The following is a 258928-nucleotide window of genomic DNA, read 5'->3' as shown; positions in this document are numbered from 1 at the left end:
GCTGGTGGTCCTGGGTTCTATAAGAAAACAGGCTGAGCAAGCCAGGGGAAGTCAGTGAGCAGCACCCCTCCACAGTAACACACATAACAAGGTAACATACATATCTGCATTAACACAAGTGTGGACTGTGCATTGTACACAAGCCAGCCAAAGATGATTTTTTTTGTTTTATGTTTGAGCAGGTAATATACATCACCTGTCTTGTAATTTTTATAGGTTTATTTTTTATGTCTGTGACCAGGATTTTCGGGGGTTCTCCCCCAATCAAATCTGATCTCTATCAACCTTGAACAAATCCACAGCCTTTTGTTTCCTATGGAAACAAAAGCATAACCTCTTCCCCAATGTAACATATTTTTTACCTATATTTTGAAGTTAAGACATTTTAAAAATACATAGGTTGGTTTAAATTAGTAGTTTTATAATTCAATGTCTCTCAGCAAGTATTGTTTGCTCATCAGCAACAAAAAATTTAAAGTCAATACAACACCATACATAATCCAGACTCCCTATGTATTTCCCATCTCTATGTGGCTTATTCTTTTTTATTATTTATAAATGATTTACTCTTTTCTATGACTATCTACCAATTTTCTTTTCTTTTTTAAGCCTATGCACATTTTTTAAACACACTGTAACCTGTTTAGAGGTGGTTTTTTTTTTTTTCTGTCTGGATTTGCTTTTATCTGTAACCTTTTCTGTCTGCATGAGCAACACTTAAACTGCTGCATAGCTTAGCTCATGGTACGCTGGCAGATCAAGCTTGCAGGCAATGGCCAGGAGAAGTGTCTCATACCATGGCCCGCATGAGAGACTGCAGGACTAGGGAGTTGCACTTGACTCCATTTTTGTGTGTTTAGAAACTTTTTTTTTAAAGCTTTCTCAGATCTTATGTGGAAATATGTGCCCAGATGTTGCGTTTGTCTTTCTCTATCCTACCAGCCAGCTCCCAAATGATGACACAGAGACTTATTAATTATGAAAGCTCAGCCGACAGCATAGGTTTGTTTCTAACTAGCTCTTACAACTTAAATAACCCATTTCTATTAATTTATGTGCTGCCACGTGGCTCATGGCTTATTACCTCATATCCCACATGTCATGCCTCCTCCACATCTGGCTGGTGACCCTGCCTTCTTCTTCCCAGTGTCCTCTCTGCCCCAAAATCCTGCCTAGCTATTGGCTGTTTAGCTTTTTATTAAACCCATCACAGTGACATATCTTCACACAGTGTAAAGGAATATTCTGCAACAGTTTATTACTTAAATTATTGTTCACATGCAAATTTTATACCTATACTTGGACCTTTCTCAATAATTCCAGACTAGCCTATCCAACGAATTCCTCGATATGCCACTACTTAGAATCCTGAAAAGAATCATCATGTCTAAAATACAAATAAATCATGGTTCTTCTTAATCCCAAATTGGTCCTCTGAGGATTCCCGGTGCCAGTAAATGTACCAGTAGCCTTCTGTCCTACAAAGCAGTCCTCTTTGACACCTCCACTTACTACCTATGTCTTCTAGACATTAACTCTTTCAATATTGATGTTATTTTTCAAAATCCATCTACCATATTTTTTTAACCACAGCCACCATGATGTTTCAAACTTCCAGCAACAGTAAATAGCTCACTATAAATTTCTCCTACATGCTTACCTTGTGTTGTCTCAGTTTCCTGAAATTTGTTCTCCATATTATAACCAGAAGAACTGCTATAAAAAATGCTAAATATACCAGGTAGTGGTGGCAGATGCCTTTAATCCCAGCACTTGGGAGGCAGTGGGAGGTGGACCTCTGTGAGTTCAAGACCAACCTGGTCTACAGAGTGAGTTCCAGGACAGCCAAGTCTGTCAAAAAAAAAAAAAAAAAGCTAAACACCTGCTCAACCAAAGTCAACGGTTGTTGGACGTTCCTATTATCTTAGATCTGTATGGTGTAGCTTCAGCCTACCTCAAATAGGCTCAGCGCCTGCCAGTCTTCCCTTTCTCCCATACCTCTGCTACCTTAACCTTCTTTTGGTTCCACATACAGAAAGATTTCCTTGTTCCTCTGGTAGAGAGGGGGGCACTTTCTGTTCCTTTCACATCATCTACCTGTCCTTCACATATCACCCCATAACTCAATCTCTATTTCAGTGGTGCCTTCCAGAGAAAGAGAGAAAGAGGCCACAAGGGCAGTCCATGGATTTCTGTTTACACCGAGGTCACTTATCCATGAATGAGACATCTGCATTCCTATGTAACTACTGAAGTGAATTCTAAAGTTAGGTTATTTAAATGAGTCTAAAAGTTACATCTGTTTATATTGTTGAGAGAAAGCAATACTAAAAACACTTTCATGTTGTAATGATTTTTTAGTGATGAATCAGAGCTTTAAGGGACCTGTGTTATTTTGTGACACCTGACTCTCCTCTGTGCATAGACAAATACTTCTTTTGTTTGGAACACAATTCCAAACCATCAGACACAGCCAATTATAAACACCTTGGAGTATTCTTTCATTCAGAGTACATTTCTCCATCTCAGTCATTAAGTTGAGCAACTGTATTATCAAAGTCTTGCTTTAATCATTCCTAGTATTGAAATAGATAAGTATTTTCTAACAGTGTGTCCTTCTATTGGGAAAGTAAGGTGGCTTGGTTTTAAAAGTTCCACACTAATTAGATGGGGTGATTTTATCAGTCCCGCCACCACCAAGGTTCAGAGAACATTGTGGAGGAGAAGGGGGAAAGCATGTAAGAGCCAAAGGACGGGAAGAAGAGCTGGGAAATGCTGTCTTCTGGACACGGTGTGGGTATCACTGTGATGTTCTCACAGCAGCTGTGTACCCACACGAGATCAAACCGGCCTAACACTGGTGTGTGTGTATGGGTGGATGACCTCAAGACCCCATGCCTCACTAAGGAGCTAGTGACAGTAGAGAGTTGCTGGGGAGGGAAGCCATTCTTTTTTTTTTTTTTTTTTTTTTTTTTTTTGGTTTTTCGAGACAGGGTTTCTCTGTGTAGCTTTGCGCCTTTCCTGGGACTCACTTGGTAGCCCAGGCTGGCCTGGAACTCACAGAGATCCGCCTGGCTCTGCCTGCCGAGTGCTGGGATTAAAGGCGTGCGCCACTACTGCCCAGCGGAAGCCATTCTTTTATTGAGGGTGTGGCCGCTGTTTCCCATGCTACAGTAGATGGCCCACATTCTCGCACACATAGGCAGTATGAACTGGACTTAGTGTGTTATCAGAAACACCAAGAAGGCTGAAGCTTGGAGGGGATGGTGGAAGAAGTAAAAAAGGAGTTGGAAGGAGACGTGGGAATATATATGATCATATTTCATTGTACACACGAATGAAATCTCAAAAATAAAGAAAAATGTTAATTCCACGCTAAGGGGACTGGAGAGGTGGTTTAGTGGTTAAGGGCATTTGCTACTTTTACAGTGTACCAGAGTTTGGTTCCCAGCACCCACACTGAGTGACTTATAAACCACCTGCGACTCTAGCTCCAGAGGATCTGACGCCCTCTTTTGACCTCTGGAGGCACCTGCACACATGTGCACACACACACACACACACACAAATCTTTTTTTTTTAAATTCCATGCTAAAAACTGATAACAACTTTATTTTTAAAGGTCTAGATGAACACACTTCTCATCACCACCAACCACCAATAGCCGTAAAAGAGATGTTCAATAGAGGGATGGCCAAGTACCTACTAAATAGCTATCAAAGGTTTGTTACATGTATATTGCTATATGAAAGATGTTCATGGAACACTTAGTCCTTCACAAAAGGTACACTGAATGTCTCCTCTGTGGAGACATTGTGCTTAGTCCTGGGTATACAGTGATAAAGAAAGCTGATACAGTTCTTGTTGTAGTGAACCTGCAGGGCAGTGAAGAAGATCATCAAGGAAACAAAATTAAAAACTACTATTCCAGCCAGGCAATGGTAACACATGCCTTTATTCCCAGCCCTTGGGAGGCAGAGGCAGGCAGATCTCTGAGTTAGAGCCCAACCTGGTCTACAGAGTGAGTTCCAGGAGAGCCAGGGCTACACAGAGAAACCCTGTCTTGAAAAAACAAAAAACAAAAATTACTATTCCATTACAAGTTGTGATTTTTTTGTATGTGTTTTTGTATGTCTAAGAACATATATGGATGGGTACGTATGCACAAATGTTGAAGTCAGAGGATAACCTCAGATATTGTTCCCAAGTACATACAATCCACTTTTTTTGAGACAGCAGCTCTTCTTGGCTTGGAACTCATCAAGTAGACTAAGCTGGATAGCCAGCAAGCCCAGAGACCCACTTGCTCTGAATCCCCAGTTCTGAGATTACAAAGATGTCACAGCCCTGCTCCAGCCTTTTTTTTCCTTTTTTCTTTTTTTTACATGAGTGCTGGAGACTAAGTTCATTCCTTTGTGCTTGCATGGCAAGTACTGTGCCAACTGAGCCTTCTCCACGTCTCACAGGTGGGGAACCAAGAGAAAGTGTACACTGGTTACACCAAGAATTTGAGTGTATCTAAAGTAAAGGATGTGAATGGCAAGCAGTCAAATCATGGAAGTCTTTGCCTACCATCATAACGACTTCCAGTATTACGTCAATGGGTAGAGAAGCAACGTGATCAGAATTTTCTAGAGCATAAATCTGGACATGTCATCACTCATGAAAGAATTGACTCAATTAGAGATAGTTCTACCTTCTCTGTCAAATATTTCTCTCTTTTGTCAATGCTTGAAGAGCATCCCTTACCTGAGACTCTGTAAAAGTAACAGTTGTAACTATGTTGCTGAGGTGGAACCTAACCCAGAGAAAGAATGGACCATTTACTAATAGTTAACTTCAGTACCACATACAGTCTGTAAAATGTACCTGTATCTTTATTTATCATTCACAGCAACTTTATGAAACATGCAGCTGGATCACTATTGCCTTAGCGGAGCTCTGCTGAAGAGCTAGCTGCCCAGTCTCTCCCATGTTCCTCTTCTGACACTTGCGATGCCTGTCTGTCCTCTTCTGGTCATATGCCAGTCAGAAGATTTGGTCCCATGTCAATGTGCTCACCTCCTTGTAGCAAAGCAGATATATCACATGGGGCTGCTCCACCTCTGTGTTTCCAGGTTCTCTTCAGTGTCATGCTTTCAGTTAAGATTTCATCTGTCTCTGTCTCCATTATTGTTTATATTTAGCACAATTGTAACAAGTTCGAGAACAGACAATTCAGTTATTCTAAAGGCAAATTTAATACCAGTCTAGTGAAAGCCTGCTCTAAAATTTCACCTCAAAAAATGCCATTGAAAGTAGCAGGGAGTGTTTGTACAATTAGACTGGGATGGCTGAGGTGTCTATGGAAAAAAAATGTTGTTTCTAGAACAAAAGTTTCCATGATAGCCATTGTGAAGTCAGTCATCCAATGAAGAAAAATACAATGAATGAATGAACAGATTTAATACACAGAAAGTATAATTTCACAGGGACAGGTTTGCCTAGAAAAAGCAAAGTTGGCAGGCAGGTATGAAGCGGGCCTTATTAGATCCTTCCTCGGGAAGATGGGGTTTTAATGAGCACTAAAGAAGCTACCACCACGGAGCAGAATAAGCGCTGCCCAAGAAGTCACAGGGGGACTGTCATCAAAGTTTGCACAGTGCAGTGTTGACCAAGTCTTTTCATTTTCCTTTAATTTCATTTCCTTGCTTTCAAAATCAAGCCAACATCTTTATTATTCCTTTAGTTGTTTGGTTTATATCTTTAGGCTCCTACCCCATTCTACAAGTGATTGGAACAAAGAAGATATTTCTTCTGGCACTAAGATTCACTGACTACATTTATCTAAGTTTGCTTTTGCAGCAAATGTTCAGTGACTGAATTGATGCCCTCCCAACTATGAGGCACCAAAGACAAGAAATATTAGTAGGTGAACATTGGGACCTACTACATCCATAATAAATTACTCTGTGTACAAATACCTCATGACTGTGAATTTTCAGAGCTAATATTCAGGTCAGAATCCAAAAGGGCTGAATGGTGTTTAGAATTTCTCTGCTGAGTTCTGCCAATGGCAAATCCTTGGGAGAGTCACACACTTGGTACCAATGGCACCTTGCCCAGCAGTTTTTTCACAGCATCTTTTACTTCTTTGTTTCTTAAGCTGTAAATTATTGGGTTCAACATAGGGGTAAGCACTCCATAAAGCAATGAGATGATCTTGTCTATTTCTTGTGAGTTTGATGAAGAAGGCTTCAGGTACATGGAGAGAGCAGCTCCATAATATAAGATCACCACAGTCAAGTGTGCACCACAAGTTGAAAAAGCCTTGTTTCTTCCCTCTGTTGAACTGATTCTCAGAATCGTAGAAAGGATGAAGCCATAAGAGATGCAAATCAAGAGCATTGGAATGGGCAGAAGGAGAATACTGACCACCAGCATAACCATGTCCATGAGTAGTGAGCTCATGCAAGCTAATTTTAGCACCGCCAGAATTTCACATGTGAAGTGATCGATGACATTTCCACAGAGGGGAATCTGCAGGGCAAAACTAGTTTCCAGCAGGGCAGTGAGACAGCCTGTCACCCAGGAGACGGTGGCCATCTGCACACAGACTTGCCTGTTCATGATGATGGGGTACCTCAGCGGGTTGCAGATGGCCACATAACGGTCATAGGCCATCACAGCCAAAAGTATGCACTCCGTGGATCCCATGGAAAGGGATAGGTACATCTGCACCACACACCCAGAAAAGATAATGGTTTTCTTGGATGACAGCAAGTTCACAAGCAAAGTGGGAATGGAAGCAGATGTGTAACAGATATCCATGAAAGAGAGGTTTCCAAGAAACAAGTACATGGGGGTTTGAAGGCGCGAATCCAGGACAGTGATTAAAATAAGAGTACTATTACCCAGGAGGGTAACCAAATACATTACAAGGCTGAAGACAAACAGAACAATCTCTAACCTTGGGTACCGGGAAAATCCCTCCAGGAAAAAAAGGCTCCAAACAGTGAAATTTTCTCCTTGCATTTCCTTCCTAGCACCACCACCGATAGTTATCTAGTAAGTCTTTTCATTTCATCTGAGGAACGTAAGTAAATGCAATGTTCGTTTAGCTAGGAAAGTACAATTTCACCACACACACACACACACACACACACACACACACACACACACACACACATTACAGGATAGTGTGGTTTTTTAATCTAAGGGGAAGAGACAGCTTGATCTGTTTGATTACTCCACAACTAGATTTAGAAAACAATGAATTAGAATAAAGAAAGCCAATTTAATATTTTATGTCAGCCCATAATCCCATCCTTGGAACAGCAGGTTTTCAATAAAAGTGTGAAAGTGACCAAATGAAGAAAAATGTAAATGGACATTGGATAAGTCCATTTTTTTTTTTTTTTTGGTTTTTCGAGACAGGGTTTCTCTGTGTAGCTTTGCGCCTTTCCTGGAACTCACTTGGTAGTCCAGGCTGGCCTCGAACTCACAGAGATCCGCCTGGCTCTGCCTCCCAAGTGCTGGGATTAAAGGCGTGCGCCACCACCGCCCGGCTTGGATAAGTCCATTTTGAACTTTGTAAATTGAACACAATTTAGCAAAGTAGGTCACATACTTGAAGAGGTGACAGCTCATCCTAAAAATCAGGAATGCTCTTCAGTGGATGAAGGAAGGAATGTTGACAGAAATGAATGAATTTTAAAACAAACTCTGAGGAAGAGGAGGAAGAGAAAGAGAAGAGAAGGGGGAAGAGAGCAGAGGGGAAGGGAGTAAAGAAGAGAGGAGAGGGGAGGGAAGGGGAGGGTAGGGGAGGGGAGGGGAGGGGAGAGGACTAGGTCTAAATGAACTTTGTCTAGTTAACAGCTTATAAAACTTGCTTCAAAAAGGATGATATTGTTTAAAGCATTGTGATTACATTTAAGAACCATTTTATAAGTGAAGCAAAAAATCTCACCTCATTTAAACACTGATATATCCATTACACAGTTTCCTCCAGTATTGAGCCCCATACTTCATACTTAAAGAGTTCTAAAAAAAAAAGTTTATACAGGTAATTCTCTTACTATGTCTTAAAATCAATGGATTTCTAGGAAATGTAGAAATTAAAGTCTTTTAGAAAATTTATTTAAGAGTTCTTTGAAAATAGAATTAAGGATGATACAAGTTGTAAAAGAGGCACTTCAGATTTTATTTTTTCCATGTTACATTAACAAAAGTTATTCCAGAAAACGTACCTTGCTTTTGACTTCCACTGCTCATTATCACCTTCAAACTTTTTCTTTCCCTTCCGATCCTCTACAATCTTTCTTCAAACACACATGCTCTTAAATATTCCCTTCACTGCCATCCCACCATGCATACTGCTATCTCTTCACTTTTTCATAGAAAAACCCACCCATCAGATGCTCAATGTTACAATAACTCAGCCTTCGTTTCCTTTCCTTGTTTCAGGGTTTTGGTCACTACAATCAGCCTTCTCCTCGTTCTCCACCTTTAGAGTTGACATCCTCGGAGATGGTGGACAGAGTAACAACACCACAATGTCCTATTGTATCGATGCTAGAGACATACAGTTTTTCAAACCGCCTCCATCACATTACATCATCTTCCCCTCTCCCTCCATCGTTGCTCATTTCTACTCAGTTAACAAGTGCTTTCATTTATTTTTCCTGTTTTACTAATTAATTCCTAAGCAGCTTACACTGCAAGTCCAAATATTATCAGTAACACCAAATACAGCTTTAGTATCCCAGAAAAACTTCAGAATTCCTCTTTTCTATGATAACCAAACATAGTTTTTTTCTTCTCTTCTTAATATTTTCTTCCATCAATAATAGTTAATTCTTACATTAGTTGACAAATTATTTCTTGTGAATTTTTCTGTAAAATTTAATACTTAGTAAAATCCCTGTCAAGTAAATTATTATAAAAAGTTATTTTAAAGAAGTAAATTATATACTGCTGTTAAGACCAACATTAGCGCTTCTTCTTCTTCCTCCTTCTTCTCCACACACGTGTTTCCCACAGGCCTGCTCACTCTCTGTCCCTTTAATAAAACTCTTGTTAGCGGAAAAAAAAAAAAAAGACCAACATTAGCTTGGGTGTTCAGAATTTGATACTTTTGTACTGCACAAAAATAGTAACCAAGGAAAAATAGTTCTCCCACCTGAATTCTGTGCTATAAATGCCAAATAAAAATGTTTTATTATATACTCGATAAGTTATGGTTAGTTATTTCCAAAGAAGAATGAATATACATGTGTGTTTAAAATGTGAAATGTTACAGAAAAATCAATTATGCAATTCATTTCTTTCAAAATGACCTGCTGTTACCAACATAACCAAAACTACCAAAGGATCACAACTGCAATACCATGTAAATTTAAATCACTTGTTGTTTTGGGGAATACTTGTTGTCCCTGAACAATTTAAAGTTCAGCAGCAATAATATACAGAGCTTTGAAACTTCTCATCCTTCAGGGATAATGTCCCAAAGATGCAATTATATCAAACTTTTAAAGACTTCAAAGGCAAATGACAGGTCCTTCAAAGTACTTGCAAAGATCTCATAAAAACAGTTTTTTATTCCTCCTTCTCCATCAATCCTTAGTAGGTCAAAGATTTTTTTTTTTGTAAATGGCTGTAATATAGAATACTCAACAGAAAATATGTTCTAAGATATATAATTTTTTATTTGTGAAATTATTTCCTAGTTTTCAGAAATTAAGGGCATTTGTTCTTTTAAAGCACAAACAAGTCACTGAGTGTCTCCACGAGGGACCAGAAATTGTATTCAATGCACTCCTGTCGACATGCCCTTCTGACAGCAATAGGACATCTAAGATCTAGATCTTGGCTTCTGAACAGAATTGTGACCCTAAAGTAAATACAACTTTTTGGAAAAGTAGCTGATATAAAAATTAACAGATAAAGGATTAACTTAGTGTCTTATCATGCTAGAATGCAAGAATATTCAAAGAGAGAGTGGCAGGAGCATTTCACAGACATACACTTGATGAATCCTCCTTGCCAAATCCAGGACAGCTTATTTTGGACATCAACTTTTAAAAATCTACAAATTAATGGGCATAATTCATCAATTAAGTTAAAATGCATCAGTTCATTATGTTATAAATAAGGAGGAAAACCTCTTTCCCACCACAGGATGCCCAAAATAATAAATACAGAAGAATAATGCCAATTAGAACAATCCTAATTAAAGGTTATTTTAGGGAATAGGTATCACAAAAAGTTATGTAAACTACAGGATAGTTAAATCGTGCCGAAATATCTCATGGCAAGCTACTTAACAATTTCAAAGACAAAATAATAACTTTACAGTGGAGAGTCCTGGAAGAATCATCATAACATCACCAACATCAGGAGAAACTGACTCCATGTGCTCCTGAGATGATGCATTGAGGCTATTGGATCATTTCTGTGGTATGTCCATCAAAAATAAATCATCCAAATCTAGTCATGAGGAAAACAAGGACACCAGCATTTGGGGATAGTCTTTAAAATAATATTTATGCCTTTCAAAATATTAAGACAGGAAATAAGCAAGCAAACAAGTATCTTGTGCAGTTACTATGTGGTGATATAAAAAAGCAAAATCTCTTCAATCTGCTCTCAACTATTTCATTAAAAGGTCTTTAGAGCTGGGAAAATAGTGAGTTTATAAATACATCCATCCCCTTTGTCAGTTTGGGCCTGCAGCTCATCTCTTTTCTTTTTCCCATGGGATCTCACTGTGTATCTCAAGCTGGTCCTGAACTTCTGATCCTCCTGCCTCAGGTTCCAAGGTTGTAGAACGAGGCCCAGTTTTGTACATCCTTATGATGGTTCATTTATTTTAAATCACAGAGGGTAAATGGATGCTTTAGATAGAGGGTATGGAAAAATTCAATCACCACATAAATGACAAAATGGGTCCCTGGCACTCCATATGAACTTTAGGACTAGTCTACTTTTGCAAAGAATCCGGTTGAGATTTTTTTTTTTTTTTTTTTTTTTTTTTTTTGGTTTTTCGAGACAGGGTTTCTCTGTGTAGCTTTGCGACTCTCCTGGAACTCACTTGGTAGCCCAGGCTGGCCTCGAACTCACAGAGATCCGCCTGGCTCTGCCTCCCGAGTGCTGGGCCGGTTGAGATTTTAAGAGCAATTGTGTTGAATCTGAAGATGAAGACTTAACAATATTAAGTCTTCTAGTCATGAGCACAGACTAGCTTCTCAGTTAATTAGCTACTCTTTGATTTCTTTCAATAATGTTTTGAATTGCCAGTGTGTAATTTTTACATTTGTTCCACCATTCATTCCTAAGATTTTTATTCTTTGAGTAAAGAATTTTTTTTGCAAATGAAAATTTTGTCAGTTTCAGTTACAAATTTCCCACTGATGTTATATAGGAACAAAATAGATTTTTTTTACAAATTGATCCTCTATATTCTGCTTTGCCAAACTGGTTTGTTAGTTCTAATACATTTTTTTGTGGATTATTTAGAATGTTCAGAAAACATAGTATCATCATCTGAAAGATTTATTTTCCCCTCCAAGTTGGTTTCATCTCATTTCATTTTCTTCACAAATTTCTCCAGAACTGCCAAAATAATGCTGCATAAATTTAACAAGAGCAAACACCCTAATCCCAGTCCTCTTAGCATGAGAGTTTTTCATCACTGTGTATCATGTCATCCTATTATGTACAAAAATGTGTTATTATATTGCATGCTGAGTAGGTTGCTGATGCTATTTGCATGTTTATGAAGTTCCTTCTGTTCCTAATGGGGAAAATTTCTTACGGACTACTGGATTATATCAAACACATTTTTCTGCATCTATTGAACATATCACGCAGTGTCTTTTTTTTTTTTAATGGTGCATTACACTAATTTTCTTATGTTAAGCCAATCTTGTATTCCTGGGGTAATTCCATATGGTTATGATGAATATTTCTTTTCACACATTGCTTCAATTGGTTTCTAGCATTTTCCTGGTTATTTTAATCTGTTTTTTATCTTACATTTTTGTCTAGCTTACTATTGGGGTAATTAATACCTGCCTCAGAGAAGGAATTGGGAAGTATTCCCTCTTATGTTTTCTGTGAAGACGTGGCTTTTTAAGTATTTGGACAATTCACCATCTAGACATGGTATTTGCTTTGTGAGCAGTTATTTGTATTACTAATTCAATTTCTTTATCTGCTGTAGGCATAACCAAATTTTCTACTTAAATGAGATTTGAATTGTTTCTTCCTACAGTTGTTCATAGTATCCCTTTATATTTAAGTTATGAAGTAGTGATTTTCTTTCATTCATATTTTAGTAATGAGGTTGTTTTGTTTTTGTCAGTCCAGCTACAGGTTTGTCAATTTAATTTTTATTTCTCATCTTTTTTTTTTTTTTTTTTTGGTTTTTCGAGACAGGGTTTCTCTGTGTAGCTTTGCGCCTTTTCCTGGAACTCACTTGGTAGCCCAGGCTGGCCTCGAACTCACAGAGATCCGCCTGGCTCTGCCTCCCGAGTGCTGGGATTAAAGGCGTGCGCCACCACCGCCCGGCTTATTTCTCATCTTTTACTTTCTATTTTATCTACTTATGCTCAGAACTTTGCTCTTCTTTTTATTTCCTTTGGACTTAGGTAGTTTTGTTATTTTTTGTTTTCCTAGTATGTAAAAAGAAAGATTGCAGCACTAATTTGAGATTTGTACTTCTAAAAATTGTAGTGATTTTAGCTATCATTTTCCTCTAGCACTGCTTTAACTGCAAACCTTAAGTTTGGCAATGTTGTGTCTTTATTTTCACTCAAAGAATTTTCTAAACTCAGTAGTGATTTCTTCTTTGGTTCACCAGTTACCTAATACGTGAGATATTTAATTTCTACATACTTTTAACCTCCTAAACTTTATTTGGTCATTCAGCAACATTTTCAATTCATTAATTGTAGAACATCTCTATAATTTTATCCTCTTACATTTACTATGGTTTGTCTTATGGCCTGTGAATTCTGGACAGTTAGTCCCTGTACCAAGACACAAAGGAACAATTCTTCCTTGAGAAACATTCTAAATGTTTTTAATGATTTTCTTCTTCCTTCGCATTTTTTTTTTTTTGCTCCAGAAGAATATTTCATTTCAAAACTCTATTTCTAAACTTAATGAAGGAGGAAAAATAATTAAGATCAAATTATAAAGATATATTAATGTAGAAAAAAAGTAAGCCAGAATCAATCCAACACACAAAGACCCAAAGAATAGCAAGCTGAAGTTTCAAGTGCAAATAAATATCCTGGATTCTATACTTTGTAAAATGGAATCAGTGCATACATAATGAAATAAGAACCAAACTAGGTATGGTAGTTGGAATACAATTAGCCCCCATAATCTCATAGGGAGTGGCACTATTAGGAAGTGTGCCTTTGTTGGAGTGGGTATGGCATTGTTAGAGGAAATATGTCACTGTGGGGGCAGGTTTTCAGGTTTCCTATGCTCAGGAAATCGACCAGTGTCTCAGTTGACTTCCTGTTGCCTGCAAGATGCAGCACTCTCAGCTCCAGCACCACATCTGCCTGCACACTGCCATGCTCCCCATCATGATAATAATGGACTGAACCTCTAAAACTGTAATTGAGCCATCCCAATTGAATGCTTTCTTTATAAGAGTTGCCATGGTCATGATGTCTCTTCACTGAAATAGAAACCCTAAGACACGAAGGAAAAATTAAATTTTACTAATGAAGTAATTCAGAAATGAGAAGATGATTCTTGTCAACTGTCAACACGAACATTTTCAGTTTACTAAGTCATTAGGACTCTATTTGGCATTTTATTTCCTTTACTTTGTTCTTTAAAAACATAAAATTTGAGAAAAAACTCATTTTGTGTTAATTCAACATTTAACTAAAAGCACTGCATCACCTTATACACAAAGCAGTAAGTACCCATTCAATTATTGGAGTTTCACAATAATATAGTTTTAATTGCATAAAAATTAGCATCATAATATTTGGGATCAGAATTAAGACCCAAAAGCATATCAAGAACACTGCTTCCATTTGATGGCAATGCAGACCCATAGAAGACAAATTATTTGATTCCAATAGGAAAGTTGATATTTCTAATAAATTATTTTGAACTTATCAGTCAATATTGACTAGTCCAGTTTATCACACATCCATTTGTGTGCACCATTGTATTTTTGATAAGGGAAAAATAATGCCTATAACTATTAAGATGCTAAGAAAACTTTTCCTTCCTCTAATCATCCCACGCATACACATGGGCAAGCTCACCATCTGTAACCAGAAGTGTAACTAACAGACATCATTCTAGTCCACTGGTCTATGTACCTGCTTCAAGGCTAGCATCATGCTACTTTCCATGGCTTTTAGTATAATATGAAAACAAGTATTTCAGCATTACTCATTTTGTTCAGATTGCTTTAGCTATTTGAGGTGATCTTATTTCATGTTAGGACTAGTCCTATGAACAATTGTATTCCCTTGATAACATTCTCATTTTTATGTACTTCATTCTGCCAGTCCATGAACACTGGATTTTCTAGTCTTCAGGGCTTTAGTTTTCACTGTATAATCTCTTACTAGGTTTCTTAGTTTTGTCTTTGTTTTTTGTTGTTGTTGTTGTTGGGTTTTGTTATTGAGTGTAACTGTTTTCCTGAGTTCTTGTTTAGCATGTTCATTATTGGTATATAAGGGAAGCTATGCTGATCTTTGTACCATGCTACTTTGCTGAAGGTATTTGTATGTTCTAAGAGTTTTCTGTGGAGTCTTTAGGGTCTTCTAAGTAAAACAAACAGACACAGAAGACAGGAACTCAACAGGCACTTCAGAGCAGGAACCCCAAAAGCAGCAGTTCCAGCCATGTCCTTGGTCCTCTGGCCAGGACTATCAGGTTTCTTACCTCCTAAATGAACACCTCTGCCTGGAGGCTGCTGTGAGGAACCGAAACTCAGTCCAGGCACTAATCACTTCTAGTGAAGAGCTTTAGGACTGAATCTTTTAATTTTCTTGGTAAAAATGAGTTATATCCATTCCCCAACTTCAGCGCATTTCCTAAATGATTTTGGGTTATCTCTTTAGAGGGGTGATATTGCAGTATTAAAGGCTCCTCAATAGAAAGCTTTACTTTTGGTCAAGAGAACGGCATCTCTGAGAGAAGACCTATCATTCTGGTTCAGCCAGTCTGACTGGGGACTGTTCCCCAGGAAGGCAGCTTCACCTTAAACTATGTAGAAGAGACAGGAAGAACTGTTATCCCTTTGATGATTTCCCTCCCCAGAGTCCACCCTCGGTGCAGCTTGCCTAGAGCCATAGCCACGCATCTTCCTAAGTCTGCCTGCTTTTCTGAATTAATCAGAAGTATCATTTTCCCATGCATACTTTCCCTGACACTTCGAACTTGGTCCTATCTAACCTACCCCTCCCCACACCCGCCAATTTGCACGTGACTACTTTTTGCCCAGTTTGCTTAACTCAAAAAGATCTTTGTCTTTTCTTCATTTTCCTCCTCCTGAAAGCTCCAGAGATTTACTTTCCTGCCCTGAGATTTTTCTCTTAAACTCTATTAAAATTGTCCTGGGACTTTTCCGAAACTGTTCTTAGTTCTTTAAGATTCCTGAAGCAACACAATTTCCCCAGTAGTAATATCATCTACATCTTCCTTTCCGACTTGTATACTTTTACTCCTTTCCCCTGCCTAAGGCTGTGGCCAAGAACTCAAGTATTATAGTGGTGGGGCACACTGTGTCATCCCTGATTTTTAGAGATGTTTTCGGCACTTCCCATTTTGTATACTGTCAGCTACATGACTTTGTATACATAGCCTTTATTACATTAAGGTACAAATCCTTCTATTCTTAGTTTCTTTGAGGCTTTTATTATGAAGAGATGTTGGATTTTGTCAAAAGCATTTTCTTCATCTAGTGACATGTGATTTTTGTATTTTACTTATATGCTATATTCTATTTATTGATTTGCCCTTAATGTATCACCTTTACATACTGAGATGAAACCAACATGTTGGTATATGATCTTAATTATGTGTTGTTAGATTTGATTTACAGTATTAAGAATCTTTGCATCACTATTAAGAAAACTGCCTAAGTTTTTCTTGTGTTCATTACTGATTTTGCTATCAAAGCAATACCAGATTTATAGAATCAGTAGGAACACATTCCTTTTCAATTTTTATGGAACAGTTTGAGTGTTGGCACAATTAAGTTGTTAATCCATCTAGTCCTGGGCCATTGTTTGTCAGGACTCTATTATCACTTCAATTTCACTGGTTGGTTTGTTTTTACCCTACAGTTGATTTTTGACAGCTCACGTGTCTAAATGTTTATTCACTTTCTCTGGATCTCCCAATTTAAGTGTTCTAAATACTCCCTGATGGTTCTTTGCTGGGATTACCTTACCTAGCTCTCAATTATCTTGTGGTAGGGAAAAGGCTGTGGAACCCTAGTCATCCACCAGAACCAAAAGTCACTCTATCTCAAATAGGCTCCCTCTCAAGGTAAAGGTGCCTGGCTACATAGCAATCTGAGATGTAAAGAACAATACATAAATGGATTTCTTCTCTTAGCTAGCCTGCAGTGCAGGAGTCACTGTCAGACTGTACTGAAGGTCTTCAAACGACTATGGGCATCTCCTACAGGGCTGTCAATCTCCCATGATTAGGGCTGCCTGACTTACCATCTAGTTGTGACTTCAGGTCCCCCTCCCAGGCAAGGGAGTCAGGGCTGGAGTTGTGAGCTGTTTATTTTCTTCACCACATTCCAGATTTCCCATGCTTTCCATCTGTCATTATTCCTGATGATCATCTTCCTTTCCTCAGAACATCCTAGCTTCTCCTTTACTATTGACTCTTCTCATGAAGAGTCATCTGGAGAAACATTTCATCTACCATCTTACCCCCACAATACCATTTTTAAAGGTAAAGAAACTACTGAATCTTTCCATAAACATCATTTGAAAGATTGGTTATTTCCATGTTTTGCAACATTCTTTCTCAATTTGAAGTGACTATGACAAAACTACTAAAGGCTTTGTAACAGCCCAGGCAGGTAAGCGCTCACCTGGGAGTAAGCAACTGCTTTAATCCCAGCTGCCTTCTGTTTCTACATGCTCACATAAAGTCACTTTTATCAGAAAATTCTATCATGGAACCAAGTTTCTTCCAAGTATGTGGCAGCAGCAGTTCATGATGTCTTGGAACTCCCAGATACTTAAATCAGAAATTTATATTAATTACATAGCTGAGAAGATGCCAGGCAGTAAGGCCTCTCTCCTCCCTCCCTCCCTTCCTTCCTAAAGAACAACTAATCAAAGTGTTAGCAGTCAGATTACTTTCCAACAGAACTAGTAAAAACTAAAAGCACTACTTCAAAACACCAAGTCATGCAGCTTTTATTTACCATTTAATATCTTTGGGGTATAGGTGAAGTTTTCCTTTCAAGTAAGTCTATTTCATGCTTAGGCAGCTAAGTACATATTGCAGATCTATGAAGAAGTTGCATATAAAATACAAAAATCTGTTACATATACATCCATTTAATGACAGATTGCACAGTTCAGTAGTGCCAATGTCAAAATAACTCCCTGAACTTAACAAGCAGCATGAATATACTGTGACAGCAGCAGGTAGAAATGTTCCCAAGGGCAGGCAGTGTTCACACAGCACAACTGCTGATAGAACACCAACCAGTGAGGTCATATTTTTATTCTTTTTCTTGTTAATAATACATGAGTTTTTAAAAAGGAAGGGCAAAGCAATGGGGATTTGGTAGTCCCCTTATAAAGGTGGACTATGTTATAGACAAGATCCCCCAGGAACTGTAAATTGGGCACAAACATTCAATGAAACAGCTGCTTTTGACTACCAAAACCGTAGCCCATTTTCATGTTTAATCCAACTGCCACATTTCAAACATCTCCTTTTCACATATCAATAAAGATATAGTTAGTGAACTAATGGCAGGAATAGGAAACAGGTTTTACAAATTAGTTATCTGTGTGGCAAATAGAAGTAACTATATAGAGAAAAACCAAACCTGTTCAAGATTGCTTTTGCAAACAAAGACTGATGATCTATGAATGAATGTACAGGTACTTTTATCGCCTGTTCACCAGTCCCAACATTTCACAATTACAAAATCCTGGTTATTAACCTTTGAAAGTAAACATATGTATACCAACTACAAACTACATTTGAAACAGTAACAATATTACTAGCTGTGAAAATAATTTGACTAGCAAACATGAAGGCATTAAGTATATAAATTAGAAATGTGCTCAAGAAAGTAAAGGAAATGCAGTTCAATAGCACTAAGGTTCAGGTGTCTTAGCACCACTCTCAGCACCAAGGGAAATCCCCAATATTAAATAACAAAAAGCTTTAAAAGCATAAAATTTGATGAGGTTTCAATGTTTGCTACAGACCAAGTATGTCATTCTTGCCCTTACACTCTCACCTTCAACACACCTGACCTGCATTGTATTCTTGCCAAGGAAGTACCCTGGGTACTACAAATGAAAGTCAGATAGGTCCTTAGTCATTCAGTGCTGATCCCCAAACACCAAGACCTGAGAGGCCACAGCTTTCTGAAGAACATCTGAAGCCATTTGTTTTTTCTCTACAGCAAAAGTCTTTCTTAAATGCAATTCCACATTAGATTCCTTAAAATTCACGATGTTCTGCAAACTCACTAGTACAGTACAGTATCAGCAAAGATGATACTGAGCACTGAATATTTTAGTTGTAAACAGTTTTCATTCAGAAACATTCCCAAACAAAGTAGTTCAGGTACGATCAATGACAGCATTGTTCAAACGTGAATAGCAACCTAGTTGTGAATTAGGAAACAAATGTAGTGAGTCTGAAGAACATTTACAACAAGAGACACACAGAGAGATGAAAATATATCAAACTTAACTATTTCTTCAAGAAATATTTATTTCAGTTAAAGATTTTACATTCAAACATACATACATAACACACACACACACACACACACATACATACACACACACACACACACACACACACACACACACACACACACACATTCTGGGTCATGATGTAAAAGGTTATTTTTATTGTGAGTCACAGTTAAAAATATTTTAAATACACTGGTCTGGAGAATACCAAACTAATAAACATTGAGTTTCCACCAAAAATATCGAACACAGAGATTCCAGGTGTTGATGTCATTAAGGGGACAGTACCAAATGTATAAATTCATTTTGTGCTCCAGAACCCAAGACAAGCTAGAGTTTTTAGCTTACCATAAACCTTTAAGTTAAACCAACTTTGCACCCTTTAGCAGGTGCAGGAGCAGCAGAAAGCAGGGGAGGACCCCGGCAACAGCAGTTCTCCTGAAGTGGTATCATGCTAATTTGAGAAAGGGCATTTAAGAAAGAGAAATCCCTAGACAGTCAAATAAAAGGCTTTCCATCTATCCTACCACGTCACACTGTACACATGACAGTAAGTAGTAGAAAATGTTGTTACCGTTACAGTTTTGAGATTTTAAGTGGTCTAAACCAAGGCAGTCTCTAACTTTTACTGTTGTTTAGATTTTAAAAAAATACATAATCACAGATACAGATAGAAGAACAATCTTGTTCCCATCTATTTTCATCTTCTAGTGAAAAGACTTCAATCAGAATTTTATGGAATCCCAATTATTCTCAACCTGTAAGCATGCTGAACAACCATTTCCTAAAAATTGACTACCTATACACAGGAAATGTGCAGCATCTGACTGTCAAGAACCCAGTGATAAAGAGTCAGTTTAGCTCTGGTATAAGAACTGTTGTATGAGACCCTAAATGTACCTCCCTTTGGGAATTTCTAGGGTATGGCAAGGTAACACTGGTTTTGTAGCAGGTTGAGAAAAGTATCTAGGACAGGACATTAAACTCTGGGTATGGCCTTGACTCTGCCCTCAGGAAGGAAGCTGTCATCCCCAACCCTATTACTTTGGGTATGCAAGTGGATTATAAATCAAGTGACTTACAGGATCCCTTCCTGCAATAACTTTAGCTTGGATGTAGTTCAAAGATTTTAATCCAGCTTTGCCCTGTATTCCATTTATAATAGTTTCAGTTCTTTTAGCAACAATGGCTGGCAGACTTATTTACAACTACCTTTTGAATACCCAAGTTCTACTAAGCACACTTAGCCCACATACTTTAAAGACAAGTAAAATAAAGCTAGTAAGAAGCAAAATTTAAGGCTTTTTTTTTTTTTTATTTCAGCCAAGGAATGATGCATGCTACAGAGTAATCTTTACTCCCCCCACTTGTTTTTTAAAGAACACCACCATTTCCAAACTTCCAATCCCAAAAGAACATGGCACTTGTTTCTTTCCTCCCATTCTCACTCATTCCAGACTTTCAAGTGTTTTCTTCAATACTGAGGCTTTCTCCTGCAGTTCGGGTCTATTGTCTGTCTCCATAGTAGCTAAAGACTCAACCAAGAGTCTTCTGCATTCTGCTGTCAAACTTTCCCACTGTTTAGCTTCTGAATGAAAAGAAAAAAAAGAAAGAAAATCATTATAGAACAAGCAAGGAGAAAAAAGAAAAAAAACCCCTAACCCTTTCTTCCATACATCCTATCCCCCAAGCAATGAGACAGCCACTCTCTAATAAAGAGAACAGCACGGAACAGTCACAGGCTGGAGAGGGGTCTCAAACCCACCCCGCCAACAGCCTGAGAGCACGTCGGGGAGCTTCACCCCTTCCTTCCGCAGTGTGACTGAGACCCAGGGAGATGAGCTACACTACAGCCGAGTGGGAAGAATGACGCATCCAAGCACAGGAGCAAAACAGGCATCTCAGCCACAACAGAGGCTATTTAGTAATTTACATGCCAAAAAATGGATAAGTTTCATAATTTTACAGTTTAAGTAGATAACACTTTATTACTCCTTTCTTAACAGAAAGCCCTGGAGAGCCAAGTAAGTACTGAAATTTTTAAAAAATAAGAAAGCACAGCAAATCGTAACTCCATTTATAATGCTCTGTCACTTTCTAGTGATGTGACTTCAAGCAAGTAATTATTGTCATATCAGGGTCTCCTGTAGCTCAAGCTGGCCTTAGATTCCCGATCCTCTTGTCTCACCTCTCAAGGCTGGGATTACAGGCCTATACCACCATGTCCAGCTTCAAGCAAGTTATTTTACCTCACTTTTGTTATCTAGACCATATTAGTATCTACCTGGAAAAATGGGAATTCAACCATATGGCTAAGTGCCTACGCCTTTTTATTTTAAGAAAAAAAAGTACACCATGCAATACTTAGTATCACTGAGTCTACAGGGCCCATTTTGCAGAGACCTAGGATATGCTGCTAAGAAAAAAAGAGGGGAAGTACAAACGCCAAGTTCACAAGGCTGTGGTGAAAACGGTTTCATTTCTGCACATTAACTCATGGACTAGGAGAACAGCCAAAAGAGAAGGAAGTGAAGGAAGAAGGGAAAATGGGTCTCTCTTTGAAACCAGAGACAGTTCTATAGCATGGGGGAGGGGGAGAGAAGCTGTTTTTCTTCTACCATTGGCACAACACAGAATCTACAGGTTTCTTAAAGGAGAAAGAGAAAGAAATGAAGGACTAAAACATGCTTTTGGGAATATGTGACTCAAGTGGGTCTTGGATCAAACAGCCTGCAGCTCTTCCTGTGTCCTGTTATTTACATGCACACCACAAGCTCTGCTCTGTCCATAACCACTTCTTGAGATTAACTAAGATTCGCAAGAGTTCATGATGGAAACAAAACTTAATTACTTCAATTACTTCAAGATAACTATAGCTTAATAATTCATTAGAAATATATGAACATAGAGAACAAAACTGAAATCTTTAAAATTTCTTGACTTTAGTTCTGTATAGTCTACTTGTATGTGCACATACATTAATGTGTATTTATACCATCAGTAAAAACAGAAATAAAAAATTTCTAAAGTGTATGCCATGAAATATCCTAGATTTTTGGTGCTCTAATCAGAACAACTCACCTTCAAGTTTTTTAAGCAGTAATTCTACCACAGATAAAGCTTCTGTTCTCACAGATGAGTAGGTCTTATTTTCTAAGAAGAAAAACATTTAATTCATAAGTATGTTTTAAAGACAGAGCTCCCAAGATTAATGTTTCTGAAACACAAAAAGTTAAAACTCTGTAGATTCATTTTTGAAGTAAACTTCTATTTGCTAATTATTATCAAATACTTAAATTATGCTATATATCCACATTCATTATTTTGAAGAACTGTAGACCGTGGTAATATTTAAAGACCCATCTTAGATGAAGGAGATCAAAAGACACTATCCCAAACACACAGTCATCATGTCATACATAAGACAGGTCTTTAATTTGTATGATCCTCATTTTACCAAAGAACATCATCTAGGAACACCTAGAAACCTGAAAAGACAATTCTGTTAGCTTCCAGCTCTATATCCACAACAGCATGTTACTTCTAAGAATTAAAAATAAAACAAGCTTTGTTGATACATACTGTTTCACAAAAGGCATTAAGTTTTTGGAGAAAATGTCTTGTTGCACGAATCCTAAATGGTCTTATAATAAAAACCCAGAGTCAGATAGATATCAAGATGAAAGCTGAAAAATCAGAGAAGCAGAGCAAGAAACAGCCACTACTTCTTACCTCACCAACTTCTTAGCCTGAAAGAGAGCATCCTATCTCCACGAATCCTCAGACTGAACGCCCCGGAGTCCTCAGCGAAAGGGCACCGAATTCCTGTCTCCTCCTGCCTTATATTCCTTTTTCTACCCACCCCATCACTTCCTGTCTCAACTTTCCTAGTGCTGGGATTAAAGGCGTGTGACTCTCAAATACGGGGATTAAAGGTGTATGCCACCACTGCCTGGCTCTGTTTCTCTTTTAGACTGGATTAATCTCATGTAGTCCAGGGTGGCTTTGAACACACAGAGATCCAGACGGATCTCTGCCCCGAGTGCTAGGATTAAAGGTGTGTGCCACCACTGCCTGGCCTCTGTGGCTAACTGTCTGGCTGGTTCTGTCCTCTGATCTTCAGGCAAGTTTTATTTCTTAGATTAAAAACAATATATCTCCACAATGTCTAACCAAAATTAATATGCATCCAAGTCCAGGGCAGTGAAGTACTGCAAAAAAATGATAGTGACCCACCAAAAGGACAGGGAATCAGCTTGAAGGGACTTCCATTAGCCATATTTAGAACAATTAAGTAACCAATTAATTAATGAAAACAATCAGGGGCTGGAGAGATGGCTCAGCAGCGTGTAATCCTGAGGCCCAGAGTTCAAGCCCCAGCACACACATTGGCAGCTCACAATAGCCTGTAACTTCAGTTTCATGAGAACCTAACACCTCTGGCCTCTGTGGATACTAGTACTCATTTGAACATACACATAATTAAAGATAAATTCTAAAAATAATTAATTATAAAACATTGAGAGGTTGTTGGGGGGGTATGAATCAATACCAGTTAATGATGCATAAATAAATAGGAAGAAGAGAAGAATCTTGTTCAAAATAAAATGCCAACTACCAAATAGTTAATGTGGAGAAAGGGCTAGAGAGTTGAAAAAAAATCATCATAGAAAAAAACTGGCTCAGAGAAGAATCATCAATGTATGCAAAATCTAAAGAATAAACTTTGAAGAGAAGTACATTTACATGGTCTTATGTTGTCTTCTCACAAACTGTTTAATAGATGCAGTTTTGAAGAGGAGATTATTTGAATGATCCTAAAGTATGTTCTCAAGCACTATGAGGAAAAATAAGAACGATACTAGAGAGAAAACCCGTAGTACCTTGATTAGGTAAACAGAATTAACATTGAAAAATCAGGAAAGCTGTGGACACTGCATGCCTCTTGATGTGAGGAAAAACATTATTAACATCAGAATTCATAAGCTAGATCCAAGCCTGAGGAAATGCCAAATGAACAGCAAATGAGAACTATTATTTTTTTCCAGAGGAGAGAGGAAAAGGCTTTATCCTTCAAACTCACGAATATACTATAGGAGAAAGAAAGGCTGAAGGAGGGTACCAGTTTAAAAAAGACCAAAGGCTGATGGTGATATTTTATTTGTATTAAAATGTTATTTGTATGTTAATAAATAAAGTTGCCCGGGGGTCAGAGCTATTAGCAAGCCATAGGAAACCAGGGCAGTGGTAGCGTACGCTTGTAATTCCAGCACTTGGTAGGCAGAGCTGGGTAAGTCTCTGTGTGTTCAGGGATACAGCCATTATTGGATACACATGCCTTTAATCTTAATACCAATCATGGAAAACCTGGAGGCCTATACAGACAGGCTGTGAGGAGGCGGTCATGTGGTTGGGTTTACAGCCAATGAGAAGGCAGGACAGGAACTCTATATAAAGACTTTAACACAGGGGTAGCTCTGGTTCGGAGAGGTAGGACCACCGCAGGAGGAAGGGTAAGGTTTTAGCTCTTAGCTCTGACCTCTTGGTTTTCTTCTTTGCATTGGTTCTGTGTTTCTTATTTAATAAGAAGGTTGGATACATCTACATTTGGCGCCCAACATGACAAGAATTCATTAAAAACCACTTGGCTTGGCTTCGCGGCAGGTCCGGTTTTCGGCCTGGGCGGCCCGGCTGCCTAGCTTGGGCCCAGGCCTGACTGACCCGCAGCTGGAGCTACTTGCAACTGCTACAAACAACTCAGGCCTGCCCTGCCGAACAGGGCCCCTGCCTGTAAAGCCAAGGCTTGACTCGGCTCAAGCGGCTACGCTTCTCTCTCTCTCTCTCTCTCTCTCTCTCTCTCTCTCTCTCTCTCTCTCTCTCTCTCACTGGATTCACACCTCGAACACCAGGTGGCTGTGAAATTCCCTGGGATTCTACTGTTCTACCCAGACTTGGTAAGTCAATTAACATATCTATTTAAAAGAGAATTTTTTTCTACATTAAAAAAAATGGGCTTTATGTGTACATTGGAAGAAAATTGGGCTTTGTTTGAAATTTTAGGCACTCTGACAATGGAACAACTATATGAAAAGATTAATATTGAATGAATTATTCAGTTTATTACTTTTCTTATCCTCATTTTACTATTTAAAAAGATCGTCAACTTAAGTGCCAGGATAACAGTCTTAGAAAAACTTGTTAAACCGGTAAAAATGAATTATAGAGAAATTCAAATTCAGACAGAAGAAATAAATAGTGAAGTTGTTTCAAAATTGGATCATAAGGTTACAGAAAGAAAGCCAGTTTTCACACAATCACCCTTAATTTATCCAGTAGCCGTACAGCAGCTACCTGATGAAGAGAATGAACAAAATACTCGGGTTCCAGTTGAAATGTTAGACTTACGAAGATTTAAGGAGGCAATAGCATCTTATGGCATGCACTCCCCATATGTAAAGCAAATGTTAAACACCTGGTCAACTTGTAATAAGATTCTACCAAAGGACTGGCGGGAATTGGCACAGGCTGTTCTTGAACCTGGACAAAATCTCCAGTGGAAAATGTGGTTCAGTAATGAGGCTAAAAACATAGAAAGACAATGGAGGGATAGCGGAATACAAGTCTGCCAGGATCAGCTTATTGGAGAAGGCCAATATGCTTCAGTACAAACACAATGTTCATATGATGTCCAAACCCTAGTTCTATGTCGAACGGCAGCTTTGAATGCATGGGACAGAGTTGAAGAACCAGGAAAAAAGACTGAGTCATTTACAAAGGTTATACAGGGCCCCAAAGAATCTTTCACAGATTTCTTACAAAGATTGACTTCAGCAGTACAAAAAATGGTCCCGAATTCACAGGCTAGTCAGATAATAATTGAATCTTTAGCCTTTGAGAATGCAAATGCAGCGTGCAAAAGAATAATCAGGCCGTTAAAGGCAAGATCTGCACCTTTGGAAGATTGGATTAGACATACAGTTAATGTAGAGGCTTATGACCATGATGATATGTGGGTAGGAAAAGCAATTTCAAAAGGTTTGAGCAATGTTAGATGTTTTGGATGTGGAAAGCAAGGACATTTGAAAAGGGATTGTAAACAGGTCATTCCTAGAAATAATGTTTATTCAAGGAACACTGGCAACAGAATGCCCCTTCCTTCTGGAGTATGCAGAAGGTGTGGTAAGGGAAAACACTGGACCAACGAATGTAGATCAACAAGGGACAGACAGGGTAACCCTCTGCCTCGAGCTTCGGGAAAGTCCCAGAGGGGCCTCAGGCAGGCCCCCACAGTAAATCCAGTTCAAACCTTTCCTGCAGTTGTAGAGGAAACCCCTACTCAAAGCAACTAAATAACCAAATGTCTATTGGAATAAATCATGTTAGTCGAGATGATGAAACAGAGAAAATAGGAAATACAGGAAAAAACATAAAGAAAATTTTTTGGCAAACTTCTATTAATGAACAAAGACCAAAACTAACAATAAAAATAAATGGTGTTTTGTTGTCTGGTTTGGTAGACACAGGTGCTGACACTACCATAATTGCACCAGAATTTTGGCATCCAACTTGGCCTCTTCAGGAGGTAAACATTCAACTCTTAGGAATTGGGACATTATCTAGAGTGAAACAAAGTGCAAGATGGCTTGAATGTATAGGTCCAGAAGGACAGAAAGGAAAATTAAAACCATATATGGCTAACATAGCTATGAACCTGTGGGGTCGAGACTTGTTACAACAATGGAATACTCAGATTAATATCCCTCCAATCTCAGAAACAAATCATAAATTAGTACATGTTTCTGAGAGAAATATTAAAAGGTATTATTCTAATGAGTGCTCACCAGCCATCCATGTCATACAAGAACAGGGCACAACAACTGATAATCTTCCAAAAACACTAACAGCTCTACCTTTAAAATGGTCAACAGATAAGCCTGTATGGGTTCAGCAATGGCCTTTAACAACAGAGAAACTCCAGGCTTTACAAGAGCTGGTGGAAGAAGAGTTAAATGCTCATCATATTGAAGAATCAACCAGCCCTTGGAATTCTCCTGTATTTGTTATAAAAAAAAAAATCTGGTAAATGGAGAATGGTAACAGACCTTAGAGCAATTAACAAAGTAATTCAGCCAATGGGCTCTTTACAATCTGGAATTCCTTTGCCTACTCTGTTACCAAAAGGATGGCCTCTCATAGTTATTGATTTAAAAGACCGTTTCTTTTCAATACCCTTACAAGAAAAAGACAGAGAAAGATTTGCTTTCACAGTGCCTACTTATAATAATTCTCAACCGGTTAAAAGATTTCAATGGAGGGTTCTCCCACAGGGAATGTTGAATAGCCCAACTTTGTGCCAATATTTTGTAAAACAGCCATTAGAAGTGGTACGTAAAAAATTTCCTAAATCTATAATTTATCATTATATGGATGACATTTTATTAGCTGATTCAAATGCAGATACTTTAGAAAGAATGTTTGAAAAAGTAAAGAAAATTTTGCCTTGCTGGGGATTACAAATTGCTTCAGAAAAGGTACAAAGAGGAGATTCTATTAATTATTTAGGATATAAAATAGAACTTCAAAAAATTAGACCTCAAAAAGTGCAAATTAGGAGAGATCGACTACAGACTCTTAATGACTTTCAAAGATTATTTGGAGACATTTCTCATCTAAGAACTATTGTTGGGGTAAAAAATGATGAACTGAATAATTTGTTTAAAACCTTAGAAGGTGATAAGGACTTAAATAGTCCAAGAGAATTATCACCTGAAGCTGAGAAAGAATTGGCCTTGGTAGAAAAGAAAGTACATGAAGGGCACGTAGATCGTATTGATCCAAAGCTGGATTGCATTTTGGTTATTTTACCTTCTAGGCATTCCCCAACAGGAATATTAATGCAAAGGGAAGATATTATATTGGAATGGATATTTTTACCAAATAAACCAAATAAAAAATTAAAAACTTATGTGGAAAAAATCTCTGACTTGATTTGGAAAGGAAAATTGAGACTTCGTCAATTAGCAGGAATAGACCCAGCAGAAATTGTCGTACCTTTAACTAAGGAGGACATTGAAAAATTATGGATAGAAAATGAAGCTTGGCAAAAAGCTTGTAGTAATTTTTTTGGAGAAATTAACAGCAAATATCCCAAAAGCAATAGAATTGATCTTATAAAGAGAACTGATTGGATCTTGCCTCGAATTGTGAGGAAAAAACCCATATCTGGAGTTCATACATTTTATACAGATGCCAACAAACAAGGAAAGGCAGGTTACAAATCAGAAAATTTAAGTAAAGTGGTTCAAAGTCCTTATAATTCAGTTCAAAAATCAGAATTGTATGCTATTCTGTTGGTATTAATAGGTTTTTCAGAACCTCTCAATATAGTAACTGACTCTCAGTATGCTGAAAGAGTAGTATTACATATTGAGACTGCAGAATTTATCCACGATGCTTCAGAATTAACTTCATTATTTATTCAATTACAAGATACAATCAGAAAAAGGAGTCATCCTTTATATATAACTCACATCCGATCCCATACTGGTCTGCCAGGCCCTCTAGCACAAGGCAATGATGAGATTGATAAATTATTGATAGGAAATGTGCTGGAGGCCTCAGAATTTCATAAAAAACATCATGTAAATAGTAAAGGTTTAAAAAAGGATTTTTCCATAACCTGGCAACAAGCCAAAGAAATAGTAAAGAAATGTCCTACTTGTTCCTTCTACAATCAAACACCATTACCCGCAGGATGTAACCCAAAGGGTACTCAGAGGAATGAAATCTGGCAGATGGACATGTTTCACTTTGCAGAATTTGGAAAACTGAAATATGTACACCACACTATCGATACTTATTCAGGATTTCAATGGGCAACTGCTTTGAGTTCTGAAAAAGCTGATTCTGTAATCACTCATTTGCTAGAAGTTATGGCCATTATGGGTATACCTGCACAAATCAAAACTGATAATGCTCCATCATATGTCTCTGTTAAAATGAAACAGTTTTTTGCTTATTATAATATAAACCATGTTACAGGTATACCACATAATCCTACAGGTCAAGCAGTTATAGAAAGATCAAACAGAACTCTAAAGGATATGCTAAATAAACAAAAAGGAGTAACAAAAACCCCCAGAAATAGACTACATAATGCTCTATTAACTTTGAATTTTCTCAATGCCAATGAGAAAGGAACAACAGCTGCAGAGAGACATTGGATAATAGAAAAAACTACAGAATTAAATCAACCTATATACTTTAAGGATGTGCTGACCTCAGAATGGAAACCAGGATATGTGTTACATTGGGGACGAGGTTTTGCTTTTATTTCTACAGGAGAAGATAAGCTGTGGGTACCATCAAAATTGATAAAGGTTCGATTTGAACAAGAGAGACCTCTTAATTAGAGGAGGTGATAGTTCATCAACTATCGTAAACATCCAATTTAAACTAACTTACACCAGTAACACATGCCTTTTCATTTAATCAGATAACTTGTCAAAAAGGAACATCCCCAAAAAACCTTGGGGAAAGGCTTTTGTTTTTGTCTTTTAGGAGAATGAAGGTTAAGGAATTTGAAGAACACTGGACAAATGAGACAACTGAAGAAAAGGGACAAATCATCTATCCTAAGAAACAGAGTGAAATGGCATATGAGTATGTTATCTAAAAAAATTTTATGTCTTCCTAAATGTTTGTTTCTGCTTTTCTTTAAAGATTTAACATTATTTAACTTCTAATAGTCCCAGTTCAATTAAAATTTAAAGCTGACTTTGGAGTTGGAGAATGGCTCTCTCCTTCTTTAAACTCAAGCATGTTGTTAAAAGGAAAATGCAAACTCCCTGTATCATGCCAGAAGAAAAGAGCCATCTTCTGCTATGGGACAGGAGAAAAGCCAAATTAATTTAGGGACTATTCTATTACGAATCTCAACTCTTTGATTCTATTCTGATTCTTTAAACTTTTCTTAAAGTATGAATTTTATATCAAAATTTATAAGATCAATATATATAGATATATATACACTTTAAACTTTGTTAAGATATAAATGGTCATATAGAGTACTAACTAATTCTAAAAAGTCGCATATATAGTCTTTGTGTTCGAGTCTCTTATCAGTTTTTTGCAGGAAATCACGGTTAGGCCTAACATCAACTGAAGTCTCCAGGAAGAAGATGGGGCCCCACAACAACAACAATTCCACGTGGACAATAATAACATCACTAAGCTGACAAACATCATCTACAGATCAGCTTTGAACTACAAAGTGCTTAGCAATTTTGAGAGAGCTAGCTGAGATGATCCAGTCTCAAAGACTACTTGAATAAGGATTTGAGATAAACCCTGAATTTTGGCATTATACACAGACTGGATAACGAAGGATATATTTACTTTTCCTAGAATTTGACAATTAACCTAAAATTTTTCTTTCAGGATAAAGATACCTTCGCCCATACCCAGCAGGAAGCAATTTCAAGAATACGACGCCCACATTCCCAAACAGGTGGTGTGGGGCGGTTGGTTTTTTTTGGTCTTTTTTCTTTTCTTTTTTTTTTTTTTTGGTTTTTCGAGACAGGGTTTCTCTGTGTAGCTTTGCGCCTTTCCTGGAACTCACTTGGTAGCCCAGGCTGGCCTCGAACTCACAGAGATCCGCCTGGCTCTGCCTCCCGAGTGCTGGGATTAAAGGCGTGCGCCACCACCGCCCGGCCTTTTTTGGTCTTTTAATGGGTTTTGGGTCTGGGATAATTTTCATTGATTAGGGGGGTTGGTTACAAGTTGCTGTCAAGGGTTAGGAAAAAGGCTAAGCAAAGGAGATTAGATTTAAGGTTCTTATTAAAAAAAAAAAAAGAAAGAAAAGAAAAATGTAAATACTTTACATTGGATTGGATTGTTTTATATTGTATATAAATTATATATATTGAAATTGATATTGTTAGAAAATGTTATATATATTTTTTAATTGTACCATTCATCTAACAATGTAATGCAATTTTCTGATCCTTGAATGTTATTACCAACTATTAGGATATAAAGAAATGAAAGTTAGTAGTTAGACATTATAATAGAACTTGTAGTTATATTAGGTATGTTTTCAAGACTGAGTAGATATATTTTAGATAGACAGGTTATCTTCAAACCCTTCAGAGATCTACAGAATATGGCATTTAAAATGTTTTAATAACTTAGAAAATTTCTTTTTTGTTATGACTATGAGACATGTCAGCTCCTGGCAGTACCAATCTACTTCAGAGAAAATATGGGCATTGAAGAAACTGTATATGGAGTTAGCTTTCATTGTGGCAAAAGTTAGCCACTGAACAACAAAGTATCCTCGAATCAACTGCTGACAAAATGAACAGACAGGACATGAAACAAAGGACTACTGATTCTTGCCAAAACAAGTGTGGTTATGGCTTTATCAAAAGGCATCTTCAGAGGCCAGGACAATATGGCACCATCCCTGAAGTGGCCTTCGCAATTCGGAAAAGGTACAGTGCCCTTTTCTTCGAAGGCAGCTGAACAGGCAGTGGGCCGATGGCCTCTGATGTGCAATGGAACAGCAGCTGAAACAGTTATTCTTGAAGAGTAACTAAGCTCACGCCTCTCAATAGTAGACTGGCATTTGATAGAGGGATATGGAGAAGAATAGGATGCTGAGATGAAGCCATATATACACAGCCAAGAAGCATGGACAGCTGAATTAAAAAACCATCAACAATTTCCAGAATTTAAAATCCTGAATCATGACATGACACTAGTGGAATTCAGGTGTTTCTGGTACATGGACTACTCTCACTCAATGTGAGGTTGAACTGTTGACCTTGTGTACATCCTACTTCACAAATGAGTCTGTCAGATATGCTAAGCCTACAGGCTGAAGATGATGCCCCAGCACTTCGGAGAAACCTCAGGTGACTGTCCAGACAGCTGGCTGTTTCTGTCAACTCACAAATTTTTTGGAAGTTGCTTGCATGCACTTCCTGTTTTTATTTGTGTTAGCTAATATTATTTCCTTCTTGGGTCTCTGAGGGAGTTGAAGGTTAGTTAGTTATAGTTGAAGATTAATTAGGATACATTTTGGACTTACCAAAATAGGATAGATAATGAAATTATTTTCTCTGAATTTGTCAAATACAAATGGACTAGACATTGTTTAGGTATTTATTACTTGTATATATTGTATATAGTTATTGTACTTTTGTATATAGTTTTTCTTATATTAGTTATAAGTTTTTTCTTTTTTTTCCTTTTTATTAAAATAGAAAAGGGGAAATATGGTGATATTTTATTTGTATTAAAATGTTATTTGTATGTTAATAAATAAAGTTGCCCGGGGGTCAGAGCTATTAGCAAGCCATAGGAAACCAGGGCAGTGGTAGCGTACGCTTGTAATTCCAGCACTTGGTAGGCAGAGCTGGGTAAGTCTCTGTGTGTTCAGGGATACAGCCATTATTGGATACACATGCCTTTAATCTTAATACCAATCATGGAAAACCTGGAGGCCTATACAGACAGGCTGTGAGGAGGCGGTCATGTGGCTGGGTTTACAACCAATGAGAAGGCAGGACAGGAACTCTATATAAAGACTTTAACACAGGGGTAGCTCTGGTTCGGAGAGGTAGGACCACCGCAGGAGGAAGGGTAAGGTTTTAGCTCTTAGCTCTGACCTCTTGGCTTTCTTCTTTGCATTGGTTCTGTGTTTCTTATTTAATAAGAAGGTTGGATACATCTACAGGGTGTGGTGGTTCACGCCTTTGATCCCAGCACTCTGGAGGCAGAGGCAGGAGGATCTCTGTGAGTTCAAGGCCAGCCTGGACTAGAGAGTGACTTTGAGAATACCCAAGGCAACAAAGAGAAACCCTGTCTAGAAAAGAAAAAAGAGGGAAAGAGAGACTATAAAATTATGACAATTATATTTAATATGTGGTCCTAGGTTATATTTTAATGAAGAGTTGAAGGGAATGTGAGATCCTACAAAAACAATTACTTAAGATTTACAATATGAATAAGAAAAAATTGATAAAAGAATACTGCATCCATGAAATATTGTATATATTTGATAACTATACTGTTATTATAAAAAGGAATATACATTCAAGAATTTAAGAATAAAGGTACATGTTATAATCAATATACTTTTGAAGTGCTCAGGAAAAAGATACATACAGAAAGAAGCCCCAAAGATAAAGGGAACACAGTGTTCCCTATCCACAGCTAATGGCTCTTGATTAAGTATATACAGGTACTAACTGAACTATTTTAACAGCTGTTTTATAAAACTGGAAACTATTTTTAAATAAATATTTAATGCTAACATAAAGGTACAAACCTAAAATTCTACTGTAATTCCAGATAAAATACCCTTGTTAGGGGACATATAGCAAGCATATAAACAGAACAGTCAGTAATTGTTCCAGAAATCTAGATCCTGAGACTCAGCTCCTTAGTTTTAAAATCAGAGTTACTTTAGCAAAGTGTGATGACTACAGTGGTTTGAACAGGAATGTCCCCCACAGTCTTAAGTGTCTGAATGCTTCGCCCATACGGAGTAGCACTACTGGTGGGTGTGGCCTTGTTGGGAGTAGGTGTGACCTTGTCAGAGAGAGTTTATCACTATGGGGCCGGCAATGAGGTCTCATATGCTTAAGCTAAGCCCAGTGTGGCACTCAGTCTCCTTCTGCTGCCTGCGCATCAAGATGCAGCTACTTCTCCAACACACTGCCATTTCCCACTATGATGATAATGGACTGAACCTCTGAAACTGTAAGCCAGCCCCAGTTAAATGTTTTCCTTTAAAAGAGTTGCCTTGGTCATGGTGTCTCTTCACGGCAATAGAAATCATAACTAAGACAGTGACACAAACTATAATCCTAGCTACCTGGGTGACTGAGGCCATAAACTCAATCCCAACCTAGGTAGCAGAGAGACCCTAACTCAAAACAAAAAAGGGGTGAGGATGTAGCTCAGTGGTAGGGTGCCTGCCCAGTAGCATACATGAAGGACTGTGCCTGACCACCAGCACCAGCACCAAAAACAAAATAAACAACAGCAACAAAAAACTACTCAAGATCTAGTTACTCACTCACCTAAAGAATAAGTAATTGATTTACAAGTTTCAAGAAGAATTTCAGCCAGAGCTTCAGGATCTGCATGTTCTTCTTCCAAAAGCATTAACCTATAAACATGAAAGTGATATACAATATTACTCATAACGAACAGTTTTAAAACTTTCCTAGCATAACTTCTATCTGAACATATCACTTTATCATGTTACTTCATATACTAGTGGTATCTAAATTAATAAGACTGTGTAAATGTACACAGTGCAGTATTATTGCACTATTAAAAAATGACACCATGAAATTTGCAGGCAAGTGGATGGAACTACAAAAAAATCATCCTGAGTGAGGTAACCCATACCCAGAAAGATAACTATGGTATGTATGTAATTACTTCTATGTTGATATTAGCTATTAAGTAAATGATAACCAAGCTATAATCCAGAGAGGCTAGGTAAAGAGGAAGGGTCTGAGGGGGGATGTATGAATCTTCCTGGGAGGGGAAAGTAGATTTTATAGGCAGACTGGGGACAGGTGGGAGGGGGCAGGGAACAAGGTACAGAGGAGATAGGATAGAGGGAGAAGAGGGCGGAGAGAGACGGCTAGAACTGAGGGGCATTTGCGGGGTGGTGTGGAAACCTAGTGCAGTGATAACTTTCTGGAATCTATGAAGGTAATCTTAATGAGGACTCTTAGTATTGGGGGATAAAGAGTCTCAACTGGTCATCTCTTGTAGCCAGGAGAGGCTTATGGGACTGGGCTGCATTCAACTGAGCTGTTGGCCAAGGTGGGTGCCATGGAAATCTCCAAACAACTCAGGCTGTTGCCAAGACAAAGGGTTGCTCTCTATAGAGAGTGGGGCCCCACTGCCCAGGACAACACCCACACAACTAATTGAGCATAGAGACATTGAGCTGGTGTCTACATGGAGCCTTCACTCCTATGTTCTAGTCTCTTTGGTGTGGAAAGGTACTCTGCAGTCTACCAAAAGAGAAACGTGGATGTCAACCTAGCCACTAAACTTTGACCTACTGCAATCTGTCCTGCTTGCAAAATACACTAGGGCATTGGTAGTACAGAACTTGTCTGATTTGACAGAAGCAGATGGGAACAGATGCAGAGACTCACAGCCAGACATTATGTAGAGAGAGAGTCTAAATGAGAAGTCTACATCAGACCACCTCCTTCGGAGCTCAGAGAATCCCTCAGAAGAAGAAGTGAAAAGACTGTAAGAGCCAGAGATGAAGGACACCAGGAGGACAAAGCCCTCTGAATCAACTAAGCAAGGCACATATGAGCTCACAGAGACTGAAGCAGCAAGCACCCGGCCTACATGGTCTACACCAGGTCTCTGTGTCTATACTATAGCTCTTAGCTAAGTATCTATGGGACCCCTGACTGTGAGACCGAGTGGGTCTCTGGCTCTTGTGCCTCCTGCTCTTGGGACTCTTCCCCTCCTGCTGGACTGCCATGAACAACTCTGATATGATAGATTTTGCTCTGTCACTTTTGGTTGTTCTCTCAGAAACCCTGCTCTTTTCTAATGAAAGACAGAGAGGGAGTGGATCCAGAGGGGAGGGAAGTGGGAAGGCACTGGGAGAGTAGACGGAGGGGAATCAATCTATAATCAGGATAACATTGTATGAGAAAAGAATCCATTTTCAATAAAAATGTATAAATGTTAAGACTTCCATTCAATAGGGAAATAAAATAAAAACCTGGATCATGAAGCAAATTACCCCTGGAAAAAGGCGTTCATCGACTGGAGGACACCGAGCTGCACTTTCCATGTGCTGAGTCTCAGTCGTTCACACATCAGTTTGCACAGCTCCTGACGGTAACAGCCTGAGAGGAAGATGAAGGGACAGAGGAGGAAATATGTACAAAGGTGAAAGATGACAAAGGAGGAACAGAGAAAAGAAGATGCAGCATTAAAAGAAAGACAAAAGTGGAAGAATATGAGGGCCAATAAATGCCTTTAAAGGACATGGAATTTTCTCCAAACTCTTAGCAGGATTTTCTATCTAATTTCCAAAAACATTTCCGTGATCAGAGCCCCCTACACACACACACACACACACACACACGTGAGTTTGTCCTAATGGTTTGCTGTTGAGGCATTGTGTCTTCCACAGAGTAGAGGCCGCAGATTAGCCACACTTGTAAATTCCCTTAAGGAAACCAAAAAGTGCAGAAGAACCCTCGAGCGCCCTCTAGAGTCCTCGGCCAGCTACAAGTTGATTAACAATCAGTCTTATATCATAAACTAGTCCCAATCACAAGTGTCTCCATCATTAGACAATTACTATTATCCTAGTAGATAGGAATATAAACTCAACAAAAAATGAAAAATTGATAGGAGTTGGCTTTAAATGCTTAGAACAGGGCTTTCCAAACTTCTGATGCTGCAATATGACATCATTTTCAACATGTTGGGCCACATTCTTATCTACCCTGGGGACAAATGTGGCCAATGAGCCATAAGTTGGATACCTACTATAAAATTTATAAGGTTTAAATATAAAACATAAGGAGTAAAAATTCTATCCTGATTACTTCATAACAGTTTGTGATTTGTGTCTCTACTTCAAAGAGACACAAAAAAACAGAAATTACAGCTGATACTGTGAAATGTGAGAAGCTAGTATGCAACACTGATATTCTGAAACAAAATGCTTGGCTCTCTGCTCAGAAACTGGTAAACAAATGTACATCTCTCTGTCTTGTGTTAAAGTCTTATTTATATTGTTACCTTTCTTATGGAATTCCCTACTTTAACTTTATCTAGCTATTAAGCAAGTTAATCAAGCAATCTGACGTCCACTATAGTTCATAACACCACTCACAAATGGATAGTTTCTTTTGAGAAATTCCTCATGCTACACAAAGAATGATGGGCTCAAAGAAAATATTATACCTGAGTTAACATATACAAATAATTAATACAGAGATGTTCATTGGGACAAAATGTAGTTCCCAGAATAAGACAAAATATTAAGCATTTGCTTAAATTTAAGGCCTTGTCAATGGGCTATAACTATAACTTGAACCAATAATCACAGCTTACTATTTAATCCTTTGTAAGTATATGTTTAGTTCTGAAAATTTCTGCCCTGAGTTTCTCAATAAAATAACTATCGCTTGCTTACTGAAGACTTGATAGCAAGGCCAGCAATTTTGAAAGGAAGGAATTCTACTAATATTGTAGACTTCTCAGAAAAAAAAACTATGAACCTAAATAAGAGTAACAAAACTAATTTTATAGTCAAATATCTACATAAAATGCATCATGGTTGTTATAAAATCAACTGTAACCCCCAACCTTCTTGTATTATACAAAACGACACAATATTTAAAGGAATCATATGATCCTAATCTAATCTCCTTACAAGAGATCTGGACACAGCAACACAGAAGGAAGCCATGGGAAGATAGGAAAGGCAACTATTCACAAGCTAAGTGGAGAAGTCTCAGAAGAAGCCAACCCTACCAACAACTTGATCTTGGACTTCTATCCATCAAAACTGGAAAAAAAAAAATCTGTTCTTTAAACCATCCAGTCTGTGATAGTTTTGTTTTAAAGATATATTTTACTTTTATTTATTTATTTTGTGTATAAGTGTTCTGTCTAGATGTCTATCTGTGCACCACATGGCTGCCTGGTACCCTTGGAAGCCCTGGGACAGGAGTTACAGACTGTTGTGAGCCAACATGTGAGTGCTGGAAATCAAACTCATTGGGTCCTCTGGAAGAGCAGCCACTGAGTGTGCTAAACCACTAAACTTTCTCTCCAGCCCCCTGTGATACTTTCTTATAGTATCTCTAATAATACAGTGATCCATGTACGTATTTGCTGATGTAAGAGTAAAATGGATATAGGATAATTCTCACTATTAATACTCAGACTATATAAAGATTATTACTAAGCCATGCAGAAAAATCTGTGTTCCTGCTAAGTGACTTCTAGTTACAGTGCTTCTACGAATCTGTGTTCCAGTGCTTACGTTGAGTTTCTGGATTCCTGGGCCATGCTTTGCCCAAGCTCTCAAAGGCACCCAACAAAGACTCCAGCTGCAGCTCTCTTTCCTTATCATTTTCATCTTCAGCTTTGGTGCTCCGGATTCCCATGCTTTCAAGTGAGTTCTAGGACATTTCAAAGAAAAGAAAAGAAAATTCTAGTACTTCCTTCCTCCAAGTTACAGTTATATTATTGAAACAATCAGAGTGTAGAACAGGAGATATTAACCAAGAACCAAACGCTGGTCTTCTACCATGAGTTCTTCTGTTTGCAGTAAGAGAATATTTATTTCTAATAAACTTGAGAAATACTTTAATTTGTAAATGAGAGTGGAAAAAATACTGCACATGTACTATATTGAGTATAACCTAATAAGACTTGTATTTGAATCAAGAGAATTAAAGATAGGAAGAACTTGGCAATGTTCCAAACACAAACTCTTAAAAAACTGGTAAAGAAGCCAGAAGTAATTCAACCGGCTAGCAGGCAATATAATCCACTTAAAATACAAATCTCCAAAATCCATACATTATCACAGAAATACCTAAAACAGCCTTATTACTGAAAGAAATCAAATATATGAATTAAGAGCAACACAAGAAAATATCTCATGCTTTAAAAATAAGTAGATCAGGCCAGGCGTGAGAGCACATGCCTTTAATACCAATATTAATATTAATAATTATAATATAATAATTATAATAATATAATATAATATAATAATACTTAATATTAATAAATAAATACTTTAATACTTTGTCAGGAGACAAAGGCAGGTGGATCTCTGTTTAAGGCTATTCTGGTTTACAAAGCTACATGGTGAGTTTCAGGACAGCCATCACTATATAATAAAAAGAGCCTGTCTTAAAACTAACCAAAACAAATAGACCAACTATATCCCTCTTTCCTTATGATGCCCACTTTATTAAAAAATGAGTACTTTGGTTTCCAAACTAAGCCAGTCATTTTTTTTCAACCAAAATTTCCCCTAGGACAATGCAAAGGTGAACTATATAACACATTCTCTTCCTCCTTGACTTCATACTAAATGACTACTTGGCATCTGCACATGTAGCAAGGTAGAGTTTACTATGGCAGAAGCTGTTCACTATATAGGTACTCTCTTCCTCCTCCCACAGGTGGAAAAAGGGTGCCCATATGAAAAATTACCTTTCCCAGCCTCATCTGCTGCCAAACGGGGCTATATGGTTAAGAGTGCTGGCCAATGGAACATGAATCAAAGTGTTATGTTTCTGTTTCCAGAACTTTTCTTGAGAGAAATATGCTTACTTATTAGTTATATGCTTACTATTACCCTAACTTTATCTCCTCTGTCATCTGCCTGAGACCCAGATAAACCATAGATCATGAGGATAATGTATAAATGGGATCGTTGAAGACTTCAGGGGCTTCCAACTATCAAGTAAGACAACTTGTATCTTATTTGAGGCCGTAATATTTTCAGAATTTTCTGACACTTTACTGCTAAACCTGTCCTAATAAAAACACATGACCAGGACAGAGGAAAACCTAGGGTGATATAGGTAGCCATTACCTTCTTGATGAGGGGTATGACAATGTCAGAAAACTCCTGGAACCTGTCTTCTTTGGTGGCTTTCAAAACATCAGCTGCACAGCTGATTGCTACAATCTTATATTTCAGATTCTCTTTGCAACACTCCTTCAAGACGGCCTGAAGAATTTCATTTGTGGTGGGTTGATTGGGTACAGACTTTTCCAACTCTGTACTATAGAATCCATAGAAAAACATCAGAATGGTTAAGAAAAGCTTCAGTTTTAAGCTTCCCATTAAGAAAAGGTATGTTCACTAAGAGAACATTTACCTGCAAGCTGTCACCACACAGGCAATGGCTTTTAGTAGTTCTTCCTGATAAGTTAAAGATGAAGACATACTATTAAAGCTACATGTCACATTCTTTGCACTATGACTACAATCACCCCATTGAGAATTTTACAACCACCACAACAAAAACTAACATTTATGCACTTATGCACATTACTGAATTCTGCCCAACCCATGAATCTCTAATTCATAAAGGCCCAAGAATTGGTAACCAAGGTCACCAGGCAATCCACTATTACGACCATAAGCAATACTGTGGTGGCCACTAGTGACCTTTACAAAACTAACTACAAATACTGCCTCAATCTCATGTTTTCCACGGAACACCCAATATACATATTTTTTTATCGCTGTTTTTTATAAAAAGTTTCCAATTCTCAAGTCCCAGCAATGAGCATCTTTGGTGCCAAGATTAGACGCAGTTCAGTGTACTCAATTTCATATATGGCCAATTCTGGCTCTACTGAAGATCAGTGGGCACAAAATGGTGATCTGGTTTAAGAGGTAACTTGTAAGCCTAAATATGTAAAACATACCAATCTCCAAAATTACTATGCTTTACTCAAGAACACATGGGACATATTTTGATATAAAATGCCACAGATAATTAGGCAAAATCTTCCACTAGCTAGAAAACCTTGCTGCAAAAATAATCCAAAGTCACATCAAATCAGATTCCTAGTCTATATGAAGATGCAGTCCCAATTCTTTAACATGAATGGTTCTTTTACCTTTCCCGCCCATGTTCTTCCAGCCAGGCCTTGCACCAAAGCACTCAGTATCATTCCCAGATGTGGAGGTACTAGAGAGCTTGTTTGTTTCGCAATTGATGCCATAGCAATTGCACCCTGGGCTTTCATTTTCCAAGACGGCGACTGTAAAGCCTTCTGGGTAATAGTAATCAACTCCTGCAGGTATAATCGAATACCTCCAAAGGAGCCTACATTTAAAAAAAAGACAAGTTAAAACACCTCTCAAGTGACAGGAAAAATTTTTAAAAATCATTTTTAAATGTAAGTCAGTGCCATCTGTCTAAAGCAGTGACTGTCAACTGGTAAAACACAGCACCGGCTAAAGGGAGAGACAGCAGGTAGTGCAACTTCTTTTTGTAACAGCAGGAATTCATGAACTTAGACACACTGTCAGGGATGTGATTAAAAAAGGTCATCATCAGTATGTGTATCAAGGTTAAAAACACAGCTCTATACAATAGTCCTCTAAGACCACATAAGATCACAATTACATGCAACACACAGTTTCCATTCTCTCACACAGACAGCAACAAGTCAAGGAGAAGAGCTCTGAGTGGCACTTTGCAAACTTTGAAATTGGGATGTGCTAAAAATGAAATGTGACACACGTTCAAGTCCTTGGAAAATTATTACTCAACAATGTGAGTCAAAAATTCCAGCTGTGTTCCTAAGAAACACATTACTTTGCAGCCACCATTTACTAACCAGGTACATTTTCCTGCCATACTTCAGTCCACAAATTACACTCTTCTTTTTCAGATTTCTCCTCATCAGCAATTTCATGCATGCCTAGAAACGCCAAGGGCAGAACTTCTTTGGCATGGTTCTTCAACACATCAGGACTGTATCTTCCAATTGCATGAATAGTCAAAGCACAAGCGGTCTTGTAAATAGGTTCTCAAGAGAAGAAACCAAAATTCTGTCAGCATTTACTATTTTTTAGGGTAAATGATCTAAATAAACCAATTTAAAATGTTTCTACCAGAACGCTATAGTTTACTTGGTTAATATATAAATTTAAAATGACATAAAAAGAAAAAGAAAGGTACCTTCTTTCTCCATGTACCAGCCATTGAGCTTCTGTAGCAGTTTTTCAGTGCTGCTGTCCCGTGAAGTCTGAAAAACAAATAACCCTATTCACTCCTTTATAATTCCCAGAGCTGTACTTAACTGAGTGAGAAATTCCACTCACCCGAACTAAATGGCCCATGGCGAATGCACAGGATTTCTGAATTACACTGTTCCGATCTGTCAGACCACTAAGCAAAGCACTCATAAGTTTACCTACAGAAAAAAATAAAAACATCAATTGTGTGGTTGGTCAAATATTTTGTTACATCCCCAGGACTAAAAAAAACCCATAATCCTGAAATTAATCAGATTTACTAAATAGTAGTTTAGATCTTTTGAATATTACTTGTACTATCTACTTTCTTTCATTTGAAAAACTAAAAATTATAGCTTCCACAATGAAATTTTTCCTCTTTTCCTCTAAATTTTATTTTATTTTATTGGGGGGGTGGAGTTGCAAGGGCAGAGGGTGAATACAAAGGGACCAGAAATGAATGGGATTGAGATGCATGATGTGAAAGACACAAATAATAAAGTTTAAAAAATAAAATTAAAATTAAAAATTAACCTCTGTCCAGAATATTGTGGAAAATACAAAACTGAGAGCTATATACAGAAACCCCACCAGAACCCTATCTAGAAGAGAAAAAAAAAAGCTCATGTAAAGTTAGCTATAAATAGTTTTTTAAAAAGTGTGTGTGTCGGGGGGGAGTTCTTCAGAATCAAAGGTACTTTTACCTCTTTACATCACTGAGAAACTTACTTGTAAGACAATAAAAGCTTGCTAACAAAATGACTGGGTCAGGTTTGAGTAGAGGCCAAGCAAACAAGCATGTCCAAATAATTTTCCTTTTTTAAAAGTCTGAAATAATAAACACAGCCATGAAAAAGTGTCATATGACAAACTCACCTGAGTGGGGCGTTAGGTCCTGGGGACACTGAGTAGTCAGAGACACGATGACACTGGCACAGCCTCCCTTTAAGGTCACAAAAACAAAGGTCTAAATTTCATGTCACAATATTCTATCAAGCTACTTCTTTTAGGCACCAACAACTTAAAGATAAAACACATTAAGTCCAATCGCTGCTCTGGGATTCAAAATAGAAAAAGAAAAACATTTTAAACTAGTTATACAGAGATTATTGTTTTAGGAACAAGAACTTAAGGCACTGTGAATAACAAAGAAAACAAGCATAACTCTCAGAATGAGACGTGTCACAAACAATTGTATTAACATTTCCATTTCTAGAAATTTCCAAATAAATCAGTTTATATGTGTCCAAACAGAAGAATGGTTCTTTATTTAATATCTTTTCAAAAGCTGAAAAGTCAGATGTCCTTTGTTTGACTAAAATACAGGATGTATTGCCACAAGCAGAGTATCACATACCCCTTACAGAACACGATGTGGAAGATATGCATACAGAGAATACACAGGAGGGGAACACTCAGAAAGATAAACAGCTGTTTTCTCTGCAAGGTAAAACTACCAGTGTTTGTATTTTTAACTTTCTCCTGATTTATAAATGTTAATTAGAACTGAAGTCATTTTGTCAGGAGAAGAAATGAGTTATTTCTTTTAAAATGGGACGAAGCTGAGTGTCAGGACACACACAGCCCCAGTACTGCCAAGTCTGCGGCAGGAAGGCAGTGTGGGGACACCGCAGAGTGAGATTTGCTCTAAAATAACAACAACAATGAATTTAACAGTAGGAAAAAAAAGTAAGCAGATGAAGGCAGTATCTGACCTTTTTAAGTGTCTCAAAAAGAAATTATTTTTCTACCCAAACACTTACTCTTACATGAAAATTTCTAATCATTATCTAAAATGATTACTCCTTGAAAGATGAGTGAGCTTCTTCATTAACTGGTAACGACAGAAAATCCAAAAACATTTACATGACAACCAGAAACAATTCTACTAAAAACAGTAAGACAAGCAGAGCATGACAACATGTAAGAAAGTATACAAGCATGGTGCCTGTAATTCCAGCACTAGGAAATATAGGCAGAAGGATCAAAAGTTCAACCATGTCCTCGGCTATATAGGAAGTATGAGACTGGACTAGGCTATAGGAGACCTTGTCTCAATAAATAAATAGATAAATAAATAAATAAATAAATATGTGTTATGTGGCTTCCACATACATGTGCATGGGGTGTACACACACATATACACACACTATTGGTATGGTGGCACATGCTTGCAATATGTCTTCCAATATTAGGAGGTCGAAGACAGGAGGACTACCATGAGGCCAGGCTATGCTATATAATGAGTTGAAGGGCCAGCCTTAGCTACATGACAACTTGTCTTTAAACACACAAACATACACACATACACACAATCTTACCTTAGTTCCAAGACCTACACCACTTCTGATCAGTTCACATAACCTAGGAACTAGCTCGCCCAGCACCGAAACATCAAGATATTGCAGGCACTTTGAGAAAATAATAAATACAAAGGCAACATTTAAAACACCCATGTCAAATATACACTTATTGTATTTAACATAAAGTTGAAAAATCACTACTTTGATTTTGCTCCAGCTGAATTATTTAAACTACCACAGTACTACAAACAGAAAATTCACTCACTAATGGTTCAACATTTTTAAATACAGAATAAAACAAAATAATGAAGAAAATCAATTTACTAAAAGAGAAAAGAAATGATTGCTTGCCTAAGAATAAAGGATCTCTCTTTAAATCTCCCTCTATCAATCTATATCTAATGTAAAATGCCTAGGTTAAAACCTCCAAAGTGGGTCTAGCCTTCTAGACCCCAACTAAGTCAATTTCTTATATGACTTCACCAATGCTTGTTATAATCCTTAAAATGCAAGCACACATTCAGTATTTATGACTATCTCCAAGTGATGTTTGCTAACTACTCCTATCACTTTCCCCAGTAACACAACTAAAATGTAAGAATCTTAGACTAACTATCGGCAACACTTCCCAGTAGACATTAAAACCTTACTCTTGTCCAATTTGTGGCCTACTTAGCAAACAATTCCCAGGAGCCTGCAAGCTCTTAATAGTCACTACAAAAATGCCCAAACGGTGACTCTGTCAAGACTCTGAGAACTGCAGAACTCAGAACCTCAAAGCCCCATGAATTCTTCACTACAAAATGTTCTGACATCTGAAACACATCAGTATTGCTCAGTTTCTGCCACCTATCTTCTGTGCTACCTACTTCATTAAGATACCTTTAAGCTTACACCATCAGGGTCCTTTCCAAAGAAATTTCTCAGAGGCAGGCAAAAAGTAATGATAATAATAATAAAATAAATAACACACCTCTGAATCTTTCTAAAATAAGCAGACTAAAAGATAAATCGATATAGATTTATAGATAGATCTCTTAATATGTTGTTTTCCATGTAACACAAATTTGGACTAATTCTGCTACCGAGAAAATTTACTCCTATTAGTAATTAAGAAAAATGCCCATAAATACGTACAGTTTTTATATACCAGTTAAAAACTTACAATTTTCAAAAGAAAACACTGCATTCACAGTATTTTATGAAGGCATTCCCCTTCAGCTTGTTTCATGTTACACAGCATAAAGTCTGAAGAACTGCACTTCAAGAGAAGCCAATGAGCTTTTCAATTGTATTTGGAAACTCACCATGTTGACTGTCTCCATCATGGGAGAGGACTTGGCGGCAGTGAGCCGAGCACTGTCCATTACAACCTAAAGAGCACAAACTCGAGTCACTCAGGACATTTCATTAATTATGAATTAGGCACATAAACTCCAATTAAAGGGTCTTATTTCCAAATTAAAGGCATTTAAATAAATAATCACTAATGAACCCAGGTGAAATTCTAATTCTAGTATCTTCTGACCTCACGTAACAATTTAACTGTACAATGAATATCTCCCTAAAGGTCAGAAATTCAGACAACAGTTAGAAATAAACAAAACAGATGGGCAGTGATGCATCACGAGTACACTGTACGCTCAGCATGCATAAGGCCCTGGGATCAATCACTAGAACTACACAAAATGAACTAATGCATTCACTTACTAACAAATATACTATGGCTCTACTCAAGTCAATAGGCCTTCTTGGGGCTCAGGTTCTCTATCCACTTAAAAAGAGAATACATGAAATTTCTACACAACAAAAGTTGTCTAAGCAAAAAAAAAAAAAAAACAAAACAAAAACAAACAGTGCATGTGTGTGTGTGTAATTCATTTAATTCTTTAACTTTATAATGTGGATTCATATCTACAAAGATATTTTAATAAAATTATGCTAGGGGAAATCACTATCCAGAGAAAGAAAGGCATGCAAAAGTGATCTGCTAAGGTTTGCCAAGCATGGACAGAATTTATGCTCCCTAATTCTCAATCCCTAGTAAGCACTGTACAGGAGGTGGCAACCCTACTACTGAAAGGAAAGAATAATGAATAAAGAAAGCCCCCACACACTCACAGACTTGGGTCTGCAGGGCTCACAATCAACCAGGAGACTGCCCAGCGCCAGAGGTATCATCATACCAAGTACTGCTGGAGGTCTCTAGGCCCGGGCATGGGAGAGAGGAAAGGCAACAGCTCCGTGCCATCCCTTACGGCTGGGGTGGGCAGTACTCAACCAAGTGCCATCTGTAACCCAACCAAAAGCCCTGGCACTGGGTGGTTGGGTACCATCGTGGTGAGACAGTACAGGGTAGGGAGGTGGAAGAGAGGGAGAGGAAGAATGGTTTGTGGGCTGGAGGAGAGGCAGATCTGGAAAGGTGAGGTAATAAGGAATGGGCAGACATGGATGGCCAGCTGGCAACCCAAATCTAGGAAGGTATCTGGGCCAGGACTATGACCAAGGGCCAGGTCTTGATCCGGGGCCCCAGAGCAGCTGGGGGCCTATGCTGATGTTATCACTAGGGATCATGCAGGGGCCTGCGGTCTGAGCTGCCACCGAGGGCCACTTTGGTGTCCAAGGGTCACACTACTGTGGGGGCCATGCTGATCCAGGTGGCCTGTGCTACCATCTGGGACCACGGTGACATCCAGGCCTGGGCTGCTGCCTAGGACCATGTCTGAGTCCACAGTCCTACCACAGCCAGGGTCTGTGTTGATGTCCATGGCTCATGTTGTCATCAAAGGCTACATAGATGCCCAAGGTCTGGGCCACAACCTATGGCCACAAGGGTTTCCAAGAGCTGTGCTGCCACCAGGGACATCCTGATCTGAGTGGCCTGTGCTGTCACCAAAGACTACAATGTCATCAGGGTCAGAGTTACTGCACAGGGCCATGTCTGGGTCTGTGGCCCTACAGTGGGCAGGGTCTGAGTTGATGTCCAGGGCTTCTGTTGTCACTGAGGTCCATGTAGATGACTGGGATCTGGTCAGCCACCTCAGACCACGTCAGTGTCTGAGGAATGAGCAGCGCTCAGGGCAATGCTGATCTGGGTGGCCAGTGCTGCCATGGAGATTTCCTGGCAGGGGCCACCGCCTAGGGCCATGTCCGTGGCCCCAGGAAGGCCAGGGTCTAGGTTGGTGTTTGTGGCTCCAGCTGCCACTGAGGGCTCTGTGGATACCCAGGGTCTGGCCACCACTTGGGGGCCATGCTGTTGTCGGGGTCTTGTTGATCTGAGTGGCCTGTGCTGCCACGGGGGTGGTGTGTGTCTGGCCTGAGCTGCTGCCAAGGGCTATGTCTGAGTCTGTGGTCCTACTATAGCTGGGGTCTGTGGTGATCCATGGCCTGTGTTAGCACTGGAGTCACTGGAACCATGCTGTGCTGAGCCAGCCACACCCCTCACTGGCCCTGCGATGGCTGGTCCTGCCTCTTACCGGATATTGCAGCAGGCAAACTGGCCCTATCCCTCGGGGGTGAGTCTGCCTCCACACTCAGGAAAGATGGCCCCACCACCCACCATAGGCATGCACCTCATCTGGAAGCATACTACAGCTGATCCTGTGGTCAGGGATGCAGGTGAGCCAACCCTGAGGGTGTGAGAGCAGGAGAGCTGACCCCACCTCATGCTCCCTACAGCAATCCAGAGAGAGGGCCTTGCACCTTGCCTGGGCAAAACAGTGGAGCGGGCCCTGGCAATAGGGCCCAAGACAGGAGAACTGGCCCTACTCCTTGCTGTAGGTACATTGGATTAACTAGTCAAGACAGTGCTGGAGAGCTCATCCAGGTAGTGATGATGAGGGAAAGCTAGTGAGCTGACCAACCCAGCTACCACCCAGGCCCAGAGCCAGGGCTATTAGTTGGCCCAGCCCAACATCCACTAAATCCAGTGTGAATTGTTGGAGCATGTGAAGGGGATGAATCTACAGATCCAAAACAGCAGGATCCCCATGACACAAACAATAGGATATCCAAGAGGAGCCCCAGTGAGAGCCCATTATCAACAGGATAGCAGAAGCCCGAGGTCTCCAACCAGACTAATTACTTGTGGCAATAAACACTTGCAAGTAAACATGAACAAACTAAAGGGTAAACTGTGTCTAACAGGCCACACTACAGCTTCCATGACAAGACTCTTTCTTTGTTTTTGTTTCTTTGTTTTGTTTGGTTTTTGGTTTTTATTTTAAATTTGGTTTTGATTTGGGGGAGCTTGCAAAGGCAAAGGGCAGATGCAAGGAGATGGGGAGATAAGTGGGATCAGAATGCATGATGTAAAATCCACAAAGAATCAATAATTTTTTTTTAAAAAAAAGAAACAGTATCAAGAGGCAAACAAAAAAGTAATTTATTAGAGATTATGCAAATTAAGAATGAAATAGTGAACTGAGAGAAAACATTGACATCGCATATTACATAGGCCTAACAGTCCTAGTAAACAAACATAAATGCTTTTTTTTAAAAAAAAAAAGGCCGGGCGGTGGTGGCGCACGCCTTTAATCCCAGCACTCGGGAGGCAGAGCCAGGCGGATCTCTGTGAGTTCGAGGCCAGCCTGGACTACCAAGTGAGTTCCAAGAAAGGCGCAAAGCTACACAGAGAAACCCTGTCTCGAAAAACCAAAAAAAAAAAAAAGATCTACGGCCCACCTGATGCAATTCTGCTCAGGTGGGTGCTAGCCACCCACAGGCCAGTCTGGGCATGTAGGTCCCATTATGATGAGCAAATATGTGGTGGAAAAATGGGAGAAAAAAAATAAGTGGGATGGTTTATGTGCTGTGGAAAGAGGCAGAACAACAGAAATGAAGGTGGTGAGGACCAGGCTGCTGCCAAGGACCACGTCTGAGTCCGTCCGTGGTCATCCATGGCCCATAACACCACCAAAGGCCATATGGAAATGTGGGGTCTAGGCCACAACCTGTGGTCTCGTTGGTGTCTGAAAACCATGCCACTGTGGGAATCATGCTGGTGTGGGTGGCCTGTGCTGCTACCCAGGATCCTGGTGTTATTCAAGCCTGGGCTGCTGCTGAGGGCCACATCTGGGTCTGTGGTCCAGCTGCAGCTAGAGTCTGTGTTAATGCCTAAGGCCTCTGTCACCTCAGGGGGCCTTAGGAACCATGTGTGATGAAATCAAAGGGCCATGCTGAACTGGTCTTATCCTTCACTGGCTCTAAGAAAACTGGCCCTGTCTCTTGGTAGACACTACAACAAGAGAGCTGGCCCCCGAACTCGGAAGAGATGGCCTCACCCCTCACCCTGATCCTGATGGCATGGAATAGGGTAGAGGCAGGCAGCCCCAGTGGCCTGGACTGACAAGTTCAGCTACCATCCAAGCCCACACCGGGCCTTGGGTTGACCCACCCTAACATCTACCCCATCTAGGAGCTCATGAAGGGACCGGTCCTCTGGAATGATTACCATCAAAGGAGTTTTGGTGAGAATCCAGTGATGATGGTATATCAGAAACCAGAGGCCTTAAACCAGACCAGCGACTCTCTGCAGTGAACATTTGCTAATAAAGCTGATTGGACAAAAGGGTATACTATGTGACACACCGTGGCTCCCAATTCCACCAGGATGAATGAACAGGTGTTATAGATGGGAAAGATGGAGGAGTGAAGAGTTATTTTTCTTTTTTTGTTTGTTTGTTTGTTTGTTTTTTGCTTAGGCTTGTTTGGTTTGGTTTGATTTTTTTTGTTTTAATTTTCTTTTAGATGGTGCTGCAGGGGTGAGGGGAGGGTATGGGGAGACAGAGAGGTGAGTGGAATTAGGGTGCATGATGTGAAATTCCCAAAGAATCAATAAAGAAATTGTGTTTTTAAAAGAGAGAGGCAGGGAGGGAAGCTAAGCATAGAATAAAGCAAAATTCACAGAAATATATAAATAGCTAACAGGAATTAGGGATTAAAAATTTGTTTTTTTTAAGTATAGGGGAGAGGCAAGTGCAAGGGATTGTGCATGTCCACAAATGTCAGAGTTACAGAAGATTATGAAATGCCCAATGTGGGTGCTAAGAATTGAACTCCAGACCTCTACAAGAGTAGCTAACTACTATGATAGCTCTCTAGCCTCCAAAATTAGGGATTTAGCTCAGTGAGTGCTCCAAGCATAAGGTCTGAGTTATATTGGGGAGGAGGGATAAGAAAGCTAGAGCTAAGAGAATATAAAAAGACAATGGGACAATGTATATAAAAGAAAAATTCAAAATATGTAACAGTAAGAATCTTGCTTATAAGACTGATGCTACTCAACTATTTAATGGTATCAAAGATACAGAGAAAAGGGGGGTTATTATTCTAAAACCTGTTATAAAACCTCCCTACAAAATTATAGCCACCTGACTTTAATATGAATGAATTAAAAAGAAAATAAAACATACAGACATTATGCCCTATTAAATTAAAAATCAGTTACACAACAATAATCAAACTCTGATTTAGTTTTTGTTTTTTTGTTTTGTTTTGTTTTGTTTTTCAAGACAGGGTTTCACTGTGTAACTTTGTGCCTTTCCTGGAACTCGCTTTGGAGACCAGGCTGGCCTCGAACTCACAGAGATCCACCTGCCTCAGCCTTCCGAGTGCTGGGATTAAAGGCGTGCGCCACCACGGCCTGCCTCTGATTTAGTTTTTAAATTGAGTATCTGGTGGCTTTGTAGCTTATGACTATGAAAGAATTTTTAAAAGCCCCAAGAAACTGTTTATAGTGGAGACCTCTAGGGGACTGTTTTCTACCCTTCCAGGTTGCTTTCATTTTTCCTTAATAAATGTGTCATACACAACTTATAAAAAATAACTGATCAAAGACAAAGCAGAACAATTTTAGACCAAAGTCTAGGTATAGATCCACCCCCTAAAAAAATGTAAAAATAATTTTTAGACTGTTAAAATTATGTTAATAAGTTGTCAATTTTAGTCAAGTAGTGTTAGTACATGCCTTTAATATTGGCACTCAGAGGCAGAGGCAGGTGGATCTCTGCAGCCTGGTCTACAGAGTAAGTTTGAAGACAGCCAGGGCTACACAGAGAAACCCTTGTCTCTGCGGGGAGGCGCCGGGGCTGTCGATTTTTATCTGATTAACAAGAAAATATATGAGCTGGACAGGGCTTTCCCCCTTAAAAAAAAAAATCTAAAAAACTAACAAAGAAAATCCATTGCATGTAGTGTTTAAAGAGTGAAAACACCGCTCTTCCTGTAAGCGGCCTAAGGTGACCTGTGAAGATGGTTCGCTACTCGCTTGCCCAGAAAACCCCACGAAATCATGCAAATCAAGAGGTTCAAATCTTCGGGTTCACTTTAAGAACACCCATGAAACTGCCCAGGCCATCAAGGGTATGCATATCTGAAAAGCCACCAAATATCTGAAAGATGTCACTTTAAAGAAGCAATGTGTGCCTTTCCAGCGGTATAATGGTGGAGTCGGTAGGTGCACCCAGGCCAAACAGTGGGGCTGGACACAGGGTCGGTGGCCTAAAAAGAGTGCTGAATTTTTGCTGCACATGCTTAAGAATGCAGAGAGTAATGCTGAACTTAAGGGTTTGGATGTGGATTCTCTAGTCATTGAACACATCCAGGTGAACAAAGCACCTAAGAAGCGCCGACGGACTTACAGAGCTCATGACTGGATTAACCTGTACATGAGCTTCCCCTGCCACATCGAGATGGTCCTCACTGAAAAGGAACAAACTGTTCCAAAGCCAGAAGAGGAGGTTGCGCAGAAGAAGAAGATATCCCAGAAGAAACTGAAGAAACAAAAACTTATGGCACGGGAATAAATTCCGCATAAAATAAATGCAGATAAAAGTAAAAAAAAAAAGAGTGAAAACACCATCAGTTACAGAGTTTGTCTACGGACACTGGATAGATCTTAAGAGTGCTCACACCTCGTCAATACTAACCAACAACTTCTGCTATCAACTCACCTTTTCTTGTTCTGTAGCACGGAGACTCAAATAATTGAGAATTTGAGGCTCCAACACACTTAAGGACTCTAGCAGTGCTGGGATGAGTTTGGGTGCATGTGGTTTCAACATGGCTCCTGCACTTTTGCTGATCTTCACAAGGGTGTTAATGCTAGACACACAGAACACAAACTCTGAGTCTTTTTACCAAATATAAGAAGTTCTACAATCTAATCATGAGGATGTTCTGCAGTTGCATTCAGGTATATACTCATACGGTTTAAAGCCTGATCCAGGCAAGTAGGAAGTGGGGTTTCTGGTTATGACTGAACCCAGGTCTGTTGGCACTTAAAAAAATTACAGATATTTTTAAACAAGCACACATAAAACATAGAGAGGTCCAAGGTGAAATTCCTTGTCCTCTTTACCTATTTCAACCATTAGTGACAATGGCCAATTTTACTTCATTTGTAATCTCTTCATACATTTAAGTACAATTTCCCCCCTGCTTTGTATTGCTTTAAGCTAATAAAATTTCAGTATGTATGTCTCTACGAGTACTTTACCACAATTACAACATTTTTATTCTTTTAAAAAATACTAATAGCCTTTAATCCCAGCACTCGGGAGGCAGAGCCAGGCGGATCTCTGTGAGTTCGAGGCCAGCCTGGACTACCAAGTGAGTTCCAGGAAAGGCGCAAAACTACACAGAGAAACCCTGTCTCGAAAAACCAAAAAAAAAAATAATAATACTAATAACGTCTCGTTTAAAAATCTGAGTTTTTCTGATTGCCCCAGAAATTTCCTTTAAGAGTTGACTGTGGTGAATGCCTGGGAGACTAAGATGGGTGGCTGAGAGCTCAAGGCCAGCCTTGGCTACATATCAAAACTTTTATCTCAAAAAAATAATTGGTTGGAATCCAGATTCAGAGATCAAAGTCTATCCACTGCCATCTTCAAACTTTTTTGGTTTGTTTTCTTTTGTTTGGTTAATTTTTGAGACAGGGTCTCATTATGTAAAGCACTGACTGACCTGGAATCTGCTATGTAGACCAGGCTGATCTTGAACTCACAGAGATCTGATGGCCTCTACCTCTGAAGTGATGGAATTAAAGGTATGTGCCACCACACTGGCTTCGTTCTTGAGACTTTTTAACAGTCTCATCCTTTCTCTTTTTCTCTCATTTGATCTCACTGATTATATTCCAGTTGTGCTAACATATCTCATGTACATACATATGTAGGCTACCAAGTAAAGGTTCAATTATTTTATAAATATGGCTTATGCCAGTAATGCCAACATTCTGAAGTGTGAGGCCAGAAGATCACTAGTTTGAGGCCAGACTGGGTTGCATATAGCAAACACAGGGCCAAAGTGAGATATTTGGATAGACTCTGCCTCCCAAACAACCAAGGCTCTTTCATAAGCAATGCTGTATGTGTCTCATCCCACCATATCAGAATGCATAGCCTGTCATATAATTTTACACTATTAGAGTCATCACTGGGCTCAAGTTTGGCCAGTCTGAACCTTCATTAAGTTCCACATTTGCCTTTCAGGCAGTAGGTTTAGGCACCATTAACAACCATCACATGGATTAGTTTACCAAAGACAGCAAAACAGTTGGTTATACCCAACAAGCAAGCCCCTGAAGACCTGTGGCATATGGAAGACGTGCTTGCTAAGGAAAGGGGCCAATGACAATAGAATAATATGCAACTCAGAATGCTAGTTCAAATCAAGGTTCCCATGAAATAGGACTATAAAAATACTATGACACATCTTTTCATAAATGCTTGGGTTACCTCAATGGATTCTCCTCAGTCCATTTTCCATATTTTTAGGAATCTAGCATTCAAGAAAACACATTTTCTACAGACTGGCTAGAAACTAAATCATTTCAATACATTCACTTCAACCAAACCACACCTGAGGGCTCGGACTTCCGTCACAGGACTCATCATTCCTTTGTCCAGAAGGCAGGGCAGGAGGACAGCAATGGTTCTCTGGCCAGCTGCTCCTTTGGCAGGGTCACACATTTTCACACAAACCTCACATACAAAGAGCATGGACATTAGTGAAGCTGGCCTCTCGACTATGAAGCATTTCTCTGAAAAAGTGCTTTTTTATGTCACTATCAGGAATAAAGAGCAGGTGAGTCTACTTTCTATGTACTATGGAGGCTGGAAGGAGATAGAGGAATGACCAAATACGGCTCCTAAAGATCTGCCATATCTAATCAGAAAATCTGATAATATATTGTATTTTCTAATTTTCTACTTTCTGATTTGTATAATGAGGAACAAAGGAGCTGAAGATGTGAAGATGTGTAAGAGAGCACTTTTTAAAAGGCAGGACAAATTCTGGTAAAGAACACAAACCTAGACATGAAAGGCACCTACCTGGATTTAAAACATGTTTTTACTACTGAGTAATGTGATCAATGACAAGGCTTATGCAATTAGAATATATATTACAAAAATAAATCCATGGGGCAAACTATTTGGTTTCAAAAAGCCTGCCAACCTTGTAAATTTGGGGAAGGTATTAAAAGAAGACATATATTGCTTCATTTAAGTGAGTAATGTGGTCTTTGGGGTTAAAGGAAAGGTATACCTCATGTAGAGGTCTCAGCAGTTAAAGAAACCAGAGGTATATTGTGCTTAAGATACACTACCCTTAGTGTAACAAAACCCACTTTCTTATTCACTGTAAGAGCAGTAAACTATGCAAGCCAATTAAGGCAACATTATGTCATATGACAAAAAATAAAAATCAATGTCAAGTCCATGGTGAGTCCTACCCTACTCTATCCCACTGGGAGATGAGTATTCTCACCTTGCTCAGAGTTTTCAGAGCTAGTTCTGCTGCTTTCCGTACAGATTCCTAAAAATGAGAAAAGTCTGGCATTATACATATTAGACAGCATTCATTCTTTTCTATTCTATAATGCATTATTAACTACCTTAGATCCTAATGTAAAATAGTAAAACATAACTTTCAATAACAGGTTTAAGTATATAGTATTTCATTGGGCTCTTTGCCTATTAAGGAACATATATATCTTATCTATTTTTGCCCATATAAAAATAGTCATTAGCAGTCCAAAAATAAAATGTAGTATAAAAGTAAATACATAAAAATCTCTGTGAGATTCTAATAGAATTAACATTTTCTAATAAATAAACCAATGAGAAAGACAAGCCTAGTGGTCTAATTTTAAGGATGTCCAAATAGTTTAAAATTTAGATAATCCAGTACTTTAGTTGGATCTTGACTATTCTCAAAAGATTTATGTGCTAAAGGCTGGGTCCCCAGAGAGGCATCTCTAGAACCTCAGAGAGGGATGGAAAGTCTAGAACACTGAGAACAAGCCCTTGAAGGAGACTATGGGGCCTCAGACTCTTCCTCCTTCTCTTTGTTCTCTACCCCAAGTAAATGTTTTCTATCTCAGACTTTGACCGCCTTATCATAGGTCCAGAGTCCATCTATGATAAATAATAACCTCCAAAATAGCTAAACTATTTCCCTTTATAAATTATCTCAGTTCTATAGTAATATGAAGCAACAAAATACTCAAGAAAAACTGAGGTTTTTTTTTTCATTAATCACATTATTTAGAAATGAATGCCTAATTTTTGAAACTTTAATCCTATGAATTACTTCCAAATGGGTATTTGCTCCTAATACAACAGCATCATGAGATTTCTACTGAAAGAAAAAGCATGCTGAAGCCACCTTCTTTAAGTCATTTCAGTTTAGACCTAAATAAAAGATACCCAAATTTGTAACGTAACATGTACATCAAAGCTGGAGATAAAACTATGGTTTCCTAAAATTGTCTGGACAAGGAATTTTGAAACACATGCATTTAAAAAACCTATAGCATATTTAAATGATTTCAGTTTAAATTAGTCTATACATACACGTAGATTTATTTCTATACCTTAATATCATCTTGTACTCTAAAAAGTGTTTCCCACATTTCTGGAAGTTTGTCAATGACGTCATCTAAAGGTCTTCCTCTCAATAACTCATTCAAAGCTAAACAGCTGAAAATAAAAATTTGATTTCAAATACATGACCAAGCAAGTCCAATATTTTACCACTAAATAGTTATATCGAGTAATAATATAGACTCCATCTGTATGTCTAGTCCTAGCCTCTCCCCCACAAGACAATCATAATTATTCTAGTATTACCTCAAATATATCACATAGGACACAAATCACTAAGTGACAATTCCTACAACTATATAATTTAATCCCTTTGAATGATACACCAATAAACCACTTTTAACTCACCTATGTGCTCTCAATGTCTCATATATCACCAAGCACATAAGAGGCATCAAATGAGTACAAAATGCATATATGAAGAAATTCTACCCTATGAAGCCATGAAATTACACAACTTGAAATCTACCAGTTTAACAAGTGATCCAGAGATTCATAAAGTTCATATTTACATAAGCTAATTTTGGCAAATCACCTAGTAGAGTTCAAATAGTTAAAGAAAAAGAACTCAACTAAAAATATATTTATTGGTGGTTTTAACTTAATTTTTATTACATCATGTAAAAACCTTAGAAATTTGAAGGGGAATTTTCCAGCTCTACTTGGTTAATCTAAAATCCAAGGTACCTGGATTCTCGAACTCGCCACATGTTGCTGGTAAGGTTTTTAATCAAATCTTGAAGAATTTCTTTCAAATACTTATCCACCTAATGAAAGCAAAAGATAAAATGAAAAATATAAAATCCAACAATCACATTATTTACCTCTCAACAACACTGATCACTTTCTTTATTAAAGTATTCCTAAGTCCCTGCACCTACAAATCTCTCAGCACTTTGCAAGCACTCTAAAATGTAAAGATAGATAATCCTTTTCCATAGTGCATGAGAATAAAGTCTAATCACTTGGGCTTTATATGATACAAGCCCAGTGTGACTCATCTTGACATACAGGTATCTTGTCTGGTCTTAGTTCTATAACCTGGCACATACTACCTCTACAATCCTCTTCCATGTCCAACTTGAGTAACTCCTTTTTGCCCATGGAGATTCAGAGTGGCCATCACTCAGAGAAGTTCTACCAACTCTCTTCCATATACCCACAGCACCTTCTTAAGGTTTTCTCAGAAGAAATGCACTGTCTTTACATTACTGTACTGCTCTATACACTGGAGACCTCAATGGCAGTGTTTGGTGAAAAAGTAAGTATTATATGGTTCAGAAGGTTAAATGAGTTTGAGCTAAGCTTTGGTAATAATAAATTGATGGTAGACTCAGTTGTTACACCAACAGATCTAAAAGGACTCTCAACTTTTTCACTTTTACTCTTGTAGTTAAGTTTTGTTATGCTCACTTACATGTTAGATGATCAAAACAGAGAAGTAAATAACTCACTTAAAATTAAATAAACAGCTTCCCATATCCCCTCCTGTATTTCCATATGTGTCTCATCACAATTGTGGCTTAAGAGTTCACTCACTCAAAGATCATGCCCACATCTCAAGAGCCAAGGCCTGTAACCTGAACTCATATCCATAACTCCCATTAGCCTTTTAAGTCCTGGTTGACCCAGATGTACCACATCCTATCCTAGAGCAAATAGAATTCAAAGAACCCTCAAAGTTGAATCCTCAAATACCAACAACCATGAGTAGGAATATACTCTGTGTCATATGAAAGAAGGAGGACAGAACTATACTATGTTCCAGGTCTTGTAAGGTGCAGGTAAAGAAGGATGAGTGAGTATGATCTAAGCTTTGGTGATAACAAATTGATGGTAGACTCAGTTGTAACAGTAAATTGCAAGCTGAAAGTAGTTGTGAACCCCTATAACCTAAGCTATTCTGGAGGCTGAGGCAAGAAGCACAAAAGTTTAAGACCCAGTCTGAATCAGATCAAAATCTTGTATCAAAGTAAGTACTTTTTAAAGGGGTCTTGGGAAATAGTATCAGTGGTAGAGCACTTGCCTAGCATGTTTAAGAGCCTGGATTCAAACTCCAATATTAGAAAGAAAAAAATATGAACTAAAAATCCATTTAAGAATTTTAACCAAAATTCAATTTGCAATTTTAAAAATCACTTTTGCTACTATGTAGATAAATTAAACACAGGGAAAAGAGAAGAAAAAGGTATGATGACCTATTCATCAGGAAAGAATCAGGACCAGAGTGGATTCAAGGAACACTTGATAAAAGCAGTCTTGTGGTAATATATTGTATACCCTAGTAAAATTTGCCTGAAAAACATAGAACAGAACAAGTCACTAGATTAACCACAGATTCCAGGCAGTGGTGGCACACACCTTTAATCCTAGCACCTGGGAGGCAGAGATCTGTCTAGATCTCTGTGAGTTCAAAGCCACCCTGGACTATATGAGATTGACTCAGTATAGGAGAGAAACAGAGCCAGAGAGTAGGCATACGCCTTTAACCCCAATACTTGAGAATCATGTGCTTTTAATCCCAGTGCTTGAGATCTCATGCCTTTGCTTAGGAAGCACACACGCCTTTAGTCCCAGCACTAAGAAGGAAGTGATATGGCTGGGCTGAGAAAGGTATATAAGGCGTGAGGAGACAGGAACTAGAACTTTTTTGGCTAGAGGCCTTTTCGGCTGGAGAGCTTTTGGCTGAGGACTTAGAGGTGTTCCAACAGAGGATTCGTGGAGTTGGTAAGGTGAGACCTGGCAGTGGCTTGTTCCTTTGTCTCTCTGATCTCTAAGCATTACCCCAATACCTGGCTCTGGGTTTTTTATTAGAAGACCATTTGAGAATTCGTGCAACAGACTCAACATAAACTGCTCCTAAATTCAATGTGGAATTGAGGGGTTTATAAGACACAGACAGCAAGTTTCCCGGCTTGGACAAATATATGACCAGTGAGAGTACAGGAAAGGGAAAGGTGTCTTTTTTCTTTTCAGCTCTTTATATGTCATGTTACAGTTATGGTACATGTAAAAAACAGTCAAGTGAAGACATCCAGCAGGCAGTTAGATCTGTAAAAATGGATGGAGTACATGTCCTATCTGAGCCAGTACAGAACTAAGAACGATTACAATGAACAGAATGTTTATCTGCCCAGGAATTAGTACAAGGAAAGCTAAGAGGACAACAGTATTCAGAGGCAGTTTCTGAGAAACCTTCATATCTGAAAGGAGGATAGAATGTAATCAACAGTCAGATGACAGAACAAGAAAAGCAATATATGGCAACTATTTCTTTGGTCTGTCTTCCCAACTAAAGTAACTCTTTAAGCACAGATTTGTGCATCAGTGATCCCTGGTAACACATAATATTCTATTTGTGTGAATATACTGTCATTCTTTTAGTTATCTATCTACCCAAATGAACATTTAGATCACTTTCATTTTTGAGATCTCAATAAATGTTACAATATCTTTGAAAGGAAAAGCAAACAACAAGCAATGGAAGCAAAGAAACTGTATACAAAGTGCAGGGGACATTGAGTTTTAATCCTATGTGGTAGCACAGGCAAGCTACAGTGTTTCCTAAAACACAGGTTCACAGATACTTGCCATTGACTTGTCAGTGACCAATGCATTCCAAATACTTGTCATAGCTTGTCGAATTCCGAGATTGGGATCAAACTGGTAACGATAAAGTCGAGGAACGAGTTGAGGCAGAAAAGGAGCCAGCTGTTCTCCAGCTCTGGTAGCAATTACATTAAAACCAAAAGCAGCACCCTAAAAATAACAAAAAGAATAATTTATACATGCCTGCCACAGCAAAATACTAATATATTAAATACAAAAAGGCCACAAAATATGCTTTCTCAAATTTGTCCTTGAATAGAACATTATTTAGTACTCCAGCTTCAGCAATAATAAAGGCTAATATGGTAGTCCGGCTCTCAGACACAGACTTTTCAAAATTGACTACACATCAACTGGCACTGCATGGCTGGTGAGAGCTGGGAGTATATCATTCAGTAGTAGAGCACTTGTCACATATGCATGAGGCCCTGGGTTTGACCACCAGCAAAAATTTAAGAAAGAAACAAAACAATATAGCAACTTACCTTCCTGGAGTTCCACATAGCATGATGATTTGCCAGATTCATAAATTTATATACAAGATCTGGCTGACTAAGATCACTTGCCAGAGAACAAAGCTCTTTGTAAGTAGAAAGGCCCTGGCTTGAAACAAACAAAAAGAAAAACATAATAAAACATTTTTCTAGCTATTTTGGGTTGATGTGAATTTTACCATCAATTATTACAGGGATATTCTTTTAAACTGTTCTTTCCCTCAGTTGCTAATACCATTATCATCACTGAGGAGACAGAAAACAAGAATATAAAAAGTCATATACCTCAATTATCAACTATTCCTAAGTCTTTCTGCTGGTAAATACCTGTTGTGACTTGAATGTGAAATGCCTCTCATAGGCTCATGTGTTTGAATACTTGGTGCCCAGCTCATGGTGCTGTTTTGGAAGGTTGTAGAATCTCTAAGAGGCTGATCTTTGTTGTCTAGAGGAAGGAGTTACTAAAGAATGAGCTTTGATGTGTTATAGCCCAGTACCAATTCCTGCGCCATATCTTCTTTCTAGTCCAAGAGGTCAGGAGGTAGAGTCCCAACTAAACACTCCTACAACCACAGAGTCAGCTACCACCATTCCTTCCCTTCCATGACGGATCTTACAGCATCCAAATGTGAACCAGAATAAACCCTTCTACTCTAAGTCAATTTTTTTATCAGGTATTTGGTAGTAACAAACACAATACCTAAAATGCACCTGTATGTCCCATGGAAGTGAAGCTCTTTGCACCTTGGAAGAGAACTCAGTAACTCATCATATTGTACACAACTTCCCTCTACCATCAGCAGTCTACTTGCTGAACCCTCCCAAGGACAATCACCTTCCAGCATACAAATCTCTAGCTCATAGTCTGCTTCCAAGGAAACCTAATCTAAAACAGTAGGGTCCCCCCAACCATATCGTTTTTTATTTATCCATCAACAAACAACATTATTGCTCTGCCCTAGTTGATCGATGGATTTAGATTTAGCACACTTACCCATCAGGTGTTTTGCCAAGGCCTCCCCCTTGAAATACCACTGTCTCTCCAGAAACTTCATGTTTAGCTCTAAAACAAACAATTTAAATTAGCTTCAAATTTTCCATACCAACTAATAAGCAAATGGACTGCAAATTGATAAAATCTGTATCTAGTATATGAAAGATAGAAACTATTCTATCAGACTGAAAATTTTCTAAACTCAAATACAAACAAAACAAATTCACAGATATTAAAGATTTCTATATAGAGTTACTGCCAATGTGTCACACATAAAACTACCCTTCCCAAAAGGAAGCAACAGAAAGCAGTAAGCAATTACAAAACCAATCTACCTCCATGCACTCATCACAGATCAGAATATGAATGACATTCAAGTTTATTCATTATATCTTAACTTTTTTTAGCCAAAGAAGGTATTACAGTGATTTTTCTAACCTGATGCTTTTAATTGTCATGGGATGATTCAAGTTTGAAACCATGACCTAGTACAATGTTTCTAAGTAAACAGTATATACACTGGGATAATTAAACTGTGTTAACAATCATTAATATGCAATGGCTTAATGAGAAAGTAGAAGGTTGAATTTTTCCTTCTTCCATATCATAGTTTCAATGTCCTATGTATTGATATCTGAAATTTTAAAATTCACTATACCTTTTGCCAGTCATAAGTGTTTCTACAAGTGTAGACACCAATTCTTGCTGATCTTGTTCGTTGCCCAGCTCATAAACCAACCCAAGCCCTTTTGAGGCAACATCTTGGCTGAGTTCTACAAAAAAGGTAGACAAAATTATACTATTCTAAAAGAAATTTGTCTCCTGGCCAATTATTTTCTTTCAAGTAATTATCTTTACTCTAAAATTATATAAAAGTAGAGATATGAAAGCAGAAATCACTCTATTTTCCTAAATCAACTCAGTGGACATGGCATCATGAGTCAACAAATATGAGAATCATGATCAAAGGCCAATAAACTAGTGTGACAGTAATAACCACGGTATCAGAATATCAACATATGCTGCTTATATTCGAGATAACAAACTATCTAGAATTTTAAGACACCCATATCTAATTTTAGAAAAATAAAGGGAATACAAGTCCACGTCTTAAATAAAATTCGGGGGTAGAGACAGAATCTCACGATCCTCCTGCCTCTTATCTGCCACATTCTGGAATTAAAGGCATACATATGGCTTGCTTCGTTCTACTCACATGGCTCAGAACGTTTTGTGCTACAATTCATTGACCCATACTTTTAAAACTTAAAATACACATTTAAAGAAGCTGACAGGTCAAGTATTTATCAACAACCTACCATCGTTTTCTGACAGAACTGAAATAAACGCACTCTGAATTTCCTTAAGATGAGACTGAAAGAAGAGAAAAGGCATTAGCACTGAAATCCTCTCTCTCTTGAGAAACAAGCATCTCCCTGTTAACGTGCATTGAGACCAGAGAGTCTTAGGACCAAGGCAGTCACGAACCTTTCCATTCCTTCATCTTTAGAGATGTCCATCTTACTAGAAGTTGTACCCCTCACAGGTAGTCTAAGCATTCAGTCTAACCTTTGTCCTAATATGAGTGTCCCCCTTCTTAGCACTCTTGACTTTACATCTTCACATTTGGATCATTTTCTTGCCAGTATTAATCAGATCACCATCCTTCACTACTTCACATGGAGCTTACTTCAGAACTTCTGTGATTTTTTTAATGATTCCAACCTTCATACATTTTCTTCTTATTTTAATTTATAAATACTCTGGGATCCTTACAGAATTTATCACATATACAATGCATATTATGAAGCTCACCTTCACTTCTATGTGGGTACTTAGCTTCCTCACAAGTGAAAGGAGCCAGATGCAGGCTGCTTGCCTCACATGTGGGTTGGGGCTGATAATATGCTTACTTAAAATAACTTCTAAAACCCAAGGGACAACATCATTCACTTTGGCACCTGAGGAAAAAGCAAAGGAAGATGACAATTAAAATGCTCAAATATAATTTCCTTGAAAAAAATCACATTTAAATCAACAATCATATAATAACCTGATGTTAAAATCTAAATGACCAAGAATGTCCAGGAGCTAACATAAACAAGAACCTTTTTAAAGTATCAAATAACTCTAGTTCATTGGAATGAAAAATTATCCCACTCTCTTCAATCTCAGAAACTTTTCTTTACTAAAACTTTCTAAACTTCCATCTAAAAACAAACCAAGCAATATCTTTGCATTTCACTTTTGTCCTCCAGCTAAAACACAGTTGTCTCTTTTCCTCATTACTTTAGGGTTCCCAATCCCAATAGTACTGTGGCTGGATGAATGGTCCTTCTCCCTTCCATTATACAAATGAGACTTGTTTTATCTCATGTGTTCAAACAAAAGCCTCGGAGAGCTAGTTTGGCCTCCATCAACCAAGTCATCATACTTACACTGCAAGAAAAATGGTTTTCCTATTTCTTTTAAGTCTCTCTGATAGATAACAAAATAATAGGTGAAGATGATACACAGTGATAAATGTTAACTACAACACTAAGTGCAATAACTATATTCCTTATGAAATACAATTTATAATGGCATTGTTACCATAAAAACATTCTTATTTAATTTTCCCAACTAAGAAGATAAAATACAAACATGTCATGATTTTTTTTTTTAGCCTTAAAGATTAAAAAAAATCCTGGTTGAATACTAAAATATATTTTCAATTCTAATTTCAAATCAACCCAAGGAGACATCTGAGTTTGTATTTTGGATTTTTTGTTTTACTTTGTTGTTTTTTCTTTAATTTTAAAATTAAGCTTATTCTTTTTGTGTGTATACATGTGAACACATGCAAGAAAGTTCATGCCATAATACAAATGTAGAAGTTGAGAGGTCAGCTTTGCTAGAGTTGGTTCTACACCATGTGGGTCCAGTGACAGAACTCAGGCCATCAGGCTTGGCAGCAAGCACCTTTACTTGCTGAGTGGTCTTGCTAGACCTTGACTTTATTTTTGTTGGTTTTTTGTTTTGTTTTGTTTTGTTTTGTTTTGTTTTGTTTTTGAGACAAAGTCTCACTATATAGCCCACATGTCCTTCAACTTGCAATCCTCCTGCCTCAGCCTCCCAAGTGCTGGGATTACAGACATATATCATCTTAGTTTGAAATTTTACTCTCTGTAACATATACTCAGGAATCACATACATACTCTCTCAATTATGTAGTCATTAAATTCTAGCACACTTCCAGTACTAGTAGGGGACAGTGGAACTCCACTATGTAGTAATGAATTAGATATAAGAAGATGGGAAAGGTCTCATTTTTATAGTCAATCTTTTTTTTTGGGGGGGGGGGGGGGGGTTGGGCGGCGGATGAGGGCAGGATCTCACTATGTAGCTCTGGCTGGCCTGGAACTCAATATGTGGACAAGTCTGGCCACTGAACTCAGAGACTCTCCTGCCTCTGCCTCCTGAATGTTGGCACCACCATGCCCAGCTATGTTCAATGCCCCCCCCCCCTTTTTGGTTTAAGACAGCTTTAGCTGTCCTAGAACTAGCTCTGTAAACCAGGCTGGCCTCAAATGCACAGAGATCTACCTGCGTCTGTCTCCCAAGTGCTGGGATTTAAGGTATGCACCACCATCACTCAGTTTGTTCAATCTTACTTAATCAACCATTCTCCATGACAGACCAAATTAGAAGGCATGTATCAATATTTGGGGGAAAATTATTTTTGTCTCAAATCTGACAGAGAACAGAAGAAAGGCACTCAGCAACTGTAAGTCAATTAGGTAAGTATTTGATACCAGCAGGAGGTGTATACTCTTCCTCAGTCACCAGCCAGGCATCTCGGGCAGCCACAGAGTGAGTTCCTATTGCAGCACTGGTGATTGCTTCACCAATAGTGAACTGAAGTTCGATCTGCTTGGCCTACAATGAAGCAAAATGAAATCCATGAATATGAAGCATTTCCCCCAAATATCCATTTCTATAAAGAGCTGTTTTATACCTTACTTCTCAGCAGGCTTTATTTTCACTTTTTTTTTTTTTTTTTGGTCATTTAAGTTAATCCAGTGATTCAAAAGTGGCTGGAGTGAAGGACTGGAGAACTAAGAAGGATTTGAAGACCATTTCTCACTCCCATGAGCCTGCTTCTCACCCTCAGCACAGAATCACTATGCAGTGATTTTTAGTCTTTGGAAACATGATATGCTTACTCGGGGGTGAGAGTGGTTCAAAGGTGAAGCCACAGAGACCTCAATGCAAATTCTAGCTCTGTTTCTTATCAGTTACATATCCTTATCTAAATTTTTCTGGGCCTCAACAACTTCACTGGTTAAATGAACACAGTATCATCATTCACCTCATCGGGCCATAAGGATTAAATGATGTTAATTTAGACAAAGCTTTTGCTATTTAGTGTGCCAGACTATAGTAATGGTACAATGAATAGTGGTCACTACATTTTTATAAAAACTCTTCACACTCTTCTATGATATCTGCAAGCTACTCACAAAAGGTCCTGAAAAAAAGTAGAGAATGATTAGGCAAATATAAAATGCTAACACTTGGTAAATCTAGATCAAAGGGTATACCAGAATTCTCTATATTATTCTTAAAACTTCAAAGGGCAAACAAAACTCTATGTAGCTACATACTCAAATATTTACATCTTAATTCAGAAATTTTGATGCTGTTTTACAAGCAGGAATCACTGTCCCAACATGGACGTGGACCTGCCTTAGCCCCCTCTGGCATTTCTCTGTTTACTGGGACACATTTAAGTACTAGAGAAAGAAAGATGCAATGAAGAACGGAAAGCACAGGAGGAACATAAGCATAACGACTACACGAAACACAAGTTCTGCACTGCTATTCTTAATTTAGTTTCTGGTCTTCGTGAAGCATCAAGTGCTCACACCATGGGGTTCCTAATCTAGACGAATAGGGCTGAGGGTGTCAGCTCTACAGCATTCCTGGTCAAAAGCTTCCCTGGGGACCTTTAAATCAGAGAAGAGAGGATCCTTATCAGGAATTTAATCATCGATTTGTTTACCTGTTAATTACATGTTTCCTATTGTTGACACTATAATTGGCATAAAAAAAAATCAAACTCCTATAGCTAATTTTGGAATAATCAGGTATCTAGGCTTACTATGTAGCAAAGAAATAAAGAGACGTAATAATTAAATAAAGCAAGTTAGTGGAGAATCCCTATATTGTTACTCTACTTTTGTATAGGTTTGAAGTTTTCCATAATGAACTTTAAAGCAGGGCTGGCCAGGTACTCACTAGTAGAGTGCTTGTCTAGCATGTGTAAAACCATAGGTTTCATCCTAGCACCACAAAAACAAAAAGGTTAAAATAAACCAAAAAGCACATTCGGGCTTTGTTTTAGTTGACTATGAACAGATTCAGTTTTTCACTCAGCCTTATCCTTTAATCTTTCCACACTGCTTCCATGTGTTTGAATTTTCGGTACTTTTGTGTTTCTAAACCTTTAAAACAATGACATCAGAATGCTAAAACTCCAACAAGCTCTCATTTACTTACACAACCAGAATTGACATTACAAAGAAAAAGATGAAAAAGCAGACATAAGCTTTCCAAGAGGTACAATGAAACTGGTGTGGTGGTTTGAATGAGAATGACTCCCATAGACTCATGTATTTGAATGTTTGGCCCCCAGTTGGTGGAACTGTTTGGGGAGGATTGAGAGGTGTGTCACTGGGGGTGGGCTTTGGGACTAGGCCATTCCAAGTGTCTGCCTGCCTGCCTGCTAATGATGGTCATGACTCACCCTCTGAACTATAAGCCCCAAACAAACACTTTCTTCTATAAGTTGCCTTGGTTGTGGTGTTTTGTCACAGCAATTGAAAAGTAACTAAGACAACTGGCATCTGATGATACCAGCATGAGTATAATTCACTTTGAAAACATTATATGAGAATGGGAATGCAGCTCAGTGACAGAGTGGATGCTTAGTCCCTGGACTCACTCTCCCACAGAAAGGAAACAAAAGAATCTAGGCTTGAATTTCAATTCCAGTTCTCTTACTCAGTTATCTCAATCCTCACATCTTTTAGCCTCAACTAAAGTCTGTCTCCTTCCTCCCACCCTTCAAGGCTCAGCAGTAACTTCCCATCCAAGCAGATTATACCAGAATCCTCTGACACAATCACACCCTCCTTTAGGATTCTCCCACCGTCTATGCAAATATCTTCCTATTCCCTTATTTCTACCAATATTTATGAGAATCTACCTTTGCGATTACACTAGTAGACTTGTGTAATGATGAACAAAGCAGACCCTGCCTTCAGGAGAGAGAATAGTGAGAAGATGTGATAAACGCTGTAAAGAAAAGGGTTCCAAGTTATTTTAACTGAAGAATCTAATCTAGTTAAAATATCAAAAAGGTTTTCAAGAAACACAGCAACAATCTGGAAAGGAAACATGAGATTTTCAGAAGCTCAGAGCAAAGAGGCTGGTACACGAATGTGAGGCAGGCAGAGGCAAGATTAGGTCATGCTAAGATACTTACCACAATTTGCTAGTATTCACTATAGGTCTTTCCCACCACACTGGGCATCAGTAACTCAAGAGTAACAAGAATACCAGCCCCAACTTTCCACAGAGGGCTAATTGGTTTCTTCTATTTCTACTGTACCATGTTCCACTCAAAAATAATTAGTCTTTCCCAGACATACCATTCATAGAGCTATTTCTAACACAGTAATAAGCCTAAAGCTAGCACACTCAAAATCCTTGAGAAAGAAACAAATGTTTCATTTGTTAAAAATCTCAGAGTAGGAGTTAGAGAGATGGTTCAGTGCTTTAGAATACTGACTATTCTTTCAGAGAACCCAGGTTCAATTCCCAGCACCTACATGGTGACTAATGACTACCTGTAACTACAGTTTCAGGGGACTCAATGTCCTCTTTTGGTCTCTGTGGGCATTGCATGCGGGACAAAAAAAGACACAACACTCATACACATAAAAGAAATTAACAAATTCCCAATAAAACAAAATTTAAAAATCTCAAGAGTAAGCAAAACAACTAAAAATGTTTTTTTTTATTTGAGTAACAATATAAATACCTCCACAGAATCCATCAGACCTCGCAAAAGGAGTTTCTGGTGGGGAAAACCCCCATCCCCAACTGGAAAATAGCCCAATGTTTGGATTGCTCGTTCTTTCATCTGGAAGAACACAGATTCTTTTTTAAATTTTAAACAAATTAAATAACAGCTTTATCTCTAAACAGTATTTCCAAGATGAGATGACAGGGAGAAGCAATCAATCTGCTAATACACCAAAGTCTACATGATTACGCCCCATTCTACATTAAAAACAGAAAACTGCCGGGCGGTGGTGGCGCACGCCTTTAATCCCAGCACTCAGGAGGCAGAGCCAGGAGGATCTCTGTGAGTTCGAGGCCAGCCTGGTCTCCAAAGCGAGTTCCAGGAAAGGCGCAAAGCTACACAGAGAAACCCTGTCTCAAAAAACCAAAAACAAACAAACAAACAAACAAACAAACAAAACAGAAAACTAAGTCCATTAAGGACCCATACCTAAAAAATTAAAAAGAAAAAAGAAAGCCTTAGGCTTCTTATTTAAACTGTCCAGGTTGCAAATGTGATTTACAGGCACAAAATTACCTGTACTACCTAGCAGCCCATGAGCAAGTCTCTCAGCTCTCTGGTATTTTTCTACTCATTAGATCATCTTAATCTTCAGCATCAGGTACTTTAATTACATGTTTTAAAGTCTATGACAATTATCTCAACTTAAAAAACTACAACTGTTGTTTCCATCAGATTATTCACACTGCTTCCTAATGCCTATACTTCTTCAAACCAAACTGGCTGTAAGAAAGTAACATTTGTCACTATTTGTAAGATATACAAATCATGAAACTGAGCATTTTATTATCCAGCTTTTGTCTGACAAAAATGGTTCTCCACTGCATTTTTAATTTTACTGAAAACCTAACTAACTTAAGGAGCTAAAGTAGAATAACGGGTCAAAAGATAACACACAAAACTGTTCCTACATCTCCCTCACAAGCAAATTAAAACAGCAAATACTTCATCAAAATACATCTTTATCATTTGGACACATTAGTAAAACCTTGTTCTAGCTGCAGTGTGCATGGTGGATGTGGACAGATGACTATACTCGTAATAACTTGGTTTTCTTAGTTTATACAACTATGAAAAGAAACACAGAAGTCTAGAAGGAAAAGAAAAAAGAAAGTCTTGCCTTATTTGTTTCTTTACTAGAAGGGATTCTATTGAGTAAGCTTTCTACCAGATGCAGTTTGGTAAATCCAGATCCTTCACTGGGGATTGGGAGAGGACCATTTCTGCCAATTTCACCTAGGGCTGTGCAGGCAGCAATTGCCAACAGAGGTGATGTACTGTCTAAAAATGAACCTGTAAGCACAACAGAGAGTAGCACATTAATTATTATGATTGAAAGCAGTCAGTCAGGTATTAATTTTTTTAAAGCAGCAACAGAAAAATCAAGACCTATAATGTTTTCTGGTTAACCACTTGTTGACATGTATGTAATAGTAAGACATCACGACAATAGGACTTAAGTGTCCTTGTTACGTTTTTCCCTATAATGTAACTGGCACTTGTATATAAAAACATGGAGAAAATAGATTATTTTATGGAAAAACTTGTGCCTTTAAAGTACAATGTTATAAGAACTAAAGTACCATATTAAAATTTAACAGAATTCAAAGCCTGCATCAGCCAAACCAGTATGGACACTGACCTATTGTTTCTGTAGCACTCCGAATGAGCTCCTCTTGCTCAGGCAAGAGATCAGCATCTGTCTCCAGGTCGTGCTGCTCTGCTGTTCTCATTCTCTTCTTAGCCAAGTATCTTCCCACAGTGAATCCCAATGCAAGCAAGGATCCATGTTGTACCTCAGGGCTCTGAATTTAATAATAATTTAGTAACAGCACTGTTTCTACCTCACACATGAAAAGATATACTAAACTAACTGTTGTTAGAATAATGTCTCTGATAAAACCTAGAAAATAAAATGATTCAACTGGAAGCCAATGAATCAAACTTAAGTAATAGCAGTTTCTAACAAGTTTCTAACAGAACATTGAGAAATTAAGCTGGGTCTTTACTTATGTGCAGATTTAGATACTTTAATTTCATACAACCTCCAACTGTGGGTCACATGACCTTTAAATATGCCTCTGTAGTCCTTATACTTTCTATTTAATTTTTATTTTACACATATGAATGTCTGCCTCAATGTATGCTTATGCATCATGTTCTTGCAATGTCTCTAGAAACCAGAAGAGGGTGTCAGATCCCTGGAACTGGAGTTACAGATGGTTGTGAGCTGCATGTGGGTGCTGGGAATTGAATCCAGGTCGTCTGGAGGAGCAGCCAGTGCTCTTAACCACTGAGCATCACTCCAACCCATTATATACTTTCTTCCTGTTTATAGCACTATACAGCTTATTATTATAATGTTCAAGGATAATTTCTCCATATGGCAAACAAAATACAATAAGCAGTCCTTTTTCTAACTGCTAAAATCTCCAAATATAAGGTAGGCGATACACTAATCAAGTCTGCTTTTTTTTGTAGGTATTGTGATTAAGAGGTAGCAGAGATGGGGGTGGGGAGAGCTAACAATTGAACACCAGGCAATCCTAGGGATTCCCTAATTGCCTACTACAACGTGCACATTTCCTAAAACAGTACTTTTCAGACATAGAATTAAAAGCTATTAAATGAAGTGACTGAATCAACACATCTATCTCAATTTTTACTTATATAGGCTAAGAATGTATAAGTCTACTTTACAAACGGATACCTAAAAACTAAAAGTACAATCAGGTACTGTGTAGAACCCTACTGCCTACTGAAAAAGAGTGAGAACAAAGCTGAGGAGTACGGTGGCACACGCTAAGGCAGGAGAACCTCAAGTCTGAAAGTAGCCTGGGCTACACAGTGAGACCCAGGCTCAAAAGCACCAACAAAATCAGGTTAGTCCACCCTTGTAAGGAAACTTCCTAATCCAGGAAGATGGTCCCGCAAGACTCAACTATTTCCAGAACTGAGAGACAAACAGGGTAGAAACAAATTGTTAAAATTTTGTATTTTTTCACTGCCTCACAGGTGCAAAGGAGAAATTGATCCTTTCTCGCAAAGTGGCTCCTAAGTTCTTGTCATAACTCAGATCTCAAATTGGGTAAATCTGTAAGTATGAAAAAAGAAAACTTGCCCCAGGATTAATAACAGTGCCTGAGGTTCAGATATAGGTTTCTATATTTTTGTTAAAATATGAAATTATTTTATTTAAATAACAAAGAAGACTGAAAATAAGTTGATAGCATACATGATTGTCTTTTGTAGCCTTTATAAGCTGTTCTATCATTGACTTTAATTCATTTCCGGACACTGTTGATACAACCACAGAATAAAACAAAGCCGCCAGTTCACGCATTTCTTCTTTACTGCTACTCATCAGACTCTGAGCAATACAGAAAAGAAAGAGAGAAATGATTCACAACCATCTTCCTGTTGACAACATCTGACATTTAGAATTATAAAAGTAAATGACATATTTAACATTCAATCTATTGATATCCATGAAAAATATAATACAAGAAGCTATTATTTCCAAACAAAATGACTCTGCCAGGCTCCAATCCACAGTTACAATACAAAGGTCACACATATGGTCTTGGTTAAACTACATAGTCACAAAAAATAAAAAATAATCCAAAAGTCATGAATATGGAAAAGAGGCTGGTGGTAGGATGGAAGAGATAATAGGGATGAGAGGAAGACAAAAGAAAATGCTGGAGAGAACTATCAGAATGTATTATGTTCGTGTATAAAATTATCAAAGAACAAGATTAATAAATCTGAACTGGATCTAACCTGACACCCTCCTTCCTGCAGTCTAACTTCCACAGTACCAGAAAGTACTATGCAAGCTGCCAAGGGAGGAAAACAATAGTCCTATTCAGCTGTGACACCTACCAGCATGGCGAGATATGCATAAAGGTGCAATAATGGCACTCCACATACCAGTGGTAACCAACAGCTGTCTAAATGGACTCAAGGCCCATTCAACAGGAGGGAAATCATGCCTGGCACTAGAAACCTAGCCAACTAGTGAGGACCTGTGAGATCTTGGAAGAGAATCTACTATCACCACTTAGCTAGACCAGGATAATTCCTAACTAGGGAATTTTATCTGATCTCTATACCCAGAGGTAAGTAGCTATCATGTCTCATCAAAAACCACAACTGAACACAATGCAAACATCAATGGACTGTGGGGGAGCCCAGCCTGACTGGATACATTTGTAGCACAGCTCCTGCCTCTATGACTCAGGTAACATCACAAAACGAGGTTGGAGGGTTGTAAGACCCAGAATACCAAAATGGTTGGATAAATAAGACCAGAACAATGACAATATCAATAGACATGCTAACACAGCAGAGGGAAATCTTACCAGGTCCCACACCTAGACAAAGAACTACAGGCAATCAATGATTGCTGAGGGAGAATTAGCCTCTCCCGGGGATGAGCTCCCTGACTGGTTATCCAATACAAAACGGTCACCCCTGAAATCATATACACACAAGCAACAAAAATGAACTCATCAGATTGTATGTATATATTTGTATGTGTGTGTATACATGTATATACACACGTGTGTGTATACATATATATATGCACATACATATACATAAAACAATAATAGAAAAAGAGGCTATCAATTTGAGAGTTTGGGAGGAACATGGGAAGGGTTAAAAGGAGGAAAGAGAAGTAATATATTTTTACTAAAAATGTAAAATAAATAAAAAGAAAAAATATAATGAGCTGAAATTATATATGAAAATCTTAGCTGGACGGTAGTAGTGTGTGCCTTTAATCCCAGCACTTGGGAGGCAGAGACAGGTAAGTCTCTGTAAGTTCAAGTCCAGCCTGGTCTACAAAGGAAGTTGAAGGACAGCCAGGGGTGTTACACAGAGAAACCCCGTCTCAACACCACCACCAACAGCAACAACAAAAATCTTAGTTGCATGTTCATTAAAACAGGTAAAATAAATATAGCTGATTTAAAATAGAGATCAGCAAATTTTTTTTTCTGTGAAAAATCAAGACTCTATGGGCTATCTAGTCACTCTTGGGACTACTCCACTCTGCCATTGTTCACAAAAAGGTACGGACACAGCTGGGTTCCACTAAAATGAGAACTACAGTCTGTATGTCATGGAATGATGTCTTTTTTTTTTTTTCCCAACTATTTTAAAATATAAAAGAGCTACAGTTGTGGTTCAGAGGAAAACACCTGCCTACCATGTGCAAAGCCCTGTGTTTTCAAACTCCAGCATAATTTTTTTTTTTTTTCAAATAAAGTGAAAAACAGAGCCTGGTGGCGGTGGCACACACCTTTAATCCCAGCACTGAGGAGGCAGAGGCAGGTGGAACTCTGAGTTCAAGGCCAGCCTGGTCTATACATCAAGTTCTAGGACAATCAGGGCTACAAAGAGAAATGCTGTCTCAAAAAGGCAAAAAAATTGAAAACCATTATTATCTTGTAGATCATAAAAAGTAGAAGTCAAACCATATTTTTAGTTCATAGGTCACAACATAACAGGCCCTAGAATCAAACTCATTGTCTAGTTTCTCCTCATATCATAGAAAGCATTTACCTTCTATTATGTGATCAAAACTCACAAGATCAGTTTAAATTAGAAATTACAAAGAATAAAAACTCTTTTTAAATAAGAAGCACTTTCACGAGACCAAATCTTTTCAAGAAAAATAAAAACTCTCTTGACAAACTACATTCCTATTTTCACATTTAAAGATAAAATCTGTAGATTTTACCATAACTCAAGCTACAGTTTCCAAAAAGAATTCCATTACAAAGCACAACAGATATATACAACTGTATGAGCCATATTTTTACTAAAAAGACTAATTTAAAATTCAAATTTCACTTACATTTTTATTTGCTACACCTGATAATAATATCTTTGGTGTTATCATGAAAGAACATTCTCACTTGAGCTGATAGCATAACTTAGTACTGCCCACATGAAGGGTGGGCATTATCAAAATTATAGACACTTGTCTTCCACATCTGGGAAATATGAAATATATACTTCTCACTCTTACAACTCTCCCATGAAATACAATAAATCCTCTTTGCTATGAAAAAAATTATATGAGACATTTCTTTGTACGAAAATAGTATTAAATAGTATTATTCACTGCAGCAGATAAGAATCCTAAATGGTCAGCAATAAGAATCTAGAATTAACCAAACAATTGCAAATGATGAAGCTGTTAAAATAAATAGGAGTTTTCTCCTCAGTTACAAGATTAGCTACAAGCTTTACTATCCAGTAAAAGAAACACAAAACTGTAAAGAGAAAACATTTTTATTTATTTATTTATTTATTTAGGTTTTTCGAGACAGGGTTTCTCTGTGTAGTTTTGGTGCCTTTCCTGGATCTCGCTCTGTAGACCAGGCTGGCCTCGAACTCAAAAAGATCTGCCTGGCTTTGCCTCTTGAGTGCTGGGATTAAAGGCGTGTGCCACCACCACCCGGCAGGAAAATATTTTAAATTCATTGTTTTGTGCATAAGCAGATGTGCATAAGCAACACAGATGTTTAAATTCATTGTTTTGTGCATAAGCATATATGCATAAGCAACACAGATGTTTCACCCCATAAAACTATTACTGTCATTTGTGTGTTTGTCAGAAGTAAGAGAAGAGGAGGAAAGGGAGAAGATTTAAGGAGGCATGACACATTACAGAAAAGAAATGTCTTATTGACAAATAAATACACAATGGAAATGTGTTTTTATATATATGCCTGTTATTATAAAATATTTTTTGAAGCAGAAAAATATTTTTAGCTGATGGTTCTTGAATTCATCCCTCAGCATCATCAAGACGGGTCATGAGGGATGTTGACCTTGCTGCATGTTTTCCAGTAAGTATTGGGTTGTGGGAAAATTTTTAAATGACTTAAAAGTAGTAAAGGGCATATTAAGACTGGTAGGAAGAAAGAGACCTTTCAATTAGTTTGAAATATCTGAATTCTTAGAGAAATAAACATGTCAGAAGGACATACCTTGATCCATTCTGTTTTGTCTACAAATTTGGTAGCCAATTTTTCTGGATACACTGACACAGCTTCCAATAGACAGTACATGACTGGCAAACCTAAATAAGAATCAGAACCATTTTAACTTTCGGAAAAAAGAATGAATATACAGAAATTCCTAAATTTCTCTCAAATGTAATGCTACTGCTTAAATACAAATTCTAGTCTAAAAGTGGAAAAATTAAATTCTAAATATAGAATTCAATTCAGTTATCAAAAGGATGCCCTGCTCTTCATCTGCATTTCCAAAGACAAAATATGTATCTACATTAACCCTTGTTTCTGAAATGAAAAATATATCAAGGATAAATCAGGTAGGTTTAAAAAGTAAACAATGGCTAATGTTTAGTTACAGAAGTCAAGAAGGTTAGAATAGATTTGCTGTAAATTCTTAGCAGTCTAAAATTTAATTTTTTAATAGTTTTTATTGAATTTGCTTTTTGACAATTTCACATATTATATATTATATATATTATATTCTGATCAGTGTACCCCCCAACTCTCTATTTATTTCTCTCTCATCCCTATTATTGCACACATACACATATAACCACTTCCTACTTACAAGTCCCTTTCCCAAATTATTATCTTTTTATTACATTTTGAGGCACAATGAGTTTAACCAGAGTCATCTGTGTGACCATGGTTTGTAACCTATCCATTGGAGTCAGATGTGAAAATACTCAAGAGAAAGGTAAAAGTAGCTTTAATACTTTCTTAGTATGATGAAGTTCCTACCTCCAACCCCTGCTAATAGCTGTTGAAGCAGGCCAATGTAGATCTGAACAGGGTTGGTCTCTCCACTCTTATTAGAAGATGAAGCTGTCGCCTGGCTGCTTGACATTAATGTCCGAATGTACCGTCCAATGGCTGGAGCGTGATCTTGCATATCAGCCAAACTCTGAGAGGTGGGCACCACCCCTGCACTATGAGCCAGGCACATGCGCAAGTACAGGACTATCTAAACCAGAAGGATGAGAATTACCAACTTCTTAAAAAGTCAAGTGTGGAGGCGTCTTCCTCAGAGTGACAATTTTCAGTTTTTACTTCCCCACCCTCCTTCATAAAACATTACAAAATCTTAATGGAAGCCAGGAAGCAGGACTCAATACGCTAACTAAATTAACATAATTTAACAAAGGTGGAACAAGATTTCGCTAAACCAGATGTGGTTTTTTAGTGAAAGTAAAAGGCTTGACTATTTTTTCTTCTTCATGCTGGGACTGAAGGAAGCTGTATCCTTCAGACACTAAGCATACACTCTACCAAGGAGCTACACCCCTAGCCACCTTCTTACTCTTGTTTTGGTTTTTTTTTTGTTTGGTTTTTTTTTTTTTTTTTTGGTTTTTCGAGACAGGGTTTCTCTGTGTAGCTTTGCGCCTTTCCTGGAACTTGCTCTGTAGACCAGGCTGGCCTCGAACTCAGAGATCCGCCTGCCTCTGCCTCCTGAGTGCTGGGATTAAAGGTGTGCACCACCACTGCCCGGCCATCTTCTTACTCTAAGAAGATTATTAGAAATTTAATTGGTGCAAATCAGTAATTTAAAACATAAAATCCACGTTAGATGTGATAAATTAATCCTCTCAATAAACGTGATAAATCCTCTCTTGTCTTCTAACCTAGAAACCCCGAGCAATTTCAACAGTATGCTGGCTTTAAAGTCAAGTCTAACTTGCTACTAAAGCCCGGCTAGAACCAATGCAGAGCACCTTGTTCTGTCATAGAGACTGCTCCTAGGGACTGGGAATCTGGAGGTGTGACTCAGCAGTACTTATCTTCCATTTCTAAGGCCCCAGGTTTGATTCAGGTACAGGGGTTGGGGGTGAATAGGGAACCTCAGTGAGTTAACTATGAATTAAAACAAAGCAAATTACCAAATACTGGGCCTTGTTTTTTAAAACAAACACCCTAAAAGAACAATGATACCATAATATGAGTTTACTATAAAGCAAAGGCTCACACACAGCTTAGGCATGATGTTAGTTTTCATAGCCATTACAGAAAGACACAAAAGTCCTACCTCTCCAAATGCTGCTGGGTTAAATGGAAGGACAGTAGTTCCAGTCATGTATTTGACTGGAGTTTTCATTCGATGGGAAGCCTAACAAAAATGATCACAAAACAAATTAAATTTTTGGAAATAAATTGTTCTCTCATTTAGCTGAAAATAACTGTACTTCTAGTTATATTGCTATTGTTGATTTGCATTTGTCTTCCAGGTTTTTGGGATTTTTGGGTTTTTTTAGGTTATTTTACTGTATGTATATGGGTGTTTGCCTGAATGTGTGTCTGTATATCATATTCATGCAGTGTCTGTGGAGGCCACAAGAGGACATCATATCCCCTGGAACTGGAGCTACACAAGGTTGTGAACCATCATGTGGATTCTAGGAATCAAACCAGGTCCTATCAAAGAAAGCCAGTGCTCTTAACTCCTGAGCCATCTCTCCAGCCCCTTTCATCTTACTTATTTTTATTTATGTATATGCTTTGCATGAATGTATCTAAGTGTATCATTTGCACACACAACCCTTGGGGACCAGAGGAAAATGTCAGATCCACTGGAACTGTAGTTACAACGATTGTGAGGCATCATGTGGATGCTGGGAACCAAACCCAGGTCGTCTGCAAGAGAACAAATGCTCTTAACTGCTAAGCCTCTCCAGCCCTACAGATTTGTTTGTATCATTTTAAATTATGTGAATGCATGCGTATCTGGGTGTGGGTGTGTGCACAGGAGTGCAGGACCCCACAGAGGACAGATGCATTGGATTCCCCCTGGAGCTGTAACCACAGACAGTTGTACACAGGTCCTAGAAATCAAATTCAGGTCTACTACAAGAGCAGTATATGCTCCTAACCACTTAGCTACCTCTCCATCTCATGCATTTGTCTTTTTCTAAACAAAACAAAAGACAGCTACCTACATATGTCTTTCCTAAACATTGTTCTGCTGCCTATGTCCCTCACACTCAAAATGATAGTCCCTAACATAATCAAAACAACACCAATGTAAAAAATTGGAGTGTCAGTGCTGAGGATTACTACTGCCAATACTCTGAGCTGTAGAAACACTGCAGAGATCTGCAAAAGAATATGGAATAATAATAGTGGAAAAACCCCAACTGCTCTAAAGCATCCTTACATTTATGACAACTGGTGCCCTTAAGAAGGAGGAACTAGAACTAGCAAAACAAGTAAACTCAATCTTTTTAAAGATATGTTTTTAACTATGTCATACCAAAGGAAAATTTTTTGAATATACTCAAATGCTGACAAGCATTAAAAGAATTATAAATCATTCATATTTAAGCTAAACAAATCAATTGTATGTAGGAATTTTTTTCTCTCCTTACTTTGTAGCTCCCTCTTACTGTAAATACTATGATACTATTTAATATTTAATTATTGCATTTTTACTTTTAAAATGTTCATTTTTATTTCCATCAACTATCATATGTTTCAAACCTATAGTTACCTATAGTAACCTACCTTTTCTTGAATGTAATACACCATTTCTGGAAAAGATGGCATCTGCTTAGAAGTGCTTTCCTTTTTGTTTCTACCAGGAAGACATCGTAATACACGCTGTGCTTCACCATGGACTTCTTCTCGTCTTTTAGAAAGACAAATAAGAATTAAAAATAAACTTTGCCAACTAGACAGTCATAACTTGAAGAAGAATGGAAACGGAAACTTTATTTGACAGCTAGAGTTCTGACAAAATGTCCTGGGTACATTTTTGGCTAGATAAGCAATAAATACAAAGTAAAATAAAAAATGACAACCTTTTGGTGATTTAATGAGATCAGGAGACTCACTTGGCTTACATCTTTAACTTTTACTCCCAGGGAATAAACAAAACAGATTAATTACTGCAATTCATTATGTAAATATCTATTTGTATGCTTTATTCTTATTAAAACTAAAACACAAACAACTACAACACACATTAAAACTCAGTAGTGTCCTGTGTTCTACATATCCACCTCAATTCTGACACTTCTTGGTAGTTTGTCTAAAATTCTACAAAAACTGGTAAATAAATGGCATTAATACATACAACTATAAAACCTACTCTATTTCAGGACACCTGAAAATGACCTCCCAGCTCTGCTTCTTCTCAGACCTCCTCCACTGCCTCTGACCTGGTCCTGAATTCCTAAGAGCACCTTATAGAGTGACAGGAAGGAACAAGCCGGCAAAGCCTTGAACTGCCAGAGGATTTCTCACTTGAACAGAACCATTAAAAACTAAAAATGGGAAATACTGAATTAGTCGTGTATTGGGTTTTGTGGTGTAAATAAAAATACTAGGTTCCTGGATTGAAATCTTGTTCTAACATCAATTGATTGCTACCTTAGCTCACAGATACTAGGATATGTGGCATGTAGTTGAAAAACTTAAGGTAGGGAAAAAAAAAAAAAAAAACAGGTCAACAAAAACAAGATTAACAATCCAAAACCACTGGAGCCAAATTGAAATGCAAATGAATAAGAAGGAAATCAAGATAAGAAATCAAAAGTCAAAGCCTGTCATCAGCAAACTTAGTTAAAATATCATAGCAAAATATACAATTCATACTGAAGGTAGATATCAAAGGCCTACTTAAAATTCTCAAACAGTTATCAACTAACTTCCCGTATTTTTTTTTAAATGGACCACCGAATTTATGGAAAGGATATTCAAATGATAAAAGGAGCTCCACCATAAATGAAATTTTAAAACAATAATATTAAAAAGTGATTAATACAAAAATCATATATTTTGGCAGATATTAGAGTACTTCACATATGTTAAGCTGTCAATGACTATGAAAGAGATAGTAAGTTTGATGAATTTGTTATAATATGCACATACATATTTTATTATATTTACATAATGGCTTAAGATCATTTTTCAATTTTAGAAATATTTAAATGATGAAAAAAGGTGCTTCATTAGCGTATTAGGTAGCACATTAGTCACCTTAAAAATACACTTTAGGCCGGGTGGTGGTGGCGTACGCCTTTAATCCCAGCACTCGGGAGGCAGAGGCAGGCAGATCTCTGTGAGTTCAAGGCCAGCCTGGGCTACAGAGTGGGTTCCAGGAAAGGCACAAAGCTACACAGAGAAACCCTGTCTCGGAAAAAAAAAAAAATACACTTTAGAATTGCAGTAATGTAATTCACTAGTATATATATGCAAACTTCATTTTAAAATCTTAACATATTAGATACAAAATGATATTCCATCAACAAAATGTAGTATTACAATATGTATATTGAGCAATCAAAGACATTAATTTTTTTTCTTTTTTTCTCCTATAGAAGACCTCTCTATATAATTATATATCTAAGTATATTATTTATACAATTATGAGGTTTGCTTTATTTACATTTGACTATTTCATAAGAATTTTTCTATCTATATTATCTATTTGTCATATATTATAGATATATATGATAATTCAATATAAATATATAGTTATATGACTGTAAGTCACCTGAAAGAATACACTTTTAACTCCTTAATAAATTACTTCTAAATTTCATAAGCCAACTTTGCAACCAACATAAATTTTAGTAATTTTAAAATTTACTTAATTAATTGAAATTCAAATTGACATCTTTTTAAACTTACGGGTCTCCTGCGGCTAGTAGGAGCAAGTATCTGGAAGGTATATGATCTGAGGGAAACACCGTGCTGGCAAATTTCACCGCAACTTGCCGAACTTGAACTTCAGGCTATTGAACACACACACAAAAAAACAGACATCCATACCCCCCCAAAAAAGAATTCAATTATCAGCATCTCAATCCAGTCCTAAGTCAACCTAGTTGTACACAATTCAAATTTGACATATCAATAAACATATGCCTAAACCAATAAAAATCAAGATACGTTCAAGAGCTCTCTTTTGGGAGGACAACGAATGCTGGAGATAGAATCCAGGGCCTCACACACTATGCACAAGCTCTACCACTGAACTATACCAGTAGCCCTATTTAAGATCTCAAATCATGCTGCTTAGAAGTCTCTGACATTACTTAATGAGTACTTTTATGAGCTAAAAGGATCTTGCAAATAGATCAAAGATGCACAAAGATCCTAGCTAGAAAGAATCTCTCTGTACATACACATTTCTAGTCCAAACTTGAAGCCAAGGTCATTGTGAGGTTTTCATCACTATCTTTGCCTCCCCAACTTTCAAACCCTTAGTCACACAAGTGAAATTCAGATGTTTTGCAAGGAATAGAATCTGACCTTACTTACTATAATTTTGCAACAAAAATACATCTTTCTCAAGTTTGTTCTGAAGTTAATAATGACTTGAGAACAGAAACTCAACTATGCAAATATACTCCCTTAATTTAGATAACTTATGAAATTGACCAGTTTGAGAATTTACTGATGCTAAAGGTTTACTTTTAAGTACCTTCCCCCAATATATTCCTCTAGTCACAAACCTAAGTGAAATATGTGAGAAATTAAGAAATATATGCCTTATTCTTCTGGAATTCATGCTATTTATATTCCCTGAGCTACAAAAAGAATGATATTAAAGACTAGTTTAAATTATGTAATTTAACCTAAGGTTTGGTTGCATTAAAAGTAGTCTATGAAAACAAAATAAATTATCTTTGGCTTGGTAATACTGCTACATGTTTTCATTTATGTGAGGAGAACCAGTATCTACAAGGCATTACACATCCATCATTTTTGCTCATAAAGTTACCTGGAAAAATTTCAAGTGTTCTATTCTAATGAACTTCCAGATAGGTCTAAGTCATTCCCTATAAGATCATTAATCACATAAACAAGACCCCAGGAGCATTTGAAAACAGGAATCTAAATGTATATAATGGTACAATTTGCTCTTCATATTTCAGTAGACACCAGATGCTTTTCTGAACCTCTAAGAATTCCATCACATGACTATATCATGTCAGTTTAATTTAAGAAAAACACATTTGTTAATCTCACCAGTATTTTTGAATAATTACTTTTCCCAATCTCCTCTATTTCTAGAAATGGAGGACAAAGAACTAATTAAGGCAAAAATTCAAAGTTTTATTATTTATTACATGTTTTATATATATATGATTGTAGATTATATATATGCCTGTAGATATTCTAAATTCTTCTATAGATATTCCCATGAAAAGGAAAAGGTGAAGGAAGACCATGTATGATGGACTGGCTTTCGTCCTACAGACTCATTTTGACAAATGTGGCTTGTCTTTCTTTCAGCACTTGTCTAACAGTGATAACCATAGAACTCTACTCCAATGGACTAAAGTGGTCAGCTAGGAGCTATAAAGACAAGCACTTCCAGCTTCAAAGACGAAGCATTAAGAACAGGTGTCCTACACAGAAGCTTAAATATAAGCATCACTGTGCATAGTTCAACCCAAAACCACATTTCCAGCATAAAGAATTAAAATTGATCATAAGTCATAAATGTAAACCAGTAAATGTACCCCTTAATAATCAAAGTTTTACAGAGAAAAGAAATTCAAATTTCCTTCTAAAAACTATACAATATGGCATAGATCAGTAGAAGAATATGTGCCTGAGTAAGACCCTGGGTTCAATCCTCAGAATTATAAAATAATAATTTAAAAAGTAATATTGTCATATGCAGCAACATGGATGGGACTAGAAGGCAAGTTAAACAGGTACAGAAAGACAATGCCACACAATCTCACTTCCTATCTCTTAGACTCCTATGTAGTCTTTCTAAGACACCTTTCTAAAAAAGTTGATCTCAGAATTTGAGAGTGGAACAGTGGTTACCAGATATGGATAAAGAAAGGTCTACAGGTACCAAATGAGTTAGATACAAAAAATAAGTTCTGGTGTCCCAGTATATAGAAGATACTAAAGTATTGAGTATTTAAAAAAATAAAAATAAAAAAAGGCCAGAAAAAGAGATTTTTAGTTTATCCTGATTTGAATAGTATATAATTGCACACACATACTGAAAAATTGTACTCCTTAAATATGTACAATCTATACTTACAAACTTTAAAAAATTTAATGCAAAATGTATATACTACTAGCCGTTGTCATTCACATAGCTGGGGCCTACCTTTATTAAATATGAAGCTACAAGTGCCTCCATTAAAGTTCTCTGTGCTCCTTCTAAGGTACTATACGCTCCAACCATCATAGATAATGCTTCCTGAATGGCAAGTCGAGTCTCAGGCTCTTCCTGTAAAGACAGTAAAAATAGTATTCCCTCCCAGCTGACTTCCAGGAAAGTATCCATGCAGAAGTATAAACTTAACAGTATGTTTCCCTACCTTACACAGGGCTTCGAAAAGCTGTTGCACAAGAGCTATATCCTTAGTGAATAAATGGGGCATTCGACTATAAGAGAATGTAAGAATATCATTATCACAAATTTCCATGGGATGAAAAGGGGTAGAAAATGAAAACTATATACAAACATTCCTCAGCTCACATTTTTACAACACTGAATACAACGTCAGTATCATTAGGTTACTTTCTCCAGGAGCCAAATATTTTTTAAAGTGATTATTTTTCAATTATATAAATAATCCTTCATTAACACACACATACACGCACACGCACACACACATTTACATATTTCCGGGTATTCCTTCTATAACATTCCATGCACTCAGTTAAAATTCAAGACTTTCACATAAAGGAAAGAGATACTAAATTGTAATTTAAATGAAAATCTGCCATAGTAAGAGGCCTTGCTACTTCATGCTACTATATAAAGGGATAGAGTCTGTAACCCTGTGCTTGTAAGCTGATCTAGAGTCACTTTCTTCTGAACTCTGAAGTGTTTTCCCTTCACATCAGAGAAGAGCAACATATAGCCTGTTTGGTACCAAAGCAACACAATGGGACCAGTGAAAACATTTCATCTCTTTTTTTTTTTCCCTTCAGTTTGAAATGAAGAAGATGATACCAGAAGAAATTGGAATGACGAAATCATCTTGAGCAGAGGGAAACATATATCTTTAAAAACAGGATCATTCATACTCATAAGTAATATCAGATGAGATTATAAGGTTTAGTGATAAGAAGCAACAGGAACACTTAAGGTTAACTTAATGTCTATAGTATAATTCACTATACAACCATAATGGTAACCTCTTTTGACACAATTCAGTTGAAAACCTAATTTCAAGATTACATTTGATATGGTAATGTATTTTCAAAGGCAAACTTTTAAATGACTCCTATCTTTTGTAAAAAGAGGACATTTCTAAACAGCCCGTTGCCATAAAATACATTTCCTGTCAAAATCATAGTAAATTATTCTCCATCTATTGTTAATGCCAGATAAATTTTTCCCAATTTTCAACAGATATCTTTCACAGAAAAAATTTAAAAAGATAGAAAAAACATTACTCACCTGGAGAGTTTTCCAACAGCTGAATATGCCATTGACAACAGTTTAGGGTCCTTAAAATTAAAAAAGGAATAAAAATCAGACAAAAAATACAATAAACAGTAAATGCTTTTGCCACAATCACATGTATTATTTTACTTTTCACTCATGCTATCTTACATAATAATGCCACAACAATAAAATGTCCAAACTCAGAACAAAAGAAAATACAAACAAAACCTTCTTTAACTCACTCCAAAATACAGTGGTCACACATGAAAGATTTCTCTTATCTGGCACTAACTTTAGGGTGTTTTCAATATCAAGTATCCTGCAAACACCAAAATTAATCTTCAATACACTTGGGCTTATTGGGAAATTATCCCTGCTCTGAGAGACATATTCCCTCCCCAACAAAACTGTAATAAGCATAAGTACAATTTTCTAAATACCAGTAATAAAGTAAGTGGCTTCTTTTTATTTCTTACACCATAACAAATTAAGTAGGTCAGAGTCATTATAGAAAACAGTGGTCTCCACCCAAAATATAGAGCTTTAGAGTTTCACAAAAACTGAGAGTCGGCATTACTCAGAACACAGTAAAACTGTCAGATAAACTTTGTCCATTTAACCTAGAGTTCAGCCTCCAACATTTGAACAGCCAACTCTAGTGACACATCTGTTGGGAAGGTATGTAAAGGACACCTGGAAGTAAGATTAGGTACTGTGTTTTATCTGGACTGGGCCAGTCATGTCGAACCTACTGACACAAAAACATGATGTCACCTAAACTTTGCAATCAAAGTATAAGAAGGGGGTTAGGGGAAGAAGGGAAGAAGGGCTGATACACCACACACACACACACACACACACACACACACACACACACACACACAATAAATAAATAAATAAATAAATAAATAAATAAAATAAAAAACACACAAAAAATGTTTTAAGTAAATTCATGATTTTGGGTTGTGCTACATTCAAACCTAACTTAGGCCACAGGGTTGGACCCACCTAAAACCTATTGTGAAATATACAGTTTCTCCCCCAAAAGTCCAAAAGCATTTTTATTTCTACCAACTATTCTAAAGCATCTGATTATCACATAATCTATGCCATAAAATAATGCTAAAAAAATTATTAAACCTTAAAGGAAAAAAATGGCCAGGCAGGGGTGGTACACACCTTTAATCTTAGCACTCCAAAGGCAGAGGCAGACTAATCTCTTAGTTTTAGGCCAGCCAGGCTGGTCTACAAGCAAGTTCCAAGACAGCCAGGGCTACACAGAGAAACTTTGTCTCAAAAACAAAACAAATACACATTTTATTACACTTTAAAAACCAGGTAAGCATTATTCAATGGAAGAAAAAAACCTAGATTCCAAGTGTATAACAAATCAATAGTTTTCACCTGTAATATCTAATGTGCCCTGCCTATATTAAACCACTTTGTGTGTTTACTCATTTCATTTTAGAAGAATACAATAAGGTAATTTATCCCTTTTTCTGACAAGCAAGAGTCCAAATGACTTGAGTAGTTATCAAAGAATAGACCTAGGATGCAAATTCAACCCTAACTTCAGATACTGATCTCCCTGTACTACTGCACAAATGGACTCATGTTTAACAAAGCCTGAAAAATTCAATGCTAGCTAGACTTAATACTATATCTATTCTGTTTAGCATATTCTCAAGAAATATGAGATAATGAGAAAATAGAGCAAAGAAAATCAGACTCTGAAATTCTACAATCCAGGAAATTCTGATAACACTTATTTTACAGAATCAAAAATTTACTGAATGTGTATTTGATAAAATTGTCAATTAGTAAAATCTGAGCCCCTTAAAAATTAATACTATTTCCCAGTACAAGTCAACTCCAAATAATTCTAGATATAAATACAACATAAAATTAACTTAATTTCAATTTTACATAGGACAGACAAGTAGCATAAAATGTATTTGCTTTTGCACATAGCTTAAAGAAGGGATGACATCCTTAAAGATGTTATCGGCTTTAACAATTATCTCTTTAAAAGGCAAAAAAATGGCAACAGTATATGAAATTGTCACCATTTCAAATAAAAATGTTAACAAACTAAGGTCAATACCAAACATTCACTATACCAATAGGTGGGCCTGGGAGATTTATTACATTAAATACCTTATAAATATTAAAATTTAAAAGACAAGTCACTTACCTCTTTATATTCATTTATTAGTTTAGTGAGACCATTCAAAAGCATAGGACCTAGTGGCTTAATCTTGATTTCTGGGCAGCTTTAAAAACAAAAATAAAAATCAAGATATCCTTTCAGATGGTCTCTTAAAATATTAGCAATAAATGAAGTTAAGCAATATATAAAAACTGAAACTTTCTAGAGAAATGACTCAGCAGTAAACGCTTGTACTGCTCTTCTGGAGAACCCTGGTTTAGCTCTCAATACCTATATTGGGCAACGTACACACTCCATGCTACTCCAGCTCCAGAAGATTCAATGATTTCTTCTGTACTCTGCAGGAACCATCACACACATGAACAGACTCACACAGACACACCCATATATGCATAATTTTTAAAATAATAAAAATAAATCTTAAAGAATGGAATCTCTCTAAAATAAACAAACATGATTGCTTTTTAGGAAAGAGGAAAGAAAACTACCTAAAACTTGATTATTCTAAAAAATGAGTAATTAATTAGTTAAAAAATAAAATAAAACTTACGTTATACAAATGTGATGTACAAATTGCAGGGACAATGTTCTTAACTTTGAATTTGTATTTGTACCGAAGAGTCCATCATACACCACCTATATAAAACAAACAAAATCAAAGACACCAATTAACAAATAACAATCTGGCATTTTTCAAATAGTAGTCAAGATTCAACAACAGACCTCTGCACTACACCATACTCTTCAAAATTAATACAACTTTTATAATGACAAACACTAGCTGGCCAGGAATGGTAACATACACCTATAATCCCAGTACTTGGGAGGCAAAGGCAGGCGGAGCTCTGTGAGTTTGAGGCCAACCTGGTCTACAAAGTGAGTTCCAGGACAGCCAGGGCCACACAAAGAAACTCTGTCTCAAAACACCAAAAACACAAAACAAAAACAAAAACCACTAGTTGACCAATTTTAAAAGCTACCACATTATTTATATATACAACAATGATAATAATATAAATTAGGAATTTATAAAGTTTTTTAAGTTTCAGAATACTTACTCAGCTAGGATTACTTGTAGAATATACCTCCATTTACTACCACCAAAAGAAAATTAAGCCAAGGCTGAGAGAAAAAATCCCATGTGCTAAAGCACATTATTGGAGGCCAAAGAACAAGTCACTGGAGTGAGTTCTCTATTCTATTCACTCCAGTGACTTGTAGATTCCAGGGATTAAACTCAGGTTCTCAGATGTAGTAGCACCTTTATCTGCTGAGCCATCCTACTGATGCAATGTTTTTTTTGTTTTTGTTTTGCTTTTTAACAAATTTTAATAACGCCTCCCTCATAGCAACATTGTGAAGTCTAAACTAATAGATGAAGTTTAGAACACAGAGGCTGGTACTCTTCTGTTACGTTCAAAGTAAATGGTGAAAAGTTAGGAGTTTTTTCCTCTCTTGCCATCATTTTTCCCACATCTTGTACTCCAACAAGACTGTAGCTCCTTAAATACAGTTTTCATGGCTCGGTCTCACTCGTGATGCTGCTTCTACCCAGCAGACTCCCTTTCCCTTTAAGCCTAGTGAACACCTCCACATGTTCTGTTATTCACTAAAGTGTACCACTGTATCTGAAGTGTTCCAGATCCCACCTCTTTCCACTGAGCACACACTCCCTCCCTTGTGCTTCCACTATCTGGTGGGCATAGGCTTCTACTGCAGTATCTTTCCAGTCTATGGCTTGGTGTTTGTGTGTCCATTACATTCCTCGAGATGAATTCCCCATGTCTGGTATAAAGTGGGCACTGTAACATTACAATAATTTCACATCTGTCCTATTTCCATAAACAGGAAAAAAATGCCACAGATAATCTTTGCTATCAGTCTCCAAGCACCATTTCCCAGGTAGGGTTCTGATCATTCTGATTAAGACAGTACACACGTAAGCAGCTGTCTGAAGTTTTAAACCAAATATTCCTATATCCCATAAGGTTTAGACATTATTTCTAATAATTCTGTGTTTTGAAATTAAGTCCAGCTTCAAAACTCATTGCCCATCTTCCCTAAGTATTCTTTTTCTTATATTCCTATTTTGTCTTAGTTAGGGTTTCTATTGCTGTAATGAAACACTATGACCAAAAAGCAAGTTGGAGAGGAAAGGGTTTATTTGGCTTACATTTCTGTATTGCTGTTCATGACCAAAGGAAGTCAGGATAGGAATGCAAACAGGGTAGGAACCTGGTGGCAGAAGCTGATGCAGAGGTCATGGAGGGTGCTGCTTACTACTGGCTTGCTTCACATGGCTTGCTCAGCCTGCTTTCTTATGGAACCCAGGACTACTAGCCCAGAGATGGCACCACCCACCATGGGCCCTCCCACATTGATCACTGATTGAGAAAATGCCTTACAGCTGTATCTCATGGAGGCATTTCCTCAACTGAGGCTCTTTCTTCTCTGATGACTCCAGTTTGTGTCAAGTTGACACACAAAATCAGCCAGTATACATTTCTAATGACGGGATTACCATTCTACTAAACAGTTTATCCTGCCTTTCTTGTCCCCCATCAGTCACATAGTCCTTGGAGCTGCTACTCAGATGAGCCTCTTCTTCCCTGATATACTTTTGAGTAGATATATATGCCACTTCTGTTCTAAACAGGAAAAAAGAACCAACAATTCCTTATATATTATATGTAGACCATAAATCTTATTTTCATTTTCAGCATCCAATCAATCTTTCCGTACTATTATTTTGCCCTAAGACATCAGATTAATGATTCTTAAAATACCATAGTCAAAAATAATCTAGCACTGGATTGTATTTTGTCCTGTCTCACTTTTCAGTAGTTTATATTTATTTACTGGGCAAAGGCATTCCATGGCATGCATGTGGAGGATCAGAGGACAACTGAGTGTCAGGTCTCTCCTTCCACCACGTGGGTTCCAGGGACTGATCTCATATTGTCAGGCTCAGCAGCAAGCACCTTTACACACTGTGACACCTTGCCAGCCTGTTTCATTTTTAATGTGAAGAATTTCTATTATAAACTCACTAAGATTATGACTATCACATCTGATACCAATGCTTTAAAATACCTCTTGTAGAAGTAGCATAGTAGCAATTATAAAACCAGATACTCAGTGCTAACTGATAAACCCACAGTTATTGTTAAAATACTGGCAGTAGCTTTAGGAACAGTATAAATATTTAGGGGAGAGAGGCATTAAGAATAATCTTTCCAATCAATATGGCAGTTTCTCAGAAAAGTGGGAATCGATCTACCTCAAGACACAACTATACTACTCTTGGGCATATATTCAAAGGATGCTCCATCATACCACAAGGATACTTGCTCAACTATATTCATAGCAGTTTTATTCATAAGAGCCAGAAACTGGAAACAACCTAGATGTCCTTCAACTGAAGGATATTTACACAATGGAGTATTACTCAGTTGTTAAAAACAATGACATTGGGCTAGAGAGATGGCTCCGAGGTTAAGAGCACTGACTGCTCTTCTAAAGGACCCTGGTTCAATTCCCAGCACCCACATGGTGGCTCACAACTATCTGTAACTCCAGTTCCAGGGGATCTGACACCCCCACACAGACATACATGCAGGCAAAACACTAATGTTCATAAAATAAATTTAAAAATTAAAAAAAAATGACATCATGAAATTTGCAGGCAAATGGATGGAAATAGAAAAAAATCCTGAGTGAGGTTACCCAGACCCAGAAAGACAAACATGATACGTACTCACTTATAAGTGGACATTAGCTGTAAAGTATAGGATAACCATACTACAATCCATAGCCCCAGAGATGCTAGATAGCAAGGAGGGTTCAGGGGGTGTTGAATGGATCTCCCTGGGAAGGGGAAATAGAATAGATTTCACAGGTGGACTGTGGACAGGTGAGGACAGGAACAGGAGGAGTCAGGTGAGGGAGATAAACGGGGGGATTACTGGAAGATACAACTGGAAAGGGGGGGCGCATTTTCGACTGAGGTAGAAACCTAGTGCAAAGGAAATTCCCAGGAATCTATAAGGATGACCCCAGCTAAGACTCCTAGCAATAGGGGATTCATAGCCTGAACTGGCCATTTCCTGTAACCAGGCAAGACTTCCAACGAAGGGACTGAGAAACCAACCCAGGCCCATAACCTTCAACCTATATTCTGTCCTGCCTACAAGATGTGCTGGGGTAAAGATCACACAGAAATTGTGGGAGTGGCCAACCAATGAATGAGACCCATGCCACAATAGGAAGCTCATCCCTGATACTGCCTGGAGTACCAGAACCCAGAGGCTAGATGGTCCAGAGACCTAGGAAAGAACCAAACATGACTGGCAATATATATATATAAATGTTACGATGTCTAACCATATTCTGCTATACTCAGGAATTGGAGCCTGGCCCACTTGTCATCAGAGAGGCTTCATTCAGCAACTGACGGAAACATCTAAAGACCTGTTGTATGGTATTTTGTGTTCTGACAAAACTTGCCTGGAGATCAGAGGGCGGAGCTAGCCACTAGTTAACCATAGAGGCTAAGCAGTGGTGGCACACACCTTTAATCGCAGCACTTGAGAAGAGGAAGCAGGAAGATCAGGAGTTCAAGGCCAACCAGTCTAAAAGAGAAACAGTGCCAGTAGAGGCTCACGCCTTTAATCCCAGCAGTAGGGAGGTGGATAGAGGGATATAAAACAAGTGGAGACAGAATCAGCCTAATCAGTCTGAGGATTTGTAGAGATAGGATCTCAGCATTCGGTCTGAGATTTCATAGAGGTAAGCACTCTCTGGTGACTGGCTGTTCTGCTTCTCTGATCTTTCAGCTTTCACCCTAATATCTGACTCCAGGTTTTTCTTAAGACTAATTAGATCCACACTTCAAAGACCCACAGCCAAACATTAGGAGCTGCTCAGATAATCCCAAGGAAAAGGGGAGGAAGGATTGTGGGACCTAGTGGTGTCAAGGGCACCACAAGAAAACCCACAGAACCAAGTAACCTGGGCTCACGGGGTTCACAGAGACTGAACTGACAACCAGGGAGCCTGCATGGGACTGACCTAGGCCCTCTGCATATATGTTACAGTTGTATAGATTGATCTTCTTGTGGGACTCCTAACAGTGGGAGCAAGGGCTGTCTCTGACTCTTCTGCCAGCTTTTGGAACCTATTCCTCATACTAGATTGCCTTGCCCAGCCTTAATACAAGAAGAGGTGCCTAATCTTACTACAACTTGATATGCCATGATTGGTTGGTATCCATGGGAGGCCTGCCCTTTTCTGAATAGAAACAGAGCACGTGTGGATGTCAGGGGGCAGGAGGGAGATGGTGGGAAGGAACTGGGAGGAGAGGAGGGAGGGGAAATTGCAGTCAGGATGTAAAGATGAGATATGGGTGGGGTTTTGTTATTCAATGGATTATGAATGTTTGTCATTGTTTAGGGGGGTTGGTTACAAGTTGTTATTGGTCATAGTCAGAAAAAAAAAGGTAAACAAAAGAGTTGAATTTAAAGATCTCTTTCTAAAGGAAAAAAGAGGGATATAATATAGGAATGATAGGGGGAAAAGGTAGATTATTGAATCTACTTTAATCCAAGAAACAACTATTAATCTTAAAGTATTCTACATTGGTATGAATTTTGGTATACTGATACAAATTTAAAGTTAATTTTGTTATACTGTATGTATATTTCTACTCTTGTTTAGGATATTGTGTTTCTGCAGCTCATTTAAAAATGTAATGTATAGGGTGGGTGGTGGTGGCTCGAGCCTTTAATCCCAGCACTCGGAGGCAGAGGCAGGCAGATCTCTGTGAGTTCAAGGCCAGCCTGGGCTACAGAGTGAGTTCCAGGAAGGGTGCAAAGCTACACAGAGAAACCCTGTCTTAAAAAAACAAAACAAGGCCGGGCGGTGGTGGCGCACGCCTTTAATCCCAGCACTCGGGAGGCAGAGCCAGGCGGATCTCTGTGAGTTCGAGGCCAGCCTGGACTACCAAGTGAGTTCCAGGAAAGGCGCAAAGCTACACAGAGAAACCCTGTCTCGAAAAACCAAAAAAAAAAAAAAACAAAAAAACAAGGGGTTGGGGATTTAGCTCAGTGGTAGAGCGCTTGCCTAGCAAGCACAAGGCCCTGGGTTTGGTCCTCAGCTCCGGTAAAAAAAAAAAAAAAAAAGTAATGTAAAATTAAGAAATACAGATTAATAGTCAAACTTAGAGTCATGTTAAGTATGTTTTTAATGTCATACACAAATGTATTTAGATAGATACATATCTTCAAAAACTTCAAAGATCTACAGAATATGGCATTTAATATGTTTAATAACCTAAGGTTTTTCATGATAGTGAGACACATCTGCTCTTGACAGCACCAATGTACTTCAAAAGAGGATAATGTGTATTGAAGAAACTCTGTATGGATTTTGTTTTCTTTATAGCAAAAGCTAGTCATTTGGGCAAAGAAAGTGCTGACAATATACTGTCCAAACTGGACCAGCAAGATGAAAAAAAAAAAAAAAAAAGAAAGGAAGGAAGGAAGGAAGGAAGGAAGGAAGGAAGGAAGGAAGAAAGAGAGAGAGAGAGAGAGAGAGAGAGAGAGAGAAAGAAAGAAAGAAAGAAAGAAAGAAAGAAAGAAAGAAAGAAAGGAGAGAAAGAAAGAAAGAAAGAAAGGAAGGAAAAAAAACAAAAACAAAAAACAGTGACACCAAACTTTGTCAAAACAAGGTAGGGCAGTCCTTCAAAATTCTCTGCTTCTCAAATGTCTGTCAGATATACTAGGTCTATAGGCTAAAGATGGATGCCCCAACATTAGAAAAGAACTTTGGGTGACTATCCAGGCAACCAGCTTTTTCTGTCATCTCTTAGTTCTGGAAGTCACTTGCTTTGTACTTCCTGTTTACTTGGGTAATATTATATCCTTCTCAGGTCCTTCATGGGGTTGAAGACTAGACAGTTACAGTTATAGTCCTCCATAATCATGGTAAAAAGTAAATTAGGTACGAAACTCTGAACTCTACAGGAAAAGACAGCTGATAGATTATTTTCTCTATTTTGTCAAATACAAATGTAACTGTAATTCTTACTTGACAACTCTTTTTGTTGTATATTATTTTAGTATGTTAAAGTTAAAACCTTCCGGGGTTGGGGATTTAGTTCATTGGTAGAGCACTTGCCTAGCAAGCTCAAGGCCCTGGGTTCAGTCCTCAGCTCAAAAAAAAAAAAAAACAACCTTCCTTTTTAATTAGACAAAAAGGGGGAAATTCCTTTACACTGTGAATATATGTCACTGTGACTGGGTTAATAAAGAAGCTGGCTGGCCAATAGCTGGGTAGGTAGACATGAGGTGGTACTTGCAGACAAAAAGAGAGTCTGAAGAAGAGGAGGAGTCTGAGAACTGCAAGGGGATATGGATATAAAGAAATGAACTTGTTGTACTGAGAAAAGATACCAAGCCACATGGCAGAGCATATGTAAGAAATATGGATTAATTTAAAATGTACGAGTTAGCTAGTAACAAGCCTTAGTTACTAGCTGAGCATTTATAATTAATAAGTCCCAATGTGGTTATTTGGGAGCAGCTGCCAGGACACAGAGAAACTGTCAATATTATTCATGAAAGGTAAAACGTAAGGTATGCCAAGGATCCAAACAGAGGAATGAGACATCCATTCTTAGAAAAAAATGAAATTCTGACACATGCTACAGCAGATAGACCTCAATGATATGGTACTGAGTGAAATAAGCAAGTCACTAAAAACAAATACTGTATAATTTCACTTATGGGAAGTTCTTAGAGAAATCAAATTCATAGAGATGAAAACCAGAATAGTGGTTGGCAAGACATAAGAAAAATGACAATGTTTTATAAGAAGAGTTTGAATTTTGCAAGATGAACAGAATTGTAACAATGGGACTTTTTTTTAAAGCCAGTGAACTGCATATTAAAATGATCAAGATGGAATTTCAAGTACATTTTATCACAATTTAAACATGGACGAAATAACATAAATAAATTAGATTCCTGGGGTGGTTTGAAAGAAAATGGTCCCCATAGCGAGTGGCAATATTAGGAGGTGGGTTTTGTGTGAGGAAGTATCCTATAGTGGGGAGGCAGGCTTTGATGTCTCCTATGCTTAAGCTACGCCCACTGTGAAACACAGTTCACCTCCTGTTGCCTGTGGATCAAGATGTAGAACTTTCAGCTTCTTCTCCAGCACCATGCCTGCCTGCATGCCACCTGCCATGATGATAATGGACCAAACCTCAGAAACTGTAAGCCAGCCTCAATTAAATGTTTTTCCTTTATAAGAGTTGTCATGGTTGTGGTGTCTCTTCACAGCAATAGAAACCCTAAGACAATTCCCCAAATAATTGCCTTGAGGGCTAAGGTAGTCATAACGTGGTTAAAAGATTTAAAAAAAAAAAAAAAAAAAGGACCTGTACCTTTTACCAACACAGTATTTCCCACTGCAAAGACAGTTTGGTGTCAATACAGAAGACAGACTAAATGTGAGCCAGAGGACAGGCCAGGAGACAGAGGAGAAGACTTCTGTAGTCATTAAATCAAGAAGCAACAGTGTGAGTTAATATCATCTTTAAGCACAAAGGAAAAGTGAAGGACTTTGTAAAGACAAAGTCAGAACCACTCGCTGCCTGAGTTTTCACTTACATAATTATGACGGTAATATTACATACACACACACAAATACATAGAAAAAAAGTTTAGTTTCTTATAATGTTGGGCAATCACAAAAACTAGTCTGGATGGAGTTACCACCACATATTTAAAGTAAATGAAAACCATAAGCTATATATATAAATATATATATATATAAGTGTATATATATATATAATTTTACAAAGTAACTTATACAGATACACTTAAAATTGTTAGTCTTGTTATGTACATCATCCTCCTTCCTGAATATCCATTAATACCATTTTTTCTCTAAGTAAAGCTATTTGCTCAAACCACTTTTCCTCTTTGAACAACACTGATTACCTGAATGTTAGCTGGGAATGTTTCAGCAGCCTGTCTAGAACGAAGGAGATGAGGGACAATCTTTAACTTCACTCTGGTACTGACCGGGTCTCTTTTCAGCTCTGGCTTTAGAACTGCTCCCTGGGAAAAACATGTTTGATTATAACACATTTTAAAATTACTTGTGGGTTTTTACTCTTTAAAATTACTGAAGATTCCTAGGTACTGGAGGGAAGGCCTAGCAGTTAAAAGCACTTGTTGCTCTTACAGAGGACCTGGGTTTGATTCCCAGCACCCACATGGTAGCTCACAACCATCCATTAACTCCAGTTTCAAGGGATCCAGGACCAACTTCTAGCCTCTGTGGGAAGCAAACATACATGTAGGCAAAACATTCATACATATAAAATTAAATAAATAAAAATTTGTTTTATTTACTGAAGATTCCAAAAGTTCTTACTTCTATCAGTATTACCTACTAGCAATTGTTACATTAAATATTAAAACTGAAAAATCTGAAACATCAATAAATTAATATATTTTAATAAATAACCTTTTTCTTTTAAAAGACGGCCTTTGTTTTTTAAATGCACTGAGGAACAGCATCATTTTACATATTTTTTTTGGAAGTTATCTTCAGCATTCACCTTACTAGAAAAGAGCTAGATTTTTCCATATTCTACATTGAATTTGCTGTGATTGCTGGTTTGATTGATGGAATAAAACCCAGCTTGCAGACACATGGTCAGAAAATAGGGATGATTTTTGCCCTTTTTAAAAGTAATTGTAGATCTTCGATTCTGTATCAAAACTTAATACAAAATGGTTTCCTAAAGCTTAGTTATAATTTGGAGTTTAAGCCAAATTGCTGAGCTCCTGCAGATGCTGTTAAATAAAACTCCACTGTCTACCTTACAGTTTGGATGGGGTCCTTAGGTTGTGCTTTTGTGACATCACTGGTCATCTGGAAAATACTGCCTTACTGAGTTCAGCAAATGTTTCAACATAAAATATTCCCAATCCATATTTTTAAAGGTATTCCTTTCAATATTTATCTCTGAAAATACCAGATCTACTAAACTCACCATTCAGGAGTAGAATTCACATAGACAAACATGGCTTAAAGCTAGTATTTCATAAAACATGGATTTAGCTAACAAATTAAGTAGGGGGAAAATACAGTTGATGTCAACACAATGTTATGCTGGTATGAGACTTGAGACTAAATCAAAGCAACTTACCTCTTTTGTCTTCAGTGGTATATCCCCAAGGTATACTTTGTACATCTTATTAATGATGGCAGGATTATTCCAGTCAATTAAACTATGGGAGGTTTCAACAGAGATGGTTAAAATTATTTTTGTCCCCATTTCAATGATTTAAAAACCCTAATATTTGTTATCAGAGAAAAATGTCAGAAACACACAAATAGAATGGACAACTGATACTATGGAAGAGTAGAAATGAAGGGGACTGTCAAAATTAGCTTTAAAAACTACAAATCGCTGGGCGGTGGTGGCTCACGCCTTTAATCCCAGCACTCGGGAGGCAGAGGCAGGTGGATCTCTGTGAGTTCGAGGCCAGCCTGGACTGCCAAGTGAGTTCCAGGAAAGGCGCAAAGCTACACAGAGAAACCCTGTCTTGAAAAACCAAAAAAAAAAAAAACTACAAATCACTCATTCCAGGTCTTCCATTTTGATCCAACAGATTACTGTAGCCAATGGCCCAACTTGGCACCACAGGAGAAATTATAAACTGGACAAAGTTCCTCCTACACAGGTGGGTCAGGGCCAGGGCTATGGAGCAGCTCAGCAGAATAGACATATACTACACTTGTACTAAAAGCTCTGGGTCAGTAGTTGATGCTTCTGTTTAACCATTCATGACTTAAAAATGATAAATAACAAAAATAGTTTTATGCTTCAAAAAATCATACCCTAGAAAATTTGTAACCTATTGTATTTCTCCAATACTGTTATTTGATTCCTGGCATCATACAATTCTTATCTAGCCTATTAGCTTCAATACCTAAACCTGAGAAGTCACGATGCTATTTGTCACAGAGCCTCATTCCTAGTTGGGCTACAGTGATTAGATAAAAGGTAACTATCTACCCCATCACCATCACCACCACAGTGGGACACAGTCACTCAGTCTATAAACCCAGTACTAACAAAATCTTTGATTGCTGAAGTTCTCCCACGCTATTGCCTCTCTGACTTTGAACACTGGTTCTGCTTTCAACTTACAAGGTTTTCATGTAAAAAGAATTTGCTATACTGCTCAACTCCATTTTTGATGTTTTTTTTTAACCATACCTCATCAACCTATGCCACAATGCCACCATTCTCCAAGGCATTATACATTTCAATTTTAGTACTATTCACCTACATCTTTTCTCAGCTGCTTGAGGCTAATTAATCAAATTCAACCACTATTTCCCTTTTATAAAACTTAAGGTTTTGAAAATTTCAGCAAAACAAATAGTTTAGGAAAGCAGACTAAAGGCCTAGTTGTGATTAAGCAGTGCGGAATTTTTCACTGCTCCTTTAATCTTACTGTACTACTACTCTTTTTTCAGGGTTACTTTTCTGACTATGTATCTGTTGTAAAGTGTCCACATTGGACCATATCATTTCTTTTCAATATGACAGCCACTGACTTTACTGTAACTTTTCCAGACTCTAACAGGTTGACAGTACAGCTGGCAGTTAGAAAAGGAACAATGGAAACAATACTTGTAGAAATACTTTGAGCTTTTTCTTTCACAAAATGGTTACCTATGTGTTTTCCCTATAGTTTTTAAGCACTTAATGCAATTTTATGGTATACTCATTTTTTATCCTAAAAACAAAATTAAATATATCTAAGATTGTACTTCCAACAATCAAATCTACAATATGTTATACAGAATGGGGCCAGTTCAAACTTAATGAAATGTTATGAAAGAACAATTTTTTTAACACTCCAAAACTAAATCCTTGAAATATTCTAAGTCATGAACAATAAAAAAAAAAAAAAAAAAAACCACTTAAGACTTGAAAGAATGTTAGAAAAAAAAGTAGTCCAATTTTCTCACTCTAGTCTGTCAAGGTTAAGTTTGGCTCTCAAACTCAATCAGTAAAAGACATGAAAAAATAAGATTGTGACTATCACTTCCTCCATGTCCCTCTCCTTAAACTATGGGTCAAGACTCCCATATGGGATCACATTACTAAATATGGAGTCATAACAAATTTAAGAGCAGTAAAGTTTAAGGGGTTGGGGATTTAGCTCAGTGGTAGAGTGCTTGCCTAGCAAGCACAAGGTCCTGGGTTCGGTCCTCAGCTCCAAATTAAAAGAAAGAACAGTAAAGTTTCTAATCATGGATGTAATGAATCGATAGTGTTTCTGGCAGGATTAACTCAGGTTGCATCGTGCAGCTTCCCTGCAGCCTTTGCTCTGAATGCTCAACGTGCAGACTTTGCACTGTACACGGTGTCAGTCCATACAGCAAAGTAAACACTGACAGAAACCCCTTGCCTCATATTAAAGACCGGCATATGTTATAAATTTCACTGTTCTTACTGTTCATTCCATCTCTTATAGAAAGTAGCTGAAATACAGAAAATAAAACTTCTATTATTTTCCTACCATCATTCCTCAGCATGCAAAATCAAATGAGTCTATCTTTGAATTATATCATGTTAGAATATTTGATTAAAACTTGGTAAATTGGGGTTGGGGATTAGGACAGAATTTCCAATAATTCCTAAATGCCTTAAACTTACTTCTGCCTTCTGTACTGAGTATGTATGTAAAGCCGTGTTCCTAGCAGTAACCACTGTAAAAATCAAAAAAGAATCAACCCTGAAGCAGGCTAAAGAGAATCTGTCCTAAGTATCAAATATTCAGCCAAGATTTAATTCTCTGTGTAAGAATGAACAAGCACATCCATTTTATTAATAGAAAAATTTGCTTTCTTCGTAATGGAAAAATTGTATGTATAGCAAAAATTATTTGAAGATAAGTTTATGATTTATTACCAGCAAATGTCTGATTTGCAAATCTATTCATGTACTATACTCAGTCATATAAAAAAAACTCAAAAAGGATCACGAAAGAAAGCTTAAGGAGCCCTGCTATGTACCACCACACACGCCCTTTAGTGGTAGACTACTTGCAGCCACCATTACCCACCCAAACATTTCAACAAGAAATAAACTAAGGCCTGTGGAGTTCATTAACTTATTTTATTACACCTCGTTGCACTGGTCTTCTTAGGAGAGAGCAAAGTAAAATTATACAACATTTATAAAAGCTTTATGGCACTTTCCATATTTTTCTGTCTGGTAACATTATTTGAACAAAATGTTATCATTCAGCCTTCTGGACATGATACCACACACCTAAAATCCTCAGTAGGCAGAGGCACAGGGTCAGGGAGTCTAAGGACAGCGTAAGCTATATAACAAGACCATCTCAAAATTCATAAATCAATTACTAAAACCTCATTATATGAATTGTAAATATATATACAGGATCTCACTGTGTAGCAAAAGCTAACTTTGAACTTATGATCCTCTTGCTCCTGCCTCCCAAGTGCTGAGATTATAAGCACAAGCCACTATTATCTAGCTTGATTTTATTTTTTAACCAAATAGATTCATTTTAAGTTATTCTTCAATCTATGTATTTATCATTTTAAATTTTATAATTAGAATATTATGTCATTTTGTATTCTACTTTATTTGCTATTACTTGAGGAGCACTTTGTATGTTGATATATCATTTTTATAATTTTGAAAGAAACACAATAGTCTATACAGTAATCTATCCCTATTGTGGAAAATTCAATTTGTTTTTATTTTTCAATAACTATAGGACATGACATAATGACTAAATTTATACCATTTCTAAATATATTTTTCTTCTTTTGAATGATAGTAGAGGACGAATTCCCAGATTTACTGTGTATAATTTTTTTTTTCATGATTCACTGCTCAAACAGGGCATGAGATCCAGCAATTCTGCAGAAACTTACATGGATTTACCAACAGCTATACACCTGTTATTTAACTACAGGTATAAACTGGTAGTTCACTGTTCATTTTCCATTGCTTGTTATTTCATACAGAGTATTTCTCTAAGTCTATCTACTATTTGTATCTCTTTTCGATGTAAATTTAAGCTTTACTCAGCAACTCTTTCCATGAACCTGGTTTCTACCAACAGTAACCACAATACATATACATTCATTATTAAAGGTGATCTTAACTGGTTTGAGACAGAAGAATTAAAAATTAACTACTTCTTGGGTCTAATATTTTTAATATTAACTTTTAGTTTATTTGCCTAGCCAAACGTTTCACTTCTCATGATGGCATTTCCAACCTACTTCAGCTTTGAAATGCATTTTCAAATAGTTTTTTTTCTCTGACACAAAATTTTGCTCTTTGGTAAACTTTATTTACTTATAAACTAAGTATGTGTCTTAGTTTCCTGAGCTGAATACCTCATTCCATAAAACCCTGCAAAGCTTTAAGAAATCTGGCCTTTTGACTTTGAAAGCTTAACAAGGAAGTAATTACCTCTGCTTGCTTTTCAATTCCAGGTCTGCCGCTGTTGCCACACTATGGCGTGTGTCACTAGAAGCAATCACCAGGTGGAGAACAGCTTCGAGTTCAGGCACCTGCTCAGCTTCTATAAATTTCACTATGCCCAATTTGCACTGTAGATGAGTGAAGGGAAAGAGAAAGAGTGGTCAGGGAAACAACACTCACTAAAAATACTGTTTAACATACCAACATGGCCATAAGCCATGGGTTAAATCAACAGGAGGAGCTCCTACTTAGGCTTGTAATGTGCCAGACACTGTGCTAAATCATAGCTATTCATGATTTCAGTTAACCCTCACAGTCTATGAGGTAGATACTATCACAGACATTTTTAGGTGACGAAACTGAGGCAAGGCTTAAGATATTAGAACACACAGTAAGTGATAGAGGCAGGCTTCAGAGACAAGTCTCTGACAACAAAACAATGGTAACAGTCTCCCTAGTGGGGTTACACAACCTTCCTAGACTGTGAAGACTTAAGTCTCCATCTGCAGCTTCCAGGTAAAGGTGATGCAACATTAAGAACAAAGTGCTCTACAGATGTTTGTGAGAAAAAAAAAAACCTATGAATACCTCACCTTCCAGAGTTTTACTCTATTTTTAAGATATACATTCTTGTCCTCTACTTTCTTAAGATTCTAAAAACAGAAAAAATGATTTCAAACCCACTCTAGTCAATCCGAGTGCAACTCTAATCCAACAGTAGTGCCTAACCTAACAAGCTCAATGAAATGCAATAAAGAGTCTAAGAAGAATTTCCTGAAATGTGAAGAGCTATGAATTTCACTACAAATCATTCTGGGACAAATACACCTGAAAAACAAAATTATATCTTCACTTTAAAACCAGTTACTTAATAGGTCTCGGTTATACAAATTAGGAATGATAAAATATATATTAAAGAAGGAAGGAATTTCTAAAAATTGAACAAGAAAGAATGCCAATTTAAAAAAAAGTACAACTGGTCACAAAAAGGCCACCTCTCCTCCCTGCTCAACGTAACTTTCTTAGAAGAGATACTGTTTGAAAAGAGAAGGAATCATTAACATAAATTGCAAAGGGATGGTTACAGAAGTCAAATACACAATGCATGACAAAAAATGTATAAAGAAAACTGAAAATGATAGAGCTCATCATGATTAAATTTTATACAAATATTAAAAGTACAGATTTTTTTTAAATCCCCAAAGACTGGTAAAAAGACTAAACTATTGTGACAAGTCAAAATGTATTATGTAAAAACTGTTCATACACACATAAAAACATACACACTTGAGAAATAGGGGGGGAGAGGGGGAGGGAAGAAGAAAGGGGAAGAGGGGAAGAGAGAGAGGGAGAGATGGGGAGAGGGAGGGAGGGAGGGGGAAAGAGAGAGAGAGAGAGAGAGAGAGAGAGAGAGAGAGAGAGAGAGAGAGAGAGAGAGAGAGAGAACCGGGCCCAAGCATAAAGCATAGCTAACTTTTTGCTACACTGTTCCTTGAGGTGCTGTGGATTGAAGTCCTGGCCCTAAGTCTGCCTGCTAGGCACTCTGTCACTGAGCAGTACTGTGGGGTTTCTGTTTGTTTTTTGTTTTCGAGACAGGGTCTCAAATGAACTATGTGGCCAAGGATGACTTTGAACACCTTGATCCTCTTTGCCATAACAGCCTGGTTATGGAGTGCCAAGATTCAACCATGGCTTCATGCACATAGGTAAGTACTCTTATCAACTAAGCTATGTATCCATCACCCCTCAATTCTATTCCTAACTACTTAAACCTTTACCTTTATAATTATAAAAAAAAAAAAAGTTCATTAATTTGGAAGAAAAAGTATTCGAAAATAAGAAGTTTTTATTTTTAAACTAAACTATTCATTTTAGCAACAGATTATGAAACAGACAAAACACATACAGAGACCTTTAAATAGAGCAAACAATGACCAACTTAAGACTATAAGTGAATAGTAACAATAAGTACAGCTTTAAGCCTCAGAAAAAACTAAGTTCAAAGTCTAGGAACAGAAATGAGACCCTGGTGAATCTCAAAACCTCAGTGCCTTTTAGAAAAGGAGCTCAATTTCACTACCTCATTAGTTGCTGTGAGGATTAAATGAGATAATGTCCTCAAAGTACCCAGTATAGAGCCTGCCACAGGCCACACTCAATAGAGTGGCTTCTCTTCTATTTATCTTCCTCACACTATGGTTTAAGGAGGGAAAATAGAAGATGTACAAGCATGAAGTAAATCTGATCAATTATAATCCTCATTGAACGTAACACTCTTAAATTTGTGAGTGGCAAGAATGCCCCCCTTGCTTCGTTTTCCCTCTCCTGGGAACACTTTTGATCAATGGTCACTTACAATCCCAAAAAGAAAAGGATCAAATCATTGAGACTGCTATGGAGAAATAAAGGAAGGATTGGAAGACTAACCCATGTTGCTTGAATTCCAAAATAATTACATACTGATTTCTGTTCTTCCCTGAGGTGCCTGATGACAGACACAGGGAGGCACCTTCTCTGTAGAGCACCAGTCATTTTTAAAAGCTGCTCAGAGAACATCTGTGTCCTGTTTAAATCCAGAATAAAATTCTTAATGCCAATTTTTAAAACCCCAAGAAGAAATATAAAAGGGAGTCATGCTTTTCCCCACATTGTCACTTGTGAAGTACAGAGGTTCCTCACTTTACACAAAATGTACAGCCCTAAAAATTGAATAATGAAAGGTAAATTGTAATTTAACTGCATCAAAGGAGCTAAGTAATTATTAAGACCTATAATTATAAATTGAAATGATAGAAAACTAAATCTGCTCAATATAAAAATGGGTTGTGCATAATACTTGAAAGATGTGAGCAATGTTTGAAAGACATAAGATCATTTCCCACTCCTCCCTTTTCCCTAGAACTTTAACAAAAAACTGGCAGAGGAAAAGAACATTTTACATCACTTGCTCCTTTCAAACATAGTCTTTAAAGAACCTGAATATACAGGAATTATACTGCACATGCTTCCATGAACTTCATAGGGGCAAGTGTTCAAGGCCAACTCCCATGATGAGCACTGTGTGATACCTGTTCCAACTGTTCAGGTGTCCATGGGTTATCACCAATAACTCGTTTAGCTGCATAAAAGCTCATTCCTGGGGGAGGCTGTGGGATTCCAGAACCTCCCCCACTGTTTGAAGAAGAACCCTGTGATGAAGATGAATTTTGGCGACTCTGGGATTCATTTAACACATATCTGGAAAAGAAATAAAACTTTAACTCTCTATAAAAACGTGAATTTGTGTATATACACATATATACATAAAATAGTCAATCACATGCTGTCCTTGTACAGTAGTATATGACAGAACAGCGATTCTCAAACTATGGGTCACGACCCCTTTAGGGGTCAAATGACCCTTTCACAAGGGCTGCCTAAGACCATAGGGAAACACAGACATTTATATTACGATTCATAACAGAAGCAAAATTACATCTATGAAGTGAAATAATTTTATGCTTGGGGTCACTACAACATGAGGAACTGTATGAAAGGGTCACAGCATCAGGAAGGTTGAGAAGCACTGTGCTAGAAGAATAACTAAAATAAAAATTTCAACATAAAGATCTTTATTGCTTGTTTTTTGAGACAAGGTTTCTCTGTGTTGGCGGTCCTGGAACTTGCTCCATAGACCAGGCTGATCTCAAACTCAAAGATCCACCTGCCTCTGCCTCCTGAGTACCACCACTGCCCAGTAACATAAAGAATCTTAAAGGTATCTTAATAAAAGATATCTACATCCTCAGTAAAATGAATCAGAAGAACCTATCACTCAAGGCAGTTATAAATGAATTACAACACTTAACAATAGTGAGTACAAAATATCTGTGCCATTTCCATATGCATAAACACACTCTTGTTTGATCAGTTAGTAGAGACTCATTACATTTTGACTTTTAACTGACAGACAGACACAAGTTTGTTGACCACACAAGGCGTATGGTCACTAGTGTTCTAGGCCCCAAATAGAGCTTTTACAGTTAATCTCCTTTCTTTGTAACTCACATCAGAAACCTCACCGAAGCCTCTGACACATTGCCAACATACAAATACATAACATTCTAAAAGTTCAAAACAAAGTGAAAGGGTCCAAGAGAAAAGGTTAAGGGCCAGCAAGAGGGCTCAATGTAAAGGCACTTCCCACTCAAGCCTGACAACCTGAATTTGAGTCCTGAAACCCATTAAAGGTAGAAAGGAGAACCAACTCCCTCAGAAAAACTGCCCTCTGACCTCCACACACATCATACCCATAGAAACATACAAATAATAATAATAATAAAGTTTTAAAAGTAGGAAAAGTCAGAAAAAAATTAGAATTTTCCCATTATATATTCAAAACTCTTTGTATGTATCTCCTTGTTATTATTCTCTTATTTAATTTGGCTTGTAGAAAGTAGAAATAAGATCTCTAATAAATTCATTTTAATCCAGTTAAAACTAGTATTCCTCACAATCAAAATAAATTTTGATATAACTATTAGTTAAAAATCCCTTTAATCAGTATAATTCTATAATGATAAATCTGATCATAATGATATTAAAATTCTCATTATAAATAAAGGAAACACTTGGAAGCTGTGGTAGTTTGAATGAGAATGTCTCAATGAACTCATACTTGGTTCCCAGGTATTGGCACTTCTGGGGGAGATTATATCCCCATAACAATAAGGTGCAGTTCTGCTGGAGGGAGTGTCGCTGGGGGTGAGATTTAACAGTTTATATTCTTACCCCACTACTAGTTCACTCTTTTAGCTTCATGCCTGCTGTCAAGGCCCATCAAGCTACTAAACTAAAGGAGCTGAAAAAGAGCAAACTGGAAGAGAAATAATAATACACCCTGAACCCTCCTGTTTCTGCACTGAGGCCAGATGATGTGCAGCTCCATTTGCCTGGCCCTCTATGTACATAGACACTCAAGACCAGGGAAAATGGTATGGAAGTAGCACTTTAGAAAACTATCTCAGGCAACCGGACAAAATCAGTAGGCTAGTAGCAGACCACAATCCGGAAAGTAGGCCAGATTCCAAAGTTTGATAAAACACATCTTGACTGAAAGGGGCTGACAATCTATTAAGAAAAATGAAGATGTCAACAATGTGATAAAAACACAAAGTAGTATACAGGTGGTTCTTGGGGGTTATGAATACATAGAAAATAGAGCAAATATATCTACATATGCTGTGGAATACTCCTCTTGTACACAGGAAAGATTTGTCACTCAAATTGGCTTAATAAAACACTGATTGGCCAGTATCTAGGCAGGAAGTATACATGAGGCGACCAAACTAAGAATGATGGGAAGAAGAGCGGAGTGTGAAGTCACCAGCCAGACACAGAGGGAGCAGAAGATGAATGTGCCATGCTAATAAAGGCACCACCATGTGACAGAGCATAAATAAGGAATATGGGTTAACTTAAGATGTAAGAGCTAGTTAGTAATAATCCTAAGCTACTGGCCGATGATTTACAATTAACATAAGCCTCAGAGTGGTTATTTAGGAACAGGCGGTAGGAACAAAAACTTCCTTTTACATACATAGAATGAAAAATGTCTGTCAGAGACAGAGTTGATATCAAGCTAGTAGGAGATATTTTCCAAAGTGACTCTGTTGTTATTTTTTTCTGTGGAGAAATACCCTAAAGTGAGAAGTAACTGCAATGCCTTAAGGAATAACATGACAATTATTTGTAGGGGAGTATGAACCTAATTTATAGGGGAGTATGACTGGCTAGTGAGAAACCACGGTTGTAAGATGTGCTTTGATTAAGAACTATGTGATGGGTGATGGTGCTCTGCGTACTGTGAATGTCTTGTTCCCATTGGTTGATAAATAAAATGCTGATTGGCCAGTAGCCAGGCAGGAAGTATAGGTGGATAAACAGACAAGGAGAATTCTGGAAAGAGGAAGGCTGAGTCAGGAGTCGCCAACCAGACACAGAGGAAGCAAGATATGAAGGCAGAACTAAGAAAAGGTACCAAGCCATGTGGCTAAACATAAATAAGAATTATGGGTTAATTTAAGTGTAAGAGTTAGTCAATAATAAGTCTGATCTAATGGCTGAACAATTTTAATTAATATAAGCTTCTGAGTGATTATTTTATAAGTGGCTGTGGGGTCTGTGGGGCTGGGCAGGACCAGAGAAAACTTCAGTTACAACTATGCTAAAAATCAGGCAGCTCTACAGCATTGTAGAGAAGTTTGAAGACATGATAGGGATAACTAAGTACAATGAGATATATATATGTGTGTGTGTGTGTGTGTGTGTGTGTGTGTGTGTGTTTATATATATGTATAACATAGATCACAGTGAAGCCCACTATTTTGTACACTAACTAAAAAAACTGAGTTAGAAAACAAAGAGGTGAGAACAAAAAACTTTATGGTAGCAGTGCAAAGAGATTTCAAGACACCAAGAAGAAAGGAAACTATGAAAAGAAAAGCTGGATGTGATTTCCTAAGAGTACAAGGTGTTAGGAGACTCAACAGAACATTTATTTCAGCCTGGGACAGGTGAAGTCTGAAATCACAACAGGAGCTCTATATCTACACAGTCAATATGTAGTGTGGACCTTAGCATTTAAGACTGATGAGAGTCCTCAGACATGCATCCATTCACAAGTGAGCTGAATCATTTTAAATGGCACATAATTTCCATATAGTAAACTCAGTGAAAAACGACATTGCTTGGCTTTGTCTGTCTTTTTTAACTTACCCATAAGGCATCAGAAGGACATCTAGCATAAAGTCCAAAAGCAGCTGCACAGTCTTTGGTTTCTCAGCAAGATTAAAAGGAGAAGCTAATTTTGATGATTCAGCTGGGTATTTCATGTGAAAAAGGGTTGGTATTAAAAGATGCATTAAGCTGAAAGAAAAATTACATTTATTGAAGCTACTTTATAAATCAATTTTTATACATGGAAATAACAGAGCAAAGAACACTTAATAAAAGTTGGCAATTATATCAGGAGTTATTCATTTTTGATACTAATTATATACAAAATCCTAATTTAGGAGTGGTCTTGATTTCCTAATCCCAGCACCCGGGGGGGCAAGAGGCAGGTGGATTTCTAAGTTCAATGCCAGCCGGGTCTACAGAGCAAGTTCCAGGACAGCCAGGACTACACAAAGAAAACTTGTTTTAAAAATTTAAAAAAAAAAAAAAAAAACCCTCAAAGTATTAAGTGAAAATTAGCATTTAGCCAATATGGTTCATCACTTTAAAAATCTAGAAAACTATATATAAAACAGACTTGATGTTACCAAAAGGTATTTCATGTTAAATTTTTGATAAAAGTAAAGTCCAACATGTCCTTTCAATAAAAATTTAATTTTAATTACTAATTTTCCTTATAAAAACCTGTAGTCTTTTGTACAGGGTGAAGCCCTAGATTTGATCCCCAGCACCATAATCAACCAACTGATTGATCAATTAGTAAGTAAATCAGAATTGGAAACATCTTTTGCATTGGCAGGTCTGAGATACAGATCTTTTCACTAAGCTCACAAATGATGTCATCTAAGTCCTTCCACTTTTCCAGTGTCTATATTAATATATTATATTAATAATACTATATTGTCTCCAAAAATTGCTAAGAAATGTTTTATCCTTCAAGACAAATGTTTTGATTAAAAATATTTATTATTTTAATTATTTAATGAATATATGGGTATTTCGCCTACATGTACGTCTGTACAACACAAGGATAACCTAGTGCCCAGAGGCCAGAAAAGGGTGCTGGATCCGCTGGAACTAGAACTAACAAATGGCTGTGAGCCACCATGTGGGTGATAGGAATTGAACCTGGGGCCTCTGCAAAAGCAGCCAATGTTCTTAACCACTGAGCCATCTCTCCAGACTCAATTAAAAAAATTTTTAACATCACAAAAATTAACCACTTTTTTAAAAAAATGACAAAAACTGAAGCAGTTAGATTTAGAAAAGTGTCATTAGTTCTATCCATTTTTCAATGTTCACATCAAGAACTTTTATAATGCTATTAATAGCCAGGCGGTGGTGGCGCACGCCTTTAATCCCAGCACTCGGGAGGCAGAGCCAGGTGGATCTCTGTGAGTTCGAGGCCAGCCTGGGCTACCAAGTGAGTCCCAGGAAAGGCGCAAAGCTACACAGAGAAACCCTGTCTCAAAAAAAAAATAATAATAATAATAATGCTATTAATAAAACAATAACTAAAAGATAACAGAAAATTCAACTATCTTTCAGCTAAATGAGCTCAAGCCTTTCCATTTGCCAAGTGAAACCAAACATGACCTGTACTTGAAAGGCAATTAATTGTTGTCTCTTGCAGATGGGAAAGAGGTAAATGAGGAAGCCATACCTATCCTGCTGTGGCTGAGGTTTCCCTTCCATGGCAGTAAGAAGTGTAGGGGCCAATTCACATTGTTTTTCCACTGGCAGGCGAGGATAGCCCATCTTAACATAAATTATAGTGAAATTCTAATGTAGTAAGAGAAAAGCAAGTGAGTATGAAAGGAAAAATTATGATTATAAGAAGTTATAACAAAAACATTGCAAGAATCATCCTCTCCACAGTTTATTACGGCTTAATCAAGCACAATTTATTCGAACTGTTTTAAAGTGGGCTTTTTATACAAGAAATGTGACTTAACCTAAAGTAGTCACATGTGAAATACTAATACCTGGAAGAAAAAAAAAATCATCAAATCTACATTACCATCAGATCTTCTAGACTGCTGTATTAATCCTAGACACACGTTAACAAATCCCAGACTTCCATTTCTCAGCTGGTCAGTTAATAAAACCATCTTTGGAAACTGCAGCACTCTGGTCCCTCAGTAACAAATTAGCAATGGACAACAGATAAGCCAGGGAAGCTGAGTGCTGCAGATGTTATCAATAGCGCTATAACCCATGCAAAATTCACAACCGTACAGCAAGCCCATGACATAAATCCATATTTACACATAAGATACAGCTGTTTATCTGAAGGATTCATCACAAAAATGAACAGGCTTCATAAGGCCTTCTATTTGGCATAGTTATGGGCCTCAATGCTTATATTGGCTTAAAAGAAAGCTATTACCTGTAATGGAACTGTATGTCAAAAATAGCTACAACACCTTTGTGACTCCTGATAAAACAATTTAGTAAAATTTGCCCCATTGTTAAAATTCACAAGGACGGGACACACACACACACACACACACACACACACACACACACACACACAGGACAACACTGTCTTCATGTAACATCAACATTTCTTACATTCTGTTTTCATGAAGAGGATACTTGCCAGTCTCAGGTTTACTCCACTACAGAAAGGGTATCTTTTGAATACACACATCAGAAACAGTATTACTTTAGCATGCCTATGTGCTGTAACCCTTCTCTCTATTCAGATTTGTCTCTTCTACTAAGAATCAAATCACTATTATTTACATAAAAACAAAAATTATATGTATTGGGCTGGGGAAATAGCTAAGAAGAATGCTTGTGTTACATGCAAAAGGCCCTGGATTTTATCCCCAGTACCATAAAAAAAAATTTTAAATTATACATATTATAGAGTACTATGTGACATTTAATATATGTATACATTATATAATATTTCCATTAGGTTAAACATATACTTAAATATCAATCATTTCATTAAGGCAAAACCTTGAAATGCCTTTTTTTCTAGATTTCTGTGAGTTTTTTTGTTGTTTCTTTTTTTCAAAAAGAACATCCCATTATGTTGCTCAGTCTGGTCTTGAATTTCTGAGCTCAAGCAATACTCTTGCCTCTACCTAACATGTCACTGGAACTACAGGTCCCACCACCACACTGGGTACCTCGAGCTGTTTAATGTAAAGTATCAGACTGTCATCTATAGTCACCCTAACCAGGCAACAGCACAGCAGAAGTTCCTGTTCCCTAACTTAGTACCTAGTAATTAACTTTTTCCCAACTTCTAATAGCCCCTACTCTACTCATAATTTCTATGGATTAACTTGTTCAGGACAGTCATTTCAACAACATTTATTTACCCAATGTAAATTGACATCCATTACCAATGTTCCTATAATTTTCTCTGAAGCAGTATTACCTGTGAATCAGTACTCCATGAAAAAACAGCATGCCATTTAAAGAAAAAATGTTTCAGTTAGATATGGTCTAAGAATGAAATTCTAAGCTTGGCAATATACATTGATGGCATCAACTAAACATTAAGAAAACTTACTATAAGTCAAAACAAAAAATAACAGGCCAAAATAACTCTCACCGTGACAAAGGAAACTGCAGCAGGGTCCTGGTACTGAACCAATAATGTCTCTACTGGGAGTTGTATTTTGGGGCGGCTTTTTATACGTTTGTTCAGATGGACCAGCAGTTCCATTACCTAAAGCAAAGACAGAAAAACTGAAGTTATCAATCATATCTTAAAAATAAATTAATTTCTTAGACATTACTTATTTTAGTGAAAAGTAGCTACTTCATTCTTTTAAGGACTATAAAGTTGGTATCTTAGAAAGGTATGTATCAGAACCAGAAACACAGTATCTGAATTTTGCAAGATACCAAGAATACGTAAGATTCTACTGTTTCTAGATATGGTTGATCTGTCAAATGAAGAAGTACTTCTCACACTGAGTTCTGGGGATCAGATGAATTTCAAGCAGAAAATCAGTTTTAAAAGGGAACAAGGGTATAAAAAAATATGGTAAATTATATCTGGCTAAAGCCCAGAATGGTAAGAATTCATAAAAGCAGGGTCTGGATTATAATAGAATTTAACAAAACACTGAAGTATGTTTACTTTATCCTGAAAATCATCTGATACCATCAAAGAATTCAAGTAAAAGCTGGGTGGTAGTGGTGCACAACTTTAATCCCAGCATTCAGGAGGCAGAAGCAGGCAGATCTCTACGAGTTCGAGGCCAGCCTGGTCTACAGAGTGAATTCCAGAACAGCCAGAGCCATACAGAGAGACACCCTGTCTGGAAAAAAACAAAACAAAACAAACAAAAAAAGATTTAAAGTCAAAAATAACAACCTTCCTCCTTCCCTATTAGTGGGAAAGGAACAAAAGTGGAAATTAACACATCAACAATTCCTATGGAAAAAAAGGAAAATATGCACATTTATGATAAATAGCCTCGGTCTTACTCCAATATATTATGTACTAAGAAAGAAGAAAACTCAATTATTTGTTTTTAATCTCACCTAAGATTGAACATTTTAATTATTGTAGAGGGCTGCATCTATATTATTTCTAAAATCTGCACTGAAGCCTCAAAGCACATGTTAGTGAAAACTGCAGTTTTGATGACTAAGTATAGTGTTGACATGAATATATTTAGACATGCCCTTTGAAAGACATATGTGCTTATTTTTGTTTGGTATAAATCCAAGACTAGAAGTGTTTGGTCCCGAGGTTATTATGCACATGCCCAGTTTAAGCAGATACTTCCAAGTAGTTTCTGAAATGATGATAATTTATACTCCTGCCAGTAGAATAAGAAAGCTGAAGTTGTTCCACAGCCCTGCTATTTACATCAGATTTGGTCAGGTATTAACTTTTTGCTATTCTAATAACACTGAACCAAAAAAGTTAACTATAACAGAATTCTACTTAGCAACTAGGTGACTGTAACTAGCAAGGGGGAGGTTTTTTGCTCCACCCCTTGGCATTGTTATAAACAGACCTTTGTAATAAAGTTCTGGGCCCGTGGATAAGGATCCAGGCCCACCCGAGTCTAACCTGTGTTTTTTGTCTGTTCTCTCTCCTCTATTTCTAACTAAGTCTCTTACCCCTCAATCCTCAAGAGTTCCTGGGGTAAATAAGTGTGGGGGCTGGTCCCCCACACAAGCCACAAGATTAAATGAAAAGATATGTCAAAGAGTAGCATGATGTTAAAGTATACCAGCTTTAAGTATTATTTCCTTTCTCCCAGAAGTTTTCAAGTTTGCTTAACAGCAAATCATTTTGCCAATAAATACATATATAACATACTATAATTACTAACACAATGTTAAATTTGTACATCAAAATGCATCAAGCCAAAATACGAAACAAGAAAACTGCAACTGCAGAAAATTGTAATCCATAACTATCAATATACAAGACTAGAAGACAGATTCTCAAAACGTAACTGTACAGTGTTATCAGAAAACAGCCTCAGGACATACTGAGCTCCACATTGCACAAACAAGCATTTTTTCTTTTTTAATCTTATGAAGGACTTTTCTCAGAAGCACAAAATACACTTTAGGAATGGAGATGAGGCTCAGTGGTGGAACACATGCTTCTCATGCACAAAAGCCTGGGTGGTAGCCATCCAAAGCATGACCAAAGAAAAATCTAAATGTAACTGTCAGGTTCAATGAAGAATGAAATAAAACAAGGAAAATTTTGCATCAAATACTTCAAAATAAAAACAACGTTCTTATTAATAGTTAAGTCAAAAATAAAAGCAAACACTGCATGTCAGTGTAACTATAAGATACAACCAGAATAGCAAAGACAACTTCAAAAACAGGTTTAATTCATTCTGAGCATTCTCGAAAACATAATTAATAAAAAAAAAATTATTTGGTGACCAAGCTTGTATTTGAAACTTTAAATCCTGGCCACACCTACTCATTATTTGGTCTTTTAATAATTTATTAATTGTCAGGAGTGATGGAGCATGCCTTAAATCCTAGCACTCAGGAGGCTGAGGCAGAATCTATCTTAAAAAAAATTAAATAAGTAAACATATAAGCAAATAAAAATAAAAGCTCATTAATCATTCTAAATTTAGTTTCGTCTGTAAAATGTGAAAAAGAACTACTTCACATTACCTTGTAAACCTAGCACTTTTCTTAACACATAATAATCATTATTACACTATCATATAAATAAAAGTCTTATGAGAAAAAGAAAAATAATTTGAATAAAATAGAAATAATGCAATTAACAAGAGGAAATAAATCTAAGTACTAGTTTGCCTTTTAAAACAGCTTATACCTAAGAAAAATTAAACCTAAGCTAGGGGTATGGCTGAGTAGTATATTAATTGTCAAGCATGTAGAAAGCACTGGGGTAGAAGCCAGCACAATGAATGAATGAATGAATGAATGAATGAATGAATGAATGAATAAATATGCAAGCAAGCCAATACTATAATTTTGATAATAGTGACCAATAAAACCAGAGCTAAGAGCTAAGAAGACAGCACAATCAGTAAAGTGCTGGCTATGCAGACCCAAGTTCAACCCCACAGAATCCATGGTTTTTTGTTTTTGGTTTTTTGGGACAGGATTTCACTGTATAACAGCCTTGGCTGTCCTGGAGCTTGCTCTGTAGACCAGGCCTGCCTCTGCTTCCTGAGTGCTGGGATTAAAGGTGTACACCGCCACCCAGGCAGTCAGAATCCATGTTTTAAAAAAGAAAAGAAGCTGGACATGATGCCACATATACCTGCAGTAGAGAAATGAAGCCATTAGGGTTCCTGGGGCTCACTGGCCAAGCAGTCTAGCCAAATCAGTGAGATCCCGGTGTTATAAGATCATGCCTCAAGGAAAGAGTGGAGGGGCTGGAAAGATGGTACAGGGGTTAAGAGCACCTGCTGCTCTTTTAGAGGAACCAGATTCAATTCCCAGCACCCATATGGTGTCTCACAACCATCTGTAACTAGTTCCAGGGGATCTGGTTGCCGCCTTCTGCCCTCAGTGGGCACCAGGCATCCACTGGTACACAGACATTCATGCAGGCTAAGCATCCATGCAGACAAAATAAAAATCAAAAAAATCTTGTAAACATATTTAAAATGTGGAATGCAACTGGGAAAGCTACCCAACATCAGTCTCTAGCCTTTACATGTGTATAGTGACATGCACATACAAACATGTACATACACACAAAAACATACAAAAAGAACCCTGGAAAACAGGAATGAAATTTCTCCATTTGGAAGGATAATAGGATAAACAGTATAACAGAAGTGAATGATACACCTAAAATTTAAAACATATAATTAAAGATGGATGATTTTTTTAAAAAAAGATTAAAATACAAAGAAATAAACTATATTAAGTAAACAGTTTGTTTTTAATCTACTAAAAATACTCAGCCTAAACTAACACAATGGTTTCTTTGGCTACTTCCTGAACTCCACTTTCAGCTTCCAGTCTAAACAGCTTCAGCAGTTAAGTAAGATATCACTACCACTCTTTCAAATCAGTGCTCTAAAGCCCTGTTTCCTCCTATCACTCATCCTTATCCACTGAGGGAATCTCTGTGGCCTTCTTTAGTTCACCAAGGGCATCAGTCAGTTAAGACCCACCATCTCTTAACCTGGTGGATCTTTGTTCTTGCTTACCAAAAAGCCTCCCATCCATCCATCCTCAGTCCTAACCACATACTCATATTCTTCCATCTACTCCTGTCTTTTTCTCTCTTAACAAATGTAAAGTGTGCCCCATGAGCCCATGTATTTTATTACTTGGTACCCAGCTGGTGGTGCTGTTTGGAAAGGAAAACCTTTTTAGGCAATAAAATCTCACTGGAGCAAGTTGGTCAGTGGGGAGGAGGTGCTCTGGTTTTTATAGGCAGGCCTCACCTTCCACCCATTCTCTGCTCATTGAGTGAATATAATATGACCAATTGCCTTCACATTCTTACTATCTAATCAGCCTTTCTTAAACTGTGAGTCAAAATAAATTCTTCCTTTCTTAAGTAGCTTTTGTTAGGTATTTTGTCTCAGCAACAGAGAAAAGTAACAAATATAGCATGTATCATAAGGCATACAGAAAACCTTCAGTAAATAACCAGACTAATAACACAAAGTAAACAGATGTCAATTTGTAAAAAGCCTTTGATACCCTGAGAGCAAGAAAAGTCCACGGAAGAGTCTTAGATAGGAGACTGATATGACCAAACCAAGTCTACCTCAGCAATAAGGATTAACAGCAGACAAAGATTAACAAATATATGGCAAGATTGTCCATCCTTTCCTACAACAAACAAAACAGACATTCTGAGAGATACTCTTCCCACTGAACTCAAATCAGGCTTCTTAGGGTAGACATTCAAGTCAACGTCAATCAATTATAATATGCCAAGAGATGACCGCTCAAAGACCAGAAGGTCGCCGGGCGGTGGTGGCGCACGCCTTTAATCCCAGCACTCGGGAGGCAGAGCCAGGTGGATCTCTGTGAGTTCGAGGCCAGCCTGGGCTACCAAGTGAGTTCCAGGAGAGGCGCAAAGCTACACAGAGAAACCCTGTCTCGAAAAAACCAAAAAAAAAAAATATATATATACTGGAAAAAATAATTAACTACACTACAAATTAAAGGAGAAAGTGTTCCACATCGAACAATTTAAAAATAAAAGTGATATAGGTATATACTTTTTTGAAATAGTATTTTGTAGGACATAAAGTATAAGTTACATAAGAATAGTTTGCTTTCAAAAAATTTATTTGCAGCCGGATGGTGGTGGTGTACATCTTTAATCCCAGCACTCGGGAGGCAGAGGCACGTGGACCTCTGTGAGTTCAAGGCCAGCCTGGTCTACAGACTGAGTTCCAGGACAGGTTCCAAAGCTACACAGAGAAATCCTGTCTTGAAAAAAAAAAAAATTATTTGCTTACCTTTACTACCTTTATTTAAGGATATATTCACCATCAACCAATGATTAAAGAACATTTCCCCTTTCTACACTGGCTTTCATATTCAGTTTTAGAGGAGTCCAGAGAATTATATCAATTAAATCCCCTGGCACTGATCACAAGCACACAATGGGGTAGTGAAGGCAGCTATACCAGGCAATCAAGCTTTTCCACCATGAAAGCTGGTTCTTAGACTTACCATACATTTGGAAAAGCTGTAATTAGGATCATGAACCTACATTTCAACAATAGGAATTAAAAAAACTCACTTCACAACACATATCCACTTATTCACCATTTATTTCCCAAACGGCCCCCAACGTGCTTACCTTTTTCCGTACTCCTTCTTGGGTGCTGGACAGTTTGAGCAAAACAGGAGGGAGGAATTTAGATATAATACTTTGTAACTGTTCATCTGTTTCAGCATGGCCAAGTCGTAAAAAGACCCGTTCGAGCTGATCTATAATGCAGAAAGCAAACAAAAGAGAACTTGACAAACCATGCATAGCCAAGCCTATCTTCATAACATAACCCTGCTTTCTGTACTGCAGATCCTTCAGTCAGAACTTCAATCAGACCAGCCCACAGAAAAAACGACTCTGACACAACCAGGAAGTGCTGCTTTAAAAAGTCCAATAGCTAATCATATGCTGCTACCTTACAACTGTCTTTGGCCAAGAGTAGTGAAATTCCTTCCTACATACCAAGTTACTTGGTCTTTCTGAAAGACTTAGTTATTAAGAAAGGATACAAGATATTTTTAAAGAATCTTCTAGACCTAGCTAGTAGAACACAACAGAGGACCTAACTGATGAGGTTTCCCACGGCACAGCTACAGTGAATACAATGTCGGACAAGACCATGGAGGTATGTTCAGCAAAATGTGATAGTAATTATTAAACAAGCCACTGTGTATCTTTGACCAGTGTACTATAGGGCAGAGGAGAAGGTAATGGAGAGGGAACTCACACAAACGCCAAATATCTAGCTGCAAATCACTGTCAACTTTTTAGGTACTAGGCATTTATGAGGCCATAGGTCTGATCCTCATGATTGGGGGGAAAAAAAATGATGCTGTAATGAGGTATTTGTTCCTCAAAGGCTCTTATAAAAACTATCAGTGGCACTAAACACAGTGATGCATAACTATAACTCCAGCATTTAGAAGGCTGAGGCAAAAGGATCACTTGTGATATTTTATTTGTGCTGAAATGTGATATTTTATTTGTGTGTTAATAAATAAAGCTTGCCTGGAGATATGGGGGGGGGGGGGCGGGGCAGCCATTTTAAGTAAACAAAGAAGTCAGGCAGCACATGCCCTTAATCCCTTAGCAGGCAGGATCTCTGTGTGTTCAAGGCCACACTAGGGAACAGAGCCAAGTATGGTGACACACGTCTTTAATCCCAGTACCAACCATAGAGACCTGGAGGTCTGTACAGACAGAAAGTGACAGAGCTGTGTAGGAAGAGGAAGTGAGGTAGCTGGGCTAAGAGAGCCAATGAGAGGGCAGAAAAGCAAGGCATATAAAGGCTGGGTAGACAGGAAGTTGCAGAGTTTGTGAGGTAAGGTTGGCTGGTGGCTTTCCATATTTCCCTGATCTCTCTGAGGCTTTAACCCAAATTTCTGGCTCCAAGTTTTTTATTTAATAAGACCATTTAGAAATTCGGCTACAATCACTCTAAGTTTAAAGCCATCCTGTTCTGCATAGCAAGATAGTGTCTCAAAAAGGGAGGTGGGGATGGCTCAGCAAGTCAAAGCTCTTATTGTGCAAGCACCAAGATCTGAGTTCAAATACCCAGAACTCAGGTAAAGACCTGGATATAGTCACATGCGTACCTATAACCCTAGCACTGTGATTAGGCAGACACACGAGGATCGCTGGGGCTTACTGATCACCAGCCTAACTCCAGGTTGAGTAAGCAGGAGCAAGCCTGCCTCAAGTGAATAAGGTGTAGAATAATAGAGCAAGACATTCAAAACTTCCTCTGGCCTCGCTATGTATGAGGACACACATCTGCACACACACATGGGCATACACACCACAAACCACAAACACAAACATCACACATCACTTGTAAAAAAAATTATCAGTGGCAATGAGCTGAAAATGTTTCATATCTTGATCTTAGCATAATGCCAACTATACCTCAATTTAAGAATATATTTTTAGAAGTCTTCACTATGTAGTGATAAAAACAAAAACATTTTCAGGTAAACTAATATAGTTACTGAAATTTACTACAAATAATAAGTAGAATATTACCCAAGACAGGTGTCAGAAGTCATATAAATGAAACAGACTACTCACTGACTGATAATTAGCCAAGTTTTATAACAGATACTAAGAATTACTTTTTTGTTTGTCTCAAATATTCTCTCTGTGAAGGAAAGCAGGTACATCTATCAGTCAAGTGAGCCCTAAAAGGACAAGAGGCAGCAAAACCCACGTAGCAACATGCAAACCCTATATCCAACATGAATCGTTTTTAAATATCATTCTGTAATAAAAGGGAATAGACTTCTTGGGAAAATAACAAATTCTAGACCTTAGGACAGGAAAACAATCTTATTAGAAAGGTAAGCCTGAAACATCTTATAGTATTAGAGATGACATGAAAATGTCAGAAAGGTATAGAAATCAATCTGAAAGAACTCCTATTGGCCAATACTGATCAATTAATAACAGAACACAATAAACAGCATAGTGCTGGGTTAAAAGCCAAACTAGAAACATCTATATTGATATCCATAAATGATTTAAAAAAAACTAAAGAAAAAGAGAGATTAATCTTTTTTATGGAAGAACAAAATATTATATCTAGTATGTTCCTAAAGGGAAGCATAGCTTCATTCCTGCCCCTTTTCTCTTTTCAAGGTAGCCTGGATGTAGTTACTACTTAGAAAGAACAGAAAAATAGATTAACTTTACAATGGAAAAGTACTCTCACCCAAGTAAAGAGAATTTACCTACTGCCCCAGAGAGGCTAGGGCTATATAACAACTAAATGCAGTCTTGAACAGGATCCTGGGAGAACAAAAGAAAACATTAGGAAAAAAAAGCTAGTAAAATCCCAAGTAAAGTTCAAATTTAAGCAATTAGTAATAAAGGAAAAACAGAACAAAGGATCAAAATTAGGCAGGTTAAACTCTATGACAGTACTAGATCAAATGATTTTATTTAATAAATGTTGAGTGTTATAAAAAAAAATTATTTTCTTCCCCCCAAGAAAGGATTTCTTTGTGTAGTCTTGGCTGTCCTAAAACTCACTCTGTAGACCAGGCTGACCTGGAACTCACAGAGATCCACGTGTCTCTCTCTCCAGAGTGTTGGGACTAATGGTGTGCACCACCACTGCCTGGCTGTAAAAGAAATTCTTCGGAATGGTAAATTCAACTGCAGCATCTGTGAAAGTTCTAAGTAAAGAGATTCTTCAGTGCATTCCAGCTATTAGATAGTAAAAACTGCCCACAGACTCGAGCTATAATTACAGTAACACTATTCTACAAAGACAGTTAAATGTTCACAACAAATTAACATAGAAAATCTATGTCAAAGTTCAAAAAAAGAAAGGGACATATTGTAGTTATTTTTCACATACTCATTTGTAATGGGATGTGATAATATGAAGAGCACCAAACATCACACAAGCGTACTTCCGAAGCAGGCAGAGTTAGAACTTTCCACATTCAGTGAAGAGGGATCATTGTACAATTAATCAGGTCATTTACTATGTACTTTTAAGTAAAAGCTAATCAAACTGGGTGTGGCTAACACATTCCTATAATCCCAGCACGCTGAAGGCTGAGTCAAGAGGCTAAAGAAGTTCAAGGCCACCCTACCCTACATAGCAAGAATCTGTCTTAAAGAGAGGAGTGGGGGTACACAGAGATGGCTCAGAGGGTAAAGGAAGGTGCTTGCTGCCAAGCCTGACAACCTGAGTCGATTCCCAGGATCACAAAGTGGAAGGAGATAATTCCTGCAAGTTGTCTTCTGACCTCCATACACATGATATGATGCATACATCCCTAAACACACACACACACACACACACACACACACACACACACACACACACACAGAGAGAGAGAGAGAGAGAGAGAGAGAGAGAGAGAGAGAGAGAGAGAGAGAGAGAGAGAGAGAGAGAGCGAGAGCGCTAGGATCTGCCCATGAGGGAGACCATCCAGGTATTTTTCTTCCTAAGATTATGACCTCTCTTGCACTTTTTATCCATCCACATGGTATAACTGGGGGCGGGGGGGGGGGGAACCCCTCAACATTTGAAAATCTCTCAATTCTGAACTTCCAGCTTTCAGGAACAACAGAAATAATGGGCTGGGTGGGTGGGTGTGGATCCATTGGTAGAAAGCTCAGTACCACATTAAACTAAACACATGGTGGCACTTAGGAGGTGTCAGAAAGAAGATTTTAATTTCAAGGGCATCATTGGCTACATAACAAGTTCAAGGCTAGCCTAGGATAGTATCATGAGGCTCTGTCTCCAAGAATAAGGAGGAAAAAACAAGAAAATGAAAGGAATTTCTTTTCATTATAAATTATCTAGTCTTAAGTATTGTTATAGCAACAAAAATAGATAAATATCTCAAAGGGAACTTTTCAAAAACAGGAAGAGATAAGATCATTATGTTCTTAAGAATCAAAGGTAATCTAACCCTCACATCCATCTTTCTTAAGCTTAAGCTGTTAGTTGTAGGAATTGATATTCTCCAAATCATTGTAGTAAGTTCTAATAGACGATAAACAGAATTTGAGACAAGACCAAGTTCTCTCATAATTTTCTTATTTTTCTAGTCAAACTCATACTGTTTCACTTATGAGACTTACTATTTCCTTTAAATAATCAGTTAAGTGTGTGTGGGGGAAAAGGGAGGGAGGGAGGGAGGGAGGGAGGGAGGGAGAGAGGAAGAGAGAGAGTTCATGCATACATGAGAAAAAGAGATGATTAATATGATCAACTTGACAGGACCTAGAATCACCTGAGAGACAAAAGTCTGGGCAAGTCAATAAAGGAGCTTCTAAATTCAGTTAAATGGGTTAAAAGACTCACCCTAAGTACAGGGCTACCATTCCATGGACTGAGAACCAAGTGAGTTAAATATAAACCACTGACTTCTGCTTCCCAACTGTAGGTGCAGTGTGACCAGCTGCTCAAATCCCTGTGTGCCTTCTTCCTGCATTAAGTTGCTTTTGTTAGGCATTTTATTACAGCAACAGGAGAAGTAACTGATTCAGAGAGAGAAAGAGAGAGAGAGAGAGAGAGAGAGAGAGAGAGAGAGAGGTGTGCATATGCAGGCCCGCACGGGTGTGGAGGCTAGAGGTCAATAACAGGTTCTCCACTTCATTTTTGAGACAAAGTCTCTCACTGAATCTGAAGCTCACCAAAGTCAGCAAAGCAAGCTGATCAGCAAACCGCAGAGATCCTCCTCCTGTGTAAGCACTGTGTCAGCCCAGCAGTGTGATGACAGCTACATGCCACCCTCTGGCTTGTATGTGGGTGCTGGGGACCTATCTCAGGCCTTCATGTCTGTACTGCAAGCACTTCACTAATGGAGGTTCACATCTCCCCGGTCCAAACACAGGAACCATATTTTAACTGCCGTTTTTTAATCATATACTAACTTACACAACCTCAATACTGAAACACAACATATATTAATTCATACTTTGCCTTTCTTGTGTGTGTGTGTGTCTGTCTGTCGTTTTGTTTTTGAGACAGGGTCTATGGTGGTATTTTACTTGTACTGAAATGTGATTTTAATTGTATGTTAATAAATAAAGTTGCCCGGGGGTCAGAGCTATTAGAGCCATAGCAAAAGTGTTGCGGTGGTGGCACAAGCCTTTAATCCCAGCACTTGGTAGACAGAGCTAGGTAGATCTCTGTGTGTTCAAGGATACAGCCAGCATTGGAGACACATGCCTTTAATCTCAATCCCAACCATAGAAGACCTGGAAGTCTCTACAGAGGCAGTCATGTGTTTGGGTTTACAACCAATGAGAAGGCAGAACAGAAAGGCTATAAAGACAAACACACAGGAAGTAGCTCCCCTTTTGGAGAGCTCTCTTGGCTGAAGCAGGAAGGGTAAGGCTCTTAGTTCTGACCTCTTCTCTTTCTTCTCTGAATCGGCTCTGTGTTTCTTATTTAATAAGACGGTTGGTTACATCTACAAGGGTCTCCCTAAAGGTATGTGCCACCACATCTAGCCTGCTTTTCCTCTTTTAATTAATATCTCTTATTTTAGACCTTTGGAGTGATATATCTCAGAACTTTATTTTTCTTCAGATTTTACAAAGACAGCACATAAGATATGTAGCTCAAAACTCACAATATGCCTAAACAAACAGTGAAATTGCAATCCTCTAGTCTCAGCTTCCTAAGTACAGGGATTATAGGTATGCAAGCCCATGTGATTTTTAAAAGGTTTTTTTTATTTATTATTATTACTATTATTGTGTGACAGTGAGAGAGACAGAGACAGAGAGATACAGACAGAGAGAGAGGGGAGGGAGGGAGGGAGGGAGAAAGAGAGGACAGGGGAGAGGGACTTCTATCATCAGACTTGTACAGAAGCTTAATGCACAGCAAGTTTACCTACTAAGCCATCTTGATGGCCCTCATAAGAGCTTTTACCTGGTTTACATACTTGGCAAGTAACTCCCACTTTTTCCCCATATGGTTATTTCTTTTCCAGTTTCCCTTCTGCAGAACTTTTTTCTTTCCCAGATCTCAGTTTTTAAATGCAGTTCAGTTTATTATTACTTCACTTTGTGGCCTTTTATTCTTCTCGCAGTGCTTAGAATGTTTTTTATCATGCCAAGATGATTGTTTTAAAAATTATGGTGTATAGAAAAACAATTAACAGCCTGGGAAGATGGCTCAGCGGTTAAAAGCACTGGCTGCTCTTCCAGAGGTCCTGAGTTCAATTCCCAGCACCCACAGGGTGACTCGTAATCATCTGTAATATACCCTCTTGTCATTCAGGTATACATGCAAATAGAATACTCATACACAAAATAAAATAAACCTTTAAAAATAAGAAAAAAATTAACACAGCAGATCTACTGACATCTGGAAACTTGGTTCAAGAGCAGCTTTCTCACCACTTAGACTAAGAATGGCTCACCATGTCTGAATTGTTTTTACAAACAATATGCTTTATGCTAAATACTAGCTTTTCTTCTTGGAGAATGTTGGTACATTTGGGCAAAAGGTGTCAATATGACAAGCTCCAAATAAAAGATTTGACCCTGAGTCTCTAATGAGTATCCCTATTAGATACCATTTCACATATGTCACTGCTCATCAACTCAACAGGACAGGAATTAAAGCCTGTTCTGGGTGACTGCCAGGAAAGGAGTCTTAGAAGCTTGGCATGGTTTCCTCCAGACTTCATTCCATAACACCTTTACCCTTTATTGGTTTCACTGCAATAAATCTAATCTGGGAGTACAAATATTTGTTGAATCCAATTGAGTCCTCCTAGACTCTGAAGTTCTAAACTGAGTAGTACCCTTCGAGAGACCCAACATGTATATTTATCTATATTTCCTCTAATACCATACGATTTTGCCTTTTGTATTCAAGTCTTTGATCTGAAATTTTCCTTTAGCATATGAAGGAATGCAGGAAATTTAAATTTTTTTGAAGTCAATAAAAGTGGTCCATTGTGAAATAAAACAAAGAAAATATTTAAAGCACAAGAACACACAGTTCAATTACTTATTAGGAACTCTCATATAGCTACCACCCAAGCCCAGGAGGAAAAAAAAATGTGTTTTGAAATGTGATTGAAAATAGATTTGTTCCCTGTTGGAGGAGGGGAGGAAGGGGGAGAAAGGCAGTGGGGGGAGAGCAGGAGGAGGGATGGAAGGGGGATCTGTGGTGGGTACGTAAAATTAATAAAAAAAATTTTTTAATAGATTTGTTAGCTGAGTGCTGGTGGTGCACACCTTTAATGCCAGCACTCTGGAGGCAGAGGCGGACAGATCTCTGTCAGCCTGGTTTACAGAGCTAATTCCAGGACAGCCAGGGCTACACAGAGAAACCCTGCTGTAGGATGGTCTTTCTGGATGCTGTGAATATATGTTGCTACCACTGGTTAATAAAGAAGCTGCTCTGGCCTATGGCAAGACAGGATAACCTGTCTTGCCATAGGCCAGAGCATAGGAAATCCAAGAGACATAGGGGGAAAAGAAAGGCGAAGTCAGGGAGACGCCACCCAGCTGCCAAAGGAACAAGAGGCCAGCAGACTGGTAACGCCAAAGCTATGTGGCAAAGTATAGATTAAATAGAAATGGGTTAATCTAAGATGTCAGAGCTAGCTAGCAATAAGACTGAGCCATAGACCAAACAGTTTGTAAATAATATTAAGCCTCTGACTGGTTATTCAGGAACAGGCAGGCAGGAAAGATTTGTCTATTTACAAATGGCACCCTCTGTCTGGCATGGATCCACATAGACCTGAGAAAGCTTAGATTCTGAACACACAGAAACAGAGCCACACTAGGCTTCCTAGTCTCACAGTCTCACGCCAACAGCAGTGCAGAAACATGTCTCCCTACAGCTGCCTTCAAGATGGAGCTGGCCAACAGCTGCCATGAGCTAAACAGTGTGGTGGATTTCCAGAGTCTCTCCCACAGGCTGTGGTACAGAGAGGATTCTCCCAGCTGCTGCCTGCGGGCTTGAAAGCACAGCTGCAGACTTAAGAACACAGCTTCCCAGAACTGGGGAGGTTAAATATGACTCATTGGTACCTGCGTCATGTTGAAAAGCTAAGCAGGGAGGAGCCAGCAGCCAAAGCCACACTTTCGTCCTAGCCACGTAGCGTAACAGTTTAAAAACTCTCCTGATCAAAAAATAATTACAGACACACATAAAACAGATTCAGATGGAAAAAACTTCTAAACTGGTTACAATGTGTTTAAAAATATATGTAGGCTTGGGGCTGTGAAAGGATAAAGTCCTTAAAAAAGAAATAGAGTAGTAAAATATATAAGCCATGTAAAGATGGAAAATACACAGAGAGTCTGGATACTGTATATTACTGTGTTGTATTTGGGATTTTTTTTTTTTTAACTGCAGAGAGTTGTAGCAGGAACCTTAAAAGTTCTTATTAATAAAACAAACCTGAGGCCAGTTATTGGGGTGAACTGGAAGATCAGAGAACCAGAACAAGCCACAGCTAACCTCACCTGGCCAACTTCTCAACTGGTCTTGTTTCCTCAGACTGGAAGCTTTTGTGTCCTCATATCCGAATGGCTCTCAGCTAAACTGTGCTGCCAGAAGCCTGAAAACTTAACCAGGCCAATGCTTCTAGTTTCTGGTCCTCACGCCTTATATACCTTTCTGCTTTCTACCACCACTCCCTGGAATTAAAGGCTCGCTTTCTGGGATTAAAGGCATGTGTCACAACACCTGGCCATTTCCAATGTGGCCTTGAACTCACAGAGATCCAAAGGGATTTCTACCTCTGGAGTGCTAGGATTAAAGGTGTGAGTGCCACCATTTTCTAGCCTTTGTATCTAGTGGCTGTTCTGTCTCTGGCCCCAGATAAGTTTATTAGGGTGCATATTATTTTGGGGAACACAATACCACCACAAAGAGTCATTTGTTTGTGTGAGGGGGCTGCTAAGTTAAAGCAACATATGAGGGTATCTTGACTTCAAAATATGGGTCTCAGGATATGTTGCTTTGGAAAAGAGGTTCTGGTTTTGTTTCCACAGAAGATGAGAAGCTGTGGATTCCTTCCAGGTTAATATGGTTCCATCACAGAAGACCCCTGAGAGGTCTCCAATGGCAGCTATGGCCCAGATGATCCAACATCCTGAAAAGCTTCAAGGCAACTGACTGAGACAATACAGCCTTACAGACTACTACAGTCAGGACTTGACCATAATCCTAAATTTTCTCAGGATCCCCATAAAATTGTCAGTGCCACTACTCAGCAGGAAGAAGTACAGAAAGCTACATCCAAGCTCTCAAAATATTGTTTATGCATGTTTGTTTTTATTTAAAGGGGGATATGATATAGAAATGATGGGGAAAAGGGTAACTATGATAAAAAGGGGGCAGGTTATTGGATCTACTTTAATCCAAAAACAACTGTTAATCTCAAAATACTTTACATTGGTATGGGTTTTGGTTTATTAATACAAATTTAAGGTCAATTTTGTTATACTGTATGTATATTTCTACTCTTGTTTAAGGTATTATGTTTATGCAACTCATTTAAAATTGTAATATATCACCAAGAAATACAGATTCATAGTCATTTATGATAATCAAACTTACAGTCATGTTTTTTAGGTATACAAAGATATATTTCAGTTAGATAGACAACCTTCAAACACTTCAAAGACCTACAGAATATGGCATTTAAAATGTTTTAAGAACTTAAGACTTTCCCAGACAGTGAGACACGTCTGCTCCTGGCAGCACCCATTACTTCAAGAAGATGATGGGTATTTAACAAACTTGTTAAGGAGTTTGCTTACAATGTGAAAAAGGCTAGTCATTTGAACAAGAAACTGCTCTTGCCTGGACTGCTTGACAATATGTTGTATTCATGCAGGACCCATAGGAAAGTGACCACTGAATTTTGCCAAAACAAGGCAAGATGGTCCTTCAGGTTCCTGCTTCACAGAAAAAAACTGCCAGACATTCTGCAGGACACAGAGAAAAACAACTGATGAACTTTGCCAATAGGCAAAACAGTCCTTCAAATTTCCTGCTTCACTGAAAAGTATGCCAGATATTTTAGGCCTATAGGCTGAAGATCGATGCCCCAATGTTACAGAAGAACTTTGGGAGACTGTCCAGGAAGATAGATATCTCTGTCATTTCTAGAATTTTGGAAGTTGCTTACAATGCACTTCCTGTTTACTTAGGTAATATTATATTCTTCTGGGGTCTTTGATGGAATTGAAGACTAGATGTTATAATTATAGTTTTCCTTAGTTATGATAAAAGGTAAATTAGATATAAAACTTTAGACTCACAAAAATAGAATAGATAGAATATTTTCTTTAATTTTGCCAAATAAAAATAGACTAGATATTGTAACTGTAATTCTTGCTTGATAACTGTTACATGTAATTTTACTGTTAAAATGAAAACCCTCCTCTTTGATTAGACAGAAAAGGGGAAGTGCTGAGGCATGGTCTTTCTGTAGGCTGTGAATATGTGTTGCTACCATTGGTTAATAAAGAAGCTGTTCTAGCCTATGGTAAAATAGGTTATAGCCAGACAGGAAATCCAAGAGAGATAAGGGAGAAGAAAGGCAGAGTCAGGTAGACGCCATCCAGCTACCCAAGGAACAAAATGCCAGTAGACCGGTAACACCACAGCCACATGGCAAAATATAGATTAATAGAAGTGGGTTAACTTAAGATGTCAGAGCTAGCTAGCAATAAGCCTGAGCCACAGACTAAACAATTTGTAAATAATACTAAGCCTCTAAATGGTTATTCAGGAACAGGTGGGTGGGAGAGACTCATCTGTTTACAAAATCCTGTCTCAAAAAACCAAAGAGAGATAGATTTGGGCCATGCATGATAAAAACATGTAACTTTAGCACTCAAAGGACTGAGGTAAAAGGATGAAGAGTTCAAGGCTAACTGAAATGCAGTGAAATCCTGTGTAAAAGGGGGAGTGGTGGAAGGGAAGAGAGGAAGAAAAGGAAGAGGTCGAGGTGGGGAGGAAAAAGATTTGGAGGGCTCCAGGTTTAGTTTACTGGCATAGCATATTCTTACTATGTACAACACCTAAGTTCAAACTATAGCATCAAAAAAAAAAAAAAAAAAAAGAGGAAAAGATGGAAAAATCCTTACTTGGTTATTTTTCTCATTGCTGTGATTTAATACATGACAACAATTAACTTGGGAAGGAAGAGTTTATTTTGGATCCCAGTGTGAGGACACAGTCCATCGGGACAGGAAAGAAATGATATAATGCAGCTGGTTAAATTGTGTCCATAGTCAAGAAACAAAGAGGAATAAAAGCTGGTATTCCACTCATTTTCTCCTTTAAAAACAATACTTCTTTTTTAAATTTTGTGTGTATGTGTGTCCACATACATATAGCATAATTGTCTATAGACAACAGAAGAGTGCTATGGGATAATGGTTTTGTATACTGGTTTAATAAAATGCTGATTGGCCAGGCAGGAAGTATAGGCGGGATAAGCAGACAAGGAGAATGCTGGGAAGAGGAAGGCTGAGTCAGGAGACGCCAGTCCGCCATCCACGGAGCAGCATGTAATGGCACACAGGTAAAGCCATGGAAAATGTGGCAATATATAGATTAACAGAAATGGGCTGAGTTTGAGTGTAGGAGCTAGTCAGTGGTAGGCCTGAGCTAATGGCAGAGCAGTTTTAATTAAAATAAGCCTCTGTGTGTTTACTTGGGTCTAAGTGGCTGCGGACCAGGCAGGACACAGGAAAACTTCAGCTAGAGAAGAGGGCATCAGATCCCCCGGAGCTGGTGGTTGTAAGTTATCCATCATAAGTGATAGGATCCAAACTTAGTTTTCTGCAAGAACACTATGTGCTCTTAACTACTGAGTTATTTCTTCAGCCCAACTTTCTCATTTTTATTCAGCTCAGGACACTTGCCAATGGAATGGTGCTACCCACAAATAGGATGTAGCTTCTTCCCACCTTTATGTACAGAGATTTGTCTCCCAGGTGATTATAGATCCTATCAAGTTGACAATAAATATTAACTACTACAGAACTGGAAAATTTTCTAAAACAAAAACAATCACATCTAATAGCTAAGCATGGTGTCCCATACCTGTAATCCTAGCACTCAGGAAGAGAAAGCAGAATCAGAAATTCAATGCAACCCAGAGCTGCAGCCAAGAAGGAAGGGAGGGAGTGGGAAGGAAAAGAAATGAAGGAAAGGGAGGTGGGAAGAGGGAAGGAGAAGAGAGAGACAGCTAGACAAAAAGGCAAAGACAAGAGACAGACACTGAATTTTACTGGAGCCAAGTGTTGCAACCCAGGGGAGTGGTTGTACTTAGAAGGGATGCCTCAGACTGGCCCAATGAAACTGAGAAATAGGCTAGTCAGAAAAGGGCAGGGCAGGCTTGTACACAGATTCTAATTCCACCAATCTCTTACAAGTTTTAAATGTACACAGACCCCTGCCTACCAATCCAGCTTTTTGTTAAGGCACAGGGAAAAATAGCCTTATCCATGTTCTGAGTCGGAATAGCAACAACATAGATAGGATCATCTAAAGATCATCAAATTCGGTCATTCCCCCGCCCCCCAAAAAAAGTATTCAAGAGTCAGCGCAAGCTGTTTGGAGAAGTTGTGACTAGAGCAATACATTCTAAAGCCAAAGTCATAGCTTCAACAGCAGCTATGGTTACAGTGGTTCTTGTAGCTGAAGTGGCGTTTCCTTAGTGTATCTACTAAGTGCCAAAGAAGGTACTGCTCCCCTTTCAAGGCAAGCAGGTGAAAAGAGAGGTTGCTACTACTTGTTGCTACAAAATTGAAGGCAATATCATGTACTGAGATTTGGAAGGCACAGAACAAGTCAGAAGTGTATCTATAGTAGGAAAAGGCTTACAACTATCAGGGTAAAGAAGAAAAGAAAACATGCTTGAAACATAAAACTGAAGAAATGGTAAAGGACCCAATTGAGGTTAGTGAACACAAACTACAGCACTGAACAAATCAGGAGACTCCCTTTCGTTTCCCTCCCCACATAACATTTACTAAGTGGCTAATGGCTGAAAAAAATATAACCATGTAAGTTTCAAATACTCGTGCATGATATAGGAAAATACCCTTTGTTTAAAACGGAAAGTTTCTGTCAAGTGTCCAGATTTTGTGTATGTATATAAATGCACACATATGAAAACATACACTAAAATTATGAAATGTTTTACTTATATATATTATTTGAAGGTACCTTTAAATTTAAAATTTTATTCTTAAACTACATAGTTACTACACCTTGAGAAAGCACAATAACTCTCTTAGAAGGTCCAGGAAATATAATGGAACCAACAAACTTATAGTTTCATGTCAAATGTTATTTACTGGTCTTAGTTAATGAACCGAACCTTTCTATGGTTATTTTCCTCTTCTACAAAGAATCACACAAGATTGAGTTTGAATACAAAATGTGTGAAACATTGTATCATACACATCTATCATATTTTATGTTTGGATTTTATATTATTGCATAATAAAGAATTTGAGCTAGGTGTGGTGACCCACGCCTTTAATCTCAGCACTCAAAGAGGCAGAGGTAGGCAAATCCCTATGAGTTTGAGGCCGCTAATAGTGAGTTCCAGGACAGCCAGGGCTATATAAAGACCCTGTCTCAAAAATAAAAAAAGATTTTGGCTGACCTATATCCCTGATCAGAGGGTATAATTTTAGATCCTTGAAGCTTCCTTAGTTATTGGAATGCCTTTGTTAGTGAATGATGGGACCTCTGATCACATCAGAGAGCTTATACTAAGGAAGTAATTGATAGAGGGAATTCCTAAACAATTTATGTGAAGTTAATAACTCAGGAAGGGGGTAGATCACCTTAAAAAGACCAAGTACATGCTTGGGGGATTGCAACTAAAGCCAGGTAATAAAGGGAAGAGGCTGGAAATTAAACCACATAAGCAATGACCCAATTAATATCTTGGCAGTGAAAACTCTGGATACTATACCAGCTTTGGCAATAAACACCTATTATCCCAACACTTGAGAGGTTGGGACAACCTAGTAAACCTGGGAAAAATCGTTGGCACCCTCCAAGTTTACAGGCAACTGATCAGAACTGATGGTGATATCTAATTACAGCCTTATGGAGGATCACATCCTTAATCTGTTAGGTATATCTACACTACTACATAAAAAATGTTACATACTGTGCATACATGTCCTATGTGGCTAATGTCTCTTAAAATACATTATTTCCTGGGCTGATGAGATGGCACCATGGGTAAAGGTGCTTGCCACCAAGTCTGATGACTTAAGTTCAACCCCAGAACCCACATTATGGAAGCAGAAAACTAACTCCAACAATGTCTTCCTTGACCTCCACATTCATGCCATGGGCGCATACAGGTGTGCACACACGATCACACAAACACATACACACACGAAATAAATGTTAAATATATATAATAATATATTACTTCTTAAATTTTACCTCAGTTTTAAAAAAGCTTGCTACTATAAAACTTAATGTAAAATAATATTATAAATATGGAATGTATCCAGTGTTTCTGTCTCAGAACACACATTCAGCTAAGATTAATTGTAGACTAGAAGCCAGTAGGAATCCTATGCTGGATGTCAACACCTCCATTAAACACCACCAAAAGAAAACTAAGAGCACATTTACTGGAAGACAAAAGACAAGTTGCTGGAGTTGTTTCTCTCTTTCCACTCTGTGGGCTCTGGGGATCAAAGTGTCAAATTCAGGGTTGTCAAGCTTGGCAGTAAAGTGCCTCTACCTACTGAGTCAGCTCTCCAGCCTAAGAAATGCCATTCATCACATAAAGTTATAATCATATGATTTATTACATATATGTATATCCCAAATAGATCCCCAAAATCAGAAGCAAATAAAATATATTTTACTTGAACACAAAAGCAAATAAAATAATAAAAATTATAAGTCAAATAGCAAAGCAAATCCAGTGTTACATAAAAATAATAATACATCATGCTAAAGAAGGGCTTATTTCAAGATTGCTTAAAAAGTCAGTTTAACAATTTAAAATCAGTATACTTAACTAAGCTAACAGAATAAAATTTTAAAATCTTGTAAAATTTCAATATTAGCCAGGCGGTGATGGCGCACACCTTTAATCCCAGCACTCAGGAGGCAGAATATACTGAATATACTGAATAAGGTAGGTTAATTTATTCTGATAGGATTTTTTTTAATTTACAGCAAACATTGTACTTAATAATAAATTAACTACATAAATTACATTCTCCCTTATTTGGGGAACAACACAAAAAATGTTCACTAGTATGAATTCTATTCAGAGACAGGAGCAATGGTTCAGTGATTAAAACTATTTTCTGGTCTTTCAGAGGACCTGGGGTTAGTTCCCAGCACACACATGGAGGCTCACAACCATGTGTAACTGGAATTCCAAGAGATCCAATATCCTCTCTGCCCTCTGTGGGCACCAGGAATGCCATGGTGCACATGCATTCATGCAGGCAAGCACTCACACATAAAACAAAAATAATTTTTAAAAAATTATACCAAGGGCTAAGAATGTAAGTCAGTTGTAAAGCATTTGTCTAGCATGTGCAAGGTCCTAAATTCAATCTCTAGCACTGCAAATAATTAAATAATTCTACTCAAATGTTTGTTGTGAATTATATTCAAAATAATAAGAAAAAATAAATGAAATGCACTAGATTGGAAAGAACATTTCCATTATCTGCAAATGGCATTCACACACAGAAGTGACACATAAAAACCTATCGTATACCTAGAAAAGGGAAAGCTGTGCAAGACCTGTACGCAGAAAACCAAAGGGCACCGAGAGGTGGTGGTGCACGCCTTTAATCTCAGCTCTTAGGAGGAGGTGGCAGGCGGATCTCCATGAGTTCAAGGCCAGCCTGGTCTACAAAGTGAGTTTCAGGACAGCCACAGTGGTGACACAGAGCAACCCTGTCTCAAGAAACTTAAAAAAAAAGAAAGGAAGGAAGGAAGGAAGGAAGGAAGGAAGGAAGGAAGGAAGGAAGGAAGGAAGGAAGGAAGAGAAAAGAAAACCAAAATGCACTGTGCTGTAAGAAATTGAAGAAAACTGAAAGGTTATACAATAAACATGGATCACAATAAAACTGGGGTTTCTTCATCCAATAATTTAAGTTCTGAAATGCTCCACAATCCAAAACTATTGAGCTACAAGAAGAAAATTCCACACTTGACCTAGCACAGATCACAGTCAAAATACAAGTATATTAAGCCTGTTGTATATAATTACCTGCAGTTGGTGTATAAAGTAAATGGAGGACATAAAGAAATTTTGTGTTTAGACCTGGGTTTCATCCATAAGCTACCACATTATAAATATATGCATTTTTTAATCTAAAGACAAAAAAATCAGAAATCCATCCTAAGCCTTTCAGATAAGAGTTAATTTAACTTATACTAACAAAAGGTCAATTATCCCCAAACTGATTTGCAGAAAATATTATCTAATAGCAACTCAAAAGGTATTTTAAAGAATACTAAATAAAGGATGACCTTGAAGTTAAGAGAGACAGAGAGAGACAGAGAGAGAGAGAGAGAGAGAGAGAGAGAGAGAATTACCAATATTTATCAAACTGATGCTGAAGAGGAAAAACAGTTAATATGACAAGATTTGGAACCTTGCCAAAAAGGACAATAATTAAAAGTATAATGTGGTACAAAAATAGACCAGTTGGAAAATATAGAAAATCCTTAAGAGATACACATGTATAAGTCACCTGCTTTAAAACAAAGTTATGAATAAAATGAGTAGGCAAATAATTGTGATTTCAGTAAACTGCACTAAATCAATTACATTGTAATAAGGGAAAACAAAATGTAACTCCTACGTCATCATACCAAACATGAAATAAGATAAATTTCTGGTGAATCATAAATCTAAATACGAAAAGGTAGAGGTAGGCAGTGACAGAGGAGGTGCTTAGCACGAACTGAACAGGACCCTGGGTTCCATCCTTGGCACCATTCCCAGAAACTCTAAATATGAAAGATAAAATACAATACAATTTCTAGGAGGAAGAAAGAAAATATTCTCATTGAAGCAGAAAATGAGAGCCTTAACACAGGAAGCTCCTCAGTAGAGGAATATGGGAAATAATATAGAATCCCAGTATCACAGAGGAGAGTTCTGTGATATGTGGATTTGAAAACAACTAGTCCTAAAGGATATTACCATTATCTCACAAAATGTAAAATCTACAGCAAATATCATATTGTATACAAAACCTGGACAACACCAAAAAGTACACACCATTACTAGTTCTAACCAAACTGAAGGTTCATGAAAATGCAGTATAAAAAATAAACAGGAAATGTTTTTAACTGCCAGTATTTCATAGCTTATATAGTATCTATGAGAAGCATATGTGGAACAAGAAAGTTCATGTTGCACACAAGATCAGAGTAAAGAAGCCAACTGATTGATATACATGAGAACAAAGAATCAGAAAAGGAAGTATTAAAATGTGTACAACAACAACAACAAAAAAACCCTAAGATACTGTCCTAGCTGGTTTTGTGTGTCAACTTGACACAAGCTAGAGTCATCACAGAGGAAGGTGCCTCAATTGAGGAAATGTCTCCATTCTCAAATGTCTCCATTTGAGAAATAAGACATTTTCTCAATTAGTGATCAATGGGGGAGGACACGGCCCATGGTCGGTAGTACCATCTCTGTGCTGCTGGTCCTGGGTTCTGTTAGAAAGCAGGCTGAGCAAGTCATGAAGAGCAAGCCAGTAAGCAGTACCCTCAATGGCCTCTGCATCAGCTCCTGCCTCCAGGCTCCTGCCCTGTTTGAGTTACTACTGTCCTTGACTACCTTCATTGAGGAACAGCAATGTGGAAGTGTAAGTCAAATAAACCCTTTCCTCTCCAACTTGCTTTTTAAACCCTAAGACAGGTACCTAGAAAGCAATCTAACAAAACATGTCAAAATTCTTTATTGAACTATAACTTAAATCTAAAGACTAAAATAAACATACTAGAAATATTCAAATTTCTGTATCAGATGGAACAGGTTAGTTGATTCTGTGATTAAAATGCCCAAGTCTTCACAACTTAAAGAAACTGACATTAACTTTGCACAATACTAGTCAAGCAAAGCTCAGTAGGAAGGAAGGCTCTGCTCAACAGTTAGCTGGTAGGGCCAACTCCAGCTGAAACACTGCGGCCTGGTAGCATATCCTCAACCCTCTGCTCAACAAACAAGTTAAACTAATCTCATGCCTTATATGCACACCATGTCATGTCCCTAAACCAAAAGGCCACCAAGCACCAAAATGTCTTTTGTTCCCAGAAGAGGGAGCCAAAAATATCTGGTAAACAGTAAAAATGTCTATAAACAAACTCAATATTATAAAAATAGTAGAATATTCCACAACCAAATATTCTCTATAGACAAGAGTTCTTTATGAATGTTGAAGATTGTAAAATTCAGGTGGAATGCGAATAAAAAAATAACATAGAATATCAAACAGCCAAAAATAATCAAAAATTTTCACAAAAGTGAATGGCCCTACTAGATTTTAAGACTTATAAAGATACTGTAATTAAGAGTATGTACAATAAAAGTATTTACAAAGGGACAAATCAACAGACTGAAATAGAGAATACAGCAGACAACCAGAAATACATGAACTATCATAAAAATCACTTCCAGGTAAATTAATAACATGGATAAAAATCAAGGTATTTTAAGCTTTAAATGAAAATCTGAAAGTGAAAAATTCAAATAGCACACTCAAGCACAAAGTACAAAATATAAACAAGATATAAAAAATTAGTTCTATAAAGTAAAAAGGGGAAGAGGAGTAAGTTATAAGTAGATGGTATGTTTTTAACTAAAAAAGAACTGAATATAAATACTTTAGAGAACTAAGCAGGGTTTGGTGACTCATAATCTGGGGACTGCAGAGAGCTGCCACAAGCCTGAGGCCAGTGTAGTAAGTTCCAAACCAGCCTGGGCTAGAGTAATATGCTGTCCCAAACGCCAAAGAAGGAAGAAAGAAAAGAAATGCAGGAAGGCAGATAACTCTTCCTTTGTATAGCACTAAGCACAAGGACATATGCACAAAACCATTCATGGCTACAGGGCTAGTAAGAGTGGAAAAAAAGGAAATCTAAACATCAGGCAACAAATGAATGGATTAAATGTAGTAGGGTCACACTGTGGTAAAAACAGGAGTCATCGTTACATGAAGAACAGTACCGTTTAAAATTCTTAAGATCCAAAACAAGTCAGAGAGAAAGGCATGTACAACAGGGTACTTGTACTTACAGAAAGTTTCTAAATGCAATATGTATATTGTTCATGATATAGATACCACAGGAATGAATGACCACGTCTAGGAGAGTAAGGAAAAGAAGAAATAGAAAAAGGGGGAAAGGAAGGAAAGAGCAGTAACAGGGGATATGGATGATCTCTGCAATATTTTTTAAGGATCTGAAGCTAGTAGAAAAAAAAAGTCAAAACTTTATGACAGGAGAGACCGGAGTCAACAGATAGGGGTAAAGCGCTGTGGTAGAGCATTAGCCGAGCATATACTCAGTAGGTCTCTGACGCAACTTTCTTCAGGTATTCAGAATTGGGATTCAAGAGCTAAGGTTCACCTGACTGGCTGAAACGAGAAACAAACTAGCAGATGAGACACAGGTAACTTAAGCCTATCTTATTGACTACAAAATCAGAGGAAGTAGGACTGAAGAATGGCATGAAGGCACAGAAAAGCTGGAAGAAAGATCTGAACAATTTCTAGCCTGCAACTCCAGGACTCTCTTGAAGTCTCTCTCAGTTCCTTAAGTATTCTGATTCACTCTAAGTGCCATCATGGCTTAAGCCAGCTTACAACTTTATCCAAAGAAAAATGAAGATCTTGAACAACAAAACAAAACCATACCTCCATAAAGTACATTTAGAAAACAAAATGCTTCCAATGCCATGTCAAATCAAAAAGGAGTCAGTCCTTCCTAGGAGTAGGCCAATCTATCCACAATGAACGCTCTCACCTATGTATGCTATCACTCCCGAAAAGCCATCCAAATCCCAATTGTTTCTTGTATATACCATAAATTCTCCCAGTCCAATTATGTGAGACATCCTTGCTCTAGCCCAGGCTGTCCTCAAACTCCAGTTCTCCTCCTTCTACTTCCCAAGTACTAGAATCAAGGTGTGCCACCACATTCTGTTTTTCCCAGTCCAATTCTTTTGGCCAACCAAGTCAATCAATACAGTATACTCTCCTATACTCTCCCAAATACACCAGACCACTCCTCTATCTACACACATCTAAATCCATCCCACTTGAGGCCCAGCTCAAATACTACATACTATATAAACATACCACATCTATCCTGGTCCTATGGGCTCCCTACAGGCCTTTTCTGGGTAGGATACAAAGTACAAAGACCAGGACAATTCAGGGGGCATGAGAAGGAGCCCGTGACCTAAAGTTTACCTTTATCAGGTGTAATACTACTTAAAACATGCACATCAGAAACTATCCTACGATCACATTTAAGTGTCTTAACAACCTTATGAGATGTAGCTTCAGAACCCACCAAAATCATCTATATGGTTATGGCAAAGACAATTGCAACTCTCTCTTGAGTAGCCCATGCCTACACTTAGATCTATCTTATATTTTCCCTGAGCACCTATTAATCTTCATGTTTAAATCTATGTTAAAATCTCTTCTTAATGAACTCCAATTCTGCTTCATACTGACTCCTCTTGAAATTCTCTTCTGTGGCCAAGTCAAAACTCCCAGCTTCTCCTGAACGCGGCTACAGGAGACATCCTGGAGCTGTCTCAGCTCCTCCACAACCTCCCCCAACCCATCCTGCCCCTTCCATTTTCTATACTTCTTCTAGTGATTATCATCTTTTGCTACAAATTATGTAACTGCCCAATCCTCCCTTTCCTAAACCAGATTTCATCTGATTCCACCCTACTGCATACTCATTGTCTCCATCTTCTTCCAGCTTAAGCTCAGAACCTATGACTAAGTCTCTTATCCCAATATTAAACTCAGTTCCTTTCATAAAGTAGATGCTCAAATACTGGTTGAATGCAGAGAAAAGAAATTTTTTATGTATCATAAAAGCTATTTAGAAGTTTGTGCATCCAACAACTGTAATAGGAAAAGAGGAAACTGGTGGTAAGTTATAAATTAGGATCAGTTATAAATTAGGACCAGTTGGAAGAGACATGTTTTTAATACCATGACAAGAAAGTAAGACTGCTCATTGTGTGGCAAAGCTGTCCTGACCCAAATCAGAGGGATTACAGCAGTTTCTACAGCAAAAGGAAAAAAGAAAAAAGAGGGAAATGACAAGGGGACCAGTGAAATCACAGAAAATCAAGTGCTCCAAAGACAAGGCTGCCCTGTGACTTAGCACATGTTCAATAATTTACTCCAGGAATGTTTGGGAGTAAAAGAGACTAGTGAGTATAAAACAGACAGATAGCTAGGTGGATCTCATGTCAAGCTGAAATAGGCAGAACCAAAGCAGCATTTTCAGAAATGGGAACCTATACACTAAGAAAAATAGAAGAACTAAGTTATACAACTGGAAGAGACAATCTAGAGGTGTAAAGTAGAGACTGAGCATCTTCAAACACTAAAAACCACTTTGATTAGTTTGAGGTTAAAACTGAAAAATAAGGAAGACCTGGCTGGTATCTAGATTATTCTGTCTTATAAATCTAACTAATATTACCCCTGAAAGTCCACTTTACCTGTTGATTCTTAAATACTATTCTAAGTCATTAACTGTCAATCTAATATGTACAAGACCCAAATAAGGATGGCAGGACTTTTCTTTAGAAAGTAATGGCTAGAAATCAAACTCCCATCTTCATTCCAAAGACTTTAAAATAAAAATTTGCCCTTACTCTAGCCTTTGTTAAAGGAACTCAAATGCCAAGCAGTCCAGTAGTAAGCACAACTAGAGTATGCTGGAAGTGAGGAAATGACTGACTCCCAGAAAGAAACAATTAGCGTGGTTTCTGCAAAAGCTGCCTTCCTCTTACTAGGGCAGCCCAAGGGAACCTTCAGAACCCTGGGTCCTTACCTATGCAGCACTCCTAGTACCCCTCCTGCCCTCCAGAAATAAGGTAATCAAAGCATGTTTGTCCCTCTGTCCTCAGGGCCAAGACAAATACCCAGTGAGAAAGTCCTTGTTATATAGTTTTTTTTTCCTCTAAATTGAAACATTCCCTCAGAGAGGGGGTTAAGGATCATAAGACTCAGGAAGCTAATGTAACTTTGGAGGCTCAGAAAGCCTAAAAAGTTATGATACAGAGGCTCCTCCCCCAATTTCATAAGCTGTAAACAACTGCAGAAAAAAGGAGAGTCATCCATGCAGCTGCCTGCCCAAGTCCACCAGGGAGCTCTAGGAATTCAACTTTCACATCACCCATGCTTAGGTGGAGCTTTGCAGTTCAGCAGGTGCCTTTGAGTCATGTATTCTCCTGTAAGTAACCACTCACCCAGGCTCCTTTAAGTAGCCCAAATAAATTCCTTGCTTCACCAACCTAAACTTGGGTAGAATCATTTCTTTGATTTGCCAATGATACATTTTTGGGGGGTGAATAGATATTTTCACATTCCCCAGAAAAAGTCAACGATCTTTTCATCTACAAAGACTAGTATCAAACTCCTTAAGCACGGCGAAGTTAAGTCTATTTCTTGGTAACTGTGAAATCCTAGTTTTCTGTATAGGATGCCAGACTACTTTAAAGTCCCTAGCAACTCAATATAGTCCATAAAAAGGCTTCCTTCTTCCTGAACACCTCAGCTCCCCATCAAGATTATTTACTTACAGCCTTCAACTCCTCACCCCTTCACACATGCACACGGGAAAGCAAAGAAATCAGGGGGGCAGTGTGACAGGGTTGGACCAGATGATCTGACCAGAGTCCTCATCAATTCCTAAGATGCAGTAAGTGTCAGGCTCCTAACACATCTACACTCTTAGGTTCACATGCACTCCCACCTCTCCAAAGGGCCTCTCCCCTCTGAGCCAGCAGCTGGCAGGCAGCCAGTTAGAAATTTTAGTAAGTTAGTGAGCAGAAGGATTACTTGGCTTATGAAAGCCAATTTGGGGGAGATACTACATAAGAATTTAGGTTGCATAATAGTCCGATGTAGAATAGTTAGTTAATATCCACCAAAAGCAATTAATTACTTGGAAGAAAAATGTTTATTTAGATATGAAAAACTCTGAAATGTTCTGTTTTGTTTATTGAAGCAGGATCTCACACTATAACCCCAGCTGGCCTGGAGTCACCATGTAGTCCAGGAGGGCCTCAAAGTTGCGGTGATCCTCCTGTGTCTGCCTCCTGAGTACATGAATTACAGGCATGCACCACTGTGCCTATGTAAAAGGCACAATTGAAGTCCTAGAATGTGTGTCTTATTGTCTTTGGTATATCATAAAAGCATTAACACGTTTCTCACAGTTCCCAAAATAGTTAAAGAATCTAGGGTGGAATAAACAACGCCCTCATTGCTCCACCAAACAATTCTTCCAACCTCCCAAGGCTCCACACATCTCAGGGAAAAAAAAAAAATGAGGAACAGCAAAAGTAAACTAAAATTTATTCTGAAGTTGAACTCCAGTTTATAAAATATTCCAACCCCCCAAATTCCACTTAAATGAATTAAGCATTATATACTGTAATTAGCAGACTGTATACTAAAAAGTTATAAAATAGTTAAATTAGTCTAAGAGTAATAGTAGAAGACAGACACACAATGCACTTTTAGACTGATGTTACTAAACCCCAAGTCATCACTGGATACTGAATTTATGATATGAGAAAACTACAATTTGAATTTATGGAGTTTCAAAGAACTATCCAGTATCATTGAAGAGCAAAACTGGAATAACACTCTGTGTAATAATGACATAGAATAAAACAGCTTTTTTAAAAATTACAGTGCATATCAAAGTAGCAGAATCAAGAATAATCAATTACCATGAAGATGCCTCCTACATTACCTTTTTCAGAAGTAAAATAACTAATTCCATAATAATGTTCCTGAAACTGTAAAATGCTTTGGTATAGCAGGTAATACTACTTGTAAACTGTCATCCACTGTTTCTGCCTGTGCACACTGCTAGGTAATATCTTCAAATTTTAGCTTTTTCTTCTTTCTTGCTAATGTTTTTTATATTTATCACCACAGAGAATAGAAATAGGTAATACAAACTAACATGAACTTCACTGGTTCTGTCAGGTAACTAGGAAAGGAAAAAGGAAAAAAAGTGAAGCTCTTAGGGGAAATTGCTACCTAATAATCTATGCATTTTTTAATGCTGCTATAAAAATGCACATATCCTCAGGAACTAAATCTACTAACCTCTACAATCAATGTGATACATGGTTTATCCAATCTTGACAAAAATCCTCTGGATCACCAATGGTATGTTCATCCACTCGTACATATGCAATTGTATAAAGAATCTATTATTTAGAACACCAAAAAAAAATACAATTAAAGACTTGAACACACAGCTACCATTTTAAGAAAAATAAGCACTTTTCATTTCTTGCTAACATCCTTAATGCCCTCCTTTGTGAATAAGAAAAAATACAGTAATTACCAAATTTGGGGAAGAAGAGCATTCCATAAGCAGAATTTGAGCCTATATAAAGCTTCAAAAGATACACTGATAATAACTGAATACAGATTTTAAAACTCCAATACCAATACAATATGTATTTTATCATATAAGTATGTGTATATCATAAACATATTAAAACCTTACATTAAAGTTAAAGGAAGTATCTCAGCTACACAGTACTTTTATAAGAAGAATGATAGCCAATATGATAACTGAGAAATATAAATGCTTGAGTACTTAGGAAGCTGAAGCAGGAGGATCAAGAGTTTGAAGTTAGCATGGACAACATAGGGAGACTTTGTCTCAAACACTCAGGGGAGGGAAAAAGTTAATATTGATAACTGTAGTAACTCATGACTTTTCCCAGCACTCCTCATCTTGAATCATGTCATTTCAACCCTCCCTACATATTCACAGGCTCCAAAGAGTTGTCTTTGGAACAACCTTTCTTTCCATCCCCATGATCCCATCATCATCTCCACCTCTTCAAAGCTTTGGAATCAAATTTCACACACACATGCAACCCATGTGCCAAACACTACCAAGTTTTTAACATGCATCATGCATCATCTCTTCCCATTCTTAGAATCCTGTAAGTTGGTTTTGTTCTGATCCTATTTTACAAACGGGAAAAGCAAGGCCCAAAGGTAGGTAGTTTTGTGATCAAGGACACATTAACCAAAAAGTGATAAAGCGAAGAATTTGAAAACAGTTTTGACTCTTCATTTTAGAGGCACTAGCCACCACTTAAAACATTTTCCTTGAACTTTTCAACAAAGATGCCTCTGTCATTCATTCACTTATTTGTTGAATACAATCTTGGTTTTGTTTTCCTTCATTTCCAATTCTCTAACTCTGTCCTATTTCCCTACCCTAGAGTCTCCAGTTAGATTCTTAGAATCATCCCTAACTCTTCCCCCTCTTTAATAATCCTCATCTATATAATAATAGCCCAATCATTTCTATATATTTTAGGGCTTCAGCACTAATATTATCTTGTAGCTGGAGTTTTCTCCAGCCCTGCCCAGCACCACAGACCCCGCAACCACTTATAAAATAATCACCAGAAACTTATATTAATTAAACTGCTTGGCCATTAGCTCAGGCCTACCATTGTTTAGCTCTTACACTTAACTCAGCCCATTTCTGTTAATCTATATGTCGCTATGCGTTCAATGGCTTTACCTGTTGCCTTTACATGTTGCTCCCTGGACCGCAGGCTGGAGTCTCTTCCTCAGCCTTCCTGTTCCCAGAATTCTCTTTTCTGCTTGTCCCGCCTATACTTCCTGCCTGGCTACTGGCCAATCAGCATTTTATTTATACAGAGCGATATACACAGCATTATCTCCTTGCCAAACAACTCCATTTCCACTGTCTCAATTCAGACCCTACATTTCTTTAGCCATTGTGATCCCCTCTTAATGAGTCTTGTGCTCTTGATCTCTGGGTTCTTACAATCAATTTTACCACTGCCATCTGTTAGCCTTTTAAAACAGATCTTCTCATGTTGTATAACACCCCTTTAGGAATCTCTGCTGGTTCTCTACTATCTACAGAACAAAGTTCAAACTTTTGTTGGCATTTCTATACCTTGGCCCATCCTATCTTCCCAATGTTATTTGTTCTTGTCTTCCCCCATATCAAACTAGTAAATTTAGAGACCTTAACTGTTTATACAGAGCACTTTGACATATAACAATCTTAACAACACCATGAGTATTTCTTGTCATCACCCCATTTTATGAAAAAGAAAAAAAGTCAGGAAAATAATTTATTTTAGATCCCAAATCATGAAAGCACGATAGAGCAAGTCTCAGACTACCAAGTTTATTTCCTTTCCTAGTTCTTTACACAGCCACAATAAAAATATCTCCACTCCTCTCACATCATTTACTTAGCCTTTTCTTAAAATGATTATTCTACTTCCATGTCTCAAATTAAGCTATTATTCCTTAGATCCTAGAATGCTATACTCATTCCTTGAGATTTCCAAACACTCATATTAAGCATTTTTCATACCATACTTCATATTAGCTATTTATATTGACATATAAATCTGTGACAAATTATAAGCATTCTGAGGACAAGACCATAAATTACTCACTCTGTCTTAAAAGTCTGCTTACTGAATTGGAAAATATGTGGGTAAAACACGCCATACAAGACAGCAAGTATCAAAGCAGAGTCTTGGCCAGGACTGAAAGAAGAAATCAACAACTGGATCAAACCATCTAAGCACACTGGCAACTGCCCACAGTTTTAACATCCATCTTCTGAACAAGGCCAGTATTCCCCATGACAACTATTGGCTTTGGCCATTACTAAAATTATTGTTTACTGAAAGCATAATTCAAAAAAAATAGGGTAAAAATAAAAATTTGGAGTAAAATGAGAGAGAGAGAAATCCTGCTGTCATTTCCATCTTAACGTCCTATTTGTTGGAGTAACTAAATTTAATGATACAGGCTTGACAGCCTTTCTACAAAGATCAGCTCAGCAGTCTATATGCCCGTCATTTCAGTGACCAACTTTGAAGAACTATTTCAGTATGCCCACACAATTGGTGAAGTACACAGCTACCTACCAGTTTGCCATATATCATCCTCTCAAAGAGCCAGTCTCAAAAGATTGCTGGAATGTTGATTATCTGACAACCTATACCACGAAGGTTTCACACAGCTATATCCAATGATCAAATTGAACAGTATAAACTTCAAGATTTTACGCTGCTTCTTCAAGAGTTGTCCGTAACCCAACAAAAGATCAGGTTTGAATGCCACCCTACAGTTATAAAGTCAAGAACAGGAAACCACTAAGCAGCTGACCAAACAAAAACTCTAGGACCCTTTCTTCTTTCTGTCAGAAGCACCTCTCCCAGCTACTGAAACACAGTTACAGTGCCGGCTTTTCCGTGAACCAATAAAAGATAATGTTACAATACAAATTAGCCATCTGCCCTCTAGTGAATTTCATTCCATTTGCAAATATGAGCCTAAATACAAAGAAAACCAGACTATGAACATAATTACAAACCAGATTTAAGAAACATGTTTAACAATATAAATTAATTAATCTCTTTTTCCACATACTATCTGAAAGTCTAGTACATTCTCTGCCACAGGGATGGGAATTTATTTAGTAGTAGAACCCTTCCCCAGCATACCCACACTGGTTTTGATCCCTATACAAGAGGATAAAAGAAAAAAAAAACATTAAAACTATAACTACTTCTTTCTATAATTGTAGGGAAGCTAACAGCTGACAGAGCAGAACTGACCTAATTTTTTAAGTCAAAGAATCTAAGTTCAAGTCCTAACTATGCCCTAGGATAACTTCACCATTTGGCTGACAGCACCAAACTCACAGTTACTCTGAGGAGTCAGTAAGTATGCATACTCTCAAAAAACACTAGTTTTACTACTATTCTTTTATAACTACCTGATTCAAAGTAAAAATTACATAAGATTTATATTTTTAAAAAGAACATAAATTCTAACAAATATGAAGATTATCTTCCCTTCCTTCCTTTTGCTCATTTACACATTCAAGGGTGTATCATTCAATCACTCACTTAATCAAAGGCTGGGCATGGTAGTCCATGCCTGTAATCATAGCAGAAGGATCCAGCAGTTTGAGGCTAGCTTGGGTTATAGATCCAGGCTGTCTCAAGGGGAAGGAGGGAAAGAAAGAAGGGGAAAGGAAGGAGGACTGTAGAGACAACAGTCAACTTTGCTGCTCGGGCGCAGTATACTGTGGCAACATAAAGTGGTTACATATATGAAAGACGGACGGAGGACTTAATGCCACTCAACAGTATACCATCAAAAGGAGAATGTAGATGCTGAGTATATAAATACTCACTTTCAGTTTTTCTGTATGTTGAGCTTTATAATAAAACAGTGAGGTAAAAACAATGCTGCCACCCAGAGGGATGCTTTTATTATCATCTACTATGCAGAAATAATAGTAAGCCAGACACAGTGGTAACAGCCTATAGTTAGTTGTAGCACTCAGGAAGCTGAGGCAGGAGAATTATTGGAGCCCAGAGCCCAGCATGTGTAACATAACAAGACCAATCTCAAAAACAGTAAACTACTACCAGATATTTGGATAATTCATTCCTTTTTCTTAGAATCCTCAAGGCACCTTTACCATTCATATCTCTCTCTCTCTCTCTCTCTCTCTCTCTTTTTTTTTTTTTTGGTTTTTCGAGACAGGGTTTCTCTGTGTAGCTTTGGAGCCTTTCCTGGAACTCACTCTGTAACCCAGACTGGCCTCAAACAGAGATCCGCCTGCCTCTGCCTCCCGAGTGCTGGGATTAAAGGCATGCGCCACCACTGTCCAGCTTTTTTTTTTCCATCTCCTCTTATTACAGTCATTCTGAAACAAAATAATGTTTCAGTGGGGTGTGTGTGCGCATGTGTGCCTCTGTGTGTGTGTGTGTGTGTGTGTGTGTGTGTGTGTGTGTGTGTGTGTGTGTGTGTGTAACAGGGTTTTGCTAGATATTTCAGACTGGGCCCAAACTGGAGCTCCACTTGCTTCAGCTTTACAAATGCTTGGGATTACCAAAATATGCCACCATGTCAAGATCCTCATTTGAAATTTCTTAACCTGCACTTATGTATATGGTCTTAAATTATTCTAAGGAACCAAATGCCAAGTCTTTAATCCCTCCTGAAGAAAAACAAAAGCTAAATCAACAGATTTCTTTGACAATTTGACCAAAGAAAACAGAATAACTAGAGTTGAACTATCTGTTCCTAACTTTAACATTTGCTGCTAATGCCAATAAATCTCTTAACCAGAAATACTATCTGCATCTTAAATGTACCTGATATACAAGTACGAACTACAGATACACAAACACATGAGCCACTTCAAAATGCTATCTAATTCTTCATCTCATTTTCTTCCCCATTCCTACCAGTAACTGAGATTTTAATGTTAGTGTTACAACAGAAACCCAAACACCATGAGGCATGTCAATATGTATAAAATCAGACCACCTGACATCAGCTAGGATGGTACTAGTGAGAATACAGAAAACAGTCATTATTGACAATAATCTGGGGAAGTGGGGCCCATCATGCAATGTTGGTGGGAATGTGAAATGGTATGGCCACAGGCAAAAAGACAAATGTCAGGCTGGGAGTGTAACTAATGATAGAGCACTTGCCCAGTACATGCAAGGCCCTGCTTTCAATTCCTAGCAACACACACACACACACACACACACACACATACACACACACACACACACACACACACACACACACACACACACACACACAAAGGCAGTTCCTCAAAAGTTAAAGGTCTATTCCCAAAGGATTTAAAAGTAGGACTACAGCAACATTATTCCTAATAACTAAAATTTGGAAGCAACTTGTCCATAGAGAGATGAATGGATAAGAAAATGTATTACATCCAAGGGCGCATTATTCAATCTTAGAAATTCATGGCAGATGTTACAGCATGGATAAACTTTGAAGACATTATACTAAATGAAAGAAAACAATAAAACGCAAAAAAAGACAAATACAGTGTAAAGTCATTTAAACATGCTAGCTAGTGAAGTTCAGAGACAAAGAGCGGAAAGCGGCTGCCGGGGGTTCATGGAGGAGGGGGTGAGGAGTTGTTTAACAGGTACAGAATTTCAGTTTGGCAAGATGAAGAGTCCTGAAGATGGATGATGGTGTGATTGCACAACACAGTAGATGCATATAATGACCCTGAACTACACGATTTAAAAATGGCTAGGATGATAATTTGTGTGATGTGTATCTTACCACAATAAAAATATTGAAAATAAAACTGAGGAACTGATCTCTTCAAAAGGTCAAGTGGTGATTCCATGGGGGCTGACAGGCAAGCAGTCAACTTTGTGGCTAGTAGTCCACACCTACCTCTCTCCAAACCCTGAGACCTTGGCCTTGTTCCCCTCAGATTCTCCATTCTTCCTAGAGCCACACCAAATGTTTACTTCCACTTCCAAAAGTGCAACCAGTACTCCTGCTCCACCAGTTCTGAGTCAAGCAGCAAGGAACTTAATCCCTCTAAACCAGCCTCCTCTTTAAAACAAGGATAATTCCTACCTACCTGCCACACAAGGTTGTTACGAGGGCAAAAGTGAGATCACGTTCATAAAAGTAGCTTTCAACTGCCAAGCACCAAAGAAACATAAATTACATTTAACTACTTTCACATGGCGATTGAGACGCTTTAATAACATAAGCTTCACAAACATAAGCTTGCAACACCTCACCCATGCTCGCATTTAAAATACACATCATCCCCAAATAACACCTTTCTTTAGTCTTTAGCTGAAGGGCAGCATGGGGGCGGGGAGGTGCTCTTAAACACCCTAAAGCATTTGAACTCACCACCCAAAACGCAACAAATTATTCTACCTACCCCACGAAATTGAATATTTATGACCCCAGAATAGGCCTACACCACCCTGGAACTACACTTCCCACAAAGCATAGAGTGGAACACTGGCAGCGTGCAGGGCGGCCTGGAATTAGGGGTGACCACTGCTCCCGGCGAGCTTGGATCACCGTCCCCTGGAAAATCGCAACCTTTGGCACGGAGTGTGACTGCCTCTCCTTTCTGACAGCTCTGTCAGCCCGCGTTTTATTTATTTATTTTTTTTTTCCTGCCGCTAACAGCGGCCCTCTCCGTCTTTCCTGCTTCAACCTGAGAGTCATCTCCAATCCGTGACCTTTCTGCCGATTCCTAGGATGTCGGGGGGGAAAAGGCACCTTCTCTCCTTCCCAAAAGCTCCATTTGCAGAACTCGCCCGTCAGTCAGAATCAGGGGACGGACATGGCGGGGGTCAGACGGGACGGGCGGACACAGTCCGACCCCGGGGCGAAAGGCCGCGCGCCAGCCCGGGCCGCCAGTCAGGGGGCCGGGCTCCTCCAAACCCCGGGCCGGGGCGGCTTCTTTCGAGCCGCGGCGGTTCTGGCCCGAGCTCTGGTTTCAATTTCACGACGTGACAGTGCAAACCTGCGGCCTACAAGCGCCCGCGGCGGCGTCCCGCCCGCCCGCTGGCCCGCCCGCCAGGCCCGAGCGCCCCAGCGCCCCCCCCACGCCCCGCTCGCCCGGCCCCGCACCCTGCGAGCCTCCGGGGCCCCCGCGGGGCCCGACCCTGCGTGGAGTCGAGTCCCGCTCGCGGCCGCAGGCTCCGCGCCGCACTTACTCAGCTCGTCCTGGGAGGCGGAGGCGGCGGCCGCAGCCATGTTGCGCCCGGGAGCGAGCGAGCGAGCGAGGGAGGGGCGGGCGGCCGGCGAGGGGGGCTCGCGGCCGTCGCCGTGCCGCGCCGCGCCGCGCCGCGCCGTGCCGCAGGGGCCCGGGGCCGCCTCGGGTCCCTCACGCGGGCCGCGCTGCGCCCTCCAGGCCCGCCCGCCGCCTGCGTCCTCCGCGCGGCGAGCGTCGCTCCCGCCGCCCCGCGCCGCCCCGCGAGCTCGCGCCTCTGAGGAGCCGCAGCCGCCCGTGCGGCCGAGTGACTGCGGCTCGGCGCCCGGCTCGCTCGCCCGCTCGCCTGCCCGCCTGCCCGCCCGCCTCACGCCGGCCGGCTCTTATATTTAGAAAGAGCTGAGCCATCCTCCACCCCACACCCCCCCTCCGGCCCCTCGCGCGCCCGCCCGCCCTCGCTCGCTCGCTCGCGCCTCGTCCTGCCCACCTGCCGCCGCCAAGCTTTTCCCCGCGCGGAGCCGAGCGGAGCGGCGGCGACGGCGGCGGCGGCGGCGGGCGAGCCGCCCCCACCTCAGCCTCTTCCCCCACCCCCGTCAGCCGCAGGCGCGCGGCCTCTGACCTGAGTCCGAACCGGTCTCCATAGCCCGGGATGCTGCCGCCCGCTCCGGCGCCGCGCCGCGCCGCGACCAGCGAGGTGGAGGGCGGGCTGGGGCCTGCGGGGAGAAGCGCGCGGCCGCTCCTGAGGAGCCGGTGTGCGGCCGAGCCTGGGCCGAGCCTGGGCCGGGCTGTCGCCGGCCTCCGCCGAGAGGTTCCCTCGAGGCGCGCGGCCCCGGCGCTGGCGTTAGAGGTGCGCGGCTGTCACGTCGGCCTGGCCCGGGCTGAAGGAACACGCGCCGGGACGGAGGAAGAGACGTGGACTCGGAGGAGTCGAGCGAGCGAGGCTCGGGCCGCCGGAGGAAGCCCCGCCCTGCGCCTCGCGGCGAACCCCGCGGCGGCCGCTGCGCTGACTCAGGCCGGGCCTCGGCCGGCCCCGAACTTTGAGCACCGAGGGACCAGCACCCGGAGGAGATCAGCACCCAGGGAGACCCACCCCACCCGCCTCCCGTCCCTCCGCAACGCTTCAGGAACGGGCTGCCAGCCAGGGAAGGGCAGGGAACCGCGAGATTGAAAGTTCCTATTTGAGCTACCAAGACTTGGTTTAAGAGTTCTTCTTCGTCTTCTTCACAGGAGTTGTTGGGTGGCAATGCTGACTTTTAGTTTGGTGCCTTCGGTCTGTCCACCAGGGCGTGCACAGTTGTCAAATGGAATACAAACTAAGGGATTACATGATTTCTCCACTGTAAGAAATGAGGTGCCAGATCAGATACCTTCCTGGGGAAGGGGGGAATATCGAGACCCTAAATGAATTGAAATTCCCCAAAATGGAATGAATCCCTAGGGCCCTAAATAATGCCTTAAAATTTTAATACATGTTCCGGATGTGACATAGGCAAGTACAAAATGTTAACAAACACTAACAGTATTACTTCCTGTATTTATTTTACCTTTACAAAGAAATTTACATTAGCTTTTTAAAGAATGCAAATAGTTTGAAATATAAAAAAAATAAGAGTCCTTACTCCTAGTTCACCTACCTCATCCATCTCACACCCAAAAGAAAAATGATGTAATGTAGGATTGTGTTGGTGCTTCAGGACCTTGTGGCTGCCCACATGTGCAGCCCCGTCGTGTATAGCTTCGTTGATAGCGATAAGGTTTGAATATGGACTGCCCCTGCATGCTCCTTCCCTGGGACTTGGTTTGCCAGCTGAGGGACTCCGGGACAATAATTGGCTCCTGGGGTCCTGGCCTAATCAGCAGGTTACTGATGCTTTCACAGCTTCATTGCCCGAGGAAAGCAGGAGGTGGGGCCGACTGAAGGAGGTATGTCACTGGAAGTGTGTCCTTAGGGACTCCACTGCAAATGTCTCTTCCTGTCCCTGCTCTCTCTGCTTGCTGTTTGCCAGGAGAGGAGCTGCTTTACTCCACCACACGCTCCCTGCTATGATGTCCAGCCTCACCTCGAACCCACAGCAATGGAACAAAGTGACCATGAACTAAACCTCTAAAACTGTGAGCCAAATACATCTGTACTCGTTTTAAATGGTCAGATAATTGTCAGTGGCAGAAGAACAAACTCACGTGGGATCAAGGTTCTGGGTAAATTTTTCAGCCTCCATAAACATTTTCAATGTTAATTCAAAGAGCTTTATATTACCCAACAACCACTTTTGTTAATGACTTAATAGTATATTAAGCCACACATTCCATCCTCTCCAGTCTCACCATGCTATCCAGACTGATGTCCTAACTCCCTGACTCTAGCCTCTGCCTCTGGGGACACAAAACTGACTATAGATTGGTACTACTGCACTAAGCCTCAGTCCTTTTTAGTGGACATTCTTGCTCTTTGGTTTGGCATTTCTTCCAAAATAAGTGTGCAATGAACTATTTATAAACAATACTGAAGTATAGAAATGTCTCTCTGCTCCTCCCATACCGCCATCCCCTCATTTCACTCCCTAGAAAGAATCCTTGTCAATAATTTGATACATAACAAACTTTCCTATTTCTGTACTGTGTTAAAGTGCTCCAAATGTGGAGGCAGGCTGAGGGTCTTTTTGATCTATTTGCAAGTTCAAGAATGCAAGAATATGGCTGAAGAAATGGCTCAGTGGTTAAAAGCTTGGTTGCTCTTGCAGAGGACCCTTGTTCAGTTCCCAGGATCCACATGGCGGCTAACAATCAGCAACTCAAGTTCCACAGGATCTGACACCCTCTTCTGACCTCTGTGGACATGCATGTGCTGCACAGACATGTGCAGACAAAACATTCATAGACGTAAAAATAAAATCTCAAAAAAAAAAAAAGAGGAAAAGAATAGCAAGAGTGGCTTCCTTAGTGTTACCATCTCTGAGCTCTTGAGCATTCGAGGCCTCCAAGACCCAGAGGCATACAGCTCCAGTCCTTGAGAACTAGAGGCCTGTGGCTTTAGGCTCTAAAAGCCAGAAGCTTCTATTACACAGATAAGTACTCAGGTCAAAGCAAGCTGCAGCTTTCAAAGCCAGAGGCTGCTTGCTCCAACACTGCACAGCCAGAGACTTCGAACCTTGGAAACTGGGGTCAGAGGCTATATAGCTCTAAGCACAGAACCTAGCAGCTGCTGTGACAGCGCTCAAGCTTCCATTATCAGGACCCTGTGCTCTCAACCCTCACCAGCTCTCTGGGAGTCTTCCACAGATCAGGGCTGGCAGCCTCCTGACTCAGCTCTTCACAGTTTCTTACCTTCAGGCTCTACTCGCCGTGGTTTCCTGCCTTGGACTGCTCTCTGGAGCTCTCCAGCTGCTTCCTCACTTCCATCAGTGCCTCTGCTGGGGTCTTGTGCTTTATCCTCTCTCCATGTGACAAGTTCAGCCCACTCTACCTACAGTAAAGACTGTATATGGCTAAGTGAAAGGCCACTCGAGAGAGACTTGCTGGGGCCTAACATGATATACAGGGATGATGGTACGTAGAAAAGAAGCCTTCAAAACTGACCCCGTGAGCCTAACAAGCAGGCTGCTCATAGAGCCGGAAGGGGGGCGTGGCATGTTTAGGAGCAGCACCTAGTTCCACCAGTCACAGCTTCACGTCTTCACCGGTCGTGAGCCTGGTTTGTGTGTGGCAATTAGGAGCTTTTCCGCTGAGTCACCAGGGGAAATGTTCTCCCTTGTCCTAAGCAGGCATGGCAGCAAGATAGGCAGAGTCATCTGTCACTGAGGCTTGTGATGAAAGTGAAGTCTCCAAGAGCTGGTGTAAACTATCTAGGACAGACCTAACTAAAATGAGATCTCTTGAGCAGCTCTAGTCACAACATCCTCAATCCTGCAGTTGAATCTCCTCACTTTCCAGGCAATACTCAAAGCAACCAGGCCACGGTGATAGCATTCCTGCTGTAATCCCCTCAAAGGGACTGCTTGATTGACATTTGCCAGTCAAAGCAGTCCGATACACCGGGAGAGTCTGACAGTTGTCTGTCAAATGGTAAGTAGTTCAGTCGTGCCAGCTTTGATCATTGAAAAAGGAAAAACATCAAAGAGTATTACATTAAAGACCTATCATGAACCAGTACTCACCTCACAGTGTTTAACAGTACTCAGCACCTAGTAAAAGTGACCGTAAAGAGATGTGAGTCCCTCGCGTCTGTCTCACAAGGACTGGTTAGGGAAAGTGGGTTTCCAAAATCTCAAGTGGATCCTTTCAGAGCTGTCCCAAATAAAAACCAAACGTAAGTAAAAGACAGTGAGTGAGGCAATTTTAGCTTTTAGACAAGATTAGCAACTTAGTTCATCATATGTAGAAATACCAATGTCCATTCGTGCCAATCACCTGCGTGTGTATACACGGAGATTTTTGTTTTAACCAAAAAAGTGGAATCTTATTGAACATATTACTATGTATTAAAATTGTACCAAATAATATATCACAAGTACCCTTTTATATCACTGATGATAATCATAGCTAATAAAATACTAATTCTTAGGGCTGGAGAGATGGCTCAGAGGTTAAGAGCACTGACTGCTCTTCCAGAGGTCCTGAGTTCAATTCCCAGCACCCACATGGTGGCTGACAACCATCTGTAATGAGATCTGGCGCCCTCTTCTGTATACATAATAAATAAATAAATCTTTTTAAAAAAAAAATACTAATTCTTCTTGGAACAAAATTAAGTATTGGAGTCATATAATCCTCTCAATGGTGTTATGCTGTGGGGTTTTTGTGGCATGGAGTGATTCAAGGATACAGCCACAGCACCACAAACTAGAAGGTAAGTGAGGAGTGAAGGTCTGCATCCAGACAGAGTGGATTAGAGCGTGCATTCTGGTTTGGTTTCATCTGGTTGAGTTATATTCTGTTGTTTTGTGTTGTACTGTATCATTCTGTGTTGTGTTGGGAATGGCCCCCAAGGCATGGTGCATATTAAACAGGCTTCTGTCACTGAACTATGCTGTCAGTCTGTTTTGTTTTCCTTACTTGATTTGTAGTCTAACTGATGAGGTAGCACTACAAGAGCACTCTGTCACAGGACTACAAACTCAGCTCTGTCATAGTGCTTCCACTTTTGTTTGAGGTAAAGTTTTATAACCCAGGAGGGCCCTGAACTCACTCAGAAGCCCAGTCTGGCCTCCACAGTTTTCTACCTCTGTCTCCCCAGACCTGGGCTTACATGTACTGCTACACCTGCTCAAACCTGCGTTCTTACCCACTACAACCAGAATGTACAGAACTATTCATTCTTTTAATATCTGCATCATAAGTATATAACAAAAAAATTTTTTAATTGTCTTTGGGGGCTGGAGAGATGATGGAGTCAGTAAAGTGCTTCTTGTGCAAGCACGAGGACCTGAGTCCCATGGCCAGCACATGAAAACCAAAAGGACAGCCTGAGGATGTGATTTCCATCACTGGGTGAGGAGAAATAGGAAGATCCCAGGGTTTGCTTGTGGATGCCAGTAAAGGATTTCAGATCCCCTGGAGTTCTAAATGGTTGTAAGTCACAGTGTGTATTGGAAATCTAACCCAGGTCCTCTGGAAAAGCAGACAGTGCTCTTAACCACTGAGCTCTCTCTCTAGACCATTTTATATTTTTCAATTTTTAAAAATCGCATGTGTATGAGTGTTTTTACTCAATATATGTAAGTGTATACTGTGTACATGTCTAATGCCCGTAGAGGCCAGAAGCCGGCAGTGGGTCGGTCCCCTGTAACTGAAGTTACAGATGGTTGTGAGCGTCCCTGTGGGTGCTGAGAACCAACCAAAGTCCTCCGCAAGAGCAGTCAGTGCTCTTAACCACTAACTCATCTCTCTAGTCCTCCCTAGTTAGCCCTCTCGGGTGCCACTGTCTCGTTAGTCAGAATTCCAGAAGGCATCCTGCTGTGGGATGGTCTGTATGTCAAATGTGTTGCTGATTGGTCAATGAATAAATCACTGATTGGCAGTGGCCAGGCAGGAAGTATAGGTGGGACTAACAGAGAGGAAAATTGAGAGAACAGGAAGCTAGGTGAGGGAGACACTGCCAGCCGCCATCAGGACAAGGAAGATGTAAAGTACCGGTAAGCCACAAGCCATGTGGCAAGGTATAGATTAATAGAAATGGATTAATTTAAGCTGTAAGAACAGTTAGCAAGAAGCCTGCCACAGCCATACAGTTTGAAACCAATATAAGTCTCTGTATTTATTTGATCGGGTTTAAGCGGCTTGGGACTGGCGGGTGAGAGAGATTTGTCCTGACTGTGGGCCAGGCAGGAAAACTCCAGCTACAAATGGCGCCCCACGTTGGGCGCCAGATATTGGTGAAATTATTAAGGCCACTCCACGTAGTTAAAAGGAGATTTACTTAATGGCGTAACTTACAAATTAAGGAATAGGTAGGTCACGGAGTCTGGGGAAGGTGTATCACAGTCCAGCGGTGTTCTCTGGAGCTCTGCTCGGTCCACCTCTCCAGTCCAGGGTCCCGCAACCGAGAGCGCCCGCCAATCCAGATCTCGGGTCCCCCGGCACCTCCCTTGGCCCCGCCTTGTAGGCGTGACAGTTGCCGAAGTCTCAATGGGGGTTGGAACTTCCAGATCAAAGCTGGAAAGGCTACCCACTACAGCATCCTTACTGTCTTCACCTCCTTACACTGGCCTTGACTCCCCAATCTGCCTTGTGTTTATATAAGTCTTTCAATTTTATCACCACTCTCACACCTCAAGGACATCTCTCCTTCTCTCTCCCTTTTTCTCTCTCTGTCTCATTTACTATTATTGGAATAGATTCTCAGTATGTTGTCTATGTCTGCTCATTTACTGCTCCCCCTTTGTGTACCAGTTGTTTTGTTGTTGTTGGTTTTTGTTGTTTTTTTTTTTTTGCCACCAACTGGCTCCCAAATCATGACACGGAGACTTATTAGTTTTGAATGCTCGGCCTTAGCTTAGTTCTTCTTTTAATCTGTTTCTCTTTTTCTATGTTTTACCTTGGGGCTTTTTACCTTTCTGTCTTTCTGTATATCTTACTTCTATACTGTCACCTTGGCTGGCTGGCAGCTGCCTGGCTTCTGGCCCCAGGCATGTCCCTCTTTTCTCTCTATTCTCTCCTCCTTCTTCTTCCCTCAAGCCCAGATTCCTCCTCCTACTTATTCTCTCCCCACCAGCCCCGCCTAGCCCTCTCCTGCCTAGCTATTGGCCATTCAGCTTTTTATTAAACCAATCAGGTGCCTTAGGCAGGCAAGGTGAAACAGCAACACATTTTTTTCATCACTAAACAAATGCAGCCTATACAAATGTAACACACCTTCACATAGTTAATACAATATTCTGCAGCATAAACAAATGTAACACATCTTTACCCAGCTAAAATAATATTCCATGACACCTTTGAATAATCTTTGAACACTACAAACAATGTAATGTTTTCTGTTATTTCCATATAATGTATTTTTGGTGATTTCAACTCCCTGTGGCTCTACAATGAAGGAAAAGGTTAAATGAGGTACAAGGGGGGGTCAGCAGAGAAAAGAAATGACAGAAACATAAGTTTTATAAAGACGGGGGGACATGAATCAGGGATGATTGAAGGGTGGAGTTGTGAGGAAGAGACACCAAGTATCAACAAGACTAAGCTGTCTTGAAACAACATGCCAGGTTAGTGGTAAACTCTGAGAATGCAGTGGTGAGCTTCATTAGAGTTAGAAGAAAAGGCAGAGTCCAGAATGCAAAGGAGTGGAGCTTCTTCTTAACCAAAAGAGCTGAAAGGAAGGAGCCAAAGGCCAGATGAGGCAAAGTGACAGTTCAGAGCATTTCAAGCAGAACAGTTGCTACTTTGATGAGTGAGATCTGGTTCTAATCCTTTCTCTTGGTCAACTTTCTTATTCCTTTCCCTAACTAATAGCCCAGCTTTCCTTCAAGGGGCAGACATGAGATCAAACCTAAGTGAACCAACTCCTCTCTCTCTCTCAGGACTTTGATCAATTTTGAAGAAACCAACTTTGTGTTGTTTGAATGTATCCAGTTACCATAATACTATGGGATGATAGTCAACAGAATGGTCTTTTAAATTAAAAAAAATTTAGATCAATTTTATTTTTATTTGTGTGTGTGTGTGAATTAGTATGTGCCATGTGTGTTATGTGAGACCCCACAGAGGCCAGACTAGGGCATCAGACTTCCTGTGGCTAAAGTTACAGGTACCTGAGGTGGGTTTTGGAAACTGAACTTGGATCTTTGGTAACAGCAGCAAGAGCTTGTAACAGCTGAGCCATCTCTCCAGCCCCAATAAAACAGGCTCATTCTGAATTTACATGTACTACACGAGACTGGTAAATTCACTTATAGCATGAATGAGAAAATACAGTTATTAAAAACAATTCTTCTGTGATCCTTATTAAACATTAAAGCCACAGCAATGCATAACTTAGATTTAATGGTTTATGTGTTACTCTCCTGTAGTCGCCAGGATGTAAATTCTCTCACTTCTTCCTTTTGTTGTTGAGAAATGTGAGGATCAACAAAGGTTTTTGAATTATCAAAGAGTTATGTCCGTTGCTTTTTATCTGCAGCACGGTGGCTGCATTTAATCCTCCCACTGTCTGAGCAGCCGACTGCACCTCTGCAGCTGCTGCTGCCGCCTCACTGATGAGGCCAGTGGCTGGAGGGATCCCTTGCATGCTATTGCCACCGCCTCTGCCTCTGCCACCGCCTCTTCCACTGCCTCAGCCACCTCAGTGTAGAAAGGCAAATGTTTTTGACTAAGTCTCTATCTTTTCATTTTACCAATCAAGACTCAGGAGCCAGATGCAGGGGTGAGCCTGCTAAGAAAGGTAGAGAAAGCAACCAGCTGACCTTCCTCCTCCGTTGTTGTCTCAGGAAGAGACTTTTCTCCTGTCTTGTCTTGAAAACTCTTCCAATCAGATGTCCCTCTCCTCTACTTCCTGTGCCTCTCTCTCTCTGACCTCCCGACTTCCCCTCACGTTCTATGGTTTCTTCCAGTCAACTGGCTGCTTGCTCCGCCTCTTGACCTATGGTTGATTTTATTTAATAATGCAATCTTTGGGTTCACAGTGTGATCATATATCCCACAACATTTCCTGTTTTTGTCTAAATAGAAAGGAAAGGTTTTAACTCTAACACAGTAAAACTATTTACAATAATGAAGTTATTTTGGCCAAGCTTTCTACAGTGTCTAGCTTGGTTGTATTTATCAGTCTTAGGATGAAGTATTTCTGAGTTCAAAGTTCTGTAAAATGTTCATGTCAGTCTCATGTGAACTCAGCAATTTGAATGTCCTGAGCAGTTTGCAGTCTGAAGCTGATCTTTGTGTGGTGTTTGTTGTGGAATATTAATTTAAACTGTGTTACTTTGCCTGCCTAAAATACCTGACTGGTCTAATAAAGAGCTGAACAGTCAAAAGACAGAGGAGAAATCTAGACTCATGAGAAAAAAGAAGGGGGAGCAAGTAAGGGAGAAGGAGAGGAAGATGCCAGGGGCCAACCACACGGCCACACGGCCACACGGCCACACGGCCAGCCACAGAGTAAGAAAGAAAGAAAGACATATAGAATAAAGAATGATAAAAAGCCCAGCTGCAAAATGTAGTTAAAGAGAAACAGGATAATTTAAGTTAGAAAAGCTGGCAAGAAACAAGCCAAATTAAGGCAGGGCATTCATAAGTAAGAATAAGTCTTCATGTATTTATTTGGGAGCTGGGTGGCAGGCCCCCAAACAGAAAAAAAAAAAAAAGAACACCAACTTCAGGTGTTTGTCAGCTCAGTGGCATTACCACAAAGGGTTCATCATTGCAGGACGCCATCATCTTCCTGGAGACCTTAAAGGTGTCCACTAAGAAGAGGCTGGGAGTGGGCAAAACCACTTGGAACATTTTCTCTTGATGATCTGTCCTTCATCAGATATCTCACTTATCCAGTGGTCTCTGGATTCCTTACTTGGATGTTTTTATTCGCCTGGAAAGACAAAAGAAAAAAAAAACCTGCCCCAACCCTAATTTGGGGGAGTTCCTTTTTTGGCAGGTTATACCTTTGCTAGGGAAAAATGTTTTGTTTTGTTTTTTTTCAACAGAAAAAGTATTATCTTTCCAAAAAATTCTTTTGAAATTTTTAAACTAAATATACCTTAGTAAGTGTGGATAAATACACCTATAGCCCCCTTTTCCTTTATATATAAACTCAAAGTTAAAGTGTATTTATTTTCTTATCACAAAGTACATTCACTTTGAATTTCAGCCTGCCTATAGAGGGTTTTCTATAATAATCTGTAAATATGGTATGTGATTTCTCTAGTATGCAAACATACCAAATAGGAGCTGTATCTGAGTTTTGTCCCAGGGTAGTGGAATTAAAGGCATGCGCCACCACCACCTTGTTCACTTAACTCTAGGGTTTAGAGAGCAACTAACTTATAGAGATCCCCCTGTCTCTACCACTGCCCTGCTCATTTTATCTTAACTCCAAAGCACTCCAATGTTGTGGGAATTTGCCCTGCCAATGACCTTGAGGTATGTGGCCCGATAGAGGCGTGGTTTTTTCTGGGTATGTGACTGTTTAAAACTGAGGAGGAGGCTGGTGCTCTCTCTTGGTGTGGTAAGAGACTAGACAGCTGGTTCCATTCACCCCTGGGCAAAACAGAAGGACTCTGCAGCTGGATCTACCTTATCCTGTGTCTGTGGCTCTGTTTTCTCATAGCACCCACTAATACATTGACATATATTCATATATATACCCTTTAAGCTCTTGTTTCAAGTGGTGCCCAACATGGGGCAGGAACTCACGACCCTGAGACTAATAGTCTCATGCAATACCAACTTCCCTTTTGGCTCTCATTTCACTCCAACTCTTAGAGATGTAGAAAACAAACTTGAACTGTAGTAACCCTTTGAATTTACTTAAAACATTTTAAATCTCTTAACTGTTTTTAATACCAAACAACAAAAATATCCTTTTTATTTAAGAAGAAAACTCAGGGCTGGAGAGATGGCTCAGAAGTTAAGAGTACCAACTGTTCTTCCAGAGGTCCTGAGTTCAATTCCCAGCAACCACATGGTGGCTCACAACCATCTGTAATGAGATCTGGCACTCTCTTCTGTATACATAATAAATAAATAAATAAACAAATAAACAAACAAACAAATAAATAAATAAAAGAAGAAGAAGAAAACTCAAAAGCTGATGTCCAAGATTGTGGGTCTTTCTTTCTTTTTTTATTCTTTTTCTTTTTTTTTTTTTTTTTTTTTGTCCAGGCATGATCAGACACCAAATGGCCTGGGAATTGAACCTGGGTCCTCTGGAACATCAGTGAATGCTCTTAACAGCTGAGCCATCTCTCTTCCCTTAATCTCTGGGTCATGGATTCGTGCCCCATGTTGGGCACCACTTATTTTGATCAATCCACATGAGTCTGTTAAATGAGTAACAGAATTTATTAAGATATAAATTGAGGAAATACACTCATGATTAAAGACCAATCAGGTATTTTAGACAGTAGAAGCCATCCTCTGATCTGACCCAGAGCGAATCCACCTCACAGGCAAGAGTAGGGATACAGGTCATGTGACCTTTCTCCAACTCCTTAAAAGAGGTCACATACAACAGCAGGAAGCACCACCTCCTTTTGGCCATACAGCCAAAAGCCAAAGGTCATGGGCAAAGCAAATACCACTAAACAAGATTGCCATGTGGCAATCTATAGTCTAACATTCTAACATGGAATTAAGGCATTTGGTTTAAGAAAACCTAATTTTCCTTTTATGCCAGTAAGGCAAGTGTGCCTTTGGTAAATTATCATTCAAAAATATTATTTTTTATTTTTAATTTAATTTTTATTTTTTATTTTCATACCTGATCAAATGAAAGGTATTTCTTAGTCTTTATAAATTCAAGAGGTCTTTCCTGTTCAAATCTAATCTTTATTAATCTTGATGGTATCCATAGCTTTTCTTCTCTTGTGAAAACAAAAGCAAAATCTTTTTCCCAACATAACACATATCCTAATTTCCATTCTGAGGTCAACACATCTTTAAATTATACAGGCTGATTTAATTCAGCAGCTTTTTCTAATATCCACTATTTCTCTGCAGCAATTGTTCCTTTCTCACTAGCATTTTAAAAATTTAAAGTTAATAAGCATTATGTAATCTATCTCTGGGGGTCTTTATTACCCCTTTCTGTTTATTAAGCATACCTTTTAAAGTGCAAATAGATCTTTCTATAACTGCTTGTCCTGTAGGATTGTTGTGGCACGCCTCTAATATGATTTATGTTGTAATTTGCAAAAAAAAAACCACTTGTTTCATTTTACTAGAGACATATGTTGGAGCATTGTCAGTTTTAACTTGTAAAGGTATTCCTAATATAGCCATAACTTCTAATAAATTGTGTAATTACATAATTGGCCTTTTCAGAACTTAAAGCAGTTTTCCACTGAAATCCTGAATATGTATCTATGGTATGGTAAATAAAAAAAAATCTTTCTTCTCTTTCTTCAAACCTTTGGTATTTAATGGTGTTTCTTATGAAATTCCAGGGCTTCTAGCACATTTTCTACCAATAATGAATCAATTTCATCATTACTTTGTACTAAAGGGCTTGCTCCAGTATGTGTTTTCCATTGTAAGTGAGGACCAGCTTCCAATATTGTTGTTACTAAATCTTTCCAGCCTTGGGGGATAATTCTGAGTTGCCCATGAATTTAAACTGCTTCACATAGGGTGAATGCATACCATATGAAATGACTGCTTCCTTAAATCTCTTCAAATCTAATATTTCTATAGGATTCCGTTTAGCTTCCTGATAACCTTGTGGGTGTCTTCCAGGTCATTCTTTTATAGTAACTGGATAAACTAAGGTTGGTTTTCTAATAGCCTTGGGCCATTCCTCTTCAGTTCCATAATGTGGTGGCATGGTAGGTTCCTTTCTAAATTCCTCTTCCTGTGTATGAGTATTTATCTTAGTTTCATTAATAAGTCTTGCTAAGGCTTGTATCTTATCAGTCAACTTTTATATTTGGCACAATATTATCAGACCAATTTTTATATTTGGCACAAGAAACCACTGTGGCTATTAAAGATAAAATATGAATTACCAGACTGATAATAATTACAACCAGCGTTATGTCAATCTCAGCTAAGTCATTTATTATTATGTATTTATATTATTTATTATTCCCTCATTTATTGCTTCCATTTGCAAGCCGTCCTTAGTAGCACTATACAAGGTCCTAACTTCCTGCATTGTGATATTTCCCATCCTTAACGTGGGAAAGATTTTTCTTTTTAATATTACTTAACTCTCTCATTAAGGACTTCCCAGGTGTCTCACCAAATCTGCTGACTTTCCAGTTTGTCCACAGCATTGGTGGCAGAAGCACATGGGAACAGAGTGGAGGTAGCAGAAGCCACAGTGGCAGCTGGTGTGACCTCATGCCATGCACTGGAGTGACAATTGTTGTTTTTATCTAAATTTATATTTTATGATTTTACCAATAAAGACGGGAGTCAGAGGCTGGGGTGAAAACCTGTTAGCTCAGAGAATTTGAGGAACAACTATCTGGCCTTCCTCCTTCACCTGCATCTCAAAAAGAGAGCTCTTTTAATGCCATTCCAAACCAAAAGGGACCAGCAAACTCTAAGTCCCTCCCTTCTACTTCCTGTGCATTTCTCTATGCATCTTCCTGATACCCTCTTTATTCTCTATGGCAATTCCTGTGTACTAGTTCCTGGCTCTACCTCTTGACCTCAGGTTTTTATTTAATATTAGCACAATCTCAGGTTTCACAGTATGATCAAATATCCACAACACTAACTAGGTTGTTTATTTGTTTGAGGTGATTGCGAAAGGGATTGTTTCCTCAATTTCTCAGTGTGTTTATCAATCCTGTTTTTTGTGAGATGATTTTGTTTCTGCTACTTTATGAGTTTATCAAACCTAACAGATTTCTCATGAAGCCTTTAGGGTCTTTTGCGGATGTGACCATATTGTCTGCCAAAAGAAATAATTTTCTTTCATTGTTTGCTATTATATCCTTTTATTATTTTTTCTCTTACTTTATTGCTCTAGCTAAGAATGTAAGTATGATACTGATAAGAATGGAGAGAGAAGATACCCTGTCTTAGTCAGGGTTTTATAGCTGTGAAGAGATACCACAACCATGGCAACTCTTACAAAGATAATATAATGCAAAATGCATACAGTCCAAGTTCAAAAATCCCTATAGTCTATCACACTGTCAACAATGTTTCAAAGTCCAAAGTCTCTCCTAAGATTCATGCAACCTCTTAACTGTAATCAACTGTAAAAATAAAAGAAAAAGAAAGATCGCATACTTCCAACATATAATGGCACAGAATATATATTACCATTCCAAAATGCTGGAAAGGGAGCACAGAGAAAAAATGCTAGACCAAAGTAAGACTGTTGTAGAATATTAACTGAAGATGTGTTACATTTCTTTATGCTATGGAACATTTGTTTTAATGATGCAAGGATGTGTTGTGTTCTTTTATGTTGCATTTGTTTAACTCTGTAAAGCTGTGTTACTGTGCCTGTCTAAAATACCTGATTGGTGTAATAAAGAGCTGAATGGCCAATAGAGAGACAGGAGAGAGAAATAGGTGGGGCTTGGAGGCAGACAGAATAAATAGAAGGAGAAGAACATTAGAGGGAAGGAGGAGCGAGAAAAGGAGGAGAGGACTCTAGGGGCCAGCCACACAACTACACAGCCAGTCATGGAGTAAGAAGTAAAGAAAGGTATAGAGAATAGAGAAAGATAAAAGCCTAGAGGCAAAAGGTAGATGGGATAATTTAAGTTAAGAAAAGCTGGCAAGAAACAAACCAAGCTAAGACTGGACATTTATAAATAATAAGCCTCTGTGTGTATATATTTATTTGGAAGCTGGGTGGCAGGCCCCCCAAGAAGTAAAAGAGCTCAGAGTAAAGAGTGCAACAACAACAACAACACAAGACTGAAATCCAGCTGGGCAAACTTCAAACTCTGCATCTCCATGTCTGATATCAAAATGATCTTCAGATTTCTAACTCCTTTCAGCATTTTTGACTGAACACACTTCTTTGTCTTAGGCTGGTTCTATCTCTGTTAGCAGCTCTTCTTGGCAGGTAGCCCACGGCTCTGGCATCTCTAACATCTTGGGGTCTCCAAGGCAATCCAGGCTTCAACTTCTCAGCTTCACATAATGGCCTCTCTAGGGCTCCATTAAGGGACACCTCTGACACATGCCTGGCCTCAGCAGCTGTCCTTAGTCATGGAAGCAAATTCCATAGCCCCTTTCTTCTATCATTAACTCTAAAGTCAGAACCACATGACTAAAACTGCCAAGTTATGCTGCTTACTGGAGCTGGAACATGGCCCCCTTGTTCAATTACATCTTCATCAGCTTTCTGTCCTTTACTGCCTAAGCTTGGCTATCCTGAAACTGGATCTCTAGACTAGGCTGGCCTTGAACTCAGAGATCTGCCAGCCTCTGCCTTCCCAGTGCAGGGATTAAAGGCATGCACCATCACACCTCTAAACTTTTCTTTAATTCCTTTTCACAAGTTGGAAACTTAGCTGGGTGGGGTCTTGCCCTGAGTTCCCCACTCCCTATATTCCATTTCTTAATCTATTCATCTCCTTGAACACAGGACTTAGCTTCATTCCACTTTCTGCTGCTTTTTCTCCTCAAATATTTTACCTTGCTCAGTTTGCTCCTTTTCATTATATATCTTCATTAGAGTTAACACTAGTAACCACAAAACATAATCTATACCAGGCTGTTTAGAGACTTCCTCTGCCAACAGAATTAATCCAAAACTCTTCACTTTAGCCTCAGGCAGAATCTTTAGACAAGGGCAAAAAGTAGCCACTTTCTTCACCAAAATATCACAAGACCAGTCTCTAGACCACAGACTAACATTCTTCTCCTCTGAAACCTCTTGATTCTCCACAGTTCATCAAATCACACTCAGTACCACTGTCTTCAATGTTCCTACTAGTGTGGCCCATTAAGCAGCACGTAAAGCATTCCACTGCTTTCCTAACCCAAACTCCCAAAGTCCATGTTATTCCAAACAAAAACATGGTCAGACATATCATAACAATACCCCAGTCCTTGGTACCAACTTCTGTCTTAATTAGGGCTTTTATTGCTGTGAAGAGACACCATGACCATGACAACTCTTACAAAGGAAAACATTTAATTGAGGTGGTGGCTTACAATTCAGAGGTTCAGTCCATTATCATCATGGCAGGGAGCATGGCAGTATGCAGGCAGACATGGTGCTCGAGGAGTAGCTGAGAGTTCTACATCTTATAGGTAATAGGAAGTCAACTGACACACTGGTTTCAGCATAGGAAACCTCAAATCCCACCCCCACAATGACACACTTCCTCCAACAAGGCCATACCCACTCCAAAAAGCCATATCTCCTAATAGTGCCATTCCATATGAGATTATGGGGGATAATTACATTCAAACTACCACACACCCTTATGTTGTTCTTGATTTTAGAGGACCTGCTTTCAGTTTTCTTCATTCTATATAATGTTGGCTATAGATTTGCTATATGAATACATGGACTTCATTATGCTAAAATATGATCTTTTTATTCATAGATCCCTCAGGGATATTAGACTTCATCAAAGGCATTTTATATCTATTCAAATGATCATATGATATGAAATTTATGTCTGTTGATTGCCATACATATATGTAGAACTATCCTTGCATCCCTAGAATGAAACCAAGTCGATGATAGTTTTCAGTAGGTCATTGAATTTATTTTCACAAATTTTAGTTTCTCAGTTCATCAAGAAAATTGTTCTGTAGTTTGTTGTCATTGTGTTCTTATCTGGTTGAACATCGGAGTACTACGAGTGTCATAGAGTGGCTGTAGAGCCATTCCTTTACTTTCTGTTTCACAGAATCATTTGAGAAGCCTTGGTGTTAATCCTTTAAAAGCCTGTTAGTAGTCAGCAATGAATCAACCTGGTCACATGCAACACTAATTGCTAAACGGTCTTATTAATAAAAAAAAAAAAAAAAACAACCAGCCAGATATTGGGGTGAAAGCTGAAAGATCAGAGGAATAGAACAAGCCAGCCACAAGTTCTTACCTCTAGGAAATCCTCAGCCCAAGAGAGAGCTACTGCCTGTATACTCACGCTTTATATACCTTTCTGTGCCCTGCCATCTTACTTCCTCTCTCTGCCCAGCTACATCACTTCCTCTTTCTGCCCAGCTCTATCACTTCTTGTCTGTCTGTACAGGCATCCAGACCTCTGTGGTTAACTAGTGCTGGGATTAAAGGCGAATGCCACCACACCTGGCTCTGTTCCCAGTGTGGCCTTGAACTCAGAGATCTGGATGAATCTCTGCCTCCTGAATGCTAGGATTAAAGGTGTGTGCCACCACTGTCTTGCCTCTATGTCTAATCTAGTGGCTGGCTCTGTCCTCTGATCCCCAGATAAGTTTATTAGGGTACACAATATATTGGGGTATACAATACATCACAGTCACAGGCTTTCTTTTTCAGGAGATTCTTTGTTGTGTCTTTAGTCCCATTGCTTGTTAGTGATGTGGTTGATTGGTTTGTATTCTCTAGGTTCAATTTTACAAATGTGATGGTGAATATTGATCATCGACTTAACAGCCTCTAGAATCATCCAGGACTGCTCTTGCCAACACTGTCTGCCACTGCTTAGCAGTGGATGTGATCTGAAATCACAGTGAGACTATATAAAACAGGGAATCTGAGTGAATATTTGCTCTCGTGGTATTTATGAGGCAGCATGAATAGTGATTTCAAGAGCAAGCTCTGGAACCAAAATGCCTGGGTTCCAATACCAGCCCTTCTACTTACAAGTGGGTGACTGTAGGAGACTTACACAACCTCTCTGGAGCTGGCTTTCCACATTTGTAAAACCTAAGCTGTGGGACTAGGCAGAGAACAGGCTGTGGCACAGCACTGGCCTTCCATGCATGAGGCCTGTGTTTATGCTGCCATTGCAAAGGAACACATCAAGGTCATGGGGCATAAAGCTCAGTTGGTAAAAGGCTTGCCACACACACACACACACACACACACACACACACACACACACACACACACACACCACACACACAAAGACCTGACAGTGCACACGAGGGTCCCAGGGCTAGCAAACCAGCAAGTGTAGCCACCGCTGTGAGCTCTAAGTTCAATGAGAGGCCCTGCCGAGCTCAATAAGGTAAAGAGTGATTGAGAAAGACGTATGAGTTAGACTTCTAAGTCTTTATCCACATGCACAGACATGCACTTCCATGTGAACACATACATACAAAACAGAGGGGGAGATGCTCGTAACCATACCTATATTGTGGAATTGTAAGAGTCTTTGTATACAATATGTGTATTTGTTACTCTAATCTCCTTGTTTTCATTTATTTTTTTAATGGTGTTGGGAATTGAACCCAAGGCCCATGCATGCTAAGCAATGTATCACCAAGTTACAAAGCTGGCTGTGGATGGGTTTTTTTTTTAAGAGAATTAAAATTAAATATCTTTATTGAGCCACTGACCTCTTTCAACTTTACTACCCAAAGAATCTATTTAATGCCGCCAAGTCCCTTGTTTTTACCACCCACTCTCCATTCTCCTTGATACAAAAATCAGTTTTCTGGGATGTGGTAAATTCCTACCCATTCATCCATCTGCCCTTTTTCCCTCACAGAACTGTATTGCTGTTATTTCCTTTTCATTTCCCATGTCGTGGTGAATCTGTGCTTCAACAAGTCCTTACTGTTGCTTTAGTTGGAGGATACAGAAATGGGGAAAGTGGACTGTGGTGGTATTTTACTTGTACTGAAATGTGATTTTAATCGTATGTTAATAAATAAAGTTGTCTGGGGGTCAGAGCTATTGGAGCCATAGCAAGTGCGTGGCAGCGGTGGCGCACGCCTTTAAGGACCTGGAGGGCGGTACATACAGGCAGTGACGAGGCAGTCACATGTTTGGGTTTACAACCAATGAGAAGGCAGAACAGGAAGACTATAAAGACATACACACACAGGAAGTAGGTCCTTTTTCGGAGAGCTCTCTTGGCTGGAGAGGATCCCTGAATCAGGAAGGGTGAGGCTCTTAGCTCTGACCTCTTGGCTTTCTTCTCTGAATCGGCTCTGTGTTTCTTATTTAATAAGACCGTTGGTTACATCTACGTTTGGCGCACAACGTGACAAGAATCCATTAAAAAACGCTTAACTTGGCTTGGCGGCAGGTCCCATCTCCCGCCAGGGCGGCCGGCTCCCTAGCCCGGGCCCAGGTCGGCTTGGCCTCAGGCCTGACTAACTTTGAGCTACTTGCTTAAAGCCGGTGCTACAGACAATTCAGGCCTGCCCTGCCGAACAGGGCCCCTGCCTGTAAAGCCAACGCACGTGGTTGGAGCTTAAGGTAGCCAGAGGCAAGGCTTGACTAGGCTCAAGCGGGAACATGTGGCTGGATTCAAGTTCTTAGGCAGAATTTGTGGCTACGGTTCTTGCGTGCTCGCTCTCTCTCTCTCTCTCTCTCTCTCTCTCTCTCTCTCTCTCTCTCTCTCTCTCTGGATTCACACCTCGGACACTAGGAGGCTGTTTTGAAATTCCCTCGGATTGGTACTGTTCTACGAGGACTTGGTAAGTCACTTAACATATCGAATATTTTAAAGGAAACTATTTAAAAGAGAAATTTTTTTCCACATTTAAAAAATGGGTTTTCTGTGTTCATTGGAAGAAAATTGGGCTTTGTTTGCAATTTTAGACAGTCTGACAATGGAACAGCTATATGAGAAGATTAATGTTGACCGAATTATGCATTTTATTACTATGCTTATTCTCATTTTACTATTTAAAAAGATAGTCAATTTAAGTGCCAGGATGACAGCTTTAGAAAAACTTGATAAACCTGTAAAAACTCAGACAGAAGAAACTAACAGTGAAGTTGCTTCAAGATTGGATCATAGGGTTACAGAAAGAAAGCCTGTTTTCACACAGTCACCCTTAGTTTGTCCAGTAACCGTACAGCAGTTGCCTGATCAAATGACTACACAAAATATTTGGGCTCCAATTGAAATGTTAGATTTACGAAGGTTTAAGGAGGCAATAGTATCTTATGGCATGCATTCCCCATATGTAAAGCAAATGTTAAACTCTTGGTCAACATAATAGGATTGTACCACAGGATTGGTGGGAGCTGGCACAAGCTGTTCTTGAACCCAGTCAAAGGCTTCAGTGGCTAACTTGGTTCAAGGATGAAGCTAAAAACATAGAAAAACAGTGGAGGGATAAAGGAATACAAGTCTGCCAGGATCAGCTTATTGGAGAAGGTCAATATGCTTCAGCACAAGCACAATGTTTTTTTTTTTTTTTTTTTTTTTTTTTTTTCTTTTTTTGGTTTTTCGAGACAGGGTTTCTCTGTGTAGCTTTGCGCCTTTCCTGGAACTCGCTTTGGAGACCAGGCTGGCCTCGAACTCACAGAGATCCGCCTGGCTCTGCCTCCCGAGTGCTGGGATTAAAGGCGTGCGCCACCACCGCCCGGCAAGCACAATGTTTATATGATGTCCAAACCCTAATTTTATGTCAAACAGCAGCCTTGAATGCATGGGACAGAGTTGAAGAACCAGGAAAAAAAAACTGAGTCATTTACAAAGGTTGTACAAGGCCCAAAAGAATCTTTCACAGATTTTTTACAAAGACTGGCTTCAGCAGTAAAGAGAATGGTCCCGGATTCAGAAGCTAGTAAGATAATAATTGAATCTTTGGCCTTTGAGAATGCGAATGCAGCATGCAGCATGCAAAACAATAATCAGGCCGTTAAAGGCAAGATCTGCACCTTTGGAAGATTGGATTAGAGACACGGTTAATGTTGAAGCTCATGAGCATGATGATACGTGGGTAGGAGAAGCAATTTCAAAAGGTTTGAGGAATGTTAGATGTTTTGGATGTGGAAAGCAAGGACATTTGAAAAGGGACTGTAAACAGGTCATTCCTAGAAACAATGTTTCTTCAAGGAACAATGGCAACAGACTGCCCCTTCCTTCTGGAGTATGCAGAAGGTGTGGTAAGGGAAAACACTGGACCAACGAGTGTAGATCAACAAGGGACAGACAGGGTAATCCTTTGCCTCAGTCTTCGGGAAACTCCCAGAGGGGCCTCATGCAGGCCCCAATAGCAAATCCAGTTCAAACCTTTCCTGCAGTCGTAGAGGAAACCCCAACTCAGAGCAATTAAATAACCAAATGCCTATTGGAATAAGTCATGCTGGTCAGGATGATGAAACAGAGAGAATAGAAAATTCAGGAGAAAACATAAAGAAAATTTTTTGGCAAACTTCTATTAATGAACAAAGACCAAAATTATCGATAAAAATAAATGGTGTTTTGTTGTCTGGTCTGGTAGACACAGGTGCGGACGTTATAATTGCATCAGAATTTTGGCATCCAACTTGGCCTCTTCAGGAGGTAAACATTCAACTGTTAGGAATTGGGACATTATCTAGAGTGAAACAAAGTGTAAGATGGCTTGAATGTATAGGTCCAGAAGGACAGAAAGGAAAATTAAAACCATATGTGGCTAACATAGCTATGAACCTGTGGGGTCGAGACTTGTTGCAACAATGGAATACTCAGATTAACATCCCTCCAATCTCAGAAACAAATCATAAACTAGCACATGTTTCTGAGAGAAATATTAGAAGGCGATATTCTGAATGGTCACCAACCATCCATGTTATACAAGAACAGGGCACAACAACCGATGATCTTCCAAAGACATCAACAGCTCTACCTTTAAAATGGTTAACAGACAAGCCTGTATGGGTCCAGCAATGGCCTTTAACAGAGAAACTCCAGGCTTTAGAAGAGCTGGTAGAAGAACAGTTAAATGCTCAGCATATTGAGGAATCAACCAGCCCTTGGAATTCTCCTGTATTTGTTATTAAGAAGAAATCTGGTAAATGGAGAATGGTAACAGATCTTAGAGCAATTAACAAAGTAATTCAGCCAATGGGCTCTCTACAATTTGGAATTTCTTTGCCTACTCTGTTACCAAAAGGATGGCCTCTCATAGTTATTGATTTAAAAGACTGTTTCTTTTCAATACCCTTACAAGAAAAAGACAGAGAAAGATTTGCTTTCACAGTGCCTACTTACAATAATTCTCAACCGGTTAAAAGATTTCAATGGAGAGTCCTCCCACAAGGAATGTTGAATAGCCCAACTCTGTGCCAATATTTTGTACAACAGCCATTGGAAGTGATACGTAAAAAATTTCCTAAATCTATAATTTATCATTATATGGATGATATTTTACTAGCTGTTTCAAATGCAGATACTTTAGAAAGAATGTTTGAAGAAGTAAAGAAAATTTTGCCTTGCTGGGGATTACAAATTGCTCCTGAAAAGATACAAAGAGGAGATTCTATTAATTATTTAGGATATAAAATAGAGCTACAAAAAAATTAGACCCCAAAAGGTGCAAATTAGGAGAGATAGACTACAGACTCTTAATGACTTTCAAAGATTATTTGGAGATATTTCTCATCTAAGAACTATTGTTGGGGTAAAAAATGATGAACTGCATAATTTGTTCAAAACCTTAGAAGGTGACAAGGACTTAAATAGTCCAAGAGAATTATCACCTGAAGCTGAGAAAGAATTGGCCTTGGTAGAAAAGAAAGTACATGAAGGGCACGTGGATCGTATTGATCCAAAGCTGGATTGCATTTTGGTTATTTTACCTTCTAGGCATTCTCCTACAGGAATATTAATGCAGAGGGAAGATATTATATTAGAATGGATATTTTTACCAAATAAACCAAATAAAAAATTAAAAACTTATGTGGAAAAAATCTGACTTGATTTGGAAAGGAAAATTGAGACTTCGTCAATTAGCAGGAATAGACCCAGCAGAAATTGTCGTACCTTTAACTAAGGAGGACATTGAAAAATTATGGACAGAAAGTGAAGCTTGGCAAAGAGCTTGCAGTAATTTTTTGGGAGAAATTAACAGCAAATATCCCAAAAGCGATAGAATTGATCTTATAAAGAGAGCTGATTGGATCTTGCCTCGAATTGTACGGGAAAAACCCATATCTGGAGTTCGTACATTTTATACAGATGCCAACAAACAAGGAAAGGCAGGTTACAAATCAGAAAATTTAAGTAAAGTGGTTCAAAGTCCTTATAATTCAGTTCAAAAATCAGAATTGTATGCTATTCTGTTGGTATTAATGGATTTTTCAGAACCTCTCAACATAGTAACCGACTCTCAGTATGCTGAAAGAGTAGTATTACATATTGAAACTGCAGAATTTATCCCTGATGCTTCAGAATTAACTTCACTATTTATTCAATTACAAGATACAATCAGGAAAAGGAGTCATCCTTTATATATAACTCACATTCGATCCCATACTGGTCTGCCAGGCCCTCTAGCACAAGGCAATGATGAGATTGATAAATTATTGATAGGAAATGTGCTGGAGGCCTCAGAATTTCATAAAAAACATCATGTCAATAGTAAAGGTTTAAAAAAGGATTTTTCCATAACCTGGCAACAAGCCAAAGAAATAGTAAAGAAATGTCCTACTTGTTCCTTCTACAATCAAACACCATTACCAGCTGGATGTAACCCAAAAGGTTAGATACATTTTGGACTTAACAAAATAGGATAGATAATGAAATTATTTTCTCTGAAATTGTCAAATACAAATGGACTAGACATTGTTTAGACATTTATTACTTGTATATATTGTATATAGTTATTGTACTTTTGTATATAGTTTTTCTTTTGTTAGTTATAACCTTTTTCTTTTTTTTTCCTTTTTATTAAAATAGAAAAGGGGAAATGTGGTGGTATTTTACTTGTACTGAAATGTGATTTTAATCATATGTTAATAAATAAAGTTGTCTGGGGGTCAGAGCTATTGGAGCCATAGCAAGTGCGTGGCAGCGGTGGCGCACGCCTTTAAGGACCTGGAGGGCGGTACATACAGGCAGTGACGAGGCAGTCACATGTTTGGATTTACAACCAATGAGAAGGCAGAACAGAAAGACTATAAAGACATACACACACAGGAAGTAGGTCCTTTTTCGGAGAGCTCTTTTGACTGAAGAGGATCCCTGAATCAGGAAGGGTGAGGCTCTTAGCTCTGACCTCTTGGCTTTCCTCTGAATCGGCTCTGTGTTTCTTATTTAATAAGACCGTTGGTTACATCTACAGTGGACAGTTGTGCTGGTCAATTTCTACTCCTGTAACAAAGTCGGAGATAGTCAGCTTACATGAAAGAAAGCATTGGTGTAGTCACATTTTAGCCAGGGTGACTGCCTAGAGTTTCAAGGCCTGTCTTAAGGGGGAAGTGTGTGCTGTGAGGAATCTGCTCACCTAACAGCAGCTCGGAACAGGGTACTGGCTGGGTCTCAATATCCCCTTCAAAGGCTTTCTTCAGGCTACTTTTCTCCCCTAAATATAACCTCTTAAAGATTCTACAACCTCTGAATGGCATCATAGCCTGAGGACTGCAGCTCACTGTGACAGTCTCATCATCAATTTTCCATCGTTCCTCTTCATGTCATTATCATTTTCACTTCCATACCAAAGTTTTTGATCATGACAATGTCAAAAGTCCTATATGACCTAACTATCATTTAGTTTTGCAGCTTTCTTAATGTAAGTGCATGCTTTGAAACAGAAGCTCACTATAGAGCCCAGACTGACCTCAAACTTATGATGCTCCTGCCTCAGACTCCAGAGTGTTGTGATCACAAGCATTTGCCACCACTCTGGGCTCTTTTGCAGTTTCTGGAGTCAACACTGTTGTCCTCCCTCAGTCTGCTCCAACCCTAGCCACATCCTATCAGTTTGCAATTGTTCATCTCACTGTTTGACTTTCTGCCTACCTGTCCTTAAATTCGGCCAAAGCCCCCAACACTCTCAGCAACATCAATCAGACACAGTGTTTCTTTTCTTTCTCTTTCCCTCTGTCTTTCCTTCCTTTGTGCATTTTTCTCTTTCAGAAAGGATACTCCTGGAACTTTCTGTCCCCCTGCTCCAGGAGATTAGACTTTTACCATCGTTCTGACAAATATTTTGCTTTGTATTGTCTTGGCTTACTCTTTTTTCCAGTGTGGGGAATCAAGGGAAGAACCTTCTGAATGCTAGATAAACTCTGCCACTGAGGTGCAGATCAGCAATAATAAACATTTTCTACCAAGGGCTGGATTGTAAATAACTTAGGCTCTTTGGATCTCACAGTCTCTCAAAACTATTCATCTCTGCCCTTATATTGAGGGAATGACCACATACAAGTCCTAGGCAAAGGAGCACATCTGTGTTCTGGTGAAGTTCAACTTACAAAGAGAGGTAATGGAGTTCTATGTTCTATTGCTCAGTAGGGGGACTAGAGATAATGATAGTGTATGGCACATTTCAGGAAAATTAGAAGATAGAGTTTTGAATGTTTCACATGAAGACATGACAGATAGATGAGAGGAGCTATGCTCACTCTGATTGGAATATCACACAACATACATATGCATCAAAACATTGCACTGGGGCGGTGTTGGCACACGTCTTTAATCCCAGCACTCGGGAGCAGAGGCAGGCGGATCTCTGTGAGTTCGAGGCCAGCCTGGTCTACAGAGTGAGATCCAGGAAAGGCACAAAGCTGCACAGAGAAACCCTGTCTCGAAAAACACAAAAAAACAAAACAAAACAACAAAAACAAAAACAAAAAACCATTGCACTGGAACCAGCCAGATGGTTCAGCCAGTAACTATCCTTCCTGCCAAGACTGATCTCAGGGATCTTCATGGTGGAAGGAGAGAATCTATTCCCACAAGTTGTCCTCTGAACGACACATGCATACCATGGCACATTAAGAGTAAATAATATAATTTCAAAGTAAATAAACAAAATATCACATTGTACCCTATAAGTATGTACACATTTTATGTGTCAGTGAAAACCTGAAAGTAAATAAAAGCTGTGTCTGTACTGGACTCATGGCACAACTTGCTGTTCTTTGTCCTAGGGGCTCCATGAAAAAGGGAGGCTGGGAGGGTCGGTTGAGGACTTACTGCTTCTGAAAATGCCTTTGATCCACTGAAACATTCAGGACGGTTGGGGCAAATCGTATGGGAAATATTTCCCTTTCTAAGTTCAAAAGCATTGCTCTTGTTTTTTGTTCATTTGTTTGTTTTTGTCTCTACTTTCTAGTTGGTGAGATGTTCACTGCCTGTGATGTGGCAGCTTGCCTTTTCTACCCTCACACAATTCAGTCCTTGCCACATAATGCTTCAGTCAGTTTTTGGAAAGTCTTTTACTCTCTTTGAAACTGCTATCAATCAGATAATAAAGCTCTGAGATTAATAGTTTAACTTTCTATCTTTTCCCTCTGTGTGGGGCATTTACCCAACCACCCCCACAGTTCCCCAGAGTTTTCTTGAGTGCGAGCAGCAGGAAATATTAGATAGAAGGATTTATTGCGGAGAATCTTGCGGAGATAAACAGATAGAAAATAAAGGATAGCCTCGAGAGGGCCTGGAACCTATTCCAACCGGCCCTGACTGTCTCTGCCCCAGGGTTTTTATAGAGACACCAAGGGGTGGAGCAAAAGGCCTCCTCCCTCAGCACAGCCAAGTGCAGACCATCTCAGACACCCGCACTCAGGCCCATGGTCCTAATCATCCTCTATGTGGACCTGCTGGGTAAAGCCACGAGGAACCCGAGAACGGGCTCCCACAGGTCCCCCTTTCTTAATATATAAAAAAATAACTATTAATGGCTTACAGCAATCTACATAGCTGTTACACCTACCAATATGGGAGTAGAGGATGATAAAGATGGAATTTCTCTTTTGAATTAGGTCCAAGGTGACTACAAACTTAAAGAATCCCTTAGCTTCATCATTACCATTAACAGGTTAACATAAATATTGCTATACATAGCCACAATTCTCAATCTTATAACTCAAAGCAAACTCTTAACAGAACCATTTGAATTAGCATATATGGTGCTATATATAGTTAACAATTTTCTCCGTCTTACAACTTTAACTCAGTCATTTGAATTTTCTTGCTAACAGAACATAGGAAAAACTTCGATGTATTCACATCAAACTTAAATATTTCCTTAACTCCACAAAACCAGGGTGCATTAATACCAATAGATTTCTGTGAACATACATTCAACCTTAATTCACTCATAACTCCTCCTTTTCTTTATAATTTTTTAAACAAAGTCCCAAGGCTAGTTAGAAAACCCAAACTGTTCTGTTTAAGCAGTTCTATTTGTAACACAAAACCAGTTCCAGAAATCAGTTTCTAGGTCATTACTGTAAGTAAGCTCAAAATTGTCCCATTGCAATGAAATCTATTGTTCAGTTCATTAAGTCCTAGAATTCAAATGATAAATTCTGGTACTAGCCTTCCAATTATGAAGAAATTCATAACCAAAATCTTTCTGTAGTTTTATCTCATTTTAAGTTCAAAAAGTTCAAACAAGAAATAATTTCTGGTATCAGGCTTTCACTTCCAAATATGAAGAGACGTTTTTCAACCAAAACTTTTTGCAGTTAACAATTTTAGTTCAAACAAGCATCTCTGCAACTTTTTTCCTCAAGCCAGAGACCTTTTTAGGTATAGCAGTATTCTAAACCGCACCGTTTTTGATGTTAGCTCAGGTTTTTCTGTGTTGCGTCGATTTTCCACGGATCTCAGCTGCAGATGCCTTGTTGTACTGGTTCTGGCGTCAGCCATTCTTAGCGGCTTCTGGCGCTTTTTTTTTTTTTTTTTTTTTTTGGTTTTTCGAGACAGGGTTTCTCTGTGTAGCTTTGCGCCTTTCCTGGAACTCGCTTTGGAGACCAGGCTGGCCTCGAACTCACAGAGATCCGCCTGGCTCTGGTGCTTTTGAAAACCGCTCAGATTGCCTGCTTTGCAGTCTGCTAGGACACTAACTTCTGTATCTCAGGTTTTTTCACCATATACATTAAGCATAGATTCACACTTAACATTTACACTTTTTAAACTCACATACAACATTTTTTGCCTTGCAAAGCATTTAGACTCACATTCAACATTTACATTTTACAAACTCATAACATTGACATCTACTTATTTATACTCCTTAAGGAAACTATAGAACTACTTTAGCAAATATATTTCTTATTACTTATATACTTATATTCATTCCATCTTATTTCTTATTTAAACTTACATTTACAACTAGCATCTTTACTTCTTACAAGCTTATTACTACATGTCTTAAGACTACCTTAGATATTTCTTGCAAGCTTATATTCTTAAAGGAACTCTATAGATCTATTTTACAAACTTATACAGGGCTACCATTAGCATATATTTAACTTAGCAAACACCTAAAGATTTCTTAACAGAGATCTAACAAGAGAATTTTTACAAACTCACATATCTTATTTTCATCTTTTTCTATTTCTTACTCTTAATTATTATTACTATCTCTATTAGAAAGATTCTCTTAACTAGACAGGAAGTACGTACATCATTTCTAAAGTTTAGAGTTTATACTCAGCTTTGCTATAAAGCACTGGGAATTTAGTGAGTGTTGTTGTTATAGAATTGTGATAGTTGTTGCTAGGGGACTGTAACCTTCCCAGGATTACGCCACAGTCCAAAGTTGCTAGTTCTCTCAGCCGTTCTGGACCGGCAAAGATGCACTGTCAGCGGCAGACAGTTTTTAACTAGAGGCTGTCCCTTCACCCAAATTCATAATAGCTCCCCTAAGTGCTTCAATTCAGACCAACGTTTCTATTACAGCAGTACTTTTGGTTTGCTCTACCGAAAAACTTCACTTCACGCTGAGGGTGAAATTACCGTATTTATCTGCTGTAAGCTCTTTGCCAAATACTGCACAGCTATTAGGTGATATAAAGTATTTTTCTAAAGGAGCTAGTAAAGCCACAAGTGGCACCACTCCGAACTGTATTTAGTATTTTCACTTCATTAGCTTTAACTCCTGATGTTAGTAGCAGCTGTAATACTTAGCATTGATTTTTTATAAGGAACTTTCAGGTGAAGCAAGTCTTTTGTAAGACAGCTAGATTTTCTGAAGTTTGTTTCCCATCTATAAAGCAGTCATTTCTTTTTGAATGCCTGTTTCTTATCCCCTTAATTAGATTTGCAAAGGAATCACTCATTGCAGGCTGTTTGTTCAAGAGGTAAAGAATTTTTAATTTCACATAAGTTTCTTCGTATCTAAGACAACGTTCAGTGTATAAACTGCTCTCTTGCTTTCTTAAGGATTTTAAAGTGGCTTGTTTGCTCTTAAAGGTAGCTTTTTGTCATCCAACTACTGGAAAAACTTTGCACAGCTATTAGGGTAAATAAGGGATTTTACCAATGGAGCCCCAAACCACGAAGCACCTAGTTCCGTATCCTTTCAATTTTTCATTGGAACGGACACTTAAACTCTTAGATGATTTTCCTCCTTATTCTTTTAAAAGCTGTATTTTAAGTTTACCAGGAACGTATTTTCGAGCTGACAGAAGTGTTTCAGGGCAATGTCGCCATCTTTAGCGGAAAAACTACCTTTCCCAGAATGCATTTCCCTTATATCAGTCCATAATATTATCAGTCCCTTAAATCAGTCCTTTATATCATTTCCCTTATATCAGTCATTTCCCATAGTTCTTTTTGGGTCTGAGAGTCAACTGGTTCTTTTACCAGACTTGCTTACAAATTCTTGCCCGGGAGGTTTGAACAAAGTTTTTTGCTTTTGCAACGAGAGATTTGAACAAGCATTTTACATTTTCAGCTTTGGGACATTGGGAGGTTTCTGGTCTCTCAGCTGGCTTCAACAGGTGTCTCTCCTTCATTTGACACTGGCCCCCAAATCAGAACTGCACCTGCCTCGTTAGCGCACATTGAGGCTGGCATTTCTGATAGCAACTTTCCTCAGGGCTTGTGTTTGCCTTAGCCAGTCAGTGAAAAACATTTACAACAGAGCTTTTCCATAGCTCCTTCAGAGAGATTTTCTCCCACTAATTTTATTCTCATTTTGCTTGTTCCTTCCCCCCCAGATGCAGAGTTTCAGGTATCTGTCTGCAGCTTTGTACCTCTGCTAGCTGCCTTTGGAGGTAGGGGCTTTTTTTTTCTCCCCCCCCGAATCTGCCTCAAATTCTAGCAGCTTTTTCAGGTCATACATTTTCTGGGGAGGATTATGTCCCTTCTGTTTCTTCAGAGTCTTTTTCCCAGACAGTTCCCAGTTTGGTCTCAGTTTATCCCCTCTACCCCAGAAACAGTTTCTGACACTACAGTGGTGGCTTTCCCTGCTACTGAAGGTAGGGGCTTTTTGTCCGTTTCTGTTTTCAGGGTCTGTGTGGTTTGCGTACAGACCGAAAATCTAACAAGAGGTTTTTGCCATCTCTAAACTCCCATTAGGACAGGTGTTTTCCCTTATCAGGCCTTCACCTGGCCCAGTCCCCCAGTGGGTTGTGTTTGTCTGGGTGCTCAAGGACAGAGTTTATGCCAGAGGCAATCACCCCTTAGGGCTACACTCCCTCATCTCAGGGAGTCAGTTGAAACAAAGCTTTTCTCAAAGAGGTGCTTTCTCTGACAGAAAAGAAAGCTTTACTCCTGGATAGTTCTGTTCTGCCCTGACTGGGCTCTTTCCCCAGACAGCGTTCTGACTCAGCAGCACAACTGCTTCAGACACAGTTCAGCTTTACTGTTTTCCCAGAAAGGTCCTTACTCTGATAGGAAAGCTTTTTTTCAGATTTCTTTTTGCAGCTGTGGACCTATCAACCCGGGACTTGTAGGAAAGCTGGCAACTGTGCCATTCCCACTGGCTTTAGCTTTGTTCATTGGCAATCTTCCCCTGGGTCCTGCACCTTCCTGCCTCAGCTCTGTGCTCCAGGAAGTTTACCACTGCAGGAACCCTAGTCTCCCCGAAATGCACCCCAACTCAGAGATGCTGGCCAGTCGCCCCTGGGTTTTTGGTCAGAAGAGAGGATACAAAGCTAACAGTTTGCATTGCTTCAGGGGATCTTTGCATTAGGATGAATAGGAGGAGCACATTTTCAAAGACGCTCACTCAAACAAAACCCTTGATGCCTCAGCTTGGCTGTAACTGAAAAGCTTGGCTTTTTTGCTTTTCTCAGGTAAAGTTTCCTGCCCTTTTGGGCTCTCTGTAGCTCTTTACCTACACTCTCCCAAGTGTTTCCCTCAGGGTACTCTGACCCACCCACTGTCTTTTACTAGCTTGAAGAGACAGCTTAGAAGAGATTTTTAGGAACTTGTCCCTGCCTCCTGCATTGCAGGGAGGATTTTTAAAGCTTGAAAGACAGAACTTAGGTTTTGTTGTCTTAAGAGGTTTGTTGTTTTCCCTTTGAGCTAATCACAGGTGGTCCCCATACTAATATCTTCAAGTGATTCTAATTTTTGCCCTTTTGAGAAAGTTAAAGGCTTTAGTTTTTAAGTTTAAGAGCTTTTGAGAAAGAGTAAGGCTTTTTTAAAGAGATTTTTTCCCCCCCCAAATTTTCTAAGAAAAGCTTTATAGTTTAAGAGAAAGATTTTTTTCCCCAGGAGAAAGACCAACTTTTCCCAAAACTTCCCAACTTTAAACTTTGACTTCTTACACCCCCATTTTTGCCTCAGGGAGAAATCACTTTCTCCTGCCGCTTGGACTTTGCATTTCAGCTGTCCCCAGGTCAAAAGCTTCCATAGGAAACTTTTTCTTCCCCATAAGCTCAGAGAAGAGTTTTACTACCCGTAAAGCCCAAAGAAAGAATTTTTCCCAGTTTGTGTTTATTGCCCCCAAAGTTAGAAAATTGAAGTTTCTGTCTAGTTGCCTTATTTTTTCCTACACAATCTTACACTTCTAAGTTTTTCCTACACTATTTTACTACCCTATGCCTTATACTTATTTTTCACAGATAGAAATTGAGAAAGGGATAGAAGATAAAAAATTTTGACAGAAGGGAATTTCGCTGCAGCATCGGACATCCTTCCAGTCCGTTTTCCTTTTCTCTCGAGGATAAAACCCCTGCTTCTCAATAATATATATAAAAATATATATATTTTCCATAACACCGGCATGCCTTAGCTACTGGCAGGACTTAACTCAGCACTTTCGCCAAAAACTCTGTAATAAAACTATTATTTTCCTTTATCTTTAGTCCCTATTACTTTGTCTTTAGTCCCTGTTCATTTGTCTTTAGTCCCCCCTTTTTTTAGTCCCCCCTTTTTTCTTTATTCCCTTTTTTTTCTTTTTTCTTTAGTCCCTGTTCAGGCGCCATTCTGTGGGGTATTTACCCAACCACCCCCACAGCTCCCCAGAGTTTTCTTGAGTGCGAGCAGCAGGAAATATTAGATAGAAGGATTTATTGCAGAGAATCTTGCGGAGATAAACAGAAAATAAAGGATAGCCTCGAGAGGGCCTGGAACCTATTCCAACGGGCCCCAACTGTCTCTGCCCCAGGGTTTTTATAGAGACACCAAGGGGTGGAGCAAAAGACCTCCTCCCCCAGCACGGCCAAGTGCAGACCATCTCAGACACCTGCACTTAGGCCCATGGTCCTAATCATCCTCTATGTGGACCTGCTGGGTAAAGCCATGAGGAACCCGAGAACGGGCTCCCACACCTCTGGTTTTTCATGTGTTTTCCTTGTAGTCTGCTCCCTAAGAGATTCATCAATGTCATTGTCTTAGACTCTTTCAGTCTTTAAATTTCTGAACTGCATTTTAATTTCTCTGATTATTCATTATATTTTCAGTAGTGCCCTATAACTTCTTACAGACAAAATAACCTTCATTATTATTTAATTTTATGTATTTTATTACTTTATTATTACTCTGAACGTATCTCTCCTGGGGACTATGCCTCTTGGTTTGGATCCATTGTTCCCCTGGTTCTTTCCTGCCGCCCCTTTCAGCCTCTCCTTCCAGCCCAACTCCATTCCTTTATAACACCTGCTGACCCACAGAACTACTCTATAGTCGGACTTTTCTTGGACCGCCAGCTCCCAAATAATGACACAGAGACTTCTGATTAATTATGAAAGCTTGGCCTTAGCTTAGGCTTATTCCCAACTAGCTTATAACTTATATTAGCCCATTTATATTAATCTATGTTCTGCACATGGCTCGTTACTGCTCCTCAGTACCTTATGACCCACTTCCTCCATGTCTGGATGGTGAATGCCCCACCTCTCAGATTCTTCCCAGAGTGCCTATCTCTGCCCAGAAGTCCCACCTATCCTCTCCTGTCTCGCTATTGGCCATTCAGCTCTGTATTAAACCAATCAGAAGGTACACTAGGCAGGTGAGGCAAAGCGGTGAGACATCTTCACACAGTGTGATCAAATATCCCATATCTCCCCCTTTTGTCTAAATAAAAAGGAAGGGTTTTAACTATAACACAGTAGAGCTATCTACAATAAGAACAATTATCAAGTAAGGATTATATTCACAATATCCAGTCCATTTATATTGGGCAACTTTGGAGAAAGTACCCCATTATCTATCCTATCTTGTTGAGTCCAAAATTTTGTACCTAAATCCCTTTCTATTGTAGCTTGTATTACCAACCTAAAAATATCTTTTGATACCTTAAAACATTTTCTTAGATAAACAGCTTAAGCTTTTATGTCTCATAACCTTTATAATCTTTACATCTCTTTTTTGAGTTTCTTTTCTGAATTTAGTAACAAGGAAAACTGTAAAACTATAACTATCTAGTCTTCAACCCCATCAGAGACCTGAGATGGATAAAATATTACCTGAGTAAACAAGAAATGTAGAGCAAGCAACTTCCAAAACTATAGAAATGGCAGAGACAGCTGGCTGCCTGAACAGTCACCCAAGTTTCCTCTGCAATGGTGGGGCATCCATCTTCAGCCTACAGACCTAGAATATCTAACAGACTTTTTCTCTGGAGCAAGAATTTTAAAGGTCTGTCCTATCTTTCCTTGGCAGAATTCGGTAGTCAGCTTCCTTTGTGTCCGTTTTGTCCAATTTGGACAGCATACTGTCAGCTGTCGAGGCAAGGACAGTTTCTTGCCCAGTAGCTAGCTTTGCCACATTCAAAGCAAACTTCATAAGAAGGTTCTTCAATGCCTATCATTTTCTCTGAAGTAGAGTGGTGCTGCCAGGAACAGATGTATCTCATTGTCATGAAAATCCAGAAGTTATTAAAACATCTTAAATGCCATATTCTGTAGATTTCTGATGTGTTTGAAGGCTACCTGCCTATCTAAAACATATCTCTGTTTAACTTTGAGAACATACCTAACATGACTATAAGTTTGATTGTTTTAGATGACTCACTACTAACCTGAATTTCTTAATTATACATTATATTTTTAAATGAACTGAATAGATACAATACCTTAAACAAGGATAGAAACATGTATACAGTATAATAAAAATAACCTTAAATTTGTATCAATATAGAAAATATTTTAAACAAGAGTAGATACATACATATAGTATGTTATAACAAAAAATAACCTTAAATTTGTGTCAATATACAAAAACCCATACCATAGTTGCTTTTTAGTTTAAAGTAGATTCAATAATCTCTTTTATCCTATCATTTCTATACTATATCCTCCCTTTCACTTTAGAATAAGATCCTTGACTCTAATCTCCAGTTTTGTGCTATTCTGTTTTGAGGTCCTAGGCAAGGAACTATAACCTATCTTGGTACATAGCTTGAAAATCTAACTGGGAAATATACTCATGTAACAAATAGTTAAGTCTCAGCCAACTGGAGCAACCAAGCATCTGCCAGTTGTAGGTTAGCAATTCATCAGTCTAAGTCCAGACAAGGCAAATATAGAGCCGTAAACTAAATCATCATTTTAGGCATCTCACTTCCAGGTTCTGTCTGTAAATAGTCTCCATATGCTCCTCACCCTCTGGATCTCTTCTAGTTCTACATGATGCCTGATTCACAAATTGTTCAAATAAGCTGTTCAATTTAAATTGTCTGTTTTTTTCTTTTAACATCACTCCCATTCCTCACCTGATCTAACAATGTTTAATAAATGACAGAAGATAATGTGTTTAAATGTGTCTTAATTTATTTTCACTATGTGTGAATGATCAGGCTTGAACCTGGGGCTTCATGCTTGCTAAGTGGAGTGAGATGTGTGAGGATTTAGTTGTTCATACTGGGTAAGATTGCATTCTGAGAAACATTATCAGATTAAGTAGGAAGTCCAAGACCAGGCATGCACATCTGTTTAGCCTCTGATCCACCACATTAACATTGGTGTATAATTGGTCTTACTATAACAATCCACTGTTGGGAACCCATGCACTCCACAGACAAGCATTAATGCCTTCTGAGGGTGGTATCCACAATTCCATGTTTAACTTGATGAACTCTGGACCCTACCTTGTGGGGCGTTTACCCAACCACCCCAAAGTTCCCCAGAGTTTTCTTGAGTGCGAGCAGCAGGAAATATTAGATAGAAGGATTTATTTCGGAGAATATCGCGGAGATAAACAGATAGAAAATAAAGGATAGCCTCGAGAGGGCCTGGAACCTATTCCAACCGGCCCCGACTGTCTCTGCCCCAGGGTTTTTATAGAGACGCCAGGGGGTGGAGCAAAAGACCTCCTCCCCCAGCACAGCCAATGCAGACCATCCCAGACACCCGCACTCAGGCCCATGGTCCTAATCATCCTCTATGTGGACCTGCTGGGTAAAGCCACGAGGAACCCGAGAACGGGCTCCCACAGGTCCCCCTTTCTTAATATATAAAAATAACTATTAATGGCTTACAGCAATCTACATAGCTGTTACACCTCCCAATATGGGAGTAGAGGATGATAAAGATGGCATTTCTCTTTTGAATTAGGTCCAAGGTGACTACAGCAGTCTTAGCTGCCTCAAGCCCTTTCTAAACCAAAAACCCTTAAGGCTACTACAAACTTAAAGAATCCCTTAGCTTCATCATTACCATTAACAGGGTAACATAAATATTGCTATACATAGTCACAATTCTCAATCTTATAACTCAAAGCAAACTCTTAACAGAACCATTTGAATTAGCATATATGGTGCTATATATAGTTAACAATTTTCTCTGTCTTACAACTTTAACTCAATCATTTGAATTTTCTTGCTAACAGAACATAGGAAAAACTTCGATGTATTCACATCAAACTTAAATATTTCCTTAACTCCACAAAACCAGGGTGCATTAATATCAATAGGTTAAACATAATTTCTGCAAACATAATTCAACCTCATAACTCCTCCTTTTCTTTATAATTTTTTAAACAAAATCTCAAACCTAGTTAGAAGAACCCAAACTTTTACAATTCCTACAAACCCATATTGAAAAGCAATATTTTCAATCTAACCATGAACACTTTGAAAACTTTTAGCAAAACATCCAAAAGCAGTTTCTTAATAAAACTCTTTACACACTTTAAAAGTAGTCTCTTAGTATACCCCATTTGCATTTCTTACTAACAAAAACATGACATTAATCCACTCAAACAACTTTTGAAATTAGACTAAGGAATATTAACTCTCCCCCTTTTCTTTATAATTTAAGGAAAATCTCAAGCCTAGTTAGAAAACCCAAACTTTTCCATTTAAACAGTTCCATTTATAACACAAAACCAGTTCTGTAAGTAATTTCATTTTTACATAAACAGTTCCACAAAACAATTGCATTTTTAACACAGAATACATGAATCACCAGCATATATGCATACACAAAACTGCATCTTGATTCTAGGTAGAAATAATAAATTTCTTCATTTAAACAGTTCCATTTTTAACCCAATTCCAGAAAACAGTTCCTAGGTCATTACTATAAGTAAACTTAAAATTGTCCCATATCAGTGAAATCTCTACTGTTCATTTCATTTCTTAAGTCCCAAAATTCAAATGATAAATTCTGGTACGAGCCTTCCAAATATGAAGAAATCCATAACCAAAATCTTTTTGTAATTTTATCTCATTTTAAGTTCAAAAAGTTCAAACAAGAAATAAATTCTAGTATCAGGCTTTCACTTCCAAATATGAAGAAATGTTTTTCAACCAAAACTTTTTGCAGTTAACAATTTTTGCTCAAACAAGCGTCTCTGAACTTATTCTCAAGCCAGAGACCTTTTTAGGTAGAGTAGTATTCTAAACCGCACCGTTTTTTATGTTAGCTCAGGTTTTTCTGTGTTGCGTCGATTTTCCACGGATCTCAGCTGCAGATGCCTTGTTGTGCTGGTTCTGGCATCCGCCATTCTTAGCTTCTTAGCGGCTTCTGGAACTTTTGAAAACCGCTCAGACTGTCTGCTTTGCAGTCCTCTAGGACACTAACTTCTAGATCTCAGGTTTTTTCATCATATACATTAAGCATAGACTCACACTTAACATTTACACTTTTTCACAAACTCACATATAACATTTTTGCCTTGCAAAGCATTTAGACTCACATTCAACATTTACATTTTACAAGCGCATAACATTGACATCTACTTATTTATACTCCTTAAGGAAACTATAGAACTACTTTAGCAAATATATTTCTTATTACTTCTTATTTCTTATGTTCATTCCATCTTATTTCTTATTTAAACTTACATTTACAACTAGCCTCTTTACTTCTTACAAGCTTATTACTACATGTCTTAAGACTACCTTAGATACTTCTTGCAAGCTTATATTCTTTTTTTTTTTTTTTTGGTTTTTCGAGACAGGGTTTCTCTGTGTAGCTTTGCGCCTTTCCTGGGACTCACTTGGTAGCCCAGGCTGGCCTCGAACTCACAGAGATCCGCCTGGCTCTGCCTCCCGAGTGCTGGGATTAAAGGCGTGCGCCACCACCGCCCGGCGCAAGCTTATATTCTTAAAGGAACTCTATAGATCTATTTTACAAACTTATATAGGGCTACCATTAGCATATATTTAACTTAGCAAACACCTAAAGATTTCTTTAACACAGATCTAACAAGACAGAATAATTTCTGCAAACTCACATCTTATTTTCATCTTTTTCTATTTCTTACTCTTAATTATTATCACTATCTCTATTAAAAAGATTCTCTTAACTAGACAGGAAGTACGTACATCATTTCTAAAGTTTAGGGTTTATAGTCAGCTTTGTTACAAAGCACTGGAATTTAGTGAGTGTTGTTGTTATAGAATTGTGATAGTTGTTGCTAGGGGACTGTAACCTTCCCAGGATGACACCACACTCCAAAGTTGCCAGTTCTCTCAGCCGTTCGGATCGGCAGAGATGCACTGTCAGCGGTAGACAGTTTTTAACTAGAGGCTGTTCCTTCACCCAAATTCATAATTGTCCCCCTAAGTGCTTCAATTCAGACAAACGTTTCTCTTACAGCAGTACTTTTGGTTTGTTCTACAGAAAAAACTTCACTCCATGCTGAGGGTGAAATTACCGTATTTAGCTGCCATAAAGCTCTTCGCCAAATACTGCACAACTATTAGGTGATATAAAGTATTTTTCTAAAGGAGCTAGTAAAGCCAAAAGTGGCACTGCTCCGAGCTCTGTTTCCTCACTGTTTGCATTAACCAGTGACAAAACCTCAGAAATACTAATCGAGCCACTTTCATTCTGGTTCCTTTATAGGAACATCATTGGAGCAGACCCTTCCTTAGTTCCACGCTCCTTACCAGATGCTCCGGTAACCACCGAGCTTCATTCTCCTCTTGTGAAAAAACACAAACATGTCCTCGACCCCATATTAACACAGGATCGGGACCCTTCCATAATCCCGAGCAGGGATCTTTCCATTTCCCATTACCCTCAGCTAAAGGACCAGGAAGATTGGAGTGAGCTCTAATATGGCCCACAAAGCATGGCAGCTTTCTTTTGTGGAATAGCGTCTTGGATTTGTTGAAACATTTTGACTGGATTGTTGTTAGTTCCAATATTTTTACCAAAACTGTTACTATTCAAGAGAGTTAAGAACATAGATGTTCTTTCATGAAACATATCCGTCATTAGCTTACTCTGAGAAAAAGCATTTTCAGGATTTAGCATTTTCATTTTATTAGCTTTAACTCCTGATGTTATTAGCAGCTGTAATACTTAGCATTGATTTTTTATAAGGAACTTTCAGGTGAAGCAAGTCTTTTGTAAGACAGCTAGATTTTCTGAAGTTTGTTTCCCATCTATAAAGCAGTCATTTCTTTTTGAATGCCTGTTTCTTATCCCCTTAATTAGATTTGCAAAGGAATCACTCATTGCAGGCTGTTTGTTCAAGAGGTAAAGAATTTTTAATTTCACATAAGTTTCTTCGTATCTAAGACAACGTTCAGTGTATAAACTGCTCTCTTGCTTTCTTAAGGATTTTAAAGTGGCTTGTTTGCTCTTAAAGGTAGCTTTTTGTCTTCCAACTACTGGAAAAACTTTGCACAGCTATTAGGGTAAATAAGGGATTTTACCAATGGAGCCCCAAACCACGAAGCACCTAGTTCCGTATCCTTTCAATTTTTCATTGGAACGGACACTTAAACTCTTAGATGATTTTCCTCCTTATTCTTTTAAAAGCTGTATTTTAAGTTTACCAGGAACGTATTTTCGAGCTGACAGAAGTGTTTCAGGGCAATGTCGCCATCTTTAGCGGAAAAACTACCTTTCCCAGAATGCATTTCCCTTATATCAGTCCATAATATTAGTCCCTTATATCAGTCCTTTATATCATTTCCCTTATATCAATCATTTCCCATAGTTCTTTTTGGGTCTGAGAGTCAACTGGTTCTTTTACCAGACTTGCTTACAAATTCTTGCCCGGGAGGTTTGAACAAAGTTTTTTGCTTTTGCAACAGGAGATTTGAACAAGCATTTTACATTGACAGCTTTGGCACGTTCGGAGATTTCTATTCTCTCCTCAACTGGCTTCAACAGGTGTCTCTCCTTCATTTGACACTGGCCCCAAATCAGAACTGCACCTGCCTCGTTAGCGCACATTAAGGCTGGCATTTCTGATAGCAACTTTCCTAGGGGGCTTGTGTTTGTCTTAGCCAGTCAGTGAAAAACAAGATCACATACAACAGCTTTTCCATAGCTCCTTCAGAGAGATTTTCTCCCACTGATTTTATTCTCATTTTGCTTGTTCCTTCCTTCCCCAGATGTAGAGCTTCAGGTATCTGTCTGCGGCTCTGTTCCTCTGCTAGCTGCCTTTGGAGGTAGGGGCTTTTTTTCTTCCCCCGAATCTGCCTCAAATTCTAGCAGCTTTTCACAGGTCATGTATTTTCTGGGGAGGAATATGTCCCTTCTGTTTCTTCAGAGTCTTTCCCAGACAGTTCCCAGTTTGGTCTCAGTTTATCCCCTCTACCCCAGAAACAGTTTCTGACACTACAGTGGCGGCTTTCCCTGCTACTGAAGGTAGGGACTTTTTGTCCGTTTCTGTTTTCAGGGTCTGTGTGGTTTGCGTACAGACCGAAAATCTAACAAGAGGTTTTTGCCATTTCTAAACTCCCCTTAGGACAGGTGTTTTGCCTTATCAGGCCTTCACCTGGCCCAGTCCCCCAGTGGGTTGTGTTTGTCTGGGTGCTCAAGGACAGAGCTTATGCCAGAGGCAATCACCCCTTAGGGCTACACTCCCCCTCATCTCAGGGAGTCAGTTGAAACAAAGCTTTTCTCAAAGAGGTGCTTTCTCTGACAGAAAAGAAAGCTTTACTCCTGGATAGTTCTGTTCTGCCCTGGCTGGGCTCTTTCCCCAGACAGCGTTCTGACTCAGCAGCACAACTGCTTCAGACACAGTTCAGCTTTACTGTTTTCCCAGAAAGGTCCTTACTCTGATAGGAAAGCTTTTTTTCAGATTTCTTTTTTTTTAGCTGTGGACCTATCAACCTGGGACTTGTAGGAAAGCAGACAACTGTGCTGTTCCCACTGGCTTTAGCTTTGGTTGTTCATTAGCAATCTTCCCCTGGGTCCTGCACCTTCCTGCCTCAGCTCTGTGCTCCAGGAAGTTTACCACTGCAGGAACCCTAGTCTCCCTGAAATGCACTCCAACTCAGGGACGCTGGCCAGTCACCTCTGGGTTTTTGGTCAGAAGTGAGGATACAATGCTAACAGTTTGCATTGCTTCAGGGGATCTTTGCTTTGGACAATTAGGAGCCCCCTTTCATTCCGAAATGCTCACTCAGAAACAAAACCCTTCCTTGATGCCTCAGCTTGGCTGTAACTGAAAAGCTTGGCTTTTTTGCTTTTCTCAGGTAAAGTTTCCTGCCCTTTTGGGCTCTTTGTAGCTCTTTACCCACACTCTCCCAAGCCTTTCCCTCAGGGTACTGACCCACTGTCTTTTACTTGCTTGAAGAGACAGAGCTTAGAAGAGAGGTTTTTAGGAACTTGTCCCTGCCTCCTGCATTGCAGGGAGGATTTTTTTTTTTTTTTTTTTTGGTTTTTCGAGACAGGGTTTCTCTGTGTAGCTTTGCGCCTTTTCCTGGAACTCACTTGGTAGCCCAGGCTGGCCTCAAACTCACAGAGATCCGCCTGGCTCTGCCTCCCGAGTGCTGGGATTAAAGGCGTGCGCCACCACCGCCCGGCGCAGGGAGGATTTTTAAAGCTTGAAAGAACTTAGGTTTTGCTGTCTTAAGAGGTTTGTTGTTTTCCCTTAGAGCTAATCACAGGTGGTCCCCATACTAATATCTTCAGGTGATTCTAATTTTTGTCCTGAGAGAGAAAGTTAAAGTCTTTAGTTTGTTTTTTTTTTTTTTTTTTTTTTTTTTTTGGTTTTTTGAGACAGGGTTTCTCTGTGTAGCTTTGCGCCTTTCCTGGAACTCACTTGGTAGCCCAGGCTGGCCTCGAACTCACAGAGATCCGCCTGGCTCTGCCTCCCAAGTGCTGGGATTAAAGGCGTGCGCCACCACCGCCCGGCTTAAAGGCTTTAGTTTTTAAGTTTAAGAGAGCTTTTAGTTTGAGAAAGATTAAGGCTTTTTAGAGAAATTTTTTCCCCCAAATTTTCCAAGAAAAGCTTTTAGTTTAAGATTTTTTTTCCCCCAAGAGAAAGACCAACTTTTCCCAAAACTTCCCAACTTTAAACTTTGGCTTTTTACACCCCCATTTTTGCCTCAGTGAGAAATCACTTTCTCCTGCCACTTGGACTTAGCATTTCAGCTGTCCCCACGTCAAAAGCTTCCATAGGAAACTTTTTCTTCCCTATAAGCTCAAAGAAGAGCTTTTTTTACTACCCATAAAGCCCAAAGAAAGATTTTCTCCCCGAGTTTGCATTCATAGCCCCCAAAGTTAGAAAATTGAAGAGTTTTTCTGTCTAGTTGCCTTATTTTTCCTACACAATCTTACTCTTCTAAGTTTTTCCTACACTATTTTACTACCCTATGCCTTATACTTATTTTTCACAGATAGAAATTGAGAAAGGGATAGAAGATAGAAAATTTTGACAGAAGAGAATTTCGCTGCAGCATCGGACATCCTTCCAGTCCGTTTTCCTTTTCTCTCAAGGATAAAACCCCTGCCTCTCAATAATATATATAAAAATATATATTTTCCATAACACCGGCATGCCTTATCCACTGGCAGGGCTGAACTCAGCACTTTCGCCAAAAACTCTGTAATAAAACTATTATTTTCCTTTATCTTTAGTCCCTATCACTTTGTCTTTAGTCCCTGTTCATTTATCTTTAGTCCCCTTTTTTTAGTCCCCCCTTTTTCTTTATTCCCTTTTTTTTCTTTTTTCTTTAGTCCCTGTTCATGGCTCCATTCTGTGGGGTGTTTACCCACCACCCCCACAGTTCCCCAGAGTTTTCTTGAGTGCGAGCAGCAGGAAATATTAGATAGAAAGATTTATTGCGGAGAATCTTGTGGAGATAAACAGATAGAAAATAAAGGATAGCCTCGAGAGGGCCTGGAACCTATTCCAATGGGCCCTGACTGTCTCTGCCCCAGGGTTTTTATAGAGATGCCAGGGGGTGGAGCAAAAGACCTCCTCCCCCAGCACAGCCAAGTGCAGACCATCTCAGACACCTGCACTCAGGTCCGTGGTCTAATCATCCTCTATGCGGACCTGCTGGGTAAAGCCACGAGGAACCCGAGAACGGGCTCCCACACTACCTCATAAAGATCTCACCACCTCCATGCCACCACAAGGAGGACCAAGTTTGTAGCCAAAGAACCTTTAGGGTACAGACCACAATCAAACCATAGCAATATGTTTTCATCTCTATTGAGGTAGAGCTCAGCTAAAACACAACCCATGTATCTAATGTGTGTATTTCTATTTAACAAATGCATGTAGACAGCCTATAATTGTGCATCTGTGACCACGGCCAAGCCATAACAGTGGTCTGTTATGCAAGGACTTTCACCATAGCATTTCTTGTCCCACCCAGTCCCTGCCAACCACTCTCTGATTTCCGTCTCTACATCTGCCTTTTTAGAAATGGAATCATATTGGGCGTACCTTAGTGTCTGGCTTCTGTCATCTTGCATGCTGCCTTTGGGGTATGGTTCTGTGTAGCTAGAGTTTTCCTGCCTGGCCCACAGTCAGGACAAATCTTTCTCACCCGCCAGTCCCACAGCAGCTCAGACTCGACCAAGTAAACACAGAGACTTATATTGGTTACAAACTGTATGGCCGTGGCAGGCTTCTTGCTAACTGTTCTTACAGCTTAAATTAATCCATTTCTATTAATCTATACCTTGCCACGTGGCTTGTGGCTTGTGGCTTGTGGCTTACCGGTACTTTACATCTTCCTTGTCCTGATGGCGGCTGGCAGTGTCTCTCTCTCACCCAGCTTCCTGTTCTATTCTCCTCTCTGTTAGTCCCGCCTATACTTCCTGCCTGGCCACTGCCAATCAGTGATTTATTCATTGACCAATCAGCAACACATTTGACATACAGATCATCCCACAGCACTTCCCCTTTTCTTTTCTTAAAAAGGAAGGTTTTAACCTTTACATATCTCCAAAGTTAGCTTGGTATATTTGGGAATTTGGGCGTAGTTTTTCTTACTACTTCCTGCTGGAGGGGGGCGCTGTATCTTATGGGGACACAAAGAATATTTTAGGGTTATGGAGTAGTCCATGAGGGTGTATTGTCTGAGCCAGTTGCCTTGAAACGGTTCTGGATGTTGGATCATCTGGGCCATGGTGTCATCAGAGACCTTTCAGGTGGTCTTGGCTGGTCAAACCTGATGTGTCTTAATCTGGAACAAATCCATAGCCTCTGGCTTTCTGTGGGAACAAAAGCAGAATCTCCTTTCCAAAGCAACATATCCTTATATCCAAATTTTGAAGTCAAGGTACCTTTAAAATATGCATATTGGTTTAACTCAGCTTCCTTTACAATCAAATATCTCTCTGTAGTTAAGAATCCCAAAGACAACACAATCCAGATTCTCTGTGTGATATCCGTCTTTACGGGGCTTATTTTTATATTAATTTTACTGTCTCTTTAAAGACTTTATTTTTTAAAGCTATGTATTTGTTTCTATAACTGTATATATCACCTTTTTTGTCTCTTTCAAGCCTACGTATATTTTACACACATTTTAAACTATTACATCTGAATCTGTCTTATTGTGAATCTATTGCTTTAAGCTGCAGCAGCTATGGCTGCTGGCTCCGCCCACCTCAGCTTCCCAACATGGCGTGGTACTTTACCACCAGCTCTGGGAGCTATTGTGGGTCTATGTTTTTATCCAAGCAGCATGTAGCCCAGAAACCTCTTTTTTTGTTTTGTACTAGCAAAGGCTAAATCCACCATGCAGCTTAATGTGCCACTTGCAGAGGCCTCATTCCCGCCATGCTGCAGGTTGAGCAAGTACGATAGGAACCCACCAGTAGCTCAAACTGGCAGCTGCCGCTCATTTGAGAGAGACAATTAGGAACTGTTTTTAGCTCCGTTTTAGAATCTTTTTTTAGTTTTTAGGTGGAAACTCTTGCCACCACGTTGGACGCCATTTGTTGCTTGAGTTTTCCTGCCTGGCCCACAGTCAGGACAAATCTCTCTCACCCGCCAGTCCCACAGCCTCTCAGACCCGACCAAGTCAACACAGAGACTTATATTGGTTACAAACTGTATGGCCGTGGCAGGCTTCTTGCTAACTGTTCTTACAGCTTAAATTAATCCATTTCTATTAGTCTATACCTTGCCACGTGGCTTGTGGCTTACCGGTACTTCACATGCAGCTTGTCATCATGGCGGCTGGCAGTGTCTCTCTCACCCAGCTTCCTGTTTTCTCTATTCTCCTCTCTGTTAGTCCCGCCTATACTTCCTGCCTGGCCACTGCCAATCAGTGATTTATTCATTGACCAATCAGCAACACATTTGACATACAGATCATCCCACAGCAGTTCTGTTTGCACTTATCAGTAGCTTGTCTTCTTTCTTACTGCTGAGTGGTTTCACATGTAAATATGAGAGTTTATCGGTTCACCAGTTTAGGTTTGGGGATGCAGCATCCTGTAAAGACTCACGAGTTAAAGGCTTAGTCCCTTTGGGTAGCACTCTTGAGAAGAGTTTGGATCCTGAGGACCTTCTCAGTGGATTCAGTGACATTATTGGAAGGTGGAGACTAGTTGGCCTAAAGCAACTGAGCCAGTTGACCATGGTCTAACACATTTGAAACCATGACCAAAAAAGAAGTCCTTCCTCCTTCAACTTATTTTTTTGCTGACATTTTGTCACAGTGATGATAAGCCAAACATGGGAGTTAGTGAGATGGCTTGCCACCATGATGGAGGACCCATCACTGGAACTGACATGGTTGAAGGAGAGAACTGACTCCTCAACGTTGCCCTCTGATCACATGCACCATGACACATGGGTACACTAGTACACACAATCTGTTAATTAATCAATCAATAAACTAACTTTGAAAAAGAAAGGCTGTACACTGGTGCTACCATTTGTATTGGCTTCAGCCTTTGGCAGTCATTAGCAAAGCATACTCAACCACTTCTATATGATCGTTTTACAGCTAGATGTTTATATTTCTCTTGAGTAAATACCTAGGAGTGAGGCCATTGGGTTGCATAGTAATGAATAATCCTTTGATCATTAAGATTTGATTTCCTTTGCCCTTCTCCCTTCCTCCTTTTTTATCAGTTACTTTTCCTCTCCATCACCTAAACTGGATCCTTCTTCATTTCATACAACTCTACTGAAATGTTTGTATATTTGCCTCCTATCAAACTCACCCACAAAGTCCCATCCCACTGCCCTTTTGCTCTGTACTACTGTGGAACTACCTTATGTATCTTGAGAAAAATCATTCATGGGATATGAGTGGGTGATTTCGAATCTCAAATGTGCCCCTAACACTGTGGGAAAATCTATGTATTTCTGGTTAGCAGTTCTCTTCCCGTCAGCTATCTCGGAACAATCTCCTAACTCGCATTAGGCCCCATTTCCCACCTCCCTTCTGCTGTGTGATCGCAGTAGGGAATCCCTCAGACTCCCTTAGTTACATTTCTCCTTGCATGCACTCTCTTGCCTCCCTTCCATCTGTTCTGAGGAAGACTGTGAGTTGCCTCTGGCTGCCTGGGGCCAGTCACTCCATCTGTACTTCTCCAGAACCTTCACTTGTAAGATGCATCTTGCTCTGCATCTGCATTTCCTCTCTCTCCAGGGGCCACTTACCACTCCTTACAACTGGCTTGTTTGCTATTTCTTGTCTTTCTTTACAGAATTTGTCATCCTTTAAGGCTTTATACTCCCAGGCAGGGAAGGTTCTCCATTTCAACCTGGATAGGGACCCATGGCCTCCTGTTGGAACTAAGATCCTTGGAGTGCCAACAAAGCCAGAGGAGTGAGGCCTTGGTGTCTTTGAAGGAGATTCATACCTCCCAAGCTCAGGGGCCCACAGACTAGATACTCATGAACTCTCAGGGTCCTAAGGAGATGCTTAAAAGGCTGCCTAAGATAAGCTATGTCAAGGCGTCACTCAAAAAGACCTCTCTCTCATCTACTTCATTAGACAGTATTTGGAACAAACAACAATGGCAACAGCTGAAGTTGTGTCTTGAGAAAGGGTCTCACTATGTTTTCCAAGCTGGCTTCCAACTTGTGATCCTTCTTCCTTAACCTGAGTGCTAGAATTACAGATGTGTACCACTGTGTTCAATTAATATTGATAAGTTTTAAAACAACTGCCTTCGAGCTGGGGCTGTAGCTCAGTTGGTAGAGTGCTTGTTAAGATACAGAAAGCCCTGGATTCGAGCTCCAGCATCCCTTAAAACCAGCATGGCGGCACAGGCCTGTAATCTTAGCACTCAGGAAATGGAGGCAAGAGGAGCGGAAGTTCAAGATCGTCCTCTTTGGCTATAACAAATTGTAAGCAGCATGGAAAACGAAAGCAAGCAAGCAGAGGCTGGAGAGACAGCTCAGTTGTTAGGAGCACTGGTTGTTCTTGCAGAGGACCTGGGTTCAGTTCCTGGACCTACATGTCAGCTCACAGCTGTCTGTAACCCCAGTCTCAGGAGAGCAGACACCTTCTTCTGGCCTGCCTTCAAAGGCACCAAGCATATGGTGCATAGACGTACATACGGGCAAAACATCCATACACATAAAATAAAAATAAACAGGTCTTTAAAAGAAGGAAAAAAAGCAAGCAGGCAAACAAAACCCACCTGACCTAGACTGTTGGCCTATCCTATCTTGTCTTTTTCCTTCTAGAGATGGGGGAGAGTGTGCTTCCTCTCCCCAAAAGGCTTCTACTCAATGCTGATTGGCCGCCAATTTGCTTGCTCTTAAGTGACCCTGGGCGTGCCTCTTCTCTGCCCTGAGGCTTCTTTTCTGTAAAGCAGGTGGGAGGGGTAAGCAGGCCCTTGGCTTTTCAGTTTCAGGTGATTCAAGAGCTGTGGTTCTCCACCTTCCTGATGATGGGACCCTTTAATACAGCTCCTCATGTGGTGACCCCCAACCATAAAAGTATTTCATTGCTACTGCATAGCTGCAATTTTGCTACTGTGATCAATCATAATGTAAATATCTGTGCTTTCTGATGGTTTTAGGTAACCCCCGTGAAAAGGTCGTTCAACCCCCAGGTTGAGAACGCTGTTCTAGAAAGGAATCAGAAAAACCAGCCAGCCCTTTACAGATGCACACATATGTACTTCTTTCCCCAACCACGCAGGGCATCAGATGCTGAGTTAAGGGTCGTGTAGATAGGAAAACGAATGTAAATAACAAGTCACAGGGGACTGCAGCAATGAAAACAACTACCATAACTGTATGCAACAATTTTGACAAATCTCATAGATTCAATATTGGATGAAAGAAGCCATCTATAAAGAGTAAATACCATCTGATTCTAGTTAGAATTTAAATCTCAGGCTATAGAGACAAGAACAATTCCATATATATATATATATATATATATATATATATATATATATATGCACAAACCTTGGGCTATATGGATGAATCCTGCTTTTAAATTCTCAAACACACACACACACACACACACACACACACACACACACACACACAAACACACACATCTGGAGCAAACCTAGGACCACACTTCACAATCCTTTGCAACTGCAGTACCACTGACCTGCACTTTCTGCCCATTTCTGGACTCTATGGGCTAAGAGAGATCACCCTAGTTTAAAAAAAAAAAAAAAACCTAGAAACTTCTCTGAAAGGAGCTACATCAACATTGCACTTGTAGGAAGAACTTCTTAAGTATATAGACAGACGTTGGTATAGGCATCTTTACTAAATGCGATCTGCCCCACTGTGTTATCTTGTTCTTCCCCATCAACATGTATATCTCCAAACTCCTGCACTACCATCATCTCTTGAGAGGATTACTCCACACATCTGTCTCCCATTATCAGTTAAACCACCGCCAAAAATTACTTGGGAGACCAGCCTTTGGGCAAGCCTGTGTGGGATTATCTTGATTGCCTTAATTGAGACGGGAAGGCCTGCCTGCTGAGGGTGGTACCATTCCCTGGGTTGTATAAACGGGGCGGGGGGGGGGGGGGCGGGGAAGGGACCTGAGCAGCAGCATGCATCTGCTGCCCTCCGCTTCCCAGTTATGGATGCGCTGTGACCACCTGCGCCAAGCTCCCGCTGCCTTGACTTCCAGGCCATGGAGACCATACCGTAAGTGTGAGCTGAAATAAACCCCTTCTCCCGCCCCCCCCCCCTCAGTTGCTTTTGCCAGGGTATTTTTATCACAGTCAGAGAAAAAAATAACTAAGATACCAGAGTTTTGAGCAGCCCTTCCTAAGGAGGGACATAATCTACCCAGCCATGGTGTAGGTGATGGACAGGGCATGAAGGGAAAGCCAAGAAGCTATTCCAACAGTGCAGGCAGAGCATGTTTGGTGCTTTGCCTCGGGTCATCGTGGCAGGTGTGGAAGTCAGAAGACAGCATTTGTATAACTTATTTGCAACGTTACTTATGGTTTGCATTGAATGCATCGCTAATGCTTCCTCGGTGGATTTTTTCACTTTGAATTTTAGTGAAAGGTGGTGATAGGAGAAGCTGAGGAAGATTTCAGGTTATCGTGGATACAGGGCCGCATAGATCTGAAAACCTAAGCGGGTTCTAGGCCTCTAAGCCTCTGGCGCAGCAATAATTTAGCAGCTAAAGCCCCCAGCCGCTTCTCAGTGACCATGCGCAACAGGCCAGATAAGAAAGAGCCTATGGAAAGCACAGGAGTTTCTGAAATCGAAGCCAGCGGACCCCGGGAATCGTAGTTCACAGCTTCTGCGCAGACGCAGTGGCTCCCGTGGGCTTGCTGCGCAGCTGCTGCGGGACAAGGTTCTGAAAGCTTATTGCGGTGCAGCTGGCTGCGGATGCTGGTGCAGGTATCGGTTTCCGCGGTTGATTTTGGAGCTGCGCGGGTTGGGGGCTCCGAGCGCACACCTTGGGCGGGTTGGGACCCAGAGCATCCCACGGACCTGGCGCTGCGCTGCAGCTGCCGCTGCGGGGGCGTGCACTTCTGCAGCACCGCGCCATCCCATCCTTCCATTCCTCCCTGTGCTCAGGACTAGAAAACTTCACCACCGTTGGTATTTTGAACAGGAAAATTCCTTGGTTTGTTTGCTCGCGCGCGCGCGTGCGTGTGTGTGTGTGTGTGTGTGTGTGTGTGTGTGTGTTCCTTTTATTAGATGTTTAGCTGCGTCCCTGGCTGTATCTCTAAGAACCCTGGTCTTAATAAGTCAGAGCGTCTCCAGGCTTTGCCAGCTGACACCTGTGGGGCGAATGGCCGCTGCTTTTCTCTCTCTCGAGTTGAGAACCTTTACCTGCGTCACATTTTCACAGAGCCTCTAGTGAAGCAGCTGCGCATGTCTCAGTCACTGCGGAGACTCAGGTGCCCAAAGAGATGCCAGGTAACGTGGTGGGCGCCTGATGGTTAGCAAAGAAGTAAATGACATCATGTGTGCTGGGTGTCGGGGCCCTGAGGTGGGTAGTTAACGCTTTGCTAATTGCTATAAGACACTCGTACATCTTGCCGAATAGTGGTACATCTCAGGTCATATTTCCTTGATGTAAGTGATCTGTGCACTCCTGTCCCCACACTGCCCATTCCCATGTCGGTAGATACAGTCCTTTATGGAGTGAGTGAGTGAGTGAATGAATGAATGAATGAATGAATGAATGAATGCAGCACAGGCCAGGCTGTGTGCAAAAGCTCATTTGGGGATCAAAGGGAAGCTTCGCTGGGTGGGGGGTGGGAGGTGGGGGGTGGGGGTGGTGGGGGTGGGGGGTGATGGTGGGGGGGGGTGAGTCAGCTAAGAAGAATCAGGGTTTTGTCTTTGATATGTTTCTTGTGGGATCCCTTTTTTGGTGGTGGGGGTCCTGTGTGTGTGTGTGTCTGTGTGTGTGTGTGTGTGTTACTGGGGATTGAAACTAAGACCTCCACATGCTAGGCAAGTGTTCTACCACTGAGCAATATCTCCAGCCCTAATTCTATTTTGTGTTTATGGCTGTTTTGCCTGCATGTATGACTGCACTGTGTGCTTATCAGAAGAGTGTTGGATCCCCTGAAAGTGGAGTTACAGATGGCTGTGGGCTGCTATGTAGGTGCCAAGAATAGAATCAAACCCCGTTCCTCTGCAAAGCAGCAGGTGCTCTTCACCCCTGAGCCCCAAGAGTTGTATTTTGAAGAATGAGTAAAGGATTAGTAAGAGGAAGAAGGCAGCATTCCAAGAGAAGAGGGAGCAGGAATTTCTGGTGTTAAGGATGGGAGAGTGTTGCTGTGGGATATTTCTGTGTGGCTTCAGGGTCCATCTGTGAGGTTTCTAGGCAGATCTCTAGATTGTTCTGTGTGCTCTCTGCATTTAACTTGGTCTTAGTGGACCTCTGAGGACTTCCTAGAAGAAAATGACAGGACCAGCTTCTGAATATTAGGAGAAATCCTTTGGCTACAGCCTGAGTGTGGATTGAAGAGGAATATACTTAGGAGGGTGGCTCTAAGGCTAAGAGCACTTGTTCTTCAGAGGACCCAGGTTCTGTTCCCAACAGCCACGTAGCAGCTCACAACCTTTTTGTAACTCTAGCTTTAGAGGATCCAATGCCTTTTTCTGACCTCCAGTGGCACCAGCACACACGTGGTACACATATATACAGGCAAGCAAAACATTCATACGCATAAATTAAATAAATCTAAAAATAAATGTTAAGATGGAGGGGGGTCTGAGCTTTGTTATTTATTATGTGAAAAGTAAGAGGGGAGGAAATTCGATATTCAAGTATGAAATCAAGTTTCTGAGTTGAGCACCTGGTATGAAGGAAATGTGTGTTTGTTGAACATGTTTGTGACTGAATCATTTGGAATGAGGGGGGGTCTTCCACTCATTTTGTCTGTGAGTAGTATTAAGTCTGAAGTAACTATCTGCTTGCAGAGTATGTTTAATTATCTTTATTGAAACCTTCAGTTTTTATTCTGTAAAGATTCTCCTTTTATGGGGCTGGAATCAGGTTAAGAGCACCTCTTCCAGAGGTCCTGAGTTCAATTCCCAACAACCACATGGTGGCTTACAACCATCTGTAATGAGATCTTGGTTCCCTCTCCTGGTGTGCAGGCATACACACAGGGAGAACACTGTTAACATAATAAATAAATAAATCTTTAAGAGTCTCCTTTTAATAGACTAGTTGGTTGGCCAGAGCTTTTCAATGCCTCTAAGTATATAGGTATGGGGGTGGGGAGGTGTGTGTGTGCCTGTGTAAGTGGTAAAAGCCAATGTTTTCGGGATTAATAACCTCACTTGATGTCTTTTGTTTCTTCTTGACAGTTCCTTCAAGACTGAAAATTGGATTCCTAGAGGCCTTGGTAGTTTGTTGTGCATAGATAGTACCTGTGGCAGAGCAGACGTACTCAGATAGTCTAAAGAGGACTGGATTCCTGCTGGTGACACGATGCAAGCTTACGTGCCCCCAAACATGATGACAGCCATCTCCCCAGACCCTCCAGCTCTGGCTGCAAGCGAGCAAAGCAGGGTCCCTAGAGTGGATACCTCCAGGGTCCACGGAAGGACCTTAAGAGGACATGCTGATGACCTAGATTCTTTCAGGCAGAAGTTCAGGTGGTTCTGTTACTCACAAGAAGAAGGACCCAGAAAAACCCTGAATCAACTCTGGGAGCTCTGCAAGCAATGGCTGAGACCAGACATTCACACCAAAGAGCAGATCTTAGAGTTCTTAGTGTTCGAGCAGTTCCTGAGGGTTTTGCCTGGAGAGATGAGGGTCTGGGTGAATTCTCAGCGCCCTGAGAGTAGTATGGAGGTGGTAACCCTGGTAGAAGATTTGAACCAAACACTTGAAGAAAGGGAAGGTGAGAGTTACAGGTGGAGAGTGGGGGTGGGGGGAGGGTGGGAAAGGAATCCCCTAAGGTTTGAAGTAAATCTCTCAAAGGAAGCAATACTGCTGAGATTGAAAATTAAGAATTAAAACTATATATTCAAAGATGAGGTAGTCATTTAAGACAGTGGTTCTCAACCTGTGGGTCGACATCCCTTTGTGGGTTGTATATCATAGGGGTTGCATATCAGATATCCTGCACATCAGATATTTACATTATGATTCATAACAGTAGCAACGTTACAGTTATAAAGTAACAACGAAAATAATTTTATGGTTGAGGGTCACCACACCATGAGGAACTATTAAAGGGTCACAGCATTAGGAAGGTGGAGAACCACTGATTTAAGGGAAACATTCCATTTCACAGATTACTTAAATCAGTTCTGCATTGTCGGGTCTCTTAGAGGCCCTAATCTTGAGAAATCAGCATGTTGCAGTGATAAATCAGAGAGCAGACAGCCCACATCTTCGGCACACCAGGTGCCTGTGTGACCACAAACTGAATTGGTGGTGGTAAACAGTACTTCCTCATAGCTATCTTCGAGCTCGTGGTAGAATCCATTCTGTTCACTGCTTCTCCAAAATTCTGGCCTCTGTGTGGAGGCTCCTGTGATGAAGGATCCATTGCTAGCAGCAATCTGTAAGAAAGAACAATCTTAAGTTGATCCTCTTACGTCTTATTATTCCCCTTATCTGAAAATGAATCATCATCTAAGGATGTTCAGTGTGCTTAGTCACTGAATTCAGGCTCCTGCTGGAGTCTTGACCCAGTCTCCCACCCCTAAGATCTCAGTGAGCTCACCCAGGGCCCCACCCTGTGCTGCTTCCGCTTAAACACACAATAGAGTTTTCTTGCTTCTTAAGTATTATCCTTAGGAATCAGCCGGCAATCCCAGAGGCACAGTCGAGGGTTTTTTTGCTTTGTTTTGTTTTTGCCAGATTAGTGCCTTTGCTCAATAAACAAAGCTGTAAGTAACATCTGTAAGTTCAATAAACAGCTGTAAGTAACATTTGAGCAAAGCTGGTTTATCTTGATATATCTTATATATTAGAAATATTTTTAAACTCTTTATTGTACAAAGTAAGTATTTTACAGCTAAGGGTCTGTGGAAGGAAGAAACTCAGTTTTTGTGGACTCAGGAACTGGAAAGATATTTTGATGAAATAGTGGGGTAAAGCCTATTTTCTATCTCTGGTGGTTCTGTTTTAAAGAGAAGAAAAACACTGATTTCTGAACTCTCTTCCAGAGAGATGAAATAGATGTTTGAGTTTTCATCCCTCCTTGGCCTGCAGCCCCTATAACCCTTGTCATTTCCCAAGTGACTAGAGCAATAAATGCCTCTTTATTAAAATATTTGTCCTTTCCTCCTTGGTTCCTGAAGCCTGTTCCAGAACCCTCGATAGATGTAAAAGTGAAAGACAGTTGTCTTGTCATTTAGCATAGGCCCCTTGTGGCCATGCCTGAATTTAATGAGATGATATTTGGAATGTCCAGAAGTAACCACCCATGGAGGCTGATTTCCAATGCAGCTGTAGAGGGATGGCACTCTCAGCCCCCACCTCTAGAGAGGAGAGGGGCTGAAAGTTGAGATGATCACCAATGATGTCATGAGTCATGCCTACATGATGATACTGTCTTACAGAAAGCTGGACGTATGGGGATCCTGGAGGGTGGTACACCTGAAGAGGGCATGGCGAGAGTGTCTATCTAGGCGTACCCAGGCTGTGACTAAGTTTAGAAGCTCTGAACCTTTCTCTCTAGGCTTTGCCCTGTGCAGCTTTTTCATCTGGCTGTTCATTGTATCCTTTCTAATAACCTTTATAATTAATAGACAAATAAACGCTTCCTGTGAGCCATTCTAGCAAATTAATCCAACCCAAGCGAGGGGGTTGTGGTGAGTTCTGACTTCATACAAAGAATGGAGCTGAAAGACCAGATTGATTTTTTTTTTTCCCTTCCCCAGATCTTAGCACTCAAGATTCTGCTGTTTGCAAAGCGGAAGATTTGGGAGAAGAGGAGATGGTGGCTGTTCCTCCAAACACGGAGCCACGTGTGAGTTCTCTGTCGCTGCTTTTTATTCTTCAGTGGAAACTGAGCTATTAGTGAGGAAAATGAAGATACAAAATCAACCAAAACAACCTGTAGGTCACTGTTTACTTGCTGTTTATTGGGTTCACGGACCATAACATAATGCTGAGGCTAACCAAAATTACTTAAGGCCCGTGAGATGGCTGGGTGATGAAGGCTCCTGCAGCTGAGACTGATGACCTAAGTTCAGTCCCCAGGTCCAACATGGTGGAAGGAAAGAACCAACTCCAGCAGGACGTCCTCTGACCTCCACAGGCATTCTGTATCACACTTATTACCACCGTCACCCCCAAAATGTGTTTTGCAGGGGAAGCATTTACCAAAACCCAAAAGTTACTCTGGACAAAATGAGTCAGGTAGAAATAGAATTGTATTTCCCTAATATGGTAAAGAACATCTCCACCTGGGTAGAATTGGGAGATTAAAAAAGCAGGGCTCACAATGTAAGCAACAAGACCAGTGTTTCCTGACCATGGCAGTCGACCAAGTGAAATGAGGCAGAAATAAGATGGAAGTGTGAGTGTGAGAGACAAAGGCATATTATTACAGACTATGTTACTGTCGGTTTGGGAGGCCCTGGGATCAACTGAGTAAGACTAGAACTCATGCAGTAGCTGGGAAAAACAACCGGTTACGGATCAGTAAGTTTCCAGTACTAGTAATCACCAGTTAGGAAAAAAATTACAGTAACAAGTAGTAGTTCTCCAGTAGAGCGATAATGAGCTCCAGGGGTAGGTCTGCTTCCGGGTTCCTGGAACTTATGAATATTATTTGCCGGAAGAAAAATCATTCATTGCAAGTGTAGTTAAGCTATGGGCTTTAAGATGACGAATGGGGGCTACTGAAATTGGAAAGATGGTGGTGGTGTGAGCCTTTAATCAGTCTAGCACTCAGGAGGCAGAGGCAGGAGATCTCTGAGTTCAAGGCCAGCCAGGGAAACACTGTTCTGAAATAGTAATAATAATAATAATAATATAAAATTGGAAAGTTCCTGAGTCAAGATGGTTGGTTTCAAGCCAGTGTGGATTCCAAACAAGTCTCAAAGGAAAAGAAAAAAAAGTGACTTTAATGAGTTAGTATACTTGTTTGTGAATGTGGCATACTTGTAAGCATGAGTATATTACTGAACCAGATTCTCTTTGAGTGTACATTTTAAAATATTGCTGCACTCAGGTGTGGCAGTGTGCACCTGTAATCCAGTACTAGAGATGCTGAAGCAGGAGGATCTTGTATGAGTTTGAGGCCAGCCTGGGCTGAAGAGAGAAACAGTCCCTGAGTAATAACAAGCATTGCTACTTCATGTGAATAAAGTTTGTAACACAGCAGCTATCATGTATTTAACTATTACCTGGAGTTAGCTTACAGTCTACAGATTTGAGGATGGGAATGTCAATTCATACCCTCATTTATGATTTTCTTTTTAATCTTAGGAGTTAATGTGTTGGGGTTAACTTGATCAGTGTTAACAATTTAGAGAGGTCTTGTACAGTCGATATTTAATGCTAGATTCTTAAGTGGGAAAGGTCAGAACTGTACAGTACCCTTGTTCTATATTTCTTATAATAGTTGTATGGACTCTGAAACTCTCCAAGCCTCGACTGGAGAAATGGCTTAGCTGTTAAGAGCACTGGCTGTTCTTGCAAAGGACTCCAGTTCAGTTCCCAGCACCTACATGGCAGGTTACAACTGTCCTCCACTCCAATTCCAGAGGATCCAACACCCTCTCCTGGCCTCTAGAAGCACAAGTCATACATGCTGTATACATACATATGCACAGGCAGAACATTCACATACATAAAAATAATGAATCTTTAAAAAATAAACAAATAAAACATTTGCCAGACCTGGTTGGGCATGAAGCTGTAATCCCAGCTACTTGGGAGGCTGAGGCAGGGGGAACTCAAGTTTAGAACTTTGTTAAGCAACTTAGTGATAAACTATCTTGAAATCAAAAGTAAAAAAGGTTGAAGATGACAGAGCACTTCTCTAGCATACACCAGGCCCTGAGTTCAATTCCCAGCAAAACAAATACACACACAGACAGCTTGGACACAGACTGCTTATATCCTAACCACTTCTCTGAACCCTTAAGGTCTGTTGGGAACTAATGCAATGCAAAGATGCTGTGCTTGGTCTTTTAGGAACCTGTAACATTTGAGGATGTGTCTGTGGACTTTACCAGAGGAGAGTGGAAGATGCTGGAGTCATCTCAAAGGGAGCTGTATAAGGAAGTGCTGCTGGAAACCTTGAAGAACCTAGAATTTTTGGGTAAGACATCTTCTCTTCAGGATCTGGCATCTAAGAGGGTAGTGGCTTCATCCCCTGTATCATCTGGAAGATAATGTCGTGTGACTGTTTTAGCTGTATCTGCTGGGCATCCAGGACCTACCATGACTATTCCTAAAAATGGACTCTGAAAGTGTACTTTCTGTGATTTTTTTTTTCCTCCTAAGAAAGCTTTTGCTTCATTGATTGGAAATGTGGAACATAATTTTGTTATCCAAAATGCCCTCCCCTCCTTCCTCCTTGGATTCCTCCTCTGTATTTGATGACGTCTTTATCTTCCTTAGGAAAACAGGCTAAATCCGAATGCTAGGTCGTCTTTGTTCTATGTGTAAACAATCATTTTCTTTTCTCTGAGCAGGCCTTCCAGTTTCCAAATTTGAATTGATTTCCCAGCTGAAGTGGGTTAAGTTGCCAAGGGTACTGGAAAAAGAAATCTCAGAAGGCCCCAGACCAGGTGAGTTGGTAAAAGGTAAGAAGGAAATGAAAACCATGGGGGGAAAAAAATCTTTGAACTACTGGGTGGATGGAATGCTAGAATATAAAGTTGACTGATTAGAAGAGAGCCTTCATCTTCCTGGAATCTTCATTTTAATGATGACAATATTTGTTTGGGTCTTCCGAAAAGTAGATGCCAAGATGTGACTCCCCAAACTGGAGATTTGTTGGGAGAAATCAAGAAATATGGAGGAGGAGTTTGCATTTCTGTGAGAGCATGGTGCAGGCAGGTGAAGCCTCTGAGTGAGAGAGAAGGAAGGATCTTAAGCTGAAGATGGTTTATAAAGTTTAGGTAAAGCAAAGAGGAGGCCTAGGGCAACAGTCCCATGAGAGGGACTCCACATTTCACAGAAACGGTTCCGGAGTGTCTGTGTACTTCACCATTGACCGTGAGAGGTGAATGGTGTCAGTGTGTATCAGTGTGTGTGTCAGTGGCCCTGATGTGAATGCAGCAGCAGGGGCGGACAGACAGTCTCCCCACAGGAGATCTGAGAAGCACATTATGGACACTTGAAAAACCAATTATCGCCGGGCGGTGGTGGCGCACGCCTTTCATCCCAGCACTCGGGAGGCAGAGGCAGGTGGATCTCTGTGAGTTCGAGGCCAGCCTGGACTACCAAGTGAGTTCCAGGAAAGGCACAAAGCTACAGAGAAACCCTGCCTTGAAAAAAAACCAAAAAAAAAAAAAAACCAATTATCAAGACAAGTGTGTTAGTAACTGAGTGCAGGCCATACGAATGATACATAAAAGAAATTGTGGAAGCTTGTGGGATTATAGACGTAACAATGGTTTGTTTCTAGATGCCTTTTTTACGTTAATGAGTGCAAAACTGGTACATGTTCAGTAGAAACTCTACTTGACCGGCAGTGTGTGGTCTGCTACTCTCTTGCACTGGACAGCAGTGTCACCCAGTACAGTCACGCTCATGTGACCCCATGCTTCATAGCCCCAGAGTATGATGGGTGTGTTGAATACATTTTTACTTAGGGTATTTTCAACTCACAATGAATTTACCAAGACATAATTCCATTGTAAATCAAGGAGCATCTGTATAAAGGAACAATAACCGAATTAGCATTTGAACTTTTTATCTCAAAAGGTAAGTGGGAATTCAACCAGTAAACATGTAAAATAGTTCCATTTTTGTTAGTAAAATGTTCATATGTTTAAATGTATAGGTTAAATATTTATGTATTTTTAACATCTGGAAAATATTTATGTTAATAGTTATGTTAGCTTTTATGTTAACCTTCGATGGATTAGGTTTCTGTTCCTTTATCTTTCTCTGCATCTTCCTAAAATTTTAAAATAACTACATTTAATATATATTTTAAGTATAAAAATGCCATTACATATATTAGTACCTTTATTCTTTAATTGAATTTTCTAAAGCATTTTTTAGTCAGTCTCTCAGCTGTTTCCATTATAATTACATAAATAAAAAAACAATCACTTTATTATGTTTAAGTAACAATTTAGAGATTCATCCCCAAAACCTGTTTTTACATTGTTTTGCAGTTAAAAAGCCATTGACATGAAGAGAAAGACAGACTTAATAATCATTGAACTTACACAAATTAATAATGAGCTAGCAGTACATAATTTAGAAGAAATGAACAAGCAACTTGTACAGACAACTGACAAAATTAAAAATGTTAATGGCTTGGGAACATGAAAAAGTTCAGACTTAGTCACTAATGGGACTATCCATTTAAAGCAACAATACTGTTACTAATTGACTATGTAGATCATTGATTAGAGGTAAATATTGAGGCATTTTATTCCTTAAGTATTATGTAAAAGTTAAACACATACAGACACAAACACACACTGGACCTGAACCCAGTGTCTCAGGCATGCTAAGCATACATTTTACCACTGAACTATACCCCTAACTGTGGAGACATAATTTGATAAACATTCAATAAATTATATAGGATGGATTATCATGTAACTGATTAAAATTATCATTTTCAGCTGGGCGGTAGTAGCACATGCCTTTAATCCCAGTACTCAGGAGGCAGAGGCAGGTGAATCTCTGTGAGTTCAAGCCCAGCCTTGTCTATAAAGTGAATTCCAGGACAGCCAGAGCTATTACACAAAGGAACCCTGTCTTAAAAAAAAAATCATTTTCAAAATTTACCAATGATCTTGGAAATATAAAAGAAAAATAACAATACATGGTAACTTTTTATATTCTAAACTATATGGAAAAATTTACATAACTTGTGAGTAATAGGATCTTGAGTTTTATAATTACCTATTAAAACAATTAGGAAGATGATTATGTGGTTCCCCCCCCCCCTTTTGGTTTTTGAGACAGGGTTTCTCTGTGTAGCCCTGGCTGTCCTGGGACTGGCTCTATAGACCAGGCTGGCCTTGAACTTAGAGATCTGCCTACCTCTACCTCCCAAGTGCTGGGATTAAAGGTGTACACCACCACTGCCCTACTGATTACGTGATTTTACGATTAACCAGGGGAGATGTCTTAATAGGTAAAATGCTTGCTATTCAAGAATAGAGAACCAGGTTAGAATCTCCAGGACCTGTGAAAAAAGCTAAGAATGAACTTTATGCCTATAATCCCAGCCTTGCAGTAGACACTGGTAGATTTTAGACTACTATTGCCTAGCCACACTAGCTGAAACAGTGTGAGCTTTTGGCTCAGTGAAAGACCTGTATTTAAAAAAAAAAAAAAATGGAGAGTGAGCCAGGCAGTGGTGGTGTACACCTTTAATCCCAGTACTTGGGGAGGCAGAGGCAGGTGAATCTCTGGGTTCAAGGCCAGCCTGGTCTACATATTGAGTTCCAGGACAGTCAGAGCTACAAAGAGAAACCTTGTCTTGAGGGTGATGTGTGAGGGGGTGGAGAATGATAGAAGATACCCAACATCCTCTTCTGGTCTCTACATGTATGTACGTGAGTATGTGCATTCCCACATATGCACATACCAGGAGGGACACTAAATAGTGGGGAAAGCCAGCATGAATAATATACTTAATAAATGAATTCAAAGTTCTAAGAAAAACACAATATATAGTTTGGGGGAAAGCTCCATGTTAAGTACCAGACTTTGAACCTTTGAGCCTGTCAGACTTATTAAAATGCGCTGGAGCATTGCATTTTAGGTATTAGGTTTTAAAATTCAAAGAATAGGATTAAGGGGACAGTGATCTAGAAAGAACAATAAATAGATGTCTGATTAAAATGTTTCAGGAGGGCTGGACAGATGGCTTAGTTGTTAAGAGCACTGGCTGCTCTTCCAGAGGACCTAGGTTCAATTCCCAGCACCCACATGGCAGCTCACCACTGCCTGTAATTGCAACTCCAGGAGTTCTGAAACCTTCACACAAACAGGCATGCAGGCAAAAACACCAATGCACATAAAATAAAAAATAAAATAAATAATTAAAAAATAAAAACAAAAATAATGTCTTCAGGATTGTTAGGGCCAGATTGTGGTGATGTTTAAAATCTTATCATAGGTGACACTGTGTTCGTGAAGTGATTGGGATTTTCCATAAAAATTAATGGCATTTGCCTGCTTTGAGGAGTGGCTGTATAATATGGGGATCAAATTAAAATATGGCTTTAGGGTCTGGAGAGATGCTTCAGCGGTTAGGACTGGCTATCCTACCAGAGGATGTGGGTTCCCAGCACCCACATGACAGCTCACAACCATCTGTAAATCCAGTTTTCTGGCCTCCACAAACACAGCATACATGCATGTAGTGCACAGGCAAAACACTCATTCAAAATAATACAAAGAATTTAAAATATGCCTTTTACTACTTACAATACATGTGACTTTGAACAAGCTTCTGACACTGTGTGTCCCATAAAGTACAAGATGTACTTCATCAGGCTGTTGTGAGGACTGAGTGAAACCATGCAAATAAAGTGCTCATCATGGAACCAGACATTTGGTAATCGTATAAAGATAAATTTTGGGTATAGAGAAAATAAGTAAGTTTGACCTTGGTACAGAAATTGGAAAGAAGAGTAAAAATCTGAAACTTTCCTTACATAAAGCATCAGCTTTTCATTTTTTACAATATTTTCCTAGCCTGTCTGTTCATCTTGCTTTCCTATATTATATCTTGCCTATTTTATAAAGCTGTAATTGATAACTAAGCTATATCTCTTAAAATTATTACTGTGTTCCTATATCAGTCTCAAATATCACAGCTTCCTTTATTGAAAATGGGAAATACTTGCTTTGTTATCTCTTCTAGAAGCTGAGTCTAGAAGTGAATTGGATGCCTTTATGGAAGACTTCACTTTAGAGAAAACAGTAGAATACTGCTTCAGTGATGATGGTTATGGCTTGAAGGCAGAATTCCAGAAACGACATGGCAAATCCAAGAAAGATCATAGCAAGCACAGTAGCCATCAGAGTAAAGAAACTCCCTCTGGAAAGAATTCCAAACAAACTTCTGACACAATCAAACATCGGAGCACCTGCTTAACAAAGAAGTCTCAGAGGTCTAAGGAAGGCAAGAAACCCTACATCTTTCATTCAGATCTTGTGAACCGCAAAGAACACAGTGTAGTAAAGTTAAGGAAATGCAGTGGAAATGAGAAAGACTCACGTCACTCTTCATCTCTTAGTGACCATAAGAGACAACCAAGAATTGGTTCGTTGAGTAAGACCCAGAAGTGTAGTAAGTGTGGGGTAGCCTTTACTCAAAGCTCATGGTATCGTAGTAAAACCTCTCAATGTGAAAAATGCCAGAAGAATTTATTTCAAGGTGAAACCTCAAATAAAGACAAAGGACCCGAAACTGAAGAGCCCAGTAAGTGTAAAAAATGTGGGAAAGCTCTTGGCTATAGTTCAAAACTCTCTGTGTGTGTTGAGTGTAGAAAAGCTCACAGAGCTAGCCCATCAGTTAAACCACATAAAAAAACTAACAAAAAAGGAAAGTCTTACAAGTGTGATGAGTGTGGAAAAAGTTTTTCTGGTTTAAACGCTGTCGATATACATCGAAGAACTCATACTGGAGAAAAGCCCTATGAATGTAAACACTGTGGGAGATCCTTCAATGACTACTCATCATATTGTCAACACCAGAGAATTCATACTGGAGAGAAACCATATAAGTGTAATGAGTGTGATAAATCCTTCACTCATAGCTCCTCTCTTTCAAAGCATCAAAGGATACACACTGGAGAGAAGCCCTATAAGTGTAAGGATTGTGGAAAAGCCTTTAGACAGAATTCTTGCCTTACCAGACATCAGAGAACGCACACTGGAGAAAAACCATATGTGTGTAAGGATTGTGGATCATCTTTTAGCCTTTTTAGTACGATCATCTATCATCAGAGACTTCATGCAGGAGAAAAACCTTACAAATGTACCCACTGTGATAAAGCCTTCCCTACTCATTCCCGCCTCAGTCGTCACTTGAGATGTCACACTGGTGAAAAACCATACAAATGTAAAGAATGTGGGAAGACTTTCAGACAGAGTTCATCCCTTAATTTACATCTCCGAAGTCATACTGGAGAGAAACCCTACAAATGTGATTATTGTGGAGCAACCTTTACTCGGAGCACAATCCTTATTGAACATGTAAAAACTCATACTGGCGCACAATATGAATGTAAAAAGTGTGGTAAGAAATCTAAGAGTCGGTCAGCCCATCTTAAACATCAGTGTACTGAGTAATTCTGGGACTGCAGTGAGTGGAGGGTAGGTGAGTTCAGATTGTGCCCTTATTTAAACACTTGACATGTAAACTACCCACATCATTGACTAGAAGCATCAGCTTCAATGGGTTTACAAGTAGGAATAGCCTTCTTCCCCCTTGGTCTCTTCTTGAGGGTGGCCAGTGTTGATTAGAGTTGGTAAAGTTAGGTTGACGTGAAGAAAGCATGTGAAGAGAAATGATTCTGAAAAGCCAAACTTATGTTTGAAAGACTCTTCGGGGATTTCTCTCTTTGGCTTCCTTCCACAGCCATATAGTATAATGGAAAAGGACATGCCTGAACTTTAATAACATAGGCTCTATCCCCATTTGCCAACCAACCATTGTGTCACCCTAAACAAGTCATTTGGACCCTCTCAATTTTAGTTTCTTTACCAGTAGAGTGAAGAGATGACATTAATGATTTCTAAGTTTTCTTTTTATCTCATATTCTGATACTGCAGACAATAGTTTGAACATCTTTGACTTATTGGAATTGTCATGTCTGGTAGACGCTTACTCTCTTACAGAATTGTGGACTTCTAGATTAGGGAGAATATGGAATGTTCGATGTAGGGTACCTAGAATGTGATAAACAGACAAGTCAGGGAAGCTCAGTGGAGTTTGCTTTCAGGGAATGTTCAAATTTGCACAAATCTCCCCAATTATCTTTTGAGTTTTGCCTCAGTGGATTGAGAATTCAGAGAGCTTGTACCTGAGCCAACTCAGACATGAAAGTAACAGTCCTGGGAGAAAAACCAAAAGCAGCTGTTTTGGATGGATTATTCCCCCTGCAGCAAGCACAGGCCCTTGCACCACGGTGTCAGAATTCTGGGTGGCAAAAGTCACAAGATGCTAGATTGAATCAGATTGGGTCCTTAGATGTGTTCTAGTTGGTTTGTAGGGTCGGGTATGTATGTACACACAGTTTTCACTCTTTGGAAATAATGAATTTTGTGTTTTAAAGAAAGTAGAGTTTGTGTTTAAAAATGTTCAGGAGCTGACCACATTAGCCTACTATGTCTATGGAGTTCTCACTGGTCCCGCATGTGGGTGCCACTTTAAATGCCAGGTTTCTCTTATACCTGGCTTTCTTAATGCAGGCATGTGATATTTTGTTGCCCCGCCATTTGAGAATACATACACTAAAATCTCAAGGGACCCCCACTGAGTACAAGTAAAATTCAGGAAAAGAACTCTTTTGTGAAATGAGACTTCATGGAGTGGACTATATGGGTATTGACGGGTTGATGGAAACTTAATTTCTAACTGAGAAAGGAATTCAAGACCCTGAATTAGTTTGGGTCTCAGATCATTAGATTCCAAAGGGACTTGATTGTGTTATAGAAAAAATTCCTGAAGTTGAAATTTGAGGCAATTCCTAGAGAGAGAACTAAGCCAGAACTATGGTTTTACAGGTATGAAGAATCTCCAGTGCTGATCTAAGACTCAGGAATATTTGCTGATGTGCAAATAGTTTGAAATGCTACCTCTTGGTATAAGGTTTTTGGTTTCTTCTGGATGGCTCCTTCCTCCTTATCCCAAAGTCTAAAAGAAAATCAGACAATATTTTGTGATAAATTGATCAGTATAGCTGTTGCCAAATGGACCAAGTAAACACATTCCTGACATCAAAGGAACATGGCTTGTAAGAATCACTCATATGGGATTAATAATTTTCAGAAATGATATATTTTATTGAAATCATTAATGAAATGTATAAAACAACTCTTGAGAAGAGATCTGTTCCAGGGTATTCGAGGGAATTTCACAAGAGGCTATTTTTATCCCAATCTCAGTTGGGGATTAGAAACAAAACTTATTTTTTTTTAACATTTTTATTAAAATATAGAACACATAGGCTTAAAAACCAAGATGATTCAGTGAGTTTTCATCAGTTCTAATGAAGTGCACATTCATTATCATAATCCATTTTTCAGAACATCACCCTATAAGAGCACCTATTGGATCCACCCATTTATACATAATTCCCACTCTCATCTCTGACCCCAAGTAAACACTAACCTACTTTGTATTTACAGAATGGCCTTTTCTAGTCTTTTATATTGGCCTTTGTTTCCCCGTTGACATCACGTTTTTAAGTTTATGCATGTTATAGCCTATGTGACTTCTTTCTATTAAAGTGTTATTTGTTGGTGTTTGTTGTTAAATGATAGTCTATCATATGGATACTTCATCCATTTGCCTGTGAGAGGACATTCTCTTCTTTCCCCCTAGGGGTTGGCTGCTAGGAACAACACTGTGAATATAACATAAGTCTGTGTAGACATTAACTTTGTTTTTCTTGGTAGACACCTATAGGTAGTTTCTGGGTCATGTAAATTTTTGTTTGACTTTTTAGGAAACTGCCAAATTGCTTTCCAGTGTGACTACATCACTTTAAATTCTTGCCAGCAGTGTGTGAATGTTCCATTTTCTTTACATCCGTGCCAATGTCTAAAAAATCTTAGTCATCCTGGTGAAATGGCATTTCCATATGCTTCTAATTTGCGTTTCCCTGACAACTCATGTCATCATTTGCCCATTACTCAGCCTTTCACATGTCTCCTTTGAGTCTTTCCAAATTCCTTATCTATGTAAAAGTCAGGATGATTGACTTATAACAAGTTCTTTATCTACACACAGTCCCTTATCCAGTGTGAACTTTCTATCACCGTGTGCTAGAAGGAAGCTACAAAACCACTGCAAAATACTTGGCAATGACTAATAATTGCCTGAAAGGCATTCAGTCTGGCCTAGTACCCATATACTGAAGTCTATTTTTAGATTGTTAGGTCATCTAAAGGCTTTAAATTTGTGACTTATGACTCCTCATAGAACTTTTCAGAGCTTTATTTAGCAATTTTTTTGTTTATAGTGATAAGTATTTTAATCAGCTCTATGACACATTTTAAAACAAAGTCCTTGTCCTTTAGAATGTTTTATAATGAGCTTCTATATAGAAATTTCTCTCAAGGCACAGGTTAAGACAGAGCCCCTGTCAGTGAATTTACTTTATTCTTTGTGCTTTAGAATTATTTCTGATATAAAATATGGATGCCATAAAATGTGCCATTTTGGTGGTCTTGGTCGAACGATTCTGCGGTGCTCATGTGCAGCCGTCATTCATTCCGAGCGCTTTCCCACCCTCCCACACTGAACTCCCTGAGAATTCCTTCTCCGCTTTCTTCTCCCGCAAGCTCCTGGGCGTCACACTTCTGTTTCCTTTCCACAGCTGGCTCTTGTTAGTTCCTCGCATCAATAACAATACAGTTCGTGTCTTTTCATGTCTGGCTCATCTCACTTGGCATGTAATATTTTCAGGCATTCAAGGAAGTCTTCAGTTGGATTTTCTAGCACAGGAAATCTTAAACTCCTGTGTCATCCAGGTAACATTGGTAAGAGGAACACAAGGTCATTACGTGTATTCTGTCTCGCTGGCTCCGTAACTTAGGCCCCTGCACATGCGTACTGAAGAGGTTGAGACTATGCACTGACTCGTCTTAGGGGTCTGCTTTTGGAAACGGAGTAAGAGCACTTACAGCACCAATCACACACTGTCATGAAGCAACGAGGACAAACTATCTCTTGCTTTAAAATGACGACCTACCTGGTCTTTAAACTCAGCTATAATTTTATCTTCTTGAGAGAAACTAATCTTTTTGGTTTTTGTTTTTTGTTTGTTTGTTTGTTTGTTTGTTTGTTTTGGTTTTTCGAGACAGGGTTTCTCTGTGTAGCTTTGCGCCTCTCCTGGAACTCGCTTTGGAGACCAGGCTGGCCTCGAACTCACAGAGATCCGCCTGGCTCTAACTCCCGAGTGCTGGGATTAAAGGCGTGCGCCACCACCACCAGGCTTTGTTTTTGTTTTTATCAGAGTTGAGGACCAAACCCAGGGCCTTGCACTTGCTAGGCAAGTGCTCTAGCACTGAGCTAAATCCCCAACCCTGAGAAACTAATCTGTTTAGCTGACATTCCCTAACAGATGGAGAAAAAAATACTGAATAAATCAGCAGTTTGAGATTTGAGGCAATGAATTGGCTTCTCTTTGTAAATTTGGGTGTTCTTTGAGACAATATAATCAAAGTTTTCCTTGGGCAGTGTCTTACACGGATCATCTAAAACTAAAACGTACTTAAATTTTCAAATTTTCAGTCAATTGATTTTTTGATAATAGAAATGTATATATTTTGTGAGAAATACGTGATCTGCTCCTGTTTACTCTGGGCAGAATTGTTAAATGGTGTCGTGTTTTCTGTTTTAGTGGGTATTTTTCAAACTGTCATTTTCTTCCAAAGTGTTTGAGTGAATTATAAGAGTTGGGTTTTCTTTTCTCTACCCACGGTTCTGTTTGCACGTGTGTGCATGTGCAAGAGTCGAGCTGCTGTGTCTCTGGCACGCTTACAATCTGAAACCTGTTCAAAGTCCTTAAAGGTATTTCGGTTAGAAATTTAGATTTCATGTAGTTAGTTTTTGTGGATTTTTTTTTTTTACTAAGTTGTTGAGCTGTAGATCTGCAATATCAGCACTGCCTACTGTGTTGTCTTTAATATTAGCACTGCCTACTGTGTTGTCTTTAATACTAGCACTGCCTACTGTGTTGTCTTTAATACTTGAACTTGGTAGCTTTTGTGTCTGCCGCTGCTGTTGCTGTAAATTGCAACTGGCTTTCATCAGTGAATGTGCACTAGACCCTCTTTTAGTCCCCTCTTTCCACTGTGCCACTTACAGTACGAGCTTCTGTGTCTGCACTGAATTCTGCCTTAGAAATATGCCTTTGACTAAAGTTTAAATATTTTTCCATGTATTTTTGCCTATAGAATAATCACAATTCCAATAAGAAGCACCTTGATTTATGGTTGATTATACATGTAATGCTCTGACTTGTGCTATCTGCATAACATGTTGACGTAATCTATTATGATATTTCATCTGTGCAGAGACGAATATCATTTGTTGGTTTATCAACGCTGACTAGATTGGTGACGTGTTCGTGTGTCACTGAAAAATGCACGCTCCTCTGCAATGCTAATAGTGTACTGTGCGGTGCAATAAAGTGAAGTATAGTTCTACTAAAACAATAAAGTTGTATTTAATACAGAATACCTCCTGCTCTGGGTTTTGTTTGGTTGGTTTTGTTTTTGTCGAAACAAGGTTTCTCTGGGTAACTGCCCTGGCTGTTCTGGAACTTGCTCTGTAAACCAGGCTGGCCTCGAACTCACAGAAATCTATCAGTCTCTGCCTTCTAAGTGCTGGACTCAAAGGCATGTGTTACCACCACCCAGCCCTGCTTTGGTTTTTAACTTTAGATTTTTTAAAATGTATTTGTGTGTGTACATAAATGTACCTGTCATGTCACGAGTGTGGAAGCAAGAAGACAATATGACAATTTTTACCTCTCAATAAAAATTCCCTCTCTCCCCCACCCTAACCCCTCCTCCACTGTTTCTCTTCAGAAACAGCAGGACTCCCATGGATATCAGCCAACCATAGTATATCAAGTTGCAGTGAGACCAGGCACCTCCTCTATTAAGGCTGGATGAGGCAATCTGGTAGGAGGAATGGGTCTCAAAAGCAGGCAACAGAGTCAGAGACGGGCCCCTGTTCTCACTGTTAAGAGTCCCACAAGAAGACCAAGTTACACAACTGTAACATATACTCAGAGGGCGAGGGTCAGTCCCATGCAGGCTCCCTGGTTGTCATTTCAATGTCTATGAGCCCAGGTTAGTTGGTTCTGTGGGTTTTCTAACGAACCCCTGAGACCACTGGATCCTACAATCGTTCCTCCTCTTCCACACGATTCCCCAAGATCTGCCTAATGTTTGGCTGTGGGTCTCTGCATCTGTTTCCATCAATTGCTTGGTAAGCCTCTCTGATGATATCTAGGCTAGGCACCAATCTATTAGTGTAGCAGAATATCATTAGGAATCATTTCACTGATTTTTCTTTTTTTGCCATGCCAGCGAGGGCTTGCCCAAGCCGCAGTAGCTCGGTTCAGTAAACGATGATTTCCCAGGCTGACCTTCAATGTTGCTGCCCTGCAACATTTTGTAATTTTGTAGCCATTTCCATCTTGACCATGTATGTGACCACCAAGTTCCAAGAGTCAAGGAAAGGGAGAAATACAATGATGCCCGTTGCTTTTCGACTCTGACCTAGTGCTGTGTCCTGCTCACCGTAGTCCTGGAAACCTGACTGGGGAGGTGAGGGACTGAAGAACGAACACATGAGTACAGAAAAGCTGGAGTCAGGTGGCCATGCCCGCTCTGCTGGAGCACCACCAACTACCACAGCACTGCAGAACCTCAGCATGTGTATAACGTACAGAGTAGGGAGGAGAGGTTAGCTCGTCTCAGGAGGAGGTCTCTCTAGGCCACCAGTCTCTGGTTGCCCTCATCCGGCAGGAGGAAGCAGCAATTGCTAGTGTGTGCACACACTGGTTAATAATTCATAAACACTCATACTTACACAGACTGTCACCATTCGCACTGGGACCGGAGAAAGGCTTTGCCATACCTCTGAACCTCGCCAGGGAAAGCTTTGCCGCTCTACTGGGTCTGAGGCACTTCGGCCCTGACATGGTCATGCCCATGTCAGACAATACACATTCAAGACTTCATCTGCACTTTCTACATTCAGTCAAGTCTTCCTCAGCTCCCCACAGCCTAGAAACAGCTTAGGGCCATTGGTCATACCTAGGTGACAAGGTGCTCCAGGGCACTACAGGGAGCTCACAGGGGTGTGTGTCCCAGGATACTTTTAACATCTGAGGGGCCTGGAGAGACTTTTCAAGTCAAAAGTCTATTTTTTAGTCCTCACAGTTGTTACATCTTACTTTCATATATTAATTAAAATGGAATTGCATCCCGTCCCCCTTCCCTTTCTTCCAACCAGCCCCTTGAAATCATTTTTCCTTGATCTCTCTCTACCTTAAGCCTGAAGACAGGGTTATCACTGAATCTAGAGCTTGCCTGTACTGCTCGTCTGGTTAGCCGGCTTGCTTCGGGGACTCCATGGTCGCTACCTCTTGCATGCTGGGATCACACATGAACCAACGTGCCTACCCGGCTTTTAAGTAGGTTCTGGGGATCCAAGTTCTCTAAGAGCAATTTACCCACTGAACATCTCCCGGTTCATAAAGCCCTTACTTGACAGTAAGAAACTAGTTTCTATTGTCCTTGTCTGAGCAAACCTATCTGGAGCCATCTGTCACCCCTACGCCCTCTCCTGCAGATGCTCCTTACTCCCCTCCAGCTAAGACTTCCTCTACCTGTCACTCCTTCTACTACTATGCTGCAGGCCTCAGGAAAACGTAATGGAATTCAGCTACTATCACAAAAGCTACTGCTTGGAAAGGTCAAGGACTTTTCCGAAGGTCAAGTCATGGCTTAAGAAGTCTTGGTGATATTTTAGCTTTTGTAAATATATTTGCCAATTCCTGCAATGATTTTCTTGTATGCTGTGCATGCTTCCAAAAACTTATAACAATGTATTTTATCTGAAATACCTGTCAAGCATCCAAGGCCAAATGATCGCCTGATTTAAGGCAAGTTAAGCTCAGACCTTCCATTCTCATACAGCCTTAGTGGTATTTGTACTAACATTATAGACTCCTAACATTTTACCTACCCACCTCTAGGAATGCAGTTTGAGCACATAAATTCCCTTTTTCTGATATATTAACCAATTTTAGCTCTTAGTTGACCTTCTCCTTTACCTCTCCCCTTTTGGGTTGTAAAAAAAAGCCTGATGGTCACTGTCTGAGGAAAATTCTTGTCTGCCTTTATGACCCTGTAGGAATTCAAGCCTGGTGAATTTGCTTTGGCTAGAGCACAGCTATTGTATGAGTAAATAACTGTAAACCTCAGAGACTGAGAGAGGATTTTGACTGGAGAACTAGAAGAACAAGATGGAAGATGAGGAAGAGCCAGATGGGGAAGAACAAGATGAGAAAGACCAAGATGGGGCAGAACTAAGATGAGAGAAGTAAGATAGAACTTAGAGGGGACAGCAGATCAATGCAGAGAGAAATCAGGCAAGAGAGGAGCTAGACACGAGAACAGAACTGAAGCTGTAGATAGGATTTTATCCCGGAGAAATAAAGCAGACGGACTAAGAGCTCGGTGTACTTAGATTCTTTCCCCAAAAATAACTGGCACTGTCTGGAGCTTCTCTTCTGGGCCCCTGGGAAGGAGATTGAGGCTGGTCCTTAATAATATTCGAGACTAGTCTACTTCCTACGTTGCTGTTTGCCTTGCCTTGTTTGGCTCCAACAGCCCCAGTAGGCCCCGAAACCAGACACTAGCTCTACTCTGGCTCCGACCTCCACATCAGCTGTATCACGCACCTCTTCAACCTGCCTGGGATCCAACTGGGTCTTTCATTCTCCTGTGCACACTATGCTCACCCTCCTTGGGACCACATATCTCCTAAGGGTGACACTCTGCATAGGCTGCCTGAATTTTGTTTTGTTTTTTTGTTTTTTGAGACAGAGTTTCTCTGTGTAGCTTTGGTTCCTGCCCTGAATCTCACTCTGTAGACCAGGCTGGCCTCGAACTCACAGAGGTCCGCCTGGCTCTGCCTTCTGAGTGCTGGGATTAAAGGCTGTGCTCCACCGCCGCCCCAGCTGTTCTTGGGTCCATGCTCCATTGTTCTGCTGTCTGAGTCCTCACCAGGCCACCCTCCTGTTCAAATGCCATCCATCCTCACTCTGCTTGGACTCCAGTGTGGGGCGTTTACCCAACCACCCCCACAGTTCCCCAGAGTTTTCTTGAGTGCAAGCAGCAGGAAATATTAGATAGAAGGATTTATTGCGGAGAATCTTGCGGAGATAAACAGATAGAAAATAAAGGATAGCCTCGAGAGGGCCTGGAACCTATTCCAACCGGCCCTGACTGTCTCTGCCCCAGGGTTTTTATAGAGACGCCAGTGGGTGGAGCAAAAGGCCTCCTCTCCCAGCACAGCCAAGTGCAGACCATCTCAGACACCTGCACTCAGGCCCGTGGTCCTAATCATCCTCTATGCGGACCTGCTGGGTAAAGCCACGAGGAACCCGAGAACGGGCTCCCACAGGTCCCCCTTTCTTAATATATAAAACATAACTATTAATGGCTTACAGCAATCTCCAAGCTGTTACACCTCCCAGTATGGGAGTAGAGGATGATATAGATGGCATTTCTCTTTTGAATTAGGTCCAAGGTGACTACAGCAGTCTTAGCTGCCTCAAGCCCTTTCTAAGCCAAAAACTCTTAAGGCGACTACAAACTAAGAATCCCTTAGCTTCATCATTACCATTAACAGGTTAACATAAATATTGCTATACATAGCCACAATTCTCTCAATCTTACAACTCAAAGCAAACTCTTAACAGAACCATTTGAATTAGCATATATGGTGCTATATATAGTTAACAATTTTCTCCGTCTTACAACTTTAACTCAATCATTTGAATTTTCTTGCTAACAGAACATAGGAAAAACTTCAATGTATTCACATCAAACTTAAATATTTTCTTAACTCCACAAAACCAGGGTGCATTAATATCAATAGGGTAAATATAATTTCTGCAAACATAATTCAATCTCATAACTCCTCCTTTTCTTTATAATTTAAGCAAAATCTCAAGCCTAATTAGAAAACCCAAACTTTTCCATTTAAACAGTTCCATTTATAACACAAAACCAGTTCTGTAAGTAATTTCATTTTTACATAAACAGTTCCACAAAACAATTCATGAATCACCAATTAATAAAGCATATATGCATACACAAAACTGCATCTTGATTCTAGGTAGAAATAATAAATTTCTTCATTTAAACAGTTCCATTTTTAACCCAATTCCAGAAAACAGTTCCTAGGTCATTATAAGTAAACTCAAAATTGTCCCATATCAATGAAATCTCTATTGTTCATTTCATTTCTTAAGTCTTAAAATTCAAACGATAAATTCTGGTACTAGCCTTCCAAATATGAAGAAATCCATAACCAAAATCTTTTTGTAGTTTTATCTCATTTTAAGTTCAAAAAGTTCAAACAAGAAATAAATTCTGGTATCAGGCTTTCATTTCCAAATGTGAAGAGACATTTTTCAACCAAAACTTTTTGCAGTTAACAATTTTTGTTCAAACAAGCATCTCTGAACTTATTCTCAAGCCAGAGACCTTTTTAGGTACAGTAGTATTCTAAACCGCACCATTTTTGATGTTAGCTCAGGTTTTTCTGTGTTGCATCGATTTTCCACGGATCTCAGCTGTGGATGCCTTGTTGTGCTGGTTCTGGCATCCGCCATTCTTAGCTTCTTAGCGGCTTCTGGAACTTTTGAAAACCGCTCAGACTGCCTGCTTTGCAGTCTTCTAGGACACTAACTTCTAGATCTCAGGTTTTTTCACCATATACATTAAGCATAGACTCACACTTAACATTTACACTTTTTTACAAACTCACATATAACAGTTTTTGCCTTGCAAAGCATTTAGACTCACATTCAACATTTACATGTTTTTACAAACTCATAACATTAACATCTACTTATTTATACTCCTTAAGGAAACTATAGAACTACTTTAGCAAATATATTTCTTATTACTTCTTATATATTTATGTTCATTCCATCTTATTTAAACTTACATTTACAACTAGCATCTTTACTTCTTACAAGCTTATTACTACATGTCTTAAGACTACATTACATACTTCTTGCAAGCTTATATTATTAAAGGATCTATAGATCTATTTTACAAACTTATATAGGGCTACCATTAGCATATATTTTACTCGGCAAACACCCAAAGATTTCTTAACACAGAGATCTAACAAGAGAATAATTTCTACAAACTCACATATCTTATTTTCATCTTTTTCTATTTCTTACTCTTAATTATTATCACTATCTCTATTAGAAAGATTCTCTTAACTAGACAGGAAGTACGTACATCATTTCTAAAGTTTAGAGTTTATAGTCAGCTTTGTTATAAAGCACTGGGATTTAGTGAGTGTTGTTGTTATAGAATTATGATAGTTGTTGCTAGGGGACTGTAACATTCTCGGGAGGAAGCCACACTCCAAAGTTGCCAGTTCTCTCAGCCATTCTGGACCAGCAGAGATACACTGTCAGCGGTAGACAGTTTTTAACTAGAGACTATCCCTTCACCCAAATTCATAATAGTTCCCCTAAGTACTTCAATTCAGACAAACGTTTCTATTACAGCAGTACTTTTGGTTTGTTCTACCGAAAAACTTCACTTCACGCTGAGGGCAAAATTACCATATTTAGCTGCTGTAAAGCTCTTCACCAAATACTGCACAGCTATTAGGTGATATAAAGTATTTTTCTAAAGGAGCTAGTAAAGCCAAAAGTGGCACAGCTCCGAACTGTATTTAGTATTTTCACTTCATTAGCTTTAACTCCTGAGGTTATTAGCAGCTGTAATATTTAGCACTGATTTTTTATAAGGAACTTTCAGGTGAAGGAACTCTTTTGTAAGACAGCTAGATTTTCTGAAGTTTGTTTCCCATCTATAAAGTAGTCATTTCTTTTTGAATGCCTGTTTCTTATCCCCTTAATTAGATTTGCAAAGGAATCACTCGTTGCAGGCTGTTTGTTCAAGAGGTAAATAATTTTTAATTTCACATAAGTTTCTTCATATCTTAGACAACATTCAGTGTATAAACTGCTCTCTCTTGCTTTAAGGATTTTAAAGTGGCTTGTTTGCTCTTATAGGTAGCTTTTTGTCATCCAACTACCGTAAAAATTTTGCACAGCTATTAGGGTAAATAAGGCATTTTACCAATGGAGCCCCAAACCGCGAAGCACCTAGTTCCATATCCTTTCAATTTTTCCAATGGAACTGACACAAACTCTTAGATGATTTTCCTCCTTATTCTTTTAAAAGCTGTATTTTAAGTTTACCATGAACGTATTTTCGAGCTGACAATTTGTGTTTCAGGGCAATGTCGCCATCTTTAGCGGAAAAACTACCTTGCCCAGAATGCATTTCCCTTATATCAGTCCATAATAGTATCAGTCCCTTATATCAGTCCTTTATATCATTTCCCTTATATCAGTCATTTCCCATAGTTCTTTTTGGGTCTGAGAGTCAACTGGTTCTCTTTTACCAGACTTGCTTACAAATTCTTGCCCGGGAGGTATGAACAAAGTTTTTTGCTTTTGCAACGGGAGATTTGAACAAGCATTTTACATTTTCAATTATGGGACATTGGGAGGTTTCTGGTCTCTCCTCAGCTGGCTTCAACAGGTGTCTCTCCTTCATTTGACACTGGCCCCCAAATCAGAACTGCACCTGCCTCGTTAGTGCGCATTGAGGCTGGCATTTCTGATAGCAACTTTCCTTGGGGCTTGTGCTTGCCTTAGCCAGTCAGTGAAAAACATTCACAACAGCTTTTCCATAGCTCCTTCAGAGAGATTTTCTCCCACTGATCTCATTTTGCTTGTTCCTTCCCCCCCAGATGTAGAGCTTCAGGTATCTGTCTGCAGCTCTGTTCCTCTGCTAGCTGCTTTTGGAGGTAGGGGTTTTCTTCCTCCCCCCGAATCTGCCTCAAATTCTAGCAGCTTTTTCAGGTCACACATTTTCTGGGGAGGATTATGTCCCTTCTGTTTCTTCGGAGTCTTTTTCCCAGACAGTTCCCAGTTTGGTCTCAGTTTGTCCCCTCTACCCCAGAAACAGTTTCCGACACTACAGTGGCGGCTTTCCCTGCTCCTGAAGGTAGGGGCTTTTTGTCCGTTTGTTTTCGGGGTCTGTGTGGTTTGCATAGAGACTGAAAATCTAACAAGGGAGGTTTTTGCCATTTCTAAACTCCCATTAGGACAGGTGTTTTCCCTTATCAGGCCTTCACCTGGCCCAGTCCCCGAGTGGGTTGTGTTTGCTTGTCTGGGTGCTCAAGGACAGAGTTTATGCCAGAGGCAATCACTCCTTAGGGCTACACTCCCCCTCATCTCATTGGGAGTCAGTTGAAACAAAGCTTTTCTCAAAGAGGTGCTTTCTCTGACAGAAAAGAAAGCTTTACTCCTGGATAGTTCTGTTCTGCCCTGGCTGGGCTCTTTCCCCAGACAGCGTTCTGACTCAGCAGCACAACTGCTTCAGACACAGTTCAGCTTTACTGTTTTCCCAGAAAGGTCCTTACTCTGATAGGAAAGCTTTTTCTCTTCTTTTTGCAGCTGTGGACCTATCAACCGGGACTTGTAGGAAAGCTGGCAACTGTGCCATTCCCACTGGCTTTAGCTTTGTTCATTGGCAATCTTCCCCTGGGTCCTGCACCTTCCTGCCTCAGCTCTGTGCTCCTGGAAGTTTACAACTGCAGGAACCCTAGTATCCCCGAAATGCACTCCAACTCAGAGATGCTGGCCAGTTGCCTCTGGGTTTTTGGTCAGAAGCGAGGATACAATGCTAACAGTTTGCATTGCTTCAGGGGATCTTTGCATTAGGACGATTAGGAGCACCTTTTCTTTCTGAAAAACTCAAACAAAACCCTTGATGCCTCAGCTCGGCTATAACTGAAAAGCTTGGCATTTTTGCTTTTCTCAGGTAAAGTTTCTGGCCCTTTTGGGCTCTCTGTAGCTCTTTACCCACACTCTCCCAAGTGTTTCCCTCAGGGGACTCTGACCCACTGCCTTTTACCAGCTTGAAGAGACAGAGCTTAGAGGTTTTTAGGAACTTGTCCTTGTCTCCTGCATTGCAGGGAGGATTTTTAAAGCTTGAAAGACAACTTAGAGAGGTTTTGCTGTCTTAAGAGGTTTGCTGTTTTCCCTTAGAGCTAATCACAGGTGGTCCCCATACTAATATCTTCAGGTGATTCTAATTTTTGCCCTTCTGAGAAAGTTAAAGGCTTTAGTTTTTAAGAGCTTTTGAGAAAGATGAAGGCTTTTTAGAGAGTTTTTTCCCCCCAAATTTTCCAAGAAAAGCTTTATAGTTTAAGAGAAAGATTTTTTTCCCCCTAGGAGAAAGAAAGACCAACTTTTCCCAAAACTTCCCAACTTTAAACTTTGGCTTTTTACATCCCCATTTTTGCCTCAGGGAGAAATCACTTTCTCCTGCCGCTTGGACTTAGCATTTCAGCTGTCCCCAGGTCAAAAGCTTCCATAGGAAACTTTTTCTTCCCCATAAGCTCAGAGAAGAGCTTTTTTACTACCCGTAAAGCCCAAAGAAAGATATTTTCCCCCAGTTTGCATTCAGAGCCCTCAAAGTTAGAAAATTGAAGAGTTTTTCTGTCTAGTTGCCTTACTTATTTTTTCTACACAATCTTACACTTCTAAGTTTTTCCTACACTATTTTACTACCCTATGCCTTATACTTATTTTTTCACAGATAGAAATTGAGAAAGCGATACAAGATAGAAAATTTTGACAGAAGAGAATTTCGCTGCAGCATCGGACATCCTCCCAGTCCGCTTTCCTTTTCTCTCGAGGATAAAACCCCTGCCTCTCAATAATATATATGAAATATATATTTTCCATAACACCGGCATGCCTTATCCACTGGCAGGGCTGACTCAGCACTTTCGCCAAAAACTCTGTAAGAAAACTATTATTTTCCTTTATCTTTAGTCCCTATTACTTTGTCTTTAGTCCCTGTTCATTTGTCTTTAGTCCCCCCTTTTTTTTCTTTAGTCCCCTTTTTTTCTTTTTTCTTTAGTCCCTGTTCATGGCGCCATTCTGTGGGGCGTTTACCCAACCACCCCCACAGTTCCCCAGAGTTTTCTTGAGTGCGAGCAGCAGGAAATATTAGATAGAAGGATTTATTGCGGAGAATATCGCGGAGATAAACAGATAGAAAATAAAGGATAGCCTCGAGAGGGCCTGGAACCTATTCCAACGGGCCCTGACTGTCTCTGCCCCAGGGTTTTTATAGAGACGCCAGTGGGTGGAGCAAAAGACCTCCTCCCCTAGCACAGCCAAGTGCAGCCCATCTCAGACACCTGCACTCAGGCCCGTGGTCCTAATCATCCTCTATGCGGACCTGCTGGGTAAAGCCACGAGGAACCCGAGAACGGGCTCCCACACTCCAGTACCTTCATCATGCCACTTCCCCCCCCCCCACACACACACCGATGGCTTCCTCATCCTTAGGCTTGGAGAACCCCACTGACACAAGGAGCCCTCTTCATTTGGTCCAATCACTTGGTTTAGGATTCCGAGTCTCTTCATTAAGCCACAATTCACTCCCAGCCCAGCCCACCCTACTCTCTGACTCTGTATCCCGGGCAACCGACCTCCATCAATAAGTTCAGTCTGCTCCGGGCCATGGGGCTTCTCCACTCCAACCCCCAGCAGCCAGGCACCTGTTGTCCCAATTCTTTTTTTTTTTTTTTTTGCTTTTTAAGCCTACAGCACCCGGTATTCCCAGGCGGTCTCCCATCCAAGTACTAACCAGGCCCGACCCTGCTTAGCTTCCGAGATCAGACGAGATCGGGAGCGTTCAGGGTGGTATGGCCGTAGACCTGTTGTCCCAATTCTTATCTTTAGGACTAAACAGTTTGAGAAGAGAAGATGCAGCTGGGCAGTGATGGCACACACCTTTAATCCCAGCACTTGGGAGGCAGAGGCAGGTGGATAGCTGAGTTTGGGGCCAGCCTGGTCTACAGAGTGAGTGCTAGGATAGCCAGAGCTACACAGAGAAACCCTGTCTCCAAAAAAAAAAAAAAAAAAAAAAAAAGGAAAAAAAAAGAGGGGGAGGGAGATAGAAAAGGCACAAAAGCGAGCAATTTTAGTTTTTAATTGTATTCATCAGCAAATTTTTCCAGAATGTTCAGGATTCAAAAAGCACCAGTGTACAATACAAAGTTTGTCTCTCACCCTGTCTAACACGCCTCAGTTCCAGCTGTTGCGAATGGCAGATTCCTTGACTTGTTGTGTGGCATTAGCCTTACCACATAGCATACCAGTGTAGGCTGGCACTGGGACCTCCAGACACCAGCACTGTGTGGTGGATTCGTTTTGTTTTTCTCCTAGTATCATTGTAAGCAGTTGGAGTGGAAACCTCATGCCTCCAAATGCACCAGCTTCTGCACGGAGTCAGGTCACTCTGAGCTTCAGACACTGTCAGAGCTAGCTTTAACTTTCATCTCAGCACGACTCAGAAATCGCCTGAGTACAGAGCCTCCAATGAAGAACCGCTTCAGTCCGACTGGCCTGTGGCCAGGTCTGTGGAGGACTGTTTTATTACTAATTGATGTAGGAGGCTAAGCCCACTGTGGGAGGTGCCATTCCCTAGGCAGGCAATCTCGGACTATAAGAGAAAGCTGGCAGAGCACCAGCCTGCCTGAGCTAGCTAGCAAGCAGTGTTCCACCACAGTCTGTGCTGGATGTCCGTGGCTGCGAGTTCCCTGGTGAGAGGCCACGCTAATAGAATCCAAAGCAGGCCTGCCTACAAGTTTCTCCCCTAGTTTCTCACAGTGACTGACTGTGACCAGAAAGTGTAAGCAAGCAAACCCTTCCCTCCTCTAAATTGCTTTCATTACAGAAAGAGAAAAGACATTAGAACAGACACCAAAGCCGTTATTTCTTACAGTCAGCTTGGAGGAGCTGAAGCAGGCAGAAACAGACCTGCTGCTGTTTGTCAGATTTTCATTCTCTATCACACATTTAAAAAGAAAATCACATGTACATTTTATTAGATAGGCCAAACCCCTTGCAGTTATTTCTGATATAAGACAGTACACGTTTGTATCAAACGTTAAAGAATCTGATCCTCAGTGACGATGCGCGTGCCATTTCTTTTCATGCTCTCACTATCGCCTTCCCCAGATTCTCTCCTCTCAGCATTCCCATGAAGGCTGCTGGCATCTTTTCAAATCCTTCAAGGACATATTCGTGATACTGGATTTTACCCTGCAGTGAAGCAACAATTACAGGTTGATTTCCTTTTCCAAATGACATTCTCTTCTCATCCCAGCAACAGATTTATCAGGTCCACCGTGAGAACCTTGAAAGTCTGGGATGTAGGCCCTCTTATCCGTGGATAACAGGATCTACGGACCGAGCGCATGCATCACAATTACAGTGTAATAACAGGAAAAATGGTAACCATCCGGCAACAACTGTGCCATTCCTAAGTCCGCTGAACAGACAAGTTCAACAGTGCGATGATCTCAGAAGAGTGGGTGAGGAAGGTGCCCCTTCAACGGATGCTGCTTTCGTCACATCTAGTAGTCAAATGACAGGAAACACTACACCGGAAGTAAGACCGCAAGAGGTGGGGCCTGTTCAAGACATGTAAATACCCAGGAACTTACACCTTGTTCTCCCTTCTAACCAAGAAGTTCTGTGTGTCACCAGTTACTTAGAACAAAAGGAAGGAAGGAAGGAAGGAAGGAAGGAAGGAAGGAAGGAAGGAAGGAAGGAAGGAAGGGAAGAGAAAGAAGGAAAGAAAGAGCTGGGTGGTGGTGGCATATGCCTTTGATATCCTAGATATCAAAGGAGGATCTCTGTGAGTTCAAGGCCAGCCTGGTCTACAAAGGAAGTTCCAGGACAGCCAGAGCTGTTACACAGGGAAACCCTGAATCAAGAAAAAACAAGCAAAAAACAAAGAAACAAACAAACTATATGTGTAAATATAGATAACACTAGCTCTAGGTATTTTGTTATGAAATGAATGGGTTTGGATAGCAATGAAATTCAGAGCTATGGACACAAAGGTGCGTGTCTGTAACTTCAGCATTCAGGATGCCGAGACAAGAATATCACTGAGTTTGAGATTAGCCTGGGATACACAGTGACTCACTGGTTTCGTCACTGCCTTCACCCCCAACCCCCAAGCAAGAAATTTAAAGAAATTTGTTTTCTTTTCTAAGATGAGGAAAGAATATTTATTTCTGAAAACACTGATCCAGCAGACAAGGGGAAACAATGCAGCAGGAAAGGGAAGAACTGAAGGACTTCCGGTTGTGAGTTGCAAAAGCCTGTGGGAGCTGGTGGGCAGCGGGAGTGGCTGAGTCCCCTTACCTCTGAGACCCAATTCATCAAGTCTGTCAGAGCCTTCAGGCGGACATCTCCTTCCCAGCGAGTAACGATGAACCCCTCCATGCGGAGTTGCTGGTAAATAACGACTTCTGGGGGTGGGCCTGGAAAAGGATGATTCATTTGTGGGGCAGGGTCCAGGGACACAGTGAGACACACTGTCATGGTTCTCCAAGACGCTCCCCCATTCTGTTTCCTCCACTCCTTTCTGGTCCACAGGGCTGTTGCCGACCACCACTAACTGTGCCAGGGAGAATAATGGCCCCAAAGCCATCCACGCCCCAAACCCCAGACTCGGTGAGAGAAAAAGAGAGCAGCGAGGGGAAGGCAGCACTGGTTGCCTGGGAGCCAGCAGCTGAAAGCATGATGCAGGGTTGGAGTCGCACTCTCTCCAGGAGTCAGCTGAAGCGTGCATACGGAATAGCAGGGCCGGAAGAACAGAAGCAATGCATCTTCGGCATCTTGGACAATGGGTGTCACTGAAGGCTGAAGTCTCCACTCACTACTTTGAAGAAAGTACCATTTATAGTCAGGGAAATGGAGCCTTGTCTAGAACCAATAGAAACTGGCACATGATGAGTGACATATGTAAACGCTGGGACGGGCCCCACCCAGAATAGATACATTAAGTTATAACGAAGTCCATGCTCAGACCACCTCTGCAGCATGGCGCTTCTTCAAATGGCCCATAGCAACCTTATTTCCTTTTGAGTTAAAGGTTCAACCTGGGCTAGGGAAACGGCTCAGTCAGAAAAGTGCTTGCCTTTTCTTTTGCAGGCATAAGAACATGAGCTCAGATCCCAAGCACAGCAATTCGAATCTGTAACTCTAGGCAGAAGGATCCCTTGAACTCATTGGCCAGCCATTTAGATGAACTGATAAGTTCCAGCTTCCGTGAGAGACAACAGTCTCAAAAAATAAAATGGAGAGCAATTGCGAAGCTCCCTAAGGTTGACCTCTGACCTTCACACACACCCACACACACACACCACCCACACACAGGAACCTTCGCTTCTTCATCTTGAAAGAGGCTGAAATACTGTTGCTGAGCATCCTGACAGGAACACTGGTTTCTTTTTTGAGTTCAACAAAGCAAATATGGTTATAAGTTGGTGGAAGTACTTACTGACTTATCTCTAGCTATAGTGATACTGGAATGTGCTAAGATCTCTGGGCCTCAGAAGCAAAGCAGACTCCTATCTGATGAAAACAGACAAGGTCAGCTGCCATCACTAAGAGCTATCTAAGTAGCAGAAATTCCAAAGACTAGTTGCTAAAAACATTAGATCAAATTACTATGTCCAGAAATATTTGGTTGTACCTATTTAGACGATGGTTAAGAAAATGTATCCTGACACTCTCTTTGGTGGGCAGACAGATGATTTCCCATGATTCTACCTTAGCATCAGTTGCAAAAGAAGATGGGGGCGGGAGGAGGGTTGTCCCTATCAATGAGATTGCCAAGGTATTCTGGAATTTCCTGGCTGGAGAAGATAGTGTTTTGATTTTCCATAACTCAGGAGGGAATCTGATCAGTCCTTCCGAGGTCCCACCTGCTCTAAGCTCCACTGTTTCCAGGCAGTTCTGCTGTTAATCAGTGCTATGGGATTTTATCCACACTAGCCAAGCCCAGAACTGAAGAAGTAACCATTTGGCCTGTGGTTACCCCTACCCTGATTAGAGGCACAAAGATCCCTTTTTCTTCTTCTTTCTCCTTGGGGGCCTCAAATCAATCTGTCATTCTGATACCAGAGAAGGACCTTATGTGAGGAGTCGAAGCACCGAGCTTGATTTTGTGTCAGCCATTCATCTTGTAGCAGAGGCTTGCCCAAGATCCCTCACAGCCCAGAAGCAAGGACTATAGGGCTCTGGGAGGATAAAGGAGAGGGAGGGAGGGATTTCAGTACAAGAAAGAGAAGAAGAGAGAGATGGAGAGCACAAGAGAAATAGAAGAGGCCGATCAAAGAGTGTGTGTGGCAGGCGGGTGGGTGGGCGGGTGGTCAGGGAGACTGTCAGGCCTCCCTCATCAGACGCAGATGTCTTGCTGCTCTAGGAGGTCAGCCCACACCTGTGAAGATGTGACAGCTACTCCCGCCCCGTCCCGTATCTGTGAATCTTTGTCCAGCCCTCCTACGTGCAGGAGCAGAATACCTGGGGGACATGCACCAGTGCGGTTGTACTGAGAGATCGCTCCGCAGATGGCAATTCTCCCAAAGGTCTTCATCTGCGCTATAACGGTGTTTGAAAACTCTCCACCTACCTAAGTAGACAGTCAAAAAACAAACAGCCAAAACGCAAAACACTTTAAATCATTTTAAAAATCCACTTAGGAGAATCAACAAAATTGACTAAATCAGGACAGCAGTTGTAATGATTGTAGCTAAAATACATATCAAAAATGGACATTTCCAGGAGGTGGAGGCAGGAGGATCCAAACTTTGAGGTTATTCTCAGCTACATAGTGAGTCTGAGGCCAGCATGGGTTATGTGAAATGGTTTGAAAAAAGGAACATTTTCATTTGACCTTAGGAACATACTTTATATAGCACAAAGCTAGTGTATTAAATACCATAATGTTCTCCATAGCCCAATAGTCTCACTGTCCTATAATCTAAAGGTATATAAATACTCAAAAGGCATTTGAAGAACAAAGCTACAGGACTTACACTTTCAAATTTCAAAATACACTGCAAAACTCAGTTAAAACAACATGAAAATAGAAATACAGGTCAGCGGAGCCAAACTGAATCCACAGGGAACCTTACATTTACCATCAACTGGTTTTCCACATGAATGAATGCCAAGACAGTTGACAAGGGGGAAAGCCTTAACCACTGGTGCAGAACTGCACATCCACATGGTAAAGTTCAGAAGTGGCTCTCCAGGACTATACACTCAGACTACTGAATATGTAACACAGACAGGAGTGTCAGAACTAACATCTAAACTCTTAGCAGAGGCAAGGAGCAAGTATCAGTGACCCCAAGAAGGCAGCATCCTTAGACAGCACAGTAAATGCCCAACCAACCAAGGAAGTAATTGAAACATCTGCAATTCTGAGGATACCATTTGGAGAATGAAGACAGCTCACAGAGCTGGAGAAAAATTCTGAAAACCATATACAGTCAATCTTCATTCTCACAGGAACTCATATTTACGAACCATATTCCTTGCTAAGACTCGTCTGTGCCTTCAAAATGGGTCCCAGGTCATTTGCAGACACAGGCAGTCTCATCAGAGACTGAATGAGCAAGGTGATGCTCTGCCTTCCTGTCACACAGAGATAGCCAAAGGATGGCGACAGTGGAGCCTGGGGTCTTCGCAGAGGGAGTAGAGAATGGATGTCGACCTTGTGGGTGTAAGGGCAAGTTACTTAACACTTCAGCTTAGGATAACACTTCTGAACCTCATTTCTCTTTTGTAAAATAAACATGCTACAAAAAAGGAGGGGGGTTTTAGGATTAAAGATTATAATCCACATGAGGCATGGTCACGTGTAGACATTTCTCCTAGGAGCCATAGTTCGGTGTTCCTGGAGACTTTACAGAACACAACTACTGCAAATAATGAAAATGAACTGCAATGAAGAAACGTGTACTCATACATAAAGAACTCAGATAACCCAGTTGAAAGCTAGGCCAAAGTTCTGGACACATTTCCCCAAACATGATACACATATGTCCATCAGCAATCTTTAGTGTCATCTGTCACAAGGAACTGTCAAAACCAGACTGAAATCACTTCAAACAGGTTAAGATGGACATAAGAAACCAGTCATTACAGGTGGCATTAAGGCTACGGAAAAATTCTAACCCTTTGAGGCCACTGGTAGGAATATACGACAGTGCAGTCACTTTGCAAAAATACTTTGGCAATTCCTCAAAATGTAAACATGAAGTTTCCATATGACCTAGCAATTCTACTCATACATGAATATCCAAGAGAAATGAAAACAAAGTCAAACAAAAATTTGTTTGTGAATGTTCATAGTAGCATTACACACAATGACCAAAAAGTGTAAAGAAATCACAGACACCTATCAACTGATGAATAGATAGAAAATGTGGTATATCCATTCAATGAAATATCATTCGCTCATAAAAAAGAATGAAGTACTAATACCTACTCCAACATGGATGGATCTGGAATCATTTTGCTAAGTGAAAGAAGCCAGGAACAAAAGAACACATTTTTGAGTGGGGAAAAAAACAAGGAGGTAACTGATGATTGATGTTTCTTTGGAGAATGATACATATTCAACAACTGTGGTCATACAGACAGTTTGGTACTAAAAGTGGTTAAGATCTGAATGCTAACTCCCTTTCTTCTGCAGTGCTGGGTTTGGACACAGGGCTGTGTACGTGGTAGGCAACAAGCCCTATTACTGATTTACAACCTTAGCCTAAAAGCCAACTGTTGGTTTATTTATTTATTTATTTATTTATTCAGTGGTTGATATGGGGGGCATGGTCTCACTAGGAAGCCCAGACTTGCCTTGAGCCTGCTCTCCTCCTGCCTCAGTATCATGAATGTTGGGATTATAGGCATAGCTACCATATCTGGCTATGCAGTTTAAATGAATGAATGCCTGGTCTGTGCATCTTAACAAATCTTTTCCCCCCTAAAGAGTATACTTGATTCATTTATTCTAGATGGAAACTTTAGAAACATGTTCCTTTATGTAATACACTATTGGTAAGTCAGGTAAGCTCAGGTTGTACTTACATTGTCAAAATAGCAATCATAGCCATCAGGAGAGGCCGTTTTCAAAGCTTCTGCCAAAGACTTTACTGTCTTGTAGTTAAAGGCAGCATCGAATCCGAGCTTCTTAAGATAGGCAACCTTTTCATCGGACCCTGCTGCACCAACAACTTTGCAGCCCTAAGTGGGGAAAAAGTGTAGACCATTAGTGAAGCAGAAGCATGGCCCAATTCCACTTTCCCAGTTTTCTACAGCAGGTTGCTCAAGCACACACCGTGTGCTAACCAACGTTTCCACACTATGACCAGACACCTGAGAAAACAACTGCTCACAGTTTCAGACGCTTTACTCCGTAGTCTCTTGGCTCTGTGTTTCTGGAATGTATATTATGTTTATCACAGCAGAAGGGTAGGACATTAGGAAGCCACTCAACTATGGCAGCCAGAAGAAAGAGAGACAGAGACAGACAAGAAGAATCTAGAACAACTTTCAAAGACAATTCCAATGACCTACTTCTTCCACCTAAGCTCTTGCATTTACCAACAATGCCATCAAACCATCAAATGAATCTATCAATAGGTTGATCCATTGATGAGGTCAGGACCCCCCTTCCTACACACATATGCAGGTGTGTAGGAAGGCCAGAAGAGGGCATCAGATCCTCTAGATCTGGATATACAGTTGATTGTGAGCCATGTGGGTGCTGAGAACTGAACTTGGGTCCCCTGGAAGAGCAGCAGTGTTTGTAACTGCTGAGCTATCTCTTCAGCACAGTGCAATGCTGCTTTAAAACATCATTTTCCCTCTCTCGGGTATTTTTAAAATTCTATATTTATTATTAATCATGTGTATGCACTCATGATATGTGAGTATGGGTACATGCATGCAACAGCACATATGTGGAGGTCAGAAGACAACTTTGTGGGGTTGGTTCTCCCTTTCTCCTTGCACCTTTATATCAGAGATTGCACTCAGGTCATCAGGTAGGTATAGCAAGGCCCATTACCCACCGAGTCATCTCTATAGCCCTCCATATTTTTAATAAAACACTTGCAATTTAAATATTAGAAATACTTCTAACTAATTTTGTAAATCTAGTCTATGCTAAATATAGCTAAACCTTCTGAGTTTAGAAAGAGAAAAAACAAAACTACAAATCAAACTCATGTGTAAAGATAGAGGCAAAATTCTCTTTAAATCAGGGATTGGGGTAAATCTCAGTGGTAGGACCTGTGCTCAGCATGTACTAGACCCTGGGTTCAATTATCAGTCATACCCCAAAAGCTACTCTCAATTCCAAATGTATAAATCTATAGTATGCCACTATTTCTTGAATCCTGGAATGCTAGAATGATGTTGGAAAACAAATGTAACTCGTTGGTTATAAAGTTAACATGAGAAAAGCTGAAACACTGTTTATAAGATTCAGCTTCTTGCCGGGCGGTGGTGGCGCACGCCTTTAATCCCAGCACTCGGGAGGCAGAGCCAGGCGGATCTCTGTGAGTTCGAGGCCAGCCTGGTCTCCAAAGCGAGTTCCAGGAAAGGCGCAAAGCTACACAGAGAAACCCTGTCTCGAAAAACCAAAAAAAAAAAAAAAAAAAAAAAAAAAAAAAAAAAAAAGATTCAGCTTCTTTACCCACTTATGTACTTACTTACCTAAATATTTTCCACAACCTCATTTGTGTTCAAACTCCTATTAGAAATAGGGGCCAGCCCTTGGCTATTGGGTATAACCCTACATTCAACTCTATTCCACTTATCTTGCCCCATGAGGACATGTCCTAAGTCCTTACAGAAGCCTTTGGCAAAGCTACATCACCCAGCTAGGTCACCTGAGAACAACCCCACTATGAGAAAACAAATCCTGACCAGGTCTAGCTGCCCACTCTCCTGCACACTCACCGTCAAACTGGATCCCTTGAGCAGAGAGCTGCCCAAACAGGAGCCTACACTCTGCTTATATTTCTGTTTCCGGGGCTAGTTCCCAAACAATAACCACCCCCACCACCCTAAGCTGACTGCTCATTTCTTTCTGGTGCAACAGCCTTTACAGTAGAGCCATGTGGGTGATGACTCCTGGTTTGGCTGACCTGAAGTCCCTCTTTGTATTCCCGGAATAATCATGAAGGAAGGCAATTAAACTGAGCAAGAGAATGTGTAGTAAAAAACAAAACAAAACACACACACACACATATGTTTATATGTAATAATGAAACATATTATATATATTTATATATATATGGGCCCACGCCTGACTTGCTGTCTGCAGTGTTCTCAGTCAACACTAGTAGTCAGCTCATCTTCGCTGTTCTCTTTTCCTCATTCTCCCCTTTCTCAACTTCTAACTTCTGAACAAGCCCCAGCAAGTTGATTGTACACCCCTTGAGTCCAGAAGGTCCTCTGTATTCACTGCTGCATTCCCAGTACACGCTGTGGGTCTTGCAGAGGGATGGCTAGAGGACGACACTGACCTTGAGCTTGGCTATCTGCCCCACAACAGAGCCCACTGCTCCTGCTGCTGCGTTGACCATCACTGTTTCTCCACCCTTCACGCCACAGATGTCAAGCAGGCCAAAGTAGGCAGTGAGGCTAAGGAAAGAACATAAGGATGTGGGAATAGATTCAGTCTGTCCTCTCCCCATGGAGAGGAGCCATGGAAAAGTTAGACTTTGAAGAGGAGGGCAGCATAAGGCCAATCAAGACCAATAAATAGTTATCCCCCACTACCAGCATTGCTCTTGTATTAGCCCTGAGTTTTAAATTTGACTTGATATGAAAATCCACTGTAATTAACTGAAGCCCCAAAATACAAAGTCAAAACAAGGGGATGAGATAAAAATAAGTTCAGCAGAAGAAAAAAAAAATTGCATCCTTGATTTAAAGCCAATGAAATTCATATGTATTAAGCCACCTGCAAAAATTTCTGACAGATGCATGGTAAAGTCAAGGCTGCCTGATTAAGAAATATTGGCACAATTTTAGCCTATTCAGCTTCTTCCTATGGTTGGAGCCCTGAGAGTTGTTAGGCAGAGACATCCTTTTTCTGAGGACCCACATACTGTCATGAGCTGCCGAACAGCGTGTTGGCCAGTGGCAGACGGAATGTACAGTGACACTGTGTAAGATGACATCATCTAAGGACACTGGAGCTATCTCGGTTTGTGTAAGTTTAGTTTGCAAAACTATGAAGAAATCTACTCGTGGTTTACTTTCCAGAGCATCCTGTCATCAAAAGATGCATGCTGCACCTAACACCCCCTTAATTTAGTATTTTTCAAAAGACAGATACAACACCATCTACCTATCTCAGACTTTTTTTTTTTTTTTTTTTTTTTTTTTTTAGTTTTTCGAGACAGGGTTTCTCTGTGTAGTTTTGGAGCCTTTCCTGGAACTCACTTTGTAGACCAGGCTGGCTTTGAACTCACAAAGATCCACCTGCTTCTGCCTCCCAAGTGCTGGGATTAAAGGCATGCGCAACCAGGCCTGGCTTGACATTTTGTAAAGATAGGGTCTAGCTATATCTCAAGCTGGCCTTCAACACATGATCCTCCTGCCTCAACTCTCTGAGTAGGTGGGATCACAGAAGACAGTTGGGACTCCCATGTCTCCTGTGTGCTACAAAATGATTTCCCACCTTGGCAACACTGAGAGGTGATGGAGCATTTAAGAAGTGAGGCATCTTCGACCCAACTTCTCCTTCTTTCATTTAGCCTCAAGAATAATACTGGCTTAGCTTTAACTGACAAGGAGGAACTGCATAAATGTAGATATATAAAAACACATATGCATAGTATGTAGCATGTTTTAAATATACATATACAGTAGAATATCTAAATTAAGCTAATTAACATACATGTTTCTTCACATAGTTATCATTTCTGTGGTCAGTACACTTCAAATCTGTCTTCACAGTAATTTCCAACCTTATTTATTGTTGTAAACTACACTCATCCTGCTGTAAGACAGATTCCTTGAACATATGTCTCCTGTCCAAATAAATTTTTTTTAAAAGTAAGAAGATGCCAGGTGGTGGTGCATGCCTTTAATCCCAGCACTCAGGAAGCAGAGGCAGGCAGATTTCTGTGAATTCGAAGCCAGCCTGGTCTACAGAGTGAGCTCTAGGACAGCCAGGGCTACATAGAGAAACCTTGTCTTGAGTTACACTCCCCACATAAAAATAAATAAAATTTGTGTCTTTGGACCAACATGTCTCTCAATCCCCATCACTATACTCTCAGCATCTATTGGTTCAACTTTCTAGATCTCACTTATGCCGCAGTTTGGAGATGAGCTGACTCCTCCCCAAGGCTCTTCTGCCAAAGGCTTGGTTTCCAATGGAGCAGTGTTCAGAGATGGAGTTTTGGCAAAGTGATTAAACCATGAGAGCTCTGATGTAATCATGCATTAATCCCATGATGGATTCATACTATGATGGCATTATTAGGAGATGGGAACTAGTCAGAGGAAGTGGGTCACTGAGGACAAAGCTCTAGCAAGATACATCTCATCTTTGGCTCCTTCTTGTCTTTCTCTTCTTCCTGGATGCCATCAGATAGACAATTCTGCCCCATCATTCTCCTTATACCATGATTGTCCACCTTGCCCCAGGCTTAAAACAAATGTGCAAATGAACTGAAACCATGGTCCAGAAGAAAAGATTCCTCACCTGATGTTGTTGCTCTCAGGTATTTCTCACATAAATAGAAGCTGACACAAGATGAAAATGAGATCATGTGGAATTTGTCTTTCTGTACCTGACTTACTTCACTTAATGTCCTCCGAGTTCGTCTATGTTATCATAAATGCCAAGGTTTCCTTCTTTTTAAAGGTTACATAGTATTCTTTTATATATGACATTCTCTTTATTCATCCACTTAACAGAGTCTTCTCAGTTTGAGCTCCTCCTTTCTTATTCCTAACACTTTTCTCTAATCAGCCTTTGTGCCTTAAGTCTCTCCTACTGGTTAAGTTATAATGTTAGACATTCTGACAAACAAAACATACCCATGACACTTACCCTGGCATGCCAACTGTTCCCAAAGCCAAAGACAGTGGTAACTTGTCTGGCCACCCTGCAGGCAGTTTTCTCAGTCCTTTCCCGTCAGAAATGGAATGTGATGTCCAGCCTAGTAACGCCACTACTATGGTTCCTGTGGGGAAGGCTGGGTTTTTACTTTCCACAACCCTGAAAGATAAAAGTACAGTAAGACATGTGATATCTTTTCCTATTCTTGGGGGTCAGGATGCTTTGTAGGGAATGTTCACAAGAGGGCACTGAGCTAAACAGTCCATGACTGACACTCTGAGGAATCTCTCCTTAATTCTTAGCCATGTGGGAGCCATCAGAGAAGAGTCTCAACTGGTCCAGCACCAATCCCTGTCCCGGCCCACTTCCCTTCTTTTTAGCAAGCGTCCTCTGTCCTCCGGCTCCAGGTGCCTCTATCCTCTATAGACCCCCCCACCCTGTCTCCTAAGTCCTCTTTTCTCTTGCATTGTTAACAATTTCCTTCTCTGTCATCCTTTCTCTCAGCTGTAAGAAAGCACAACTCGGCCATTTTATAATCTCATTTTCCCCCTCCATCGTCTCAATTTTATAGCCAAATTTCCTCATTTTCCATTCACATGATAAACCAGAACAACATGCTCTCCACCTTCACCAGTCCACTGAGGTTACAACCTTCTGATTGAAAAACATAGTGGCTATTTTTTTTTCAACTTTGAATTTTATTTACTTATTATTCATTGTAAGGAGAAGAACACAGGTGTCATGGTACAGGTGTGGAGGTCAGAGGACAACTGTTCAGAGTCCGGTCTCTGTCCGTCATAGGTTCTAGGGATGGAACTCAACTTGTCGGGCTATTCCCACTCACTATCCGACTTCTCTACTCTGCCTGGCGGTTCCCAGGACACTGGCTTCTTTCTCCTGGCCTTCTTTCTTTCCTCTCTAAGCCGCCTCTTTTCTGCCTCATCGACGGGTTTCTTGCAGCTCCTCTCTCCCATCCCTTACTTTTTTTTTTTTTTTTTTTTTGGTTTTTCGACACAGGGTTTCTCTGTGTAGCTTTGCGCCTTTCCTGGAACTCGCTTTGGAGACCAGGCTGGCCTCGAACTCACAGAGATCCACCTGCCTCTGCCTCCCGAGTGCTGGGATTAAAGGCGTGCGCCACCACCATCCGGCTCCCATACCTTACTTCTTGACTGCCTTCCCCACAAGCTAGCTATAGATCACATTTACTTCAGAAAATTTAAATAAAATGAAAATATTAGACTGAAAACTTAGCTCAGGAGTACAGTTCCTGCCTGGCATGCATGTAGCCCTGAGTTGGGTCACAAGCACCACAATTTTAGGCAAAATTTTTAATGCTTTAAAAAAAATCAAACAAAAATATCAACTATAATCCTACGACATGAAGATAACAGCTAATATTTTGTTATGTTTCAAGGTAATCTTAATGATAGATTTAAAACATATAATGTATACTTACATAACTAAAGTAATGTTTTGCAACCTAATTCTCCCTCAACATTAGATTAGTTTATATATAATTTATATTTTTTGTGTTATTAAGAATCCTTTAGATCTGGACAGGGTGCCACACTCCTTTAATCCTAGCACTTAGGAGACAGAGGCAGGTGGATCTCTATGAGTTTGAGACTAGCCTGGTCTACAGAGCTGAGTTCCAGGGCTACACAGAGAAACCCTGTCTCGAAGGAAAACATTGAAAAAAAAAAAAAGATTCCTTTGGAAACTGTATAACTTCAAATTGTTAAATTTGATTACTCCATCAGTAGTTTTTTTTTTGACAATATCATTCCTAATGTAAATTACATTTTAACTAATTATTGTTATTGTTTTTGAAACAGCAGGCACATGTGTGCACACACATACACACACACACACACACACACACACACACACACACACACACACAAACTTCATGAAGAATTACTTTTGTAGAATTTCTACAAAAAGTAAAAAACTTTGAAAATAGCTGTTATCAGTAGCAGATTTAATTAAATGGAAGAATGTAATGGAATAATCTATAGCTTTTAAAAAATATAGATGGTATATTTACGCACTGACAACAAACAGTGTAGATTTACTGAGAAAAGCCAATTTGCTGGCAGGCATATAATCTTATTCAAAGTAGAAGTCTGTACTTACCAGGTTTTGAAATAATACACTAACAACCGACTGGGGGGGGGGGGGACTTTCCATTTTCAGATTTCAATTTATTTGTATTTTACAATAATCGTGAATTAAATATATAAAGCTCTATTTACATCATTAAAAGTCAGGATGGCAGAGAGGCTAAAACGACAATCCTACATCCACGATAGTGAATGTTGTCAACTAGACTGCTTGAGAAGCGCAGATTAGTCCGTGCTTACCCCTGGCAGGATGTGTGCCAGGAGGGGAATAAAAGAGCAAAGAAAGCCGGGCTGTAGTGGTGCACGCCTTAATCCCAGCACTCGGGAGGCAGAGGCAGGAGTTCAAGGCCAGTCTGGTCTACAGACTGAGTTTCAAGGCAGCCAGGGATACATAGATGGGGAGTGGGGTGGGGCAAAGAAAAACAAAACCAGCCATCAGCTAGCCCAGCTCGATACCACCACCACCACCACCACCACCACCACACCCTGTGTCTGCCAAGAGGCAAGGAGACTCTCCTAGAGGCTCCTCCTGCCATGGTCCTTCTCACCGCAGGCTCGGAATCAGCAGAGACAAGGGCCACATGCTGAGTCCTATGAAACAATGAACCCAAACGAGCCAATCCTCCCCTTTAGTCATTTCTTTAAGATATTCGGTCACAGCCACATCATCCTTCCATCCCTCTCGGTTAAGAAGGGGGCGGGCCGGCCTTCCCCAGTTGTTTCCTAGTGAACCACATAGACTGGAGAAGAAGCTGTAGGACAACAGACAGACAGACCCGGCAGGAGCTGGAGGACATTTACCCAAACGCCAGGGCGGGTGTAAACACTGACCTGGCCACTTGCTCACCCATCATCCTATCACCCTCTTTCAGTCTTTTTGATGCAACTCTGAAAAAAAACAAAACAAACCAGATTCATAGTGTGCAAGACTATATGGAGGAAAATATCTTGATATCAATGGCAAAATGCTGGGACAAGACAACACCCACCATACCAGGGCAGCACAACCAGTTGAGACACAGTGTGACCCCAAAATACGCATTCTATGAATGAATTCGAGAATCTTACCACTCTGTTCAACTGGAGGTGAGTTTCTGCCTACAATATTCAAAATACAACATGGGCCTGGCTGGTATCTGTTACCCCAACACTAACCACCCCCCAAAGGATGCTAATTACCATTTTGTTTTGTTTAGCAGGCTCTTTCTATGACTGGTTTTGAACTTGTGGTCTTCCTGCATTAGCTTCTCAGGGTATAAGCTACCATGCCCAATTGCTAGTTAACATCTTTAAATGGTAGGTTTCAACCAAGAGTTGACTCTTCGCTATTCAGCTAGGGGAAAAATACTATGTGATGCCTGTATTACTTACCTAGGTTAACAGTTTGCTGAAGCACCATTGAAAGGCATTTACCCCCTCTCTGCCCTCCAGTGTTTTGAGTCATATGTTTGAGTCAACTATGAACCACACAATAAAAACATACTGGCAAAGAGAAGGCAAGAGGCGCTGGCTTAAGTCTTGGCTCCTTCTGCTCAACTGTTGCAGTAGGAAATGGACAAGTCGGGGGCTAGCTCCCGCCTCCTTTCCCCGTCTCTCCTGGAGAGCACTGAGCAATGAAGGGTAAACTGTGCACAGCGGGCCTCTGCCTACAGAAGATGAGCACCCTTGAATCTCATCCCGGCTACAATACAGGAAGACGCAGGGGAAAGGCTGCCGTTGTAATCATGGCCTATCCTAAAAGATGAGCCACGGTGCTTCAACTGATGGACCAACGAACAACAGGAAAAACTGAGGAAGGAGACCGTACCTCATGTAAGGATCCACGGAGAGGAAAAGGGCTTCCAGCAGGACCTCTACAAAATAAAGCATCCAGATGCAGTTAGCGACCCAGGCTCTGACAGCTGCAATATTCTGGCATTCTGAATAAAGAGGCCTAGTCTTTCCGCGTAGGGGCCACCTCTCCTCTGTGCTATGCAGGATTAATTTTACTGTGCTGTGGATAGATTCCAGAGCCTTGTGCATGCAGGGGAAACTCCCTTACCATGAGCTTCACTTCCAGCTCCCCACTGAAGATAAGAAGGGCTTTCACATTTGGCCCGGCCCAGTTGATGATGATGATGATGATGATGACGACGACGATATGTACTGTACTATTTTAAGTACTATTTTAAGTGGATCAATTCGTTTGATGTTTTCAACTACTGTCCCATCCTATTTAAGGTCAAGTTAAGTAACTTACGGTGGCATAATACAGTGTTCACGTGATGTCTTAGCTTCCTACTGCTGTCATAAAGATCATGGCCAAAACCAACTTGGGGAGGAAAGGTGTACTTCAGCTCACCTGCCCCAATCAGAGTCTACTATAAAGGGACATCGGGGCAGGAGCTCCAGGAAGGAACCTGGAGGCAGGAATTGAAGCACAGGCCATGAAGGAACTCTGCTTCCTGGCTTACTGTCACTATTCAGGCTGCTTCCTTATATAACCCAGGACCACTGCAGGGCGTTTACCCACCAACCCCACGGTTCCCCAGAGTTTTCTTGAGTGCGAGCAGCAGGAAATATTAGATAGAAGGATTTAGATTGTGGAGATGAACAGAAAACACAGGAGAGCCTCGAGAGGGCCTGGAACCTATTCCAAGGGGCCCTGACTGTCTCTGCCCTAGGGTATTTATAGAGACACCAAGGGGTGGAGCAAAAGACACCCCCCCCCCCCCCCCCCCCCCCCCCCCCCCCGCCAGCACAGCCAAGTGCAGACCATCTCAGACACCTGCACTCAGGCCCGTGGTCCTAATCATCTTCTCTATGCAGACCTGCTGGGTAAAGCCATGAGGAACCTGAAAACGAGCTCCCACAGACCACCTGCTCAACACAAACTAACCAGGACAGCAAGTTAGTAAAATACTATCAATCAATACAAAAGAAGATGCATTTTGCTAAAGCGACCTTCAACTGTGTACTTTCTGGAACTTTGAATCCAAGTTTTGGCCACTGCCAGTTAAACTCAGTCAGTGACTCTGTCGTGGGAAGTGACTGCAGCCTGGTCTCAGAAGCTTACTCACTGTAACACCCTTCAGACACGGCTCCTAGGCTGGGCTCTGGGCACAGCTGCTGAGAAATGCTTATCACACCATCATCACAGGCTTGCCAGGACAGAGGAGACTTCCTCCTCTGTCAAAGCCGTGGATAAGGTACCCACACATGAGCTTCATCAAACACACTGGGGAGGGGGACCCACGATGACATTAAAACTGCATAGAAAAAAAAAACTAAAAAGGTTTATGTAGCAGATTGCAAAATGGTCACAAACCCCTCCCACCACTGTGTGCTGGCCTCCTGGCCACTCTTTCAATCAAGACATCTGCTTCCATGGGTTGAGGATGAAGCCCAGTGGTTGCCTGAAATCATGAGGAAGAGGAGAAAGAGGTGGCAGCAAAAAAAGAAAAAGAAATAGATTTGCCAGCCACTGAATCTGGACAACTTGCCTTGACCCATGGGATTTTAAGAAAAGCCATGTAAGCCGGGCGGTGGTGGCGCACGCCTTTAATCCCAGCACTCGGGAGGCAGAGCCAGGAGGATCTCTGTGAGTTCGAGGCCAGCCTGGGCTACCAAGTGAGTTCCAGGAGAGGCGCAAAGCTACACAGAGAAACCCTGTCTCGAAAAATCCAAAAAAAAAAAAAAAAAAGAAAAGCCATGTAAGTAGAGGCTTGAAGAGTCCTTGAACACTGGAGCTCACCAACCCAGGCTGTTCTACATCCACAAGACCCAGGTTCTACATTCACAAGACCACTGCAAGAAAAGAACCCAATCTGGCTGTTCACAAAGCGGAGAACTGCAGCCTGGACCAGGCAGAAAGCCTTCTATCATTAGGCAGGTGAATGAGACTTTATCCTAAAGTAACTAACCATTTAGCCCAGGTGAGACCTACAAGGAACCACTCAGCTTAGACCAACCTAAACGGCTAACACTCAGAACTGTAAACCAATAAAGAAAACATCTGAAGTCAAAGTCGGGGTTTTCCACTAGATGGCAGAAGCTAGCTGATACGGCCTCTGCCAGCTCTGCATTACCTCCATCTTTTAAGGGCGGGAGTTCAGTAGTCCTCAACTCGAAGTTACTGTCAGTAGGGAAGCCTTCAAAGTGCTTCTTCAGGGTCCAGCTCTTGGCCTGCACCATCCTGATGTACCTAGAACATGGTAAACATGTGGTCAATGACCATCTTATAACCCCTAGGCATAGCACTGAGGCCAGAAAACACAACCCTATTATCATTTTATCACATCCATTTAGAACTTTTTGGGATTATGCTAGGCACTTCATATATCTGATCTCATTTTAGTCCCATGACTTTTCTGTAAGAGTCGTTGTTATCAATCACTTCAGGTGTACCGATGTGGAAACAGGCTAAAACAAATTCTCAAGGCAAAGATGCAGACTGACAAATTCTGTCCGGGCCAAACTGGAGTTTCTCTAGGACATTAAACAACTAATGGGCGTGCAAAGTCCAGCAGTTTCTCGATCTCCTTCAGTGAATCTCTAGGAAATGCCTCAAATACAGGGACCAAAGTCCATGCCTTTTTTCCCCTACAGATGCATGGACCTCATAGCCACTGGGGGGCGCCGCTGCTCCATCTCATTTTCTCTGGGTTTGGCTCCGATATGGAAACTATTTTGTTTAAACTTGCCTCCAGGCAAAACGAACAAATAATCGAAACGGCTCTGTGCTTTAAAAGGTTTGTGGCACAGAACTACACATCATCTTGTGGACCTCAGTGAATTCTCCAGATAAGCACGCAAGGCTGACAAGTTTGTTCACTGTGTCCCTCTCACTCTTGGAAAGAGCCTGACAGGAGGGCAGTGAGCCAGCGAATCCAAAGCCCAGGTCTTCCCATCTACTTGTCTCTGCTTTAGACAGGGGTTCTTGAAGCCCAGGCTGGCCTTAGTTGTGGTCGAATATTATTTTAAGGCGTGTTACTTTTGTTTATGTTGCATTTGTTTAACTCTGTGAAGCTGTGTTACTGTGCCTGTCTAAAACACCTGATGGTCTAATAAAGAGCTGAACAGCAAGGCAGGAGAAGGGAAAGGCGGGATTGGCAGGCAGAGAGAAGAAATAAAAGGAGAAATCTGGAAGGAAGAAGAAGGAAAAAGAGAGGAAGGAGGGAGACTTCAGGGGCCAGCCACACAGCCAGACACAGAGTAAGAAGGAAAGAAAAGGTATGCAGGATTAGAGGAAGATAAAAGCCCCAAGGCCAAAGATAGATGGGATAATTTAAAGTTAAGAAAAGCTGGCTAGCAACAAGCTGTTGTGGGAATTCGTTCCTTTCAGCCAATGGCTTAGGGGTACAAAGCCCTAAGAACAGAGGAATAGGGGTCCTGCTCTCTCTTAGGGGGGTGGAGCAGGATGGTTGGTTCCCATTGCCCCTGGGCAGAACAGAGGACAATGACGGCTGGATGAATGGCAGACTCTTCCTTATTCGGTATCAGTGAACCTATTATCCCCATTTTATACCTTAATAAATTCTTGTGATCTTTTAACAGGCTCTCATGGGTTCACATAACAACAAGTCAAGCTAAGGCCAGGCATTTATAATTAAGAGTAAGCCTCCCTGTGTGATTTATTTGGGAACTGGGGGACAGGCCCCCCAAAAGAGCAAAAACAATCAATACCACTTAGTGATCTTGCTATCCGATCCTCACATGTGCCATCATGTGGTGCTGATAATCGAAACCCAGAGTTCTGTGAGTACAAGTGCTCTTAACTGCTGAGTCATCTCTCCAACCCCTCCCCCCCACCCCCCACCCCCAGTAAGGTTTTTAACTGACAGATAACAGCTTATATTGATAGGACACAGTGTATGCAATGTAGAGTGCTTAACACACCCATCATCTTCTTCACCTACCATTTTACGGTGAGACATTTGAAACCTGCTTGTTTTGAATTAATAATTGTTGCCAAGAGTCACACTCCTGTCGTGCCCTTTGACCAACACTTCCAACCTTTCTCAGCCTCTTGCTGTGGGATGTCTTTCTGGGCCGAGCATTTATAATTACTATAAGCCTTTAAGTGATTATTTAGAAGCAGCTGCGGACCGGGGCGGGACAGAGAAAAGCCTCCGATTACAACCTCTGATAACGATCATTCTACCCCATATTTCCGAGTTCAATTTGTTGTTTTTCTGACACAGGGCTTGGCTGTGTAGCCCAGGTTGGCCTTGAACTCATCATCATGTTGCAGAGGCTGTTTCGGAACCCTCCGTTGTCTTGATCCCACACGCTGGGACAACAGGCACGCTCCACCAAGCTCAGCTTCAGTCTAGTTTATTGTTACCATTATTTTGTGTGTGCATGATGCAGGTGTGTGGGTGAGGGCGCATGCCGGAAGACCACCTTCAGGAGTGGGTTCGCGCCTTCCACCTGAGGGTTCCAGGTATGGAACTCGGGTTGTAGGACTTGGCTGGCACTCACCTTCACCCGCAGAACCATCTCACAGGAGGATTTCCGTTTTGTTTCAAGACTGCATATTCCGTCTCTATTTTCAAAAAGGCAGCGCCTGGTCCTTCTGAACTTGCCACAAGTCTAGAAGGACACCTTTGAAAAGGGTTCTAGTACAGCGCCTTGGTGCAAGCCCTGGCCAGCTCGCCTGGCTTCGTACTGCACATGCGCGAATCCCCTGCTTTACCAGCTTCAGTTTAGCAATCCTGCAAAATCCTAGCCCAGACTTTCCAAGGTGCTGGAAGTTCCGCGGCATGTACGTACGATCGGACTGCCGGCAGACTTTGCCCATCTCCTAGGTCTCAGTCTCTCCAAGAACCTGCAGGGACCGGGAGGCGATCCTGGGCTCCCTAACTTCCTGAGTGCAGAACCCAGGGATCATTGCGCACCGGTGGGGTGGGAGAGGGAGGACCGCCAGCGCTCACTTGCTCAAGGAGGCTCTAGATGCTCAGCGGGGAGAAAGAACTAGTCGGGGGAGGGAAGAGAAAAGGGAGAGGGACCAAAAACAGCAGAGTATCTACTTACAGAAGCTCGCAGAAACTCCTTCCCTGGGAGGCCGCGGTGAATCCTCAACTGAGCGCCAGACTCGACTTTGGCTGGGCGGTCGGAGAGGGCCGGACTTCTCGAGGGAGGAGCAGCCTTGGATCTACAGAGGGTCACAGCACAGCAGGGGAGGGACAGTGGGAGGGGTTTGTGTGCGTGTAGGCATCTCGCTGTGTTCTAAATAATAAAAATATTTTTTACTGAAGAACCCGATTTATGTTTGCAAGATCAGAACCAAAGAAATCAAGAAATTACCCAGTTAATTCAGGCAAAATCCTGCCACCTCTGGCCCGCGTTAGTTAAGCTAACTGCTGCTGATGTCATGTCCCTGGGAGAGGCAGGTGCTAGCTTCTCTGAAGCCTTAACAAAGAAGGCCAGCAGCCATGACATCTAAGAGTATATTTTGTAAATAATAAGTTACAACATAGTTATGGCAGCTTACACCGCTTGCTGCCAGCCACCTAAGGAGTTCCCAGCTCAGGACCTCCTTCATGTGAAGTCCCATCCTTGACGAGGGCAGAAGGCTTCCGGGGAATCAGGGGAGCAAGTCAGCTAGTTTATTAGAGGTGAGGTTTGACACCTGCTTTAGATTGACGTGAGACCTGTAGAAAACTATGCCCTTGGGTGGCTTCACCATCCCTAAGTCGCATTGCTCAAAGAATGTAATTTACACCTAAGCTTAAAGATTGGCGCGCAGGGTGGGGTGTGTGGGGGTGTGTGTGTGTGAGAGCTGGTTTTCTTTCTCCTAAAGACAGTCCTTCATAAATGAAATCTTAAGGAGGCTTCCTGAGGGACATTGCTCAGTGTTAGGGCAGAAGGGGGTGCTCAGGCCTTCTTTAGAACTCAAAGTCACAACCATTCTTTAAACAGCCTTGTCTGAGATGGAACACCCGGCATCTCCATAGGCAGTCTCAACATTTCATGTTGACGTTTCTGATCCCCAGTAGGACCAGCCAGATGTTTGAGTGGCCAGCTTTTCCCCTCCTCTTGTCCCTCTCATTTCCCATCTTTGTGTCTCACATTAGTACCAGCATGTGGCACAGGGAGTGCTGGATCTCAGTATCATTTGAGCTCTTGGCTGGCAACCCACACGGTATTTGTTTACGAATCACCAACCTTGGTCAAGTCTCTGTAAGCCATGTGATAGAAAGAAAGCACACAGAAATGTTTTAACCTTGTCGTCTTCTCCTCTGCGGCCTCCTCTTCGCATTCACAACTGTGAGTGGCTGTTTTTTACTCCTTTTCTGTGACCATTCAGAAATACACAGAAAGGATTTCCCTATTTCTGACCAAATGAGACTCATTTTATTTCTTCACTCCCATGTTCATTTCTGCTGAGGATTAAACCCCAGCCTCACCCATGTTAAGCATGCACTCTGCGATGAGCAGTCCCCAGCCTCAGGGTCTTTCTAAAGGGGATATTGTGTCCCTTTTTTCTGATTTAATGTCCCAGTCATCTTCCAAATAGGTAGATACAGTTTAGTATTTGTTTGGTAATATTCCATAATTGAGGTGGATAACCATTAACTCCTCAATGCTGGAGTCCCTCCTAATGGTCTTCTGCTCCATGCCTATCTACAATGCTATATATAATACACTCCTTTTATGAAGAACTACATTATTCTAATGCCTTTATCTCCATAGGCTAATTTCAAAATGTGACATTGATTTATTTTTATATTATGTATATGAGTGTTTAAACGGCATGAATGTATGTATAACACATGTGTGCCTAGTGCCCGAAAGAGGTCAGAGGAGGGTGTTGCATCCCCTGGAACTGGAGTAAGGGATAGTAGTGAACCACCATGTGGGTGCTGAGAACTAAACCCAGGTTATCTGGAAGAGCAGCTAGTGCTACTAACCACTGACCCATCTCTCAAACACCTTAAGAACAGTTTTTTGATATTGGTTGGATAAAGTGACATTGTTGTATTTAATCACTTTGACATAAAGAAACAACAGTTTCATAAGGCTAACGCTGTGAGGTTGCCACACTGCCTTCCAAACCAAAAAAAAAAAAAAAAAAAAAATACTATGGCAATTTGTGTTTCTCTCTGGCCTGTCTGAGAGTTCCTGTTAACTAAAGCACGAATCAGGACCAATGGTGGAGTTTCGCCTTTTGTCAGTCCAAGCAGTGAAACCCGCTTATGCCTTGGGTCATTCAGCCAGTTGTTACGTCTTTGGGCATAGAAATCCTCCCTTCTTCCTGCCAGGCATTCTGTTAGCTAGGTTCAAAGTGGAAGAATCAGAACCCCACAGGACATGCGTCCCAGTTTCTTATGGAAGCCAGCCTGAAGTGGCTCCAGGGTCAGCTGTACAGGTTTATCAGCTTCATAGCAAGAGCTCTCAGTTGACCTCAGAACTTTTCAGAAGTTAGGATTTGCTCGTCATGGAAAGAGTATAGCAGTTTGCTAGGGCTGCTGCAACAAAATACATAGGTTTGTATAGCTGTAAGTTTTCTCCGGTCCTGCCCAGCCCTGCGGTCCCACAGCTGCTTATAAAATAATCACTCAGAGGCTTAATATTATTTACAAACTGTATGGTCTATGGCAGGCCTTTTGCTAGCTAGCTCTTTCATCTTAAATGAACCATTTTTATTAATCTATGTTTTGCCAAGTGTTCTGTGGCTTACCAGTCTGCTGGCATGTTGTTCCTTGAGTGGTGGCTGGCATCTCTCTCCAGATTCTTCCCTTCTCTTTCCCATCTCTCTCCTTGGATTTCCCACCTGCCTCTAAGTTGCCTTGCCATAGGCCAAAGAAGTTTATTAACCAATGGGAACAACATTTATTCACAGCATACAGAAAGACATCCCCCAGCATTTGTTTGCATCTGTATAAAATGTAGGGGCTCCAGATATTGGTGTTTCCTATATAATTCGAGGCAGGATCCAGTTAGCTCTCTTTATAAGTTGGATTCTATCGCTTTGGGGATATTTGCTGTTAATCTCTCCCAAAAAAAAATTACTGCAAGCTCTTTGCCAAGGTTCACGTTCTGCCCATAATTTGTCAATTTCATCATTAGTTAAAGGTACTGCAATCTCTACTGGGTCTATTCCTGCTAATTGATGAAGTCTCATTTTTCCTTTTAAAATCAACTCAGAGATCTTCTCTATGTAAGTTTTTAATTTTTTACTCTGTTTATTTGGTAGAAATATCCATTCCAATACAATATCTCCCCTCTGCATTAAAATTCCTGTAGGAGAATGCTTAGAGGGTAAAATAACCAAAATGCAATCAAGCTTTGGATTCACACGATTCACATGTGCATCCTGTATTTTCTTTTCCACCAAGGCCAATTCTTTCTCAGCTTCAGCTGATAATTCTCTTGGACTATTTAAGTCCTTGTCACCTTCTAAGGTTTTGAACAAATTACTCAGTTCATCATTTTTTACCCCAACAGTAGTCCATAGATAGGAAATGTCTCTGAATAATCTTTGAAAGTCATTAAGAGTCTGTAATTGATTTCTCCTAATTTGTACCTTTTGGGGTCTAATTTTCTGTAGACCTGTTTTATATCCTAAATAATTAATAGAATCTCCTCTTTGTATCTTTTTGGGAGCAATTTGTAATCCCCAACAAGGCAAAATTTTCTTTATTTCTTCAAACATTCTAAGGTATCTATCTGCATTGAATCAGCTAGTAAAATATCATCCATGTAATGATAAATTATAGATTTAGGAAATTGTTTACGTATTACTTCCAATCGCTGTCATACAAAATATTGACATAGGGTTGGGCTATTTAACATTTCCTGTGGGAGAACCCTCTCCATTGAAATCTCTTAACCGGCTGAGAATTACTATAAGTAGGCATCATGAAGGCAAATCTTTATCTTTTTCTTGTAAGGGTATTGAGAAGAAACAATCTTTTAAATTGATAACTATAAGAGGCCATCATTTAGGTAAGAGAGTAGGCAAAGGAATTCCAGATTGTAGAAAGCCCAGTGGCTGAATTACCTTGTTAATTGCTCATAAATCTGCTACCATTCTCCACTTACCAGATTTCTTTTTAATAACAAATACAGGAGAATTCCAAGAGCTGGTTGATTCTTCAATATGCTGAGCATTTAACTGCTCTTTTACTAGCTCTTCCAAGGCCTGTTGTTTCTCTGATGTTAAAGGCCATTGCTGAACCCACACAGTCTTGTCTGTTAATCATTTTAAAGGTAGGGCTGTTGGTGTCTTTGAAAGATTATCAGTTGTTGTGCCCTGTTCTTGTACAAGCTGGATAGTCAGTTACTGTTCTTAATAATATCTTGTATTTTTTCTCAGAAACATGTTAGTTTATGGTTTGTTTCTGAGGTTGGAGGGATGTTAATCTGGGTATTCCATTGTTGTAATAAATCATACCCCCATAAATTCATAGCTACATTAGCCACATATGGCTTTAATTTTCCTCTCTGTCCTCCTGGCCCTATATATTCAACCCATCTTGCACTTTATTTCACTTGAGATAATGTTCCAGTCCCTAAAAGCTGAACATTTACCTCCTGAAGAGGCCAATTTGGATACCAAGATTCTGGTGTGATTATTGTTATGTCCTCACCTGTGTCTACAAGGCCTTCAATGAGAATGTCATTTTATGCGGGGCAGTGGTGGCACATGCCTTTAATTCCAGCACTCGGGAGGCAGAGCCAGGCGGATCTCTGTAAGTTCAAGGCCAGCCTGGGCTACAGAGTGAGTTCCAGGAAAGCTACAAAGCTACACAGAGAAACCCTGTCTCAAAAAACAAAATAAAAACAAACAAACAAACAAACAAAAAAGGTCATTTATTCGTATTTTTAATTTTGGTCTTTGTTCATTTATAGAAGTTTGCCAAAAAATTCACTTTATGATTTCTCCTGAATTTATTGTTCTCTCTGCTATAGCTGCTCTATCACACCAAGCAGTATGGTTTTTCAGAATAGGCATTTAGTTATTTAACTGCTCTAGGAAGAGGTTTCTTCTATGATGACAGGAAAGGACTGAACTAAATTTACCCAGGAGCCTGTGAGAGGCCCCTCAGGGAGTTTCCTGATGGCAGAGGCAGAGGATTACCTGTCTGTCCCTTGTTGATCTACATTCTTAGTCCAGTGTTTGCCTTCATCATACCTTCTGCATAATCCAGAAGGGAAGGGCATTCTGTTTCCATTGTTCCTTGAAAAAAGCATTGTTTCTAGGAATGCCCTGTTTATAGTCCCCTTTTAGATGACCTTGTTTACCACAATTGAAACACCTGACATTACTATTTTTCTTCAAAGCTCTGGAAATCACCTCTCCTATCCAAGTATCATCATGGTCATGAGATGCAATATTAATTGTATTGGATCCATTCCTCCAAGGGTGCTGATCTTGCCTTTAACAGCCTAAATTCCCTTTTGCATTGTGCATTAGCATTTCCAAAGGCCAGAGATTCAATTATTATCTATCTAGATTCTAAATTTGGTATCATTCTATTTATTGCTGAAGACAGCCTTTATAAGAAATCCTTGAAGATTTCTTATGGGCCCTGTATAACTTTTGTAAATGACTCAATTTTCTTTCCTACTTCTTCAATTCTGTCCCAAGCATTCAGGGGTGCCATTTGGCATAAAATTAAGGTGTGGTCATCATATAAAGATTGTCTTTGTCTATCAGGATAATCACTTTCTCTAAGAAATTGATCTTGGGAAATTTCCATACCTCTAGCCCTTGGATGTTTTCAGAAGCAAGAATTGAGTTTCACAAAACTGATTGTGGGTGGACTGGCACAATGTTGGCAAGATGGCTCAATTGGTGAAGTGCCTGCTGGGAAAACATGAGGACCTGAGTTTGATTTTGAGAACCCACATTAAAAAAAAAAAAATTTAAAAGCCAGGCATAGTATTAGTGGCACACATCTTTTTTTTTTTTTTTTTTTTTTTTGGTTTTTCGAGACAGGGTTTCTCTGTATAGTTTTGTGCCTTTCCTGGAATTTACTCTGTAGCCCAGGCTGGCCTCGAACTCACAGAGATCCGCCTGGCTCTGCCTCCCGAGTGCTGGGATTAAAGGCGTGCGCCACCACCGCCCGGCGTGGCACACATCTTTAATCCCAGCAGAGGCAGGTAGATCTCTGTGAGTTTGAGGCCAGTCAAGGTTATATCATGAAAAAAATAAATAAATAATTTTAAAAAGCCAGTCACAGTGGTGCATTTTCATAATTCCATCAGTTAGGAGGCAGAGATAGGCAGATTCTTGGGGTTCGCCGGGCAGTCACCCTAGCTGATTCACAGGCCCATGAAGAGACCCTATGTTAAACAGAAAAATAGATGGTTCCTGAGGAAAGGAGCCTGAGGTTGAAAGTGTATGCACACACGCACACACACAAAGTGTTCAACTTTTTTTTTTGTTTTTTGTTTTTTTTTTTTTTGGGACAGGGTTTCTCTGTGTAGTTTTGCGCCTTTCCTGGAACTCACTCTGTAGACCAGGCTGGCCTTGAACTCACAGAGATCCACCTGCCTCTGCCTCCCAAGTGCTGGGATTAAAGGCGTGCGCCACCACCGTCCGGCTCAAAGTGTTCAACTTTAAAAGTTGTAAGACATGCACACAACAGGAAAAAATAATATGGGGACATCTAAGATCAAGTTATGTAGAGTTTTTCTCTCCTGAAACTTGCCTTCCTGCCCCACTGATGCCCAGCCACCTTCTCCTATTTCCTCACACGGCCTTTTCTCTCCACTTGCAAATCCCATCTGTCTTCTTGTGAGGACACCAGTCAAAATGAATTTGAGTCCTACCTAACACCGGTGTTTAACTTAAGCCCCTCCCTTTGAAGGGCCCGTGTTAAATTGAGTCAGCATTAGAATTCCCACTTAACTCCCTGCCACATGGTTTTCAGATGTCATTTAATTTCATTTAATAAATTATTAATTGGTAATTTTAATTATAATTAACTAAAAAATTAATTGTCAAGTAATTAAACATCATTTAATTAATGATGCCATTTAATTTCTTCTTTATCAATCCTCTCTCCAAATACGTTTATAGTCTGAAGTAGGATGGGATGGGACGTTAGCATATGAATAGGGGTAGAATTCACTCCTTAATAGAGTATTTGCCAAAATGTGGTGGATTTTAGACTGTGGAGTATATAATCCAGAAATCAAAAGATGCTCTGGGCTTGTAGAAGAACTTGTTCTGTAGAAGAACTCTATAGATCCTAAAGACTCAGCACTGGAGGAGGAAAGTAGGAAACAGAATGATGTTGTGGAATATTCCTTTACACTGTGTGAAGATGTAAAGGTTCAATAAAGAGCTGAATAGCCATTAGCTAGGTAGGAAGAGGTTAGGCGGGACTTCCGGACAGAGAGAGCTCTGGGAAGAAGACAGGAGGAGTTGCTTTGAGCCAGACCCAGGGAGAGCAAGACATGCAGGAGAGGTAAAAGCCACAAGTCACATGGCAACATGTAGATGAATAAAAATGAGTTAATTTAAGTTATAAGAGCTAGTCAAACAAATCTAAGGTATAGGCTGAGCTTTTATAACTAATGATAGTCTCCATGTTGTTTTTGTGAGATGGTGCCCCAAAGAAAAATCCATCTATGGAATGAAGTATGTAATTCAACATCATTCCTATACATTAAAAGTTTGTGTTCATTGTTCACAGTACATAAGAACAGGTAGGGCTTGAATGCCTGAGGCCCTGAGTGCCATGCCCAGCACCATATAACCAAGTGTGGTAGTACATGCTCTTAATTCTGGCACTAGGGAGATGGAGGCAGGAGGATCAGGAGTTTAAGGTCATCGACTCCAAAGCAAGAGTTTGAGACCAGCCTGTGTTATGTGAGACTCTGTCCAAAAATAGAGGGATGGGGAAGAGAAAGTGAAGGATGGAAGAAAGAAAAAAGAACACAAAAACCAACTACCTGCACACCTGTGATAAACATATCATAATGGTCACCCATGGTAACTGTTGGACCCCAAAGTTTAGGGTCTCAAGTGGGCGCCCCAAGAACCCAGACTCCAGTCCAGTTGATGCAACAGCACGAGGAATTTATTGGCTTCTGTACAGAAGGGCAAACTCTGCTCCCAAGAGCAAGAGCCACATCTTACTGCAGCTCCATGAGGGCTTTTAAAGGAAAAACCCACAAAAGCCATAAGATTACAATTCCCATACAATTTTGTTTCACAAGATCATGGTCTGGTCACAGAGTGATCACAGAGGGGGTACAGTTATGTCAATGTGCACATTTTTCCTGAAACCTCAAGGGGGGTATCAGGGCGGGAGTGGAGTTTACAAAGGCCACAGTGGGCCTTCCTGGAACACTTGCAACTATCCCAGTCACAGTTGAGCATATCTCTTAACAGAAATCTTTTTACATTGTTATATTGTTACAGGGGTGATTGAGTAGTGGCTGAGTCAGGTGGCCCTTGGAACTAGGTTTTTAGTTTCTCATTTCCTGGTGCTTGAAGTTTCTCTTTTCCTGAGGCTTGGGGGTGTAAGCCTGAAGGGCTAGGGTCTTTCAGTAACAAGAGTAGGAAATCAGAATTTTTCAAAACACATAAATTGAGAGAAAAATGAAAGAGAGAAATCAGCAGGCAATGTCATGAGCTACAAACACCAATGAGAATGGAACACACACACACACACACACACACACACACACACACACACACACTGCTCTGGCCCTAAGGTCCACAATCATACATGAACAGTTTAAAACCACAGCACACCCAATCTTATCTTAATAGAAGACAAGGAAAGAGTCTGCGTGGTCCAGCCCTACAAACAGGAGTCAACCTGTTACCTTGTTTCTCTGGTTGTTGGCCCACAAGGTGACATTTGATTACAACATGCCTTTCTCATTTAGGACATGGATAGGTATGGCTTCCTCTCTCCTATGGCAAAAACAAGTTAAGCAGCAAACAGTATGAGTAATGACACTGAACCCGACATAAGAGCCTTACAGGAATTCATTCTGCTCAGCCCAAGGGCAGACCATGTGGTTTTCCCTTCAGGGTCTCTTCTCTCACCTTTCTGAACTACATGCATACCCTACTCTTGTTAGTGTAGCAGGATGCTCAGGCAAATGACTCTTCTGTCTTTGTGGCTGGGGTTGTGTTCCAGTTCTAAACAGCATGCATTAGCCCAATACGGAGGGTAGAGCATTTAGGAATATTGCTGTTTTACTGATAATAATGATGACGATAA

The 258928-nt window shown here is 39.8% G+C and overlaps 4 protein-coding genes, 1 non-coding gene and 1 pseudogene across 11 annotated transcripts; 2 read left to right on the top strand and 4 right to left on the bottom strand.

Moving 5' to 3' along the window:
- Positions 1–4909: 4909 nt before the first annotated feature.
- LOC128097248 (olfactory receptor 2K2) lies at positions 4910–7106 on the bottom strand. Its single transcript, XM_052717618.1, has one exon. The coding sequence runs from the start codon at positions 7012–7014 to the stop codon at positions 6073–6075; it is 942 nt and encodes a 313-aa protein (XP_052573578.1). The 5' UTR covers positions 7015–7106; the 3' UTR covers positions 4910–6072.
- A 10289-nt stretch (positions 7107–17395) lies between these two features.
- On the bottom strand, positions 17396–150329 carry Ecpas (Ecm29 proteasome adaptor and scaffold). 4 transcript variants are annotated; one of them, XM_052718416.1, is made up of 50 exons: positions 150176–150289; positions 142092–142195; positions 117300–117430; positions 111600–111716; positions 109689–109807; positions 108065–108214; positions 104377–104545; positions 101297–101436; positions 96968–97049; positions 95748–95867; positions 87293–87378; positions 86767–86845; positions 84585–84634; positions 83494–83560; positions 83280–83402; positions 80828–80931; positions 78698–78821; positions 77226–77306; positions 75944–76166; positions 75173–75264; positions 71401–71535; positions 69808–69970; positions 69286–69458; positions 68121–68222; positions 64828–64951; positions 62849–62994; positions 62353–62407; positions 61692–61806; positions 61034–61102; positions 60031–60148; positions 59528–59695; positions 56624–56703; positions 55927–56032; positions 54819–54866; positions 53910–54031; positions 52001–52151; positions 45356–45421; positions 44067–44156; positions 42622–42688; positions 41833–41924; positions 41690–41756; positions 41346–41537; positions 40620–40828; positions 39869–39912; positions 39580–39772; positions 38011–38149; positions 35746–35851; positions 34034–34122; positions 22023–22094; positions 17396–20529 (listed from the first exon to the last, which is right to left on the bottom strand). In XM_052718416.1, the coding sequence occupies exons 2-50, from the start codon at positions 142111–142113 to the stop codon at positions 20390–20392; spliced, it is 5520 nt and encodes a 1839-aa protein (XP_052574376.1). In that variant the 5' UTR covers positions 142114–142195; positions 150176–150289; the 3' UTR covers positions 17396–20389. The 4 variants fall into 4 exon arrangements, with proteins under 4 accessions (XP_052574376.1, XP_052574375.1, XP_052574377.1 ...); XM_052718415.1 differs by lacking the exon at positions 150176–150289 and adding an exon at positions 149561–149673; XM_052718417.1 differs by lacking the exon at positions 142092–142195 and having other exon boundaries at positions 150176–150329.
- LOC128097729 (60S ribosomal protein L17-like) lies at positions 51300–51894 on the top strand (annotated as a pseudogene).
- A 48916-nt stretch (positions 150330–199245) lies between the features above and the next one.
- Positions 199246–218032, top strand: Znf483 (zinc finger protein 483). 3 transcript variants are annotated; one of them, XM_052715892.1, is made up of 6 exons: positions 199246–199373; positions 201807–202345; positions 204339–204427; positions 206605–206731; positions 207108–207203; positions 211481–218032. In XM_052715892.1, exons 2-6 carry the CDS (start codon positions 201931–201933, stop codon positions 212911–212913), a joined length of 2160 nt encoding a protein of 719 aa, XP_052571852.1. In that variant the 5' UTR covers positions 199246–199373; positions 201807–201930; the 3' UTR covers positions 212914–218032. The 3 variants fall into 3 exon arrangements, with proteins under 3 accessions (XP_052571852.1, XP_052571853.1, XP_052571854.1); XM_052715893.1 differs by lacking the exon at positions 199246–199373 and adding an exon at positions 199399–199577; XM_052715894.1 differs by lacking the exon at positions 199246–199373 and adding an exon at positions 199656–199898.
- Positions 218033–228263: 10231 nt separating this feature from the next.
- Positions 228264–228382, bottom strand: LOC128097978 (5S ribosomal RNA). The gene has a single exon (XR_008214031.1). It is a non-coding gene; the product is annotated as a 5S ribosomal RNA (ribosomal RNA).
- Positions 228383–228642: 260 nt separating this feature from the next.
- On the bottom strand, positions 228643–249872 carry Ptgr1 (prostaglandin reductase 1). 2 transcript variants are annotated; one of them, XM_052718063.1, is made up of 10 exons: positions 249765–249872; positions 246818–246933; positions 244558–244603; positions 243582–243638; positions 240619–240786; positions 238073–238190; positions 235626–235781; positions 233052–233160; positions 230886–231004; positions 228643–229772 (listed from the first exon to the last, which is right to left on the bottom strand). In XM_052718063.1, exons 2-10 carry the CDS (start codon positions 246921–246923, stop codon positions 229662–229664), a joined length of 990 nt encoding a protein of 329 aa, XP_052574023.1. In that variant the 5' UTR covers positions 246924–246933; positions 249765–249872; the 3' UTR covers positions 228643–229661. The 2 variants fall into 2 exon arrangements, with proteins under 2 accessions (XP_052574023.1, XP_052574024.1); XM_052718064.1 differs by lacking the exons at positions 228643–229772; positions 230886–231004 and adding an exon at positions 231024–232768.
- Positions 249873–258928: the final 9056 nt, after the last annotated feature.

The sequence above is a fragment of the Peromyscus californicus genome, unplaced genomic scaffold (genome assembly GCF_007827085.1).
Source record: "Peromyscus californicus insignis strain IS unplaced genomic scaffold, ASM782708v3 Scaffold_5__1_contigs__length_169319896, whole genome shotgun sequence".
Taxonomy (NCBI): Eukaryota; Metazoa; Chordata; class Mammalia; order Rodentia; family Cricetidae; genus Peromyscus; species Peromyscus californicus.
Note: the sequence above shows the minus strand (reverse complement) of the source record. Positions and strands in the feature narration are given on the sequence as shown.

Excerpts from the sequence above, each read along its gene's own strand:
- Znf483 (XM_052715892.1), top strand. The coding sequence starts at position 201,931 with ATGCAAGCTTACGTGCCCCCAAACATGATGACAGCCATCTCCCCAGAC. Across the intron at positions 204,428-206,604 it reads CTCCAAACACGGAGCCACGT|GAACCTGTAACATTTGAGGA; the intron begins GTGAGTTCTCTG and ends TTGGTCTTTTAG. Across the intron at positions 207,204-211,480 it reads CTCAGAAGGCCCCAGACCAG|AAGCTGAGTCTAGAAGTGAA; the intron begins GTGAGTTGGTAA and ends TATCTCTTCTAG.
- LOC128097248 (XM_052717618.1), bottom strand. The coding sequence starts at position 7,014 with ATGCAAGGAGAAAATTTCACTGTTTGGAGCCTTTTTTTCCTGGAGGGA.
- Ecpas (XM_052718414.1), bottom strand. The coding sequence starts at position 149,600 with ATGGCTGCGGCCGCCGCCTCCGCCTCCCAGGACGAGCTGA. Across the intron at positions 101,437-104,376 it reads CACCTGAACAGTTGGAACAG|TGCAAATTGGGCATAGTGAA; the intron begins GTATCACACAGT and ends ACTCATCTACAG. Across the intron at positions 56,033-56,623 it reads TGGCGAGTTCGAGAATCCAG|CTGTTTAGCTTTGAATGAGT; the intron begins GTACCTTGGATT and ends TTTTATTTTCAG.
- Ptgr1 (XM_052718063.1), bottom strand. The coding sequence starts at position 246,923 with ATGGTGCAGGCCAAGAGCTGGACCCTGAAGAAGCACTTTGAAGGCTTC. Across the intron at positions 244,604-246,817 it reads CCCGCCCTTAAAAGATGGAG|AGGTCCTGCTGGAAGCCCTT; the intron begins GTAATGCAGAGC and ends TTTATTTTGTAG. Across the intron at positions 229,773-230,885 it reads TGATGAATTGGGTCTCAGAG|GGTAAAATCCAGTATCACGA; the intron begins GTAAGGGGACTC and ends GCTTCACTGCAG.